Source organism: Corvus kubaryi, unplaced genomic scaffold, assembly GCF_017639235.1.
Source record: "Corvus kubaryi isolate FWS band 111438036 unplaced genomic scaffold, C.kubaryi_AGA036_p1.0 37382, whole genome shotgun sequence".
Taxonomy (NCBI): domain Eukaryota; kingdom Metazoa; phylum Chordata; class Aves; order Passeriformes; family Corvidae; genus Corvus; species Corvus kubaryi.
In genome coordinates this window covers 6,220,839-6,502,821 of record NW_024581124.1, presented here as the reverse complement: position 1 = coordinate 6,502,821, position 281,983 = coordinate 6,220,839, and the positions used below count along the sequence as shown (strand labels likewise).

At 50.6% G+C, this 281,983-nt stretch overlaps 2 protein-coding genes and 1 long non-coding RNA gene across 15 annotated transcripts; 1 reads left to right on the top strand and 2 right to left on the bottom strand.

Moving 5' to 3' along the window:
• The first annotated feature begins 42,979 nt into the window (after positions 1-42,979).
• NCOR2 (nuclear receptor corepressor 2) lies at positions 42,980-200,299 on the top strand. Of its 13 annotated transcripts, none has more exons than XM_042035096.1 (46): positions 42,980-43,191; positions 54,769-54,896; positions 64,023-64,203; positions 83,857-84,036; positions 88,819-88,932; positions 100,031-100,087; positions 105,007-105,059; positions 113,678-113,744; positions 118,865-119,037; positions 120,276-120,369; positions 122,693-122,871; positions 126,200-126,254; positions 128,429-128,527; positions 142,181-142,299; positions 143,164-143,336; positions 146,070-146,132; positions 155,360-155,502; positions 159,849-159,996; positions 162,416-162,971; positions 167,316-167,436; positions 168,333-168,570; positions 173,193-173,348; positions 173,812-173,951; positions 174,033-174,138; positions 174,810-174,914; positions 175,788-175,891; positions 178,304-178,454; positions 181,894-182,046; positions 182,399-182,485; positions 182,939-183,216; positions 184,002-184,365; positions 185,114-185,341; positions 185,438-185,683; positions 185,828-185,977; positions 186,404-186,544; positions 186,655-186,817; positions 187,355-187,788; positions 189,400-189,543; positions 189,663-189,805; positions 190,143-190,336; positions 191,822-191,968; positions 192,254-192,399; positions 193,706-193,759; positions 195,737-195,964; positions 197,667-197,846; positions 197,965-200,299. In XM_042035096.1, exons 1-46 carry the CDS (start codon positions 43,087-43,089, stop codon positions 198,138-198,140), a joined length of 7,464 nt encoding a protein of 2,487 aa, XP_041891030.1. In that variant the 5' UTR covers positions 42,980-43,086; the 3' UTR covers positions 198,141-200,299. The 13 variants fall into 13 exon arrangements, with proteins under 13 accessions (XP_041891030.1, XP_041891037.1, XP_041891029.1 ...); XM_042035103.1 differs by having other exon boundaries at positions 142,178-142,299; positions 195,737-195,823; XM_042035095.1 differs by having other exon boundaries at positions 142,178-142,299.
• LOC121667915 lies at positions 144,589-153,142 on the bottom strand. Its single transcript, XR_006017188.1, has 2 exons — positions 150,842-153,142; positions 144,589-150,590 (listed from the first exon to the last, which is right to left on the bottom strand). It is a non-coding gene; the product is annotated as an uncharacterized LOC121667915 (long non-coding RNA).
• A 10,963-nt stretch (positions 200,300-211,262) lies between the features above and the next one.
• RFLNA (refilin A) lies at positions 211,263-227,522 on the bottom strand. Its single transcript, XM_042034969.1, has 3 exons — positions 227,061-227,522; positions 218,267-218,376; positions 211,263-216,565 (listed from the first exon to the last, which is right to left on the bottom strand). The coding sequence occupies exons 1-3, from the start codon at positions 227,427-227,429 to the stop codon at positions 216,151-216,153; spliced, it is 894 nt and encodes a 297-aa protein (XP_041890903.1). The 5' UTR covers positions 227,430-227,522; the 3' UTR covers positions 211,263-216,150.
• Between the last annotated feature and the right edge of the window lie 54,461 nt (positions 227,523-281,983).

Genomic DNA, 281,983 nt, shown 5'->3' with positions numbered 1-281,983 from the left:
TTGCACATCTCCTTGGGAGCAGGAGAGAAGTGCAGCTGAGCCCTTGCCCTTTGGGCTCAGATAGTTGTGTACAAGATGAATCTAATAAGGCTGCTAACATAGTCGGGATCCCCTACCTAAGGGGGATTCTCTGTGTCCCAGAATCAAGTATGAGTGAGCACAGATGCCTGTGGAGGATGGAAGAGCAGTGAGATTTTCTTTTACAATGCCCTTTATAGTGCCCATGTCTTCGAGATGCTTATGTGGATTCTCTCTTGGTGGTGCCAGCCAACAGAACAACAGGCAGAAAGTGATGAATGGAAGTTCCACCTAAGCGTGAGGAAGAACTTCTTTACTGTGTGAGTGACCACATGCTGGAACAGGTTGCCCAGAGAGGTTGTGGAGTCTCTTTCACTGGAGATACTCAAGAACTGTCTGGATGCAATCCTGTCCCATCTGCTTCAGAATCTCCCTGCTTGAACGGGGAGGTTGGACCAGATATGGTCCCTTCCAACCTGACCAGTTCTGTGATTCGCAGACCATGGGGGTCTGCAAGGCAGCAGGAGGTGTAGGGATGTGCAACGATGGACCAGAGTATTTAATTAGCTAATGATGTTCTATAATTTAATTAAAAGTATCTTAGAATATCTAGGCAGAAGGAGAAGTATGTCTTTGCCCTCCCCTCAAGCTTACTGCTGATAAGTGTGTTAATCCATTTGCATTTGTTCTGTAAAGGCATGTTTCTATCAGGTTTTCAGGAAAGTCTGTTTCCTTTTAAATGGAAAAAAGATAAGGCAAGACACTTGAGTCCTTTGTGGGTAGAGCCTATAATCCTCCACATGAGGGAAGTTCTGTTTGAGGCTTTGTCTAGCATTTCAGTGGTACAGTATGTTGCTGACTATTCTCAGCCTGCTTTGCATAGGTAATTAATTTGTCCCCTGCAGTAATTTCTCTGTAGTGATAATGCGGTAAATGCCAAATTTAGGTGGTTATGTGTGAGTACATGTAAAAGAACTAGTCATGGTGCAGATGACTGAGATGATGAGATGGGTGTGTAGAAAATACCATGCATTGAGCGTTAGCAACAGACTGCACTGTTTTCACCAGGTACTGCAAATAGTTCAGGCTCTGAACAATTCATAGTCTGAGCCTTGATAACAGTGAGTACAAAGAGTGCAGGGCACACCTGGAAAATCTTTTTTTTCCATTTAGCCCTTGCACTGGCAAAGTTTTTTTGGCTGTTCTTCTTGTTTTAAACAGATAGAGAAATTGAGGTTTGGAGACCTTAAGTGACATGTTCCAGGAAGATGTTATCACAGTTGAGATTAGCCGTGGGGTGTTTTGTGGCTTTCCATCTTGTGCTTGTGCTGCTGAACATCTGTGCAGAGAGAGCGTAGGTTAGACACTCTGAGACATGCCAGCTCTGTGTCCCCTTGGGCTGTATGGCAGAGTGCACAAATCCAGCTTTGCCTTTTTCCTTCAAGGGGCACAAGGGGCTGGTTGGCAGCGAAGAGAGCAGAGCTGAAGATGCATAAAGAGGAGGCCCTGTATGCAAAGGGCACTGTATATAATTGGGCTGAGCTGTGTGTCAGCTGTTTCCTGCTGTGTGGCATTTGATCTGCAGCAGAGATCGAGTCCTGGTGACGTCGTCCATTGAAGCTTGTGCTGTTGCTGTTTCAAGGGAAGCCTGTATTACTTATTCATGTGGTTTTCAGAAGCTGTCCCACAAGAATGTTTGAGGGTCATCTTGTTTTTGTTTTTCCTTCTTCAAACACTTCCCATCTCTTAGACATCCTCCTTGTCAGTCATTTCTTCAGAAGCAAACATTTCTGGCATTCTTGGTAGTTTCTGTTTAAGAGAAAAAAGTTGAAAATCAGCAAAGGCTTCTGTTGTGCGTGCATTTATTTCTTCGCGTGCGGGGTCTTTCAGTGCTCAATTCTAAACGGTTGAATTATTAAACTTGAAAAGCATCTGCTCTTTAGAAAGCATTCACATGTCTTGTAAACATGATGGATAACAAGGCAGAGCCTAATGCAATTGACAGAGCTTTGTTCATGTTTCGAATATGGGTTTATGTGAGCTGTTATTTTAAAGTTGTGGGGTTTGTGATTTACTGCTGGGGTAGCTGGTGACTGATCTGAAGTCAGCTCCCTTCTTCTGCAGGACTGAGCATGCTGTGTGGAGCTGGGTTTCCCTGGACCAACATGGTGGCAGCCCAGGGATGGCTCATGAGTGTGGGCGAAAGGCTGGTCCAGGCTCATGCTTCGAAAAGTCAAAGCTCCCCAGCCCAGGGATGTTCGTACAGGTGCTTTTTTGGATGTCAGTCTCTTCCCCAAAGAACAGCAGCCACCCATGACCTTCAGGGAGGTTTTGGGCTGGAAGTGAGCCAGTGTTAACCCATGCCTGTCCAGTCAGAAGCGTTGCTTTGGCAGGGCTGTTATCGCTTGGTTTATGCTGCCCTGTCTCTGCAGAGCTGTGCTGGCACAGGGAGGTGTGTGATGCAGTTTGCTGTGGACCAGGGGCTCAGGGATTACCCCCCTGCTGCAGGGAGGGCTCTGCCTGTGGCACACAGCACACATGTCCTGCCCTGCAGCAGTGCTCCTGTAACTTGGGACAGGTTCTCAGTGGCTTCTCATGTGGCTCTGCCTGGGAGGAGCTCTGGGGCTGGAGTGCAGCGTTGTCCCTGCTGTGTGCTGGGGGAGGAAGGATTGTGCCCGCTGATATGCTCGAGGTGTCTCTGGAACTGTAATACCTGGGTGCACTGGGATTGCTCACATTGTCCTTATCTCTGTACTGACTTCAGACCTTTTTGTGGCAGGGAGACAGAGAAGGACTGATGGATTTGCACTGAGGTGTTCCTGACTCCAGGGCTGGCTTTCCTGTATGCTTCTTCCTCAGTGCCTCTGGAGCTCATTTTTTAAGCTTATGGATGTGCAGAATAATCAGTTCTGTCAGCAGCTGCTAAGGCAGTACAGGAGGCCTGTGCAGTCCTACCTGCAGTGTCTGAATCTCTGCTCCAAGAGAGTTCTTCCCCCCTCCTCCCACCCCACCCCACTGTGAATAACTAAGCAGTGCAGAACTGATGGTGGTTGGGAGGCCAAACTGGACTTGAAAACTTTCCCACATAAATGTGCTGGCAGTGCCAGCAGAGATGAGGGCGAGAGGAGACGGCTCTGCTGTGCCAAAGCGCTCTTTCATCTCTTTTCAGCTCTCCCCGTGAGGGGTCCTGGCTCACAGCACATAGATGCCTTGTGCAGATGTCTTGGCTGGGAAAGAAGTGGCCCCTTTTCCCTCCCAAGCAGAGCAGAGAGATATAAGAAAGCTATTGATCTGCCTGTAGCCAAAGTGATCTGAGCCAGGCTCTGCAGTGCTTTATTGAGCTGGGTTAAGGCTTTATTACTTACTGGAATTAAAATAAAATGACAGCAGCAACAAAAAAGAAGTAAAGAAATAAAAGCTGAAAGGTGGGGGTTTTCTTTGTTGGTAAACAGATGCTGGGTGTTGTTTACCTGCTGGTTACTTCCCAAGGAAATGAGAGGAAGGAGCAGACACTGAACAAAGGCTGTGCTTTCTCATCCTGCTCTGGAGGGAAGCAGACAGCCACGGGATCTGCCAGGCTCAGGGTTGTGGCAGTGGGCAGCCAGAGCTGTCGTATGGCCTGGGGGGGCACATGTGCAGCCAGGCGGTGGCAGGAGTCCAGTTGTTAATGGGCAGGTGCTTCTCCTGCTGGTGGGAATCACAGTGGCCTCGTTAGCAGTGGTGAGAAAGATGCCAAGGAGTGGCTGGGGTGGGAAGCTGAACTCCATTGTGGCCCTTCCTGTCGGCCTGTTGCCCCTCAGTGGTGTGCAGGAGATCTGCCTGGCCAGGATTCACAGCTCTATTTCACTTCTGCTGGAGAAAAAACAGAGCAAGTGGTCTCTAGGGTTCTTAATCCAGTCTTTTTCCTGAGCACTAAATTCAGCCTTGAAGTCTTTCCCCTCTGGTAAGCAAGTATTTTTGAGGAAAAACAGATTTTGGAACCAGTATAATTTATTTCCTTGGTACTCTCCTGGAAAAGTCATCAGTCTTGGCTTTGCATTCCCTTCGCTGCTGTTGAGAAATGATGCTTTGGTGCCACGCTGCTGACACTGCCTGTCTCAGCCCGGGCAGGTTGGTTAGCGCAGGGAGCCGTGGCTGTAAGGTGCCAGCATGGATGGAGAGCACTCTGGATCTGTCTGAATGTGTTAAAATTTAACTGTAATTGTAATTTAATCTTACTTGTGTGGTGGGGTGTAAGCATCGGGTCCTACAAACTGCTTCTTTGGTCTTGCAGGCTCGGAGCTCTGCTTGGTGCACATGATGCAGCTGGTTTTGCTTTACTCATTGGAACCAAGAGGTCGGCCAGGAGCAGTGCCTACTGCTGGTCTGAACTGCCCTGCCAAATTCACGTTGTCTTGTTCCATTTTGAGTAAACAGGGTTGGTTTGTGGTACCCTGTGAACTTCAGCTGAAATGTTCCCTGCTTGGTGCCCCTGTGCAGTAGTTGGTGTCACCTCCTCCTCTCTTTGCTCACGTGCAGTGGAAGAAACACTCCTTACACTTGGGAGGGGAAAGGGGCTTTTCTGGGTGCTTTTAGTTGCTAGAGCTGTAGTGATCTTTAATCCTAAGGTGCAAATTGCCATTGCAGCATTTTCTAGGGGAAAAGCAGCCTTGAGAGGAAATGGAGCTATAAATGAGCCTGGCTGGGCTCCTGGCTGAGTGTTTTGAATCAGTTTGTGCTCTCCCTTTTGGCTACAGGCCAGGCTTTCAAAGGCAGCTTGGCAGAGCTGTGCTACGTGCTCAGGTACCCCCTAACCCTCGCCTGCTGATGTTCTGATAAGCAAGTGTGTGCACGCTGTGTTGGGGCTGATCACGTGCCCACTCGGCCCTGCTTGCCAGTGCTGTGCTTTGAAGGCTGTAAGGGTGTGCTGGCATCATGCAGTTCACCCACCGACTTTGAGAATCTAACCTTGTAATTTTAGCAGCTGGCTCAGCGCTGCCTCTGAGCAGATAGGCTGGTTAAGACAAATAAATAAATATACAGGCCTGTTTCCTGTGCCTGTCAATATTGGAATAATTTTAAATGGTGTGTTTTCTCCTGGTCACTGACCTATAGTTTATTCCATTATCGACTGCTGGGTTACTGGCTCTTTGTATTCTGTGGTTAAGTGAACTGTAAGGCTGAAATCACTTGGCTGCGATGGTATTGCTGGGCAGGAACTCAGCTCTGGCTGACTCAGATTGGGGTGAAAGTGTACCCTCTGGCAACTCAAATACTCATTTATCTCCACCTCCCCCCCAGTAAACGGGTTAAACAACATAGTGGAGTATTGATCCTGCTTTCATCTGGCGGCCCTAGGCTGTAGCGGTTACCTTTGTGCCACATTCCTGCTGCTTTCCCAACAATGCTGTGCATTTTCTGAGCTCTTGCCCTCCCCTTGGTGACCTTCTCTTGGTTTGGCCGTGATGGGCTTTGCTGACGGACGCCTCCACCGCTGTGAAGCGCGTACGGCACCAGTGTGGGCAGAGCTTGGCAGCCTCTCTTGCTAAAGGCGTGCTCAGTTGGTGCGATGCTGTGAACACTGTAAAGTGCAGTTTTGTGGCTTGGTAACGTGCTTTTGTTCCTCAGGCTCTGCTCTAGGAGCTGCTGGCCTTAGGTAGGGTCCTAGAATGACCGCACTGTTCTTTCAGGGTGTTACAGGTAGACTGAGGGCTGGTTGGAGACCGTGCACCTCCTGTCTTTGTCAGTGCCACAGGTACTGGTGGATGTTCAGCGGTTGCTGCCACATGTTGTCCTGGTCTTATGGCAGTCGTGGACCTTTACCAATGCAGTGGCTTGTTTAAAACTCTGATTAAGACTCCTGGAGTGGCCAGTATTGCTGCTCTTAGCAAGGCACTTCTGAGAAATGCCTGAAGCTTCTGACTGTTGCTACATCCAAGTTGCGGGCGGGTGATTTGAGTACAGCCTGATCTGAGTCCCCGGACTGTCTTGTCTGTGCTGCCTGTGTTGTGTAAAGGCTCTGCAAACTTGGCTGCAGGCTGTGCTAACACCCTGTAAACCATCATCCCTTTCCATGCCGACAGCCTGGGGCAGGTTGTGCCGGGCTGAGGAGCTGCAACCTCTGTGCTGAGCTGCACGTGTTTATTTACAGGAGAGGAGGGTGGTTTGCTATTTCTTTCCCTGTTAGTGTGAACATTCGCGCTGAGCCTGCACGTCCTGCCTGGGACTGCCTTAGGCTCTCCGGGTTTTCTGGCTGCTGTAGAAAACTAGCTTTAGTACACAAACACTCAGAAATGCTGTTCTGTATGATCCGTTCATATTTCAGGTCTTATGAGGACTTGATCTTTGTTAGTGACTGCTTTGCATGTCTTGCTTGTGGGCTGTGGGGGTGTTAAAGAGGCCTGTTTGTGTGCTGCTCAGCTTCCCAACCAAATGCATCCATCATCTTCAAAAGAAGCAAAGGAGAAAGATGGCTCATAGTTTGTTTTTTTTTTTTTTTGGAGCCATCGGAATTTGGCATCCAAATAAACAGGTGTTCTGGCATGGGAGCAGAGGAGTGCTTGTCTCTGAGCTCCTGTCACGTGAGGATCTTCAGGGAGTCTCTATCAAAGAGCTGAATTTAGTAATGATGGGGGCTTTTTTTGGTTTGGTTTTTTTTCAGCTAAGGAATTGATGAATATTTGGGTTCCTGGTGTCTGTGGCAGGGTAGGCTGGTGCAGGAGGTAAATGTCTCTGGAGTGCAGCCCAAAAATGGCCTTGGGTAGAATTAAACTCTGAAAGTAAATAACATCACTGCCCTGCAAACCTCTGGCCTTACGAGGCAAATATTTGGGACTGCCAGTTCCAACACTATATGCTGTGTTCAAACGAGGTCATGTCTGCTGTTACTGGTAGACAATGCTGAGAGTAACCCTTGAACCTCTGAGGAACCCAAGTCTAAAAAGTTTGAGAGACTTGATTTTGGCACTTTGGCTCGTGAGATGGAGTGCACATCAGCATTTTGTGTGTAGTTTTTCCCACAGCCTGTTGTCTCGCCGCCAGGATTTGATTTCTAAGTCTGGCCGTGTTGGTTGCTTGATGTGGAGAAATCCCTATGGATAGTTGAAAAAGCTTTCTAATACTGGTGTCCTCTCACCTGAGCCCTGCCAGGGTTGTGTGCAGAAGAGAGGCTGGGCCTTGGAAAGGTGAAGACAGCAAACCTCTGATCAGTGTTAACTTTGTTCCTTGGCTTCCAGGCAGTGCCAATTTGAAGATAAGGCAAACACTGCAGTGACCTTATCCAGGGACCTCGCTGACGTCAGCATGTGCCTGTCCATTAACCTCGCTGGACTTTGGGTCAGGTTTCTGTGAAGGCTGGACATTGAAAGCAAAGAGTGAAAGGCTAGCTGGGGTCATTCCAGTCTGTGCTGGGGTAACTGGGGCAAAGGCAAGTGGCAGGCTGTGTGAGTGAGGCTGTTGGGAGGGTCAGCCCACATGTGATTGAAGGCAGAGGGCTTTCCCATGGCCCTCTGTCTTGAGCTTCTTGGGCCAAACATGTCTTACAGACCTGCTGCTGGACCTCTCGACACGCATCTCCCTTTAAATGTTTGTTTACATGTGTGTCCTTGGGGCACTTTGAAAATCCCTGGAGATGCCTGAAAGGATTGAGGCACCCAAGTGTCTGTGCACAGGATCATCACGACACGCTTGGTTTTATTTTGTCCTTAAAAAAACCCAGGCTCTTCTGAGCAGATGGAAACATTTGCATGAGCACTGTGTGGCTTTGTGTTTTAATGCTGTCTCCCAGAGCAGCGAGAGAGATGCATTGCAAAGTTCTTGCTTTAAAAGGACCTCGATGGCAGCAGCCAAGCTGGGGCAGCCTTGGAGAGGGAGGACTCGTGTGGCACGTTTTGGTGCTTTGTGTTGTCGAGTGCTGTGTGCCTCAGGGGTTGCCTGTGAAACTCATTGCGACTCCTGTGTCGAAAAGTCCAGATGCAAGCCCAGGTTGGTGAGTTACAAGCGAATGAATGACATTAGCTGGGCAGGAAATGCTCCTGCTTGGCTTTAGAGCTCTGCATAGCAAACAAAGGAATAGAAATAACAAACATTGGGGTTACTTAGGAGAAGTGTGACTTTGCTTTTTATTGTTAGCCACAGGAGAACAGCAACTTTCACATAGTGTGATCTTCTTCTGAACCACAGCATCTCTGCCTACAGGCACACTGGTGGGTGTCTGCTCCTCAAGTTGTGTTCATCATGTTGATACCTGAAGTGTTTTGGTACCTTACTGACTGTTCTGCTGCTCCTTTCCTCCCCCGTGTGTGTGCTGCTTGCTCAGGACATTTTGGCACCAAGGATAAGGCAGAAGTAGCATTTAAAACATATAGGATTCCAGATGTGAGCATATCTTGGACACTGATAGCGGAGGAGAAATGTGTAATCCACACAGGTGTTCACATTATGGTGTGGCCACATGGTATGTGTGGATAAATAGCCCAGATAACGCTGATTGGTTTTGTAGGGTAGTTTCCTCTCTTCTTTCTTAAACTGTAAATTGAAATCCACACTCTGGGAGCCTGCAACTGTATACCTGTTAGCTGCATTCCCTGCTGCAGTGTCAACTTGATGGCTGAAGCCTCACATTCTTAAATGTCAGTGATTAGGTGTTAAAAGTTCCCCTCTTCCTGCTGGAGGAGGTTGGAGGAGGCCCCTGAGAACTGTTTGCTGTAGGAAATGAGAATTGCCAGGATCCTCTATTTCAATGGAGTCTGTGATCCCTTCACCTTGTGAAGGCTGAAACAATGCTGGTATTGCCACTTCAGCCCTGTCCCTGGCCAGAAAGTGAAGCCTGGTCCTTCTTCTGATGTAATGCTTCGCCTCTTCCGCTGTTCTCTACAAGGACAGGCCAGCAGAGATGGCTTTGCTGTGAGACAGAGTCTCCTTCCCTGCTGATGGGAACTGTAGTGCTTACACTTCCCCTACACTTCCCCTAAATCGCTTTGCAACTTCCTTTTCACAAGGAGCAGGCGAGTGGTCCATACTGCACTAGCATGCTAACGAAACCAAATACTGAATTTCCTTGGTGAGAGGTTTCATTTTGAACGTCTTGAAGACAAGATGAGGAGGGGTTGTGAGCTAGACAGTCTCATTTTTATGGGAGGTAGTTGGAAAACTCATCACTTCTTCTGATGCTGGTTCTTCTCGAAGGCTTTGTAGTGACTGAGGTGTTACTACTGTTGACTGTGTTGGTTTCATGACAGAATTGTTGATCTTTGTAGGGATTATTTCAGTCCTTTTGTTCACCAGGTAACCTGAGAATAAACAAAACAAACTACCAGTGGTCTGTATCTTTTCCATCGATGTAGCAGATTCCAAAATGCTCAGTGGGGATTGGCCTGCTCATAAAGGTGCCCTTCTAAACTTCTGATGCTTCACACAGGCCTTGTGCATTGATTGGAAAAAATTACATTGAACTCTTGAGCTCTTAAATGATTTTTGGGTCTGGAGTTGATTTGGAGAGTGAAAAATGGATGTCACAAGTGTCTTGAAGACACTGCCTGAGGTAATGACACTCATTCCAGGCTGTGCAGGCACTGTGGTGAGCAGCACCTCCCTGCTAGTTGGGCTCTTGCACAAGGAATGGACGGGTGTCTTGGGGGGTTCCTGGCTTTGTGCTGCTCTCCAGCTTTTTATTCCTATTTTTCTAAATGGATGGTCAGAATTCTCAGAGCAATTTGATTTAAAGAAGAAATGTTGAGCTGAAGGAATTAAAAAACCCCCAATCCAAACACAACAGAGGATCACCTAATTTGAGGCTGGTGTCTGTACCATGTCACACTCTCTTACTCCTGTCAGTCAGGGATCTTTTTATACGTGTATGAATTTTCTGAGACAGACCTTGCAGTCTAAGGCTGAGGTATCTTCCTACGTACTTCAGGCTCTTTCAGGAATCTGCTTGAGGTGCTGTTCCTCTTTTCCATTTCACAGCCATGCTGCTGCATCCCTTCTGATCAGGCAGGGAATTGAGGCTTTGGACTCGCTTCTCTGAGGAGACTCCTGAAGTTGCCTGGGAAAATGCTGTTGTGTCTGAGCAGCTGGCGAGGGCAGGCAGAGCTGCCAGACGAGGAGGGATGTGACTGTCTGAAGCAGTAGGAAGGAGGATGCACACGCTGGCCAGTGAGGCTTTGGGGAGCCGGATCCTCCGTTCCTGGCTTTGATTTGGTGTGAAAGGTTCAGCTCCAGGCTGCTGACCTCCCCGGCCCAGCCGTGTGGCAGGAGCAGTTGCTTGCGTGAGACCTTTCTTGATTTCTGTCCTGACCTGGTGTGTCATCTTCTGGAGACGATGGTTTTATAAAGATGCTCTTGGGTGGTGAGTGAAGTGCTGATATATATTCCCCCAAGCCCCATGGAGTATTATTTTTCTGTACTTCTTAGGTGAAAAAGAAGAATCTGGCAACCGTGTAGGAGGCTGTTGCTTTGACTGGTGTACACAAGCATTAAAAATGACAAATCTGGGGGTTTTATCTGGGATTTTTTGTCTGTTTCTTTTAACTCTTTGAGCTCTTCTGGACTTCTTTGCATGCAGGTAGAAAAAGAAAACCTAAGGCGTGGTCAGTGCCTTTGTCCCAGGAGAAATGCTGGGTGTCAGGGGAGTGTGGGCTTAGGGGCTACAGCATTCCCAGTTGTGGCTTGGGGCTACAGCGTTCCCAAATGTGTCTTCTCGTGCATTTCCCACTGCATGGGGCCCGGAGCAGTTATCTGAAACAGTAGTAATGTAAATTGAATGAGCAGTCCAGTTAAATAAGTAATGAAGTTAGCAGGGTGCCTAATTAAATTAAATTCAAAATTATGTATGGATGATGCCTTTCTAATAATTGCTGTAGGTTTGTCATTGAGGAACTCCACGCTGCCCTCTTGGATGAAGCTTCGCCTTTCCCGGGTGAGTGTTGGTACCACAGAGGGATGTGTTTTACACTTCAGTTTGGTTTGGCTCCTCCCTGATGCTCTTGTGACCATTGCAGTGTTGCTGTTTTCTGTTTTGCTGAGATGTGTGGGGGGAGTTTGGGTGATAACAGCCTCTGCTGCTTATGTGATGGTTTTTTACATTCCTACAAAGGGTTTCCAGTTTGCTCCTAGACCAGCCTTGGTGCTGTTTCCTTGGTCCCTGTGCCCCACTGATCTCCTGGTAGGGACTGTCCCCTGTCCTTTCCATCCTTGTGGTGCCTGGCAAGTTGCTCCTGTTTCCACAAAGCAGGATGGCACATCTGGTAACTCTGGGCACAGTGTTTTAGCCCATTTCTTTATTGAAAATAATCTCTTGATTTCCATCCTTCTGGGCTTCTTTCAAACAGCAGCGCTTTGAAAGGTGTGTTTCAGTTCGGGGATAAACATTAAGCTGAGGCCAAAGAACAATTTTGAAGTGAGGGAAAGCTGCTGAACTTAAAGACAGTTGAGAAGATGCAGCCATCACAGCCACCAAAGGGAATTCTCCTCTCTCCAGACAGCACGTTGAGGGCAGTCTCTTGCTGTCCTGGGCACGGTCAGGCACTCAGTGCGTTTTGAAGATGGTTGTCAAGGCAGAGCTGGCTCTGGCTGGCAATTACTGACCTTTGAGGTAATGTGTCCTTAATAGAAGGATGTGAGTACATCAGAGGAAGAATTGTCATTGTCATTATCATCTTTTCACCTCCTTTTGAGAAGGGCAGGTCTATTAAAGGGCCTCTGCTCCAGCAGAACTGGTCCTGCCCCTCCAGGAGATGACTGCTGACTTTTCTGAAGACCTGGGTAGATGTAGGGAGGAGACAGAGCCCAAATGACCAGAGCTCCATTGCTGCTTTTTGAATTCCCCCCTTGCCCCACTGTTCATTTTGCACCAGGGTTTATGTGCTAAGTCCCAGATGGTGTCTTCAATGTAGTAGTCAAGCTTGCCTGATGCAGGGGCTGTGCTCCTGGGGACCCACAGCTGGCAGTGTGTTTTGGGCAGGGAGACTGTTCTGCATGAGTCAATGCATGCTCTGCAGAGAAACACCTGGGACAGCAGCTATGCTGATGAATTACAGAAGATTTTTGTCATGTTCAGGGCAGTCTCATTCTTCCTTGTTGATGATTTCCCTGGGAAAACCTCCAGGTGATGAACAGGAGGATCATGCAACCACTTTTTCTCCAGGAATGGCAAATGTTTTGCAGTGCTTCCCCTGTGCTGCTTCATCAGAGAATCTGGAGGTCCTTTGCAAACCTTTAATTAATCCTTGATTGGCCTTGGCACCTCCATGCCCACCACCCTTGTGACAGAGCAGCAAGGTTGGAGACCCTTGTAACCCCCCATCTCCCACGTGGCAGTGTGGAAGTAGAAGGATCTTGGCTATAGTCCTTATGAAGCCAGAGAAGTTTAGTAAACCACAGGGTGTAGTGATGGATATAACGAAGCGATTTGCATGGGTGCAGTGACCTGAGCAGGGCTCTGCACATTTCATGCACAGTTGCGTTAAAGGGATGCTGATCATTTTCAGCATGACCTGCTAATTATTAGAGCAGATGAAAGCCTTTTTTTTCCTCTTTAAATCCTCCTCCCCCTACATGCTCTCTTCTCCCTGCTCCTTCCCCAAGCCCTTATCTAAGCTAATCAACACGTCACAAACAGCCAAAAAAGCAGTATTCTTACAGCAGCTACTAACTAGAAAGGAGACAGCAGGCGTCTGCAGTCCCTCGGGAGGGACTCGCCTGGTATAAGCCATTGCTCTTAACAGCCAGAGTGAGAGCTGCAGAGTCAGAACAGAAAAGCTTTAAGCTTCTTTCTTTTGAGGTCCTAATACGCAGTGACCTGTATGCTATGATGTAGATTTTTAAGAAGACCCAAATGTGGAAATTCAGTGGTGATGAGGGGCTTCCCAGATACCTGATACATCCCTGATTAAATATAAATTAATATCAATAGCTAAATATATTTTTGGGTAAGTTTTCAAAAGTTTGAGACATAGGGCTGTGTCCTTCAAGGAGAGTCTTTCCATCCCAGATGTCTGTTTATTGTTGATACAACGTCCCTCAGCAGCAGAACACACAACTTAGGGGAGGGTTATGTTAATCTGGTGAAGCAGTTTCTGTGATTGCATCAAGCTGGACACAAGTTTGTTTTCTCCCACACTTCAAGCATTTGTTTTATCTAGAGCTGTGGGAGGGATTTTCCATTGTCCTCTGCTCTGTGCTGGATGAATACTTAAAAGTTGTGCTTGTGGTGATAACGGAGCAGGCTGAGACAGAGGACAGGCGTGTCTTAGGAATTTCAGCTGCGGTGGTACGCTGGAGGGAGGCTGAGCAAACGGACACGATGTTTAAATAGTGTGTCCTAAATTGCTTTAATTTGGTTCTTATTTTGTAAGCCATTGGCTGGGTTTTCTGTCCTTTCAGAAATCAGCAGCTTCTTATGAAATATGGAGCTGTTTAAAAACAGACAGCAGCTGCTCCATCCTTGCGTCAGCACGGACTCGGCAGAAGGAAGGGGAATGGTAGACGGTTGTTTAGCTGTGATATTCTTCCCTTCATTGCTGTTGTCATATTGTGTTAACAGAAGGTCTGATCAAATATACACCAGGAAAGTAAGACTTAATGTTTCTTTGTTCTCCTGGAATGGTGTTGGGAGGGGAGTGGGGGAATGTTTGAATGAGACTTTTATTTATGTGGTTCAGATAGCTCAGCATTGCCTGTGTCGGTAGATATGTTGTTCTGCTCTTATTTCTTAGGCTGCTTGCTGTATTTTTAGCTGGGAAAAGTCTTTACTTTGTTTGTACAAAACCTCTGCTATGTGGTATGGAAACTTTGCGGGGGGGATGGTGGTGGTGTAGGTATTTAACTGGGAGAGTATGATCTATTCACCCGACTTCCTAACTTGTTTTAAACTCTTCTCTTAAAAAAAAAAATCTCAGCCAGATTCTTTAAAAAATAAAATGAAAAATGAGGAACATTGTTGCACAAGAACTGGAAAGAACCCAAATAGTTTGCTTACTGTTAAAATTGCGACATGACTGGAAACATTTGGTAAAGAAAAATTAATTGCGTGGTGTATTTGTGGTTTCCTGTTGAATCTCAATTTCTAGAGGAGGTTGAAAATCCCGTGGATGTTTCCTCAGATTACTAGATAGCATTAGACCTTGTGTGCATGATGAAAGACCTTCAATAAAGCGTGCCAGATATCCACAGCTTGCTATAAAAAGTCTCTCCCATCTGGAACGTGACTGTTTTCTCCTTTTTGAGAATGAGGATGATTTGAGCAGAGATAAACATGCAGGGAAATTTAGCCTGGTCCAGTCTTACTCTGCTGCCAATATGGATTTCCTTACAGTTTGGGAGTCACCCGAAGAAGGATGCTCCTGTGGTCTCTAGTCCTCAGACAGACCTTTTAATGAGCTTTGAAGCCACAGGCAGGGATGGCTGGTAAGGGAGGAGGACAGGGCTAAGCAGTTGTCATTCAGCAGAGGATAGGCTCGAATGTGGTTGAAGGATCTGCTCTGGCTCCTCTTACATCCCTCCTGGGTAGTGATCCTGTGCATGTTGAGCTGCAAAGCCAGAGCTTGGGGGAATCAGATGGGAGAACTGCCAGGACTGTTTGGAGTCCCCCTTTAGCTGCCCTTGGAGAGGCCCCACCGTGGCCAGTCACAAAGCCACTTCCATTCAGAGCTGGAGCACCTGGTTGTGAACATGGTCACATGTAGGAGGTGCTGGGTGGATAGATAGGGTGGTGAATGCTGGGGCAGATTGCTGAGGAACATGGTGGTTCCCATGTCTGGAGGCTTGGGGAGTGTCTGAGAGCTGCTGGCTGAAACCCTGGGCTGGAGACATCTGGCCAGGGGTCAGATCAGAGCATCACGTTGGCCCCCAGCCCCTGCTCTGCCTCCTTGTTTGATCACACAGAGATGTTTGTGTATGCAAAAGTAGAACTCATGATGACACAGGGCTTAAGGCTGTGAAATCTTTGAGGCTCTTCTGGGTATTCCTGTGGGAAGGGAAGAGTTATCCCTCAGATAATTTCCATGGGGAAACAGTTAATCTCATAAACACCAGAGGTTGTTTTCTAAAGCGAAGACAGGGCTGCGGGGGTGCATGGTTAACCATGTAGAGTGAAGACAGGCTAAAACTCATAAAGGAAAAATGTATGTGGGAGTTTATAGATGTATATGAGTGTATTAGAACTTCAGTTTGAAATCACTGACTGAGATTAAAATGAGCTGCTGTGGAGCTACATCACTTACAGAGAGCTGAGAGCGACCTTTTGAGATGGATGGTGGCCCCACAACTTGATGACTGAGAACATGCATGGTTGTTTAAAGTCTGCTTCTTTAAAGTGTTGGGCTTTTTGGTGTAGTTTGAAATAATGAAAAACTTACTTTAGAATTAATGCTCATCCGACTTCCTGAAGATTCCCATCCAGTTTTGAATGTCTGTGTTCACTCTTGGGCTGTTGGGAGTTAAATTTTCCTCATGACTCAATTGTGGAAACGGTCTTCATTTATCGTTTCCCAGTTTAGCTCCCGTATTAAAATTATAACAAGGCTGGGATTTATTTTTGTCTTGTGTACATTTATCTCCTGTGTATCCTTGTGTCTATTTTTAGAGTCCTGCTCCATTGCTAAATGGATTGGCCGAGTTCTTGGGGACAAAATATTGAAGCATATGACTAGTCTGCAATACCCCTCAGCCACTCAGCTCTGCCATATTCATAGTGCCTGGGTTTACCCAGCATTTGTCACAGCTTATTTTAAATGCTGAGGATGCAGTGGGCAGAGCCAGCAGATAGATCTTAAATGGCATTATCAATTTGTAAGTGAAAGGAGGGAGGAGGTGGACATGGAGGGGAAGCTCCAGCTGAGAATAAACAGATAACAGTGGTGTGTGTTCGGGAAGCAGCTGAGTTGCGTGGCCTGGGTACGACCCCCTTGTTTAGATTTTTTTATTTGGACTTTTTTTTTTCCTGACAGGATATTTCTGTTTCAGACTGAAAATCAGGAAGTGTCAAATCCTCTGGAAGAGGACTGGTGTGGTGGTTGGAGTGTTATGAACTTACCCTTTCCTGAGTTAAAAAACAAGCTTTACATGGGTTCCAGCCATGTTTCAAAGTCCCCGTGACTTTTGCCAGTCGGTGGCTGAACACGTGTCCTCCAGTTTCTACCTGACTTCCTGGCTTGCACGAGAGTGATTTGTGTTTCCACTGATCTTGCCTGCTCCTGGTTCCATATCCAGTCTGAGCTAGCTGGTGGTTTCGGTCTTTCAGGGATTTGCTCTGTTTGTTGAGTATCTTAACCATGTTCTTGCTTTGCTTGCAGGGTCTGTTTGTCCATGTGGCCTCTTACATGTCTGCAGCTTTCTCCCGAGTGTTAGGAAGATCCTCAGGGCTCTGCACACTGTGCTGTTACACCTTTCAGAGCTCTAGTTTCTGATGCTTTAAATTTTTTTTTAATTGCCTAGGCAGGGCCTTTGGCAAGGACGTGGTCCAGAACTCACAGGAACAGAGAAGATTCTTACTGGAGTATAGCATGGCTTGGGATCAGATTCTTGATTGGATTTTTATTCCCTTCTTCTTTGTTGCTTTAAAAGATGTGATGAGCTATTTCCCTACTCTGATTTGCTGGATTTTTTTTTTTTTTTCCTTTCTCTGCTCTCTACAGGATATACTCTGCTACTGGACCTCTTGATCCAGTTGGAGAGGCACTGCCTAGTAATGCCAGTTTTTGCACAGATCCTTGGATGAATCGTCTTTTTCCACCTCCTCCCTTCTTTGTGTTCCTCATCCAACATCCTTTGGTTCCTACGTACGTGCCACATGCTTCTTTTGTTTTGCCTGGGTCAACAGAATTTTCTGACGTCGGAGCCTGTTCCAAAGGATGTGGCTTGACCCTTGCAAAGCTTTTTCTCTGCTGCAGGCTCCTCTGGTACAGGCAGGTGTGCCCAGTGTGTAATTGTACTTGGGATGGGTGTGTTTTTTGGAGGCTCTGGCTTGTGGAGCAGGGGGATGGTTTAGCCATGGCCATGCAGCTGTGGGTGTAGGACACTTGGAGCTGCAGGGTAGGATCAGCACATGGGACTGAGTCTCCCAAAAGATTTGTTACTGTGGCCACAGAATTGCTTGGCAGGTGGAGTAGAGTTGATCAAACAAACCTGCTTCCACCAATTGTCCAGCTTTTGTATTTCTTTGGGTTTTTTTGTTTTTTTTTTTTTAATTTCATGGACTCTTAAAGCATGCATGATTGAACAGTTTAATTAACTGTGGGAACTGCTGGAGATAACTTATTGGGATTTTCTGCAAACCTTGCTGCCCTTTTCATGTTTTTGGCACAGCAGAGTTGCTGTGAGCAAGCAGGCAGGAGTGCCCGAGAATGTGGCCCAGGTAAGATGTTATCACCAGAACAGAGATCAAAATGCCTGTGCAGTTGACTCTCGTGTGTAGGCTGGATGTTTGCTGGTGGGAACCAGTCCCTGATCTGGTACCCCTACCTGGGCAGGCTCCTTGTGGAGCCAAGGTGTACCTCGGGCACAGTGCTGATCTTTGGGTCACCTACTCTTCCACCTGACACCGAAATATTTCAGAGACTGTGAAACTGGTTACAGGAGGAATACCAGCAGTGTTGTTAAAGTTATAGGAGCTTTATGGAAACCTGGAGGTTTGTCATGGCCTGCCAGCACGTTTTCAGAGGTTGCTAATAGGTGATGTTTCAGCTTGTAATCCTGCTCCCCCTGCAGTGATGGCTGAATAGAGTCTCCACGTGACTTTGCAGAGGCTGGCATTCAGCCCAGATTCTTCTCCTGGTCCCGTCAGGAAAGTCCATCATGTCTGGATCCCTTGGCATGGCTGAACATGTGCTTTCCAGGGCACGGGAACCACCTGAGTGGTGGTACAGGAGCTGTAAGTGGCTGCAAGTGGCTCCTTCTCCAGGGAGAGCAGGAGAAGTGAAGACCCACCTTGGAATAATGGAGGTTATAACAACAAGGTTCTGGCTTGTGTTTCCAGCTTTATTAGCAGTGATCAAAATTGATTTTCCTAATGTATTTTTCTTGTGCTCACAGAGATTTTCTGTGGTCAAATCTGCCTTCTTGTTTTGTCCCTGTGCATGAATGGATTGTATTTGGAGCTGGCTTCCAAGCTGCAGACTCTGCTTCATCCTGACACCCAGCACTGAACGCGCCCTGGCTGTGCAGTCTGTCCGGAGGCTGTACATGATGGAGCGCACAATCGGCCTGGAATTGTTAAAGGTCAAGGATATTATTGCAGAAGGCTCATTTAAAAAAAAACATTCTGTAAGAGGTGCTGGTGGTTATTTCCTCTAAATCCGTAGATTTGGGGTTTGAGAGGAAAAATTATTAAATGATGTCTTAAAGCTGAATAAAGAAGTCAGTATTGAATGTTTTAATGTCTTACAGATGCTGTGGGGTTGTGGGGTTTTATTTTAAATGTAACAATGGGAGTTGGAGTGGCTCCAGCACTGTAAAGAATAGCTTGTTTAATTAAAGGTTTAAGCTGGAGGAGCGTGTGTAGTGTGATGCCAGTTTAAAGTTTCAGCAGGGTTTTGTAGTTGTTATTCCCCATCTTGCATCATCCATCCGTGTGTCTGGGGTCATGGTGGGGATGGGTGTTCCTTGCCCAGAGAACAGAGGTTGGTCTCTGTAAGGTTTCTCCAGCTGTTTTAGCCCTGACTTTACTATTTTCTCTTTCTTGTGACTCCTGATGCCCACCTTAAGGTGCTGTCTTTGCAGGCACATGCACATGGTGTGTTACACACAGGAGGAAATACCAACTTTGGTTTTCCCTAATAGTTTGGGGTATTTTTCAGGCTGGGAAGAGGGTGTTTTGTGGTCATGCTCTTAGATGTCATCTTGGTAATAGCAAATTGGGATGGAAGTTTTGGGGTCAAGGGGCAGGAGACTGGGATCAAATGCAGTCTGCTCAGGAGGGTATCCTGAGACACACTGAGGTTTCCCTGGAATAGAGGAGCATGAGACAGAGTTGTGTCTGTGGCATTCAGCAGAGCGGGGCTAAATCGCATTCCCGTGGAAGTTCTTAGGTTTCAGTTCTCTGTGGCTTGTTCACCTGTAACTTACTGGGGTGAAACCCAGAAAATTTGCCATTAAAAAGAAACTAAATTGCTATTCTCACCTAGAAAGCACAAGTGTTACAGCCGTGTGACCCTGAGTCCTCATATGAAAAAGCAACATCAAGAGATTTAAGGTTGACATCTCTTAACTTCAGCCCGTTCTAAGCTCATGGGATTCAGGTAGATGCTCCATGACAGGTCTGGTTTTCTGCCCCCTCGTGTGTGGCTCTGCCTGGCTCTGTGGTAGCACAATGTGTATTTAATTATCAGCAGCAACAGCTGCTGCTCTTGGCCATCTTGCTGGTATAGGAACCAGCATCTGCCAGGGTGTTCTGCATCCTGGTTTGTGCTAAGATGATTGCTCGACTTTTTTTTTTTTTTACTGTGGGAATTAGGCTCTTCTGTGGCATTAGGAATTGTAGCCTTGTATCAAAGGCTGAGCAACTCTGAGCATGACATGTACCAAGGAACCTTTATGGCTTGCATTTAGTCTCTCCTGGTATGTTTATTCCCATAAAATAATTAATTGAACTAGAGCTGCAAGCAGTGTTATCACCTTTACACATTAGAAAATCATAATCATGCTCTGCAACCTAATGAGATTTAGAAAGAAATGTTGTTTTTTTGTTTGCCTTCTGGTTTTGAGTGTTAAAGACTCCCAGGGGTTGTGCATTCAAGCCTTTCCTGGAGATCATGGGGGCAGTGGGCTGCTGTGTGCAGAGGGCTGGCCATGGAGAGCCACCAGCACAGAGCAGGAGCCTTTGGGTTTCCCGGAGTTATTGCCAGGCATGGAGCTTGATTGTGAACACTGGCAACACTGTTTTCAGAACTGAGCACTGAGAATGGAGCTGTGTTCTTGTGGTGGCCTTGGCCCTGCTGTTTTTCAGTTTTCTCTTTAATTTCTATTGTTTTCTTTGCTTATTTGCTAACTTGCAAAATTCAACAAATTGCAGAGGATCTCCCAGCCCTTGGGGTGAGTTTTACTCTGGGCTGCAGTGAGCCAGCACACGGCAGTGGCACTCGCTGAGCTCCTGCTCAGAGGTGTAAATGAGACTGGGACCTGCTGGCCTTCAGGTGGTCAGGTCTGCGTCAGGGTGTGGAAATGGTGGGGTCATCCTGGACAGAGAGAGTGTGTGTGTGTGTAGTCAGGGTAAATATTAACTTCACATGGTCTTGGGAACTGCTGTGTGTGTGTGTGTTAGCTGCTCACTTCAGTAGGATTTGGTTGAAACTCAATCACAAAGCTCCTTAACTTCATCAGCCTTCCTACACCACTGACATTAATGATGGCTTGAGTGTCTTTTCCTCTTCTGTTTGAGTTTTGTTGCTGTTTCTCAGTCTTGCCGGGATGCATTACTGCTTTTAACTCATTCAGCTTCAGAATAAGTCCAAGCTTTATGGGCAGGTTACCTTACACTGCCACAGGGACACAGGGCATCTCGAATGCAGTTGGTTCTCCAGGACATCCCTGCAGTACTATCCCAGAAGGACACATGAATTCTCCCAGCACTTGATGAGAGAGGATTTGTAAAGCATCTTGCTTCCCTGCAGCTCTGCATATCACACCCGGAGCCCCGCCAGCCTGCTCGCAGCTTGCCCGGGAGGGCAGCAACAGAACCACATGCACAAAGTGTTATTTTGTGGTCTGTTTTCTCTCAGGCCAGGCGAGCTGGAGGGGAACCTTGTATGCAGCTTGCTGGAGCCAACGAGCAGAGCAAATGTACCTGCTGAGTAACAGACTGAAACAAACCTGGAAAACCCCAGATGGGGTTGTGGCAGTTAGTGCAGATGCTGTCTGTGACAAATCTACAAATCCAGTAGAGGAGAAACAGTTCCTGTGTGCTGTCCCTGGGAAGAGGAGCATTCCCTGCTCCACTGCCCGGTGACCCTGGACAGTTCATCTGGACAATGCCTGCTGGCGGTGCAGGAAGGAAATAGTTAAAGGAGGAGAGGTTGTCAAGTTGGGTTAGCCATCAGATAGCTAATATTTTAGAGGTTTTTCAGAGCTAAGCTATAAAAAGGCCGTAGCAGTATTTCAACTCGCCCATTGTCTGCTGGAAGCCAGCCAGCGTTGCCATGCCGACGAGGAATTATTACTTGCTGCCAGAGCTGGAGGAAAAGCTCATACTTTTGGCTTCAAAACAGGAGGGGTGGACTTATGTAATCCACTGTGTTTATAGGCTGAGACTGGCAGGAGCATTGAGAAATAATTACAGGCTTTCCATTTCATTTCCAGATTGGTTTTAAGGCTGTGTGGCCTTGCTTTATTTATTTATTTTGAAGTTAAGAGGGTGGCTGCTAAAGATGCAGGAGGTGATGTGGGGATGCTGCTAGGTAAGTACCCCCCACTTCCCTCCCCTGGCTGGCTGGGCAGCTTTTGTTTTGGTGGCATTTTGTGTGGAGAACTAAACTAGGCCACAGCAGAAAGAAGTTGCTTTGAAAAACTGGGACTTGGCCCGGCGACACAGAAACAGTGTTTAATGCTGGAGACCGAGCACACGCTCCTGCGGTTGCCCGGCTGCTTGCCGGTGGAGGTGAAGTGCGAGGTTTTGTGAGCCCCTGCTGCTTTCTGAGGTGATTTTATCCCTCCAGCCCTCCTTGCCGGGGGCATGTAATTTTAGCGGGAGGGTAGCAACAAGGAAAAAGGAGAGAAAAAGTTTGTAAAAATTTTTTTTCCTGGACTTCTTGGTCTCACGTGTTGCTCCGTCGGCTGGAGATGAGATTTGTCAGTGGGATCAAAGCAGTTTTGCTGATGTTTCATGCTTTTGAGAGGTGAATTGCAAAGTTTAGCCTGTAATTAATGTGGGCTTGTTTGTCCTGGGAGCAGTCAGCAGATGATGCTGTAATTTGGGTTTGCCTGAAAAGCAGCGCTCGGTGCGTTTTGACTTCGGTCAGGCCAGTGGGAGTTTGCAGCTGCTGTTTTGGTGCTGGCTGTCACATACAGGGGGTTACTGCTGGTGAACTCTGCTGCAGAACTTTGAGAACGGGTGGTTTTGCTGGTTCTGAGGATCGTGATCCTGTGATCCTGGGGAAGACACTTCTGGTGTGGTGGGGATTCCAGAAGGGATGGTGGGATGGGGCTTTTGCTGGGCTGGAAAGCGGCAGCGGGGTGAGGGATGCTGCGGGTGGGACAGGAGGGCAGAGCTGGGGTGAGCTGTGCTGCTCCTCTGTGTTCAGTCCTCCTTCAGTAAATGCAAATCTTGCAACTGTGACTTTTTAAATCTCTTTACATTGGGTGTAAAGCTCCGAAGAATGAATGAAGCCCATTTTTGGAGGGGATGAAGAAGAATGCTTTGATATGCTGCAGATTTGCTGCAGAGGTTACAAAGTGTATAGAAGCTGCTCTGTGGTGTGATTTTTTTAAAGTTTTCTTTCGTTGCACAGTGTCCTGCTAAGAAGTTACCTTCTCAGTCCATGCTAATCTGCCTTCTTGCCACTGTTGCATGGGGTGTACAGATGAAATATCCCCACTGCTGTGCCAGACTGCTCTTGAGAGTGGACTCCACTGTTGTCCAGCACTTGTAACTCAAGAGAAACTGCACTTTTTAGGGACAGCTGCAGTCCTGTATGAACATATTTGGGCCCTGTCTTGAAACACGGGAGTGCCTCAGTGGAACAATGTACACAACAGCTTGTTGAATGCACACTGCAGAAATAAACTGCTTTATCCACAGTTTCCCACAGTTATGGGCAAAAACTTGGGAGAGTGGTGACATGCTTTCAGTGCGGAAATGTCCCTTGAAAACAGCAGGTTTGCCTGGTGTTATCAGAGACACATGAGTGTGTTACACAAAATAATTCAATCATTTAGTGATCCATAATACTGCTCTAACTCCTACCACAGATGCTGTTGGATTCAATGCAAGTTGGATTTGTTACTGCAGGGGTTTTTGGGCGCTCTTTTTTTTTTCCCCCGTTCTCTGGGATTCATGCCAAGATGAACTGTATGTTCTGTTCTTAAGAGCTATGAGTAATGTATGTGTGAATCTATAACATAAGTAATACGAGTATATAAAATGTGTGAGTATGCAGGATCCGTGTATCCTGCGTCTGCAGAGCACCGCACACATGCTCCGTGTGCGTTCTGAAATGGGGTGTGATACATGTCTGGGCAAAATTAATGACATGCCTTGGAGTTACTGCTCGCTGCAGAGCCCTGTCTGATGGCCTCATCCCAGAGATCTGAGCTGAAATCCCAGTCGCAGCTACGGGTTGGCTGCTTAATTGCCCTTTTGGAGGAGTTACAAATTAGAGAGGGCTGGAAGTCCCTCCCTGCACCTTAATGGAAGCTAGCTTTAACGGAGACGGGAGGAATGCTTGCACCGTAGCCGGTGTGTTCTGCAGGGTTGGGGAGCAGTGAGGGGTGGCCGGGGGTGCTGGGGGGCCTGTGCCTTGGAGCAGGGTGTCCTGGGAGTGCTGGGGGTCCCATCTGCATCACCCCAGGTAGGTGTGATGGCTGCTGTGGGCTGCTCCAGGCGCTGCAAGTGATGCACTCCAAGGCAGGCCTGCTGCTTTTAGTAGGATTTTTTTATTATTATTATTATTTTTCAGATGAATAAAATGGGCTTTCACTCATAAACTATTTTTCTTATGTGAAAAATGAGAAGGTGGCAAGTAGCCAATTTCCCCGCCTCCCTCTTCCCAGCTCCGATGAGGTCATTGCCTCTTAAAGTTTATACCACGCACTGTGAGACATGGCTGGAGGAGCAAGAAGGCAACAAATGACTCTCTCGGAGTGGGGGGGAGCGATGACCGCTCATCCCTGAAGTGTTAGTGAGCCGTAAGTGATACCTGGGCAGACAGAGTGGGGAGGGGGCCTGGTACAGATCTCTGGGAAAACCTTATAGGATCAGATCTGTGTGGGAGGGGAGTGCCCTGGTCGCTTCCTGGTCCCTGCTATGCTCCAGGTACAAGGCACGGCAGGATCTGGGGTACGCTGGATGCAGCTCCACGGGGTGGTTGTGCTGTTTGGTGGGCTGCCACGTGGAAGGAGACTGGGCATGTGCTTCGGTGAAATGGGATCAGCAGCAGTCCTGGCATTCCTTGTCTGAGCTCGCTCTTGTGTCCATTTACTTTTCCTCGGGAATTTCCTCAGTGCTGTTTTTGCAGTGGGGTTGCGAAAGTTCATGACCCAATGAAGGATCTCTCCAAGACCTTTGTGTCCCTGGCTGAGTGGCTGCCTGGAGAAGCTGTTTTTCTTTTCCCTTGAACTCCATGCTGAGCTGTGTGTGGATTCCTGAGCTATTGTTTTCTTCTTGTCTGTCCGTCCCCCCCCGCCTGCCATCCCATGGTGGAAGTGATGTGGAAACAGGACTGCCCAGATTGTGAGGTGGTCCCTGGGGCGTTCCTACACACTGCAGCCCAGGAGGGTGGATTTGGAGAGTTGTACCCTCCTCCCTGCAGCCTCCATTGGGGTGCTTGGGGACAGTGGCCTGCGCTGTCTGTGGTTTTCAGGTGTGGTATTGGCCTGAAACCACTATTTCATAGGTGCCATAATTGACTATTGAAATGTCAGAGTTTATTTGCTACCTGGTGCCTTTGCCATGTCTCTGATTTTGGCTGGGGTTGGCTGTACCTTCTGGGGTGGTCAGGGAGAGAACTCTTGATGTGTCTTAGTCTCTTACTGTTTCACAGCCCTGTCGTTGCTCTGTGGAGGTGTGATGGGCTGAAGAAGTGCAGTTGGAAGTCAGTGACGGGTTCTACATGTCGCTGTGCTTTTAGGCACAAACTTAATAAAACCCAACCTGTATTAAAATTGCTCCTCCAATGCAGCTTGTCTGTTCCTTGTGGATCATTGAAGCGTCCTGTTACTTCCAGCTGCTCTTGTGCTGCTGCACCCCAGCGATGTCTTCTGTTCACCAATTCTTTGTCTTTTTGCTTCTCCATAGCAGCCTCGTGGATTTTTTTTTCCCCTGTCAACACAATACAATCACTCCTTGTTAGCCTATCTTGCTCTTTCCTCTTTCAAGGAAGGGAAGGATCAGGGGAACCAGATCTGATAATTCCAGTGAGTAGAACTGTTCCCCTGAGCCCTTTATAAAGAAATAAAAAGGCTCTCCTTCTCTCTGCTTCTCTTTGAGTACAAGCACTTTACCCTCTTGGATTCCCTGCAGGCTCCTCATACTGCTAAAATTGAAACATCAAGATGTCTGAGGCAGCAGGAATTACCATCAGTGTTTTGACACCTGGAGGTACAATTTCTATTAGCTTTTATATAAAAACAACACCAGTTTTGCCAACAGAGTTCTTGTTAAATAATGCATGAAGACCCCACTCCTGACAGTAGGTATTTTTCTTTCACTTTCCTGGACTCTTGGATAATGGCTTAATTTTTGTGACCATTGGAGAAAGCGATACACACTCTCACACAAGGAAATATATATGCGGACACACACGAGCTTAACTCCCAGGCAGACAGTCAATTACCCCATTTGCTAATCAATGTGGGGAGATAGGGGAAAGCAATTTGAGGTTGGTCTGTTGAGCAGGCTTGGATCATTGTTTTATTTTTTTGGAAGCAGCAGAACACAGTCCTCCTGAGAGCTTTGATGGTAAATCAGCCTGTTTCTGTGTGATCTGAGAGGCCCTGGGAGAGTCTGCGTGCTCCCAGACAGAGATGAGCACAAGGATCATCAGGAACAAAAACGGGGAACTTGTGGTTTTGCCTGGATGATGCTTGGCATGGAGCATATGCTCTGTGCTCACTTTTGGGGGAAATGAAGTGAAACAGAAGGGCACAGCATGTGGATGTGACTGCTAATAGTGAGAATCAAAGTACAGTTTTGACATTTCTAACCTAATAAGTGGTGCTGCATGCGAGAGCCTGCTTATTTTCCTTTTTCACCATGAGATGCTTTGACAGAGGAGTAAAGTCCCATTTTGACATTTCTGTCATTTTAACTAAAGAGAGAGATTACAGTAAATTGGATTAAGTGAAAATCTTCTTCAGATGTTTGTGGTTTGGGCTGATTTATGGATAGATGTCATTTGAACGTCATTCTGCATTTTTCAAGCATCTGCTTGATGGTTGCTTTAATGCTGTTTCTGCAAATAGTCCACGCAGAGGAGGGAAGGCTGAGCAAGCAGCAGCACCCCGTGACAGAGCTAATGCTGGTGTGTGGTATGGGGACAGCAAAACACTGTCCTTCTCACGCTCCTGGACTCACAGTGCCAGATTCTGTAATGGGTGCTTGCTTCTCAGTTGAGTTCCTGTTATTAAACTTCATTATCTTCTCTTGAAAGTCATTTAAATAGACTTTTAAAAGTATTTTTCCCACCCTGGAGTGAGATGGTTCAGCACACACATTCCTTATGGTGCACTTGGCAAATCTGGGGTTTCCTGTTGCCCCGCGACGGGCAGTGACGTTCTTCTGGTTACGCTCATGCAGAGTCCTTCACTGGCCGTGCGTGTGACTTTTCCAGGAACCAAAATACTCTCCTAAGCATGTGCTGGCTCACTGACATGAGCAACGGCATGTGAAAATACTTTGTCCGTGCACGGATATTTCCAAAAGATAGTGTTGAAAGTTCTTCCATTAAACTTACAGCCTGAGACTTCTGAAATATATATGTCCTTCGTGGTTTCCTCCAGCTAAGCTATTTAGAAGCTGCTGGTGCCATTTGGAAAGCTGCATAATCTCTTGTGGGTGATGATGTAATCAGCACTGTAATCAAATCTGCCAATGATGTCATGGCTGGAGTAGTCCACTGTTCCCTGGTGCAGTGATTAGCGGGATGTGATTGAAGGGTCACTGCAGATGGTGATGGGGAAGTGGGATGTACCCACCCTGCGAGGCGTGGGGCAGCTGATGGCCAGCGCTGCTCCTGGAGCTGCCTCTGCTCTGTGCTGAGCGAAGGCAGCGTGTGACTGGGGCTGGGAGGGAGACTGTAAAAACCGCCTTAATTCTCTCAAGGGGTTGGATGTCTTAGATTGTGTCTGTATTTATTTTTACTGTCCTGGGGCAGGCAGGCACTGTCCGGATGTAAGTTACAGAAAGGTACCATGGGAAACAGAGTGCATCAAATCTCGGCTCCTTGGGGTGAGTCGGCTGGTGATGCTTCACATCTTCCCTCTGAACGGAGCCCCCCGGTTTGATTTGCAGGGTCTCAGCACTGCCAGAGTTTTCTCCTGCTGCTATTCACGCCGTGGCTGTGGTGTTTTGTTTTCTGCCTCTTTGCCCACCTCAGTATTTTGCAGCATCCTTGCAGTTAAAAGACAAGATTTTGCCTTTTGCCATGTGAGCATTTGTGCTTTGCTAGTGCCTCAAAGGGCAATTCTTAAAACATTTTCTGTATTATTTTTCATGATACGATTATTAGTAGAAGATCACACTACCGAGGGAAGATAAATTTGTAATCCTGCTTAATGGCTGATCTTATCCAGCTGAGTAACTCTCATTGCATAAGGGACAGTGACCTAAAATCTTTTAAAACCGTCGGACAGGATGCCTTTCCCTTCTCGACTTAGCACACATGGCTGTGATACAGACTTTAAATGGTTTAAAGTTAACTGGTCTACTTTGAAATTTGAATACCTGCTGGTAACTAACCTTTGGGTTAGTATGCCAAAAAGAACAGTAGTGCTGCAGGGTGTGAGTGACTTTAATGTATCAGTCTACGTGTTAAACTGCATCTCTTGCAGCCTGGTTTGCTGTTTGGGATTGCTGAACAGTATTTACAAAGGTTACCTGGCATGAATGACAGGAGGATCAAACAGAAGAGCTTGATCACAATCCTCCTCAGGCAGGTTCATGAGAGAGGCTGGGGTGGGAATTCTAAGGGATGGCTCTGGCACTGGGGAAGAGCTTGCTCCATCCCTCTCCATCACACTCCCAGTGCTGGATACCTGCAGAGAGGGGTAGGTGGGTGAGCAGGAGGGGAGGAAAAGCTGCTGCTTGTGAGCAGTGAAGAATTAAAAACATCTGCTCCAGCTGTGTGCCTCAGTGCTATTGTTTTTAACTTCTCTCAGTAAAGCCATTGAGGAACTGGTGGTGCATTTCTTGGCAGTGATCTGGTCTTGCTGGAGTTGAAGAGATATTTCCCTTTCTGCTCAGCTGGCCCTTTCTCCTCCCATCCCTCTCAAGCACGTAGCCCCAGGTTGAGCTCAGGCTCTCCATGCTGGGGAGGATGGTGCGAGGACATTTGTTAGGTTTCTTTCCCCCTCCATTCCCTGAGAAATGCTGTGTTAAATATCTTAGTGTCATGAGCTCCATCTAAAGATGTGAAGCTCATTCTGTCACCTCACCTGTCTGCTTCAGAACCCCTTGTTGGACGAGGGAGCACAGGCTGCTTGTGTGTGAAGCCAGAGAGCAAGGATGGGATTTGCTGCTGCCAAGCATCGTCTTCTCTTTGTGGAGAAACTCAGCTTTGTGGGTCAGACCTGGAGCGTGCAGTTCCTGAAGTCCCAGTTGCTCAAGCTGGGAGCAACTGGCACTGGATACACCTCAGGCTGCTAAGCAGTCTCCTCCAAGCTGAGCAAGCATCTGAGCAGAGGGATGCCCTCTCTCCTCTCTGGATGCTCACCTGGGGTGGGATGTTCACAGCCCCTGGAGGTGGCTGGCCATGCTCAGGTTCGCAGCCCGCAAAGTGAGCGAGTGAGGGTCAGCAGCTGGGATGTGTTGGCAGCGCTCTGGAAGAGGTGCTCCTTCATTTACTGAAGGTGATATCCTGGTGACTGGCAGTGGGGGAGGAAGAGGGTTTTTTCTCTCTGGTGTGGGTGAATCAGTGCTGTCTGTGATGGATTCTTAGTGCGACAGGCTCTAAATAGGAACTCCCAGGGGAAATTAGCCTGCAGCTTTTGCCTTTATTAAATATTCTCTAGTGCCATCCCAAAGGACCACTTTTTAGTGCTCACAATGTTTCATCTGTACTTTTAACATCACCTCCATGGAATGTGGCAATATATGGTCTATAATTACATTAAAGCCTATGTACAAATAGTTAAGAAATGACAGATAGCATGTTCTGTTCTTCAGGTCTGTGACATGATGGGGTCATATACGTAGGTGTGGGAATCTCAGCTGGAGATATTGCAGATTATTACCAAGTCCGATAGCTTACTTAGAGCTAGGGCTTATAATGATTGATTTAGCCATTTATTCAAACACCTATTTAATGATTGATTAAGCCTTTATAAACTATTTGTGACTTTTAAAATGGGACCTGATGTATTGTAGCTCCATTAGCATTTAGCTAATAAAAGAGGCTGTGGACCTATAACGCCAAGTTAGTTGACAGAAATTACATTTTAGGCCTTTCCTGTGTTGAAGTATTAAGTACCTTGTTACAGATTGTTCTTGGTGTGTTTAAGGCACAGAAGTACAATCTGCTCCCTTGCTTCTGCCCTTGGGAGCAGCTCTGACAGAGCTCTTTGCTGCCTCAGAGCAGAGCCCTGGTGATGCTGGTGACTATTCAAGCACATCCCAGCTGCCCTGGCTTGCTGCTGGAGCAGGTGGGGTCCTGCACTTTCCCCTAGGGCCCTGTGGGATCTAGGCTGAGGGAACTAAAAGCTGTAAAGGGAAGAGAGTGGTTTGCTTGGAGGCAAGGGATGCCAAACTGGAATTTCATTGGAGAGGCTGGGTTGGAGTGGGAGAGCAGGAAGGTTGCTTTGGAAGAGAAGAGGTGCAGGCTAAGCTCTGCATCCTGCTCTGTGTCCAGAAGTGTGCTGTCTTCTGAGTTTTCCTAGAATCTTAGAATGGGTGCGGTTTGAAAGGACCTTGAAGATCATCTAGTTCCAGCCCCCTGCCCCTCATACCTTCCACTAGATCAGATTGTGCAACCCCCATCCAGCCAGTCCTTACCGTTATTTAACCAAGTACCAGAACCTAGAGGTAAATTCTGTACACAGGATTATAGAAGACTGGGGTTTTTTTCAATCTGACTTCTTTGTTTGCGTATAAAAGCATTTTTTTCCGTGAGCTGCTCAACTTTCCGTTTGCTTGAGCTGTACAGAGCTGGCAGCTGGGATGAGCTGTGTAATGGGATATCTGAATCGCAGCAAGAAACCAGCTCCAGTTTAAACAGACCTGATTTAAAAGCAGATTCAGTCAAACCAGTACAAACTCCTGCTCAGAGAAACTAAAACTTCTTTATATCCAGTTGATGGCACTTCTGCTCAGGTCAGTAACTGCTTCTGAGGGATTCTCAAGTGGACAGTGAGTAGGACCTCTCAATTACAGCTTGAGCAAGGTACATCCCTGATGCTCTGCACTTCTCACGGGGCTGTAGGAAGTAGGTAAAATTTGGCAAGGGCTGACTTTTCCTCTGTCCCCACTCCTGCCTAGTAGGTGACTTCCTGCTCACATGGTTAAATGATCTTGGTGAGTGGTGTATGTTTGAATGGTAATGCTGTGCTATTTCCTTGGCAGGCTGAGCTTGTAGGACTTGGAAATATTGTGGCAAGGCTGATGATGTAAATGAGCACATGGGAATGGTCCTGCCCTGTGAGCGGCTGATGTGAAAACAAAACTGGGAAGCCTTTTCCAGGCTTGGGCTGGGGAGCAGGGAGGTGGTTTTGGGGAAGGCTGCAGTTAATATTTCTCTTTCCATGTTGCTAAACAGTTCAAAATTCATTTCTTTACCTCTAGCATCTGTCTGCAAGATTTGTGTGTTTGTTTCTGGAGATTTCCTACTCATCGGCAGCGAGCCATGCCGTAGGAAACGGAGGGAGAAGGGGTTGGCTCCAGTGGCCTGAGCCCATTGTTCAGCCCCCAGCCAGCTGTTCTGCAGCTGTTTGCAGTGCAGAGACCACAGTGGTTTGAACGGAGGGGGTTTCCCAGAGCTCACCCTGGGCTGGGCAGGAGATGACAGATGAGGGTGCCCTATCTGCCATCCTGCCTGTGGCCCCCTCCAAGGGGATGTGTGTGGGTGTTGTGTAGAGTGCCAGGTGCTTCTCTGGGACATTGCAGTAGGATGAAGAAAATTGAGGTTTATTTACCCTAACTGCTCAAGTATTTTCTTTCCTTGATTTTTCTCTGTCTGTAAAGTTTATCACTTTAACCCAGGGATAAGAAATAAACTCTGGGGGACACTAATGAATTGCAAGAGGGGAAACAGTGAATTCCCCTTTGGGTAGGAGTTTACTGTTCAAGCCTTGACCTTGTTAAAACTTGTTAACTCAATAAAAGTTTGAGTATTTAAAGACAAGTGACTTCTTCCTGCCTTGAGGGGCATAATTAAGTCATTCCACACCCCTTAAACCAGAGCTGTGGGAGGAGGACTAAGGAGCTCCCTATCCTGCCTGCCTAAGTCAGTCAACAAACTTCCACCTGAGTCATCTCTGTCCTGCAAGGCAGCATCCCTGAGCTGTGTGGAGCTACTGCTGGGAGGCTCTGGAAGTGCTGGGAGAGTCTGGCAGTGGTTGTATGGGAAACCTGGTATTTCTCAGCTGCTGGGAGGATGACATTGCTCCTTTTGAAGGGCAGGCAGTTCTTCCATTGGTTGAAATTGTGGTTAAGTTTTTTGTATTAAAGCAGACTGAATTTCCTGGGTAAAGCATGCAACAGAGCTTCATGGAGAGAGGGGGGTTTGTGCGCGTGTGTGTGCTGTGTTCATCCGTAAAAATTCCTGTACAACTTAAAACTGGAGAGTTCTCCCAAATACAGAGGCTTGCTGTTTTTCCAGTTTAAAGTGGCATGTCTGTGCCTACCGAGCTGTAATCAGTACCCACTGGTGTGAATTCTTCTGGAATTGCAGCTCCCAAGATGGACAAATGAGGACTTTCCCATGCAAGAGAGCCCCAGGAGTGCACACAAACTGCCCAGCTGTGCAGAGGAGTATCCCCTGATGTGACTGCTTTACACCTGGAATGCTGTTATTGCCTCTTGTCTATTTAAAAAGCATTTGGCTTCAGTTTTTCTTTTTTTTTTTTTTCCCCCTGAACTCTTCACTTCTGTGCTGTCTTTTCCCTAGGAGAGTCACTTTTCCAGTGCCTTTCCCACAGTAAGGCTTTCTGTGAGGGCAGGGTCTGTGGCTGGCAGGAGGCTGGGTGAAGTGTGAAGAGCAGGCAGGGGTGGCTTGGTTGGATTCACGTTCCCTGGGTGGGCTTGAGAGCTTTGCAGGAGTAGTGGGAAGGGCCATGTGCTGTGGTACAGAGCCCTCCCTCACAGGCACCACAGCTATTTTCAGTGAAATGCACCATCATTGGCTACTCCTGGTAAAGTACCGGGGTTGTTAAAGGTAGTTGTCTCATGAGCAGCTCAGCTGCCCAAGCAGAAGTCATGGAGATTTGGGGACAATAATCGTCTTAGTTATCCCTGTGTAAGCTGCTCTGTTTCAACGTGATACCACAGGAAACTCGTTGCCTCAGCAGAGACAATTTTGGATGCCATGTCTTTTCTTGCTGTGCATAACGAGCGTTCATCTTAGTTTAAATCTGAGTCCTTCATCAAGGTTATTTGCTCAATGCATGAAGGTACTGGGAAGCATCCTTAAGTACCTCCCAGACGGACTCTGGAAAGATTATTATGCCATAATTTGTTTCTATAGCTCCACAAAAGCAGTATTTGACCTTGGGAAACTATGGCTCTCCTATTTCCTGTGCTGGCATTCCCAGTGCTCTTGTCCAGACCAGCTTGGTCTGAGTTCAGTGACGCAGAGCTAGAGCTGCTGTGTGCCCAGGAGCTGTGCTGCCCAGATGAGGAGGATTGCTTGGTGTCAGATGTTTCCTTCATGGTTTTCTTTATTTCTGTTACACTGCTGAAAGGTGAGGAGCCCTTTGAAACCTCGGCCCCAGGACAGGTGGAGGTGGACAGGAGGTACCTGCCTATGCCTGCACAGTGGCAGCAGCAAATTGGGCCAGTGACTCATCTTGGGAATAGCTTGACATTGGCAGCTGAGGGGGTTTTTATTAAGTAGTTGTTAATTATTATTCCTTAATAGCTTTGAGTTCAGCAATTGCTAAACAGGATGGACTGATAGCCCAGGGACTGGGCATTTTGCCAGCGAACAAGGCAAAAGTGTCCCCTCCCTCCCATGTGACAGGGCAGGGAGACCAGAGTCTTCTGACCCCGTCTTGCTGGCGCTCATTGCTTCTCCCTGGAAGAGCAGACCCTTCAAGATGTCTCATCTGTGTAGCATGAATTACGGTCATCTTTCAAGGACTCCTGCAAACTAGTCCACAGGCTGCCAGGAACTTGTAAATGACAGGCTGAAAACCATTGCTCCGAGCCCAGGAGAGGCAAATGACAAAGGGTCCGACCAGGCTGCAGTTTGAGAAGTGTCCTGATCAGCAAGGCAGGACTTCTGGTCTGCTGGGGAGTGACTGACAGCTTTGGACAGCTTGTTGTCAGCAGGACTGAGCTTGGCAGGGAAGCACTGAAATCCCGTTTGCCCACTTGCACGAGTTCAGTTATTAAACACATCAGGAATCCCCATCTGTTTTGTAAGCCCGTCTGTAGAAACAACCCAAAGCCTGGCTCCTGCAAAGTGCCATTTGCCTTGGAGTGAAGCTGGAGGGAGCTGGAGCTGTGCAAGCTTTTCCTTCTTTTCAGGGTAAGACTCCTCTGTGGATTCAGAACAGGTTTGCTGCAGCCCAGGCCTCTTGCTGCAGTGGGCTGTGGTTTATGTACGGGGTATTTGACAAGGGGATGGAGGAGGAGGTGGAGGTGATGTTTTCCTGCTCCCCTTCCCTCACTGCAAATTGTCCTCATTGTATGCAAACATTGGAATTTTTTGGTGCCTCTAGAGAGACTTTGACTTTCTGTCTAGAAGCTATTAATTATCTAGACAAGGATAGCAGAACATACCCAATTAATGGCTCCTACTGCTTAGACCTGTCTGTCCGACTGATGTGCTGTGAACTAATGAGCAGCTCCTTTCTCTGGGCCAGCAGTGAGCCAGAACTTCTCATCGGTGTTCCTGGGGAGAATTGAAAGCAGCAGCAATGTGCAGGAACAAATAGCTGGAATTCAGTTATTAACCTGGGCTGAAAATTGGCTCTATCTGCTAGTAATTACCTGGAGGATGTTAGGAGGAAGACCTAGGGGAGGGTTCAGAGCTGGTGTGTGACAGACCATCACAAGTGACTGAGGTAGCGTTACTTCAGTTCCAATCCAGAATCTGGGGTGCAGGGGTGTGCTGGGTACGTGTAGCAACTGCAGTGAAAACCAGGAGTGAAATGGGTTTGTTTAAAACAGCTCTGCTCCCAAAAGACTCCCTCCTTTAGTGATATTTTATGACACAGCTGCATAGCATCTCATATATTTTTGAGTACCTTGGTTTACAGGTCATTTAATTTATTTGCAGGCTTCGTTTCGGTTCCCTAGGGTAATTTTGTTCCTTTGCACATGTCTTCCTAGGGAGGCATTAAATTGTGCAGTTTGTCATAATAGTTCAGCTTTTATGCTGGCAGTTGGTGCTCTTCAAAGATCCTCGTGTGAGGTTTAGACTCCTGAATCATTAGAGGATCATGAAAGAAAAGGAATAATTTAGAAGGCAAAGATGTTTTGTCGCCTTTGAAAATTGGGAACGTGCGAAAGGAGAAGTTGTTTAGCGGTACAATATGCCTCAAAGAACTTATCTTAGGAACTCCAGAAAATGAATTTCCCTTCTTTATTCAGCATGTAAATAACCGAAAATGTCACTCCTGAGCTGAGTAATTTGTTCAACAAAAGGATCTGGAGGAGATGACTCCCCTCACTTTCATGAACGTGCCCAAGACATCAGAGGACCTGTCTCTTTAGCAACATGAGCTGAAGGGTTTGAAAATCAAATGAGCAGCGTGTTCTGTGCAAAATATATAAATAAATCTCGCAGGTGCTTTGTAATCTGCCTTGCATTTTAAAAGCCTTGTTTGTCTGGGTAGCCCGGGCTTTAGGTTAGCTCCTGGGAGCAGCAAGAGGCCGCAGTGGTGATGTGTTGTTACAGCGACTGTCGTTAATGTGCTGTTTAATGCACTTGGGAGCGTGGCTGAAATAGCCACATGGTTACAGTATCATTGTCAGCAAGCGATTGCGTGGGGTTTTTTGACTTAAACTTGCTGGTGTGTGTTTATTCAACTGAGATTAGAACTGCCTAGCGGTTCCAGCATTTAAGCCCATGTTTAATGTAAGAGGGGGGTAGCTGAAGTGGGAAAGATGTTGTATAGAGTGAGCAGGGAAGAGACCGAGGAGAAATGAGGTCTGGGAGTGAGGCGAGGAGCTTTGCCCTGGAACAGGCTGTCTGCACTTGCACCATGGTTAAAATTGCTTGGATCCCGTCCCAGGTGGATGTGGCAGCACAGGGCAAATATTGCAGCATGCCAGGCTGCCAGACAGGGGGTTGGGCAGAGGAGGAGCAGGGTTTGGTTTGTTCCTTTGCACAGCCCATCTTGCCCCAGCAGATGGGCTTTTTAGTTTCAACTCCTGCATTTCTGTATCTGGAACTCTGGGATAGGCTTCCACTACAAAATGGGGCATTTTCAGCAGTTTTTCCATCCCTAGAGTTTACCAGTCCATTCTGTTAGTCTGCTTTTGCTGTCCTGCACTGGTTTTCTTATCTGTCTCCTTTCTGGCTGCCTAATCTGTGCTCTGGCATCTGATTGTCACTCCTTTCCTTTCCTTCTCCAGTCCCCTGCCCTGTTTCCCTTTGCAGTCCCAGTGCCCGGGTGGTTTCATGTTTGGTTTTTTTTTTAATTTCCTCTCCAGGCATTTCCATTTGTCTTTGCAGATCATCTTCAACAAAGGCCTTGCATGGTCTAATTTGTTTTCTATTTCCAGCCCAGACTTAAAATAACTCCTTTGTTCCATGAACGGCCTGTGCATGGATCCAAATCCCACCTCCCCTCCATTTTTTTTTTTTTTTTTTTTTTAAGTGTGGGTTTCTGTTTCGCTGTTCCTTGTCACTGTCTGTAATTACTTGAAGTGTCCCTTTTGGGCACCGAGGCTGCAGCTGCCAGTCAGTAGCTGTGGGTTGCGTGTGGCCGTGTGCGTGCCGGCTCTCCCGCGTCCGGCGGAGCAGCATGGGAACGGCTTTGCAGGGCTGTGGGTGCCCTGGCACGGGAGCAACGATGCTGTTGCATAACAGGAGCAGCTCTGCCATCACATCCTTGCTGACAGGCTCACTGTTCAAAGAGCCGTGGGTTGTCTGCATGGTTTACCAGTCTCAACTGCAAAACTGGGAGGCGCTTATGTTTTTAAATTGGTTAGAAGGGGGAAATCCAACAATGGGAGTAGGGAGACTAAAGGAAAAGAAGCACATTATGAGTGGGTTTGAAAAGCAAAGACTCAGACCGGCCGTGTTGATGCTGACCTGAGGCTGGAGCCATGGCCAGGCTGGCACTTGGTGGCTTGTGCATTTTAATAAGGTGATGTCCCTGCAGCTGGGGAGCGACGGCCGAGTGCTCCTGCAAAGAGAAATGGGTCAGTCTTGTTCTTTTAAGCACATACATGTCCCTCTGGGAACCATCACAAGGTCACTTGCAGCCCCTTTGCTGAGGGCTGAGATGTATTTAAAGCGTGTGAAATCCCCTGCAGGTGCTCCCCTGACAAGGAGGAGTGCTGGGGCGGGTGCGCAGATGTCTCATCGGCTCTCGGGGAATCAGATTCTCCTGCTGTGGGTTGGGGTCTGAGCGAGGCTTGTCAGGGACAGGAATTGCAGTGCACAGTCAGCATGTCCTTTCCAGAAGCATCAGGCCAGTGCCGTGCTGCTGCGGGGAGCAGCTGGTCTGGCAAACTTGCTTTTCGAAACCAACTGGGAATGGGGCTGGCAAATCCAACGCTCTGACCTTGCTTCGTGCCGCTGCGGTGCCAAGATCTGTACACAAATGCTGGCAAAGGTTATCTTGGGGCAGAGCTAAACTTGGGTCCCATGCCCAAAATAGCTTGGATAGATTGAAAAGGAGAAATGCAAGTGGCAAATCCTGCTTTGCGGCTTTGGGCAGTAATAGGAGCAGGGCAGAGAAGTCATCTTTCATCAGGGATTGGAATCGGTTCTGTGTGGAGCCATGCTGTGGTTGGGAGAGCTGATGCAGCCTGATTGCAGCTATGAGACACCAAACCAAGATGAGAGACTTCAGCTCCTGAGCTGCTGACATGTTCTCCATGGCCTTAGGGACTGTTTGTACCTTCTTAGAAGGGCAACACCCTGCTCTGAGCAACTCTGTCATGGTGCTGCAAGGCCCTTCTTCCCCCAGATCTGCTGCTGTAATTGCTTGTGCATCCGCACCGTTGGTCAGGCAAGGAAAAATCTAGTTCAGAAGTCATCTGGACAAAAGAGAACAGGGAGGAGAGCTCTGCCAGCGGGTGAGCTGTGGAATGGGACAAGAGCTGTTCTGGGTACTGCTGTTGGAGGGGCAGCTGAGGAACTGCAGGGTCTGACCGTCATATGCAGAGTGCTGCCAGTCTGGCTTGGCTTCTGTACTCCTCCAAAGCAAGGAAAGTGTTTTAGGATCACATGCAGGTATAAGCCTTGATCCCTGAGGTTGAAATAACCTCTCCTTCATGCCACAGAGCTCAGGATGTGCCTGATCTTTCCTGTTGACCCCATTCTGCAGTGTTAATGTAAAACCTCTGTGCTCTGCTGTGACTGAACTGTGGATTCCTGGGCTGCAGACACTGACATTGTCATCTTTGTTGTTCTGAATAAAGCCCTAAATTTGTGGCAGATGGCCTGCTTTCCTCTTGAAAGGACTTCATAGATCCAGTACATACAAATATTTGTGTATAATGTCAACTGTCTTCCAAGAAAATTTCATGCACATATTGATTAGACAAATCCATTAACGTTACGTTGTGGTGCGTTTCTTAGGAATGTCTCTCTACCCCTTTTCATTGCATCTTAATTATTTCTGCTTCCACTAGTCCTTTAAAGCAAGAGCGAATCAATCTCTTAGCTGCTTTTCAGGTCTGGTTTTGATCTGGAGCTGCACGTCGGTGGGGCGGCAGCTGACGAGCAGTGTGCTCTTCTGTGCCACACACAGCTGCGTGCTGGGGTTTTTTGGGCATCATGGTTGGTCGGACTCTTGTAGGTGGATATTAGAGCTCAGTATTAATTAAGCATCATTACAAAGGTCTCCTTAACTTTTATTTCAAAATATGTGAGTTGACTGGAGGATATATGCCTTTTATTTCTTGTTTGAGGAGGAAAATTGTCATGTATTTAGCATTTGATTAAAGATGACTTTGTTGTTTTTTCCAAAAACTGCATCATTTAATGTAATTAAACATGAGCTTTGTTGTCAATACTCTTCAGTTAAATGCACTGGTGAGTGCCAACAGCATTTTGCTTGTTTGCCGTGTCTGCATGGTGTGGTGGTACTAGTTTTTGCCTTTTAATAAGGTATTTTGCAGTCATTTTGTGGGCTGCCTCTTAACGTTGTCTGTAGACCATCCATGGGCCGTAGACCACAAGTTGAGTAACATTACTCTGGACTTAGGAAACAAAATATTCTGTTAATCTTATTTCAGCATGTCCTTGCTTTAAAAAAAAAAAACAAAAAAGTGTATTTTGAACTTGAGCCATGTGTTTTCATTGGGCTCTTTAAAACTCCTCTGAGGAGAACAGATGAACCAGTATTTTCTGTGAGCTGGGAGTGTTTTGTTGTTCTCACCTTTCAGATAGATGAACTAAGGCACGGGGTAATTACAGCAACTGGCCCACATTTGTGTTGTGCCAGTGAAGCCAGGGACCTCACCTGGGAATGCTGCTCTCCCTGAGGAGTCAGGGACCGATCCGGAAGGTTGGCTCTAACTTGGAAGAGCAACAAGTGTGTTGAATCATGTTAATTAGATTTTTTGGCAACTGGATTGAATTGCAAACCTCTTATTTTCGACCTATAGGGTTTTAGCAGGGTCCTGCCTGTATCAGTGGTAGGCTTTGCTGCAGTCAGGAGCTGCACTGAAGGTCCAGGATGGAGCTGTACAGCCCCGTGTCCAAGTGCTGTTGGCTGGGAATCCATAGGTGCCTGCAGGGTGTTGTGGGCTCATCTGTGCCCATCCTTTGGGCTGGATGTGAATGTGCTTGGCCCAGTGCTGTGCACCCCATTAGCCCAGGCTGTGCCAGGGCTGGGGGACACTGCTGGGAGCTGGCAGGCGCTGGGGCAGCTGGGCGTGCAGGCAGAGTTCCTTGGCATGTGGGCCAGCCAGCAGCAACTTGCAGAGGCTTGTAGTGTGCTTTTGTGGTGTGAATTGGGAGAACAGGTGATGGGGAAACAATTTTAGACAGTAAATGGCACATGAAGAGGAAAAACAGGAGAGCAGGGTGGTGGCAGGGGGAGGATGGGGGAGTTTGGAAAGCTTCAGCAGTGGGACAGAATCCTGTGAGTCTTTCAACAGGTGGAAATAAACAGGTACAGGAGGTTCTATGGGCACTCACCTCATCCGCAGGTTCGTGTTGTAGCCCTGATTCTGGTTTTGGTGATAACCTCCAGCTTTCTCCTGTTCCTAATCAGAGACCGTAAATCTTCTGGTACCTAGGGCTGTAATGGCTAATGCAGGTCTATGGGTAAAACAGTCTCAGATGGAGACTCCAACTGGGGGGGAAATACCTTTCCTGTGAGACAATGTCTGTTCTTCATCAAAATCAGTTGAGAAAGTAAGAACCAAACAGTTTGATTTTAAAGATTTAAAGAGCCTGGCTGCACTCTCTCTCTTACTTCCATTAATCTGTTCCTATTGTTTGTGTTCCACTCTTAAAAATAATTAATAAAGAGTTGCGGGGGAGGAGGCACCCCGGTGTCTTTTGCTGGGAATAGGTGGCCTAGTGGTGTCCCAGCTGCACCCAGCTCTGAAGGGCACCAGTGCATCCCCAGCAAGATGTGCTCCCACTTTACTGCCCAGTGGGAGCACCCACAGCCTTTTTGCCTGCTGGTCACAGACCCTCCTCCCCAGAATGGTGCTGGGCTGGGCACATGGAGTGTAAAAATGGGACCTGAGGTGTGATCTGAGGCATCTGTGGAGCTGCCCAGTGCTTTGGTGACTTTGTTTGGCTCCAGCCCACAGTCCTACTGCAGTAGGAAGAACATCCAGGGCCTTGGGCTTGCGCTGAGATCCTGCTGCTGACCTGCTGCTTGCAGATGTGGAAATGCGTGGACAGTGCTTCTTGCCTGTTTGCAAGGAACATGTGATTTTTACTTTTGTCTTCCCAGGGCTTCTAACAAAGCCTCAATAGAGACAGAGGTGGTTTGCTGCCCTCGTTAAGGAAAAATCCTTTTGTGCTCCGGCTAGCTTGTGATTAATGCAGGACACGGCTCACAGACACTGTGCCTTGGTGCAGGATGGTTTTGTTGGCCTCCATATCTTCATCCCGTGTCTGTGTTCCTCTAGTAGACAGTTAACTTTTAGTTGCACAGACCAAGGCAAAAAGGCTTTTAAACTGTTTTAGAGCTTGATACCATGTGGCTTTGCACCTGGTGCTGTGTTTTAAGCTGGACTGCTGATCTGAAGAGTTAAAAAAAAGTCATCCTGTTTCTTTTACTGTAGACAGCTGCCTCAGCATGGTCAGGTCTACCTGCTGTGCTTCCAGGAAGCCTTGGCTTGCTGAAAGCTGCCAGGGACTCTGGGTTGGGGTGTGTGTGTATATGTATATACATACATACATATATATATTTTTTTTTACATGTGCTAATTAACTTGTAGCTGGCCATAAGCCAACATGTCCGAGTTTGAATCTGTTATTGGGAAAGTACCTTAAATTACTGCAGATCCCGCTGAGCTTTTGGAGCCCTCGAGAGCCCTGTGCACGTGTCCTTGGCAGCTGCAGGGAGGGTTTGCCCCTAGAGCAGCACACGGGCTGCAGGAGAGCTGGGAAGGGTGCTGGTGTCTCCTGGGAGGGTGCTGCTGTGTCCCTGGAGGGTGAGCGCAGTGGGTGTTGAACCACATGCTCCTGGCACAACCCCCAGCTTAGGGTGGGAGTTGGTGATTAAAATCCCATCCAGTCGGAAGTGTGAGGGGAAGTGGGACAGTCATACTGGAAGTATAAATACGTGTGTTCTGGGTGCCTCTGAATTCCCCCGCGTGCACAGGGGCTTTCCTGCCCGGGGTGGATCGCACTGAGCACGCCAAGCTCCTGCATGGGGAGGCTGTCTCGTCTGGGATGAGGGTCGGGCTGCTCCCGGGCCACCGGTGCTTCCCTGGCGTGGCAGGTAAGGTGCCCTGTGGCTCAGCAGGGGTCTGTGGGTCCAGAACTGGGGGGGGAATCCCAGCTCTTGTGCAGGGAATGAGCTGAAAGCAGGAGGGACCTGGTTGTCCCTTTGCACCCTGCCTTGAGAGCTAAACTGTGTCTTTCTCCATTTGTCACTTGGCAAAATACCTTTTTCTGAAGAGACTCACCTGACCCTCATCAGGAGCATGGTGATGTCCTTGTGTGTCTGTCATCCTTAGGTTTCATGGGGATTTGCTGAAAAGATGATTTCTGTAAGATTTGACCCCTGTGTGAGAGGGCCTCCCTGGGCTGCTTGCCACTGGCCGCTTGTCGTGCCTGGCTGCCAGGGGCCGTTGCCTTGGTTTGGTTTATTTCTGGCTCTGAGGCTGTGTCGATGCTAGCAAACCAGCGAGGCAGCCCTGTGCCTGCCTGCAGCAGATAGCGAGGGGTTTATCAGTACGGGCTCGTCTGTGGTGTCACAGGAGGGAAAAGAAATAGAAAAAGAAAAGCTTCCTCTTTCTTTTTTCTTTTTTGTTTTCCTGCTTTCCCGCCCCCTTTTTGGTTTTTGTACACACCAACTGCTGTTTCAGTTGAAATTGCGTTGGCTGGGGCTGGCTGTGCTCCCCATGCACAGAGACCACAAGTGTGGGGAGAGGCTGCTGGGAGCTCGTGGCGCTGGAAGTTTCCTTTGCTGTTCCTGGTGTGCTGATGGAAGAGTTTGATACTGCCTAAAGCCTTGCACAAATCCACACAGAGCACGTACCTGCGCTGGGGAGGAGGCGTGCAAGCATGCACAGCACTGTGTGGGATGCAGAATGGATCCCAGGGAGCTGGGGCTGTCCCTGCTTGGGATCAGTCCTGATAACATCCCCTGACCCAGGAAGGCAGCACTGGGAATGTATGCTTTGTATAACTAACTGTTAATTTGAGAATAATAGTTAATGCACCTCACACTGACAGTGATGAAGGGCAGCATTTAGACCTTCGCTACTTTTTCACTGTAATCTAGACAAAAACCAGGAGACTTAATCATCATCAAGCAAACAATGTGAAGTATCTATAAAAATCAGTTACTTGTAAATCTCCTCTTGGGGCCAAGCAGCACCTTCCCACTTTGTTGGTTTTCCTGATTTTGTTGCAGCTGTTAAAGGAATTGCAACAGGTGGTACAGGAGTGATGGGTGTTTGTGAAAATACCCTCGGGGCTGTGGTGTGTTCTCTGGCTCTTCGTTCCTGTCAGAAAGGCTGATCCAGGTGGCACTGGGCGTGTGTGACATTGCTTTAGTCCTGGGTTTTAGTGTAGCTTCATGGATGGACACAGCTGCAGGCGGGGTTGGTGCCTGGTGTCCCTCCTGCCATTAGATCACAGCTTACCTCAGAGGGCTGCAAAAGTGGCCACAGCTTGGAAAGAAGAGCCACTGACATGTGAGAGTGTGGATGTCGAAAGGAATGGGCTAGGGAGGGACCTTGTGCCTTTTTGGACCTTGTGTTGAAATGCCAAAACTCTTGACTGTGTTTTTGGAAACTGAGTCACCCTGCAAAAAAACACCCATCTCCAAGAGACTTAGAGATCAACAGGACCCAAATAAATTGCTGGCAATTTGGCTTCCTGGTCCTGCTGGTGCTGGGCGAAGGCTTTCCGGGGAAATTGGATGTGGGAAATATTTGGGAAAAATCTTGCATTTGGACTTCTGTGATAGGAGTAATCTACAAAAAAAACTTGGCAGTGAGGTTTGCCAGATGGAAAATGGGGCTGCTGGGGAATTGCGAGGGCAGTGAGGTTTTGGTGATCGCCCAAGGCCTGATGTTTGGTTGTCTCGTGGGACTGCGGTTGACTGAATTTTAACCTGCTGCTTTCCTGTTTCCTTCCAGCTATTGCGTGACGTGGAGAGCACACACACGATGAAGAGGAGCTCTCGGCTCTCCTAATCCTTTGTTGGTGATTTGGAAGCAGCGACCGCCGCGCCTGCTCTTCCGACATGTCTGGCTCCACGCAGCCCGTGACGCAGAGCTGGCGCGCGGCCGAGCCACGCTACCCCCCGCACGCCATGTCCTATCCGGTGCAGATTGCCCGACCACATGCGGTAAGGCCGAGGCTTTCCTTCCCTACCACTCGCAGGGTGGGAGCCACGTGGGTGTCCCCAGTGCTGGGGCAGTGGTTCAGCTGCGCCGGTCTCGGATGTGGCTGTTACAGAGAAATCAGACCGTTTCCGTGCCTGTGGTACAGGATTTCATTGTTCCTCTCTCGTGGGATCCTCTTTTGTTTCTCCATATGGTGCTTTCAGTTTTTCTCTCCCTTTCCAGCCTTTTCCTAGCACTTGCCGTGGCTCATCATTTCTGAGCGCCCGTGTCTGTTTGTCCTCCTGGCACGAGCACCCTTGGTTGGGTGCAGCATCCAGCCTGGGGGCAAAGGGGAAGGTTTGACCTTTCTTGGGGAGCAGGAGCACGTGGCCTCCAGCCCTCTTTGGCATGGCCTTTCCTTGGCACTGAATCACAAGGGAAGGACCATCCTCTTTCACGTGTGGGCTCACTGCTTCCCAGTGAGCCCAGTCCTTGCTCCTCATGCCCACAGGAGAGCTCTCCTGGTTCCCAGGCAAACTGCTGAGAGTGAACCTGCCTCCTGCACTTTGTTGGGAGACCTGCCTCTCTTTATGCAGGACTCCTGGGGAGCAAGAAGATAACTGAGCTGCTGAGCTTTTCATTTTATCCTTCCTCCTGTTTCCCCTTCTTAGTCTTGACTTGCAGTCTTTTCCCTTCTTGGATCAAGGCATAAGCTGATGATTTTTTTTTTTTTTTTTTTTTTTGGCTGTGTCTTGTTGAATGTACCAGAACTTGCAGAGGTTAATTCACCTGGATCCAGCCTCTCCTTTCTGTGCCACCTCACTCACTCACGCTTGTGTTTGCTCACCCTGGATGGGTGAATGTTTTCAGTTTAAGCCCTTAACGGAAGAAACTCTTAGTGGAACAGCTTTAGTCAGCTCAGGCTGCTTAAAGGAATCTTACTAGGTGCTGGAGTCTGGCTCACACTTCCAAGGGTCTTTGGAGCTGCTTCTTGGTGGGTCACAATGAGGTGGCCACAGCCAGGGAGGTGCCTGAAACACAAGCCAGTGAGGAGACTTTGTCTGGGGATTACATTTGACAGTGACAGCTACTGAGTGGTCATATTCAGTCTGTGCTGGTTTTAGTGTTAGACTTGAGAGCCTGGAAACCCATGAAGTGTCAGTGAAGGGCTGAAATTCCCTCATTTACCCTCTTTGCCTGGCTTCAGCAGAGTGGCACAGGGAGCAGAGCTGGAGATTGGAAAAGCTTTGAAATAGAAACGTTAAGGAGGGCGCAGGACGAGCTCTTGGCTGTGTTTGCTGGCTCATCTACATCGCTCGGGGCCTGCGTGCTGCTGCACAAAGGAGCTTTTCATCCTGGATATGAGACACGCTGACCTGGTTCGATTTATGGGAGCTTTGCTTCCATCAGTGTGAGCGTGTTTGTTTGGGGGCTGGAGCATAATCAAGAGCATTTGTCTCAAGAAGAAAATCCCAGTTCTCTTTTTATCAGAAACCCGAGTGGGAGGAGGATGCGACCAGGTGAGCACGCTCTGCAGTCGTTGCAAGACTGTTGTTTAAAAGCAAACCAAGGGAACCTCAGTCTGCAGTGTGGAGACTTGATTTTAAAAGAGTGTGAAAGGCTCCTGTCCTTGGGGTACAGAGCCCTTGTCTCCTGCAAAATCCCAACTGCTTCCCCTTAGGGCTGCGACAGCAGGAGGAGCAGCAGAGCAGGGCAGTTGTTTGCAGTGGGCTGGAGCTGGGGGTTTCTGCAGCCTGCAGTGAACACTGGTTTTATTCTGTTGTGTTAATGTTGGAAGAAGTTGCTGGCATTTGCTTCTAGAAGCTATTTTTACAGCCGCGTGTAATCACCCGAAGCTGTGCGATACCTTTTGGGTGTCTGGATGCAGGAGAGGTCCGAGCTGAGATTTTTTTGGATAGAAGGCCAGGAGGTTCCTCTCGGCAGAAGCGTGCCAGCCCCACACAAAGCGACGCACCTTGCCTCTGCTGGGAGAGGAGGCAGAGTGTTCCTGGAAGCGTGTCCCTGCATGATCTGCCCCGCCGCTCTCAGCTGTTCACAAACACGTGTCTCTTGCTCGGCGGGGCCGTGAGCTGGAGCCTGGCCATGGCTCTGGGGCTGGAGCTGATCTCTGGTGGGATTGCTTGGGAGAGGAGAGCCCGGTTCCTTTGAAGTTGCTGCGCTGTTTAATATTAAAAGTCAGCGGTATTTGCTTGCATGTCTTGGCCAGGTCAGTTTTGTCATGGGGTGTGTTTGCACAGTGAGAGCTTGTTTGGAAGAAACCAAGACAGGCCAAAACCAACCCGACACTAACATGTCTTGCATCTAATTAAATTTTGGTTCTGGTTTGTTGCGTTCCAAGACGTCCTTTCCTGTGAACTGGGAATTCATCAGTTCAGGGATCCTTATCCTTGTGGTGGAAACGCCCTGGGTCACCTCCTGGGCGCGTGTGCAGGGCTGAGCACAGCAGGGCTGCAAATGCTATTATAATATAAATAAATAATCACAGCCCAACTGTGACGGTCGCACCCAGGGAAATGCGGCGCGGCAGGAATGCTGAGCTCAGAAATGAGCCGTGACATTATTTTAGGCTTGGAGACACTTTATGAAAAGTGATTTAAAGGATTGCAGCTGTTTGATTTCACAGATGAGGCAAGTGAGAGGGGATGTTGTGAAGGGGCAGGAGGCAGTGGAAGCACGCTGGGGGGTTTTTCTTCTCCCATCACATAAAGCCCAAGGGACCATCCAACAAAATGGGGGGGAAAAAAAGTATATTTAAAGTAAACAGAAATATGCTTTGTACGTACGGGCATCTCCTCCCAGCAGCGTGTTCCACGAGCTACTGCTGAATTTGGAGCCGGCAGAGAAGATCCAGTATCGGTTGAGTGAGGATGTTTGTTGCCTGGTTTCACTCTTGGTTGCCAACTTTGGGCAGGGCTGTGAATCTGTGGGTCTGACCCAGACTGAGCTCTTTCTGATGGGTAACACAGCAAACAGGCTCTCCCACAGGGGTAAGCAGGTCCCCCACCATACTCCAGCGTCTTCCTCCTCACTGAGAGATATGTGGTCCCGACAGCTGTTGGGAAGACTGCATGTGATGTGAAAATGGTGCAAAATCTTACAATGACCCGGGAGTTAATTCTGTCTTAGTAGACAATGACTTGCAAAAAGCTTTGACAAGTCAACATGCTTTTAACGGGAAGAAGGAAGCTTGGTGAAAAGGTTCTGGTTTGCTTGACTTTCTTGAGGTAAAACTAAAATCTCCAATAATCAGCAGTTTCTTCTTAAGGGCACCAAGTGGTTCTTTGCCAAAGTGCAGGGAAAACATTTCTGTTTTCCATATTCATTAGCTGTAATGTTGGGGTGCGCAGTTGACTTCTGTCATGTTCAGCTTGGAAACAGAGGAATTGTTTGAATGCTCTGTGACCTTTAGCTAAAGGTGAAAAAACACATTACTTACGCTCTTAACCTTCTAATGTGTCCAAAGTTCATGCTCTCTCAAAGGAAACTTTCACATGAAGGATATTCATTTTCAGGCAACCTGCAGGTATTTTCTGTAAACGGATCAATTTTCCTGTGTAGTGCATGTCCCCCTTTCTTTTTAAAGCTTCTTCATGATCATTATTCCCTGGGAACAGAAGGGTTCCCCTCTTTTCCTCCTGTGTGAATCCAGTTTCTTGCTGTGACCTCCTTACCAGCCTTCCTGCTCCTGTTAGTGCCCTGACATTTCAGAGCAGGAATGGTGTGGATGTAGGCTGGGCTTTCCAGGAGGGTGGTATCAGGTGCAGGAGATGCTGGGGGTCGGGGCACACAAGGTGTCCTGAAGCAGCAGCCTCTGTGACAAAACAGCTCCTGCTTTTGGGGTGCTTTAAGTGTTTTACATACTAGAGACACTAAACAGGATTGGGGATTGGTGGGATTGGGGTGTGCACACAGTCATATGAAATTGGTGCTCCATCATCACTTGAATTCCCCTTTGTGAGCACTTTTTCCTCACTGCTAACTAAGAGGCTCATTTTGTCTTCTGCCTGCTGTTTGCCCCCATTCCCTGCACACCGCTTCATCTGGGATGGAAAGGTGAGCTTAAGCCCTCCTCAACTCCTCTGCTCCAGCTTTGAGACCATTGTGCTTTCCCCTCTCCTGCCTGGAAGCAGCTCAGTAGCTCCTTCATTAAGCTCCCCATTTGCAAAGCAGCCCTTGTGCGGGAGCGTCCCAGCCCGATCGCTCGTTTGCTTTGGCCCAGGATAAATAACTTCCTTGTCTGTGTGAACCAGAGACAAGAGGTTGGTGCAAACGTGCGTGTTGATTTGGTGTCCAAGCCAAAAGGTGGCCGGGGGGGAATCGAGTGCCTTCCCTGCCCAGACTCCTCCTCCCACCAGTTTGAGCAGGGCGAGTTAAATCCAGTGTCCTGCTGCGGAAGGTGCTGTCAGCGGGCGCGGGTTCCGGAGATGGCAGGAGCTCGCTCCTCTCCGCGGTGACATGATCGGTGTGGCACAGCAGCGCCAGGTAAGCCTGCAGAGGGGCACTGTGTTGTGTGTTACTGCTGCTGTGTTGGTTTTCCTTGGAGTAGTTATTCATACTTTTATCTCCTGGGAGCAAAATGTCAGTGTGTGTCAGTGCTCCAGGAACTGGCAGAACGGAAGAGTTTATGGTGCACCGCCTCCGAGCTCAAAGAGCAACCTCCTGCTACCAGCTGAGCGAGGGGTGTCCTGAATTCTGCCTGCTGGGCTCCAGCTAATGTTTTAAGGAATGACTTGAAAATAAAAGACATACCTTGGAAATACTGACTCTGATCAGGTCTGTCACGAGAACTCAGCGCGATCTCTCTTGAGTGCCATTCCAGTGACAGATTGCATTAGCTCTGAGCAGCTCAGCAGTAGATTTCGGAAAATTGGCTTTCTGCTGTGGGACTGGGAGAGCATGGAGGTGAAAGAACATGACACCTAATTCCCTGCCCTAGGGTCTCCCTCCCATTGCTGGGAAGAAGTTGGCTTACAGCAGTTTGTATTTAAGTCTTGTTTTCCCTAGGATACAGCCTTTATCCAAAACACTTCTTCGAGCTGCAGTAAACTTCTGTGGTTGCTCCCTAATCTGCTTTTTGGGCATGATTTGATGCAGAAGGTGGGTGATGCTTTGCTTTTGACTGATCTCAAGATTTTGAATTCACAGGGGAAGAAAGAACTTTAACTGCTTATGTGGTTTGGCAAAGGTGGAGACCCACTAAAGCCACTTTGGGAGCCTTTTCCTGTGCTTCAGGCCTGACTCTGATTGCACTGCCCCACCAGCCCCTGGAGGCACCTTCTGCAAAACTGGGGACTTTTGCTGGTTGTCATTGTCACAGCATTTATTTAAAATACTGAGCAAGTGAAGGATTTGTTATGGAGGTGTAAGGAAGGGTAGGAGAGAGCAGGGGACGTGGAAAGCTGAAAGGGTCCTACATGGATCTGCAGATGGGTTGTGGGTGTTGTACGGGAGCAGGTGTGGTAGGAGATGGTGGGGGACTGTGCTACAGAAGAGATGTGATGATGAGCTAAATGACCTGGTGCCTTTAAGGTGGAGAGTTTGGGTTTGTTGTGTGAAGAGATCTGCTGCTCACCCTGAGTGAGTGTTCATGGCTTCAGGAAGCACAGCACCAGGCTCGGGAGCTGGAAGAAGGGCAGACGGGTCTGAGTTCCCGACTCAAAGGCGCCTGGATGTGACTGGGACGAAAGTCTTGTGATGGAGAAAGGCTGAAAAGCAGCACTGTAGTGGATGTGCTGCTGCTCTGTGGGCACCTCTGGCTGCTGGGGAGAGGGCTGGCGGCTGGCTCCAGCACCTGGCACCGGTCAGATGACCGGGAAGCCACAACAGCTGAGAGCTGTCCTCACTGAGACGTGACTTCTCCATGAATGGCATATTCAGACAGGGCAGCCAAGCACTGCTGACAGCCCTGCTTTGCTGGAGAGGTGGGGAGAGGGCATCAAGAAGGATGCAGTGCTATGCAGCTGGTACAGACGCTATCAGTGCTGGCAGCAGCCGCGGCCTCGGTGCAGGGATGGCAGCAGGAATCAATGCCTTCCAACAAGGGGCCACGCGCAGTGTGGTCACCTCCTAAAACAAAAGGCCAAGTCAGCAGCTTCTGAGAGATGGATGGCAATGAGACTGTCTCAGAACAATAAGGGCATTTGTCTTTTCAGCACATGTTGCATCCCCGTAGGCAAGATAAAAATGCATGTATTCAGCCAGGTTTTTATTACTGACCTTATCTTCAGCAGGGGAGCTGATTGTGGAGAAGTTATTGTTTGGTTCATGGTGTTGATATTTTTTTCTTAAATCTGCAGTGAGCTCCTCCCAGGGTTTTGGGGAGGAAGTTGGGCAGACAGCATTGTACTTGTGGACAACCTGTTTGGATCAATAATCACCTCCTTTGCACTTCAGAGGAAGTTTTCAGCAGCAGAGGATGGTTCCTCTGGGCTGGGGAGGCTGAGCATGGTGGGCTGTGTGCCACACTGGTCCCCTTGCAGCCCGAGCTGTGTCTGGACCTCATGCAGTGACAGCTCTGCTACCACCCTGGTTCCTCCCAAACCTTTCCTCTTCCTCTTACCTTTGAGAACTGGCTTTGGGAAAAAATACTTTCTTCAGGCGAATGCTAAAAAGTGCATTTCTCGGTCTGAGGAGCACATGCTGGGCTGTCAGTGCCAAGGGGTATCCAGGCACCAGAGAATTTTTCCTTTTATTGCTAAAATAGGTCACGCTCACTGCTGGCAGAAAGAGATATTAGGCAACTTCTTTTTCCAAAGTTGAGGGTGTGCAGAGCAGGGGTGCGGGACATCCCCTGTCTCTGGCAAAGCCACCAGAGCGGTGGCCATGCTGCTTTATCCACCCCACAAATTAATTGCTGGATGATCTGAGGGCCTGGCATGTTCCAAGTTGGGATACACTGCTCCATGCTGGCTGTGTGGTTCTGGGGGTGCAAGAAGCTCAACAAGCCCCGTGCTTCCCAGGGGATGGGGTGGCTTTGCCGTCCCAAGCTGCATGGTCATGTCTTGGACACCATGTGGGGCTGCTCTGGGCCACGTGGACATGCCAGAGCAGCAGCTGTGAAATGTTCGGCTGTGGCTCTGTGTGCCACCAGTGCCACAGTCTGGGGGGCACCAGCCCTCTGCCGTCACCCATCGCTTCCCCTGTGGTTAACAGTTCCCAGAACGGCACACGAGCTGCTCATGAGCGGCAGGGACAGACCAGGCATCCATTGTGAGATTAGATAAGGGACAGTTCATGAGAAGTGAAATAAGTAGGGATGTTTTGGTATTGTTTTTTCTCACTATTTGTACCACACCATTATTAACTAGCCTCATTGAGTGTTGCAGCAGAAACAGCACATTGTTAGAAAATAAAAATTATTTGCAGAACAGCGCTGGGTGAGCTTGGAACGAGCAGCCCTAATCCTTGGTGGAGGTGGCGAGGAACTGGGATTTGCTACTTGAGGAGCGTGTGCAGTGCCCAGGCCTGTTTGTCTGCCTCCGAAAGGTGACGAGGACAGTGTGGGGCAGTGGCTTGTCCCTGGGTGAGCTCTCCTGTGCCGGGGAGCTCCTCAGGTGCCTGCAGCCGATGCTGTGATTGGAGGTGGCTGCGGTGCCAGTGCCGCTCTCCGCCGGGGAGCCAGCTCAGCTGGCGGATGTGGTGGCTGACCCCAGGCTGCTCCTCCTCGGCGTCACGGCAAAACAAGCACCCGTGGTTTTTAAGCAAAGCTGTCTTACACTGAAACTCGGCGGGGAGCTCCCGGTTGCTTTCTCGGTTGAGGACGTGGTAAGCGACGAGGACAGATCTCACGCTTTGGGCTGCTCGAGATGTGCTGCAGGTTCTCATCTGGCTGCACTCTAGGTCTCTGTGGGTTTGCTCCAGAGCTGTTTTCCAAGGAAGCCAGAAGCACGGGGTGTTTGTACTTGTTTTTCTGCTGGTGGGAGGAAGAGAGGAGGAGCAGTTCGCCTTTCTGTTGCAAGACCAGCTCCAGGTTTCCTTCCTGCAGGCCTCCTGTCTCTGAGGTCTTCTCCTCAGAGGCTGATTCTTGGAGCCGTGGGAAGGCCATGTGGATGGAGCAGTTGGTAGATGCCTTGGCTCTGTGGCTGTGCTTGATGCTGGAGCTGGGAGCTCAGGGTCAGAGGTGCTGTTGGCCGTGGCGCGGCGTTTTCTGGTGCCGTGTGCTGTGGGTCAGCGCCTGGGGGTGCTTCCAGCATCACTCTCAGACCTCCCCTTCTTCCTCCTGGTTGGTGATCAGGCAGCCAGGACCCAGCAGCTGCAGGCAGGGGAAGGAGAAATGAAGCACACCAGCAAGTGCACGTGTCCAAAACAGAAAGCGAGAGAGGCAGAACGGCTGCACGGCTGCCTGCAGTTGTTGGCTTAGTGTGGGGGTTATCCTGAGGTCGGGAACAACACTGAAGAGTTTGCTGGAGACTTTATGATAGGTAAGGCAGCAGGCTGGAAACTTTAAAATAATTTTAAAGGGGGGGGTGGGGAGGAAGCTTCTACCTTTTTCCTTCCATTGGGCTTTCTCTGTATGCTGCCGAAAACTTCTCTGTAATGTTGTGTTCAGGAGCCTGGCTTTAAACAGTTTGATTAGCAAATCTAAATGAGCCTGGTAGACTCAGGTTATTTGGGGTCAGAGAATTTACCAGGAAGGGGATGGAAATAGCGTTCTTGGCACTCCCAAATCAAGTGATAACACAGAAGCCTTGAGACTCAGGGCGCTTTCCCTGGCTCTCCCTCCCAGCACCCCATGCAGGAGCAGCGTGGACGTGTCCAACCCTCCTGGTGGGCAGCAAAGGGTACTTTCGGTCCCTTAGGCTGGGCCTAAGTACCTCTTCAGTCTGCTGCATGGAAAGTGTGTTTTAATGAGGCCACTTTTGGGTCTTTAATGTTACATTTATCTGAAGATTTGCCTGGTGCTGCCCTGCCGGGGTGGCTTATGGTGGTGCCGTGGCACCCTCGGTGTCTGTCTGGCCTTGACAATGCTGCTAGTGCTGGCTTCCTCCCCCCAAATCTGATTTGCCAGAGCCCCTGACTATCCATGGTCTTTCTGCTTCCTTGATTTTTGTCATGACATTCACTGAATTCATGAAATTTGCAAAGCTTCCCAAAGTACGTCCTTGCGGGAGCACCTGAACCACAAGGAACATCAGGAAAGTTGGTGTAAAAGGAAGAAAGTCCTTACTGGAGGCAGTTGGAGATTTGAAAGCTCTGGAGAGGCTGCTCTGGCCAATCAGCAGATCTGTGGGGTGGGAGGAAGGTTTGCAGAGGGCAGGAAGAGATGCAAAGAGAGGCAGAGGATGAGCAAAAGATAGAATTGAGCAAAACCCAGCAAAAAAATGGAGAGGAAAAGGAGCAACATGTAATTTGGGGCTGCAGGGTTCTTTAGTTGTTCTGTTTCATGTGTCTTGGAGTTGCCTGTGAGCAGGTACTAGAATTCTGAGGTCAGGATGAGGGCTAAATCACATTTGTCTGCCTCGGTGGGGAATTCAGGTGGCACCCAGTGGGTGTTGCTCCTGTGTCTGTGTGGAAGGTGCAGTGGTGCTGTGGCAGCAAGGTGCCTCCCAGCAGGTATCTTTAAAACTCTGCTAGAGAAAATTGAAGCCTCTTCTGAACCGTAGAAACATTTAGGTTGGAAAATACCTATAGAATCACCAAGTTGAGCTGTTAGCCCAGCACTGCCAAGTCCACCAGTTTGAAGGCAGCTCATAAACCTTTCTGGTGCTCACATTTGAAAAACACAGTCACAGCTCACAGTGCAATTTACTGGAGTGACTTTCTGAGCAATTAATCCACCTACATCCTTGCCAGGGCTTCCACAGTGCCTCTTAACAGTTCATCACAGGGCACAGAAATTTGTCAATTTTAATCCTCCTCACTAATTTTTAGGTTCTGTTTTCTTCTTGTAAAACCCACTGTGGATGTAAGCAATGCAGAGCAGGTCAGAGTCACTTCAGGCCGTGCCACCAGGTTCTGAGCTCCACCAGCCATTTTCTGACGGGGTTAGAGGAGGCAAAAGCTCAGCTGAGTGTGGGCAGGGGGAGAAGGAAAAACAGATGGTTCTTGGGACATGCAAGAGCCTTTTTTTTTTCTCAAGGGCACAGCCTTTGAGCCTCCCAGACGGGTAATTCTTGTTTATACGCCCACAGAAGGTGACGGTCCTGGTTTTGGGCCTATTGGTGTGTCTTCCCAGACACGATGTGTTTGTTTTGTAGGTGGATGTCAGGAGCTGCATCACTCTTCTATTTAAATATTTATTTTTAATTTAAAACCAGGACAAGTGTGAACGTGGGGAAGTTTGTCGTGGGCAGGGATTCTGCTTTGGCTGGGGCTGTGAGAGCTGATGGGCTCCCTCACTTCAGATGTCTGTGTTTGTCCCATCTGTGGTTGGACTGATGGCACATTCTGTCCTGCAGCCCCCCATGGCATCCTGCATGGATGGACTCTGGAGCTGAGGGAGAAGCAGCGTTGTGGGGTTGCATCCTCCCTAAACACCTGGATTTACAGCAGAACATCCCCGTGAGGATAAGTGGATGCTGTCCTAGTCATGCCCTTCTTAATATTGCAAGAACCTGTCTGCAGACACCCCTTGTCCCAGAGGCTGAGGTCTGGGATGGCCAGGCTGGAGGGGCCAGCCAGGAGTGGGGTTGGCAGAGGTCTCTTGTTCCCAGCATTGGTCAGCTGCATGCATGTGGTGGTTTATTTATTGATTTTTTTAAATTTTTTTTTTTGTAGACCCAGAAATTCCTTTTTTCTTTTTGAGGAAGTTAAAGCTTTCTTGTTCCAGTTGGGAACTGTTCAAAAATAGTCTCCCAGGTGGAATTGGTTCTTCTAAGGTAAATGTGTGTCAGTGTTACCAGGGTTATTCTGTGACAGGGCTTTCTATGCCATTGCTGAAGGTCTTAGTTGATTAGATGATCAGTCTGCTGGTTAAGTATCTATCTGCAAATAAAAAATAGCAGTTGAATGTAGCTGCCTAAAATACTGCTGCTGGAATCAGTCTGTGGCACAGAGCAGGAGGGCTTCTTATTTAATTAAAATCAGGAACATACTGTTCTGTACTCTCTAAGGGTCAAGGAACAAAAGGGACATACACATAATAAGTAGCTCAGCCCAGGGGAGCTGTGTTTAAAGGGACATTTTCAAGATAACATTTGTGATTTTTCTTCTGTCTTTCTTTCCCCCCTTTTTTTCTTTCTCCACGCTGCTGTGTAGCTTATTGAAGCTGAAAGTGTCCTGTGACTTAATTTTGTTCTTACTCTTGGATTCACAGTTGTCATCAGGACTGCTTGGATGCCAGAAATCCCTGTGTGCGTGCTCAGTGGCTGGGTTGGGCTTGCTGGGGTCCTTTCCCAGGAGCCAGCCCTGCCTGCAGCCCCAGGAGAAGGCTGGAGGCAGGTTCAACAAGGGGCTGAGCTACCATTCCAATGCAGTGTAGGACTGGGAATTACTGGGAACCTTCTGGGAAGGGCAAAGCACTGAGCTGTGTGGCCCAGTGCTTCAAAGGAGGCATATCTTAGTGGGATTTTTGGAGTTGTTGTGTGCTCGTTTGAAAGTTCCCACCAGCCTGACAAGCTCTTCTGTGTTTGTGTCTGCAGGACGTGGCGCTGTTGGAGTACCAGCATCATTCCAGGGATTTCGCTTCCCACCTCCCGCCGGGGTCTATCATGCAGCCGCAGCGGCGGAGGCCGTCGCTGCTCTCCGAGTTCCAGCCAGGCAATGAAAGGTACTGGCTCCCTGCCTGCATCAGCCAGGGCTTTGTGCAGGGCTCTGGTGGGAGCAGGATTGGGAGGGACCTGGGCGGTGGGATGCTGTGTCTGGGCGCTGACCGTGCTCAGGCTCAGCGCCAGTTCAGCTTCCTTGTGCTAATCAAGTGGCATCTTTGCCTTCCGGTTTCTTACCTTTGACTGTCACGCATTTTAAAGAAGTCCTGAAAACAACAAACAACAAAAGAACCACCCCCTCACTTCTGTGAAGCTTCACGTTGCTGTGACTGGTTGTGTTGGCTTCTTCAGCATAGGAAATGAAGCCGTGTGGTCGGGTTTGGTCTGTGGCTCCCAAGGCTGCAGGGAGGAGTGAGAAGAGCTCATTTCCTCCCCCATCTCCGCTTCCTCTGCTGCTGCTCTTCCTCCCCGCTTTCATTGTTTTTGTTTCTCTTTCTGCATTCCCCTTACAACTTTCTCCGAGCTGCCTTTTTCCTATCTGCTCCCCTCATGCCTCTCCCTGTGTTCCTGTTTCCTGTTGTAGCCTCATGGGAGGCTAGCAGTGTTTTTAGGTGCAAGTCAGGCAAATGCTGTGGCTGGGAATGCTGTACAGTAGCTGATTTGTTTGAAGGACATCACTCTCACTCTCTGTTTCAATGCAAAACTCTGCTCTCTCACACAGTTTCTCTTCTGCATTTGATGTTTAGTGGTTTGGGAAAAAAACTGGCCTGGAAGTGAAATAAGAGCCTGGCTACAGTAGATTTATGCAAAGCAATTTTTTTAATGCTTACTCCTTAGGCTAAGAGCAAAACCAGTGCAGAGTCAGAGATGAATCTGTTTCTCTAAAATCATTGTTAGGGGGAGAGGAGCAAGAACTCAAGGTGTTGGATGCGTAACAAACACAGACAGGATCCTCTTTTTCTAGTAGGTTGGGTTCGGCTTGGTGCTCAGCAGAAGCAAACCCGTGAGAATTTGGAGGCAAAAAGTGGCTTCCAAAGTTCATTTTGCATCTGGACTTGCCCTTCTGGGTTATGCCTGTGGCACCTGCAATTACAGAGGGTCGTGTCACTGTTGATAACCCATAATTTATTGCAGCGTGTTGCGCTGCCTTGGCTCGCTTTGATTTCTCAGTGCTTTGATTTCTTAGCACAGAGTAACACGGTTAAGTTGGAATTGGGTCAGATTTAGCTAAATTTGGGGGAGATGGGTAAAGAGGACCTAGCAACATGCTCCTGCCTGGTTTTGTTTTTCACACTACTGATGGTTTGCAAAGTGGAGAAGCAGTTCTGCTCTCCAGTAATGCGCTGTTTAAAAAAATGTATCTGGGTTCTTCCATATCACAAAAAAGCCCAACTACAAACTTTGGTGTCTGCTGTGCCTGATCTGGTGTGGTCACCCAGGCATCTCCCTTTGGCTTACAAATATTTCAAAGTCCCCAAACTTATTTTTATGTTGACAGTCACATGAATGTGGGTAAATGTTAATCAAAGTTGCCAGGGGATGTTAGACATCCACTTGCTTATCATGGGACCTCATTTTCAGCTTGCAGGGTGATGTTTTGGCATGCTATAAAAAGAAACTCTTTTAATAACTTATATTTCATCCCTGTTCCCCTTAACGTCCAAAAAATTGTACTTTTGCAAAACTTATACTGTGTAGTAAAGCTAAAAATATTGCTTCAGTTCAGTTGACATCTTGTGGCAGAATACTGGGACAGAGACTCACTGAAAATTTTTGGAGGCATCTGGGGATGCAGAAGGGGGGGTGGTCTTTGAAGAAATTGTAAAGAAATTATCCATCCGATGTAATTAGTGATTGAGGTGATTCAATTTGGGTGCTGTTGCAGAGGTGTCAGTCTGTTTTGCAAAGCCAACTGCTGTTTCTCTGCATTTTTAAGCCCTACACTTAAAAATCCATCCTCCGGGGGCTTTGCTAGCTCACCTCTGTGGTCTGAGGAGCTGCTGTAACACAGAGCCTGCTGTGTTGTGAGAGGAGCCCTTTGGGTGGTGGTCGCTCACCTGAGGGTTCCAGGGCCAGAACCCTGGAGCTCCTGGAGCAGGGGTGATTGGTCATTGGTGCCCTCCCCAAAAGATAGCTGTGGCTCTTCCTGGTGTAGAGCAGAGCCTGGATGAGGGAGGGTGGTGATGGCAGCCATCTCTGCAGCTGAGTCCCCTTGGCAGGCTCAGCGCCTTGGCTTTGTTCCTGGGCTGGGATTGATGGCTTCGAGCAGAGGCAGCTGGCTCTCGGCATGAGGGGCTGGGAGGAGGGAGACCAAGGCAAACAACATCCTCAACATGGCACAGGGGGTGAGTAGAGGGAAGCACAAGGGTGTGCTGTGACTGAAAGAAAGACCCTCGCTGTGCTTCCCTGCCTGACAGCCCACCTGGCTAGTCAGTGGTGGTGGGCATGTGACAATCCTCCCCTTGCAGCACGTGTCAGAGAGGGGAACCCTTCCAATCCCCCGTTGCTTCAGGAGTCCAGAGGAAGCAGCCTGTCTGCTCTTGGTTGTGGTGGCTGATGCGCTTCCAGGATCACTCTGCTCCTTAAGGATATCAGCTTGCAAGTCTGGTGCAAGCGGGATGTGGCAGGCTGACAGCGCTGGAGATGGAGTCCTGCGTGCATTCCTGGGCATCACTGCCCTGCCATCACCATGCCTTGCACTCATCCAGGGCACTGCCTACAGCTGGAGAGTGGTTCAGCCCTCGTGCCACTTGGTCCCTGTGAGCCCACCTGCCTGGTGGGTGGCTGCTGTTTGCCTTCCTGTCCTGGAAACCGCAGGGATTCACTTTATTCCGTGTGCTGGTTTTGGGAGGTTTTCCCCTATTTTGGCTTTGCCTTCACTTTGGACAGATCTCTGAAGCCTCTTCAGGCTGTCTTTGCACGTGGTATTGGAGGCTTGACCTTGGGGATGCTTGAAATCCCACAGGAATCATTTGGGCTTGCTTGGATGGTCTTCCTCCTCCAGCTGTGCATGTTTTCGGTCTCTCCTGGCTGCAGTTTTGCTGTCGCCACCAGGATGGTGATTAGTTGTGATTCAGTGGAAAGGGAGCAAGAGGTGAAGCATTTCACCATGGGCACAATGTGTTAAGCATGAATCAAGTGTTGTTGGCAGAAAGGTGTTGAGTGATAACTTGCCAAAAGGAGTGGAATGCTGAGATGGTCCCGCATTTTGGGGCTTCCTGAGCAAGAAGCTTGTTGGGAAGTTGCAGACTGCCCTTCTCCACGAATGTCAGAATCAAGAGTTGTCACCACCCCTTCATGGTTGGGCAAAGACTTGAACTCCCTGTGCAGCAATTTTGGCTGGAAGAAGGAAGGAAAACCTGAACCACTCTGAATCTCTTGCTGTAGGGAAAACTGGCTCTGCCTGTCTTTGCAGGGATGCGCTGCTTTCTGCGATGGTTTTTTGGTGGCAGGCTTTTTCTTGGAAGGATCCACAGACTTCCCCTTAGCTTGTTAAGTTGGCTGTGCCAACTGGTCTGCAGGAGCGAAGAGAGGTATTTCAGGATCTGCTGTTGGTACAAGTCGTACCATGAATACTTGCTGTGGAATGTCCTGGCAAGGTGACAAGGATTAGGGCTTTTTTCCCTCTTCTATATATATTTTGGTCCTCAAAAGAAGTGAGAAAAACTGGGTTGAGTGTTAAATGGCAGGTTCCAGTGGGTGAGGGGTCTGAAAAATCAAGGAACTGGATTTTTCTGACTTTTCATATGTGTTAGGATTTTACAGCAAGCTTCCATATTAATGCAGAAATGCTGGGGTGGATACTTCTCTCTGCTTCTCTGGCAGAAAATGTGGCTGTAAATAAATGGTATGTGTGTTAACACAGTATATTCCACCTTTATCCAGAATAAGATGAGTCACTATTTTCACAGAAGATTATTTTCCCAGTTCAGGAGACCATGCTCCTCTTTCGGAGCCGTTCTGCTTAGCAGGCACAAGGAGTCTGAAGAGTTTGCCCGGTGTCGATCTGCAGGATGACATTTAGGATACATCAAACAGCTGCTGCGTTTCTGCAGCCATCTGAGATAGCCATGTGCAGTGTGGCACACAGAGAGCACGCCAGATCACTGTGCCTCTTGCATGGGATTAATCCTGCTGGCCAGGGAGCCCAGGGAGTGGTGGGAAGCTGGGGCAGTGCGCTGGAAATCACATGCGGCTCTCAGTCTTCATCTGTGCTGGGCCAAATGGCACCAGCTGCTCCCAAGGTAACAGCACGACCAATTTGATTTTATTTATGGTTTTTAATTAAGTTTCCATTTTTAAAGGTGATCCTTTTCTCAGGAGTGAGTGGCAGTGCAGCTGAAATCCCCACAACCATATATCTATGTCTTTCACACTGCGAGTGATGAGCAGTGTGTTACCAGGAGCTGTGGTTTTTTTCCTCCCCGTAATTGAACGCAGGAAAACAACATCTGGAGAGGGCAGATGCTGGTGTGTAGGCACCTGGGGACAAGGCTTACCTTGCAAGCTCTGGTGTGGGCTGCCTGGCATGTCCATGGATGGACATGGAGGGTGATCAACGGCATGGGATGTCTCTGAAGCCCAGGAGTGTTCAGCCACCCAGGACTGCTAAGAGGGCTTGCCTGGCAGGCTGCAGTTTTGGATGCCTGAAGAAGAAAGCATGTGGGGGAGCTTCTGGAGAGAGACAGATATTCCTTCTCCTCCTCTTGAGTGAGGCAGTGCCATTGTGTTAAAGCTTCTGCTGGTCCTGTCCATGAATAATTCAGACTCTGGGTATGGGGATCTTCAATATGCAAGTCTTAAATAGAGCACCTGCTCTTATCTAAACTGCAGTTGGCTTGGAAGAAGGTGGCTGAGGGGTTGTGCAGGGCAGCCAAGACACTGCTCCCTGCCCTTGTGTGGGAATGCACAGCCCGAGCATCCCGAGGATGCGTGTGGGTGCTTGGTCAGAGCTCCTGAGGATCTGGGAGTCCTTGAGCTGGGCCACATGGTGAGCTAAGCATCCTGCTCAAGGCTGTCCCACACCTTTGGCTTGGGAAGACTCAGTCCTGCTGCTGGCAGACTTTGCTGAGGGCGTGGGAGCTCCATCTTCCCGCCCAGACACGCAGCTCTTCCCGTCAAGTCACGATGGTTTATCTCCCTCTCCACCTACATGACAAAGGGAATATATTGGCTGGTCCTGGACATGTTTTTCTAGCGGCCTGGTGGCAGGTTTGCTCCTACAAAGCCTCCAGTTTCTCTCTCTAACAGGTCCCAATTTGCCCAGTCTCACACTCTGGCTCTCATTAGCTGTAAAGGGGTTGTTGAAACCTCTGACAAATCTTAGCATTGGCTATAAATAATTCAGGTCAACGCCAGTGGTTTTCTATATGACTGTCTTTCAAAAGCATTTATCATCTGTCTGTACCTGTGGGGCTTGGATACTCTTTTTAGAACTTACTTTTGGAGACAATTTCCCACCAAACCATCTCAGCTGGAGGAAATAAGCAGCCTCAGCAAGGCTGTCGTTTGTCTTGGTTCTGGTTCCAGGAGACACTGAGAATCAGTTTTCCAGCCTGGTTATGTTGTTTGGCCCTATGGTGTAGAGAACAGCATTTGCAGATGGGAGCAACTCTTAAAGTGTGCTCTTGCTGGGAAGTTGGTGGGAGCTGGCTCCGAATCGCTGCCAGTGCTTTGAGCCCTCGGTGCAGGAGGCTGTGGGAAGTCAAGCTGGGTTTGCTGGATGTTGCAGAACAGCCATCACTGCTCCTGCAGCCGCCTTCTGCTGCTCAGCTGAGGGAGAAACGGGAAGCTCGGAAGAGCAGGGGAGGGTTGTGCTGCTCTGAGGAGCCGGACAGTGGATTAGTGGGGAGGCAGAGTCTTTGGCCTCCTGAAAAGTTTGTACTTGCTCATTTCCCAGTGATTTGGCTTCAGGAAAGTAAAAGTAAGATCCCTCAGGGTAAGATCTCATCACGACTGCTCTTACAGGTCCCAAGGACAGCTCAGGATATCTCATTTGATCCTCTCTCCCAAGCTCTCAGCTTAATGACTGGACTCAATGATTTTAGAGGTCTTTCCCAACCATAAGGATTCTTTGATTCCCTGATACCCAGCTAGCGGACAGCCGCTGTTTTCAGCCCATCTTGTGCTTAGCTGGCTCTGGTGTAGGCATAACGCAGCAGAGGGTGTTTTTTTCCCTGGGTCCTGGTCATCCACACTTGCTGGAGTGAGCTGCAGATACCCCACATTGCTGTAGGGTTTTACCTGCTCATACCTTCCTTACACCCTCTGAGTCTGCTGAGGAATTGGCCCTGGTGAATGAGTAACGCAGCTCTGCAGCTGGGAGGGCACAATTCATTTGTTGGATTAGTAATAAACCAAAGGTCTCATCTTGGGTTATCTTGGTCTTCTGGACCTGCACCTGCCCCGAGCAGAGCTGTGTGGGGGTGGTTGGGAGTTGGGCAAACCCTGGGCACCCAGCCTTGTGTGTCAGCACATCTCACGCTGCTCCGCTTCCCTGAAGTAGCACAGTGTTTGTGGTGAGGGACTCAGGTGAAGACTAACCTGCCCCACTTTGTAATTAACGCTGGCATTTGCTTTGCTTCATTTAATTATGCACAACTCGCATGCAATTAAAAACACTCTTTCCCTTCAGCAAAGTAGGAATCTCTGGAATAAACCAGACGGGTGGGAACTGTTTGGAAAATGCAGCAAGCCCCAACCTCGGTGTAGCGGGAGGGTTTTTCAGGCAGAGTCATTTTTGCGCTGACAGCAGCGTCGTCGCTGTATGAAAGTCTGTTGTAAAGAGCTTGCTGCAGGTGTGGATGTGAAGAGTGAAAGGTGTGAAGGCTTCAAGCAAAAGCATTTGTGTTTGCAGCCAGGACAGGCTGAGCGGGTTGTGTTGGGCAAAGTAATCTCGGGAGCGGCTGGAAATTCCAGTGGATAAAGTTAATAGCTGTTCCAGTGGATGTGGAAATGGAAATAAAATAGCACCTTATAACATTGCAGCCACTTTCCCTGGCGTGGCCCCTGCCTCGCTGTGAGTAACCTCCTTTGTAAAGCTGAGTGGTGCTCTTATCTTCAGAATCCAGGGTTTTCTTTCCGAGTGGAGCAGTTGTGTCGGGTTCCTGACAACTGCAGAGGTCTTGGAGCCATCCTTTGTCAATTAGCAGGTTCTTGGTAATACGGCCTTAAAAGAAGGGAAGAAGTGAAAATAAATACATCTGATTTTTAATTGCCTCAGTACAGCAGGGCCTTGGGTGTTGGAATATTTTAGCACCTGCCCAGCTCAACAGTTGCTTATTGTTCCTGGGTTTTACAGCACAGCCTGAAATGCCGACGTGCAGCTGTGGGCAGGCAGGGATTGCGTGAAGGGCTGGGACCAGGCAGCAGGAAACCTGAGAGGTGCCAGGAGAGATTTCTGGGCTTGCTGAGAAAAGTTGGGGATCATTCAGCATGAAAGTGTTTGCAGGTGAAGCGAGCTGTGCTTCAGTGCCAGATTTCAGGGCTGTTGAGCTCTGAAGGGTTTGCTGTGCGAGCTGTGCATTCTGTCTCGGACGTTGGAGCACCAAAGGCAGTGCTGGAGCCTCCCCATTCTCCTGTCCTGTTTTTGCTGGGGAGGAGGAAGAGGATGAGCCAGATTCTGTTTCTGTGTGTCAGCAGCAAAGCTGCTGCCCGATCCCAACGCCAAACCCACAGCAGCAGAGCTTGGCATGCATGTGCTTTGTGCCTGCTGTTGATGTTTAAAAAATAACACCCCCAATTTTATCTTGATTCCCTGGAGCTGGGTTAAGTTGGCCACACTGCTGCAGGGGAGGGCATAGGGCAGTGCTCAGGGTGGTGCCCCTGAGAGGGTGGGTTTCTACAAGATCCTCTCCCTGGTTATAGCTACCGGCTTCAGAGCACTCTGGATCCTTCCCTTTTTGCCATCTCTTCTGAGATGTTTAATGTCAGCAGTTGCAGTTTGTGGTTGTGGGGCAAATGATGCATAAGACCCCCTGTCTTCTATGTTTGCTCTTGACAAAATATATCCCCTTTCTCCCTCCCCTTCAAGTAGCTCCAAAGGGTGTGTTAAGTTTGTTAGTTTTTGGTAACTGGGGAGGACACTTTACCACCAGCTCAGGAGAATTGCAGGTCTTGTTTAAGGGGAAAAGAAAAAAAACCATGTTTTTTCACAAGCTTTGAATCTCCTGTGCTTCATTTTATTTTTATTTTTTTTTAAGACGCACTTCTGCATGAAGTGTTAAAAACACACCCTTGGAGCTGCTGCAGCAAAGCTGATTCTAGGGCATAGTAAAAGGTTTAATGTATTTTTGTAGGATCCCTTTACAATTCCCACAAGAGAATCCTGCTAAGGAAAACAGAGCTACAAAAAAAAAAAGTTCAACATTTGTTTTAAAAAAGCAAAACCAAGCCCACTCTCTGGGTACTACCAACTGCATCATATTTAACAGGTAAAAGATGTTTGAGCTCGATGTGACTCGTTGGTGCAGTTGCTATCACTGGATAATGTGCCTTTACAGCCTGCCAGGTCTGTGTCAGAGACATGCAACTACATGTGGCTGGTTTCTTTCCTCCCTGATCCTGGAAAAATAAATCCCTACTGTCTAGCCATGGAGGAGTAGGCATTTTTTCCCCAACATATAATCTTTGGTATTCCTATAGAAGACACTAAATATAAACACTGGGGCAGCTACCTTTGACTAAATAAGACAGACGTGACGGAAGGGCGTGTTCTGCCCGGTCTTGGAGGCACAGGAGGATTTATGGGGCAGATTTGAGGATTTTCCAAGCTTTGCCTCTTTCTGACCAGCCCAACCTATGTGTCATGATGGGGAAGGCTCAGACCTGCAGCCTTATTCAGTTTGTTCCAGTGTAGGGACAGCCGCCCACTGCACTGGTGGGACAGGAGATGACAGCGGGGCTTTCCAGGTGACACGGCAGCGGTGCTGAGGAGGGGCACAGCAGGGTGGCCCCTTGGTCCTGCTCCAGGACATGCACCATGCCCAGCAGCTGAGCTATGGGGCTGTGCATGTGGGTCTGCAGAGACCTGAGATGTTTGAGTGCAGGACCACCTGGCCTTCCCCCATGGATCCTTCTGGAAAATGGGCAGATGTTGAGCCCTGTCCTCCTCGAGTGGTTTGCAATTGTGGAGCAGGGGAGAGCGGAGGTAGTTTCTTTCCTAAAGGCTCCTTTCCCTTTGTCCCCAGATCTCAGGAGCTGCACCTGAGAACCGAGGGGCATTCCTATCTCTCTGACCTGACCAAGCCGTCGGACTTGGAGTTCATTGAAACCAAGAGGCCGCGCCTGGACCTGCTGCAGGACCCGCTGATGCGGCACTCGCCTCTCCTGAACCAGAGCCAGCAGGGAGGCACCGAGGATCTCTCAAAGGTAAGGGGCTGATGGCCTGTGCTGCCAGCTGGGTGCGGGGTCTGCATTTTGGGCTTGTGTAGAGCTGCCTTTGAGGTTCTGAGCCGCTGCTGGATTCAGCAGGGATCGTGGTTCCCAATGCGTCAAGCAGTGCTTGGTGGTACTGGATGGTTTTCCCCGAGGTGGGGTGACCACTTCAGGGGAACAGAAGCATATCAGCTTTTCCCATAACTGTTACAGTCGTGGGCTTTTTTTACTGGGCTATTAGATGCACCAGAACAATTTGGAAGCTCCTGTAGGCTGAATTAAGGATGGTCATGTCTGGCTTTTCTGGGTACTCTGCCTTGATTTGATTTTTATTTGACACTTCTCATTTATCACATCTCTTTATTTAATATTGGTGTTTGAAGGGCTGGAATCAGTTTCTGGTGGTTCTTTAATATAATCTTCCCCAGGAAAGCCTCCCTTGTCCCAGTCTTATTTAACAAAGCAAATCGTTTACTTACAATTGTCCCCTCTGCACATGGAATAAATGTTGCAAAGAGAAAACCCTTGTGTGTGTGCCTGTTTGGATTTACTTTCGTGTTCTCTTGGGGTAAATTGTGTTTGATTTTACTGTGAGTTTGAACATGCTCCTGGTTGGTAGGAAAGTCTTGCTGGATAAATGCAGTGGGGGCAGCTGACTCCCATGCCAGTGCTGAGGGTTGGTGCAGCTGCAGGCTGGGCTTGGGAATTGCCCAAGCCCTCAGTGAAATGAAAGGGAAGTCACATCTGTCCCCAGGGTGATGGGGATGGTTTGTTGTGTCCCTGTGGGAGCTGATTGAAATAACACATGGACCAGAAAGCTCTTCCTAGGTATATTCAGACATCTCGTATCTGTACAGTACTGGAGGGCTTTAGCTGAGATCCCTCGGACCTGTCTTTAGTGAGAAGGGTATTTAACTCTGGAGTAGCTCCGATGTCAAGGGAGGCCTGAAGTCTCTGAAGCATAGAATGTCCACAGGGGATGTTGGTTGGGTGGCTGATGGGGAAAATGCACTGTTGTCCACAAAACAGAAAATAGACCGCTCCAAAGATGTGAGGAAACCAGGATGGCTTTTCTGTCTTCACATTATTCCCACCAGTTCGACCTCTCACCAGAAAAAATGGATTGTCTCAACTATTTGTTTCTAATAGGCAGAGCTGCTCTTGAGGAATTAGTTCATCAGTTTAGGGGCTGCATTTGCTTCTCGGGCTGTGACACGTCTCCAAGAATTACATGCGCTTTATGGGACTTAAAACATTTGTTAATGAAAGAGAGAGAGAGCCGAGATACAATTCAGCAAGACAAGATTATGCTTTTAGTGGAGCCATTTGTAGTTTTAGTGTCTGGAAGGAAGAAGAAAATGTGGTGTCCCTGGCTGGTGAGAGCCTGAGTGGAGCTGGGATTAGTCACTCTAAGCTATCAGGAGCTTCCAGAATGGGTTTGATGGAGCTCACTGCAAGACTGGATGATCTCAGTGTTGTTCAAGTGGCTGGGAGCAGAAGGCAAGTCTGGGACACAGGGTATATCTGCCTCTGCAGCTTGGGAAATTGGGCTAATAGCAGTGTTTTGGCACTGAGTAGTTGTCCTCAGACTAGTCTATAAACTGCTGGTGCACATTAAGGTCATGGAGAAGCTCCTGAAGCCAGCATGTGCATTGCTCTGAGCCTCAGCTTGTTGGAGGAGCTCCTCTGGGTGTGGGTCCAGGGGAAATGCAAAGAGCTGAGTCTGCCCTTTGGGCACAGCTCTGGGCGCTGGCAGATCCAGGCTGTGGACACAGACCCTTTGTTGCACCCACGCTAAGCCAGCCACGGTGGAATTCAGCACTGGGCTCTGAACTCGCCACCTAGGACAGGTGATAAAGACCTTCCTGAGAGGCTCTGTGTCCTGGAGCAGTGGCATACACATGGGGGCAGGACATGTGTCCCAGTGACCAGAGCTGCAGAGAGGTGTTTGCTGTTCTGTCTGTGCTGCTGACTCAGTGTCTGACGGAGTCGCTCAATACTTTATCTAGGGCAGCTGTGCCAGCCGGGTGAGCTCTTTGGGTGAGATGCACCACGTGAGCCCAGGATTGCTAAACACACTGCTGGTTGTTTAGACAGAGTATCCCAGGAGTTGTTCCCTTACCCGTTACCCCATTCCTCGTTGTTGCAGTCACTGTGTGGGGAGGAGCTCGATTTACTCACTGGGGTAATACTGCTAGGACTGGTTTTCATGGTGATTTTGCAGACTGAGCTCATTTTTGCACAGTAAGAGCTCCACAAAGCCCTCAATAAAAAGGGCAGGGGTTTGGTTACACGCTCTGGGCGCCAGCCTGACTGTCCCAGGGGATGTGACTGTAATGGATGTTGCTCTTGGGCAGTGGATATGTCTTGGTTTCTCCTGGTTTCAGAGCAGCCGTTGAGCTGAGATGCAGAATCAGGTCTGTGATGGGATATGAGTTTAGCACATCCCTGATAACCATTGATAACAGGATTTACCAACCTTCAGCCCAGGGGAGAGAAGTCAGTGCCGTTCCTGCACCTTTCCAAGGCCTTTGTTTTGAGCCATAATTTATGCTCTGAACACAGATGGAGCAATTGATGGTGCAACTGCTGGTAACAGGCTTCAGAGTTTTTTTCCCCCCTGAAGAGAAGTGGATTTCTCATGTCTTTTGTTCCTCATCTACCTCTCCCAAACAGGAGGAGAGCTGGGCCCCTTAAACCCTGTTCAGTATCACTGCAGCCTCACTCCAAGCAAGACTTACTTTGTAAGGAGAAGCTCTTGGATCAGCGCATTCTCACTGGAGAAAGCAGAAACACTTTTGGGCAGCATGCCTTTCAAAAGCAGCAGCTTTCAGCTAAATCTCACTTGGACAAGAAAAAGATAATACCTTTCCTTGTGAACCTCACATTGCTCATATCCTCAAACACTGGTGTTTCTTTTCAAGCCAGAGGCAGAAGATTGTTTTCTGGCCTGCTTTACCCCACTTCATCATCTTTTTCCCTGCTGTTGTGTGTTGTCATGTTGCTGCAGTGCTGTGGTCCTGGGCTCCTGCTGCTGGATGTGGCCTGGAGGGCTCTGGTGAGCTCAGTCTGCTGGAGAGAAATGAAACCTCCCTGTGCCCTCTGTGCCAGCTGGGGTTGATGCTTTTCCCCTGGGAAGTTGCTCCCTTTATCTGGCTTACAATAAGCAGAACAACTTAAGCAGGGTGCCTGGGTGTGGGATTCACTGGAAAAGCTGCTGTGATGTGGCTTTGCCAGGTGTGTTCTTGGCAGAGATGCAGGAGCTGGTTCCCAGGACCCTCCGTGGCTTCTGCTTTCTTTCCAGTAAAGTCACGGACCTCCATCATGTAACAGCAGCCAGGAGTAAAGCAGACAGCCCCAGAGCAGGCCAGTGATGCTGTGCACGATCCCTGTCCCTGCACACACGTGCACAGCTGGTGCTGTCCATGATCCTGCCCCACAGGGACGGCAAGCATGGCACATCTGGTCAGTCAGCCTGCTCTCCCCTCTCCAGAGCTGGAGCTTCATCCTGCCTCTCCCCTTCCATCTCTTCTTATTCCCATTATGCTTTCACTTGTTCTTCTCCCCATTTTTAAGACTGCTCTTCCACCGCCTATGTGGTTTGCTGCTCCTTCCTATAGGATGTGAGTCAGTTCTGATCTGCACTTAGTCGCCTGGCAAGAGCTGGCTGGCTGCACTTCTGAGTGGCCTGTTGGCTCCAACAGGAATTCACTTACAGGGAGCCATGTAATCCCAGTGGGAATGGGGCTGGGTGGAGGCTTAGGAAACCTGAACCTTGCTGCCATCTGCCCTGGCAGGCTGCTGGTCACCCGGTAAGTCTCTTCCCCTTTCTCTATCTCAGATTTCCCCATCTGTACAAGGGACAATGCCACTTCCCTCTTTTGTAAAATAATTAACAACTGTGGATGGAAAAAGGCAGTTAAGAAGCCATGTGTTGTTAGGACTTGGACTCTGTTTTACATTGTGCAAAGGTTTTAATTTCTTCCCTTTCTGCATGAGTGTTTTTGTTGTATCACAGACTGAAAAATGGAATCAGAAAAGTGGTGGTGGGGGGGTAGTCTTGGAAAAGACAGCACCAAGATCAGGAAATAGGTATGGCAAAACAGAAATTAGGGCAAAAGGTACTTTGCTTTGATGCATATCAATGTAGCTTTAAAAGCAATTAATTGAAAAAGGAGGAATTAACACATTTGAAATGCCTTTTTAATGATGCATTGAAGCCAGCAGCATACATGCCAAATTTCACACTGGCTGCCCGTTCCAGAGCCCAATTTACAATGAACTCCTGGAAGACAGGCTATGGGATAGAAAAGGCTCTTGGCTAGCCTGCTAACTCCTGCCCTGGTTGCAGGCTGGCGGGGCACCGAGGACAGCAGAAAGGCCTTTTGGGAGCTTTGCTTCTTCCTCGCTTCACTGGCCAGTGCCTTGGCAGTGCTGGTCCCTGTTCCATCCCTTGCCGAATGCACCAGGGGAGGGGAGTGGGAGGCTCAGGTCTCTTGCAGCAGGGTTTGCCCTGGTACAGGGTGGAGGAGCAGTGCCACAGCTCCCAGCACAGATAGCTGGGCTGGCTGGTAAATCAGCAGTTGCGTTTCTGGTCCCATGGCTTTGTTACGGGAACATTGATCTGTTGCTGGGATTAACCTCTCAGAGTTTCCAGTGGGTTGGTCTCGCAGTTATTAATGAAACTGGCTGGAACTTGTGTTGACCTTGGCAGAGGCCCCAGTTGGCTTGGAGGTAACTGGCAAAAGCATAATCTCTAATTGAGTAATCCAGGGCTGGGGGAAGGGAGCGGAGGGGGTGGACACGAAGCAGTGCTTTGAACTGGGAGAGCTGTGGTGCTCCGACGGGATGCGTGGGAGTGGAGGGCTCAGCACGGCGCTCGCCGAGGGAATTAGCAGGCACAGCGAGACAGCATCTCGGTTCCGGCACCCCAGGCTCCCTCTTGTAGAAAACAGCCCAGAATTCCAGTGCCTCCCTGTGATTTATTGCTGTGGAACAATAGCGCAGAGGGGCTGGAGAATGGAACAAGCTGCGAGCGTCGGCCGTCCCTGGGTGCGTGTCCTCCCATAGCCTCTGAGTCTGCAGTGGGGATCACACTGGGCTCTCCCTTCCCCACTGGAGGTTGTTTTTCACTTGAGCAAAAGAGCTCTGGGCTTGTTTCTTGGGCTTTTGGGGAATGTCTGCAAGCGGGGACCGAGTGACAGCACAAGTCCCAGTTTCCCCAGCCGTGCATCTCTGCCGTGAGAGAGGGAGATGCTTCCTGGGCCAGCTGTGGCCGTGCCCACATCTGGCGGGGAAGGGCTGGCTGCCAGCAAGCCCTGCAGAACACCCAAGCAGAGGGATCCTGTGGAGCTGTGGTAGCGCTGATGGACGGGGGACACACCAATGCTGCCAGCACCCTGTTGCTCCATCCCAGTTATCCAAAACCCAAGTGAGATGCAGAGACTTGGTGCCAGTGCCAGGCTTGACCAGCCCTGTGGGAAATGAAATTCCTCAAACATACAGCCACGAAAAGAACTTCCTGTCCTGACGAGTGTGGGGTGCTCCGTGCAAAGCCTGCACATGCTGTGTGGCCTCCACACCACTTCTTGGAGGAGTGGACTTCTGTGGAAGTAGCTCTAACCTCAGATCTGAGCAGTGAAATGAAACAATTTTAGTGGGTACAAACACACCTACATCTTTCCTGCTTTTGTCCTCCTTCCCCTGCAGAGAACAGCAGTTCTTGTTAACTCTCCTTGCAGCTGGGCTCTCCCTGTGAAGCTGAGCCAGTGGAGCTGGGCACCCATCAGGAGCGAGTGGCATGGGGTTGTCGAGTCAGGAGGATCCTCCTGTGACGTGTGTGACACCCACCCATCTGCTGTGCGCTTGCTCACACTGTCGACTTGTGCCTGATAAAAATCTGGTTGCAAAAAATTATTCGGTGGGGTGGGGAATTTACGTTAGGGGAGTAATGATTCAAAGCTATTTCTGGGAAGATGAGGGACATGTTGGCATTCTTTGTCATTCCAAACATATTTAAAAGCTGAAATATTTGCGTTGTTCATGTTGCCACAGCACAAACACTTCTGGCTGGATTTCCCCCCCTGCTTTCCTCCCTGCTCCGACGATAATTTCCAAATCACAGGAGGATGGGATGAGTGTGAGCGTGTCAACCCCTGCTCAGCTGCATGTGAACACACGCCTTTGGGAGTGTGTGCCTGTGGTGTGCAAGCAGAGTGGCTCTCCTGGCATGCCTGGTGGTCCATTCCATTGCCCACCATGCCAGGGTGGCTGCAAGGGGTTGCCAGCAGCCCGTGCCATGCACCAGCGTGGGACAGGAAGCCAAGGGAACAGCCTGAGGAGTGCTGTATCTGCAATCTCGGTCCCATGCATGGGCTCACCTGGTTTCATTTGAGAAACAGATGCTTTTGGGCGTTGCGTAGTCCTTGTGAGATGTTTGGCTCCTCCATCCAGACCTGGGCTGAGGGGTGAAGGGAAGGAGTACCATGACTGCAAGACAACTGGTTGTATTCCATTTCTCAGCTGAAGTTGCTGTGGCCAAAGAACTGAACTATGGTCTGAGAGACTCGGGTATGGCGGGAAAAGCCCTCATGAGCTGCAGAAACATTCTAGAGGCAGGATGTAAAACCTTGAACCTTTTCCCTGAGCTGCCTGCAGCCCTGCTCTCCCCTCCCCTGTCTGCTGCAGCCTGCAGTGGTCCCCCAGCCATGGGCAGCGGGGCCAAGGCTCAGTGCAGCTGGAAAACCAACAGGAGAACTGACGGTGCCTCAAGCACAGGCTGTTTCACACTTCTTCAGCTCGTTTGTGGTGACCGACATCCAAAACAACCTTTAAAATTGCCTTTCAAGCCACAGCGGCGGCGAAGGACGGTGTGATAAGGCTGACTGCTTCTCGGGAACCTGCTCCATCATTTACATAATTGGACTTTTCTGTTCCACTCGGTCAATGTTACAAGGCTCGCGTAGTGCAGCATCTCACCTGATCTGCTGGAGGCAAAGAAAGTCCCTTGACTTTGTGTGCCTCACCCCTGTAATTGGAAGAAACATTGCTGGCTCTTTGTGCTTGCAGTAGGCAGCGTGCTGAGCTGGGTGTGCTGTGTGGATCCGTGGAGACTTTTCTTCTCCATCTATGAAGTGTACGTGTGTGCATCTATTTTATCTGATAGCGAGAATTGTAATGTGGCCTGTTTTGTCCTGGAAATGCAGGAGAGAGGAGTGCTACTCAAGTGGGACTTAGGAAATAGTGTTGGTATGGCAGGAACTGGTGCTGGTGTCCAGCATTGCTCCAGAGCATGAGGATGGTGTGGGGTGTTGAGCACTTTTGCCTGTGCTCAACCAGTTGTGTTCATTTGTGTTAAAAAAGAACCCCTCTCCTGGAATAAACGTAAACGAAAGAATTCAGTCCTGGTACCAAGAGGGACATCCTGGCTATTTTTCCCCCCTTGCAGTCTCAGCCTGATCTGTTTTTCTTATTTTCCCCTCGTGTTCTGGGAGGGGGTGTGGGTGCTGTCAGGCATGGAGCATTGCTCTGGATCCAGACACGCTCTGGAATGGGTTATGTAGGATCTGCCCAGATAGTGCAGGTGACCCAGCAGCAGGAGGTTGTTACCAATTTGCAAGCATGTACATCTGAGAGATCAGCATCCCTGCATGCCCCTCCTACCCAAAGGTCTTCGTGGCACTTCCTGGGAGCACCCTGGGTGACTTGTCCATGGACGTACAGCACCGAGCACATTTTTGGCACTGTACTTTTCCATGGTTGGGAAATGCAGCCCATCAACAGTCCTGACTCACACAACGAAAGCCAGTGAGTTGTGACACCCATCAGATTGATTCTGGGTGCTGTGTTTTGAGGAGGAGGGTATTTCATGCTAATACCTTCCTTCCCAGCGTGGGGTGGAAGCTGTGGAGGAGATGCAACAGCAGTCAGTGGTGTTTGCCTGCTTCTGCTGGAGGGGATGGAGTGGGGGAGTGATTTCAGAGATGGATTTGGCAGAGACGAGTTGCTGCTCTTTGTGCCTGTGGTGATGGAGCTGTAATAGCATATTGAACATGGCAACAGCCCTTGCTAAAGCTCTGTGACTTCACGTTCGTGCTTCGTGGAGCCTCATCTCTTAACAACACCCTTAGCATCGATAACAAGAGAGGAGCTGTCGGGTGCCAAAGGGCCTAGTTAAAATCACTCGCTGAAAACCTCCTTTCTTTTTGGACCTAAACTTGCTTTTTAAACAGAAAAACTCTTTGGCTGTGTTTAAGGCAGAGCACATTCAGAGGGTTTTTTTGGCTCCGCAGCCTCGCGCTGCATGGGGGGGCCGGGGGGCGATGGACGCTGGTGTGTGTCAGGAATGCTGGCTACGCGCTCGGCAAGCGGAGAGGGGTTGTTTTAGGACAAGCTGACAGGCCCTTGGCTTGTTCTGCTGCTCTCGAAAAATGTAATTCTAATTCTTGGCACCTTTATCCAGGAGGATAGGGAGCGAGAGCACAGTGGAGTCTGTTCCCTCTGCCCTTGGAAATGGGCTTTTACCCAGCAGCAGAGCTGGCTCAGGGCGGGAGCAGTGTGCTCTTGTCCTACCCCAGGTTTGGTAGAACAAAAGTAGAAATTAGTGGGAGGGAAGCAGTGTGGGATGAAATGACCTGAAGCACCTCCTTGCAGTCTTGACCTCTGTCTAGTTACTCTTTGGTCATCTCAGTGCTCTGACAGAGCATTTTCTGCAGGTGCCAGTGTTCTGCCCAGGTTCTGCTCACCTTCATCCAGCCTTAATCCTGCATGCAGTGCCCTCTCCTGAGAGGAAGCAGCGGCACGCTGTCCTCTGGCAGTGCCAAGCAGGAGAGGAGATGGGCGGTGGCTGTGGTGTTTCCCAGTCCTCTGCTGTATCCTGAGGGGCTCTCCCAGGGCTGCAGAGCCCCTGGCATCCTGCTGCTGTGGCACTGTATCCCCTCCTCTGCCTGCACTGTAATGCTTCCTGGGCTTGACTCTGAGCAATCTGCTCTGGTCACTGCCCTGGCAGGGTCTGATTTCTCTCCTCCTGTGCTGTTCCCTGAGGAGCAGCAGTGATCATTTCTGCCTTCTGATCTCCACTTTGGATGCTGTCGTTCTGGTGGCTGCTGAAGAAAAAACCATTGCCCAGTGCAGATCAAGCTGTCCCACGTGGTTACGTGACCAAGCCGAGCACAGGCTTTTATTTCAAGCTGATTTTCGGGTCTGTGTTATTTTATCTCAGCTCAGGTATGATGTAGAACAGATTGCCCCCAGCAGCTAATGTATTTCTGCCTCGGCAGCAGAGTGGCAGATGTAAACACAGGAACATTGCAGGCTTTCAAACACTAAAAACTAAAGAACAGGCAGGTATGTGTGTATAAATATATACAGTGCATTATATGAAAGGCTGCTTTTAATGTATTTGGAGGGAGATTTGTGAATTTATGAATTCATGTGTGTATACTTCTTAAAGGTTTTTAAGTAATTTAAAAGCCTACATTTTTTAATACACACACCAATACATATATTTATTTATATATGCTGCCTCCTATTCTTGTAAGCTTTTTTTTCAAAGGCTTCTTCTAGCCTTGTTCAGTGATTCTGCCTTCAGCTGCCACAAGGAGAAAGACTCCCAGTCTCGAGCAAAGCTAAATATTGATTTGAGTCAATCTGGGTGCACTTGGAGACATCGCTAGTGTTCATGAATGCAGCATAATCGCTGATTGGAGTGGGGAAATTTCATCATAAAGGCCCCAAAAGGGAGGTTTATTATTGCTTTCTTCCAAATGCCTGAATTTTATTAGCTTCAGTCATTCTTGGCAGGGCAGCGGAATGGGATTTTATAGTTAGCAAAGGAAAAGTAAACACAGTAATCATTTCACAGCCCTGTGCCTGCCAAACCAAGATGGAAATTCCAGCCTTGGTGGGAAGCTGCTGCTTTGCTAACAGATAATAACAAATTCACTGTGGGCTTATTCGTGCTATGGGAGCTGAGATGTTCAGGTTTTTCTGTAATGCCCTGGTCTGGGGAAGCAGAGGTGCTTCATGGTTTTTGCAGGAACAGGCTGGGCAGAGGTTTGTGGTTTGAGCAACTCCCACAGCCATTCACAGTTAGAAATGGTGTTCCTGCTCTGAGCCTTTGGGAGCTGCTCTGTCCCGTGCTCTTGGTTGGTATTTGGTTTTTTCATGGTCAGTCTTGCTCTGATCACAGAGCTGGGTGATGCTGAAGGTGTAACACGTATGAGACACCCTGATGGTCCCTGCACCCTGTGACCATCTCCACCTGCTGCATGTGGGGGGAGGGCTATTATGGCAAAAAAATTCTCCATGTAAACCCAAAACTCTCATGAAAGGTTTATTTTACGTGCTTTCCTGGGCTTGTTGAGGTGGAGGGCTTGGCTGCCAGCTGGGGTCTGGACCAGCACCCGCCTGTGTTTCCTGGTGCTGGGGGATGCTGTTTGCTCGAACCTTCCTGCCCCTCCAGCTGGGGATGGCGCTGGGCATGGCCGGCACTGCCCCCCGCCTGCTGCCGCAGGATGCATTTTTCCTGATGGAAAACCAGGCGGAGCAGAGAAGGAAATGGCTCCTCAAACAAGCGGCGAATGTCGAAGCAGCCCCTTCCACGTGTCTGCACAATTATTAGAACAATAAAGCATTGAGCGCAGCCGGCGGCCGGCTCTGATGGATGGTGCAGCTGACGGCTGCTGTGCACCACCCGTGCTCCTGTCAGCACGGATCCTGCCGGGCTGCTGGCTGTGCTGTGCCGCCTCTGCCGAGGCACCGCCATGGGAGCCGCTGCCAGCAGCTGAGGCTGTGGCTCACATCCCCACCCGTGCGTGTCCCCAGGTGCCACCGGGGCACCGCTGCCCGTGGGGTGTTTGGGACAGTCAGTGGATGCGCTGTGTGCGGCCTTGGGGGATGTCAGGGTGCTGCTGGATTCCTCAGGAGGTGTTGTCCCCGCTGTGTCCCTCGTGGTTTTTACAGCCGAGAGGTATTTGATGTCCCGCTTTATGTACCTGAGAGCACGGCCAGGAGGAGCCTGTACACTGGGTGACCCTGAAGGCATTGGAGTGAGGAGGTGGTGACACGGAGCTGGCAAGCAGAGCTCAGTGGGTTCCTGTAGGAGCAGTAATCTCGGTTTTGTGAGCTGACACAGTTGGAACAGGAGTCGCTGGGGTTGAACAGGGGTGTGGTGCTGGGACTCATCATCCTGTGCTGGATGTGTTGTGAGTGCCAGGGGAGTTGTTGGTAACCTTGGCTTGGTGCAATGGCTCTTGCATGCAAGAGAAGGTCTGGGTTGTCCCACAACACACGTCAGCCACTGCTCAAACCATTTTAGATCTTGCTTGCATTTCCTTTCTCCATCAGTCAATCTCCACCTCAGTGGGCAGCTCAATCTCCAGGATTTGGGGAAAATAATTTTGGATCATGGCTGGGAGGGAGGGAGGGAGTGTGAACTGCCTTTAAGTGTGTCTCACTTGCAGCATTAGTGGTTAAATAGAGCTGTCTTCAATCATTCCCTTCCCTCCCCTCTAAATTTGATTCCCCTTCAAGCCAACTTCCCAATATTGATGTTGTATGCCATCCTGATTAACTCCCAGACAAATCCCTGCTTCACAGGGCTGCTGAGTGCTGCCCTGTGTGTATCCCGCTGGGATGTGTGTGGCTGAGGAGTCCCTGCTCCTCCTCGGCCTCCTGCCTCCTCCCTGGCAATAGGAGGAAATTTAAATGTTTCTGAAGAGCAACATTTCCATTTCAAAAGCTGTTCGTTCAAGTGCGTCTGGAGTGGGATTTCTCTCCCCCACTCCTCTCTGAATGGGAGCTTTAGAAGTCTCATTTCCTCTGCTTGATAACACCAGGCTGAGAAGGGCTTTTGTCTTTTCATTTCCCCTCAATTTTTTATTTTTAAATCAGTGAGGTTTGGAGAAGCTGCCGTGGTGGATTTTCCCTCCCCCGTGTTTGTCCATGTGCTGGAGGATGCACCTGGCATCACCCAGTGAATGAGCTGGAGCTTCCTGGGGCACAGCCGGAGCCGAGCAAGCCCCACCTGGGAGCACCCTGTCTGGAAGCAGAGGAGGAGGTTTGCTGCCCTGTCCGTGCTGTGGAGCTCTGTGCTGCCCTTCTTGGGGCTCTGATGTCCCAGCACCCCAGGACAGTGTTGGGTGTGCTGGTGCTGAGCCTGGCTCAGGATCCGGCCCCGTGTTTCCAACACATGACGCTGCAATGGCTCCAGTCCCGCTGACTGGTTGCCCGCCTGCTTTTTTGGCTCATGTAGCTCTTCCAGTTGGCGTGAAATTATATATTTTTGACGGGATGCTCAGTGGAGAGCAGATGTAAGCGGATGTTGTGCCCGGCTCCCACTTGTGCAGGACTGATGGGTGTGGATGTAGGCACTGTCCCACCAGGGCAGTGGCATTTGTGCTGTTCACTGGAGTATTGCACTGGTGTAAAAAGGGACTTCTTTCTGCAGAAGCTTCTTTTACAAAACTCGAGCTTGCTTTTCACGTGGCATCTAGGGCTGGAGGGCTTTCTACCTGCTTGAGGGACAGCTGTGATTTGGCAGGGGCTATTCCAGCATCCTCTGTCAGAGGGAACTTGCCTTCTGGGATTAACATGGACCTTGATGCTTCGTCCTTGCCTGGTTGACGTGCTGGAAGGACTCAGAACTTGCTTTACTGCATGTGGTAATTAAAAGAGGATGGGTGGTATAGCCAAAAAAAAAAAGAGGCTAAAGCTTTCAAAGGCATGCAGAGAGTGTTCCGTTCCCCTGAGGTTTGTTGGGTTAGGTGACAAGGTGCTTCCTAGGCTGCTGCAGGAGGTTTGGGGATTGTACCTGTACTCCCCAGGCAGGGACCCTCCCTGTCTCCCTAAAGAAACTCCCTGAGCAGCAGGCACATGCAGAAATGCAAAAACAGGCCCTGGTGATTATTTAGAGGTTCCTGTGAAAGCTGCCCGAAGTCAGCGAGCCCCAGGGAATGCGAGGGAGGTTTGAGCCCCAGCAAGGAGGAGCCAGGCTCTGCCATGAGCTCCCCATTACCTTAAAATGTGGTTCTGCAGCCGGGGGTGACCCTGCTGCCTGGCTGAGTGCCAAACTGGGCAATTAAAAATCTCCCTCCCTGCTTTGGCATTTCATGTACTCGGAGGCGTTTTTCACAGTTTGGTCCTTTTTAAGAAACTTCAAACATGTGCTTGCGTGTGCAGTGTCAGCACTGGTGGCTGCTGGGTGAACAAATTACTGAAAGAGCATTAAAGTTGCAGATGGAGGAGTGGAAGAGCTTGCTGCTCTGTGGGCTTCTCTGACAACCTTACCTTGTCCTCCCCTTGTTTGCTGGAAGCAGCAGGACCCTGTCTTGCTGTGCCTGCCCCTCTGTTCAGTGCCTGGCACAGGCTCTGTCCTGTGCTGAGCAGGTCACTGGCTGCATTGCTCCATCCTTATCATCTGGTGGGTGGTCTCAGGCTTTACCTGCCCAGACCATGCATTTATTCACAGCTCTTTTAGGGCACTTACCTGGAATGCTCCACATACGCCAGTATGGTCCTTCCAGCTCAGCCCTTTCCTTCCCTTTGCAGAACTGCAGGCAGAGTGAAATACCTCTCCTGGAGCTTCCCAGAACCAGGACCCCATTCCACTTGCCTGCTCAGTTCCAAGTCATTCCCTTAGGGCAAGCATCAAGATGAGATTTTTATTAATTTTTTTTTCTTTGACTTGGACACTTTTTCAGTGTTAACAAAAGGCAAATCGCTGGCAGAGAGTCTTACCAGATGTATCAACTGTACTGAAGATGCTCAAAGAAAAAGTTCCCAGAATCTTTCTGAATGTTGCAGAAAGGCATATTTTCTTGTAAACTTGTTCTTGGAAGTGACAGAGTTGTTTTGGCTGAAATTCACTGTTTAGGAAAAAAAAAAAAGAAAAAGAAAAAAGACTAGAAATGCCTGAAGCCGATATTCAGCATGGAAAATTTCAGTCCAGACAGTCACTGTTTGAACAAACTTAAGGTCAGCTGAAAATCCAGGGATGCAGAATAGGCAGTGTTGGGGAATTCTTAATGAGAGGTGGAGCAATTAGCTCCTCGTTGTAATGAGGAGATGGGTAGGTGAGGATTCATCACTCCTCCAAGTCAGTGGGGAGCGTTGGCATTCAGTGCAATTATTATCCACTAATGGGGAAACGCAGGAAGGGAATGGAAGGCACAGCATCCATTTGTCGGGGTAATGCCTTCGGCGGCTGTGGGAGTTTGCCTGAGTAAGGTTTTCCGGATTTGACCCGCTATTTTGGGCTGCCTCTGAGTCCATAAGCCGTGTTTGTGGTGCTTCTGTGGAATTCTGCAGTCCTGCGATCCAGAAGCAGCGTCTGTTCACTGTAACACCCTGGAGAGGCTCTTTTGAGCACAAGCAAGTTTTGCAAGACCAGATACAAGGCTTTGGTTACTGCATTTAACTGAGGCTCTGGCTGGCGAGGTTTTACCACCCTCGTAAATCTGCCGGGGATGGGGGGAGTGTGGGGAGGGAGGGGTCAGCATTTGGTACTGGTTTTGCAATTAAATTGCTTCAAGCTGTTGAAACACTGGGGAAGTTTTTTGACCTACTTTCGTGCAAGCTTAGAAATTGTTGGGATGTTTTCTGCTCTGTCTGCGTGGAATTCAGCTGGATTACAGAGGAAAGGAATTTCGTGGGCCTTCTCGTAAAGTCAGATTTATTTTAAAAAAAGAAATTAAGTTTAAGAAAACCTGGCTTTGTCTTCAGACAGCTCCTTGGTCTCCAGCTTCATGAATTCCCATGAGAGCACGTACTGGGCTGCATCCAGTGAAAGCGATCCCTGTTCTGCACATGCCATGGAGCGTGGGGACGGAGGAAGGAGGTGGGCGATGCCTTGGTCCCACACCTGGCATCCCAAGGGAGCACTGGCTGGCCTTGCAGGGGAACACCCATGTGCTCCTGGCTGCTGAACAGCACCACGGGTGCTCCCTGGAGCACACACGCGTCTCCCTCGTGCTTCGGCAGCCCTCCGAGCACGCGGGGACGCAGCCCAGCGAGAGCCCAGCAGTATTTAAGAATTAAACCCTCGTTTGACAGGCCAGGCTGCAGAAAGAGCCGCTAGCACAGCAGATGGCCATGAACAAAAGAATTGCAGTAACTCGATGTACTTTTCACTGCTCGGGCTCCCTGACTTTTTGTACTCGTGCATCTCCCTGGGGAAACGAGACATTAGTTTTCAGCTCCATAACGTTTTCCCTCTGTCGGTGGTGTCATGCTGGGGCTTAAGATAGTTCAGAATGTGTTGGACAGTTTTCCAATTAAAAAAATAAATTCCTTTAGTCTGCATTTGGCTCACTTAGGAGTTTTATATGCATGTTTTTACCTGGAAACCTGACGGATGGAGGAGTGGGGTGTTGGTTTTCCTGCTCTGTTCCCGTCCCGGGGAGTGTGGGAAGCCCTGGGGGCTCAGTGTCTGCTCAGAGTGTGATGCTGCTCATCCCTGGGCTCCTGGACAGGCAGGACGAGCTGCTGGCTCTGCCCTGTGGTGCACAGCCCCACCTGCATGGGGGTGTGGGAGGGGTGGTGGCTGGTGGAGTGCTGGAATGTTCACTGGCTCAGTGCTGCTGCGAGAGGCTTGGGTGGTGGAGGCATCCCCACAAGGAGATCCTCTGATCTCACAAGTTCGTATGAGGTTTTTTGGGAATTAATTTGAGCACAAATTGAGTGGCCCCAGCCTATCCTGCCTGCTTTGGCAATCTTCTCCAGCCCATGAGGACACGAGATTGTGCGAGTGGGCAGGAGTTGAAGATAACACCTCTTAATCCCTCCTGGTGCTCCAGCAGGAAATGCTGCTGCTGGCTGATAATTAGAAAGTGAACAGACTGAGGAAGAGATGATGTTGGCATCCCTAAATCTCTGTCCTGGACTTGGGGGAACATCACTAATGATCTGGATTAGAAAGGCAGAGAGAGACCCAGGCTTACCGAAGATGATATGTAGGGCAAACACCGTGTGCTGTGCTGGAGATCCCGAGGGTTGTCCCAGGCAAGTGGCTCTCTTCACTTGGGACACACTGATGGGGTGTGGAGATTTGGAAGCTCCACTGTGGAATTCTGAAGAGGCAGCTGATGCAGTCAAGGGATCAGCAAGGTTAAAATGCGCTTTGCAGCGAGAGTTAGGTGCAGATGGAGCAGAGCTACCGATCTGCTGCCTCCTGAGGGTGGGAAGCAGCCGAGAAAAATGACCCTTCAGGGAGGCTGGGCTGCATCCAGCTGTAGGTGCTGAGCTGAGGCGTGGCACAGGCGCCCTCTTCTATCCCTCCAACGCACATGACTTCCCTGTGAGTATCACAAGCTGGGTCAGTAATGCAGATAAGCAGGTGGAGATGGGCTGGTGCAGGTTCCAGTGTGTCCTGGCACCACGGTTGGTGTTCCCAGTGTAATTTTTTCTTGTGGACCAGATGTCGGTGTGTCTGAAGGCAGGGACATCAGATTTACCTGGAGACTTACTTGCTCTTCAAGGCATCAACAGGCAGCTGGCTTATCCTTTTCCTACCTCTCTTTCTCACATGTTTTTAAAGTCACTGCCTAATAGCAAATAGCAGGCTTGCTCCATTATCTGTGTTGGGGATTTTTATTCCTAAGCGTGTAGAGGAAACCCACCCCAAAGCCTGGCCTTGCTCTTTGACAACCTCCTCAGTGATAATTGTTTTCTTCAGTGCCAGCACCTCCTCTTGCTGCAGGGAGGTTTGTTCAGCCTCTGCCCCCCACACACCCACCCTTGTTATCATATAAATGACAAAACAAGGCCAGGGATAAACAGGACCTGCAGTAGCTGTTAGCCATGTGTAAAAACAAATCACATGGAAACAGCATAATTACTGAGAAAAAAATCAACTTGAGTAATGCAGTAATTGTTTTCTTCCCTCCAGCAGATTTATTCCACCTCTCGCAGCTCTTGCTGCTTTGGAAGTCTGTGACTTCATGTTGATGAGAAGAATTTCACATTTCACACTGCACTTTTTCAGGATATGACACTGTCTAAAGCAGGGGAATATATGTTGAGGGTTTCTTGAGAGCTGTAGGAAGCAGAGCACTAGTTGAAATATCTCTGACCATTGGGGTCTTCCCCACGCTCTGGGTGGATTCTGGTCTTTGCAAACCACTTTCCAACCCACTTTTGTGATTTAGAAGGGCTTCTTTATACCTTGCATAAATCCATGAGCTCTGCTTTTTGGATGTCACCACTGCGCAGACAAGATTTTTTTTTTTTTTGCCTTTAGTTTTGGTTTTTCCTTCTTTTTGCTGCTTGTCATTTTGTTGATTTAGAGAGGTGCTTGTGACATGACAGTGCCCAGTATGTGAGGTCCAAGGACGTTGCCTCTCTCTATTGCTGTAATCATCTCCTAATACCAGATGATGGTGGTGTTTGTGCTGTGACTTGCAGCTATTTCCCTTACTCAGCTTTACTGCCCTTTTGCTTCAGATTCCGCAAGGTGAAAAGATAAAAATGTATCAGGAACCAGGTTTCCAAGGGGTTTTGTGCCAAGCAGAAGTTTAAAGATGCCCTGTCTTGCATATTGGCAGATGTGAGAAAGTGTCATTTGTTTCATGTGCACAGAGAGGAGCCTTTCTCTCCTGCATTTTTGGCAGGTAACTTCCTTTCCTTCAGAAAAACCTACCCACCTACAAGCCACTGCCACTTCCCTTTCCTGTACCTTAATCTGAACGAGATTTTATGAACACCTAATTTATCTTTTGGCTTCTTGTGGTTGTCCTGCTCCTCGTGACTTGAAAAAAAAAACCAAAACCACAAAAAAACCCCAGTTGTGGAGAACACAAAGCCTTCCCACTGCAGCAGACTGACCATTTTTGATGTCTAATGCTGGGAAAATAAAACAAGATGGGATCTTCTCTTGAGGATTCTCCAGAAAGCTTTCATGTTCTTCTGGTTTCTCTTCTGAATGGATGCTGGATACAACCAGCTTAGCCTTTCTGGTGCCTTTGTGTTCCTGGGGCTGGATGGGCCCGAGGCAGGACAGTGAGAGCGGGGTTTTGGGGTGCTCCTTTGCTTTCTGTCCCTTGATGGCAGCAGTGGGAAGGGCACTGGTGCCTCCAGGCTGCACCCAGTGGGGACAGGTGCCGAGCAGTGCCAGGGCAGTATCTGCACACTCACCACGTTCAGCATGAGCTGCAGCACAGCTGGTGAGTAACCCAGAGCCATCATCCACGTGCCTGGTTAGATGGGGGAGCACAGAGGGGTTCCCAAGCCACCATCCAGCTCCATCATGGCAGGAGGACCAGCCTGGGCTGAGGGTCAGCCCTGGCCTTTCACCCGTGGCTGTGTCAGCACAGAGGGGAGGGTGCTCAGCACCAGCTGGTGCAGAACAGTGTTGTCTTTGTACAGGGCTGCTGTAATGAAGGTAGCAAAGTTGTGTGAACTTCTTCCCTTGTTTGCCTCCCCCCATCCCTCCCGTTCCCTCCCCTCCACAGCAGCTGCAGTGTGCTGGCTGCCCAGCCTGGCAGCGGTTTAGGGTTACAAACGGAGCCACCGCTCCCCTTCTCCCCCTCCAGGAAGAGAAATCCATCCACTCACTAAGCAAATGAATAGATAAACTTTTAATTAAGGCGTTGGGTGGCTGCCAGAGAGGAGTGTCCTGGGTCAGGGTAGCTGGTGGTGTGCCGTGATCCCCGTCTGTGTGGCCGGTGGCTGTTAAACAGCTGCTTCATCCCAGGTGCGCTCATCCGTGGTGGGCAGGCTCATCCAGGCACGCAGCTTGTGTTGGGAGAAAATGGGCTCCTTTTCTTGGAGCTGGAGAGGGGAAGGGTGGTGTGCAGGAGAGGCAGCGTGGCTGCAGGATGCTCCTGGGATGCCAGCTAGTTGGGCTCAGCAAAGTTGTTGCACTGCCAGCGGCAAAGCTGAGCGTTTCCATGTGTTTTCCCTCTGCCCTTAGCCCTGGGCCATTAGAGCTGCTCCCTGTCACAGCCACGGAGGTTTTGGTGATTTCTCCAGTCTCTGACTTGAAGGGTTTTGTTGAGCTAAGAGCCTCTTCACCGAGAGTTTGAAAAACATCAGTTCAGTCTATTTTTATCTTGACTCACCTATTCCATTTCTCTCCATATATGGATGGATGCATTCAACATCCAACACTCAAGAGTATCCCCAGAGTTTCGGAAGAGATGGAGGAAGACCTCCACGAAGGAGCTGGGAGCCCTCTTTCCTCCCAGGGGCTGCCCTCATAGCCCCTTCTCCTTCCGCATGCTTAATGCTGCTTGTCTCTGTGCCTGTGTCTGAGGAGGACGTGACTGTGGTGTCTCATTTTTGCAGAGAAGATGTAGCCTTGAGCCCTCTGAAGGGACAGTGGTGCTGGGAGCTGCTGAATATGGATGGGTTTATTGATCCTGTAAGAACATGAGCAGCACTCAAGGTGGTGGGAGCCTCTGAGGCTTTGTCAGGAGGAAGAGCTGCTGTCATGTCCCTGGGAGAATAACCTGGTTCTCTCTGGAGATGCTGGAGGTTGTGGAGCGCTGTGGTGATGTGATCTGACAGCTGGTACTCCCTAGTCTAGCAGGTTTTTTTGAGGGTTTTGTGTATTTCAGAAGGCTGGGAATGGGCCAGAGAGCTGTGGGAGGATGAGAGAAGGATCCAGAGTCTCCTGGGAGAGAGATGATCTGGCTGTTTTACGCTTCCCAGGATCGTGGCCTGCCTGGCAAACTGGAGCCCGTGTCGCCCGTGAGCCCTGCTCACCCTGACGCCGAGCTGGACCTGCTGCCCGCCCGGCTCTCCAAGGAGGAGCTCATTCAGAACATGGACCGCGTGGACCGCGAGATCACCATGGTGGAGCAGCAGATCTCCAAGCTGAAGAAGAAGCAGGTGAGAGGCTGTGGTCTGGAGGGGGACATGTGTCCTTGCTTCTGCATGGTGCCACAGGCCCTGTCCTTGCCTCTGCATGGCCACAGAGGGGGGGAAGTAGCAGTGCCAGTGCCCCAGGATCATCTGTGTCCCTGCTCCCTGTCGTGACATGGGCGGTGTCTGCTCTGCCGGCAGTCTGGAGCTGGTAGTTGCAAGATGAGGGAGGGAGCTTTGGAAACCCAGCTTGTAGGCTCTTTGCATGTCAGAGAACCCAAAAGGGAGAAAAATGTGTCCTCGGTGACTTGGCAGTGGATATGTACGGGTAAGCAGCAGAGCTGGAAGCACAGCCTGGGTCATCCGAGTCGTCTGTACAGCCCAGCGTAGCACAAGGTCTTTTCTTTTTCCCTTCCAGCAATTGTCTCTCCCCAGTGCTCTTGCTGCCGGTATTCAGTACTGGCCTGTTTAAAACATTGCTGCAACGACCAAATGGCCCTTCCAGTGCATCCAGTCCCCTTTCTCTGGGGCTTTCCTGCTCTGCAGCCATGAGCAGCATCTGGTCTGGCTCCAGTCAGGGCTGTGCTTGAGCAGGGATTTGAATCTGATCTTCCTGGTTGCAGCTTTACCCTGCACAGGAGCGCTCCCCAGTAGAAGGATGGCCCACTCGGTGTTGGCCTGTACATAATTACCATAAACCCGTTAAGAGATTAATATGACAAAACCTTCAGGGATGTCTGTGAAAAAACCCACAGACTTAAGGGCTTTCACTTCTTAAAGCAAACCACTTCTCTGCCTCTTTCTTTCTGGTTGTTTTATTTCCTTTGCTTGGGGTGAGTTTCTGAACTCCCTGATGGCTGCTAATCCCAAACTGCCCAAGAGGAGTGACCTTTCCAAAGGGGTTGCAGCTGCAGTAGGAATTTGGGAATGGAGCGAAACCTCTACTTGGGCAGTTTGTTGAAGCTCCTCGAGAATGAGCGTGCACTTGATCTTCCCCATCTATATTTTCCCTTACCAAACACTGACAACTCCAGCAATCCACTGCCTGACTTTTCAGGGACGCTGAGGAGCTGCTGCTGATGCTGACAGGAGCAGCATACGCTCCTTGCTGTTCAAACCAAACTGTCCTTCCGTAAGGAAATGGGGTTTCTGTTGTTGGCTGCTCAGTTGCTTTATTTCTTCCCTATGAACAAATTTTATGATTCTTCCTGCCCACAAAAATGCTCTGTTAAATGGGGAAGAAGGTAAAAGTGGCTGTTGGCAGTAAAGTGTCCCCTCCCTTCCTTTTATTTAATTTTTTTTTTCTTTTTTGGCACATGGTGGCAAAGTCATGGTAGCAAAACTGACCCCCCCAGTATGGCCTCCTTCCCCTCTGGCTGGAGCCGTCCCCCTCCCGGTCCTCCAGCAGAGCTAGCACATCTGGGAAGAAGTGTTTTTGGAGCAGGGGGTCCTGTCTGAGATGCTCCAGGAATGTTTTGTGCATCTGTGCATCCGAGCTGTCAGTGCAGGAGGACGAGTGAGGGAAAGCAATGAGCCTGGAACAGATACTGCTCCTGCAGGAATGTCAGTGGAGCAGGGGAGAAATTGTATGCAGCCGGAATATCCTAATGCTTTTCCCCTCTGTCTTTGGGAGGCCTTCTCAGGGTAATTAAATACATTTGTATGGAAAGGCTGTGCAAAAAAAAAAATCCCAACCAACCACAATCCACCATCTCTCTCTTTCTGATTGTTCCAAAAATGGCAGGGAAGGCTCTGCCTGGACTTTGCAAGAAGCAAACGTCTTCAGCAAGCTGAGAAACCTTCCCCAAACCCTGCACACCCCTGGCAGGAGGCCACCTCCGTCAGCCATCCCCCGCTCATTCATGCGCCATATGCGCTTAAATCTCTCGCTGAGTCCTCTCTCCCGCTCTTCCTGACAGGGAAGGATAATCCTTATGCATTTATTCCTGGCAGCGGTACCGGGGATCTGAAGGAGAAATAAACTGCTGGGCTGTTCTCCGCAGTGGCGCCGGAGCCTCCCTGGGCGCTGAGCTCAGCGAAGGGCTCTCCGGGAGTACAACACTCCCACCTGGTGATGGAGGTGGAGCCGGCCGGGTGGAAGAGCTCCAGGGTTTCCCCTTCCATCAGGCTGAGTTTCCTGTGTTCTCCCCTTGTCTCTTTGAAAGTGGTTTTCAGGGATGCCCGGTGGCTGGAAGGCTCTGCTCTCCCTGGGCAGGTGGAGCATCCCAGTACCCAGGTGATGGCAGCTGGGTGCGTGTGTAACATCCTTGGCTTCATCAGGCAGGTGTCTCCAGCATGGGATGGGGCCTTCCTGAAATATCACCCACCTTCCCACCAGTGCTGCAGGCTGCAGTGGTCCTTCTGTAGCACATGGTCCAGCCAAAGGGTCTCTTTCCTGGAGGGGGCACCTCTTCCACTTGGAAATGGGTTGGCCTGTGGGTGCTGTAGGAGCCTGGGCTATGGATAATGATGGCATCTTGAGTCCCTTCAACACTGCTGCCCTGTCTTGCATTTGGGGAGAGTAGGGAGGTCTTGGGCAGCCACTGCTGGGAGGAGGGAGGGAGTGTGGAGCCGTCAAGACTCATCTCTCATCCCGCTCTCTCCCTGTAAAGGTCACAGTCCCAGCCTGGCTTTCATGGCAGACCTTTAAGAAATCCATTTTGTCCCTGTCTGGGAACCCTGACCTATTTTGCTTTGCCATTTCCCACGGCTCCCAGGAGTAGCTGTCGTGGGCTGCAGTCAGGTGTGCTGCCTCCAGCCCCTCCTCACATCCTTATCCCAGCATCTGGCCCTTTAATACCCATACAGTGCTACGCCACAACAAGCAGAGTTTAATTCTCTACTGTATTTCAGCTATAATTAGATTTGTATTTTTTCTTCTAATGAGATGTTTTTAAAGAGCCTCCACTTAGTGGCAAACTTTCGTTTCCTGATAGGCCATCAAACCCTCTTGTCTGAAATCCCTTGCTACACACCCCACCACTTGGCAGAATTTTTGTGGGTTTCCAGAACAATGCAGCCAAGTTTTGGATACATAGACTTTTTTTAAAACACAAATGTTTTCCCCAAGAGAAGTAGAAGATGTGTCTGATCCTTTCTGCTGGCTTGTTCTTTGGAGTTCTTGGAGTTTATCCCGTGGGAGTGAGGATGTGTGATAGGGTGCCTTAGGAGGACACCAGGGAAGAGCTGGCAGCTGGAATTGCTGCTTCTGTGCCAGGGCTGATGCCAAACATGGCTTTGCAGCCCGTGGTTTGAGCTCTTGTCCCCTGTCCTGTGGTTTGGGCCACCTGAGAACAGCACAGGGCTCGTGGCTGTTCCCGTGGTTGGAGCCTTCGGTGTGCCACCATGGTGTGGCTGTGTGCAGGCAGGAAGGGATGGATCCCTGCAGTGCTGGGGAAGGTTCATCCCCTTCCAGGGTGCAGATGGTTCAAGATGGGCGTTTCCTGGCTGTTCTCACTCGTGGCTGGAGTACCTCTAAGGCTATTGGCCATGCCAGTTTATGGGACACGGACTCTCCTGCCTCTGCCAGAGCCTGCTCCCCACCCACCCTGGCCATCAACAGCAGCTTTTCTGGCTGTATCTTGGTGTTCCCTATACTGCTGCTTTTCCCTCTGGGGGGAAGGGTATCCACCTGTGGGGAGGTGGAGTCCACAGCATGGGGTGCTTCATCCACTGAAACACAATTTTAGGAGCGTGAGTTTTCCTGGCCAAGCCATTAGACCTGTCTGGGTGCTTAAGTGCTTTCTTGGGCTGCATCCTCCTGCCCTGGTGTGCTAAAGGTGTCATCAGCAGGAGCAGAGATGACGGGGAGGAGGAATAGGTGCCCACCTTCTTCTCAGGCCAGCAGCTGTCACTGCCTGTGGGAAGTCAGTGGTGTGCTCGCCTCTGGTGCAAGCCAAGTCCCAGGTGCATTTTCTTCCTAGTACAAGACTCCCTCGATTTTCCTCATGCTTCAACAGGGGATGCTTTAGCTGCAGGAAAAAACTACAAAGATTTGGAGATTCAGGACCAAGCAGGGAAAAAATCCTCAGCATTTTTCGACAGCCGCTCCCTCTCCCGTGCCTGTGCTGCCCCGCAGCTGCCGCGCACGGCTGCGCTCTCCCTCCTCGCAGGCTGGCCCCAGGAGGAGCCTGGAGGAATCTGTGATTTCCTCTTTCAGCTGAGCAGTTCCTCAAACTTACAGGAAGGGCTGGGATGTCTCCTCCTACCTCACAGTGTTGGGAGAGTCGGAGGTGCAGGTGGAATGCCAGGTTTACCTGCTGACCACAGTGATATTCCAAAGTGCAGGGGTGGCTGGTGCACGAGTCATTTAATCGAGAACAGTCATCCAAGGCATGTCCTCTAACCACTCCACTGAAAGGTGAAGCTGCGGGTGGAGAGCAGCCTTGCTCATCACCCCTGGCTCCTGCACCTCTCCCTGCACGCAGCAGCAGCTCCACAGGCAGGTAGCAGCAGGGAGCCGGGCTGGATTTAAGTGTTCCCAGTAAAATCGTTATTTCTAGCCTCAGGCCCGTTCCAGGAGGCTCCTTTGAGGCAGGTCCTCATCCTCCATGCCTAAAACACACCGACCCACGAGCACAGGGCCGGTGCCTGGGGCAGGCCAGCGCTGCGCTTGCGTGGCAGGGCTGCTGTGAGCTCTCCTCCCTCTCCCCGTCCCTCCCCAGCCCCAGCCTGCCCGTGTCTCGCAGGAAGTCTCCTACCATGGCGGTTTCTGCCTCGGTCACGGCACCACAGAGAGTCTCGTGTGGACAGGGACGGCTGCGTTTCTTGCTGTGACTCACCCTCCTCCTCCCCCCTCTCCTTCCACAGCAACAGTTGGAGGAAGAAGCAGCCAAACCACCAGAGCCTGAGAAACCCATCTCTCCCCCTCCTATCGAGTCCAAACATCGCAGCTTGGTGCAGATCATCTACGACGAGAATAGGGTGAGTCTGGAAATGATGGAAGCACAAATGTGCGATCGTGCCGTGTCACCCTGGCCAGGGATGGGGAGGTTGGTAAGCACCAGGTGGGAGATTTTCCTGGGTGTTGCCTCTGGGGTGGAGGCTGTGGGAGTGGGATAGATGGAGCCCTGTCAGGATGGTGACTGCAGAGGGCTGAGCCATGAGTACCTTGCACTGCCTGGCGGATGAGCACTAATGTCTTCTGAAGAACCTGCCTGGGGGGTTTCCTGTGATCAGCCTTAGAGATGAAGTGTTCAAGAGATGATTCAGACTCCTCTCTGTTAAACAGTTTGCTTTATCTTCTTCCCCGGGAGTGAACCTGTTCGAAAGCTGCCTCAAAGCTTGGGCTTTGGTGTGGTGGGTGGGCTGCATGGATGGAGGGTGACATCTGTGGTGCTCTAATACTGGCAGGCCAGCTACGAGCTCTCCTGGCTGCTCCTGAGCCCCCCAGGCTGGAGCAGAAAGGATGTGGACGCAGCCATGGCTGGATTTGTGGACATTTGATGCTGTAAATAGCATTAACAAAGGTCAGGCTGGCATCCCTGGCTCTGGATCTCTGCCTTGACCGCTCATTTATCAGTCGTTGCCTGTGATAGCAGCCCGAGGAGAGATGAATTTTGCTGTGTGCATCGGAGCGATGCTCAGAAATTGGGCCCTTTGGTAGATAATCAAGCATATTCATTTTCATTTAGGTGTTGGATAAAAAGGATGATTTTGCATAAAAGGAAAACTACCAGTCGCTAATTATTTTGAATTGCGAGGCCTGCGATTTCACTTGGAGCTGCAGAAATCCAGGTGCCTGACTCCTAAAAAGAAAAAAAATCGCCTACCCTGCGCTCCCAGGCAGTGCAATTTTCCTGGTTCTCCTTTTTCCATCTGCTTCTCTCCCTGAGCAGTAGGAAACCCAGCGCTGGCACGGTCTGTTGTGTGAGTGGGTGAAGGCTGAGGTCGAAGTGTTTGAAGCATTAGCAAGTACCAGCTGGTGATGGCTTTACAGCACTGGGCTTTGGGGGCAGGCACCAAGTGTTCCTCACAGCCATTCTCATCACCAAGTGCCCTCTCTGGGGGTCTTGGGATAGATGGCTTGTCCTCCTGTGCAAGCAAGGAGGCTCAAAAAAAATGAGCTCTCAAAGGTTTTTATTTCTGTTCCCTTGAGCCCCATCCTCCTTGGACACTCTTGTGTAGACGAACCACATTACAAGGGGAGGAAATGGGGGGTGGGGGTGAGGCAGGAGGGAAGGGTGATCTTCAGCCACCACATCCCCAACAGCCTGCATCATAGCAGTCCCCGTTAGCTGGAGTTTGCCCAGGGCTGGGTGTCCTGCCAACCCCCTGTCCTGCTTTGTCACCTCTTGTCTCTGCCCATGCCAGCCAGAAGGGTCACACATTCCCTCGCACCACCTTCTCCAGAGCAGACAGGATCTGCTCTCCAAGCCTCACCACCACTCAGGTCCCTTGGCACTGCTGCCCTGTCCCATGGGTGATGGCAGAGATGGTGGAGGGCAAGCACGGAGTTCTACATTTTTCCTGGAAAGTCCACGGCCATAGCAGCTGGGACACTGTCACACACAGTGCTCAGGGCTGGTGGCATCCCTTTGTCAGCATTAGGCTGAGCTCAGCCAGCTTGGTGCCAGGAAATTTTATCACCATTAACCTTTGTGATAGGTGCACTCATTCCAGGTGGGTGCTCAGCAAGCAAAGGTCACGTTGGACACCAAATGTCGGTACAATTTCGAACCTGGCTCTGTGTTCGTGTCTGAATTATCCCAGGGATGATTCTTCCCTATTCTTGTAAAATCCCCTTGGGTGTCGCGTGTAAGGAGCCCGCCTGTGGGCTGGAGGCTCCAACCAACAACTTACCCTTTGGCTTGACAGAAACCAGAGCAGGTTGCAGGGAGGTTCCTCCTTTGGATCTGTCTATGGGCAACAGAGCTGACAGAATCACTGGCCAGTTGTGATGGCTGAGGCTGGGGGATTGGAAGGACCCTTTCCAGTACCACAGGAGGGAGAGGCTGAGCTGGGGCTGCGAGGGGAAGGGAGTGCTGAGCGTTGTCTTTGTGGAGGCTCCAGTAACAAGAGTGGGAATCAGGATGTAATTGCCCTTCTAAAGAACATTCACAGGCTCAGCTTTCAGACTCTCGTGTACTGAATGTTTGGGATGCATTTTAGTGGTGACTGCTCTTCCTTTGCGGCCAGGAGGAGGAAAGCTGGAAGAGGAAGGGTCTTGGGATTAGAGTCAGTTGAGATTGTGGTGGAAAGCAGTGGCTGGTGGTCGGCTGTGGGGTGGCTTTGATGGCAGCAGATCCTCCAGGTGTATCCAGCTGTCTGTGAATGTGGGAGAGCCCCAGACACTCCTGTGCTGACCTGTGGCTTTACGCTTAATTGCAAGGTGAGTTGGTAGGAGCAGAGGGCAGCAAGCCAGATAGAGATGTATTGATCTAGAGTGGGGAAGGTCACTGAGCCAAATTTTAAGCCTTTCTGCCTCTTCTGTGCCATGGAAAAGCAGTGAAGTTGATGCCTTGAGGTCTTCTTGTGGGAAGGGCATCAGTAATGGCTGAGCCAGGGCTCCAGCCCATGCACAAAGGGAAGGAAAGCTGGATTTACTCGCATCGCTTGGCTTGTGGCTTGCTTGAGGGAGGCAGTGCACGGTAAGAAATGCAAATAAAAAGAGGATATTCAGGCCTCAGGAGGAGGCGAGAAAGGAAAGCACCCCAGAAGTGCTGGCAAAGCCTGAAACGATCTTTAAAGAGCAGTGCTGTGGAAGGGGCAGAAAGCCAGCCCTTGTGCCAATCCCAGAGCAGGTGGGAGGCGGCAGCTTCGTGGAGGGGCTTCTGCCTGGCTCTGGCTTAGCTTTTCATGAACCAGGGGTCTGTGCTCCACCGAGCACACGGGTGCTGCCGTGCCCGTTCCCACCGCTGCTGCCAGGCTGTGCCGCAGCCACACACTGCCAGCAGTTATACCCCGAACAAAGGCGAGGCCAAAAACGGTCCATGGGAGAGGAGAGGTTACGTGAGGACAGAGCAGCTAGAAACGCCGGAAAATCAAGTTAGCCAGCCATTCTGTGACCTACTTTCCTTTTGGCGATAGCTGTGGCTTTGCAGGCGTGAATGGTTTCTAATTTTAGCTTATGGTTCATCAGGGAAGTCTATATATTTTTCTCACCACCGCGCTGTGTATGGATGAGGGGTTGGGATGAGGGCGGCGCTGGGCTGTATCCGATTTTCTCCGAATTCAGGTTTGCTGATGCTGAATGCCCATCACGCTGCTGTTCCCTCTTGTGACCTACTTAACGTGTATGATTTTAGAAGTTCCTCGGTGTCAGAGAGGATAATTATGGGAAATGTGACCTGTAATCCCCTCTTGCTACACTCTGCTGGACATGTAATTGATTTCCAGAAAAAAAAGGGTGACTGTACAGATTGTGCTGGAGAAGAGCGGAGAGAAGCTGCTCTTGACTGCAGTCAAATCCTGGGCTACGAGTCTGTTTGGTTGCATTTAGGAAGCTTTTAGGGGACTTGGATTGTAGAGGAACAGTTTATATTCAAGGTCCAGGTGCCTCCTCCCCTGCTGTGTGCTGACCAGAGCCATTTTATCTTGTTTCCAAAGATGAGCTGTGAAGTTGCACCCAAAAAGATACTTTTTGGGAAACCTTTGCAGTATAACAGAGAAAAACATACATTTGTGGATCTGAGCCAAAATTTCCACTGTGAGTGCCAACTGTACCATTTCTGGAAGGATTTTTGAGAATGGGAGTTAACGTTTTTGGTACTGTCTGTGGACTAACCTGAGAACAGACAGTGGGCAGCATTGTCAGAAGCATTTGAGTCCTATTTTCAAAAGTGTGCTCAGTCCTCAAAGAAACAAAGTGATGTTTGAAAACAGTTACGGGGGCCAGAATTGCCAAGAGCGTTTGAAAAGTGCCGTGGGAAGCTCAGCGGACAGTTCTGGCTGCAGGGTGCTCGGGGCTCCTCTCCAGGAGCTGGTTGCTGGCAGGGTGGCACAGAGCTACCTGGAGAAATCAGGTTGGGATGGATGCTTCAGTTGATCCTGAGGCTGACAGCGATGGAGGCGTCTGGGATTTCCTAAATTAAGCCCTGTGAGCGATTTTAGTGTCTCCCCTGTGGAGGAAAGCTGGTCTCTGCTGGGTCTGGCACCTCAGAGGTGGTGGCTGTGTGACACAGCCTCCTCGAGGGCTTTAATTTGCACCTCTGGGATGTGTTATTGTATTGACAGAACTTAGCTTTCTTCCACCTCAAATCCCCATAACCAAGACAGATCATCTGTGTGTATTTTTAGCTGTAGCTGTATTCCACCGGGCCATTCACGGGATTCCTTGCATCCGCCTTCCCTTGAAATCGATTGAACATACCTGGGCTTGAAGATGTTTTTGCGCTTTAAACGGAAATTTCCAAGGCCCTTGCTAGGCACAGGGAGGAGAGCAGCAATGCTCTGTGCCTTTCCTGGGATGCAGGGCTGGCCAAACTCTCCTTGGCAGTGTGTCCTGGAGGAAGCTGCCACCCAGCATCCCACCGTGGCTTGGCTGGGTGCATTCTCCTCCAAGTCACCTGTGTGTCCGAAGTCCCCATCCGCTCCTGGGCTGATGTGCACACAGAGGCACCCGTGACCATTGTGGTGATGTGGAGCCCACAGGTGGCCGTGTCCAGCTCTCTGCGAGCCAGATGCGGGTGGCTGGAGGCTCCCTGCGGCCCTGACGTGCACCACAGCCAGCAGGACTCCTGCTCAGAGGCCAGCAGACAGAAAGCAGCTCGCGTGCTCGTGTCCCTGCAAACCAGCACACGGCAGCTTCCTCTGAAACATTGCGCTCGTTTATCGGAGAGGGAGAGGTCGCGTCAGGACGTGGCGTGACTTCGCCCTCCGTGCTGTGCCAGGGAGGGGACACCTCGTGCTGTGACCCACCACAGAGTGGCCAGGGCTAGGACCAGTCCCCCCATGTGGCCCCTGTGGGTGCCAACAGCCCCGCGAGCCCATCCCTGCTCCGCTGTCAGCCCTCCGAAAAACTGGGTTTGATGCAGTGCAGGCAGTGGAAGCAGCAGCAGCGTCTGTCTTGCTCTTGAGATTGAGCTGGTGGAAATCAATAAGATTAAATTTTAATTCGTTTTCTGTCTTGGTGCTTGTTCCTTCAAAAGGGCACAGCTATCTATCTATAAATTCAGCATTATGCCATAAAATTGGAATTCAAAGGATTGTTTGGAACTTTTTCCACCCCCTGCTGCTGTTGTGTCTGTGCAGAGCGTGTTCCCAGCTATCGGTTTACCCTCAAATACCTTCATAAAGCATTAATGCCCCATCCATAAATAAGAGAATAAATAAATGAAGGCTTTTAGCATTGCAAAGTATAATCTTGCCTTTAACTACTCACAGACACTGGGTGTGACTCAGATCCTACAGGGATTTGATGTCTGTAGAACTCTGATTTTCTATGAACTCCTGATTTACATGAGAAAGGGAAGAATCGGGCCTGCCTCGTCAGCACGGAGCTGGTGCAGTAAATAAGACCTTATCAGTGAAAGTGCTTTTGAGCATTTAATCTACGGGGCTTTTTTCAAATTCCAGTTTATGTGGTAGTTGGGATGGGGGTGTTTCGTATTTGGCTGATGAAAGGGCCTTGTTTGTTTTGCTTTTGTTTCTAATAACTTTTATTCTGCCTCATCTGGGCTTGGTGATGCAAAATGGGCTTTTGGATAGTCCGGAGGAAAACTGGAAAGGCCAGAATTCAGATGCTGTTGACATTTCTCCATGATAGCAAGATTTCCAAAAAGATAAAATTTAAACAATTATCCTGGAGTCATTGAGAATCTTTTAAATTTTTTATTGGATTTTAAGGAAACTTTTGTTTGTTTTGGCGTTTTAATGGTCCTGGTGTCTGTTTCAGGATCTGGAGTTCCCAATAGCTGTATTGACTTAAAAGATTTGTTTGTGATTAACCCAGACCAGATAAGGCCATGTCCTGCATTTTCAGGGCTTGGAAGTAGTGATGAGAATTGCAGAGATCCCAAATCTGCTGGAGGGAGGAAGGCAGACCCTGCAACACAGCCCTGGCTCCTTGGGTTGAGTGACTGGAGCTTTCCTGTAACTGCTGCAGTGCTAAAATGTGGATTTATGGAAGTTTTCTGTGCAGTGCCAACACTTCCAGCAGTTTTGCAGCGGTGGAACGTTCAGCCGTGGTTTGCAGTGGCAAAGCCTTGCTGGCACATCACTTGAACCTTAGTGTGCCTGTGAAGGGCACCACAGCCCTGCAGACAACAGAGCGGGGTGAGTGTGTGAGTGGAAACCCAGCTGTGTCTGGGGGTTCCCCCACTGGCCATGGATGGGGTAGGAGCAAACCAAGGACTGAAACTGTCTGGCAGTGATGAGCCAAAGCCAGAGAGCAGCAAGTCGCTGAAATGAGTCGGCTTGTCACACTCTGTGTGGGGTAGGTGGGGACTGGTGTGGACACACAGCTCCAACGTCACCTTTTTCCTCTGTTTTCTTACTGATTGTGATGAGTCACTTGTAACCCCCACTGCATCATCTGCTGGCCCCAGCCTTGGGGATGTGGCTCAGTCGCTGCTGGTGTGGCAGGGAGATGGCTCCAGCTGAGCACAGGGAGGTGGGGGAGCGTGCAGGGCAGCTGCATCCCATGGGCACCCCTGGAGAGCATCAGCCCCTGGGCCAGGTGAGAGGGGCCAGGCTCACACCATTGAGGCTGACCAATGTTCCCTGGTGCTCAGGGTATTTGGGTTCAAGGAGAGCCCAAGGAAGGGTGCTCATTCTTGGTCTGCTGAGAGCTCTGTGATGGCCATCCCTGCAGGAGCCTGGAGGGGGAGGAGTGTTGCTTTCCCTTCCACAACACTGGGGCTCATCCCACTTGCTTTGTGTGGAAGGCAGCAAATTGTTGGGGTGGTTTGGCTCTCAGAGGGAGCATGCTGAGGTTTAAAGGAGAGAAAAAAATAGTACTTGTGGTTGTAGGAGTGAAAATCTTTCCCTGTGGAACGGGCATTGCCAGGTCGTGGTTTGGTCCCAGCACATTTTGGCTATACTGTTTGCTTTCTGCTGCATGCAGAGAGGTGTCTCGCCTGAGGGTTTCCATGATTTCTGCTGACTTCAGCCACACCTCTCCTGAACTTTGTTTTAAACAAAATCCTGCTCCAGCCTGCCTCTTTGCCATGCTGCTCCCCCAGCCCTGCCTGTCCCGGGGATGTTGTGGTGCCAGGACGGGAACTTTTTCCAGCGCAGTCTCCTGCCTCTGGAAGGGCTTTGCATATCTCTGTGCAGGACATGCCTGGTCCCAAACAGAAACCCTCCCATTCCCCAGCACTGCTGCCTACGGGATGCTATAAATAACCCTGGGAGCACGGTTCAGCTGCAGCAGCTTTGTGCTGCATGGAACCATGGCTGGAGTCGGTCCAAGAAAGTGCCGCCTCCTAATTTCAGATCCGCTTTCTCAAAATAACTCCTGTGTTTCCTTCTCTTCCATTTTTAAACTTTGCTTTAAGAAGAGCCCACGCAAAATCCCAGACTCTCCCTCCTCTGGTTTCGGTTGCTCTGCTGCCTCGTGGGGTTGGCTCGTCATCCCCACGGGAGCTCACATGGCCGGAAAGTTGCTCTCCTGCCTGCTTTCCCCTCCCAAGCCTATTTTAAGTTTCTTCAAAGGAAAAGCAAGGGGCTGGAGTTTGCTTTGGAAGCCAAATGCTCTTTAGGCGAGAGTGAAGATTTTTTTGTAGTCTGCAGGGAGGTTTTTGCTGTTGGTGAAGATCTCTTTAGTTCCAGGCCCCTTGGAGGAGCATGAGCCGGGGTAAGAGCGTGATCTGCCTGCCTGTGTCCCTGCCTGTGCCCCTGCCCAGGGGGAGAGAGGTTCTGTAGGGGCAAATGCTGCTGCCTGCCACATCTGTGGGTTCCCTTGTGAATCCGTGGCCTGCAGTGACCGTGTTTTTGGTTTGGACGTGCTTCTTGATCCCTCCAGAAATGCACTTGGAGGTCCCACGATGAGCACCACTGCTCCTCTGCTGGAGCAGTATTTCAGGATTCTGTACCAGATCAAGAAAAGGGGTCTTTGCCTGCTCACTGTGGAGCTGCAGAGGGACTGTACAGCTGGTGGGGATCTTCATGTGTCTCACTAGAGGTAAAGGCTTGGGTTTGCTTCTTGATACATTTCTTTCTATTAAATAACAGGAATGCAGGCACGGGTGGGGTCATTCAGCAGATGTAGGATGAACCCCGTGGTTTTCTGCTGCAGGGTCCATCACTAAGCATACTCCTAACAAAATTAGTATTGGAACCAAGTCCTAGGTGGCCATGCCTTTGGAAGGGAAAGGGTTTACCAGGACTGTTGGTGGTCTTCAGCAAAGGTCCCGCTGCTGCAGGAGGGCCTGGGGGGGGCTGCCTTTGCCCCTGAACAGTTTGAGGTTTGCATAAATTCTCCCGTCAGGCTTCGGGCTTGCTGGGTCCCTAGGCAGGAACACACCTCTGTGTGTCTGTCTGTCCTTACAGGTGAGCCCCAGTGTGGGGTGGGAACCTTCTGCTGGGTGTTGTGTGTTCTTCCCAATTCTGCCACCAGCTCTCACCTCGGTCTGCCAGGCCTTTCAGACAGCTCGTTATGGTTCTGCTATGATCTGATAAAGGCAGCAAGGAGCATTAGCAATTGCAGTGGGTGTCAAGTGTTAATTGGGCAGCTTTCAAGATAGAGGCATTTCTTTGTGTACGTACAAAGATATGACGTGCTCGGAATAGCTTCTGCTCCTGATCTTTCGTTCTGGAGACGTGTATATTGCAGTTGGTTAATGCAAGACAAATTATGTCATTCTTCTTGATTCGCCACATGTTCTGCCTATGGTGGTTTGCCTCTGGCTTGTCTCATTAAGTTGTCTAAACATGGCAAATGCAGCAAGCTGAACATACTCAGCTTTTTCTCGAAGTAAATCTCATTGTACACACAGACCTGCAGCGTCACTGGTCCTTTGCTGTGCCATCCCTGCTGCGGGCATCTTCCACCAGCGCTGGTGCCCAGGAGAACAGGCCCATGGTGGGACTGTCTGCCCTAAGTGAGGCTGCAGTCTTCTACCCATAATTATGCAGACTGCAATTAATTGGTTTGCTGCTTTTTGTCCCGGGTATGCATCAAAAAAATTTAGGTAAGCTGATGCCTCCTGCTCACCAGCAGCCAATGGCAGGCAGGAGGGCATTGGCCAATTCATCCTCTTGGCCACTGGTGTAGAGTGTTTTTAGCAGTTTTAATGATCCTGCCTCCCCTGAAAATCTTACCCCTGGTTTTAATTCTGTAAGACTTCTTAATGCCACAGTGTTGTTGTTCTCCAAGGTCAGCAGGTTTTATAGCTCGTGGAGACCAAACTATTGATCTCTGGCTCAGAGAAATTCATCCATTGTGTGATGAATTTTTCCAAGGGGCAGGTCCCTGGGCACACTTGGCTCATTCCCATTAACAGAGTCAGGTAGGCAGTGATCAGGACATCTGTGAACCCCAGGGTCTTTTGTGTGTGGATAACCAGGCAGGGATGCACTGAGAGCAGGGCTGCTCTTGTGTGGGGATGGTGCCAGGGCAGGCTCCCTGCGTGGTGACATTGGTTACATCTCTCTCAGCATCCTTGAAGTCGCTTTTAAATTGCAGAGGCTTTGTGTCCTCCTGAGCATACAGTAAATACAGGAACTGGAAACCTTCCTGGTCATGCTGTGGTGAGGCACCTGGGGCAGGCTTTGCAGCTGGGATGGGTCTGGTTTTGGCCAGGGCCATTTGTCAGGGCCTGAGCCCCACGGCGGGCAGGGTGACTCACGCAGCTGCTTGGGGTGACTCTTTCAAAGCGCACGCTGGCAAATCAGACTCTGTGGGTGCACAAGGCCCCGGCGAGGAGTCTGCACACCTACAGCTGCATCAGTGCTTTTGAGGACCTGCCAGCAGTGGGGGGATAGATGAAACTTTTGGAAACTCTCCACGGGCGTGGATGTGGGGGCAAGTGACAGGGCCGTGTGCCAGCCTTTGGCGAGACATCCCTGTGCCAAGTCCTTGGGAAGCTCATCCTACCCTGAGCCAGTATGAGAGGTGCCTGATGCTGGAGGGCTTTGTAAGCCGGACCCCTGCAGCTGAAATCCCTTCCCTGCCCTGGGGGAACTTTGCCCAGGATTTGCCAAGCCCCACTGATTCTGCCAGGAGCCCAGACCCCAGCCCACCCCTGCTCCCCAGGCCTGGGGGTCAGCTCCCTGTTTTAGGCAGCTGGGGATTTTCTGTCTCCCTTACCCCAAAATAGCTAAAACTACCTATTTTATCTGAACCTCAGAAAATCCATCTCCTCATCCCCATCACTGCCAGGTACTTGGCTTTAGTGGCTCAGCCCGTGGTGTCGGCAGCGTGCAGTGATCTGGATTTATTGGACTGTCAGTAACCCCCCTGAACAGCCTGGCTTTGCGAGGAAGTGCTGTTTACTGAAAATGTCATCTTTTATTTAGACTCCTGCTACAGCCAACCCATGTCTTTTTTTTCAGGCATGTTTAATTAGTAACCACTGCACAGCCCCTGACACGTGTTCCTGGGTGGCTTTTTGCCTTTAATAAGCACTAGGTAGCCTGGCCGGGGGCGGGAGGGGACGGGGAAGGGCTCCTCTGCGGCAGGGAGGGGAGGGAAGCGAGAGCACGATGAGGAGCCAAGGGCAGCTCAACTCTAATGATCACATGCTGGTGAAGCGATGAATCCTAGAAAGGGCATCTCTGCGCGAGTGCCGCTCTGCCCGCCCTGCTGCTCGCAGGGCAGCCGCGCAGAGGTAACGGGCACAGTCCCCCTGCCTGGCACCCAGAGGGCTCAGGGATCTGGGTCACTTCCTGGGCAGAGCTCGGATGCGTTAAAGTCAGGATAACCCGAGTGCCGGAGCCCTTCGCCCACGGGTTTTTCCTGCGGGTCCAGAGGCTGAGCTGAACCTTCCCACCCACTCTCAGGCAGGGGTGGGACTTGTGATGGCTCTGTGGAGGTCTGAGAAGGGGTTTTAGCAGAGGGGAGAGCTGGAGCAGAGAGCTGCGACTTGTAACTGATGGCACGAATAACTTTTTTTCTTCCTCTCCCCTTTCCTCCCTGCAGAAGAAGGCAGAGGCTGCCCACCGGATCCTGGAAGGACTGGGTCCCCAGGTGGAGCTGGTGAGTGTCACCTCTGGCTGTGGGGAGCGGGAGCCGGGCCAGGTTTGGAGAGGTTCCTGGGTGGTGAGCGACCGCGGCACCCTGTGTGTGTGTCTGTCAGAAGGAAGTGTGCTGCTGGCCCGGACCTCTTGCTGGCACAGCACCAAGGCAGGAAGCAAAGTGACTGAGATGAGTACTGAAACGCAGGCAGACACATACTCAGAGCCCTCCTCGGAGAGGGTTAACCCTTTGTTTCCTTCCTCACACGCTGCAGTGGAGCTGGAGCGTGGAAGGGGCTCTGGCACAGTCTGCCTCCGCTTGGGATGCTGATGGCTTCGTCTGCTGGTGGCAGACACAGCGCCAGCACTGTGGGGCTGCTGCCTGGTCAGCCAGCCTCGAGGTGCTGTGTGGAGAGATGGGTGCTTGGACTCTCCTCTGTCCCACCCACTGGAAAAGGAGGGGGGTGCTGGAGGGTGCTCCGTGAGCACAGCCCGACTGCAGCTGCCACAACCTGCAGGTATCAGGACTCGCACACTTCCTATTTCGGTCTCTCTCATGCACAGGGAAGCTGAGAAAACAACTTAGAACAAATTGTCAATTTTGGGCTGCTCCCTCATCTGGAAAAATCCATCTGTAAGTTAAAGGACTGATTGCTGGAAGGGCAGCTGGAAACAACCCCCTGGGGGCTGAGTCCTGGAGAAGGGTGCCTGGAAAAGGTGCGTTGGCAGTGGTGCTGCTGGAAGGATCGGACCCAGTCTGACAGAGAATCTCCTGCTTTGCACCAGCCGTGGGATGCAGTGGAGGGAGCCGTCTGTATGAGATGGGAGCAGGCAGCTCACAGGCTTCGACAGCTGTAATTTGCACTTGCCTTGTGGAGGTGGCACTAATTGCTGTCTTCCCCTATGCATAAGGGAGAGGTCACACGTGACAAAGCCCACTTCCTTGTTGGGAAGGTAACACTCATCATTATTCCTCTGAGTCACCAGGGTCAAACCCTTTTCCTCTTTCTGCTGTGAAGGTTGGCAGTGCCCAGGGTTGGTGCTTTCTCATCCGAAAGATGTTGCCTTTCCTTTCCTTTCCTTCCTCCTCCCTTGTTTGTTTTTTTTTTCCTTGTTTCAGTTTGTTGATGTTTTGTCCCTGGGTGTTGACACTGCACGATGGAGGCTGTAACAGAGCCCAGTGCAAACCTTTCCTCTGTCTCTGTGCCTTACTCATCGGAAGGGAGGGGAAAAGGGGAAACCTCACTGAGAAAACCCAGCTGGGCTCTGTGTGCATCCTGCAGGCTGTCTGCTCCATCTGCCATGGGAGAGGCACTTCCTATGGCCCAGCCCCCACACCATGTCGGGCACAGCAGCGCCCAGGACCTGCCAGTGGCCTACGAGAGACGAGATGAATCGTCACAGCTTCTTCTGAGCTGGAAAGGAAGCAGCTCCAGGAAGAAGAGCAGCTCTGCGTGCGCTGCCCCGTGCTCGTGCCTGCTCCACCATGTCACACACCACACGCTCCAGCCCTGTGCCTGCCACAGCCCACGAGCCTCCTACAGGGAGGCTGAGCATCCTGGTGCCAATCCAGTGTCTGTAAGGAGAGGTGTGGCTGTCACCAGCAGGGCTGTGCGTTGCTGTCAGCTCTGCTCAGATGTCCTGTTCTGGCTGTTCAGAGAGCTCTGGGTGGTGCCTTTGGAGCAGTGATGGTGCTGGATGCACACTGGCTCAGTGGCAGGCAGCGTGCCAGGGTTCATGGGTGAGGTGAGAGGTTGCAGTGGAAATCGGTCAGCCGTTGCACCAGAACTGCGTGCTGCTGGCAGATTGCAGCAGGAGGCCCGGGGAATCCCAGGAAGCAGGGATCCAGTTCAGGTCCTGGGAAGCTGGTGCTCCCCTCTGGGTCAGGAGGAGCTCGTGACTCAGTACACCAGGACTCTGGTTCATCCCTGCAGTGTAGTGGTACCATTTTAAAAATATCCCCATGTTTTCCCCAGGGAGAAATGTTTTTGAGATGCATAGTCTGAACCCTGCAGTGTCCAGAAAGCAATTGAGACCTTTCATTCTGTTTTATTTCTAAAAAGCTTTCAGTAAATCCAGGGCTTTTCCAGTAATAGCTTTGCGTTGCAATTGTGTTTTTCTAAAATGTCATCCCCCAGAGAAACGCATTACTTGTTCCTAACCTTGGAGAAGCAATGAGGATGTTTGAGCATCACCTTACCTATCTGACCTGTGAGCTTTGCTTCTGCTTAACTTTCTGAGAAAGGTGGAATTCAGAGCCATTGTGGATGGCTCTGAGGGAAGATGCTGTTTCTCAGTCTCTGACCTGTTGAGAATAAATCTTTAAGTATTTAGTCTGTAAGTTCTCTGTGGGTAAGTAGAACTTGTCCCCTGGGCTTCTTCCACTGCATGGGCTGAGTTACAGTGCTGAGGCTATTGTGCCGATAGAAATCTCTTTGAGGTGCTGGTGTCATGTGGATCTTGGTTTGAGTCCCAGAATTTCTTATTTCTGAATGTTCAGGCATTTCTTTTAAAGTGATGCGTTCCAGTGCTTGTCTGCTAACACTTTGGTTTGCTAGCTAAGACTTGAAGTGTTCATATCATATATAGTGGAGAGGAATCATTAGCTTTTGGTCAGCTGGTTGGCATCAGGGCATCTGTGATGTCCATGTGCACATGAGCATTTTCTAACCCAGGTCCAAACCAAATCGTTAATTCCACTGCTTCTCCCAGGAGGAAGGTCTCTGTGACCTGCCAGGTGTGAGCTTCTTTGCTTTGATTTTTATGAGCAAGGAGGGAAGAGAGACGCTTATTTCTCAGTATTTCCAGTTCCTGCAGTCCTCTTCCAAAAGACAGTCACTGGTCAAGGCCTCCCAGCGGATGCTGCAGTTGAGCTTTCCAGGGTGACTGTGGACGTGATGCTCTGGAGCTGCGGCTCTATTTCTTCTCTCTGTGGTGCAGACCTGCCTCTCTCGAGCTACGTGATGAGACGGATGTCTGTGTTCCTCTGAGCTTTCCAAGCGTGAAGCGCACAGCCAGCTCTGAGCCTGGAGTCGAACCAGCAGATCTGAGAGGATTCATGATAGAAACACCCCTGGGGAAGGGATACCACTGAGAAGGTCTTCTTTGTGAGGACCTGCTCGTTCCTCTCATCTGCCCTGGCTCTGCCAGCACAGGGTGGCCAGGTGTCTCCTGGCAGACTTGCAGCCCGTCACCCCCTCGCCAGGTAATGGACGCCCGGTCACTGCCGTCGGCCCTGCATCCATCCTGGAACACGGGCTTCATCTCCCCTGCCTGTCTGCCTGGGGATTACGTGCCTCTGCGTGGCCCTTCTGCCTGGGGATTACGTGTGCTTTCACAGTGAAGAGGGACACGGCCAAGGGCAGCCAGAAAGAGAAGCTGATGACCTGCTGGGGCTGCAGTGATGGCGTGGGGAGAGCTACACGCAGTCCCTGTTCTGTGTGGATTGATGTGGCTGTCCTGTGTGGCAGCAGAGTGGTGAGGCAGTATCTGTGTAGATAGATAGGCTGTGTGGAGACAGGCTGTGTGAAAAAACAAGCTGCTGTGCCAAGCACCTGTGGTGGTGATAGGGAGATACCACAGAGGAGGTGGGAGTAGCACCTTCTGCAGACTGGAGGGGAAAAGGACCCATCTTTGTTTACAGGTCCTGTTGCCTCCAGTGCTGCTCACCTGGTTGAGCAGATGCTCAGCAGATGTTCTGCCCTTTTCCTGTGCTTAATCTGAGATGAAATCGGGTAGACCCAGAGCACAGTCTGAGCCCTGTGACCACAGTAGGAGGGTGAGCTGGTGTGTGTATCCATGGTCAGGATGCTACCTTCAACTAGGCCATCACATGTCCCTCTGCCTGTGGCCACAAGTGTTAGATGCTCACAGCTGGTTTGGGGAAGGTCTGTGGATAAACTGCCTGAGTACTTGGTGATGTTTTTGTGGTCAGACCTGAGCTGTGCTCTTTAGGTGCCTGGTTGCTTGTGATGGTTGGGCTATGGCAAGCTTTTGGTTATCCCAGTATTGGACATGTTCACAGCATCTTAAGACAGTGAATAGAAATGTTGAATCCTGTGCTTAATCCTGAGCACCCTGTCGGCCTGCTGATGTGGACACAAATGGTGGCAGTCCCTGGAGTGTGTGCTGAGCTGTTAATTACAATGGATGGGATTGAGCCTGGTCTCTCTGGCATCTCTTCCTTGCAGAAGTGGCACCCTCCAGGCTCCCAAGGGTAAATCCCTGGGAAGGGAAAGGTAGCAGGGGCAGTGACCAGGAATGGATCCAACTCTCCTGACTCCCTGCCATATCCCCACTGAGGGTGTGGGGGATAGAGCAACCCTGGGGAAAACACGTGTCTGCCGGAGCCCAGTTGCCCCTGCTGAGGAACAGATGAGCATCGCTGTACTCAGGGGTGCTGGGGGAGTGCAGTGCCGTGCCTGGGGGCCAACCCACCCTTGGCAACGCTGGAAACCCCAGGGCAAACCCTCGTCCTGCCTGCAGTTGCCTGCGCTCAGCTCGCCGGGAGGGCTCGGGCAGGCTTTTGCCGCGTAGACATAACAACTTGCAGCTCACAGACTGTCTCTTCCCGCTCCCCAAGCCCCGCTTTCCCCTCGCCTCCCCCGTGTCATATGTTCCGAGGCGCAGTGCGTTTTTCGATCGGTGAATAACAGCCACGTACTCGCCGTGCCGTGTTGATCTGGACGACGTCGCGAATCGCCTGTTCTGAGCCAGCTCGCTGAGCGCTGCCTGCCCTCCCCCGGGCTGAGCCGGGATGCACCGGGACTCGAGCGGCGCTGCCGGGAGCCAGCACCCTCCAGTACGGCCGGGAGCGGGGCTGGGCACAGGGACGGGCGCCCGGGCTGCGATCGGCACCGAGGCGGCAGCGCTTCTGATGGGTTTAAGTTTCTAAATGTCAGACCGTACCATTTATGCCTTCATTTCTCTTATTTATTTCAGCCGTTATACAACCAGCCTTCAGACACCAGGCAGTACCATGAAAACATTAAAATGTAAGTATGTGGCAATAAAGCTATTTTAAATGTCAGGTTGGGCAGTGGACTGGAGCAGGAGGGGTGCCAGCGTGTTCCCAGACCCCGATTAAAGCTGCCGAGGAATTGTGAGCATCCTGTTAGAGCTGCTCTGGGTGCCCAGCAGTCAGGAGCTGTAGCTTAAGGTGGATGCTGAAGGTGCTGTTTGATTTTCTTGGGGGTGGGGTGGATGTGGATCCTGGCTGGTCCCTTGTTATTTTCCCAGAGAACACTTACCTTAAGTGCTTTCTTCTGTGCTTCACCCGTACCGAAATACGAAATCGGCTGCCAGAGTGTGTGTGTGTGTGTGTGTGTGTGTTTGCATGCAAGAAAGATGAGGTAAAATGAAAAGTTGCAATTACAATTAGATTTTCATGAAGGACCTCTTGAATGTCTAATAACAACTGGTTATTTCAAAGATACTTACCGAGACTTAGCAATCATCTAATTTGACTTATCACCTCAATACATGATTTAATCATCAGCATGTGTTTAATAACCACAGTGACTTCCTGAACATAGAAGAACTATAACAGATAATGAGAATAGCGATAATTGTGATTATTGTTGGAAATTTAAATAGTCAAACCAGATCTGAAACTTTTTATCTGCCTTGAATGAACTGATGATTGCTCTGAGCTGCCTGTAGCATGTCTATTTTGGTACCAGCTCGGTCAGCTGGTGATAATCATCTTTAATAATCTATTAACAAAAGTTAATAATCTCTTGCTTTTCAGCGGTATGTTAATTGATCCCGGGGGTTTATAAGGGAGGAGTTCCCGTACCTTTGCTCTAGGGGAGCATGGTAGGAGCTGGCAGTGCTTAGGGGCTCTCTGTCCCCAAGGGCTGCAGGGAGGAGTGTTTGCTGACGTGACCCCACTGCTCGCTGCCAGGCCCTGCTCCGTTCCTGCTCCACCCAGAGCTTCCTGTGTCATCCCAGCAATGCACTCACTGCAAAACATCCAAACCCAGATCACCCCCAGCCCCTCAGCTCCCACAGGGCTCAGGGGGTCCCTGTCAGTTCAGGGGGTTGATGATTGATAAACCATCTTGTGCGGTGTCAGGTGCTAGCCCAAGGACGTGCTCTCTGCATTGCTGGTTGTGTTTTTCCCCCGGCTCTGATGGGGTGTGGAAGTCACGAGCTCTCGGGGACCCTCTCTTGCCTTGAAGGGCCCCACAGCCATCCCAATGCAGGTGCTGATTGCTAGTGCTGTCCTTGAAGGAACGAGTTAAAAGTAGATTCAAGTATTTCACCCACTCTCCATTGCCCTGCCAATATTTGTGGGTTTGTGATCACATTTTCCTGTGATTTAAACGATTTCCTGTCCTGGGTTGCTGCCTGAAAGACGGGTGCAAACAAGAGGGAACTGACTGCGCAGGTCAGGAGTAAAACTCTTGATAAGAGGTGAAGCCCCATCAAACCAACCATCAGAGCAGGTGTTCCCCTCCATCCCTGCCTCTGTAGGCATCTGCAGGGTTATCCCCACCCAGACAGTGACAAGTCCCCACGTGGCTGTAGCGGTGGCAGTGAGAGACCAAGGAGAGGCTGGAACAGGCAGGCTTGGGGTTAATGTTCAGTGTGATTAATGCTGCAAAAATACGGGAAGGAAACCACACATTTTAATGAAAAGCCTCCATCTCCTCCTTCCAGAAACCTGGCAATTAGCTGCCTTCAACTGGTTATTGATGCCAGCCAAGCACAGCTACAGATCTAGGTCAGTGAAAGGCCCCTGAGCGATCTGGGCTCCAGATGTTGGCTGCTTTTGGCCATGGGTCTGTCTTGGAGGTCCTTGGGTCTGGTCTGCACTTTGCTACTTGTTGGTGGACATGCAGAGAAATTGGTGTCTTTTCTCACATCTCTGTGTCCCTGCTGCACATTAAAGAACATTTTGATGGCTGGGAGGCAGATAGGAAATCAAGATTTTGGTGATTCTTCCAAGCAAATGATTTGGGGTCCTTTAACCAAGAGCAAAAGATACTAGACTTCTCTGTTTTGACCAAGTTATGCTTGGATGTTCACATCTGATCTACAACTTTTCCACAAGCTGAAATTGAAGATACTTTTTGTCTTCTCCTTGTTCTTAATACGTTTGTGCCTTTCTGCTCCAGAAGAGCAGCTTCTGCTTTGTAGCCTGGAGGTGGCTGTTTCCATAGAAGATGGAGTAAATCCTCAGGGTGCAGGGAGACACCAGCCAGATGCATTAGAGCATCAGGACAGCTGCCAGGACACCAAAGGTTATATTTTGCCAAGGTGTAATTGGATGCAGATTCTCCAGAACCAGCTTCGCCCTATGCAGATTTAGCCATGATGAAAAAGCCTTTTGGCAGATTGCTGGAAAATCATCTGGGTTGTGATTCTGTCCACAAATCCTCACTGCATCCTGGCTGTGTTGTGCAAATGGAAACTGCCCCCATGTGAAGCTGGTTTGGAGCCTCATACCTGGGCACAAGATGGCCAGGCTGTTATTGTTACAAATACCTTTTACAGCTTTTTATTTTTTTTAAAAAAAACGTTTCCTAGTGTGAATTTTTTTTTCTCAGTTGAATGTTTGCAAGTGTCAGTGGGAAGGCATTTGAATATCAGAAAGCCTGGATTCCTCGATTTCTCCACAGCCATACTCTCTGCCTTGCAACACTCATTTAATTCTCCCTTCTTGTTTGCTTTGCTTTTCAGCTGGGATGAGTCACGTATGCTAATATAGAGCTGACTGGGGAGTTACTGGGAGAATTTCTACTCTTACTGAAATGTTACTTACCGGTCTCTTATTTTCATGGAGTTTTATGGCCTGTCTCCTATTCAGTACAGTTAAAATTAATTTCATGCCCCAGTTCATTCCAGTGTTTGCAGCTTCAAAAGCTTTTAAGTCCTATTTAGCTGCCTGGCTGTGCTCTGTTCCTTGTCTGCGTGGTCCCTTCGGTTCACCTGTGAGTGCAGGCTTCGAGCAAACATGGTTAATTTTGTATGCTACATCTGCCACGGGATCCAAGGCACCCTTGAGTGGTTTGTTCTGAAGAGCTGACCTACCTTTGCTGGGACCGTGTCCTTTCTGTTTGAAATATCTGCTTTGTTGGAGAGAAGGGCTCTGCCACTCGCCCATCATAAAAGAGGAGGGCAAGGTGGCATTTAGTGCCCTCATTTCGTAGGGATGGGGTGAGCTTTGCCCCTATAGCTGGCTTGGCCCTTGCTGTTTTTCAAGGTGAGAATTTCTTGGCTTTGCAACAGACTGAAAGTTCCTTCAAGATGCATCACAGCCCTGAGCACAACTGGAGACCACTCAAGTGATTCTGCATCAGTTGAGGAGGCTACAGAGACCCTTCTTCTACATTTTGATGAAATACAGCAAATGCAGAAGACGCTGGTGCACCAGTGAAGCACCAATGCCTCTGGTCAAGGTCTTTATTTCAGTGCTTTGCCAGCTGGTTGTACAAGGATGAGAGCTGCCCTTCCCTCCCTGTCACAGTAGTGACTTTGCATATTCCCCAGACTCTGGCTCCAAAGATATTAACCTTCTTTCCTCCAAGTGTTTGAAAAATGACAAGATGTTGTTCACATGAGCAGGATCAATTACCTGCTGTCTGTCTGAAGAGATATTCTCCAAGGGGGCCTTCGTGTCTACGGCGGGAGATTCCTGCCCGGTCAGCCATGAAAAACAGCCTGGCAGGACTCTCCTCCCCCCTTTCCCAAAGCAGTCGTCTTGCAATCATATTCTGTGAGACCTGTATTTGAAAGCAAGATGCGAGCTTCCCTGAGCCTTGAAAAAGCAGACAAAAAGCAAAGTGAATAACCCAGGGTAAGTACATGCAAGGTGTTGTTCATAGGGTTTGCTTTAAGCCTCCCCTTCCAGAACTTCTCCTTGCTTTACACTGAAATTCAGGAATGTAGGGGTGAAACCAGGCTGCATCCCTTCAAGATGCTTAGAGAGGTGTTGGAGAACCTCTCAGAATGTACAGTTAAAACAGATGGAGAGTTTGGTGTGATTTGGGTTTTCTCGCGTGTCCAGATCCAGCAGCAGAGCTGAGTGCACTGTTAATATTTGCACATCTGGGTTGCTGTCTGCAGCTGAGAGCTTCTCAGGGAGAGGGCAGGAAATCTGCCTCTGCAGAATCAAAATCTAAAGTCAGGATTTTCTGAGAGGTTTCAAGACTTCAGAATCTCTTTTTGTTTTCTAAGTGCCCCCCCCCCCCCCAAAAAAAAAAAAGCAGAACAGCTTTCTTCTGAAAATCTCACAACTGCAGCTTTCCAAATCACTTGTCACATTGGGAAATTTAAGTCATCTTTTCATTACTTGCTGTTTAGGGGATTTAGTAGCACTGGATTGCCTCTGAAATCATAGTTGAAGCCTGACATGTAACACAAATGTTCTTTCAAACCCTGTCATTACTAATGCACTCTCTTTCAGGTCTTTTTATTAGTGCTTGTAGACATTTTCCTCATTAGAAATTCACCTAGCAGCTCCCTGCTCATCCCATTCAAGGTTTCTCATCTCTTTTATTCTCTATTGGCATGCACCAAGGCAGCAGATTACCTAGTGATGAATTACTAAAGGATGGAGACACACACTGCTACCTTCTGCTTCTTCCTCTTGCCAGTAAAAAGCCAATACTCATTTGGGGGCTATCTGGCAACACTTGGGCTTGTGCTGTCAGCTTGGGCTTCAGGGCAAGGCAGAGGTGTTTCTGGGCACCAGCAGCCTGCCTGACTGTACATCCAGAGTTGTGAACCTCTGCCACTTCACCCTCAGAGGCACTGATGGTGCTGGGGGTTTAGTCCATCCCGGTGCCCAAGGGCGCTGGGGTAAATAATGAAAGATGTGCTTTGCTTTTCTTCCCCAGAAAGTGTTTCTCAATATTGCAAGGAACTGCTCTGAACAGCTGGCTTTCCAGAAGCATGCCCTGCCTTGGGGTTAGTAGGTTACAGTGTGTTAGCAGCTGGAGCTGTGTGCTCCAGCCATTTCAGAGCAAGCAAGGGAATGAGTGCAGTGACCCGTGACCAGGGTGAGCTGCTCCCTGCCCTCGCTGCAGGGAGTCCTGTGGCTGGAGGGAATCAGTGACTGCCCTGAGCTGCGGCTTGGGATCCTGGCACCAGCCATGCACGGGAGCAGGCGCAGCAGCGGGGAGGACAGAACTGTTTTGGTCTCCGTTGCCTCTAGGCTGGTTTCACCTTGGAGTGTTCTTGCTGGGCTCCTCGGGTCTCCTGGTTTGCCGATCTCTTGTCTCCCTGTGCTTTGTTTGGCTGGAGTTGCCAGGAGCTTCCTCGGTTTCCTACCCTTGCCTGTGTGATCCATCTTGCTGTACAATGGCTTTGCCAGCTGCTCGCTGCCTCCTTCCCATCGCTCTTTGCAGTTTGGTCCCAGCTTTGTTTGCTCTGGCTGATGAAAGACGTTCCTGTGTAATTAAATACCCCTGATTAGTTTTGCTCAAATAGCAAACTTCCTTTCATCTCGTCTTGCACCGGTTGAAGGTCTCCACAGGCTTGGCCAGGTGTGCCGCAGTGCATCAGCTCTTTGTGTCCTTTGGGAGCCCTATCCCAGGGCTTTGGCAGCGTCCACACGTGGGTACACAGCAGCACCGACACGCATACGTGCACCCACATCCTTTTAATATCGCAGCCTCCGGAAGGATCACGGCCAAGTCATTCCTGTGGACCTGGGCCAAGTAACTCAAAAGTCAGAGTTACAGGTTCTCTCCTTGACTGGCTCCATTGTGAAAGCCATGAAACAAAAGCAACCTTGGGCCAAGCCAGTGAAGGTGGAAGCAGCTGCTCCCGCAGGTCTCGCCTTGCTTTGCTCAGAGTGGGAGATGGGTTTCACTCAGCGGTTTGCAGACTGGCTCTGAGAACTGTGCTCCTGTGTGGGGCTCACCAGCCAGGGCAGCGGGGCAGGGGGAAGAGGATGAGTTATGCAACACAGGGATGGAGATGGGCTTCATCCAGTAGATGAATCATTGACCACAAGGATGGGGATGTGCCACCTGGCAGCCTCCGAACACCAGCTCGCCAGAAGCTGGCGGGGCTCTGTGTCCATCCCAGCCTGCCCCATCCTTAGGGACACCTCCAAGGATAAGGCAGGGAGCTCCCATGTCCTCCCCACCCGGCATGGTGTGACGTGCCAGCCCAGCAATACTTTAAACTGCCCACAAGAGTCACTGTTGCTTTATCTAAGGAGCGCCCATTCCTCCTGCCTGGGAGCTGCCTGATTTCTTCACCCCTTTGCGGTTCAGGTCTCCATCCGTGACACTTTTCTTGTGCCCTAGAAAACCGCAGGACTCAGGCAAGGGAAGAGGAGAAGGGAGGAGGGTTGGCACCTTGCAGGAGCAGCCTTTGCCATGTGCCACTCCGCAGTGGTTATTTCCGTGCCCGGCTCCCAGCAGACAGCCGTCACCTTCCCCGCCTGTGCACAGCGGTTGTGCTCGGCTCGGTGATTTGCCCAGGGAGCACAGCGTGTGCTTGGGAGACATGTGGCCCGAATTAACCTCGCTGCAAACGGTTTCTAAGTAACAGCAGTACATGTAGCAAGATAAACTGTGAAGCCTATTTATATTTACCAAGATTGTATTAACCTTTGAAAGGTTGACCTTATGCAAAACCAAAACAAAACAAAAAAGATAAAGTGGCAAAAACATTCAGGGCATGAGGGGGTTTGTTGTTGTTTTAATCCTTTCACTCTTTGATTACTTCAGCCTTGGTGGTGGTAAACATACATCGGCTTTCAAGGCATTCCTGATTTTTGCAGCTGCAGAGCCATTAAGCCTTTGCCTGTGTTCGCACTTTCAAGGTCAGCCGTGATGCACAACTCAAGGCAACCCATCAGCTGCGTAAGAGCTGCTAATTTCCTTCATTTACTCTCCTGTTTTCTAAGAACTTGTGCAGCAGATCAGCAGCAGCAGCGTGTCAAAGCCCGGGTTGCTCCTGGATGTCACACAGGCTGACATGGGGAGGGCAGGGGTTCAATTAGCTGGGCTGGCCCCAGGGGACAGTCCATGACCCCTTGTTGGGGACCATCCCACACATGCTCGTCATTAGCGCCGCCCCAAAGGTTTCCTTGTGTTAGAGCTTCCATTAGAATTGGAATAAACAAACAAGCAGTGGGAATGTGTGTGCTTGGCACAGTGACCCGTTGAGCTTGCTCGAACAGAGCTGAAGTCTTGGAAGGAAATGTGTCTGGCGGGGTCCCTGCAGGAGGGTTTGCTGCCCACTGAGGCGCCACAAGGTGCTGGGGCCTTTGAGGAAAGCTCACCGTGTGTGATGAGAAGGGATGCAGGAGCTGGGGCTGGCAAACAGGTGCTGGAGAGGGACCTGTGGTTCCCAAGGCAGCGCTTGCTGTGGGATCGCCATCGTTCCTGTGAGTGCCGGTGCATGGTTCAGTGGTGTAGCAAGAGGAGAGTTTAGAAAGGGGAAAATGTTGATGCTTTCTGCAATGTTCTCCATTCCTAAACTTAGCCAGGACTGCCCCCAGTTGTCTCTCTAAGTGAGCTGGGCCCTCTGCTCCTTCCCAAACAGTCCCGTTTGCCACTAATTGTGCTGAGGGATTTACAGGGGGAGGAGGGCAGTTTTTCCCTTCCTGCTAGCCACGCAGGAGGGGAATGAGGAAGCAGCAAGGGTGTCTCTTCATTCAGCTAAATCCCATAGAACATGCCTACATGAGACTGCTAAGCTCCTGATCAGTAATTACACACTGCAGCTCTGCCTTTAATCGGGATAAAAGACTTAAGGAAACTCCTTTGCCCCGGTCTCTACCTTTTACCTAGAGATTTTATTGCTGTGAATATTAGCAACAGGAGCTCAGCTCTGGGGCTCGTGCAGGCTCTGGGAGCTCCTGCAGCCTTTTCAGCTCCGTTCTGCTCCTGTGCTGCTTCTCTTTGAGCAGTTATTTCACGTTGCCTTTAGAAAGTAGAAAGAAGAAGAAAGTGGGGGGCTTTCTGGGTGGTTGGGGTTGTGGTGGCCAATTTCCCCCTTGAGGTCCTAATTCTGCAAGTGGCTGAATGCTCCTGGCTGGTTGTTTGCAGCTTTGTTGGGCACGGCTCCAAGGAAGCAAGAGGTCAGGAGATAAGTGCTGCAAGCCCTGCTGTGATCCTGCCTCCTTATCAGGGCCTCAGAGCCCAGGGGTGAACGTGTGTTCGCCGACATCCCCATCGCTGCTGACCTGGGCACCGGGGTGCCCGGGGTGGTCTCTGCTCGGGGGGTGTCACCGCCTCCTGCTGTGCAGAGCTTGGCCTGAGCCCCCCAGCTCTTGGGAACCCACTGTGGTTTTGCAGATCAGTATGTGAAATTAATGAAGGAACAGCCTGACCCACTGATAGATGCAGAGCTGAGCGTCTGCCCATGTGCGGTGCTGACAACATGGGGAAGGTTTGCAGTGGCACTTTATTAATTTAGTTCTCAACTTTAGTCCTGGTTTACCGACAGATGTGGGTGAAGTTCCTGGTTTTTCTCTAGGCTGGCTCGAGGTCCCAGATAAGAGCATTTGTTGTTCCGAAGTTGATGCAATTCCAAGTTAAGGTGGAAACTGTGCTGCACACTCCTTTGGGAGTGGGGAAAGCCAGGCTGTGTATTTTAGCCGCCTCGTCAATCAGAACTCATCTTTTTTTTCCTCTCTTTACAGAAACCAGGCAATGCGGAAAAAGTTAATTTTATACTTTAAGAGGAGAAATCATGCGCGCAAACAGTGGGTAAGTGATTCCCTCAGACCTTACTTTATATGTAAAAACCAGCATAATTTATTATGTGAGAAAGAAAAAGATGATTTCCAGCAGAGAGGTGCTGGTACTCTGTACTTTGCCTGTTGTATTACTGTGGAATCTCTCCTGCTTAAAATAACATGTGAAGGAGAGGTCCCCATTCCTGCTGCAGGCAGCACCTCCCTCCACAAGTGCTTCCCACAGAGCAAACACGTGGGGTTGGCTTAATCACAGCAGAGCCCGTCACTGATCCCAGAAAGCCTATTCACAGCATAAATGTCTATTTTGTGAGTAATTGAACCCTAGGAGAGGTGTGAAACAAGCTGACTCTGCTTCCAGTAAATGGTCTGGAGGCTGCTCCGATTCCTTCCAGCTGACCACACAGCAATGTTGTAGGAATTTGTGGTTTAAAACAAAATTCAAGCTCTGTGCCAGTTTGTTTCTAGGCAGTGTTGCTTGCGAGAGAGTTTCAGTGATCTTTAAGGAGACAGGTCTTGGTTGGGTAAGGGGCAAGGCAGGGCTGATTATGAGGCTTCAAAGGTGTTGGGAAGTCCCAGTAAACAGAGGAGAAAGTTAAGTGGATTTCACAGAATTTGTGCACTTTTGGTGCTGACAGTTGCAGTCGCTCCTGGCAGGAGCTGGGAGGCAAAGCCAGCACAGAAGAGAAAATGCCAGAGCAACCAGTGGCTCCCACCAGGAAGGTGAATTTTGCAGTGTCTTTCACTGATGGGTGATTCAGCTCACAGGGCTTCATGTTTCATTGGGAAGATGTAAATACTGTCTCCTGACTCGTTGTCTCTGTCCTAGGGCAGGCTCAGGAGCCAGTGGTGGTGTCTTGAATTGGCAATGGTGCAGGTGATCTCAGTGTCTTTGGGGCTGCTTTTGGACAGAAGTGTCAAAACTGGGAGGAATTGTTGGAAAAATTCAAAATAACAAGCCTGGGAAGTGGTTTGAAGGCCATACCTTTAAAAGTAACTTCCGGTGCATAGGCAGATACCACATTATTTTCTTATTTATTTTGAGTAAAAGCATGTTCCTTTTCTCTCATGCTTTGTTTTTTGCCCCTGTTCCCTACCAGTATTCCAAAAGCCACAGACCTTGCATTCCAGAGGAATGGTTGTGCCTCCCATTTGTGTCCAAATACATGTTCATTTAGACTTCTCCATGATAAAGCTTCTCCCAGGGCGAGGGGCTGCAGGGCTTACACCTCCATCAGGATGTAGCATGGCAGCTGGGTGCTGCTCTGGGCACCTCCCCTGCTGCAGCTGAGGTCCTCTGCATGGTGGGAAGTGGGTCAATATTCCCTCCCTCAAAAAAGGGATTGCAAAGCATCACGTGGTTTTGTTGGAAGCAGGAGGGAAGCGCCTGGGAACTGCTTTCTGGTGGAAATGGCTGGTTACTGTGCTAAACCTAGAGTGAGTTGCTCTGTGTGAATATCAAGGAGCTGGGGGAAAAGGTTTAATTAGGCTGCAAGAGCACAGTTCCTAAAATACGACTTGCAGTAAAGTCGCCTGTCATGCAAAATAGGTGAATTTCTGCCAGGCAGTTTATTCAGTGTCCTTGAAAGGGGATTTTTCAGTTTAGGGAAGCATTTTGCCTATTCTACAAAATAGGCAACATACGGTTGCTGAATTTGCAAAGTGAATACATTTGCTGATTCTGTTTGCAAAATGGGTATGCTTAGCTATTTTTCTGCCTATTTTGTAGCAGACCCTATTTTTAGCAAAGCCCATCTACGTGCCAGCGTTTCTTTCTGGCTCTTTTACTTTCTGAGGTATTGTTGCTGCCCGGGGCTGGCTGGAGCAGGGTCAGAGCTCGGTCGCCACAGGGTCCAGCTCTGAGAGCCCCATCCCAGAGGATCTGCAGGGCTTCCTTCTGTCTCCACTGAGGGGAACAGCAGAAGACACTTAATTGCCATCGGGGTGATGATGCAGAGAGGGAATGGTGAAGGGAGCTGTTCTGGGTGTGAGAGGTTTGTCTCCACCAGCCAAGGGAAGAAAACCACGGGGCTTGCATAGGAATTGGACTGGTTCCTCCTGTCACCTTCGCTCTCCTCCTCCCCTCCAGAGAGCTGCTCCATTCCCTGGAGCTGCGAGAGCGTGGGCTGCAGGAGGGCTCGGGCTTGGCACAGCCCACGAGCTGCCTTCAGCTGCTACGGCAGCGTTACTATCCATCCATTTTTAGATACGCATGTCAGGTCCGATTTGGCTCCCTGTCACTTACGGGTGTGATTGAGAGGCTGATGGGCTGCTGAGCCCAGCTGGGGAGGGCAGCAGAGGGGGCACCGATGCTAAAAGCCAGCACAGATGGTTGCTCAGGAATGGACATGCTTGCTTAGGGCTGCTCAGAGGATGCCTGGAGAAGGAATAGATGCTTCTGTTCCTGAAGCGCCTGACCAGGAGCTTCTCCTGGTGGTGGAGCTGTGACGATCTGAGGAGTTCACGGTGATGTAAGGTGCCTGTAATCTTGGCTTTGGAAGGATGCAGGAGATGGCAGGGAGCATGTGTCCCAGCTGGAGCAACAAGCACTGGATGGGGATGCCACAGCCCAGCCCCGCTGCAGTGGGGTTTGAAGTTTGTGTGGTGGGAAGGGCATTAAGGAAGTGCTCAGCCAGTCCATCATGAAGATGTGCTCTGGAGGGCAGAGCTGTGTGAGGGGGAAGCTTTGGTGCTGCTGCCCTGCTGCCAGGGTGCGAGCTGCTGGGGAATCAGCAGCGTGACGTTGATGTTGCTTTTTCCATCTTCAAATGCCACTTCCTTAAAAGAGGAATTCTGGATAAAGCTTTTGTCGAGTTGCTCCAAGGAGTGGAAGAAAAGGAGGAAAAAGAGCCGCCCTGCTGGCTGTGAAGCAGCCAGGGCTGTGCCAGGTGGCTCTGCTGGGGCGGTGGCTCTGCGGGACCCAGCACTGGCTCATTCCCACAGGGAATGACGAACCTTTCAAAGCCTCAAGGCTTCTCACCAGACCGAGCCCTCGTGCTGGGCTCTCCCCCAGCCGTGCCTCAGGCTGGCAGCACCGGGCACCGGCTGCCTCCTGGTGCTGAGGCTTCATAAACTTCATGGGGTATTTTTAGCTTCTTCCCAAATGTGATGCTCTGAAAGCAGGAGGATGTAGCAGATTTGCTGGCAGGGTGGGAGCTCTCGTTTTCAGGGGGCTGATGGCATTGCTTTGGGAGAGGTGAAAACGCAGCAGCTGTGATTTTGCCAAGCTGCCGCAGGCTGTTGGTGTTACCTGTAGCTCCTCGCCCAAAGCGTGAGATTCCCCATGTGGACTTTCAGGGCATTTTAATTTCTGTCCTCCTTCATTGCTTTTATCTTGTGGCTGTTTCCTTCAGCTCCTGGTGAAACCCAAGCAGCTCCCCTGCATCCATGCAGGGCAGGACAGTCTCTGGCTCCAGGCATGCAAATGGGAATTGATTTATTTTCAGGGGAGAGTGTTAATCTGGCTCAGCTCTAGGGCTTGAGGTGCTTTGTCTGCCCCACATTATTGTTGAAGTGTCTCCAAAAGGCCAAGGAAATCAAAGATGTGTTGCTGTTCTTGGGTTGTTGCCAGGTCCAGGATGCCCAAACCAAACCCATGTGCCAGGATTGGTGTGACACAAGCTGCAGGTTGCTGTGTATTTCCATTGGTTTGGGGTTTTTTACCTCTCCCAATTTTTCTTCGTGGCCAAGAGCAAACGGGACGAGAACAAAGTGCATCTGGGAAATCCTGCAGCCTCAGACTTCCCGTCATAGGGCAGTGGTGGCACGAGATGGGTTTATTTCTTTGAGGTCCGGATTCCCTGTGTCTCTGCTGCAGTGCAGAGTGGCGCTGAGTGTGCTGGTGCTGAGCCGCCCATTCTGGAAAGCGGTGTCAGGGTCAGGAGTTGACCTGGGGTTTGCCATTAGAGCAGCATCTGCTTTCGTTTCCTGATTTGGGGCTTGGAAGGTGTTTGTCTGACTCAAACTGAAACCTTGAAACCCCTCTGGTCCCCCAGCTGCTCTCAGCTGAGGCTGGGCACCATCGCTGCTGCCACTGCAGTGGCTGTTGGGTGTCTTCCCACCATGGACCTTTCCCTTCTGTGGGCGTTCTCCTCCAGCAAGTGTGTGGCTGGAGGAGGGAGAAGAGATTTGGGGCGTAATGGGAGGAGATTCATTTGTGCTGCAAATCATATCAGTGTTACCAGGCTTGTCCCATAAATACCAGTCAGAAGTGCAGGGCTGGACCTGGTGGGTGGCTGGGTGGGTGTGCCATGAGGATGTCACCCGGGAGGACATGGTGTGGAAACCCTTTGCAGCCCTGCGTTTTGGCATGGCCTGGGTTTGCTGTCAGATGTGCTTGTCTTGTCACATGGGCCAAAAAGGAGGAGCAGCAGCTGCAAAAGTGCTTTTGCTTTCTAGGATGGTGAAGGAGCTGAGTGTGTGGCCAGGCTGCCATGCTGTATGGCTGTGGGCAGGGGCTGGGTGCCTGGCTCTAGATTTTGGGGAGTCAGGCCCTTGCAGGGAGCTGCCCCATGGCCCCAGTCCCATTGTCATTGCCAGCACAGAGCCATGAATGCTGGAGCTGGCGTGTGTGGGTAGGAAGGGGTGCCTGGCCTTGGGCACCATGGCAAGCCCTCCTCAGCGTGGTGAGCTGGTGGCTCCAAAATTACAGCCCTGCACACCCTGCTCACACAGTGGGGACCAGCTCTCCCGCCCCCTGTGCCTCCTCCCAGGGCCATGTTTCGGTCCCTCCTTGCTCAATGGCCTCAGGCAGGCACCTTGCTCTCTCCTGGGGTGTGGAGCAGGGGCTCCCTCCCCAGCACAGGGCCTTTGGCTGCCAAATCAAGCAGCTGGTGGGCCAGAGGATGCTCAAGCAGATGTGAGGGGTGGGCAGAGCCATGCTGGGCAAGAGTCCTGATTCCACCAAACATGTTGGGTCTGGAAGAGGAGAGCCTGAGGGTACCTGATGGCCTGTTTTGAGAATTCACCCTTGGGTTGGTCCCAGGCCCTGGAGCATGTCCACATCCTAATAAATTGTATTTCTTTAAGCAACATGACTCATGCTCAGCCTGAGCAGCCATCGAGGGCCAGGCCTGGAGGAGTTGCCCTTCCCAGGCACGTCTCTGAGCTCCCTCTCTCCCTCTGCCCTTTCAGGAACAGAAGTTTTGCCAGCGCTATGACCAGCTGATGGAGGCCTGGGAAAAAAAAGTGGAGCGCATCGAAAACAACCCCCGGCGCCGTGCCAAGGAGAGCAAAGTGCGGGAATACTATGAGAAGCAATTCCCAGAGATCCGGAAGCAGCGCGAACTGCAAGAGCGCATGCAGAGGTTAGAGGAGAAGCGGTAGGAAGGGGCTGAGCTGGTATCAGACAGCCTTTCTTTTTTCTTTGGGAATGGGTGTGGGATTTGTTTGCAGGAGGAGCGGGCTGGGATGGCTCTCGGTCCCTTTTCTCCCTCTCTAGTCAAAGGCAGAAGCCAGCAGACATGAGTCTTGCTGCTTTTTCCCCAGGGTGGCTCAGCACAGAGCCAAAAGGAGGAAAAATGTCAGGAATGTGACTGCCTGTCTCACCTCTCCTGCTGATCTCCCAGCTGGCCACATCAGAGCCAGGGGTAGCTCCCTTGTGCCGGCCAGCTGGCTGGGACAGCACTAATTCCTGCCTTATTGGTGTGCCCAAATTAAGATGTACAAGACTTGCAGGTGCATTTGGTCATGTCGATGATTTAATACCCACACATGCTTTGATGGGAGCAGAAACATCTGCAGAGGTTATTTGGAATGACCACAGTCTCGCTGGAAGGGATGTCCCCTGTCTCTCCCATCCCCTGTCCATTTTCCTCTCCTCATTGGAAGTGCAGTTGAGGTCATGTTGTTTTCTGCCAGGAGGAGACACGATTTCATGATCTCCACCCTTTTTGCTGAAAACTCCCTGTCCTTCCCATTTCAGCCCTGGCATCTTGCCTGGGGTCACCTGATATGCACAAAACCTAAACCCTTCTGCCCAGCATCCCATCCTTGTGCCCCACTAACAACTGGGTGGGTCCAAACTTCCTCACTGATGGCTTTAATTTGTCTGAAAGAGAAAGGGAGAAATGGTACTGAGAAATGTTCTAATTTTTTACCTGCTTAATAAGAAAAGTTGTAATTCCTTGGGACGTGTGGCTGTGGAAGGGAAAGATGTCAATGGATGGGTTTGATTTAAAACTTCCCACAGCGTTTGCAAACCGGATGTGGTGGCACAGTGCTAAGGGCTTGGTGCTAACACCAACACCTTTGTGCCATTGCTGTGGTGGGGTGAGCAGGAGAAAATGTGGGGGAGAGTGTGGTTGGGCATGAATTGTCCTTGTGTTCTAGCAATCCAGGCAGCTGGTACAGGTAAGGAAGGGGGTTTGAGGCTCTCAATCTGCTAGCCCTAAATGCAGGCGCCATGCCCGCAGTGTGGGAGGGGGTGGCCTGGGTGGAATGTTGGGATGTGGCTGTTATGGAGGTCCAGATGGTCTTGAATGTGGTTTGCTGCTTATGAAATGGAGCATCAGTGCCTGAGTGTGTCGCTGCCCTTTCCCAGCAGGGTAGGACAGAGGGGCAGTGGCGGGCTCTCCATGTCAGCTGCACGCAGTGAGCACGAGGTGTCAGAAATCATCGACGGGCTCTCGGAGCAAGAGGTGAGACCAGCTTCTCCTTTCTCCTCCTCTTGACCCCTCACTCTGTCTTCTCCAAGGAAGCCAAGACAGGACTGCCAGGTCACACAGTGAAACCCTATGCCAAATCCCACTAACTTTAGGTCCCACTGAGGTTGGGGAGGTTACCATGATGCCTAACACACTTTCTGGACAGGATCCAAAGTTAGGGGTTTATTTAATTTGCATCGGCATCTTCCCAGCCATGTGAGAGATGTAATGGAGCAAATTTCTGCCAGAGCAAAACATGGAGCTGGTGGCCAGTTTATCAGCATTTGGCTGTCTCTAAGGGACCTGAAACCCCAGCGTGCTGCTCATCCTGGGTAGCACCCCACAAACACCTCCTGGCTGTGGTTTATACTGGAAGTGAAGATGGGAAGGGAAGGGAGCCAGCGCCCAGACTGCTGGGTGGAGGGGTTTTTCTGTTTCATTTTGTTTTGAATGGGCTGTGTGGCTTGACACAGGGGAATCCTATGGAATGAATGGTTTGTACGTGAGCCAGTTGGCCCACATCTTCTGGGAGTGCTCCATTCATCTTGAAATGTCCCCATGACCTCGGCTTCGTTTGGATCTGGTTTCACAAGGGTTCTGCTCTCTTGGCACGGAGGCGAGCTGCAGTTTGGGAGGGGAGAGCAGCCATTGCCCAGCAATAGCTGGGATGTTTGCTGCCTGTGCACCACAGCTGATCCCTGTCTGGGATCCCAGGCACTTTGCTCTTAGCCAGTTAAGGTGATAACATGGAGGACATGGATCTTGGAAGCAAAGGGAAATTTCAGACTCTGCAGAGGTCCTGGCTACGTGGAGCATTAGCTGATCACCTCCATGCTCCTGCACCCTGTGCTGCTAAACTCCACCCTGACAGCTGCCTGCTGAGCCCCAAACCTCTGCTTTGCTTGTCTCAGAGCAGACCTTAAGAGCTTCCAGCTCTTCCACAGGGTTGGAAGGAGCAGGGAGGTGAGAGCTGGGGAGCATCTCTGGCAGCAGGGCCAGCTCTCCGCCCCAGCGTGTTGCTGGAGAGGAGGGAGGTCTGGCTGGTGGGGTGTAGTGGCACTGCTTGGCACCCCGAGAGGCCCTGTGTCCTCAGCTGTGGGCATTGCTTCCATCAGCATCCTCTCTGCTCTGCACAGGGGCTTCTCCTGTCACCAGGGGCAGTCTGCAGTTACCCAGGTTTGAGCTGTCCCTCACCTCCCACCATGAGGAGACATCTGGAGCAGCCGGTTTCTAAACAGGAGGTGTCCTAGTGAGGATGGGGAAGGTGCTCACATGTGTTGAAATGTCCATGTCTGTGCAGAGAGCTGTGTTTTAGGAGGAGGAGGAGGTTGGGTCTGGTCAGGCGTAGCAGGGAAGCAGATCAGCACTGGGAAGGCCAGAGTCAGCAGCTTCCTGGAAGGGTTGGCCACTACTGTTCTCCCAGGAACCAGCATCTGGCTGTAAATTAAAACAGCAGCACTTGAGACCTGGCCTTCCTGGGCAAGGGTTGGAGTTTGTCTGAGCAGTGACATCCCAGGTGACAGGGAGGACTCAGAGTGATGGTGGAATTGAAAGGGGCTGGCCAGAGCATCTCTTCATCCCCAGAGTGGACCTGTGCCAGGGGATCACCAGCAACTCAGCCAAAGGGACAGTCCTGGCATTTGAGCAGAAGACAGCACAAATGAGACATCATGTTGGCCTCTCTGTTGCAAATACTTAAGGAAACCAGTGTGCCCAGTCTGTCCAGTCCTGGTGTGCTGGAGCTTTGGATGAACTTTGTGCTCCGTAGGATTGAGTAGAGGCATCAGATTATGTCCCAGGGTGTTGCAGTGAGGAATGACAGCCCCTTTATGGTGACATTTGAAACCTCCTGGAACAATTCAGGACTCCTGTGGAAGGGAAGGGAAGCATGATGTCTCCCTCTGCCCACCCTTTCAGGAAGCTTTGCAAAGCTGGTTGCTTCCCTCACAATTGGGGTGGGGGCTGAACCTCCGTGTGGCTTGTGGGTTTGATGGCCGGGAAGGGGTTGGCATTCCCTGCGCCACCGCTGCTTTGACTTTTTTCTCGTCACAGTCAGGAGCTGTTTTGCTTAAGTCAGACATTTCCACACAGGATCTTGAAGCCTTTTATACCAAAATGAAAGATTAATTGTTTCCTGGCTGACAGCGATAGCCTCTTTCAGCGTTTAATTTACAATTACTCTGGCAATAAAGCTGTCTAGCGCTTGCTTTTGAATTCTCCTGTTCCTCCGCCTGTCCTTTTCCTCTCGAACATCTGTCCCCTGCAGTCCCCACGGGCCCGTGGTGCTGACCAACTGTTCTCTCTGCTTTCCCCAAAGAACCTGGAGAAGCAGATGCGCCAGCTCGCCGTCATCCCGCCCATGCTCTACGATGCTGACCAGCAGCGCATTAAATTCATCAACATGAACGGCCTCATGGATGACCCCATGAAGGTCTACAAGGACCGGCAGGTGATGAACATGTGGAGCGAACAGGAGAAGGAGACCTTCCGGGAAAAGTGAGTGCAGCCCACACACCTCTCTGTGCAGCCCTTGGGGAGTGTGGGCAGGATCCGTGCAGGGCTTCAGCTGGAGCCCCAGCCCACTGAGGAATTTCCCACTTGTCCCCCACGGACACATCTTGTTGCTATGTTATCTTGAACCTGGGCACAGAGTGATGCTCCTGCACAGAAACTTCAGGTGCTGCTGCATGTTCGGGGTATTCCTGCCCCTGTGCTGGGCTGTGGAAAGCTGCTGCTCGTGGCAGGGTGGGAAGGGGAAGTTTTTCAGCTTTTGCATTCGTTGTTGTATCAGCATTCCCAGTTTAACGACAGCGCCGGTGAAACCCAACGCTCCATACACACATTGCCTTTCTGGATTTACGTGCTGTCCTTTGGGCACTGTGTGTCCAGGGGATTTTTGGGGCTGTCAACATCCAAGCCCCTTATGTAGACCCCGTCATGCTGCAGCTTCCAGCTGGTGCCTATCCCTCAGTGCTCCATCCTGCTGTCTGCAGGATTTGCCACCGGCTGCTGTTTCCATGGATGCGTTCCCACATCAGACACGTGCAGACTCTGGCTGTGGTGCTTTCTCCTGTTTGCAAGCAGTGCTTGAGAACAGCTTTGCTCTATCAAGTGAGATCACTTAGGGAGTGGCTGATCCCTTCCCTGGGTACCACTGCGCTGTCAGCCAAGATGTGGGTGCTCAACTTGGTCTCACATCCAGACTCCCTTGTAGCCCAGAGCCCAGCAGGGACCCAGGTGTGTTTGCATGGAGGACTGGAGTATCCTTGGTGCCCCCAGTGTGCTGTGAGTGTCTGTAAAAGCAGAGCTGGAGTTCAGCTTTCAGCAGGATGAGCTCTAGTATTGCTCTCTGCTGTGGACCTGAGGGACGGGTGTCCTGAGCAGCAGCACCACTCAGTCTGGCTTCCAGACAAGCAGGGGATGGCTCCATGGATTACCAGCATGCCTATGGCCAGCCATGCTGGAAGCCTCTCTGTGTCCAGGATCCCTCCTCCTCCCCCTGCTCATCAGGACTCCTGTTTGCAGCTGAAATAATTAATTGCCAAGATGGACCAAAAAAGAACAAAACAAGCAAACCAGCTCCAAGCCTTTGATAGAGGAGAATCCTCATTGCTAATTAGCCTTAAAATGTGCCACTCCAAACAGCGAGGCTTGCCACAAATGACGCAAAGGCTAATTACTCGGTCTTTAATGGCAGGGCTGTGCCTGGCTAATGGGGCTGGAAGAATCCACACCCAGTGTGTGCATCCTGCAGTGCACGGTGGATTCTGTGTCATCACTGTGGGTGATGCAGAGCTTGAGGCATAAATACAGCAGGGTTTCAGGGCTCTCACAAAGCTCATTTTGAGAGATTGGTGCTCAGGAGCTGTGAGGAGGGTGTAGGGAGTCCTGCCCTGGCTCTCCCCCATCCTGGTGTGCCGGTAGCCGAGCTGCCTGCTGTGCTGCAGCTTCTAGCCTGGGTTTTTAAGGTGAACTGGAGTTGTGTCATCCATGACCGTGACCTAGAGCTGGCCTCCTCCTGAGACCAGGAAAACCTGGTTCAACCTTTTGTTCAGCCCAGTTGGCGGGGACTCTTGGAGTAAACAGGCAGGCACTGTGCAAGGCTGACAAGCTCCAGGTCTGAACTATTTTAGCTGTCAGAACATAACCACGAGGAAGAACCTGATTTGATCTGCTTCTGGGCAGCATTTCAGGTCTCTGTTGAGAGCCCATCGCTGGCCTGCTCCCAGGGAAGCTGTGGTTTGCTGGTGAAGGAGCCGGGTGCTGCTCAGGCATCGAGGCTGTGTCGTGCTGGGCAGTGTGAGAGTGCAGCATCCGTCTCTCGTTACGGGGAGATGGCCTGGCCCATGAAAAAGAGTGGATTGTTATCTGCATTGCCCCTGGCAGTGTGTTAGCATCCTTGATAGCATGGCCTTGAAAACCCTGTCCTGTGGTCAGCCCTGTGTTTGTGCTGTGTACAGAGTGAGGAGCCAGCTCTGGCTCTGTGCCCTCATCCCAGGTTGTCTGAGCAGCCTGTCTGCTTTGCTTTTTTCCTCCCCCCCCCAGCATTTATGGTTTCTTTTTTGTTCTGGTGACCAGTTACAGTGACAGGGATCTTGCAGTGCCACCCAAACCATATGGGAGTTCTGCCTCAAGAACAGCATCAACACGGGGGTGACAGCACCCACGTCCTGCTGCCGTGGCTGGAGTTGGTCAGGCCCTCACTGAGTTCAGCTCAGTGCCTTGACTCCGAGTTTGACACTGGGACAGAGCAGCAAAAGCAGGAGAGAGAGCAGCCAGTTGCCCCAGGGAATCACTGGCAGGGCTGGAGACACAGAGCTCCTCACCATATCCTGCCCACACCGCAGCTCTCCCACCTTTTGCCTCCGATCCATTTCCCCTGGGCACAGAGCTGTCAGCTCCTGGGAGCTGGCAGAGCTGCACTTGCTGAACGTGGTTCACCCTGGCTGCTCAGCTCCCCGGGCCAGAGCCTGTGCTGGTGGGCACCTCTCCTGGCACAAAGTCACCACTCAGTGGGCTCCCTGTGCTTTGGCAGTGCGCTGGTTAACTGTGCTGCCAGCAGCAGCACCTCCTACCAAGGGCGTGCTGGCCCTTGGTGCTTCCCCACCAGCTGAGCACCGGGATTTGTTGGAGGAGGCATCTCTGCTAGTGGGGACAGCTTCCCCTGAGTGGGCAATGTACCCTCCCAGGCTGCCAGAGCCAGGGATGAGCTTGCTGGCAGCTCCTCCGCTTGCTGGGCATGAGGCAGCGTTCCTCAGAGCTGCTGTGCCACTGGGGATCTCTTGAGCAACTCAGCAATGTGGCAGCTCTGTGCTTCCTCCCGGGGTTTGGGTTTCCCTTCCTGTCTTTTGCAGCTGCTCCCAACAGCCCAGCAGGGCTTGGAGTCCTGCTCAGCACCGGGGCCACCCACAGCCATGATGTGGGATGTGGTGGCAATTCCTTGCCCTTTCCTTGCCAGATCCTGAGGCATTGGCCAGGTGTGCAGCTGCCCTCTGTGCTTGCCCTGTCCTGCTGTTGGTACAGGCTTGGGTGGCCATGGCATGGAGCAGAGTGATGATCAGCTGTCAGGCATTGCCGGCCCTCCTTCCCTCTCCCACCCATGATGAACATTTGCACATTGAAGCTCCCAACCAGCCCTGCTCCACTGGGCTAAATTTAAAGTTCCTGTCTTTCTGGGAAGCTGAGCAGCAGACAAATATTTTCTCAAAGCCTGAAGTCCCTCGGGGAGCTGGCCTTGCTGCTCGGGGCGCACAGGGCATGGCAGCCCAGCTGTGAGGGGGTCAGAGCCAGCACCCACAGTAACCCTCTCCCTCTCGCTCTGCAGGTTCATGCAGCATCCCAAGAACTTCGGCCTGATCGCATCCTTTCTGGACAGGAAGGTAAGCCTCCCTGCCTGGCTCTAACCTGAATTGTGCTGCCTCTCCTCCTTCACTTGGCTCTTGGTGCTGGAGCTGCCAGCAGATGCTGGGCACCTGTGGGCGGCGGTGGCTCCAAGCCCCGGGCAGGGTCCAGACGCCTCCCGGCTCCCTGCAGAGACAGGGACTGAGTCAGCCGCGGAGAGACGGGAGCTGGGAGCGCGAGAGGTGTGAACGCAGCCAGCCTGGCGCGTGGGCGGCGCAGCCCACCCCGTGATCTGCCGGGGGAGCTGCTTCCCAGCACCTCCCGGAGGCATTTTGCACCAGCCAGGCTGTCGCACAGAGGGTGGGCACCCAGCTGCCCAGCACGAAGTGGAGGGATCTCTTTGCTCAGGGAGGAAGAGGTTTTTGAGGGTGGACTGAGTCCCATTTCATCCAACAGTTCGGGTGGATGTACTGGAAGCACACACACGTCCCCTTGGTGTTTAGGAATAGTTGCTCACAGGAACTGCCTGACCTTTCCCAGACGTCTGTGTTGTGCTGCTTGGACTTTTTGGTTTTGCTGTTAATTGGGCTGAGGGAAGAAAGGTTTGAGAAAAAGACCTGATGGAGGAGTGAGTCTGTGGTCCCATTCTGAGCAAGGCCAGGTACCTTCCATGGGACAGGCCATATGAGCAGGTCCTGGACAGACCCAGCCTGAAAAGACAGCTGTCCATCACTTGGATTCTCTCCTGAACAAGAAACATTTGAAAGCTGTTACTTCTCTGGTCTTTTAGTTACTTGCATCCTCTGCCTGCCTCATGCAGAGTTTCATACACACAGTGTCCACTCGCTCTGGGGGAACCACTCTGCTCTCCAGGGGTGGCCTGCAGAGGTCACTTCCAGCCTAAATTATACTCTGATTCCTCATAACTCAGGCTGGGGAAATAATTTATAAGACCTTGACCTTCCTGTCCGAAGCAGCAAGGAAGGCCAGCAGCCACCTCGTGCTGCTGCTGTTGCTGTAAGATCCCAGGCTCCTTCCTCATCCTTTCGCGCTCGATAAAGCCGAAAGTGGTGGGACTTGGATGATGCTCACAATCCAGTCTCTGTTCCAAGCTGTAAAATGTCTTCTAATTTTATTTGTACTCGTTTGTAAATCAGGCTGTAATTATGATACAGAACACATCCATTATCCTGTTGGAGAGAGCTGCAAAGTATGGCTCAATGTAATGAATTAATAGATTTTTAAATTGCATTATAAAAAAATAGTGATCTTAGCCCTTGGAACAGATGACTGTAAGTTTTTGTGTTCGCGTGTGTGTGTGTGTATAATCAGGGCTAGATTAGAAAGAGATCCAATTAACACTTTAAAAGTTGCAATCTGTTTTTGCAAATGGTTCCGCTCCTCGCAGAGGGATGGAGTGAGCGCAGCCCCCGGGCACCCCCGGGCACACACAGCTGCCCCAAGCTCCTGAGGACTTGCGGCATGATGGGTCTGTGGGATAATTTCTCTTCATGAAGCCACTGATCCTGTATGTGAAGGTGTAGCCCAAGGCAGTGTTCAGGTGCCCATCCTGTTCAGCAGAGGACTTCTCCCAGCGTGGCGCACACTGTGCTGCTCAGGAGCAGGGTATGTCCTGGCCGTGGCTCCTTGTTTTCCTAACGTGTCCAATCTGTGATGGTGCTTATGGAGCCAACCAGTGGAGTTGGGATGGCAGCTTCTGAGCGCTGGGATCTCAGTTTGCCCACGACAAAGTCGTGCGCGCGCGAGCTGAGTGGCTGGAAGTAACACCAGCTGACAGTCGCGTGGCAGGTTGTGCCTCGTGTAACTGCAACAGGGGCTGACAGGCGTCTCCTTCGTCTGCCTCTGGTTGCCATGGTCATCTGGGGTCAGCCCTTCCCCCTGCTTTGCTTCTAACACGGGGTGATCTCTGCTCAGCACCCCATCTCCATCTCCGCACGCCCGCGGGACCATCCTGGTCTGTCCTTTGGAAGAGCTGAGCCTGCTTTACCGGGACACCGTGCATTGTGCCCCTCTTCCAGTTCCACTGGAAGCCTTAGGGAGGGAGGTGTGGGGAAGCTGTTGGGCTGCAGGTCTTCAGGAGCAGCAGGAGACCTGGTGATGACCGGTTCTGAACGCTGCTGCTGGAAGTCTGTGCCCCAACAGCACACGAGGACAGGACCTTCTGTTCCCTGACTTGCCCGTGTCATTGCAGACGGTGGCTGACTGTGTCCTCTATTACTACCTGACCAAGAAGAATGAGAATTACAAGAACCTTGTAAGAAGGAATTACCGGCGGCGCGGGAAGAGCCAGGTAAGAGCTGGAGGAGCGCGTGGAAGCGTCATCCCTCAGGCTGAGCAAGGAGCTGCAGCACTTTCTCTGAGCCCCCCAAATGCTGCTTTTCCCCCCTCCCCACATGGAGATCTTGCTTGCAGGCTGTGATGGGGCTGTGGTTGTGCTCTGCGTAGCTTTTCAGACCATGCTGTTTATTAATGGCACTTGGTGTTTGTCCATCCCCATGCCGAGGTCACAGTGTCTTTAAAAAAAAACCAAACAAATCCAAGATGCTTAAAAAAAGGGGATGGAGTGACTGTGGAAAACCTGGCTGTGTGTCAGTAGCATGGGGTTGCCCATGCAGCCTGGGCTGTGTGCAAGAACCAGGTGGGGTCTGTCTCTCTCTCTCTGGAGATGGCAGCTGAGCTGCCAATGGTGACCGAGCTCCTGGGAGCTGGGTGGGGCTCCTGCTTTGCAGAGCCTGCCCAAGGCTCTTCCTATAGGAAAAGGTGTGGGAGAAGAATGACTTGGGTGGAAGTGACTTCTGGTGACACCTGAGCAGAAGCATACAAATCCATCTGAAGTGCCAAAGGGTGTCCAGGATCCCCGTGGGGGTCTCCTGTGGGGCTGGCAGATTTGGCACTGAAGCTAGCGGAGACCCTTAACCCTTTGTTCAAGAGCAGAGCAGATACCAGGGCACCAGGAGGTGCCTGGGGGCAGGTGACTGAGTCAACCCTTACCATTACTGTGGCCAAGATACAAATCTAGACATGACCTTGGCAGTTTTGCTGCTGATACCATGATACCCAGGAACACAGATCAGTGCTAACCTTTTGGCCAGATGCCTTATCCCCATGAATGCCTCCAGCCAGAGTCAGGTCCTGCTGGTGGATCCCCAGGTCCATGAAGTGAGTGATTATTCATGTCACAAGGAGAGTGACGTAGCCACAAAGGGACTATTTCCCCAGATAATGTGGGGATAAGGATGGAAAAACTGGCCTTGCCCGTGACACCACTGACATCAGCAGATCTTCACGCTGCATGGCCATAAAAAGCAGCACTTGGGCCTGGATCCTGATTGGGAAGCAGATAGGTAGCCTCATTCCAATTTGATTTCTGCAGCATTAAGACATCAGAATAGCTAGCACATGACGAATGTCATGGACGGGGCCCAATTTTCCCTTCTTTTTTTCAGAGACATTAGAGATGGATAAAGCCCTATTGGATTATCCAGTCCCTCTCCCAGCAAACACAGGGTGGTTCCCTCCAGTACATTTTTATAGTGTTTACCATGGTCTGTTTTGTTAGATCACAGCAACTAGAACATGAGGCCACATTTGTTTCTTGTTAGCGGTGGAGACATTCAGCACAGCTCATTCTGGTTTCAGTGTTAAATTGAGCAAGTGTGGAGAGTGAGAGGCTTTGCTCTGCATCTGCCTACCTACCCCAGCAGCCGCAGACCTGCCCATCCTGCACCCAGCAGGGACTGTTTGTGTTTTGGGTTTTAGAATGATCCAAAGCATAGCTAGTTGCAGAATTTCCCACGATGCTTTCCACACGATCCAGCCCAAGCAGGGGAGACGTCTGCTGCCCTTTGGAGCCTTGTTCAGTGCCAGCCTTTAGAAGCAGGGACTTGCTTCATCAACTGAGGGACTGTTTTGCAAGTAGGAATCGCACCAAAGAGAATGATCTGCACCTCCCCTGAAGCAGACCTCAGCCAGAACATCATTGCTTTTGAAAGAGGAGTCCCCCTGAGTCTGGGAGGAAGCAACACAGTGAATATTTCCCATTACTGTTGGATGCTCAGGTGGAAGGTGGGATGTTCAGACAAGCTTTAAGAGCCAAGGGCTGGCTGCATGATTCACAGTAGGAGAGAGGTGCAGAACAGCAGCTGCTGTGTTCAGCCTGGAGCAGCTCTCCCACAGAGATCTTGGGGGGGTTTTGAAACTCAGACTTTGTGCTGTGATACCTCTGGTATTTGCATCCATTTCCTGCGAGACTGCACGAGGGGAGTGCTGGAAGAGCCTGCGTGCAGGCTTGGGAAGGGCACACTGCTGCTGAGGGGCTGGGTCTGTGCTGCAGAGGAAGGCTCTGCTGGGGAGAGACTCGTTTTAGGGTGGCATTTTAAGGTAATAAAGGGACGAATAAGTTGTTAAAAATCTTGCCAGAAGCTGGTGGGAGCAGTGAAGCGTCTCCCTTGCACCTCTTCACAGAGCCAGGGTCTCCCCTGGGTGTGGTGCTGATGGGATCCGCTTCCCCAGACCAGACTGGGTCAGTGTGTGACTGCACAGACCATCGTGGGAGAGGTCAGATACTGGCAGACCTGGAGGGCTGGGATGGAGGGATGCTCCTGGTGGCATTTTGCTCAGTGAGTCTTTTCAGAAGCGGCTCAAATTCTGCCTGTGCTGCAGGAGTGCTCATTTGGGAGTAACCTGTCCCAAAGGCTCAGCCAGCACCTTGCTTGTTCCCTGCTTGTTCCCAAGGGATCCTGGATTGTTTGGAACCCTCGTTCTGTTTCCCATGGGGCCTGGTGAGGAGTGGGGACTGTGACTGAGGAGCAGCAGCACTGGGCTGATGTGGCACTGGCAGCTCTGCCATTACCTGCCGAGTATCAGGAACAAGACTTGGTGAGAGGATGAAGGACAGGAGACACAGTGGGACACACAGGAATGGGCAATGTGCAGGGAGGAGACAGAATCGTAGACAGCCTTCCTGCAGCACTGAGAGGCATGGCATCGTGTTCCCAGCATTGCCCATGCTCCAAGCATATGTTTTCCTGCTGGTAAGGGTTGGAGCAGTTAAACACCAAAAGCTGAGCTTTAATTAATTTAGAGGAGGGGAGGAGAGGTTGGTTTTTTGTATCAGATGAGAGGAGAGCGGATGAGATCTGATACAAAGAGCATTTCAAGTGGCCCTATGCTGGTTTCTTGCTCCTTTTCTCACTGAGTGGTTGGTGGTCTTATTTGCTCTTGGAGGCTGCAGGGATCTTGAGAGCGAAGGGGAGATAATTACACGTAGAAAAAAGCTACTCTCTGTCAAGACTATCTTTGTGGCCTACTTATTAAAAGTCCATTAAAAAATAAGAATCCCACTGGTCCCTGGCTGATGGTCCCCTGGCAGAGGATATTCCTCATAAAGCTGCTACTTACTGCTAAAAATCTCCTGCCAAGAGCAGGGGCTTCACATGACTCCACTTCCAGTTTGTCAGAAAATGGAGCAGCTGCCCACTCCGAGGCAGGATGCTCCCGGCACGCTGCCTTCCATGGCACTGCTCAGTGGAAGGTACGCACATCCAGTGGGTCACAATGCATAATATTGAGGCTCCTGAGATTAAGATATTTCTTAAATAATCCTCTGTGTTTGTGTATGAGAAGGCAATAGAACACTGCGAGGGGGGGGGATTGATGGGAAGAGAAATAGCTTCCTTGTTGTCATTTCTCATTGAAAAAAAGAGAATTTGTGCCATGGTAGAACAATCTGATCCAATAGTCAGCGTACAGTAATAAGCATAAATTTGCATGATGTTGTAATGACAAGCCCTTGTGTGGATGTGTCCATACAGCTCTGGGTCTGTGGCAGTGGCTCTTCAGGATATTTCAGTGTCTCTCTCTGAACCTCCTGCATTCTGTAGCAGGGACACCAAAAATGAAGCACCGTGTGCTTCATTCTTTGGGAAGCTGTTTTTCCAGGCTGTGGGAACACAGGTGTTGGCCTGAAACCGGGCTGCAAGGAAAGTGACTCTACTTCAACATAATTATTCCGTTTGGAGCGTGAGGTTTTTATTCCAGAGTAAATTTGCATTGATTTTGGAGTAACATTGCCCTCGTGGTAGTGGAGCAGCCGCAGCATCCCAGATACGCTTCCTGCCGGTGAATTCCTTGGGGGGGAAAAGCCATTGTCTCCCACGCACTGCTGGGATGGGCAGGTGGGGGACCATCCCACCAGGCAAAGCCATCAATGGTCAGTCTGTCGGCAGGGGGACGATGGGTCAGTCTGTCAGCCACAGGACGATGGGTAGCTGGAGGAGCCACCTGCCCGCCTCAGGGATGACTCAGAGGGGATGAAGTCATGGTGGAGGGACGCAGAGCTGTCAGACAGTGCTCACGTATTCCCTGGCCGAAGGGCCGTGTGTTAGCGCCGACACTTTCGAGGACTCGCTCCTGGGGGACTGGAGCTGCCCGGAGCCCCCTTCCTGCGCCAAGAGCGGTGCCAGAGCCGTGCCGGCAGGGCGGGGACCACGGTGTGACCTGTCCGGGCAGCCAGCACGGTCCCCCGGCAGGCCCGACAGCCTTTCCCAGGCCCACCCTCTTCCCCGTCCCCTGCCAAAACCCAAATCGAATTATCTGTCCTGCCGTCTGTCCCGCCCTCCTCAAGCACAAACCATTCCCCTCACCAACGTGGATAAACAGTCCCAACCCAGATTTTTATAAACAGCCCGCTTACTTTTTTGGCAGAAGCACCATCCCAGCAGGATCTGGCCAGGTTTGATATCATATGGGTCCTGGAGCATTAAGAAGAACCTGGCCAAGCAGGTTTCCCTGGCCACCAGCAGCCCTGTCACACTAGCAGGGTCTGGCAGGGTTTGGGATTCCAAGCAGTGCCTGCCCACGACTCCAGGGCTCCCTGCACCCTGTCCCCAGTGCAGGAGCAGATCTCCTGCCATGCTCCAGCCTTGCCATGCCAGTGCCTCTCCTCCCTCCCCAGGGATCAGATCCAGAGCTCAGCAAACTGCTCTAACTCTGCAAATTGTGCAAGTGCCCCCACTCCAGTAACCACAGCAGCTAATGAGAGGAATGATACTTGTTTCTGGGAACCATTTGATCTTCATCAGTCCGGGGAGCAGCTCCTCGTTAGTGATAAAGGGTTTGACAACTTCTCTTCCAGATGCAGGGAAATACTTGTCAAAAAATCCTGGTTTAATCATGCAGCACATCATACAGACACAGCCCTGGATGTGGCCAGTAAACTTTGTGCCACAAATACCAAGAAATTATTCTGCAGGCATCTAAAGCTGTGCTGACTGGAGTGTTGTACCTAAAACAGCACCGAAATTATCTGCGGATGAGCCGGGCCGGTCTGTGATGCAGTAGTTTGCCTGGTTGGGAATGATGCCAGGGATGTCAGTACTGGGGCATGGGTTCATCTCCTGCCAGGGGAATGTCACTGCTGGAATATGAAAGGGCTTGAATTTGGCTCATTTTTTTGGAGAAACCTGCAGTGTGACAGAGCTGCTGATGGCCAGGGAAGTCAGGCTGAGGCTGCAGGACCAATGAGAAGCTGAACTTGGTCAGACCCTGTGGTCCTGGTCCTGCTCAAGTGCAGCCTCACAGGAAGAAACATCTCACAGAGTGTTTGTCCCTTGGGCACTCGGTGCAGGCTGTCACCCTTTAAACCTGCAGTCACCAGTGAGGTTTATGTTAGGATGCCTGTGCAGAAGGTGGGTGAGGTGTGAGGCAGTGATGTTCGCGTTGAGATAGATTCTGTAACCCTCCCCTGGCACCTGTTCTTTCAGTCTGGACTCGCCTTGATCCCCCAGGTGTGCCCCATAAGGTCCATTGTGCCTGGTCCCCCATCACAAGGGTGCAGCAGCTTTCCCACAGCCCTGCCGCCCCTCCAGGCAGCACAGTCGGGCAAACACAATGGAAACTTGCATTCCTGAAATCCCAGCTGCCGTTTTGGGGGTGAATTAATGAGAATGACATAGCCATATTTGGGAGAAGAATCAGAGGACGCATTGCCACAGGAGGATGGCTGCTTGGTCCCCAGGTCCCCAAGTGGGCTGGTGACAGTGCAGGGACAGCAGGGAGACTTGTGGGCTCAGAGCAGGGACAGGCACCAGCGGGCAGGGACACGCAGCCGCTTTCCTCAGGGGTAGCCCCGGCACAGGCTGCTGATGGAGCCCTCCCTGATGGACCCTTTGGCCCTCACAGCCGGGCTCTTTTGTGCTGCTTGATCACATCTGCAGGTAGCAGTAACAAAACAGTCACTTCAGTGAGGTGAGCCCCTATTCCAGTTGGCCCCCAGGTTGGGACCCGTGTTTCTCCAGCGGCAGGTCGATGTGTCCTCGCAGAGAGTGCTGCACCACGCCCCTGCCCACGTGAGTACTCCTCGGGCACGGTTTGGGATCCAGGCGAGGATCCATTGCTGATCCCAGCAAGGGACCTGCAGCATCTTCATTGCAGTTGGACTTTGGGATGAGTTGTTTTATCTGTTGTTGTGATCCAGGTTTGACTAGGAATGGATGGGAAATAGGTAATGTCATTGCTGAATTCCTTTCTGAAGCAGGCACAGCTGAAAATCCCAGAAATCTGCTTCCACAAGGATACAGGGCTTGCTTTGCCCCTGGTTGTTCGTGGCGTGTGTGGATGCTGCTCTGCATCCCACAAACTGCTGACCTGGCACCTTCCTCTGTTGGCAGGGCTTGGAAGAGGGGCCGGCGTGTGGCCAGGGGGCTGCGAGCAGGGGGGAGCGGGGTAGAGCAAACCACAGGGAAGAGAAAACACGTGTTCCCTGCCTGGGACAGAACGGGGGCTCATCTCCACTGCTTCCAAATGTTACGCTCTCTTCCCTTCGGGTCATTTTTCCCTTCACAAGCAATCAAATCACTTTTTAAAAAACTCAGCAGCAACCCAGAAAAGAAACATTTCCTCTTATGGAAAAGCCCTCAGTGGTTCAAGGAGGGATCTGGTGAGCAGGGTCCTGTAAAAATCACTTCAGTGCCTTCCTGATATCACAGAGCGAGTGGTGGGAAGGCAGCAGTGCCAGCTGTGCTGGGCTGAGCCGCACAGGGCCCTGCCTGAACGGTTCCTGTGCCCAGCAGGCTCCCAGTGCTGCCCAAGATGAGCCCACGCTCGGGTGAGTGCACCCGGGCATGCCTGTCCTGTGGTCTGGCAAGTGATGCGGGGTCCAGCCCCTCTCCTCACCCCTGGCATGCTGCATGCCCCCAGGACTAGCAGCCTGGGAGATGGCACGGGGCTTTCCCACGGCATGGCAGGGCAGCCTGGCTGCAGCTGCCAGCGCTTTGGTGCTGGCACTGGCCGTGTTTTGTGGCCTGTGGTGCCCTAGAGCTGCGCTGGTGAATGTGCTCAGGGCCTGTCCATGTCTCCCGGGACACTGGGCACAGCCTCGGTGTTCTCCATCCCTGCCGTGTGATGATCGTGTTGCAGAGTTGGCTGTTTGCTGGTAGAGGAGCAGCCCCACTCAGAGCTGTCACAGTTTGAGCTGGACTGAGTGATCCCCATGCTCTCTATCATTCTTACGAAATCTGAGCCTGGCCCTTTGATTTTTTTTGACTTGCTTCCACAGCCAACAGCATCAAACCCAGCCCTGGGACACAAGCAATCAAAGCCAAGTTGCCGGCAGACATTCCTCTTCCTCCCCTTGTTGTTTTGGCAGCGGCTTGTTTTGCTTTGTGGTTTCTCCCATGAGTGGAGGGTGCCGCGTGCGGTCGTGAGAAGCCAGGCTGTGTGGCAGTGGGTGGCAGCGGGGCCTGAGGCGTTCCAGGCCTTGGGAGCAGGGGCTCCAGGCCCTGGGAGCTGGTTACATGACACACGCATGTATTCCTAAGCCGTGCTCCCTATCCAGCCTGCCTCAGGAGGTAGTAGGGACATGTGGGGAGCAGTGTTTGCAGTGGCTGTGCAATATCAAACCTCAAAGGTGGGTGCTTCTCCCAATGCCAATGGTGGCATTGGCAAGGAAGGAAATTCCATGGGCATTTTGGGTGCCTGGGCAGCGTGGTGGCTGACAGGGAGGCTGGTGCTGCAGGCGCTCTGTGGCCGAGTGTCTGCCCTGGCTCTCACTGGTGTGACCTGCCAGAGGTCCCGCTGGCTGTGCTGCACAGAGCATCCTGCCCCGTGGTGCCAGGTCCGGACCCTGTGGGATGTTCAGGGTGATGCCAGCAGGCACCCGTGTGTGCCCGTGGCCATGGTAGCTGCGCTGGGTCCTCCTGGAGAAGCAGCAAAGCAAACCCCAAGCGTTCCTGGCCGGCGTAGCGTTGGCCTTTTGTCTTCAGCTTATCTCGAGCTGGTTTTAATTTGCAACTCCCTGATTGCGTGCAGTGACCTCGGCCTGAGCCTGCTCCGCAGCTGAGTGCCCGGGAGAACATCATAAATGCCATTGATCTGAAGTCACACGCTGGAGAAGTGAAGACCTGGTGCCCTGCACGTGGGAGAGGCAGCACAGCCGAGTGGGTGCTCCCAGCTGCCAGAGGGTATGGGGCTCACACTGGTGGGATGCAGCTCCCTCCAAAGTCCTTGTCAAGACAGACTCTGGTGTGACATGCTGGGGAGAGGGTTGGCACATGTCCCTGCGCTGCCGCAGTGAGACTGTGGCGAGGGTGCAGAGCCGCCTTTAAACAAAAACCCGGAGCTCGCTGCCTGCAGTAGCTGGGAATGAGCTTGAGTGGCACCAAAACCATGTGCCTTGCAGCTCAGCCTGGCATGCACAGCTCCCTCTGCACCAGGGTGTGCAAGGCTTGCTCTCTCCTTTAAGGAACAAACAGGATCCGGTGGTTCCATCTCCTGTAAGAGCCCAGGGCACTGTAATGATGGCAGGGGAGGTGATGCATCTGCTGGCAGCCAAATGGCATCCCCTGTGCAGCCAATCTGGCCTTGAAACCTGGCGTGGGAGAGAGGAGATGCCAGCCTCAGTGGCACTTGGGCTCGGGGACAGGCTCTCTCACAGTGCCACTGCCATGATCTGGTTCCCCACTAGCATATCCAGCAGCAAGTGGTGTAGGTGGGGTGTCAAGAGCTGGTAGTTCTGATGCAGGAACTGGACTGCCAGGGATGAGCTCATCCCTGCTGGCAAAAGTGGTGTTTTGGTGCGTGTTTTGAGGGTGCTGTGGCACAAGGAGTGAGGGGCAGCCGGGGGAGGGTGTGGGTGCCTCAGTTGCAAGGTGCACGGTCCAGTGGTTAACGCTGGGATGTCCTGTGGGCAGCAAGGGAGGTCCCCGGTTCCTGGTCCCCTGCCACAGCCTGGGACATCTCACCACAAAGGGGATAGGGAAGGCAGCAGCAGTCGTTTTCCGGAGGCTTGCAAGTTTGGAAAATGAGTAGCCCTGCACTGTAGGTTAAGCTTGGCATCCTGGCGGATTAATCACGCAGGCTGCAGCCAGCACTGAGAGCCCCGGTGACGAGAGCCGTGGTTTATAGATGATGATTCATCGCTCGACTTAGAGCGACCACGTTATTCCAGCAGATTGCAAAATCATAAGAGGAATGTTGTGGTTAGTTTACGGCTTAACTATGCAAATCGTCAGGAAGCCTTCAGAGCCGGAGAACGTAAGGCACAGCGCGCCCGGATGGCCGGGCGGTGAGCAGGGGCCGGGAGCTGGCGATGGGGCTGTCGGGGACCGGCCGCTCGCGGGAGCCGGGGAGCGGGGAGGTGAGTGATCCGGGGGAGACGGGGGGCCGCAGCTCCCGGGGAGCGTGCGAGCGGGGCGCTTCGGAGGCGAGCGACGCGCTGCCGGCCGCCAAGGCGCTCCTGGCTGGTTTCACCGTCTCTCTGCCACAGGCTCAGGCGTCTCCGGCAGGGCTGGGGAGGGCAAAGATGGGGAGCTACTTCCCCCACCTCCTCCTGCCCTCCCGTCCTGCTTCCAGAAGCAGGCAGTGCCTCGGCAGAGGAAGTAAACAGAGTGGGAGGAGCTGCACCTCTTCCTCGCCACGGCTTTCTCCCGGCGAGTCCCGCTGTCAGGACGGGCAGCGAGTTGGTCCGTTCTCAGCCAGGGTCAGCGTCTCCGTGTCCGGCTCCTACCTGGAAGCCGGTGTCCCCCGAAAGTGCGCTTGGAGACGAAGCTTTATTGTGGCCGACCTGCTCGTGACGTGCCCAGAGGAGCTGGCCGGGCAGGGCGAGCCGTGCCGCTCGGGCCGGGGGCCGGGCGCTGCGGCAGCATGTGTGCCTGCGGCGGGCCCCGGCCCCGGGAACGCGGCGTTCCCGGGAGAGCTGGCAGCGCTCTGCGCCGCTCCAGCTGCTCCGGGGCCGGCGGGAGCTCGGGGCAGAGGTGAGCAGGTGTTTGTAATTACGGAGCAGCTCGGGCCGGAGCGCAGGGAGCGGAGGAGGCCGCCTGTCCCCCTGGACTCGGGGCAGGGTCGGTCTCTCGCTCACGCATCCCCGCGTCCGATTTTGTCCTGGGGCCTTTTTAAATAAACAGAATGTGTCGGCAGCAAAAACAAGCAGCAGCGATGCTGAGGAGGAGGAAGGGCGGTCCGGGGGTAGAGCGTCTGACCTGGGAGGGAGGGACAGCCCTGCCCTCTGCCACAGGCATCTTCCCTGGCCTCGGGCACATCCCTTCGTCCTCTTGTGCAAGGTGGGGAGCACGTACCTGCTTTACCTCTGGGAGGTGGAGTGCCTCATTCCCCGGATGGCAGGGATGTAGGTGGAGAGAACTTTAAGCTTGCCGGGAGCTGAGCAGTTTTGGTGCCGGCCTTTGGCGTGTCTGCTGCTAAGGGCTGACCCACCTGCCAGTCCACCTCTAGCCGGGGCGGCGTGAATCAGAGGGAAACATCAGCTGGTAATTGGGGAAGCATTTCCTGGCCCGTCACGCTTTGGGATGGCGTCCCGTCCCTTGAATCATCCAGAGCTGGTCCATGTCCAGCACTAAGAATAGCCTCCCCACACACCGCGGGGGCAGCACGCCGGGAGGGGGGACCGGCCGGCTCGCGGGTTCCCGGCAGTGCCTTCCCACCACTGTGCCACGGTGTGGTCCGGTCCCAATGTCAGTCTGAGGTTTGGGGTAGAGCACGTAGCGTGGATGGGCTGGGGCAGCTGCCGTGGTCAGTCACTGGGGGATGGTCTCCTCTGTACGTGCCATTTGTAGCTGAACTCGGAAATGGCTTCATTCAGGACCCCGGGGTGCCCGCTCCCCACCCAGGGCTGGGTGCTCGGTGCCAGCCCCCAGCTTCCAGCCCAGCATGTACCCCTGGGTGTGATGTAAGGGAGCATTCATGAGCAGAGGCGTTTCCTGGGGTGTTTGGCAGGTGCCCTGCTATGCAGCCAAGCTCTAATACAGGAGATAAGCCATCACTGTGGGCTTGCCAGGGTTCAGATCAGCATTTGGCTGGGAGCCTTTTCTCAGATGAAGACATGAGCACAGCCTTGGATGGAGCTGGGTCAGTTTTCCCACCATGGCCTGGTGGTGACAATGCTGCCTGTTTTATGTATTTCACCTGGCTGACAGGTGAGAGCTGTCCTGTCTGCCCTGCTGGGTGCAGGGTGCTTATCCCACCTGGCTCTTGCTCCTGGCATCAGGCACCCGGCCGTGGCCAGAGCAGGGCAATCACTAGAGGGCATCCTTGGATCGAGATGTGCCTCTGCACTGGGAGAAGCCTTAATTTGATGTCCTACCAGGCCGGGCTTGAAACGTTCGGGAGGAGAGGGATGTGCAGTAGCCCACTGAAGCCAGCCCAGTGTGGTTTGCCCATCCTTATCATGCCAAAGCTTGGCAGATGCCTCTGCAGGGAAGCACCTGTGTTACTGTGTGAGCCACAAAGGCCACCCTCATCTCTCCCTGCCTTCCTGCTCTTGCATTTGTAGGCTGGTACAGGGAGCTCCTTGGCATCGCTGCCATTCCAGCCTGTTCCTCTGGGGAAAAGCTGCAATGGCTGCTCAGGCTGGCAGCCCCCTAGTTCAGACAAGTGTAGAGACAGGCTAAGATGATGCTGAGCCTTTCTTGGACTCTCACTCCAGCCTGAGGCTGGGGAAGGTACTCGTGTGGTCACGGCTGGGTTTAAAGCTGAAGGAGAGCTAGGATCTCTGGGATGCAAGGTTTCCCCCATCCCTCAAAAGAAAATATTTGCAATTGAGTGGTAGAAACACTGTGAACCTTATGTGGGCTCCCCTTGCCAAAGCCTTTGGTGAGGGGAATGCAGATGGGTGGTGATAGCCAGGGCTGGGGTAGAGCCTGTCCTGCTGCCTGCCCGGCCCTCGGAGGTCACCGCCCTCACCTCGTGGGTGTCTGTCTGGGCTGAACCTGTGCTCAGGGTTCACCATGGAGTGACTCAGAGTCAGAGAGTTCAGGGCAGCACTGGGGAAATGCACATGACGAATGCCCCTTGCTCCTCTGCAGCCAGTGCAGGCTTCCCCACCTTCTGTTCCAGCTTGTCCACTGCCCTCCTCCTTCTCCCCCAGTCTGGGGGCTGACAAGGGCAGTGCCTGGTACGCTGGGGATGACACTTCCCTTGGCCACTTGCTGCATGAGGCAGCCTGTTCCCCAAGCCATAGTGATCTGTGGACTTTGGAAAATTGTAGGCAATCAAGTGCTCATCCCAGCTGTTCCCTGACTCCCTCTCCCCTGGGACCTCCCAGCCTTGCATCCCACGGAGCAATTCCCGGAGCAACAGGAGCGTGAGCTGATGCATTACAGTTGTGTTCTGCACATGTGCAGAGGGCTCCAGGGGCTGGCCAAGCGTGCCAGGATCCTGGTGGCACAGCTGCCTCCCTCTGTACAAGGAGGAACTGAAAGTCTGTGGGGTTTCAGTGGTACTGTGCCTGGGTTTTAAGGATTTGTGTTGAACCAGGGTCTGAAAGAATCAGCAGTTTTCTCATTAAATTGCTCCATTTGACAGCTCCACACTTCTGATTTTAGCACCAGCCCATGGGGGCAGAGAGCTCTGCTTGCAGCCAGTGCCGCTGCTGCAGGATGCCCAGTTCTGCAGACTGGGATCAGGCCAGTCCTACTGGCCTGAGGGGTGTGGGGACACTTCATCTGTACTTGATGTATGGCTGCATGCCAGCCAGACCAGCCACCTTCTGCTGATAAATCCATTTTAAGGCAATTTTACCCCCCATTACATCACCAAACCCTTTCCCAAGGGGTGGTGGAAGCCCTGCAGGCTGGGCAGGGGCTGGGTGAGCCCCGGTGGGTTTCCTGGAGCAAGCAGCTTTGCATTAGCCAGGAGCAGGATGGTTTAATAAATCATTTCCGTCTCTAATTTCTACTTCTCTATGCAATGCCTCTCGTTTGCTGGTCGCCAGAGGGAAGGGAGGTCAGGGGAACCAGGCCTCCCCAGCAACCTCCTTCCTGCAGCTGTTGAAACAAAATCCAGAACTATAATAATCACTGTGTCCCTCCCTGGGGTACCGTGGTGCCTTCGGTCCGAGCAGCGGCAGCAGCAGCGTTGGGATGGTTGGGCTCACGGCCTCTGCCGAGGGTGCCAGGTGGTAAAGAGTGGGCAGAGAGGGCACCTTCCCTGCTCAGTGATACAGAGCCACAAACATTCCCCATGGGCTATGTCAGATGCTTGGGAAAAAGATCAAAAGCATTGATATCGCCGAGCCTGGGGGTGTCACTGGTGCCCCGTCTCCTTCATGCTCCAGCAAAATGCATCCACTGGCTGCAAATCCCCGCCTATGTGGCTAAGCCAGAGCAGGAGCGTGGTTCTCACCTCTCTGCCTTAACCCCCACATCAGATCCTTGCTTTTTGCCTGATCCCAGGGGAGCAGCTGGGGCTGTCCCACTGCCTGGAACAGGAGCCAGAGTGCAGCTGCCACGCCTGATCCTGAACTAGCTCTGATCTCCCTGGAAAGCTTTTGGCCCCTGTGGCCTCTACCAGTGCTCTGCCTGCAGCTCTTTCCTCTTGGCCACTTGCCCCCAGCATTGTTTCACAGCAGTTGTTTGGGTTGGCCCAGGTGCTGCCATGTGTCCGCCTCAGCGCTGAGGACTTGGTTTATTTTACGCCCTTTGTTTTGCAGCAGCAGCAAATGCCCCGGAGCAGCCAAGAAGAGAAAGATGAAAAAGAGAAAGAAAAAGAGAAGGAGGGAGAGAAGGAGGAAGACAAGCAGGAAACAGAAAATGACAAAGAAGAACTGACAAAGTAAGGACGACCCTCCCTGCCTGGCTCCAGTGAGAGCACTGGGCTGGGGCTGCAGTGGTGGAATGTGGTAGTGGGATGCAGCGTAGTCCAGGGCTGCCTGACCCTGTGCGGGACTGTGTCTGCCCACCTCACCTCCTCTGCAGGAAGGGAAAAGCAGATCCTCCTCCTCATTCCTCTTCCCTGCTGCTCCCAAATTGGGAAAGCAACTCAATATGGGGTTTTTTTATATCATCCCAATCAATCTGCAAAGCTCCTGTGATCCTCCAGCTTGTTTTGTTGTTACGAGAGCCTCTGGGAGCTGGAGGAGCAATCCGGGCGCAGCGGAGCGCGGCACTTCACCTTTAGTGTTATTGATGTCAACGTGAGCGCTCCCAGATGAAGAGCTCCAGCCAGCCCTGCCTCCCTCACGCCGAGCATCAGCGCCGTGGCAGGGAAAGGTTGGCACGCAGACCGCTCGCTATCTGTAATGGGCTTAATACTTGGTTTAAAAGAACATCTGGCTTCATTATATCTAGGCTGCAAAGACATTTACCAGCAGGTCCCTTTCAGGAAGATAAATGAGGAGGAGGCAGGGATGAATTTGAATGGTCTGGTATTAAACCTGTCTCCGTCAGGTCTCTGCGTGCACTTGGTGGTGGAGCTGCAGCCAGCTGCAGAAAGAAAACCCCACCACAAATCACCCCACCGCCAATCCCAGCCAGGAAAAGAGCCTGCGTCTGCAAAAAACCCCTGCAGACCTGCCCCCCTAAAAAACCAACAAAAAACAAAACGCATCCCCAAACACGTGCAGAGAAATAATTGCTTGACCTAAAAATCGGACCAACCAAACAACATTTTTTTTTTCTTCTCTCCCTGTTTTTGCAGGGACAAGAACGACGACACATCCGGGGAAGACAACGATGAGAAAGAAACGGTCACCTCCAAAGGCCGCAAAACCGCCAACAGCCAGGGCCGGCGCAAGGGCCGCATCACCCGCTCCATGGCCAACGAGGCCAACAACGAGGAGGCAGCCACGCCACAGCAGAGCGCCGAGCTGGGTAGGTGGCAGGGGATGGGGGGGACGCTGCCCTGGGCTGGGTCTTTGGGGTGTCCATTGTGCTGGGATGGGGCATCAGCCTGCTCTGCTCCCCGCTCGCAGAAGAGGGGTTCCCTTCGTGAAATCCTTCTTTCTGGGGAGTAGCAATGATGTTTCTCTCTATCCTGTGAATTACTCAGCGTGGTTCACCAGGATAAGTGGGGGTATTTGCAAGCCTGGGCTGTCCTGGCTGAGTGTTAGTGGGTTTTATGGTCTCAGAGGAAAGTGTTGCAAAAGACAAAAAGGGAAGCCGTCAGTTTTAGCAGTGCTTTGGCAAGGCTCGTGTCCCTCCTGCACCCAGAGCTGGTTCCCTTTGCAGCTGATCAGGCTTCCAAGTCCGCTTGACCTCTGCACAGGACCCTGCTCTGCCCTCCCAGACTTGCCTGGGTCTGTGCCAGTTCTCTTACCTGCTCTGTTTTCAAATTTTTCTGGGGCCTGAGCAGCTGCAGCCTGTGAGATCTGCTCCTGCTTGGCCTTGGGCATTGGGCTGGTCCATTTCCATCCAGGCCTGAGGCAGCAAAGGGTGCTGCCTGTACCGTGGCACCCAGGCACTACACCAGCCCACGGCCACACGTGGCAGTTGGCTGTAGCCGTGCCACACTGCCATGCTGGCCTTGGGCTGGATGGGATTTCATGGCAGCATCCACAGCCCCACGTTGGGCACATCTGCCTCTGGCATCTGCAGCATCAGTAGTTGCCACCCCAGGGAGGGGGCTCATGTATTGACTTACAGAAGCCAGTGCATCGAGGAATTTGGCTGATTTTCCTATATTTTCTACTCTGTCAAAGTAGAAAATTATTGCTGTGCTACCTAAGTCAGGTAAAAATAAAAGCAGGGTGACTCCTCTCGGTTTCCTTGCTCTGCAGTTTCTTGCTTGTGCTGTTCCATGTGCTATAAATCACGCGGAGGTGTTTCGCCTCCCTGTTCTCTGCTGACAACTGGCTGAAGCCTTGATTGCGAGCGCTCTGTTTTCATACAGGCGATATAAATAGTCGCCAGCACAACAGAGCCCTGCTCTCTCTCTCCCTCCAACTTGTTCAGCAGTGCTGCAGAGAAGCAGCAGATAATGCCAGTAACTTAGATGGGATTTTTTTATCCTGGTATCTCAGAGCCCTTGATAAACTTCAACTGCAAACACAGAGGAAAGCCTTTAGACCATGTTAAATTGGGAAAAAGGAATGGATCAATTCCAGTGACATATCTGAGCAATTGATTTCACTTTATGTCTCTCCAATAGCGCTTTAATTTAGGTTGGCTAAGAAAGTTACTGCATTTTAAATACCAATTGAACATTAAAAAACAACACAAAACCGTATTGTGGTTTAACTGCAGCGTGCTGGAGCTCCCCGTAGGCATCTGTTTCATAACTGCGCAACCTCAGTCGATGCCATTAATCAAACCAAACGGGCCGTTTCTGTGACATTTCTTTACCATACAATAACAGCCATCACCAGCTGAGCCAAGGGCCTGCACAGCGTTGGGGACACTCGCTTTTACGTAAACGAGCGTTGTTGCCCCAGCTCTGCCTGCTGCTGGGGGGGAAGCGGTGAGGTATCAATTTCCCTCCCTCTTGGCTGGTGTCCCAGGGGGGACACGGTTCTGGGGGAGGCAGTGACCTGCATTGTCTTCCGGGAGGTGACACCTGCAATCGTGCTCAGCCAGCTCTGAAGGAGATTCCTCTGCCCAATGCTGTGGGCATTGGAACCCCCACTGTCCTCCCACAGGGTCTCAGCTTCTTGTAGAGCTTCTTGGAAGCTCCTTCCTTCTCTCCGTGCCTGTATTCTTTATCCTGAACCTATCAGCCTGTTTTCCATTTTGAAAGGACACTGTCAAAACATCTCTCATCACTGTTGAAATAATGCTTTGCCTGTTGTTTAGAGTAATAACCCCTTGGCAGCCTGAGCCGGAAATCTGTTTCCTTACCGAGTTGTTTTTTGTCTCTGACTCACACCCCAGTTTGTTATTGTAGGGTTTGCTCTGTGCCAGGCTGCCAGCAGGACTGGTGCATAGTGAAGGCTTTATGCAGGACCTTGGTGTCCCCAGCACCTGCTTGGAGTGGGGGAGAGGGGCAGCATCAGATGCTGACACCCCTGTCAGCCTCTCCTGGCTGGAGTAGCATGTCCCCTTCAACGGGCACTGCTCCAGACGAGCCCCCGCTGTTGCTGGAAGTGGCTCAGAGGTGTTGTCCAAGAGCCCAGTGATGGCACAGAGGGAGCCCGCGGTCACACACGGCCAACACCCTTGACAGATGCAGTCGGCCAAAGTCACCACTGAGGTGACGCTGTTTCTCCGTCTCTGACGGTCCCACCCTGCGTCTGCCTCCTCCAAAGCACACAGCCACAGCCGGCTCCATCTTAGCTACCTGTTGTTGGGCCGGGCTGCGTGGCACCAGATCAGCAGGAAATCTGCTGCCACTCTCAAGCCATTTGGCTTCACTTCCAGGCCCAAACTGGAGGTTTTGCATCACTGAGGTGCATCCTGAGGGGATGTTGTGCATGGGGTACTGTGGCATGGGAAGGCCTCACGACAGCCTTTCTTGTGGAACCACTTCCTGCACTGCACGGGGTTTTGTCGTGCCTCCCAGGCACAGAGCATGGGGGACAGGGTTTGGGTGTTGGGACACCTCCCCTGAGCTCACTGTGCTTGCTGGGTCCTGCTCACAGCTGACTGGTCTCTTTCCTTCTTCCTTCCCAGCTTCCCTGGAAATGAATGAAAGCTCTCGCTGGACCGAAGAGGAGATGGAGACAGCTAAAAAAGGTGAGACACTCGTTTTCTTTCTCTTATTGCCTGTGCTGGAGCTAATCCAGCAGTTGGGAATGGACAGCATCTGACTGCTGGCATTGGTGCAGGGTGGTGGGTTCTGAGCTGTGGGGCCGGATCCTGCCTATCCTGCTGTTGGTTTGTTCCCAGTGCGCCTCAGGGAGGGTGTGGGGAAGGCAGGGAGTATGTTCAGCTTCTCCAGCCCCAGGAGCTGTGCCAACACCGGGGATGTCTGGGCTGTGGCTGGAGCCACGCATGTCCCATGAGGCAGAAGTTGGCTGTAGGAAATGGGGAAGATGCTTTGTCCGTTGCAGTTTTGGAGCTGCTGGTGCCTGTACCATGGGATGTAGTTTCACCCCACTCTTCGCAGCTTTATGGTTTCAGCGTGATCTGTTCCAGGCACACAGAGAGTGTCTGCCTGTGTTCGCAGCTCTGGGATTGAGGGAGAGGACGGTGAACCCCAGCACTCCGCAGGCACGTGTTGGGGAGCTCTCGAGAGTCAGGGCTGTGGGCAGCGTGGGGTGACTTTACATCCTGGAGCTGATTCAGAGCCTTTGCTGAGACCGTTTTTAAAAAGTGCTGAGTGTAGCACAGCCCTTCTTGCCACTTCCCCTCCTCGTGCCGCTCCTGCGCCAGCTCTTTCACTGCTTTAATTTTTTGCCAAAGTCACGTCCTGTTGATGGGCTGTCGAGCTCACATCCCCAGCCCGTGCATCCCGCTTGCATTGCTGCCGACTCTCCTGGCCCGGAGAGGATTGTAAATGGGAAATTAAAATGGAAATGAGTGCCGTTCGGGGATGGCAAAGGCAAATAGGCGTGTTAGCAGGTTCGGCTCAGCTTGGAAAATGCACCTGCTGCTGGGATGGTGATTACATGTTCTGGAGCGCCGGCTGCCCAGGTGCCGATGGGAGCTGTGGACTTGGATTACTTTGCCTGTGAATATCCCAAAGTGTTTGGCTTGCTCGCCTTTAAGCTGTTCCAACCCTCTTTTACAACCCTATGCCAATCCTGTGCGTTGCTGAACGGGGCTCTCTGTAGTCGCAAAACTTAATAGATAGATTTTAATCAAGCAAACTGGTCTGGGGCCAGGTAATGGGGTGAGCAGATGCTGGCAGGGGAGGGTCATTGGAGGGATCTTTTCCGAGCACTGCTTTATTTTGGAGATCAGCATCTGGTTGTTAAAAAGTGCCTCTTGTTTTATGCTGGATGCTGGAGGTGCACTTAAGGAGTCTTAACACCAGCTGCCAAAGCCTGTGTGAAGGAGGGATGAAGCGTGGGAGCATGCAGCACTATTCCAGCCCAGGGGCCAGGAGGAGGCAGGGAGATTTGCTGGTGTAAAGCCCAATGGCTGATTGTTTCTCCCTTCGTTACAACCTGGGAAACTGAGATTGCAACACCAGACTTCTACAGAAAAGCCAAATTCCCCTCTGCCAGGAAGCAGCCGCTTTAATGCTTTGAACTGGCTGTGTCTGGCATTTCCAGGGACCTGCGTGGTGGGGGTTTCCGAGACACAGCAACTGTGAAACTCCGGAGGTAACCTCAGAGGCTGGAGGAGGCGGTGGCAGAGCTGCTGCCAGCATGGCTGGGCAGGGGCAGAGGGGGTGGTGGCCTGTTCAGGCTGGGCTCAGAGACACAGGCACCGTTCTCCTCACCAAAAGGACTCGGCCACCCAAGGCACCCTCCTCCCTACTGGTACCAGTCAGAGCCTGGTTTGGGGAGTTCAGCAAGATGTGAGTCCCAGGGAAAGTCAGCCCTACCACCCCAGGTACTTTGGCAGAAGGGGACGGTCGGTGACCTCTGCTCCCAGCACTTGCCAACCAGGAGATCAGCCTGGCCTTGCTGTTCACCCCTGGATTTCTTGTGCGTGGCGTGAAACTCCATGTCATTTGTGTTCAGGGAGGTGAGAGAAAACAGCCCTGGGACAGAGAGACACCAGAGCTGCCTGCTCTCCTCCACAGTCACAGAGCTGCACAGGGAGTTTCCAGTCAGGAGAAGGCAGGATTGTGTCTGCCAGGGGAGACAGTGAAGGGGAGTACCATGTTACTAAACTTAAATAGGGGAACAAAAACCCAGCAAGAGGAAAGTTCTTGCTTAATGACACTTTCATTATGCAATAAACTTCGATTCAGTAGTCTGTCAAAATGTGCAGAGATTGGGATAACGATGGGGGATGTGTTTTTCTGATATTATCTCCTTGCGCCATGGCTGTGATCCTTGAAGCAGAAGGTTTTGATTTAACCTGAGTTGCTCGAGGAGTTCCCCCTTCCCTTCCCAAGCCAGGAAGCAGGCAGCACCCACTGCTTTGCTGCCGAGCAGGGTGCAGAGGCATTCAGCAGCGGGATGGGGCTGCTCCTTAAAAGGCAATGTTTAGGCAGTTCCTGCCTTTGGGGGACCTACTGGATGAGCCCACGCAGGCAAGAGTTGAAGGTGGGCTGGAAGGGGGTCTGCAAGCAGCAGGCAAGCACCAGCCTCAGCAGTGGGTGGGTTTATTGTCCCCCCAACCCCTCCACCAAGTGTCACCACTAATGCCAGTGCTTCAGGGCAGCTGCAATAACCCTGGAGCTGAACTCGATGAACCGGGAGGTTTCGACATGACCTTTGTTAGTCTTTAAAGTCTGGTATCTGTTCTCGCCCAGCTCGGGGTTTTCCCGTGGTGTCTAACAAGTGGTTTTGTTCTTTGAAAAGAGGCGGGTGGAAGTGGCAGGCTCTTGCTGAGGTCCTCCCGTGCCTTGCCCAGGCTCTGTGCTCCTTTTCCCCAGGGCACAGCCAGCCTGGGGCTCTTTATGCCTTTTCCCACACCGAGGACACAGAGAGGCCACAGGATGGAGTCAGCGTGATGAGGCAGAGGAGGGTTGGGCACGAATATAAATAATATATATATATATACACATATATATATATATATAAAAATATATAAATATATAAAATACTGAAGACAGAGAGTTAAATAACCCATGAAGACTCCTGTATAGTTCCTTCTAGGTAGATACAAAATATTCCCTTGGATACCAAAGGCACTCTTTCGAATGCGTATTTTCAGTGCTGACAACAATTCATCTGAGTTTTGGACTGACCTGAACCATTTTTTACCCAGTCCCATTCTGTTCACGAAACTAAAATAAAAGTCAGCCACCTTACATCACCTTTGGAATGCAGGAGCTGGCTGGGTGATGCTGGGGAGCCAGCAGCTCCATACCTTCCTCCTTTCGTCTCCTCTGTGCTTGTGTTGGAGCCTTCCCTTCTCCCATCAGAGGTATTTACAACTGTGAAAACCTTCTGATAGTAGTAAAAGTGGGCTGGAGAAACTGGTTTGCAGCTCATCTGTCGCTGCACGTTGTCCTTCTGGGTGCCCTTGGGGTGGGATGTGCCTTGGGGTCTCCCACTCAGATGTTGTCTATGCAGGCGGGGTGCAAAGGGAGCTCAGAGCAAGGAGAGCCCAACCTCACCATCCCAGTGTCCACAGCCAGAGTGCTGTATGTGCCTGGTGCTCGTCATGAAGTCTGTACGAAGCGACGTGGTGGAAATTATTGGGATGGGGCAGACTGGGTACCATGAGGGCACAACTGTGTCCAAGGTGTAAATTAGCCACGCTTGCTCTGAGTGAGGCTGTGGTTGACTGCAGCCCCTTCCCTGCCGTCCCAGGCTGGTGCTTGGCTGCCTTTCAGCCAAGGTGTTATCCCCAGGACTGTGCCTGTGGTGCAGGTGCCCACCATGCCCCTGGAGCTGCACTTTGTGCCACCGTTGGCTGAATGTTTCTCGAGTGTGTAGGAGCAAACTGCGAGGATTTGCTTAGTGAGTGTCAGTGAATGGAATACAATAGGCCTGTCAGGAGGAACTGCTGGGTAATTACTATAATTTGCTGCCTACATTTTAATTTTGAGTATTATTTTTTCAACAATAAGGGAGCGGGAATAGTATCTGAACCAGGTGAAAGAAGAGAGCTGGGCCTGCCAGCAGTGGCTGCTCCACGTGTACTCATTGCCATGCTGGACCAGAAGGGATGGCACATTTCCAGGAGCAGTCATCCTGAGTGGGACTTCCTGCCCCTGGTGTCAAAGGATAGGACAGGCATGCTGTAGTAGGAGTAGTAAAGCCAGGCAGGTCTGCATCAGGGCACAGGGCTTAAGGGTTTGCAGCAGGTGGGTGCAGTGATCTAGGAACCATCCATTTCAAAGGGGAGACCTGGGAGCTGAGGGTCCCCAGCCAGGGCCAGCAGAGAGGGGACATTGCACTAGAGCTGAGCTGGTTGGGGCTCCCAACTCCTTGCTGGTCAGGTACCCACACCTTGTTTGGTGACACTGCCTCCCTGCAGAGAAGTGGCATGATGGGTGTGAAAGGTGCTGGAGAGTTCAGCTGCAAGCTCCTTTGTAGCCATGGGATGTGTCAGAGGCGTGCTTGTGTCCAGTCACCAAAAGAGAGGTCCACTGGGAGCACGGCAGGCTGGTGCCAGCATCAGCTGAAGGAAGGAAGGGCATCGCTCACCAAGGAAGGAAGGAAGGAAGGAAGGGCATCACCCACCGCGGTAGCGAGAGCACACCGAGCCGGCTGCCTGCACCATGGTCCCTCCGGCAACACCCCAGCGCCTGCGGGGATGTGGGCTCGCCCCCCACGCACCATCCCCACTGCTTCCCTTGGCACAGCATCAAGAGCCTGGCGTGCACCTGGCTCTGCCACCCACTGATCCGTGGCCCTGGAGAAGTTACTCACCTTCTCTGAGCCTCTGCAAACCACCCCGAGGTTAGTGCAGGAAAGCGATGCAGACCACACTTTCGGGATGCTTTGGGTGCTGTCGCTGACTCCATAGGGCTGGTCTTTCTCCAGAATAGGATTGCGGCACATTTTGGCTGTGCCGTAGCCAGAACTGCCTCCATGCTCACTCCCAAGGGGGTGCGTGGGTGCAAGAGGTACTGAAGGATCATACCGGGTACCGTCGGGCGTAGGGAATGATACCACTTAGTTTTTTCCCCTATAACCTTGGTCTGTTAATCCACACGAGCTCCCATTAAGGGACCCTTTTACGGGCTCTCTCCGCCCTCACCAAGCCCAGGGTGGAGCTGGGCAGCCGTGCCAGAGAGCCTTGGAATGTCTCTCGTGAAAACCCCCAGCTGCAGCGAGCCGAGGGGGTGCGAGCTGCCAGCCCTCGCCCGCCGCGCTGCCCCTCCGGGTTTCTTCTCTGTTCCCCGAGATGCTGAGCACAGTACCCCGCTCTCCGAGCTCCTCTTCCTTCCAGCCTCCACTTGCTGTACGGGAGCAGAGGCCCCGGTCCGCCCTTGGCGACACCGGTGCCAAACCTCTCCCTATCCCTCCTGTGCCAGGGCAGCAGCTGCAGGGCCGAGGTGTCCTGGGGCGCCGTGGCACCCCGTCGGTGCGGCTCTGGGCTCGCCGGCGCGCACGTCCCCAAAGAAAAGCGCCTTTGATTCACTTGAGAGCGGAGAAAACTATTAGCCAAGCTTTGTTTTCCTGGATCCCTCCCCCTGCCGCTGACATTCAGCCGAGAGCGAGGGAGACAGAAAGTGAGCGCGGGAGGGCGGGAGCGGGTGCCAAGCGCCGCACCCCTTGTCAGCTTGGGTCAGCGCCACGTTCGTTATTAATGCTCTGTCTAGAGGTCACATTCAGATGCAACGAGCCCCGGGTCAGCCAGAGGAACAGATTAGAGCTTGCTCGCTGCTCCGCCACATACCGACGGCACCGGCTCCCCGTCCCCGGGCTGGCAGGAGCGGAGCTGCCGCGCCCCCGCCCCTTCGCTTTTCTCCTGCCTTTTTTTTTTTTTTCCTTTTTTTTTTTTTTTTTTTTTAATTATTATTATTTCTTGGCAACGTCGGGCATCTCCTGAAACTGCACAGTCTCCCCATAGCCCCGAGCTGCTGAGCAAGGAGATGAGGTAGGGGAGAAAATACTGGCGGCGCTTCCATCCACCTTAACAACCGCGGCTGCAGCCGGCTGGAACGCTCCGGCGAGCGAGCGGGAGGAGAGCGGAGAACGCTGTTCGCTCCAAAGGGAAGAGCGCTGGGGCCGGAGCATGTGTTCCCACCAACTTCTGCCATCGGGGTCAGGAGTCTGCCGCCTGTGACCTGGTTTCCAGCCTCGGTGCCCGTTCGCTCGCCGCTCCCGGCCGCCCATGGCTCTGAAATCCTCTCGCCCCCAGGATTTAAGGAACCGGCTTTGCTTTCTTCTCTGTCTCCGGCTGCTGCGAGGGAGCGAAAGCGAAATGCGTGGGGAGGGTGTGAGCGGAGCACTCGCAGCGCTTTGCCGCGGGCTGCCGTGCCCGGGGGGGCTTTGAAGAAGTGCCCTGACAGCCGTGTCCTTCCCAGCCCACCCGCTGCACACTCCAGGTGTGCTCCCTGCCCGCCGGAGCACGTAAGTCGGGTGTTGGGGTCCGAAGGATGGGGTTAACCTCAAGGTTGTGTGTGGCTGCGTGCCTGCGGCAGACCCTGCGTCCGGAGCCCCCGCCCCAAGCCGCGGAGCTCAGCCTTCCTGAGGATCTGATAACTCGGTTATTAGTCATAGTTTCAGTTGCGACGCAGAACGAAGGGCCGCGTGTGCCGGGGCGGGCTGGTGCTGCCGTGCCGGGCTGGAGTGCCGGGGAGCGCAGGGCAGGGGGAGCAGGCTCTGGGGGTGGCTCTGCTGAAGGAGCTCATGGAGATGGGGTGCCTGGCGAGCCGGGAGCTTACCAGCACGTCCGGGGGTGTCTCGGCTGGTCCCTCCCGAGTGTGCAGATAACTACAGCGTGGGAAGCAGGTGTTGCTGTTTCGCTCTGGTTTCATGTAGAAGAAGAGTGGTGGGGCTCCCTGCCGGTCCCACAGGCAGGGGCTGCAGGCAGCCTCCTCCTCCTCCTCCTCTTCCTCCCGAGCCCAGCATGGATGCGGCCACCTGCCCAGTCAGCTGCAGGCTCCTTCAGCAGTGTCCCAGTGAGCAGGGGCACAGCCAGCCTGGACAGGGGGAAGGACAGCCAGGAGCTGGCATTGCCTGTGGTTGGTAAAGGTCACACCACACTTGGAACTGCTCACATTGACATCCATCGCCCCCCCCAGCCCTGCCATGCCACGTCCTGCTTCCTGGCATCTTTCCTGCCAAAGCACCCGTGCTCAAGGCACATCCACACCACTGCCAGTGTCTTCATTTCAGCTTTGCCCGGGGCACACAATCAGCCTTGGCCCCGGCTGTCACACTTGGTGCTGGGCCACCAGTGCGGTGATGAGCAGAGGGACAGAGCTGCTTGTTTGCTTTGGATGGCACCAGTGGGTTGTGTCAGAGGGGATGGGTTGTGACACTGGGGACTGTCCTGTTTTCCCCTGCGGCATTCAGCAACAGCAGGGGGAGGATTCCTGCCCCACTCGTTGCCTCAGGATTGGTGGCAGGATGTGTTTTTTTTAATCTATTATTTTTTCTAAGAAGTCCCAGCCCACCAGCGGGGTGACGGAGGTCGTGGGTTTGGCTGAGCGAGGCTGGGAGTTGCAGAGTTAAAGCTCAAACTTGTTTCTTGGCTTGCCAGGGCCTTTCTGGTGCTTACTGCATGTGATGCCTCGTACATGCAATTTGATAAGCCTGGTGCTGGGACGGGCAGGATACAGGCACCAGCTGGATGTTAACTCCTGCTGTGCTGGGTGCTGCTGGTTTTCTCCAGGACCTGGGAAGCAGGGAGGGGGATTTGATCTCTCTGGGGGTACATGGTGCCATCTATTCAGTGCAGCCATGCCCTCCCCTTGCACGGACTCACAGAACAGATCCTGGCTGGAGATGCTTCCCCGGGGCCCAGTTGCGTGTGGCTGTGCTGAGATCAGCCTGTCCCCTGGGGTTTGTTGTTGGGCTGAAGCAGAGGTTGGGCTGGCACTTTTAAGGGCCGGGCTGACACATGGCAGCAGCTTGGCAGGAGGCTGGCAGCAGGGCTGGGGCACAGCTGCCATGTTCCCAGGCACAAACAGCCATGCCAGGAGCCCCAGTGTGGGACTCACCATGGTCCCAAGCACCATGGTGTCAGAGCAGCCAGGGAGGGGCTTGGATATGGAGCCAGTGGTCAGTGCCTACTCCCAACCACACAGGGCTCTGTGGCTGGTGATCTCTGGGCAGAAAATCCCCCAGCAAAGGAGAAAGATGTTCTCAGCAGGTTCATTCCCTGCTGGTTTTCATCCTGAAGTTACCTTTCTGTGGCAGTAAAGTGCCCCTGGGCTTACAGACTACATCCTGTATCCTCACAAGGTGCAGCGAAGGGCTAGGGAACTGTTGGCCTGATGGTGGCACCACATGGGCAGTGAGGAGCAAGCCAGACTGGAAGTGTCCCACAGGCTGGTGGCAGCTCCAGCCCCACAAGACACCACATGAAGGACCAGCCGCACAGCAGGAATAATGGCAGGCAGCGAGATATTACTTCCCAGAAAGCCTGGATGGTCCATTTGCAGGCCACCTCCAGGAGCCTGGGGTGCCACTGCACCCACCTCTTGGCTGTGGTTGTAACTCCTACCTCCATCTGCAGGACCAGGGGTGCCCAGATACCCCAGCAGAGATGGCAAGGACACGAGGTGCTGACTGTCTCCTTCCTCCTCCTCATCCTCCTCCACCCTGCTGGGTTTGCCCCAGTGCTGACAGGAGCCCTGTATTGGGGTGGCACCATCTGGCCAGGATTGCCAGCCCTTGGCATGATGCCTGACCTGGGAAGCTGCTTTTGCTCATGAGCCTGTGATGAGCTCTAATCCCCCGGCACGCCTCTTCCCAGCCCGGGACCATCACCTGGGCTTCCCTGCTGGGATGCTGCCACTTACCTGCTCGGGCTTCCCTTCTCTTCCCTAACAGGGCTGTGTGCCTTGCCACCCCTCTTGAAATCATCACTGGAACACAGGAGAGTGGGAAGAGCCTTTGCTTCGTGTTAGGGACTGAGAGCAGCTGTCCCAAGTTCTCTTGGGCATGCCAACACCTGCTCCAGCCGTCCCAAAGGAAAGGGAACACCGCTTGTCCTCATGACTGCTCAGCGGCTGGCCGAGACGTGGCTGTGGGATGTATTTTATTCCAGAGACGGTCAGCATAGTGCCTTTTTTCCTTTTGGAAAGAAAAACAGGCTTTCATAGGTCATCCCCTGGCCTAGCAGCCATTCAGACAGGTGCTAGTGACCATATTGTTCCTGTGGAGTTTGGCTTGCACGGAGGAGGTTTCCCGTTCTGCGTGGATAATGCTGCCCTTGTGTGAGCGCATCTGGTGTTAAACCTTCCTCCTCTCTCCCTCCTCCAACCGCAGGTCTCCTTGAGCATGGGCGGAACTGGTCGGCCATTGCCAGGATGGTGGGCTCCAAGACTGTGTCACAGTGCAAAAACTTCTACTTCAACTACAAGAAGAGGCAGAACCTGGACGAGATCCTACAGCAGCACAAACTGAAAATGGTGAGAGCCCTGTTCCGGCCTGCATTGAGCACTGAGGATATTTCCTAGCAAATGCTTGGATGCTTCCCACAGCCAAGGGGGGCCTTTATCATGTTGGGTGAAAGCTGTGGGGACTGTGGAGTGGCGCAGGAAAGGGTTGTCCACCCGTCTGTCCCTGGGAGGTCTGCATGAGGCAGAGTTGCTGCAGGGGAGATGCCTGGGTGTCTGGAGCGTGGCTGGTACACCGGGAGCTGAGGAGCGGGGCTGTGGTGCGTTGGCCAGGATGCGAGTTCCGATGGCTGTGCAAATACTTTGTCTCTGGTGAGGTTGTGCTGTTCCACCCCGGTGAGCAGAGACCCCCGGCTGGGCCACAAGGGTCTGTGCCTTGCGGGTTCTGTAGTTACCTGCAGTAAACTGCTTTGGTTTGCCCCGGAGAAAATCAAGGATTTTGATAACGTGAGGAAAGCCTGGCTCTGAAACAGGTTTTCTTCAGCACTGTGAGCAGATGCGCACATCTCTCCGTGCCTCAGTTTCCCCTTCCAGTGGGGCTAACACTGCTTCTTCCCTGGCATGTGGAGCAGGGTGTGAATGTAGTGGAGCTTGTTTGGTGTTCTGGAGATAGATTGGACTGCTTAGAGTCACTAAAGATTATAATTATTTCATTTGTAGAGTATCCTGGGGTTCCCAGTTTCTGGCTAATAGAATTCACATGGCTAAACCCCCAAGGGGTGCTTTGAAAATGCAAAGGACAATGTTCAATGCAGGAATCTTTCCAAGCAAGCTATTACAGCAAGAGTAAAAAGAAAGACAGGAAAACATTCAATGACTCACCCAGGAATTTAATATCCTAGTCAGTCTATAGGAATGAGAGAAAGAGAAGACAGCGGCGATTCTTTTTTATTAATTCTCTATGCACAGAGACACTCCTGTGTTCCCATGTTTCACCGAATTGTTTTTAGAAACAAAGCAAACAAACTATATAAAAGACCCCCAGACCCATATAAAGGCTGGAATGAAATATTCTGTGAAATGTGCATCAAGCCCTCTGAATATAAAAAGTTACATTAGAAAGATATCATTGTTCATTACTGGGGAGAATCTGAAATAAGATCATACAGCTTTGCTGGCAGTGGAGCCGGTGTGTATTAATTTACTCTGCTCCCTAATGTTGCAGAAATTATATCACGGAAGTGTTTTTCTGCAGAACCACATTTTTCCCTGCATCCGTCCCTCCAAGGCAGCCGCTAGACTTCTCCAGTCTAATTGCTCACTCTCACTTGCAGTTTATATCAGCATCATCATTTTATTTTTCAAGCATTGGAGGCTGTGGGATTTGGTCGTGGAGAAGAACAATGAACATTCAGCTGTTATTTATTGTACTCTATTGTTTTGTGGCAACAGCAGATGCCAGAAAGCTGAACAAAATAAAAGAACAACTGAGATTAAATTGCCATAGACCTTCCTTCCTGACTCCTAAATATATTCCCAAGCAAACTGAGGCTCCAAATCTCATCCTATACCCAGTATCAGCCATGACCTCTGCGGCGGAAGCACGTGGTGAAGCAGCGTGGCATCGCTTAGTTTTGCCATGACATCCACAGATTATTCCCTGACCTCACCACCACCAGCTATCTGATCATGTGTGGGGAAACGCAGTGGCTCTGCTTTTCCTCCTCATGCTAAATGAGAGTAAACTTAATTAGCAGATCTCATTCATTTCCCAAATGGGGCTCGTTAATATTGTAGCCTCCTCTTCCAGGTGGGTGTGACACCGGGTTTCAGCAGTGTGCGGGTTACTCTGAGGAGCTGTGGGGCCGTGCCACGGCAGTGGCCGGTGTGGGATGGGAAACAGGCAGCGAACCAGCCAGCTGCACCCTGGGACAGGCAGCCTGTTACTGCTGGGGCAGGGTCAGGCCACCTTGAGGCTTCACTTATCTGCCCTGCTGTGTGTTTTGGCTTGGTTTCGCTGCTGCGCCGCTCGGATGTGTCCCAGGCATCAGCGTCACTTAGCCTTGACCTTCTGCACATTGCACTCGCTAATCTTGGCATTTAAGGAAAGCAGGGCATTGGGATACATGGTGTCCTCGGAGCTGCTCCTTCTGCCAGTGGTTGGAGATTAGGCACTGTCTTCACTGGGATCAGTCTGCGGTGCGATTGTCACTTCGGTCTACTGACTGCTGCAGCTTGTTTTGGCTTGGGCAGGGAAGAGGGGCCAGTTATCCCCGGGGCTGGGGCTGGTCCTGCTTGGAGACCAAGTTCTGTGGACCTGCTCTGAGCAACACCTCTTTAATTCCTTGCTTTTTTGGATGTTGCTGGCTTTGCACAGCAAAACTGCTTCAGGACTGCAGTCTAGAGACCTCTGCTTCTAGGGAATGAGTGTGTCTGACTTGCCTTGGTCCTGCTGTTGGGACAGGCTGAGCCTGATGATGGGAGGTTACCGTCAGGGTGGCTCTGTGTTGGTACTGGGGTTTGGGAGCTGTTTGGTTGCTGCCACATCAGGTGGTGAGTTCAGGGAGAGGCTGAATTTGTTGGGATGGCCCAGAAAGACATTGTGGTGTAGGAGGCATGGAGTGACCCCTCGTGCAGGGTTCCGTGTCCTTGCTGTGCACAGCGTATATCCTCAGTGGCCTTGGTGAGTCAGAATGCTTGAGTGGCACCAAGTCCTGGATGGTCCTGAGGAAATACCTGGTGGCAGGTAGAGAGGAGCAAGGCTGTACAAGGAGTCTGGAGCTGTAGGCATGATAAGAGACAAAGTGGTGGCCTTGAACACATCTCTAGATGTAGCCAGGATCTGCTGCCCGTATTTCACGTAATTTTCCCTAAATACCAGCAGTGGGGTCTGCCGGGAGAGGGACCCACAGTGCCCCTGGGGCCACTTGCTGCTCTGCTCTGCCAGCAACTGCCAGCCCCAGGCTCTGGCCAAGTAGGGTGCTGAGGCAGAGGCTGGTTCCCAGCTAATTCCCTGTGAGGAGCCTGCTCCTGCCCGCGGCTGAGTCACGGACCCGTGAGTAAGAGGCAGAGAAGTCTTTGCCATAGTAACGTCGGCGCTCTGTCACTGCATTAGCGTGATGGGGAACTGCTGCTTCACACAGGAACGTGCGGTGCTGAATCGCTGCCGTGGCAGAGGCGCGAACGCCGGCAGCACCAGGGCGTCACTGGCAGGGCCGGGATGGGGCAAGGGAACCACAGAGCCTGGCATTCCTCCTGCTGCCTCTCCACACCTGCACAGAGCCCCTTCTCAAGTGCTTTTTTTCCCCTCTCTCCTGCCCAGTTTGATAAAAATAGATTTTGAGCAAGCAGCGTTTCCAAGCAAAAAGCAGTTGTATTTGTTTGTTTTATCTGGAAGTTTTCTAAAGGATTGAGAAGTCGGGGGTGGGGGAAGGGGGGGACCAGCTCTTCCCAGCACAGAGATCCAGCAGCAAAGTTAACGTTTCCACCACGGCTTTATCTTTTCATCCATGTAAATAAACGTCCTACACACGTCACTCATGTGGGGTTTGCAGGGAGAGCCGGAGATGATGAGCCTGTTCCTACTGGTAATATTTACTCAAGCAACAAGAGCAGGAAACAATAGCAAAGCCGAGACTTTTCCTTCAGGTCTGCGGGAGGGAGCAGCTGTCCACGCCCTCGTGGCTGTGGCACGTGCTCCAGCCAGGGAGGTTGGGGCTGTCTCAGGGCAAGCCAGGACACCGGGCAGTCACCTTTGGGATGCCGTGCTGCACTGAGCATGCCACTGTCCACTGGTGACAGCTGCCCTGGCGTGGGAGTCTAAGTTCTTTGGCAGTACCTGCCAAAGGGAGCATGAAAGCAGGTGCATGGAAATGTTGGCTGGGCTGTATCTGGGGCATCAGCTTCGTTATCTGTAGATGAGCGTCAAGTCGCAGCCATGCGTGTTTGCGTAGCTGGAGCTAGAGCCTGGAAATGCGCAGGACCAACACGTCACATGTGTGTCATGAGCAGATATGTGACCCCCGGGCTCTTGCCAGCCTTGCACTGGTGACCTCTGCATGATTGTCCCTTGTCCATGTATCTGTGCCATTCTTCTCCTGAATGCTCGCTGCTGGCTGAGGCTGGAGCTCCATGTGCAGCCAGGCTGGAGCTCCATATGAAGCCAGGCTGGAGCTCCATGTGGAGCCAGGCTGGCCATTGCACAGCGGTCAAAAGTTTTTGGCCAGGTGACACCACACTGCCGGGCTTTCAACAGGCGAGTCTGGTCCCAAAGCCTGGCGCTCACAGGGTTGACTGAGGGCAGGGGGTCCCCGGCAGTGTGAGCATCCCTCTTGATGCTTTGGGCAGGACCAGGGCTCTCTGCTCCCCTGTAATTCCCTGTGGGCTTTGCCTCTCACAATCCTTTTCCTCTTTCTCAGGAGAAAGAAAGGAACGCCAAGAGGAAGAAGAAAAAAGGTGCCGCTGTTCAGAACGAAGAAGCCGCCTTCCCTCCCGCAGCTGAGGACGAGGAGATGGAGGTGTCAGGGACAAGTGGCAATGAGGAGGAGATGGCAGAGGAGGCGGAAGGTGAGGCGGTGGGGGCTGTGGCAGGGAGTGTGCTCAGCTCTGCTGGCTTTGCTGCCCGGTCACAGCAGAGGCGCCGTGCACGGCCTCTCCGGGGCTGCAAATGTCAGCACTCACAAGGGGTGTGTCACCCCAAAGTCACACCGAGGTGACGGTGTCTCACAGCACAAGGCACTCGTGGCATTTTGGATGCCTCTGGATTTCATGCTTGCAAGGAGTGCCCTGGATCCCTGCCCTCCTCCTGTGTCTGTCTGGATGGATGGCTATTTTTGGGAGCCCTTTGGTTTCTGATTTCTGTCAGTGCGCTTTCCAAGAGCGCACAGCTTCCCAGGGCCTCGTGTAAATCACATTTCTTGGGTTTTTCTCCAAAGAAGGGTCCCTGCATGCTCTTAGACAGCCACCACTGTGGGCTGTCATGGAGCTTATCATGGGCTCCAGGGGAGGTAACCCACCAAGGCCTGTGTGCGCCCGTCCCCATCCCATCAGGGCATTGCTGCTTTCCTGGGCAGTGGAGTTCCCGGAGCCCAGCACTGCAGCAAAGGCAGGGGAAGCCATGGTCTCCCAAGGCTGTATCTTGGTGGGGCTTTTCCTCCTCCTTTCGCTTTTAAGGCAGCGTTTTCCTCCCTCCCAGCCATACCAAAGAAAGCAAACTACTTGAAAGTGACAATTTTCAGCCATTTATTGCTTTGAAAGCACGGCAGTTTAGAGAAAATATGCACAATTTTCCAGCAATGCCCATTTGACTTCTGTCAAAGTAATTTAATAACGTAACTGGCACTCTGGCACCACCACGCTGGGTCCTGGCTTAGCACCCAGGCTAATGGGTCTTGAAGTGGGAAATCTTTTCAAATGGTCCTCGTGAGTGACTCGTTGCAAGGCAGATTCCAGGTAAATCTTTGTGCTAGGTGATACGTGACTCACAGGAGCAAAGTAAAAAGTAGTTATTGCTCTTTGTAAGAGTGCCTGAGAGGAAGCAACATGATTTTGAGATTAGAGACGGATCTCTTGACATGCTTCTGAGCCTTACCCTCCAAGCATCGACTCTTGTTCTGCTGCTGGGGTGTCCTACAGAGTTGTGGAACAGCATGAGCAGGGGGATGAAATGCAGGTTGGTGTCACTCAGGAGATGGCCACTGGCTCCAGGGTGACATTTGGGGATGCTCAGACAATACCTTGGAGTTGCAGGTGCCATGTGGCCAGTCCAGGGACAGGGGGAAAGACCCAGTGTGGGAGTTACGGTGTAGACTATGGATTCAGCATCTGGAGGGAATGCATGGGCGTCTAGAGCTTGGCTGAGCTTCGGAAGAGATGCTGTTGGATGTCTCAGCGTGGCGTTCAGAGTAGCATCAAGTGGCAGTTGGGAAGAGCTTTGCCAAACACACTGCGAACCTTGTCCTGGGTGGGTGACAGGGCACCTCATTCTTGTTTGCAACTGAGATTGGAGAAGGCTGAGACTCCTGGTGAGCATGGTACGATTTCACTCTGAGGAAAGGCGGATGTGCTCCGATGTACAGCTCTTAGGACACAGTCCCTCTGCGGCACTCCTCTCACCAGCGTTTGAAAGCTGGCTGTGCTGCTGTGGAGAGACACAAGTCAAGGAATGCATGTGAGGAAGCCTTTGGGGCATGAGAGCCCTGCCCGGTGGGGACATGCTGCGATGGGACTGTGGAAATCTCCTGGTGTTCCTGGCCCTGGCCATGTTTGTCCGGCAGAGGCTTGGAGGGAGCGATCCTCTCCCCAGCTGTAGAAACAATCTCTTGGCAGCACCCAACTCCGAGCGGTGCACAGACGCTCCTGCTTCCAGCTCACGTCAAGCTGCTGGTGGCAGGTCTGGGAATGATCCTTCCCGTGTAATAATTAACCTGTCCTGCAGCACTGCCAGCGCTTTCCTTTTGCTGACCCTGACCTCCTTTCTTCTGCCACCGGTGGCTTAAATAACAACAAACACGTGTAGTGTTTTGGGATGATCCCAGCTGCCCCAGGGGTGGCAGAGCCAGGGACACAGGCGATGCAAGTCAGCAAGCAGGGTTCCAGTGAGGTGCCTGGTCTGGGGCAGCTGATCATGTGCCATGGGTGAGAGGGCGAGAACGCAGCAGATCTTGTCTTGCAAGACAAGCCAGCAGCCAGGGTTTTCCCTTAAAATCCAGCTACCCAGTCAGTCAGTCTCCAGGCTTTTGGGTGTGTGGTTTTGTGTTTGGGTGGGGGTTAACAGTCGTGCTGGGCAAGCAGAGAGGCCCCCAGAAGAGCCCTTTGCTTAGTAGGCTCTGGATTCGGGGATCCCAGCACAGTTCTCCCAGCCCCGGGATCATCTCCCCCTCAGAGGAATGAGGGCGTTCTCTTCCCAAGGGAGGGGGTGGAGGCAGCGATATGGGAAGCAAGAATCTCAGGCTGATCCTTATTTTTATTTCTTCCCTTTTCTCAGCTGCAGTAAATAACAGCTCCGACACCGAGAGCATTCCCTCGCCAAGGCCCGAAGCCAAAGAAGGAGGCGAAAACGGGGCCAAGGCACCACCCGGGCCGGGAGGTGACGCCGGCACAGAACCGGCAGTCAAGTGGGAAGAGGCTCCAACACCCCCCGACGCTCCCCCTGCTCCCCCTGCCAACCCCGCTCCTGCTGCCAGCCCCCCGCTGGAGACAGCTCCCGAGCCACCCAGCACCGAGGAGAAGGTGCCGGAGGACCTGGTGGTGGACGTGGTGAAAACGGAGGAGCCGGAGGAGAAGGTGAGCGAGGAGCCCTGCAAGAGCGAGGTGAAGAAGGAGGAGAGCGAAGAGAGCCAGGAGAAGGACAAGGGGAATGACAAGAAGGTGGAAAGCGGCGTCGGCAGCGCAGGGACGGCGGGGACGGAGGGGACGCCCAAGGCCGAGAAGAAGGAGAGTCATAAGGGCAGCAAAGGCCCCGGGGTGAACCCCGACAGCGACTCCAGCGCGACCTGCAGCGCAGACGAGATGGATGAGCAGGATGCTGTGGACAAGAGCAGGTAGGAGTGGGGAGATGGGGGCAAGGGCATGACCCAAGGGCCAGATGAGCTTTTCCATTGTGTGTCACAGTGCCCATGGGTGCCTTTGTGAGCTCCTCCTTGGGAATATCACTGCTCAGGCATTCCCCCAGGCCAAAGGACTTCCCAGCTGTGTCCCCACGTGCCCCCAGCCCTTTGGCCATTGCTTCCAAAGGGGCTGTGACACAGCAGGCAGTGCGATGTCCCAATGTACAGGTGCTTCTGGGACATGGCCGTGGGCAGATGTTGGGTGCAGAGCCACTGCATCTGCTGGTGGCAGCTGCCCATCTGGGTGATGCAATGGAGCAGGATGTGCCCTCGGGGACAGTGGAGTTGTGCTGGTTTGCCAGCATCTGGGGTTGAGGATGGTTTCTGTCTGAGTTGGCACTGGCAGGAGAAAAGACACATCAGGGATGTGTTCCCACTGCAGAGAGGGGGCGAGTTGCTCCTTTGGCAGAGATGTTGCTCGCATGTGTAGGGGCAAATTATGCGTCCTGGCCATAAAGGCAGGAGAATTTGGTCTGTGCAAGCTTTCCTGGGGCCATGCCAATGGGTCTCCACCTGAGCCACTGTGGTCCCAAGTCCTCCACCCACCCCTAAGCCTGGCAGCCAAGAGCACCTCAGACCCTTCATGGATGGCTCTTGGGACAGGGAGGAGAAACACTGGCCTCCTCCTTGGAGAAACATCCTGCTCCTCTCCCAGCTTTTCCCACCGGATCCTCCCCACCCAAGAGCTTCACAAATGGAGAGAGGGTTCTCTGTTTTTTAAAGAATACGTGTGAATAGGCACATCTTTGTAACACTGAATTTTCTGATGGCTCCTGAGCCAGGTAGGACTCCCATGTACACCCTGCCATTGTATGTAGGGGCAGCAGTCCCTCCTTGACTCAGAGCTGGGCAGGGACTGGAGGCTGGCGTCCCACATCCAACATCCTACATCCAGTGTCGTGCAAGCCCATCCTTTCTGTGGGCTCACAGGGAGCAGTTTGGCAGCAAGATGGGTCCTGCCAGGCTGGGAAAGCTGTATGCAGCGCTGTGGATGGGATTATTGAAAAAACGACTGAACAAAGTGGTGGGATGAAGTTGGAGGGAGCTGTTGTGCATCCCACCGCTCCAAATGGCCTCTGTGCTTCCCCTGTGATTGATGCAGGAGCCAGTGGATGAGTGCTGCTGGTGCCGGAGCATCCTCCGGGGTGCAGCCCCTCTCGCTGCCGAGCAGCTGGAAGCAGCGCTGGCGGTGCCAAGGGGTGGTGCGGGTGCTGCTGGCCCCGGCCCCGTGGCAGGGCTGAGGCCTCTTGGCTGCGATGCTCCTCTCCAGCAATGGGCAGAGTCCAGCACCACCCCTCCCCACCCTCCCCTCTTTCCCAGACAGGAGAAAATCTCCCAGTAAGGGAGAGTGAGGCCAGCAGGGCTGTCCTCCTCCAGTTTAACATTAACCCAACCGAAAGCAGGACAGCAGTGGCTTGTACCGACTTCCCAGCAGCAAAGGAGCAAGTCGTCTTGGGAACGACTTTTCCATCGCGGCTTCTCGCTGAGTCAGCACCTATCTCACTTGTCAAATAGTTACCAGCTTCCAGGAATATTAAACATTAAACAGGCATCCCGCAGCTCCCGGGCCACTCCTCTCATCCGGTGTGATGATGAGGCGCGGGCGATAGCAGAGCCTGCCGGCATGGGAAGGCTGCAGCTGACGCTGACATCAGGCGCTTCCCAACCCCGAAGCACCCACAGGGTTGATCCTCAGCTGGCTCAGAGCTTTTGGCACCGCCGTGCTCCCGGTGGGGACTCGGTTGCCCTTCCCAGCTGTAGCTTTGCTCCCTTGCCTTCCCCGTGGGCTGAGGGCTGCTGGCCCGCAGGCGTTAGCGCAGCCCCGCTGCCGCAGCGTGACTCGCGCTGAGCAGGACCGGGCTGCCGCGATGCCGCGTGAGCCGCCCCGTCACCGCATCACCCGATGCTCGCCCACCCACCCAGCGCCAGCGGGGCGTGGGTGCTCTTCCCTGCGCTTGTGAAAGCATCAAGCTGTCCTCGGCATCTCCCAGAAGAGGACAGAGGGTGGCTGGGGTGTCCCCGCGGTGAGAAAGGAAGGAGTTCAGAGTAGGGGCAGCCTTATTTTGGTCCTCCTGCAGTTCGCGCTAGCAAAGACACGTCCAGGATTGAGGAGGCGCGGCCTTAACTCATCCAAGCTGAAGGAGGCAGCTGGTTGTCTGCGGTTCCATGCAGCGAGTGCTGCAGGAGGGCTGCTGCAAGCACAGCCAGGACGTGGTTCAGCAGGAGGTCACGCCAGATGGGGACATGTGAGGGAGGCCACGCACAGCTACCGCTGCAGACCTGCAGCATGGAGAGGAGACACCTGCACCGACCACCTCTGTGCTGCACGTCCCATTGCTGGCTCAGCCGCAGGTGCAGGGACTCTGCCAGGCCACTGCCATGCTGCAGCCATGTCTCTGTCTTGGGGGAGCCCATTGTGGAGATCTGGTAGCCACTGCCTTTGCACAACTACTAGGGAATCGTGTTTGGCTGGGTCACGTGTCAGTGTGTTGTATCACCTGGAAGTTAAACTAGTGCCCACCTGTCTCTGTGTCAGAAGAAGTAAGAGTGTGGGAAATGCGGTGTCCTGGTCATCCCCAAAGCTTCGTGCCTGGGAGGGGACATTTCCACACTGCAGAAGCTCAGCTGTGAGCCTCCTGACCCCTTCCTGCTCTGTTTTCCCATCCTTCCCAATGCCGTCAGCCATCTTAAGGCACTGGTGGTTGGGTTTGGGAGGCACTGGGCTGGCAGCAGGTTGATAAGAGATGCCAAGAGTTGTTCATATGGTGATTTCCAGAGCAAAGCGCCCAACAGGCATCCCATCGTCTGGCGCAAGATCTGCTGGGAGGGACGTAATAAATTAGGCAATTTGCATACTGATGAATTTAATACTGACTTTGGCTTCCGAAGCATCAGGATCCTGGAGGGCTTCAGGAAACCTGAAGATCTTGAGAGTGCTTAAAGGGACTTTAAGGGTGCTTAAATGTACCTCTTCAAGCACCAGCGAGCGCACGAAGCAGCTGCTGGGGTGGCGGTTCCACAGCTCAGCCTGGCGTGAAGGTCTTGGGAACAAGTGCTGGGTGTCCTTGTCCCCAGCCCTGTGTCTCAGCAGACTTTGGGGCGTTGAACCCCTCCAGGAGTGTGGCTTCACAACACCCATGTGGCTCCACAGGCAGACATCATTGGGATTATTTAGGGAGCAGTTGAAATTTGCTGTCCCTTGGTTGGTTTGCCCTGGGTGCCTAACCCTGGTCCCAGTGTGGAGGTGGGTCCCCTTCCCCTCTGATGCCAGGCACTGTGCAGAGCAGGGGCTGGGGCAGTCCCAGCGCCGTGATGAGTTTATTCCCCGCACATGGCCCCGCCACGCTTGTTTATTCATCCAAGGGTGAGCATGGAATGACCTTGAAATTTATAGGCTGAAGAGAGCACTGAAATAACAGCTAAAATAAACAAATCAAGCTGTAAAGCTTGAAAGCTATGAACTGGCTTCAACAAACTGGAGTCAGGAGGGAGAGAAAGCAGAGATGGCCTGGACAGACGTGGTCTCTGAGGTCTCGGCATAAGCTCGGGAGCTGGACACACTGAGGGTTTGACCAATGGGCTTTGCACACCTCCATCCCACCCCGTTTTCGTGGTATCATGGGGATGCCCCCCATGTTTGCACAGGAGCTCTGCACGGCTGGCTGAGTGTCTACCAGGCGGCTCAAACAGCCAAGGGGAAGAGCAAGTGGTGAGGGTGCAGGGCTGCACAGCTGCTGGGCTGCTGAGTACCAAATCCCATCCAAATCCAGCCTCTCATCTTTCAAGTGACCCAGGCGCCCCAGTTGCCTGCATGTGGTGGCTTGCCCTGGCTTTAGCACCTTGATAAAAGACAGTCCTTGAGGAAGAGCGTGAGGCCGATCCCTAGTGCCACGCGAGCCCTACATTTCAGCTCTGGAGGGTAGCATGATGTCCAAATGAAATCTGAACTGGTCACTTGCTCTGTAACACCCAGCTCTGGAGTCCATTCTCCCTCAGGTTTATTCTGGACAACAGCAGATTTATTAGAAATAACATGGGGATGAAGGAAAGTGGGCTCAAGAGCCCCTTGAGCCAGACATAAGGGTCTTGTTTGAGCATGTAGTCCCATGGGGGTTGTCTTTGAGCCCAGATTCCCAGCAGTGAGCAGTGGTCCAGCATGCTCCTCTCTGATGCAGAGGATGTCCTCTAGGCTTGGCAGCACAAAACGGGGGTGCAGGGTGTGGGGGAGCCCTGGGCCATGAAGCCTGTCCATGGCTGACGTGCGTGTTTTGGTTCCAGGTTGCTGTCCCCCCGGCCCAGCCTGCTCAACACGGCCAGCGACACCAGGCTCAACTCCTCGCCGCAGAAGCCGCTGGACCTGAAACAGCTGAAGCAGAGAGCTGCTGCCATCCCTCCCATTGTGAGTACCCTGCCGGAGAGGGCAGCCTGCACCTCATGCATGCTCTCCCGCTGGGCTCCGTGGTGTGTGTCAGGGTTGCAAGGATGTGCTCATCCCTGGGGATGGCCTCAGGTCCTCAGAGAGCTGTGCCTGGGCGGTGCAAGTCCCCGGCCAGGCAAGGTGCTCCTTGTGCAGAGTGTGTTCCCAGCTGCTGGAGCAGTTCTGCCAGCAGCATTTGGATGTCTCTTGAGCTCTTTTATCAGAAAATCGTGGGAGGTCTGGACAGAAAAAGCTTTTCATTGCCACATGACTGCTGCCTCCCATTGCTTTAAAAAGAGAGAGTGCACCTTCCCAGCCCTGCACTTCATCTCGTGCTTGGAGGGTATCACCTTCCTCACCCAGAAGCTTTGCTTGGTCCTGTTTTTGACTACCCAGTAGCCATGTATTGAAAGTACTGGTACAGTGACTTGGGCTGTGAGAAGAAGCATCTTGGTATCTCCAGGGTCAGCACCGGAGGAGCAGCGACACAGGGTGGGCAGGGAGGAAATCCCTGCTTTGGGGTTTGCATGCTCAGGGAGGACCCATTCCTGATGCTCTTCCAGTTTCCCATATTGCAGCTTAAGATGTGGCTGCTGTAATGTAACTTCTGGCAAAAGCTACAAGCACCTAACTATAGATGAGAGGTTTTGAACAAGTCTGACTCTTTCCTGTAGTATCACCAGTGCAGAGCTGATACTCTTTGTCGTGGGCTTTTTTAATCTCCTGTGGCTAGTGAGCTTTGAAGCCCTGTTTGGTCTCTGCTAAGACTTGGCTGTGATAGTGTGGGGCAGGGGCTTCTCATGGGTCCTGATGTCTTCAAGATTGTTATGGATGTCAGCAGCACATGATGAGTGTCACCAATTCTTACTGCTTTGCAGATTTCCGAAGGTTTCTCAGAGGGGATATTGCAGAGTGGAAGTGCGAAGCCTCAGGTGCCTCCCCACGCCTTGGCTCTCTACCAGCAGCAGATCACAAAAGCCCACGAGTCTGCCCGTGAGGACATGCCCCCGAGCAAGCTCTCACAGTCCCAGCAGCAGCAGGCTGAGAAGGAGCAGCAGCAGCCCAGCAGCAGTCCCAGGGGGAAGAGCCGGAGCCCCGCTGTTGGTGACAAGGAAGGTACGGCTGTGTGCGTGTTTATCCGCGCGGAGTGCCCGGGGTGTGCAGCTGTACGCAGCCAGCAGCTTTCCCCCTCTTAGGCGAAAGCTTGTTTCGACCCCTGAAAGCTCTTTAATAGCATCTTGAGGCAGGACGAGAGAGGCATGGCTAATTTCCGGTGTTCATTAGACAGTACATCATGTCTCATTGAGCCCACAGCAAACACCGGGCAGTGTGGAGCGCCGAGGAGGTGAAGATTGCCTTTATTAGCGTCTGCCATTCACCCGAGAGCAGGGGGGCCTGGAGGCATGCCAAGGCTCTGGGTACAATGGCTCTTTTCTACCTTGCTGGCTTTCTATAAAGAATGCTTTTAATGCACAGCAGGGACCATTATTTCATTTAAAATCAATGCTAATACTGTGACTCGGAGTCCAAAGGTTCCTGTAAAGATTCCCAGTGCTTTCTCCCCGGAATAGCTCTGATGTGGTTTGGCTGCCTAATGAGCAATTCAGAGGTTCCCACCGTAGAACATCTGAAACATTATTAGCTTGAGCACCTGGGGATCAAGGTTAAGGAGAGACGGGAAGTCCTGATGAGACCATCCTCTGAATGTGTTTTTAATCTGAGTGTTAGAGTCTGTTCCAGTTCAGAGTCTGTGTCCCTGTCCCCCACAGCCAGCCCGTGGCTCAGTTGTTAGGAAGAGAGGCTGTCACCAATGGCACAGTCAGGAGCAGAGAAGTTGGGCTTGGGTGGGTACTATGTCTGCCAGTGCTGGATCCCACACAGGAATGGGTGCAGCTGCAAAAATCACCTACTTGTCCATGGAAGAGGAGGGTGGATGAGACTGCACTGAGGGGCACTGGACTTGGGCTGTGATCTTTGCTGGAAAATCACTGCACTAGTTCACCCTCTGGCAGCCAGGACTGTAGCAGCCTGCTCTGCAGTGTCCAGGCCCAGGTAGTTATTCCTCAAGCTGTCATGTCCCTCCGGACAGAAGGATGTGCTTGCAAAAAGAGCTGGTTGCTGGCACTTGGCCGCAATTTTTTCAAACATTAAATAGCACCATGTGTGCATCGCACCTTCAGAATGTTTTGCATGTAGGCAAGGAAGGTGACTGCTCACCTTGCAAAAAAGGGAGTTTCCCCTAAGTCATGGTGTTGCCACCCATGATGTCCTATTTCCACTTGATCTTATCCCCCTGTGCTCCTGTTTGCTGCCCAGGTGGAACAGTTCCCCTCCGGCTCTTCCCCCCCAGTGGCAGGTAATCAGGTTTGATCTCCTGTGCCGTAATCCTGATCAGATCCTGGGCAGATCTGATGCTGCACTGCTCAGCTTCCTTGTGAGCTGGGTGCCACAGCCGGCACTCCAGCCCAGAGCTCTGCACTGCCCATGTCCCAGTGCTGCAGCTCCTCCTGGCCACAGGAGAATGAGGAGATGAAGCAGATTTGTGGGTATGAGGTACAAGGCAGGGTTTAGGGGTTGAAGTCAACCGTGCCACTCTGCGACCTGCTGGCACCATTATCAAATACAAAGATCTGTTATCCAGGTGGATCTTTTGTTGCTTTGTTCTCTTCGAAGCACTAATGACATGAAGCACTTTATTCTCTCCTCTGTAGAGCTCTGAATCTTTCATGTTAATGAAAGCAATTATGCCTCCCTATATCCCTGCAAATGCCTCAGCAGGTCTTGGGCTCCAGCTGTGTGCTCTCCAAGCCCTGTGTGGCTGTGCATCTGTGCTGGGTGCCACAGTGGGTCTGGAATGCATGGGGACCCCGGGAAGACAGAGGCTGGTCTCCTCTGTTCATAGTGGGAATGCATCTCCGTTTTGAAAACCAGCAGGTTTGCGATGAGTCGCCTTGCGGGGAGAAATCAACTCCCCCAAATCCCTGATTTCAGTACAAGTATGGACTCAGGCACCGTCTCGGTGCTGTCTCTGCCTCTTGGAACAAATCCTGGCTGTGGGTCAGGGGTTAGAAGGGAGATAGCCAGATAGTCCTGGCAAATCCATGTGCATCCCTTCCCTCCCCTGCTCTCCATCCCAGTGAAGTGGCAGGCATCCAGACTGCAGACATTAGGCTGCCACATGGCTTGGAGTTAGAGTCCAGCACAGCCTGCAGAGCCCTCTGGAGACCAGCCTTGTGCCACCTCTCAGCAAGGGGCTGACTCCACCAGAGCAGGTACTCCTGTTCCTCCCCTGCTCGATAAGAGAGCTTGAACTCCTGCAACCGCTCCGGAGATCAACATCCTTCACACGGCTCTGGATCCGCTTCAAAGCCAAGTCTTGCACACATCCTGGCCGAGGCGTTGGCTGCCTCGCAGCCGCTGGCTGCGGCTGTATCAGCTTGGAGGGCGGCCAGCCAGCCATACCTTCCTGAGCACTGCCCTCTCTTCCCTGCCTTCCAAGAGGAGCTGCTAATCACGGGGCTGGGCAGAGGCAGGCAGCCCTGCCTGGATCTCACCGGCAGGCAGACGGATCCTTTCCCCAGTGCCGGGTTGCCGTCGGGCGTATCTTCGGTTATCGCTCGGCGGTTGGAGCGCCAGCGGTGTGTTTTGTGTTGATTTAGTTGTGTTTCATTTGGCCTTTGTAGGCAATGTGGAGCCAAGAGCATTAATTTGGATGACGGATCATATAAACTCTGACTCCTTCGCTCCCATTCCAGGGACTTGATAAACGGTAATAGGAACTCTCTCTTCCCTGTGTAAGTGCTATTTTATCAAAAGCTGGCTGAGTTATAGCCACCCTCTAATGCGAGGGCAATTAGGAACTGGCCACATTTCACAGGCTGGAGAGGCTCGCCGGGGAGGGGACAGCTCCCACGGGGAGGGGAGGAGGACGAGGCTCTCCAAGAGCCATCCAGGGTGCATATAGCCTTGGCTGACAGTGCCTTGGCGTCAGGGAGCGTCTTCAGCTCGGACTTCCGAGCACTGTTTGCCCCCACACGAGCAGAGCTGAATGGGGCCGAGCTGAAGGGGAGATGGTCAGGGAGTGTGGATGTGCCTGGGACTCTCTGTCAGTGTGGAGGATGCGCCTGGATTCCCCTCTGTTGTCAGGATGAAGGGATCCTCTCTGGGATCCCACGTGGGGAGGGAAGAGGCCACAGCCAAGGTCTGGCCCCGCCGGGCTGCAGAGGTGTTAGTGCCTGCACACCTCTGTGTGCCCAGAATGGATTTCTTCTCTCACTGAAGCAGACAAGAATAATCTCCCTGCTTCTGAATACACTGAGCATTAATAACGATAATGTAGTAAAGCCTCATTAAATTGGGCCTCTGATAATTTACTTGCCCTATTATTAGGCTTAGCAGGATTCAGGCATCTATTTTTATCAAAAATTGATGGTTAAAGGCTGGGTTCATTTGTGATTGCTATTGTTTACTGCCCAGTTTCTAATTTCTGGTCACTGCAAACGTTACACAGGTGGGTCTGGGGAGGAAGGGCAGTGCAAAATGAAGTGTTTATTGATTACAAGCAAATCCTACCAAACCTGCCTCTAATCCATCCAGAAAAGGCTGTCTCATCCATCTGCTTAGCCAAGTGTGAGGATGCACTTGGCATAGAGCAGATTAAGCCTCTCTTTTCCTCAGCATCTTTCAGCACATGGCAGGCTTCAGGTGTCCCCAGCACAGCTCCTCCATCACTAAGCTCTTCTTGGCCTCCCGTCAGCCTTTTTATAGCCAGGATGAACCCAGCCTGGTATCCAGGATGCCCTGAACCAGGTAATTTCAGGAAACTTTCCTGCCCCCAGCCACTGTGCCTCAGAGAGGACCAGCGAGCCTCCCTCATGTGGTTGTTCCGCAGAGCCCGTCTCCGTCTTCCTTTGCCTTTGACGGTCTCATGCAGCGTGCTTGTCCCAGGTGTTCAGAGAACATCAGTGTGCTTTTCCCTTGCTGTCTGAGAAACTGATGCCATTATTTCTGGCCCCTTCCCACAGCTTACAAATGGTTCATAGCATGGAGCCGGCCTTTAAGAGCGGCTGAGCTTTCACATCTCCATGTGATGTGGGGAAGAGCCTGTCCCTGGTGTGCTGGCATTGCAGTGGTCCTGGCAGTGGCCTGGGGCTCTGCAGGCACCCTGTGCCCAGCTGCACACCACAGACAGTGTAGTCACCAGCGAGCTGGTGCCCTCTGGATGTCCCCCATGCACCAGAGGGATGCCAACATTGCTGCTTCTTGGCTTTAACATCAGGGAAGGATTTGGCAGCATCATCATTAATCCTCCAGCTCTGCCATGCTGGGATGATGTGGAGCTGTGGGCACAGGCAGGAGCTGCCCAGGAGCAATTCACTAATGGCCAAGCCCGGGCATGGAGCTGGACTCTGCACCCAGCTGCATGCCAAATGCCATCTCCTCTCCTGGGTGAGGTGGGGTGGCACCAGGTCCATGGAGCTTCCTGCTGGCAGTGGGCACCAGCAGAGTCACCAACACAGATGTCCCATCGCACTTGAGATACCTGAGTAAAATAAATGCTGTCAAACCCAGGCAGTGACACAGAGCTTTTTCCTTTTAGCTTGGCTGGGGAGTTGAGCCCTCGCCTCCTGGCCATCTCCTGTGCTTGGAGCTGGTTCTGGCTTCCCTGCCCGTGCTCACAGGCACCCCTCACCCATGCTGGCCACTGACCACGCGGTTTCTTTCTGTGTCCCTTGCAGAAAAGTCCGTGCATTTCTCAGCCATTGCAGAGGCTCAGAAGCTGAGTGCAGAGTCGATGGCTGCCTCCTGCTGGCCCCCTGTTCTGTCCTACCCCCGGGATGTGATCAAAACGTCTCCCCAGGTGGAGCCCCACTTGTTCCAGTATAACCCACCAGGCAAGTAAAACCCCCTGGCTGTGTGGCATGTGCCCTCCTCTGCCTGACCTGGGGCTGAGCACAGAGGCTGTGCTTGCAGCCACTATCACAGGTTGGGCTATTTAAAGGTCCCAGGACGGTCAAGCGTCTCCCAGCTCTGGGGCAGGTTTAGGGGTGTGGTTTGTCACAGAGCAGTGTGGGTGCAAAGTCAGACAGGTTTTATCCCTCGCTGCGCTGTCCTCTCTGGCTGGAGGGCAGACAGCTCGGGCACAGCTCATCCTCTGGCAGCAGAGGGGACAAGGCAGTAATTCAAACTATTCCAGTCCTTTCCAAAATGATCGTGTGACTTGGAGCCTCGTGCAGGCTCACAGCCGGCCGGGTCAGTGCATCCAGCCCCTGCTCCCTCCCGTGCCCCTTTGCTCTCTGATGGCTGCAGCTGCTCTCCCTGCCCTCGCTCTCACAAACATTTGTGTTTTCCTCACAGGACACCCCATCCCACTGAACCTGCATGAGAGCTCTCGCTCAGGGCTGCAGAGACTAGCCAGCATCTCCAACCCTCCTCCCCTCATCTCCTCCACCAAGCACCCCTCCGTGCTGGAGAGATCCGTCGGATCCATTTCCCAGGTAGGATATTGATAGGTGTGAGCAGTGGAGATGCCTCACAGGGACCAGCAGTTGTTCCTGACCTCTCCTCTTGGCCCACAGGGAATGCCCATCCAGCTCCACACGCCCTACAGCCCCGAGCATGCCAAGGTTCCCGTCGGTTCCATCACCATGGGCCTGCCACTAGCCATGGATCCCAAGAAACTGGGTAAGGAGCTGGGAGACAAGTTGTTTCTCATGTGCTCTGAGAGCAGCAGGGAGCGAGCTTGCCAGCAGCATAGGGGAAAGGAGCACAGGGCACAGCAAGGGAGCACACGGAGAGAACTGCTAAGAGGATGAAAGGATTAGTCCCATCAGGAGAGCAGAGACACATGGAGCTAAATTTGTGCAGTATAGGAAAGCAACAACTCGGTCAGGGACGCTTCCCAGCCTATAAATACCCTCCAGCTAATACTGTGATAGAAGGAAGGAAATATATTGTTGCTCCCCAGGCTGGTAGGATAAAGAGTAAATGGCCTGAAGTGAACAAAGAAAGTGTTTAGTCTGCAGATTTGGAAGCTTTTCTTAACAGCAGGAGGGAATGGGTGTGGGATCAAGCCTGGGGAGGAGGGATATGAGCTCTTGTTTCCCACTGTGTGTCGGTCCTGTTACAGACCAGCACAGGGTTTTCAGTGTCAGCTCGGGTCCCGTTGTGGGCAGTGCCAGGGCAAGGGATCTGGCTTTGCTCGATGGCATTTGTGTATTCACCCTGCAGAAGCACCTCCCAAAGAGCTGGGAATGGCAACGGTGCCAAGAAGGTGCCACCTCAGAGCTGGAGCCAGCTGAGGGCTATGGCCCTGTGTCCTGCACCTATGCTGATACATGGTTAATGTTTTCCAGTGCCTTTTCCTGGAGTAAAGCAGGAACAACTTTCTCCTAGAAGCCAGGCCAGCCAGCCGGAAAGTCTGGTTCTGCAGCCATCCCAGGAGGGCTCCATCCTGCGGGGTGAGCACCCACAGCGGGCAGCGCGTGCCCCAGCTCTGGGAAGGGAGGGATGCTGGCACTGCCAAGCCTGGTGAATGCCACACTGGCTGCAGCTGCCCAGTGATCTCAGGTTTGATTTGTGGAATTGCACCCAGCCAAAGATGTCTCTTTGCCCCTTTTTTCTACCTCCCCAAATCAGGGCCTCAGGTATTGATTCTGGTGGAGGTTTTGTGTTCAAGGCGCACCTGAAAATCTGTTACTTAAGACAAAGCAAGACCTTTTTATATTACATTAATTAGTATTTTCATGCTTTTCACTGCTGCTGCTGCTGCAGCTGGACAGGGACCCCCATTTGGTTAAATACAGCCCTCACGGATTTCTTTCCCCATTAGCCTGGCAGAAGAAAATAAATGCAAAGGCGTTGCTTTTTAGTGCAAATTCTGGTTTGTGAACCCCCCCCCAGTAAGGCAGTCAGGAGCCTGAGTGTGGTGGGCTGGCTCCAACCCAGGACAGATCTGTATGAATGAACTCAAGCCACCCTGAGCTGCATCTCACCACAGAGCTACTGTGATCACATCAGGAGAGGCTGAGCCAGGCTGTGCTTTCTCCCAGGCTCATAAATCTGCCCGGCACCTCCACAAAGACAGCGGGGAGCTGATAGCCTCAAAATACCTATCTTTTACCTCCTCCCCACCCCACACTCACAGGGATGGGTTTCTCAAGAGACTTGGTGCCAAGGGGTGGGCAAGGCTTGGGATTGAGCACTGACAGCTCTTGAAGTACCTTGCTAGAGACTGGGTCAAATCCTGCACTTGGTAGTCTCAGCCCCACGGGTTTTGTGCTGAACAGCAAATCCAGCCCCCAGCTCACGGGCTTTGGCTTTGTGTCCTACAGGTACTTCCCTCAGCTCTGCCTCGGGAGGAAGCATCACCAAAGGAACACCCACATCCAGACCCCCTCCGGAGTCGCCCATCACCTACCGAGGGTCCATCACACATGTAGGTGCCTTGTCTCCTGAGGGTGTTGCTTCCTGGGTGCTGGCAGCTGCAGCTTGTGCTGGACACGGGCACTGGGGGTTTGTGGGGCACACGGGGTGTGCAGCACAGGGCTGTGCAGCAGCTCTGTGATGCTCCCACTCCGTGGAGCCCCTTGGAGAGGTCTGCAGACAGCCGCCACTTGGGATGGCACGAGCCACGTTCCGTGAGCGGAGACTGCAGAAGAGCAGAGCCCAGAAAACAGCAATGCAGCCTTACAACACCTTTAAACCTGGCTTTGCCTTTTGTAGCTGTCAAGAACAGAGGCAAAAGCGGCTGTAAATGGCTCTGGGAAAATCATCTTGCCAGGGCAAGGAAGTGGAACAGAGCAAAGGAGATGGGTGGAGTGCCCAGGCCAGGTGGAGGAGGGAGGAGGCTGTAAGGGGCAGGTAAGGTAGCAGGAGCTCCTGCCAGGGCTGAGCATGCTGTGCTGGGGGTCCTGCCCTAAGGCTCTTCAGCAGGAAGATACTTTCGCCTTAATCTCTACCATCCATCTTCAGAAGAGCAGCTGGCAAGCGGGCAATAGTTTCTTGCAGTGTGAGTTATTGCTCATCTGGTAACAGAGTGGAGAGCATTAAAAAAAAAAATCTGTTTCCTGTGGGGATTTTATCTGGCCATCATTCAGATATTTAAAGACACTCAGGCTCCAGTTTTTGCCTGCCTTCTTCAAGGAGGATGACCATGTTGGCTTTGGCCCTGGGGACCTGACCCTGAGTCCTGGCCCAGAGCAAAGCTTAGCTTGCCTGGTGCCCTGTGTCCAACAACTGCCAGGAATGGGTGCTCAGGGGCTGTAAATAACCCATCAGAGCAAACATTTGCTCCATCCTCTCAGATGCTCCTGCAGCAGCTGTGGGCAGCAGTGGGTGGGTGTGAAGGACCTCGAGTACCGTGTGTCAGTTCAGGAAATCAGCAGAGTTTGTTGAGACAGTTTTGCATACAGCTAATGAATCCAGCCGGATTCTTTTGTTTGGCTTGGAATTAAGGTACCAAGCCTAGACCCAGGGCATTGCCTGGCTCCTTTGCTGGCCCAGCAGCCTGCATCCCTCTGCTCCGGCTGGGGAGAAGGAGCCCCCTGTTCTGGCAGCAGCTCCTGGTACCAGAGCTGATACTTGATCTCAGATTAGTCATCCAGTTCACAGGAAGCAGATCTTGAATATATGCTCTCTGCTCTGAAGCCATCTGTCATCACTTGCTTTCACATCCTCTCGGAGCACGTCCTTGGAAGGGAGGTACCTTACCTGGGGCTGGGAGAGCCATTACCAGGTGCCCAGGTCCACCACAAGGGTGAATGACCAGAGCACTGAACCCACGTGCTGGCACATCCTGGGTTTTGGGGACTGCTGCTACTCTGAGGGCTTGGTAAAGAGCAGGTGCATCCCTAAGCAGGGGTGGGGAAATAGCCTGAATGGCACAACCTGGAAGCACCAGCAAAGCTGGCGGGGGCATCGCGTCCCCGAGGCTTCCCAGGCATCAGTTCTGGGTCTTGCTGGGGTTAAATGAGCTCAGTAGGCAGGTGTCAGGAGTGTCTCTGCCAGCATCATTGTGCCTTCCCAGAGATGGGAAAGGGGGACTGTCACCCCATGGTGGCTGTTCCCACTTGGCACCGGCAGGTCACAGTGGCAGAAGGGTGTTAATCACCAGCCACTCTTCAGGGGCATCCAGCTCTGTGTGTTTTGAAGGGGATTCAGGGGGGCAGGTGCTGTGAGCTGTGTCTGCGAGTGCCTGTGGCAAAGGAGAGGTTTCAGCTCACACAGTTGGTGTGGGGAGCCCGATGCTGTTCCTGTTGGAGAGCTTAGGCAGGCTCTGCTCCCCGACCTGCTCTGGGACCGGTTTGGCTGTCGCCTGCCATCTCGCCCGGGCGCGCTGCCAGCCGCCAGCTCCCGCACGCAGGCAGCTCGCTGAAGGTCACACTGCTGCCAGCAGATGTGCCTGGGTGGGCAGGACATCTCTGTGGCTCCTGTGCCAAGCTGGGGGAATAGGCTGCAGGGAAGAAGCTAACGCTGGAGCAGTGCCTGCTGTCACTAAGGTGTCCCCAGGGGAGCACCTGCCCTGTCCCCCAAACCTGGGGAGAGGGAGCAGGCCAGATAGCTTACTCCAAAACATGCAGGGTGAGAGCTGCTGTTCTGGAGGTCTGTGCTGTCCTCATCCCCTGCCTCTTCCCAGCAGCCTCTCACAGATCACGTACCTTTTTACCGCTCCTCGTTATCATTCTCATCAATAATTAAGCTGCAAGTCCCTCGCTGTTGGCTGCGCCAGGAAGCGGAGGCCGGGTGTGCTCCCTCTGCTCAGCTTCCCGCGAGGAACAGCCTGTCCCCGCGCGGCGCTTGCTTAATTGGTTGTGACACTGTTAAATATGGATCTTGTTGGCTTTCCAAGGGCACCCCAGCAGAAGTGCTGTACAAAGGAACCATTACCAGGATAATCGGAGAAGACAGCCCCAGCAGAGCAGAGAAAGCGAGGGAGGATGCCGTGCCCAAAGGACATGTCATCTACGAAGGGAAGAAGGGCCACGTGCTGTCCTACGAGGGTAAGTCCTAATCCTCTCTGCCTTTTTAGGGCAGATGCGAGGGGTTTGTGCCACTGTGGCTGGGACTTGAGAGCTATTCGAGGAAACGCTGACAAAGTACAGCAGGCCAGCACTTCTCACCCTTCCCACCCTGGTGCCCTGTGTCTGTCTGTCCCATGTGGTTGTGTTGCCTTAGAGACGGCAGGCAGGGTTGCAATGATTTTGGCTGGCTTTGGGAAACAGGGAAGAGGAGAGGACCAGGTAGGAAGGTGTTACCTTCATGCCGAACACCCTGTGCTGGAGGGGGACTGATTGAAAACATTACGGGAGCACCCCCAAACTCTTGGGCCAAGGTGGACTCAAAAACCTGCAAGATGGAGGCAAGTCAGGTAGTTCGGCATAGCAGTTTATTTGTATGTCAGATTCTCACCTGCATTGACTTGGGCACTGTGAGGGTTTTCCAGCAAGGGGCTGCCCTGCAGGAATCCTCCTGGACTGAGCCTCCGTATCTGGTGAGCTTTGCTAGAGCTATTGGAGGTGGCGAAGCCATTCCTGCATCCCACAAGGAGCCTGTCTGGGGATGTGTTGGCTGCTGCCGCACCCCCACAGCACAGGAACGCCTTTCCTCGGTAAATGCCGGCGGTGCCTCGCTGCATTAGTGGTGCCAGCAGGTGGTCACCAGCTGCTCCTGCCTGCTCTGCGCCTGCCCAGCCCATCACAGCACTGGCCATCAAAGCTGCTCTGCGTGTCCCGGTGCCTCCCGTTGAAGATAAGCAGATGTTCCTCTCCAGTGAGGCTGGAAACAACTCCATTCTTGCTTTTCACCATGTGCTGGGTCAGGCATCTCTGTTGTGGAGCTGGACTGCTCCTGGCCTGCACTTGGGGTCAGGAAGAGCCAACTTAGAGGTGCTGCAGCTCTGCATGCTCTTGGGGTAAAGCACTGGCATGTGCTTTGGTGTGCACAGGGATGGCCGTCCTCATGTGTCACCTCCCTTCTCAGTTGAGTCTGGGGATGATGACTAAGGAGCAGATCCCAACTTCAGCTACTTCAGTACGTGTCTCTGGCAAGCTGCTGTGCTGCCTGAGCCCTCTTCCTCCCTCCCTGGGGCATCCCCAGCAGCCTGGGCCCTGTGGTCAGTGCTGCAGGCAGAGTGTGTCCCACAGATGTCAGATTCTCGTGTGTCTCCTGCCCACAAGTGCAGGCAGCTCGTTTCATCATGGGCTGGGTTGTTTTATCCAGAGCCAGAAGGTTCAGGTCAGGCCATGGGGACAACTCTCAAGCTCCAGCTGATGTCACCTTCATGTGTGTCCTGGGACTGCAGGGACCTTTCAGGACAGGGCTCTGTGCTGTGTCTTTCGCCTGCCACATGGAAACTGGCTCATAGCATGTCCCCCTGGGTCTGCTGTCAACTCTAGCCCAGATAAGAAATGTCACTGTGGAAGACTTGTGTCTGGATGCCCTTTGGGACAGTTGGCAAGGCTTGGACCAGGGAGGACGCAGGAAGTGTTTCAGGACTTGTTTGTGCAAGAAGCTATTTTAATCACCTCTGCCCGGGCTGGGGGTCGAACGAGGTTGATCTCAGAAATGGCACCATCAGGGAGAGATGGGGAGGGCTCCTGGCAGTGAGTGTTGCCCGTGCCCAGTGCTGGGATCCCACTCCAGGCAATGAGGGAGAGCTGCAGACCGAGCTCTTCCCTGTTGCTTGTGTCAGCCCGAGTCTCCTTGGCTGCAGCCTGTGTCCATCACCTCTCATGCTACCCCCCACAGACACAGATGAGGAATTAATTCCTTCCTCTCCCCAGCAGCCTTTTACATGCTTGATAGCGTTTATCACATCCCAAGTGATCCCGTGAGCTGCTGCAGCCTTGCCAGCCCTGCCTCTCTCCTTCCCCCTGTACAGCCTGGCAAGGCTGAGCAGCCCAGGAACAGAAGAGTTAAAAAAAAAATTAAATAAGAAAACTGAAACTGTTGGTGATTATGAATTTTGGCAAGCAGAAAAAAAATTGCAAATTCTTTAGTGTCATGAGGGTGCTTAAAATAAAAGAGCTGTAATGAGACGAGATCCTGTAGCATGTGTGAGCTGAATTGTGCTAGATTGGTTATTCTCATCCTGCATATGATTGCTGATGGCTTCTGCAAGGCGAGGGACGTGGGTTTGGAATGGTTTTCTTTCTGTTTAGTCTCTCTTCTCCCTCGCGCCCTCCCCCTGCTTCCCGGTGGTACAAAGGGTGCCTGGGAGCACGTCCCCTCCTGCAGAAGGGCTGGTGGCAACAGATGTGCCTTGATGACAGGGTGCAGGCACATCGCCCGCACGGTGCTTGGCTGATTCTGAATGTCACCCCCGGATTTCTCCTGTCAAATGGAGCTGAAGCAAAAGCTCAGGCACGGACCCCCTCTTGTTTCCCCACACACAGCCCCAAACATTTTGTGGATTGAGTGGGTGCTGACTGCGGAAACCAACAGTGGGTGTGAAGTTGTAATAATCCCATTTTATTAATTGCTGGTTTTGCCAAGGAAGAGTTTTTTCCTGATTGTCCACAATAGAATGAATGTTTTTAACTTCCCTACTTTCTCTAATTGTACAACCACCTTCTCTGCCCACAAAGAGGAGGATTAGGGCGCTGGCGATCCCTGGCAAGGGCAGCCTGGCCAGGGATGATGGGCAGAGGCGTTTGTCTCTCCTAGCTGACATCCTGTTTGGAGCTCGTGGCATAAACCCGAGGCATTCAGCTGGATCAGAAGCTGCTGAATTCACAGCTCGCTGCACATGATGGGTGCCCGTTGCCCGGGGTGGGTGTGATGCTGCCTGGCACGGGCAGGGCTGTGCTGGTGGTGGGGCTGTAGCTCAGGACAGATGCCCGCTGCTTGTCGCTCCAGGTTCGGATCAGGGGCAGTCGGTGGTCTCTCCTCACTCTAGCGCTCGCTCTGTCAGTCCTGCTCAGTGCTGTTTCAAAGGAATCATTCTCAACTTTGCTTCTCCTCTGTTTTCCCTGATTTTCTCACCCAGGGAGTGTCTCGGCAAATGTTAAGGCTGGCCAAGATCCCAAACAGTAGGTGTCTAGCAAAAATCAAAACAACGGGGAAAAAAAACAAAACTCCCCAGACCCAAAGAGCCAAGTTCAGTGGAACTACAGCTGCTCCCACTGGCTCCAGGCTGTTCTTCTGCCCAAGGGATGGCCCCACCAGGGAGGGAGGGAATGGGACACGACAGGGTGGATGCTCCTACTCAAGCAGGAGGCACAGATCTGGAGTCTGAGGCAGGCAGGGATGGGAGAAAACACCAGCTGAATTTCCTGGAAGTCAGTCCTGTGCGATGTTTCTGGCACTGCGTAGTGGTGGCTGATGGTGGGATGGGATCTGACCCCTCAGCAACACACACAAACAGCAGTAAACACCCTCTCTTGGCCCGTGCTGACTTTCCATGCTCATGGTGGTGCCTCTTGGTGTTCCCTCCCCCAGGTGGAGTTGCTGCTTCTCAGTGTCCCAAAGAAGACAGCAGGAGCTCGGGAGCTTCACATGAGACCACAGGAACTAAGCGGACCTATGATATGATGGAGGGGAGGATCAGCCGGGGCTTATCAGCCCGTGATACCTTATCTACCAGCATTGAAGGTGGGTCTGGATGAAACCTTTCACCTGTGTTATGTTAGTGACATGTGGAGACCTCGTCTACATGATGCATCTTCCTGTGCCAGTGTTCTGGCAGTGGTTTGCATCTGACAGCATCTGACCAGCATGGGAAAATAAGGGATGTAGAGTGACCTGTTTGCCTTGAGTGTCTGTCCTGACAGACCAGCTTCAGGAATACAAAAAAAGAAGCACATTTTTAAAAAAAAAAAAGGAAAAATAAATAATTTAGAAATTGTTGGTGTTTTGTCCCAGGCATCCTTGGGACACTGTCATGTATTAATTGTAAATGAACTCCTGTGTCACAGCCCCACTTTCCCTCTTGGATCTGTTCTAGGTCTCATGGGTCGAGCGATCCCTCCAGACCGACACAGTCCCCATAACCTAAAGGAGCAGCATCACATGCGGGGCTCGATTACACAAGGTAAAGCCTGCAAGCACAAGATGGGCACGGACAGGGGAGGCATCTCACATGCATGGCCCCTTGTTCTCCTTGTAGGGGTAGGACAGGAGGAAGCAAGGATGGACACATCAAGGTCCAGCTGTAGGTCTTTGCAGCCCCTGCTTTGTGCTCAGAGATATTTTCAGTCTTGCTCAGCTTCTACCAACCTAAATTCTGCCAAAGTCAGGGACAAAATTGTCAGTGATTCTCATGAAGCAGGTTGAAATAAGTGTGAAATGGGTCCAGAAAGTGCTGGTACCTGTGAGGTGGATCATTAGCAGTATAGCTGCCCTGTGGGCTCAGCTGGGTACCAGTCCCTGAGTTCCACTTGTTAACTTGAGACCCCCTTGAAGTGAGCATCTGCACGGGGACTGGGAGTCCGGTGTCTGCCTAGGGAATCACCCTCTGCATCCATCATCTACTTGGGGGTTGCAGGAATACCTCGGTCCTATGTGGAGGCCCATGAGGACTACCTCAGAAGAGAAGCCAAACAGCTCAAGAGGGAAAACACTCCACCAAGGGACTTATCTGATGCCTACAAGGTCAGATCTCACGAGGGCCTTACTCCTCTGAAAATGAAATCAGCCCATGAAGACCTGGTAGCCACGGTGAAAGAAGCAGGAAGATCAATCCATGAGATTCCCCGGGAGGAGCTGAGGCGGACACCAGACATCTCTCTGACGAGACCTCTGAAGGAAGGTTCCATCACGCAGGTGAGTATGGAGTGAGCAGTGGATGAGGTCAGTCCTGCTCAGACTGCTGTCCTTGCACAGATCCTGGGAGCCATTCCCAAGGTAAAAGGAGAGCAGAGACAGCTTTGGGTTGCATCATTGGTAAGAATGGACTCTCTGCTTGGGTACAGGTTGTCCTGCCCCATCCTTTGAAGGGATCCCTTCCAATCCAGACCATCCTATAATCCTTCCTAGCAGATAAATACAAAACCCAGGGAACCCCTGGCACCTTAAGAAAGCAGTGATCCATCCAGATGTGTAAACAAAAGAGGATGCATTTCTCTCTTTTTCAAAGACAGAGTCAACTTGGTGCCCTCAGCACTGTGACTCTGGGTGCACATAAACTTGGTCTCCTCCCTTCACGGGCAAGTGGCAACCCAGCAGGGCCAGTAGTTAGGATGAAACATGGCATGCTATCTCCTGTTGGTCTCCAAATATTTGCAGGGTTCCCATGGCACCTTGTAGTCCTATCCCATTTCACGGTGTGTGTAGGAGAGAGGCGTGATGGGCACAGCCAGCCTTCAGCAGTGACTCATCATCATCTTGTTGGAGCACAGCAAGACGTGCAGGATGGGCCCTGCACCCTGCCCTGTGCCGAGTGGTTATCTCTGCTTTGGCAATGGCTGTTGGCCATTTGACTGAGGAAACTTTGTGTACTGACCCGCTGAATGAGGCATCCTGAGTCCTGCTGAGACTCTGTGGGATGCAGTCACTGGGCTCCTTCTGTTCGACAGCCCTTTGATGTCCCCTGTGCCTCCTGTCCCCAGGGTACCCCGCTGAAGTATGACAGCGGCTCTTCCTCCTCGAGTACCAAAAAGCACGATGTGCGGTCCATCATCGGCAGTCCCGGCAGGACTTTTCACTCTGTGCATTCTCTGGATGTCATCCAAGACCCGAGGAATCTGGAAAGAGCTTACGAAGAGAGCCTGAAAAACAGGCCAAGCCCTGTGACAAACTCGGGTGGCTCCATTGCCAGAGGGGCTCCTGTGATTGTACCCGAGCCGGGCAAGCCCCACCAAAGTGCCCTCGGCTATGAGGACCACCAGGCAGGCCACAGCACGGCCTTCAGCAGCCACTTGCACAGAGGGTCTCCAGTCTCCACACGGGAGTCCACACCACGGCAGCACGAAGGTACTTGGCAAACCTTTTATTTGATGGTAAGATTTCTGACAACCGAGCAGGTGAGGTGCGCGGGAGGCGGCTGCTGACCCCACCTGCCCGAGCAGTTCCCAGCAGGTGCCTGTTGAACCCGTTCTTCCCAGCACCCCACGCCCACGGCTGACTCACGGCGCTGGGGTGGCTGCCAGGGACAGCTGGGGCTCAGCGCCCTTCCTGGGGGTGCTCACACTGTTGAAGTGAGGGCGCTTCACCTGCACAAGGGTAACCAAAGGGAGACTTGGGCCGTGGCTGGTGAAGCCATTGGTGTTTCAAAAGTGTCTTCCCTGTCCCAGCAGTGGCCCATAGCACTCTTTTTTCCATAGGCGGACAGGAAAGCAGTGCTTGGGAGGCTGGGTGGGAGATGTTCACACTTCTCACTAACACGGGCAGTGACCTCCTTGTGCTGAAGAGTGTGGCAGCAAGGCTGCACCACCAGCTGCTTGTGCAGGCCAGGGTGCATGCACAGATTGCCCAGCATGGATGTGCTGGGGTGGAGGGACGATTTGGGAAAGGCCTCTCTCCCAAGGGGCAATTGGGATTTGGCCCATCTCGACCTTGGTGGTGTAACAGGTCATGGCAGTGCAGGGAGGAGGGAAAGGTCCCTCAAGTTCAGGGTAGCTAGAATTGTCCCTGTGGGACATGCTTGGCTGCAGGCATCCCTCGGGGACATGGCTTGGCCGCAGTGCTCAGTCTCTGACTCATTTCCTTCTGCTCTCTGCAGGGAGCATCACTGCTGGGAAGCCAGTGTCCCAGGACAGAAAGATCACCCCCACATCGAGAGAGCTCACCAACTCCAAGTCTCCGCACGCCCCCGTGCCTGACCACCACCACCCCATCTCCCCATACGAGCACCTGCTCCGCGGCGTCAGCGGGGTGGATCTGTACCGAGGACACATCCCACTGCCTTTTGACCCCGCTGCCATCCCGAGGGGAATCCAACTGGAAGCAGGTACCTCGGCTGGGGGCACAGTCTGTTATTTTCCTTGTTATGCTCCAAAAGCCTGAGGCCTCTGAGGCTTCACATCTGCATCCTTTTCTCTCCCAGCTGCTGCTTACTACCTGCCAAGGCATCTGGCTCCGAGCCCCACGTACCCACACCTGTACCCCCCGTACCTCATCCGGGGCTACCCGGACACGGCGGCCATGGAGAACCGCCAGACCATCATCAACGACTACATCACGTCGCAGCAGATGCACCACAACGCCGCAGCCACGGCCATGGCGCAGCGGGCGGACATGCTGCGCGGGCTGTCACCCCGGGAGCCCTCCCTCGCCCTCAACTATGCAGCAGGTCCTCCCAGCACAGCACTGTCCAGGGGTTTGGGAGCAGTATGGGAGGAGGAGGCTGGGTCAGGCTGGCACTGCCAGCTCCAGCATGGCCAAGGTGCAGCAGCTCGATGTTGTCCTGACAGCCCTCTCGCTTCTCTCTCTCCAGGCATCATCGACCTGTCCCAAGTGCCACACCTGCCCGTCCTCGTGCCCCCTACCCCTGGCACCTCTGCCACCACCATGGACCGCATCACCTACATCCCTGGACCCCCCCAGACCTTCGGCAGCCGGCACAGCAGCTCCCCTTTGTCCCCAGGTAATGCTGCAGGTTGCTTTTCCAATGGGAAAATGGTTGAGCGGGACGCTCGTAACCAATCCAAGGCCATGGGCTCAGCATGCCAGGGCAGACGGGGAGACTCCAAATTAATTCTCACTCAGGGACCAGTTCACTGACTCCCTCTCTTCCTGCTTGTTGAGGGCTTCCTTGCTTTTTCCCCCTTCTGCCCCAAAGCAAACAGCGCTGTGGAAGGTCATAACTTGGAGACGGCGCCAGGACAGCTATTCCATGATTTGTCTGGGTTTTTGTCGCGCTGGTTGCCCTCGTCTGTCCTGCTCCAGGTGACCTTGGATGGAGCCATTCCTTATCTGCTCTGCAGACACAGCAATGTGAAGAGCAGGCAGCATTCCCAGGGGGAATTGCTATGTCTGCAGCCCTCTCACTGCCTTTCTCACTGGGTTTCAGGAGGGCCCACGCACATGACCAAACAGTCAGGATCATCGGTGTCCGAACGGGAACGGGAGCGGGAGAGGGAACGAGAGAGGGAGCGTGAAAAATCCATCCTAGCCTCCACCACGGTGGAGCACGCGCCCATCTGGAGACCAGGTAGGCTGGGGAGGAGTCCAGCACCGCACTTTGGGGCCAGTGCTGGGTGGAGGTAAGGTTAGGGCTGTTGGGCAGAGAGCTAAAGAGGCCTTTCCTTGTGCTCTCCCCAGGTACAGAGCAGTCCAGCAGCCGTTCGTCCTCCCACTCCCACAGCCACCAGCACTCTCCCGTCTCACCCCGCACCCACGAGACCATCCAGCAGCGCCCCAGCGTGCTCCACAACACGAGCATGAAGATCATCTCCTCGGAGACCCCCACCCCTTCTGTCCTACGGTACGTTCCCCCCACCATGGTTTCCAGTGCCTGCCTGGATGCCTGCACCGTAACTTAATTAATGAGCACCTCCGAGAGGAAGGAGTGAGAGTTGTTTTCCCTTCATTCTCAGTGGGAACAGGATTTGGATTTCAAGGGAAGTTGTGATGGGGAGAGGCACATTTTGGCGCCTCAATTCTTTGCTTTTCGTGGTGGCTTTTCCTGCTACCAGGAAATAACGTAGAATTGCACCTGTGCCCAAGTACAGGTACTGCTCCTCTTGCTGAAGATTGCCTGGTGGTGGAATTACCAAGGTCTCTGGGACCTGTCCATGGGTTTTATGTTCTCCAGTCAATGCATTCAGGCCCAATATCCTGTGGCCAGTTACTGTGGTGGAGGCTCTATCCAAGCCCTCCTCCCTGGCCCTGCATGGGCCAACCCTGCACTCAGGAGGCCTGGAAGGAGCTCAGCCAGGGCAAGGCTGAACGCTCAGGCTCTGGTTAACAGCATTTCTCCATGTGCTTCTCTCATCTTGGCCTTGTCTTCATTTCCTTCCAGATCCTCCTCCACCACTACCACGTCACCGATCCGCTCTGCCGCCTTCCCCTCGGCCTCCACCCTGCGCTCCTCCCTCAGCGCGGCCGATGGCTACGCGGCCCCGCTGGACCCGGCCATCCTGCAGAAAGAGGCCTCGAGGGTGCGGGAAGCCAAGACAGAACGAGCCCAGACTGACAACAACGTCTACACCTCAAAGCTGCCCAGTGGGGCCAACCTCGAACAGTCGCCTTCCCCCATCAAAGCCATGGAGTCGAGACCTTTGCCCGCCTCCGGACCTGCGTCTTCTCATCACTATGGCAGAGGACAGGGGAAAAGCCAGCAGCACCACCACCCTCTGGACCAGCAGCACGCAGCCTCAGGCTCCGAGCAGCACAGTAGAGAAAAGAGTCAAAGTAAACGCTTTTCCATGCAGGATCAGGAGCTCCGAGCTCTCGGTAAGACCACCACGACAGCAGCCAACTTCATAGATGGGATTATCGTGCGCCAAATGTCTTGTGATAAGGGGCAGCGAGAAAGAGGCTCGCTGAGTAATGACTCCAGTAGTGAGGGTCACAAATTGGAGGGCAGAGGTGAGAGAGCTGTGGCCTGACACCCATTTTATTTCATTATTTTTTATTTTTAGTTGCACATTCTGGATATTGGCTCCATCACCTCCCCAAGCGTGCTTGTCCCTCTGCTTCCTGGTCGTTGTGTTATTCCAGACTTTATTTTTGTGTTTTAAGGATCTTCCCTTCTCCCACCCTCTTTTAGTTTTTCCCGTTGCCAAGTCCTGTTTTGCAAATGTTGTCCAGTTCCTGGTATTGCTTTTTACAGACAATAGCTGTTTGCTAATTTCGATTTCCCCATCCTTAGAAGTTCCCAGGCAGTCTGTAAGGAGCAGTTGTGGGTAATAAATCAAATGAGCAAAGCGGAGAACTGGGACTGTGAGCGTGACAAGGCTGCTGGCCATCAGACAAACACCTCCCTGCTCGTGAGCTGCAGGGTCTCAGAGGACTTTGTGGGTCTCAGCTTGGATGGGGTCCCTGTGCTCAGGGTGACCTCACTCAGGGTCCCAGTGCTGGATGCTGCCCAAGGTGGGCACCATGGACATGGCTGTCCTGGGATCACTCGGCCCAGCCGTGCTCAGCAGCTGTTTCCAGAGCAGACCACAAGAACCACCTAATTGGAATCTTGTGTAAGACACAAAAGCACTGGGATTAGTTACTCCAATGGAAAGTGCAGGGAGGGGGATGGATTTCAAGGTCTAGATCAGTCTTGATGGGACCAACCTTCACCCAGAGCATTCATCCAGGCTCCTACCAGCATGCAGAAGCAACAAGCAGCCTCTGGGGATTTGGTGGGACCCCATCTTCAAGTTGCAGCATCTGCCTTGGCCATCAGCACTGCAAGTTTCTGCCCCACTCCCCTTCCCATAACCCAAGGATGGGACTTGGTGGACTTGCCAGTGGTAGGTTCGTGGTTGGACTCAATGAGCTTAGAGGTCTTTCTGGCCTAAATGGTTCTATGAGTCTATGAAAGGCATTAAAATGCCGAGAACAGTCAAATTTTGCCCCTGCGGTGTGTGAGTCCAGTGTCTCTGGAGTGGCATCTGGGCTCTTCAGGGCCTCACATCCAGTTTTCAAGTCCCTGGTCCTGGCCATGCTGGGCTTTGGGCTTTGCTTTGTAATGCACTTGGAGACCTCTTGTGCAGCCACCTCCACTTTCTCTGGGCATCACTGTCCAGGCATAGTGCGGGTTTCAGTGGGTGGAGAAAATAGGGGAACAAGTTGTGAACCTGCAGAGATTGCACTTGGTCCCTGGCTCTCATGCTGGCACTGAGAGCTGCTGAGTGTCCAGCTCTGCAGGAATAAGACATCACCTCTTCACAGCAGCCACCACCACAGCTGGACGTCGGAGGTGGCCCTGCAGTGTGACCTGCCGGGTCTTCCTTCATCTCTTTTTCCCCCCACTTCGCTGAACATGTGACTGTCCCACAAGCGATGGTGCAGCAGTGCCAGGGAAAAGCCAAGTGAGCCCCTGGTTTTAACTCCCTTCCATTTCCTCAGGCTATCATGGAGGCTACAGCCCCGAGCGGATGGAAGCAGTGAGTCCCGTGAGCTCGCCCAGCCTGTCCCATGAGAAAGGGGCCAAGCTGCTGCAGGACACAGAGAAGGGGCATGGGGAGCATGACCTGAGGCAGAAGCAGCAAGGTGAGAACAGGAGCTGGCGCAGGAGAGCCCAAGCTGACCATGCTCCAGTGTTGGGATGGCATTCAAGGAAGGGGACACAGATGTCATCTCATTCCTGCTCTCTTCTTGGTGCCCCCCAGGCTCGCTGAAGGCCTCGGCTCCCGAAGCCGCCCACCTGCAGCACCTGCGGCAGCCCGACGGCCCCCAGTGCCAGCCCCTGCAGTCCAGCCAGAGCATCAAGGGCATGAACCAGCGGGTGGTCACGCTGGCCCAGCACATCAGTGTAACTAACCAACCTCATTCACCCCCCTCACCCTCCTGCTGGGGCTCCAGGGAGGAAGGAAGAGCTCAGTGAAACATGTCTGGTGGGGATGGGCTGGGAGTGATGCTGGAGACCTCAATTCCTGTAGTTGGGGGCTGAAGAGCAGGGGGCATCAGGGGTGTTCAGCCCGGGTTTTGTGTCCCCAAGAAGCCCGTCATGAGAGCTGTTGCAGACAAGAGGCAGAAGTTCCATCTGCAGGGTCAAACCAGCCTGTTTCCCTCCTGCTCACCCTCTTAGTTGGGCCCAGCAGGACAAAGGTGAAAACCAGCTCCATTTCTGACTCAGGTTTCTTCCCCAGGAGGTCATCACGCAGGACTACACACGCCATCACCCGCAGCAGCTCAACTCCCACATCCAGGCCCCGGTGTATTCGTTCCCCGGGGCAGCGTGCCCGGTGCTGGACCTGCGCCGCACCCCCAGCGAGGCCTACCTGCAGCAGCAGGAGCACACGGCGGCCTCGCGCATCTCCCCGCAGAACGAAGGGGGCAAAAGGTGAGCTCAGAGGCCAACCCAAGCTGGCACAGATGGGCTTGTGCCAGTCTGAGCTCAGATGGGCCCAGGTGGCTCAGGGGAAGTCAGGCGGGTGCCCTTGGCTACCTGGCACCGCGGTGAGGTGGTGTACAGGGCAGGCATTGCTCTCCTCAGCTTGGTGCTGGGTGTATTCCCTGCTTACACAGCCCAACTCCTTTCTGATCTGGGCATCTTTCCCCTGGGGTGGTGCCTCTTGCCATCGCTGTTGTCCTAGAGATGCTCTTTAGACCCTCTTAGAGTCCATGCATAATTCTCTTCCCAATCCGGCCGGCGTCACAGGATAGTTTAGGTGGGAAGGGATCTCTCAAGATCATCCAGCCCAGCACTGTCCTCTTGAGCAGGTTGTCCTGGGGCATGGCCAGTTGGGTTCAGAATATCTCCACTGATGGAGACAACACCTTTCTGGCCAGTCTGTCCGAGCATTTCAGCACTCTGACAGGAAAAATGGTCTTCTTGTGTTGGGATGGAATTTCACATGTTTTGTTTGTGTGCATGTTGCCTCTTGTCCTCTCACTGTTCTCAGTCCCTGACCAGAGATGATTCCAAAAAACCTGAAGCAACATGTTTTCCATTGGTTCAAAGTTAATTTTATCTACATCTTTCTCAGTGAATAAGAAGTTTACTAGACACACGTGCCCTGACAACTAGAATTGTTCATTTTAGGCACCACCTGTATTTGTTTTAAAGTCACTTTCAAATCCCCGTGCTGCTACAAGGCAGGTCTGATTACTGTTGTATGGAATTTAAAAATGGGTCTGTCTTTCCACCCAAACACCCACCCAGATGTATCCAGGAATGAGTGGTGCCTTGTCAGTAAATGGGATTATTTGTCCCAGCTCTGCCTGATCCTGGAGTTGGCTTTATAACATGAAGGAAAAGAGCCCAGCCCTGACCACCCAGTGATGAAAAAAACTGGGGAAAAAAAGAGAAACCACAGAAAGAACAAAGACGTAAATTCCCAGAACTCGCCGTGAGGAATTCCTCGCAGACTCGAGCCTGGCTGTCTTCCAGGCTCTGGCCACGGGCAGGCATCAGGGGCCAGTATTGATCCTCTCTAAGCTGCCCCAGCTCCAGGCCCCCTCCTGCAACCACCCAGCTCCTGTGTGGCCCTGACAAGGAGGATGGGAGGTGGCGGGTTCTGCCTCCGCTGTGTTCACAAATACTGAGAATCAAATGCAGTGTCCCCAAAAGGTTAATGTCACAGCTCTCCACAGGGGTCCATGTGTCCCTGCCACCAGCAGGTCCCTCCTGGGCTGCTCTGTTTGGGGTGTCTCAGCTGTCCCCACTGTCAGGGGATCAGGCCCAGGGCTCAGCTCAGCCCAGCTCTGCCTGCCCAAACCACCCTCTCAAAGCACCAGGAGTCCTTCTCCCCTCCCAACCCCGAGCTGCTGCACAGGGCCAGGGGCTGTCGCAGTGAAACGACGGCCTGTCCCCATTGCTGCCCAGGTCCCCGGAGCAGGGCAAGGCGGCGGCCGGGGGGCCGGACAGCTGTATCGAGCCGGTGTCTCCACCAGACGGCGTGGGAGAAGCGGAACACGCCAAGAGCGCCCCGTACCCCGTCCTGTTCCGCGAGGGAGAGCCCATGGACCAGAGGTAGGGCCCTGGAGCGGGCGCTGGGGCTACCTGGGGATGGGGATGTCCCGTCCAGCCCTGGCCCGGGCTGCTTTCCTTGCTGCCCCAAGCAGTGTCCCCTCCCAGGGTGCTGTACTTGTAGCAGCTTTTCAATACCGTGGGGTATGTTTATCTCATTGGGATAGGGAGACAGGTTGGAGGTGCTGAGTATCCCAGGAGCTCCCAGCCTGATTCTGAGCACTGAGGGAAGAGGCTCTTTAGGTATAGTGGAGTTTCAGAGGTTTCCAATGGTCTTCTGCTCTGCAGGATGGGGTCCAAGTCCCCAGGAAACAACACTCAGCGTCCAGCTTTCTTCAGCAAGCTGACTGAGAGCAACTCTGCCATGGTGAAGTCCAAGAAACAGGAGATCATCAAGAAGCTCAGCACGACCAACAAAAACGAGACAGAATACAGTAAGAACCTGTGGGGAGGCGAATGCAAGGCACCGGGGGAGGAAAAGCCTCAAGGACACATGAAGCAAAGGAGATTTGGGAATGGGTGCTGCTGTGTTAAAGGGCTGGGAGCTCCCAGCCAGCTCTGTCTGCGCCGAAGTCCGACTCGATGGTCCTCGTGGGTCCCTTCCAACTCAGAATAGTCTGGGATTCTATGAAATACAAGGTCCAAATGTTTCCTAGAATGCTCTGCACTGGTGCCAGCAGTGACTGTGTGCATCTGGGGAGGCAGTGGGAGACTTCCCACCCCAGTCTCCATGCTCTGAGGCTGTCAATCCCACCCACACCAGATAACCTAAGTAGGAAGGAAATAATGAGCTGAGCATGGAGGAGACTTAAGAGCAATTGATATTTTAATGACTGGCCAGCCAAGCTGAATCCTTCCTCCTTGAGATGCATCTCTCCCCAACCTTACTTTAAAGCCCTACATCAATATTGGTGCAGCTCTGTAAAACTAACCAGGCTGGCTCAGATTAGAAATTCAGCCCGTTCATTCATTAACCGCTAATAGAGTAGATAGGATCATAATTTAATTTAGCCCAGCATTATACAGTCAATACTAATTCAATTTGAATCCATCTTACAACAGCTGCATCGGATAAGAGGGACCGAGCTGTCTCGTCTCCTGGATGATGTTACCATGAGCCAACAGTATTGTTATGCCCCTTTGGGGACATGTAGCTGAACCCCCTGACCTTCCACACTTTCCCTTATCAAGAAAAAATATATAGAAATTGGATACACCTCTTATTTGATGAGAATTTCTGTTATTCTAAGGAAAGCAATATCCAAGTCAAACAGCTCAGCTAAGAGGGAAAATATTGATTTAACATTTTTTCTCCTCCTCCTCACCCTCTCCACTGCCCAGACCTGCTCCATGCATAGGGGGCACTGAGCCTTTGAAAATCCCATAGGCATGAGAGAGGATTTGGCTTCATGGAGCTTGTAATCCCAAGGGCAGGAGGGAGGAAGGGAGGGAGGCCAGCACTGAGCACAAAGACATTGCCCTGGCTTTCTGGGCTCTGTTATTTTGCCCTTTCCCACCTGGTGAAGGTGCCTGCTGTGGATCTCCCAGAGGCACTGGGAGTTATCCCTGGTCCCAGCCAGCACCCACAGACCCACGCCTGTGCCTGGGGGAGCTGGGCTGCTGTTGGGAGTGCCATGACAGAGAGATGGGAATCTTGTCGTGGCTGCCATGGCAGGTCCTCCCTGCCACTAACCTGCATGTGCTCTCTCCATACTGAAGAGCTTCTTTGTTTTTCTCCAGATGTGGGGCAGCCTGGGACAGAGATTTTCAACATGCCAGCGATTACTGGAGCAGGTAACTCCCCACATACCTGTACCTCGTTCCCCACAGGGCTTACAGCTATGGCGAGCAGGAGGCTCGGTAGATTTAAGCATCTCCTATTTTTGTTTTCCCTTAAGACCAAGTGTAACAGGTGCTGGGAGGCAGAGGCCTCAGGACACACCGTAACTCTCTGCTGCTGGGTTGGAGACAGGGCAGTGTAATTCCTTGGAAAGCCTGGCAGAGTTTGAGGAGAGGTTAAAGGTCAAGCAAGGGTTGGCCATCTGATGCCATCAGAGGGTTAAACCATCTTAGCAAGGTGGACCTCACACCTGGAGAGAGCACCCTGCTCTTGATGGGACCTTATGGTCACCTGTGGGTGGGTGGGAGGGCAGTGGCAAAGGGGAACATGAGGGTGGGCAGTGGGGTCTGTGTCACCACGGGCTGGGCAGGATGCAGGAGCCAGCTGCAAAAGCAAACTGGGGCAAGAGCAGCACTCTGTGTTGGGCAGAGTGGTGATGCTGAGGACTGGAAGGGAGATGAGGGGTGCTGGGGCAGGAGGAGGTGTTTCCTTGGGAGCTGGAGGAGTGCTCAGGCCCACGACCAGCCCAAGGGGGAATGACAGTGGGAAGCTGTCACGCTGTTGCCACCTGCGACATGTCCGGGTGGGCTCACAAATGAATGCAGTGAATCCCCACTGAGGAATACTAATTGGTACTTAATTAATTAAGGATTAATGCTCTCCTGCAGCAGGAATGCCTTCAGGTTGTCAGTTTTAAGTAGGAGAACAGCAGTTTTCCCACAGCCAAGGGCAGGAGGTGCTGTGGGCAGGGGTTTGGTGCGGAGGGAGGGCCAGTGGTGTAGGACTGCTCACCAGTGGAAATGAGTTTGGGAGGAGTGAGCTGGCATCAGCTGCTGGGGTGAGCAGGTGCAGCCAGGTGGGACCCAAGATTTGAGGGTCAGTTTCGGCTAGAGGGGATCAGGAAAGACCCTGCCTGTGTACAGCAAGACCAGTGTTCAAAGCAGGTTTACAGGAACCTGGGATCTGTCCCTTTCCAAGCAGAGGGGCAGTGATCCCAGAACAAACACCCCAGGATGGGGTCAGCGGGGGGGGCCTGGCAGTTTTGTGTCTGTATTTTGCCCTTGCTTGTTCCCTGTAACTGCCACCCCGGGAATGACGGTGGCGTGGCTGAGCCTCTGGTCCCTGTGCGGTGCTGCTCCATAACTGCATGGCTTGAGACTCACAACCACGCGGACACTTCGCCTCTGCATCCTGTCCCACTCAGCCCGGGGGGCCCTGGTCCCCGTGGGAACCCGGCCTGGGGGGAAGGGGGGCTGGGGCAGTGGGCAGGGGGCTTGCAGAGAGCACGAGGAGGGACAACAGGACACTCCCCTCTCCCCGTGTAGCCCGACCCACGCAGGCAGCTCTGGCGGCTGCTTGCATCCTCTCACCCCAGAGCCAAATCCAGGCACTTCTTTCTCATCAGGTGTTTTTGTGGGGTACTCCTCCTTCCTTCCCTGACTTCCTTAATGGGAAACTGCCCCGGCCTCCAAATTCCTGGCGCACTGACCATTGCTACGTGTGCATATGGACCCCAATGACCCCACATCCAATGACTCTCCTCCTGCCCCCATGCCGACCCTGGCCGGGTTGGGAGCGCAGCCCCTGCTCCTTGGAGATGCTCCCTGGGGCTCTGCGACAAACCCTTATCCCTGGCCCTGGGAAACCCTCCCAAAACCCAGACCCCAGAGTGAGCCCCATCCGTCCCACCGCCAGCCCCCGCCGAGCCCTGGGGCGGGATGGAGCGGGAGGAGGAGGAGGACGGGTGCATCACAGCGCTTTAAAGAACAAGATGACAAAGTTTGTTGCTTTGCGAGAATGTGCTGACTGTTTGTTTCTTCCCTTCTCCCTTGTCTCCTTTCTCCCCCTTTCCCCGTCCCCCCCATCTTTCTTCTCATTTGGCTCCCCCCCATCTCCCGTCCCCTCTCTCCTCCCTCTCCCGTATCTCCCAGGGCTAATCAGTTGTAGGAGCCAGTCGGTCCAAGAGAATTCCAGTACCAACATGGGGTTGGAGGCAATAATTAGGAAAGCCCTAATGGGTAAATATGACGAGCAGTGGGAAGAGCGCTCACCTCTCAGTGCCAATGCTTTTAACTCTCTGAATGCCAGTGCAAGCCTGCCCGCTGCTATGCCCATAACTCCTGCTGATGGACGAAACGAGGACGTGCGCTCCTTGCCAGGTCTGCAGCCCTCTCCACCTTCACTCTCTCTGTGTTATTAATTCTCAGCCTTTTTATCTCGCCATTTACCAGGGGATTTATTCCTCCCCTCCCCGTTTTTGTTCATTTTGGTTTTCTTTTTCTCCCCTCCCTCCCCCAGCTTTGAGCTTTGTGGATCCGCTGATTAATCCTGTTTGATGTTAATTTAATAGTCTCCAAAGGTGCTGTTGCTTTCTCTAAACCACTGACTTGCTCCTTTCTCCTTTCCCTGTTTGTTGGTTTTTAATATCTCCTTTTCCTGTATTTTTTTTTACACAATGGAAAGGTTTATGGGGGTGGAAAACCCCCCCACCCAAAAAATCAAGGGCATAAACTTAAATAGCCAGCCCCAACTGTCTGTAAACCCCCAGTGGGATCGCTGCTCCCAAAACAGGGGAAGGTGCTGAGAAGGGCTGGTGTGGAGGACACAGGGCAGGGTGGCATTTCCCTCCCCACTCCAGTCTCTGGGGGTGTCGGGGCAGAATCCAACCTGGGATGGGGGGATGGGATCTGGGAGCACCTGGAGCAAGAGGGAGGTGGTAAGGGAGCTAAAAGTGGTACATGGAGGATGATAAAGAGAGGAGAGCTGGGGATGAGCTGCCCCATGGGCCCTGATGGGGCTTGCAGAGCCCGCTGGGCCCCATGGCAGGGTCTGCTCAGCTCTGAGGAGACAGGAGCAGAGATGAGAGGGTGGCTGTGCAGATCCTCAGTTAAGAAAGGGAGGGAGGAGGGGGATCAGGGATGGATGGGGGGAGCATTTGTCCCCCGCACACCTGCCAAGGGCAGAGTGCCTCATGGCAGTGCCCTGCACAGAGCATGACACCACTGCCAGGGATCAGCCTCGGGAATCCAGGCACAGAGCCCGTGGCTCAGGGGTAGATCCTGGGTGCACATGTGCACCTTCCTCCAGGTCAGCTCACACCCCTCTGGGTCATCTAACACCAGGCACTCTAAAGCTTTTTGCAGAAAAGCTTTTCTGGCTCCTGCATGAAACCAGCAGCTTTTTCCAGCCGTGCCTCCCTATGCCTGGTGGAGGCTGCCTGCTGCTGCTGGGCAGGCAGGGTGGGATGCAGAGCCCATCTATCCCTCCCCCGTGGGGAGCTCCCCCTCATTTATCTGGGCTCACCTGCCCGACAGAGGCCCTTCTGGCTTCAAACCTTTTAAAAACTGGCTAAACATCTCCAGGGATTCTGCTGTAAGGAGAGATGAAAGACCCATGTTAGACCATGGGCATGGGGAATGTGCTCAGGGCTCCAGCACCCACGCAGCTCTTGGGGGGTCACTGCCAACCGCATGTGCCCGTGGGGGTGGCACATGGAGCTCCATTCATGAGCCACGCTGGTGGGCTGAGCCACGAGCGGGCTCGGGAGCAGATCCTGCAGGGAAGCGGCCGAAGCCGCACGGCTGCTCCTGCCCCGGGTCCCTCCACGGGACAGTTGGTGGCATCAGCCCCCAGGGTGGAGCAGCCCAGGAGAGGGCAGAGCCCTCCTCCAGCCGCTGCTCCCACCTGCCCCATCGCCATTCCCCGCCGTGCTGCCGTCGGCCCGGGGTGAGCTTTTCTCCTGCCACGAGCCATTTTTGCAAAGCTCCTAAAAGGGAAGCGCTGGGAACCCGCTGCCCCGTCCCCGACCCGCTGAACCCTGTCACAACGAGCCGGGTGACGAGCGGCTGCTTCTCTTCGCAGGAGGAGGGGGGAAGCCAAAGATCGCTGCCAGACCCAACAGCCGCAAGGCCAAGTCCCCGGCGCCGGGTCTGTCCTCGGGCGAGCGGCCGCCCTCCGTCTCCTCGGTGCACTCGGAGGGCGACTGCAACCGCAGGACTCCCCTCACCAACCGCGTCTGGGAGGACAGGCCGTCGTCCGCAGGTAGGGCTCGAGGGGACGGGTCCCCAGAGTGGCCGTGCCGCCCTCGCAGGGGTGTGGGGAGGCTGCGGGGGAAGGGCCACCACCCCTGGTGCTGACTCTGCTTCCTCGTCCCGCGCAGGTTCGACGCCGTTCCCCTACAACCCGCTCACCATGCGGCTCCCCAGCGGGGTGGTGACGGCGGCACCCACGGCCCCGCTGCCGCAGGGCACCCCCGGCAGCCAGCACCACGCCTGGGACGAGGAGCCCAAGCCCCTGCTCTGCTCCCAGTACGAAACCCTTTCGGACAGTGAATGAGAGGAGCCAGGGGCAGGGAGACGGCGACCAAACCCGGGGCGCGGGGAGCGAGCGGGACGCCCGGGGCGAGCGCCCACCGCCCCGGCCCCGCCGGCTCTCACGAGCGAAGATGCAGGAGCAGAGCGATTTCATTTTTTCCTTTTCCTTTTTTCTTTTTTTTTTTTTTTTTTTCCCCCCTTCCCTCCCAACCAGCCAATTTGGGGGGGGGGGAGGAGGGGGGGAGGATGATGGTTTTGGATTATTTTTAAAATTTTGTTTGGGTTATTTTTTTTTTTCTTTCTCAACATCTGGAAATTTCTGCATCCTCTTCGGTCTGATAAAGAAAAGAAAAAAGCCTTAACGAGACAAAACCCAAGGAACCCATCTTCGATCTTGGCAGCCGTGCTGGGCGGTGACCCCGCGCTCGAGAGGGACAGAGAGCGGCCGTGTGCCCGTCCCGGGGCTCGGACGCTCTGCCGGCCCCTTCCCGCAGCAGCGAGCCAGGGGCTGCGGATGCTCCTGCGGAGTCGGCAGCGGGCGGTGGGATGCTCCCCCGTACCCGGCCGTGGGGATGTGCCTCAGAATTGCAAAACCTTGAGCGGGTTAAAGAAAAGATTGAAAAAAAAAAAAAAAACACGGTTGAGACGTGAAACGGAACGGAACGCCCCGGGTCGGTGGTTCCCTGGCTGATCCGAGGGCTGCTTGCCCGGCATTCCCGCGTCACAAGACGTATCAGCCCCGCGACGACACGCTTCGAACGTGGCTGGGAAGAGCGGGCAGGGGAGGGAGTGAAGAGCTGTTTCTTAAAAAAAAAAGAACACAAAAAATCCTGGTCCCTTCGATGGAAGCAATCCCGGGTCCCTCGGAGCGGGCAGGGACGTCCCCGGGCTGGCTCACACGCTGCCCACTGAGGGGCTCGGTTGCTTTAAGTGCATTGTTTTCTGAATGGTGAGAAAAGGCAATTGTAAATTGTATTGGTCTACAGGGTATATTTTTGATACCTTCAGTGAATTATGTCAATATTTTACGCAAGGAAGGACTTTAAACAAAACACAGTATTACATGCTGTAAAAGAGGTTCTGTTCTTACATGCAGGCTTTGCTGCATTTGTCCATTGTATGGAAGGGTTAAAAAAAAAAAAGGTAACAATGATCCATCAAAGTTATCTGGGAGTCAGGAGAATGTATGTACTTAGTTTAAAAAAAAAAACCAAACAAAAATCTTGCCATGGTTGCAGGGCCCCCCGTTACACACACCTTTGCTGGTTGTAGACATTGATTCTCCAGAGCCCTCCGAGCTGGCCAGGGCAGGGGCGGGCAGAGTGGGCAGGAGGCCAGCGTGGCAGGGAGTTCACAGGAAACTTTAAAAAAAAAAAAAAAGGAAAAAAGTTTAAAAAAAGTTTTTATTGTATTTTTGTGATACACACGAATGCTCTACTTTACATTATTTTTTTCATTCCATGATGTTGGCTCATATCTGCAGTTACATGGTTAAAGAACAAAAATATTAGACTTTTTTTTCATTCACTTCTGCTTTCTCGCTCTGGGGGGAAAACAAATGGCAAAAAAAAAAAAAAAAAAAAAATGTATTAAATGCTTTGCATTCTGTACGCTAGAGGAGCCCCAGCCCGGCCCAGCCCCGCAGCCTCCGGCAGCCCCGCGGGCTCAGCGGCGTGGCCAGCGCTGTCACCTTCCCCATGGATCTTTCTTTTCCCCCTGCAACGTTCCCAGGTTGATTCTGATTTCAAAGCAAGAGAATGATGGTGTTTGTTGTTTGTTTGGGGTTTGGTTGTTTTTGTTTTTTTTTTTTCTGTTGGGTTTTACTTTTGGTTTTGTTTTTTTTTACAATGTACAGGTTTTTAAATGTTCATCAATGTTTGTGTCTTTTCTGTTGTGCTTTTTTTTTTTTTTTTTTAAAGAAAAATCCAAGACAATGCACAAGCGATGTGGAAAGTCTTTCCGTTCCCAGGTTGTTGCTGCTGTCTCTGTGGCTCTGAGCTGTACAGACTCACAGAGCTGATGTCTGGGCAAAACACTATTAAAATGTTGCAGATTTTGCTGGGAAAAAAAGAATTCTCCAAATCTGACACATCTTCAAAGCTGCCTCCCTAGCTGATTTGGAAAAAATAGCAAAAAAAACCCCAACCACAACAAAGAATAAAGTTCCCACTTGGCACAGTAGCAATACTGTGTGCTGCTTGGTGTCTGCAGATGTCCAGGAAGGCGCTGGGTGCCGGTGGAAGGTGGCTGCAGAGCTGGCAGAGTGGCATCACAGACCCTGCCAGTGGCCCAGTGAGGGCTGAGACGTGGCCAGAGGGGCGAGAGAAGGGTGATGGAGCTGCTGCCTTTGGGGCTTTGCCGCAGCTGCTCTCACCAGGGGCACTGCAGCACACCAGGGATGGAGGCACTGGGGTGGCATTCGGGTCCCGCAGCGTGTGGGTATCCCGTGCCTACCCTGCAGCCGGGTGTTGGGACATCAGGAAGGGCCACGGGCTCCAGCCAGGAGCTGCAGAGCCGCCTTCTCTCTGCCCAGCTGGGACAGGGTTGGGTTGCACTCCCAGTTAGCCGTGGGCAGCGTTCACCAGCAGCATGGCCAGCACCCAGAACCGTGGGATGGAGAGAGAAGAGCCTGTCCCACCCTTCAGTGCCAACCCCAGAGCCATGGTTCTCTCACTTCCACTGTTTTGTGTGTGTGCAAGGTGAGGGGCTGGGGCTGGCCAGGAGCCCAAAGCACAGCAGCACCTGAGGCTGTGCCGTGAGCATGGCAGAAGAGTTCTGAGGTATTGGTGAGGTTGTTTTCAGCCCTTACGGGGTTTGTGGCTCAGTGCTGCTGGATGGATGTTACCCACCAGCTGCTGGGCAGGGCAGCGTGTGCAGGAGGGGACTGGGAGGACGTGAAGGTGCTGGGGAGACACTGGTGACACCGAGATGCTGCAGGGCTCCAGCAGCCTCACCCGCTGCTCAGTGGGATCCTTCAGGATTGTTCCTGAACGGGGGACGTGACAACATTGCTGATGTTCCCAGCTCTGTGCAGGAGCTCAGGCCCTGGCTGAGCCTGCCCCCGGCTGGGGGAGCAGCCCAGGGATGCAGGAGACTGGCTGAGGTCGGGACAGGTAGGTCTTGCTGCAGTGGGATCCCCCCTGTTGAGAGCTCAGCCCCACACTTGGCCACAGCACTGCTTGGTTTTGGCACTCTGTGTCTTGCTGTGTCGCCATCGTTGGGTCTCCCCACACACACCCCATCCCCAGGCAGACCCAGCGACTGGGATGGAGTGACTCTGAAGGGAGCACACAGAGCAGCAGCAGCTCCCACCGGGGAGCTCTGAGCCCCCTTGCTGAGGTGCAGGAGCAGAGCATCCTCCTGCTCCGGGTTAATTAATTTGTGTCTCATCAACAAGCTGGCAGTGTGTGGGCAGAAGGCCCGCAGCTGCTTGGTGGGGAGCCAGCACAGACCTGGGAGGCTGCAGAGGGATGGCCCAGCTTTACCTGCTCAGATGTGGACTCAGGGGAGTGAGGTTTTGGGAAAGGAGGAGCTGCTGCTCCTGTAGGTTGTGGTGCTTCCCCCCCTCTGGCCCTCGTTCTCCCCACCGAGGCATCCCCAAGCACCTCTTCATGCTGTTGGCTGCGGTTGTGCAATCCAGGAGAAACTCACATTAAACTATTCCAAAACCCCAAGTTTAAACTTAGTGTTGACCAACTTTGTAACTTGTACAAATGCAAACCAATCACTGGACAATTTCTTGCTTGAACTGTACGGGGGGAATCTCTGTGTGTGTACCCAGCCTGTGCACAGCTGCTGTGGAGGGACTTGTGCGACAGCCGGGGCTGTACAGAGACCACCAGGTGTAAATAATTCCACAGCTTGCTCCAGAGGGGAGGGGGTTCTTCTGCTAAAGGTGACGGGCTTGTTCACTGTTACTGTGCTCGGCGTGCCCACCAGCGAGCGGTGGGGGACAGTGGGCGACCACTGCCGTGCTGGTTCAATAATAAAAGAGCAAACAAACCAACCCAACCCAAAACTTATTTGGCAGCAGAAAGCAGCTCCTGCCTGTGGGGGTGTGTGAGCCCGGGCAGGATGAGCTGCTCATGGGACAGCTGAGGCGGCTGCAGGCGAGGGGGTGGGGGGGGTTGAGGGATCCCTGTGCTGGTGTTGATGGGGTGTCCAAGGTAAAACGGGCTGAGGGGACCTAGGGGTGGTGGCAGCAGGTGTTTTTCCATGTGCGAGGGCACAGTGAGCACCCCTAGACCCTTGTCTCATTGACCCAGGGCTGCATGAGATTGTGGGGGAAGCTAGTAAGCCACTACCTAATTAAGATATGAAACCTAATTAAGAAGCTCTGGTATCTATTTGTGGGTCTAAATTGCTTTACCTCCAACACCTGTCCCATGGGGTGTGGTTGACTTCAGCTGGGAGTCCCCAAGTCCCCTTCCCACAGTGATGCCATAGGCTGGGGAGCTCTTCCCACTGCTGGGGGGGGTGTGTGAGGTGGGGAATGACGACTGGGGGGTCACTGAGCTGAGGGGGATGACTGTGCATGAGATCTAATTGATGACTGTATGGAATGTAGTCCACTGACTAGCTATTAGGTAGTTGGGGGGCCTTCTGCTGCCTTTCCTGGGGCTCAGAAATGGATTTTACACAGATGATATTCTCCTGAGCACAGCAATGAGCATTTCAGCCAGGGTGTACCCCTGCCTTCTGCCAGCACTGCCTGACTGGTTTGTCTGCCCAGGGGATACCCAAAAGCTTTCTTTCTCCATGCTGCTGAGATTCACCCTTTATCATCTGGATTGCTGAGACACCCTCTGAAATCCCTCCAGGTATATACCCACACTGACCAAATCTGCCTCCTCCAGTTTCCACGCGCTCCTCCAGCAACCAGCTGCCATGGTGATGCACTGGGCAGATACTGCTGGCTCTTAAAAATCAGCCTAAAGATCTCTTGAGACCAGTGATTTTGTTGAAAAACCTTCATGGAAAGGCTTTTGCCACTCTGAAGGCAATTAGAGTAAGTTAATAACCAGTACAAACAGGAGCCAGGCTGTTCAACCTCTCACATCAGGGTTTAAATGCTGACAGGGGCTGACAGCCGTCTCCCCGGTCAATAACTCACACTGATGCTGAAGAAACAGAAGGTGGGAAAACTCTAAATTCAAGGCCAACACTTAGAATTTAATGATGGAAAACTTTAGGTCTACTTGCAAAGCTCTTACATAAAGAGATGAAAATGAAATGGGACAAAAGCAGACGGCTTTGAAAACCAGCAATAAAAAGATGTCAGCAATCCACACTCACTCATATTTTGGGTGGTAGACAGGAGTTTTTGAGGGGAAAGGGAAGATAAAAGGCATCCCTTCTGCCTTTGCCCTGGACAGGCTGTGAGAAGGTGCAGGAGCATTGTGGCCTTCTGCTGACAAATTGGTGTTTAGTCAGGACTGGAGATTTTTTTTTTCCTTTGGAAAGAATTAAAACAAGAATTTTTTTTTTTTTTTTTTTAGCTAGTTAAGTGATGAGAGCAGGGAGAAAAGGGCACAAGGTGGAGGCTGTCCTTGTTGTGCACGCCAGGACACTGCACTGGGTGCCAGCAGCCTCCTGAGGCTCCTGGAGTGGGATGCAGCTGGGGTGATATTTTTTTTTAAAAGGGTACAAATCACACCAGAATACCTGTGCTGGTAGCACCCAGCCCTGTGTCCTCCCATGGTGGTGGCCCCACAGCCCTGACACGGCAGCCCCAGCAGAGCAGGGACTCCCTAGCTGAGCTTTTGGCCAGGAGAGCTGGTAACTGTTCCTGGGCTCTGTACGGCAGGAAGTGTTTTATACTCTCCTGACAATTGCAATCCAAATAGCCATTCATCAGTTCTTGTGATTTGCCGTGAAATTATATATGCTCTGTGATAATGATGCAGAGGGCTAAAGAGCTGATCTTGGCAGATGAGACAGGGTAGGCTGGCAAGTAACTTGGAAGGAAAATAGAGCAGCTTTTGGTGGGATGCCTGGCTCTTATCAGCACTGGGACCCTGAAGGGTGCTGGGCAGAGGCAGAGGTGTCCAGGCTGGCTGAGCTCAGCCTGGCTTCCATGCCATCTGGGAAGAATTGGGTTCATAAGAGACTTGGGAATGAGTGTTGCTACGTGCGTGTGTGAGTAACAGCTGAATTAATTGTCAGGTTTATTTATCCTCTATTTTTTGGCCTCCTGCAATTACCAAAAAGTATTTGTCAGGACTCCAGGCAGCAGAGTGGTAATAAATCACTGGCCACCGACGGGAGGTTGGAGCAGTTGTATCTGGAGTGATCCGTGTTGGCGTTACTGAAGGGCAAGTGCTCCGAGGGGCTGGAGGCCTGCAGCACAAGCAAACCAACAAACAAACCAGCCAGCTTTGCAGAAATGCTCCTGAAATTAAATCCATGGACACGCAGTTCTCCAGCTGTGGAGAAATTCCCTAACAGGGATGCAGGGGAGGGGGACTTGGGAAGGTGAAGCCTTGGCAGCCACCAGTGCATGGGACATTGGCAGACCCTGCAGGGCTGCAGGTCCCTTCCTGTGGTGGCACCAGGGTGACCAAAGCCACCCCTGTGAAATGCACAGCATCTGCCTGCATGCCCTGGACTGGAAATCTGCAGAAACAGGGGTGAAAGGTGAAATCCTTGTGCTGCCAACACAGCACTTTCTGGATCCTGCTTTCCAGTACGGGAGGGTGTCCAGATCCCACCAAGGAGGGACCGCATTCATCTCAGCTGCAGACACAGCTGACAGGTGAGGCTTTCCTCTTGTTGGCCCTTGTAAAAGGAGATCAGGCAGAAAGGACTGCCCGTGGTGCTCGGGAGGCCAGCCCAGAGATCAGTTCCGCCACCAGCATCGTGGGGAGTGCATTGGTCACACATCGCTCGAGTCGCTGGGTTTGAGGAGGCCGGCGTGTTTCCCTTCTTTGGAAATACTCTGACTGTCCCTCTGTAAATGCATGGAACCTGACGAAGCACAGGGTGTTGCAGGGGTGGTAAGCTCCATCTGGAGAGCTGTCTGCTTTGAAGTCGGATGCTGTTTTAAACTCTGCAGGGTACTTTTGCTTAGGAAAAGCAGCAGTTGTCAGTAAAGACTGATCTTTGTCCAGAAATTTTTGCTGTTCCCTGACTTCTTTTCATATTTATTAGTCATTTGCAATCTCTTTGATGACTAGATGCATGTTCAGCTTGGAGAAAACTGTTGCAGTATTTGCTGAGGTAAGTCAGGGCATAGGAGACGCTGACCACACTGGCCATGCTAATGATGGTGCATCTAGATCAGTCATTATTAATTGCCATGGCAGCCCCAGTGCTCCCAAGCAGATGCTGAGGAAACCCATGGAGCCAGCAGGAGTCCTGGGGAGATTGTTCTGAGGTCTCACCCACAGGCAGTTGTTCTGCAAGGCTGCATGTCAGTATTTGTGGAAAATGTTGTGCCTGTGGGAGAGGGCAGCGCCAGGAGCTTCTGAGGGCTCCTCTCCTGCCTGCAGTGGCACAGGAGGAAGGGAAGGTTTCATGAAGAGCAAAAAGCTGAGCAGTACCATCCAGGAGGTTGCTGTCGAAGACACTCCATCCTAATTCAACACATCCCTCGAGCTGCTCAGCGCAGCTGTCAGCAGGTGTGGCCTGATGGGCCCCAAATCAGCTCCAGTGACACAGGGATTCTGAAGAGGTTTGGATTCCACTGACTTGGGTATTTGTTCGAAAAGTCCAGACTTCAGCTGTGAAATCCTGATCCAGCTCTGCCCAAGACCCAGGAGTATTTTCTGCTGCTGTTTCATCCTGAGCCCTTTCCAGAAAGCGAAGCAGCTGCCAGAGGTCAGACACGAGGAACCCGGTTGGTGTGTGCCTGAAGATGGGTGCCAGGTCTGGATCTGCATTCCAGTTGGACCAAAGCAGAGCTTTCCCCATGGGGATGTTAATCCCGGGCCTTGGCTTAGAGCCATATCCAGCTTTCATGCTTTGGAACTGAAAAAGAGCACCATTCTGTTCAAGGGAAGAACAAGTCCTTATATCCCAGCTCTGCACACCAGTGAGAAGTCACAACTGGCTCCTTAGCACTGAAACCCATCTAACTCCACCCCACTGGACTCATTTTTAAGCTACTAGTCTCCATGGGCTGCCAGAACATCCTGCTTTCCTTCAGGCCAGCCAGAACCTCTGAGCCGGAGCTGCCGTCCACTGGTGAAGGAGAAACCAAATAGCAGAGGTTGGAAACCAAATAGCAGAGGTTGGAAACCAAATAGCAGAGGTTGCTCTTGGGTCTCTTGGAGGGGGAGGGCAGCCTTTTTATTAGGTTCAGATGTTGCTTTCTGCCCAGGGCCATGCTGGGAAGTAAAGCAAAGTGTGTTAATGTTGGCTGGAAGAACCTCTGTGGAAACAGGCTCGAATGAAGCAGGTTTCTCCTGTGCCCATTTCCTGGGGGAATGGGGGAGATGAGCCAGCACGGGAGGCACAGGCATGGGAAAGGAGTCACCCCTTGCTGAGCTGAGGCTGCTGAGCCTCTTCCCTTACTCTCTAAAATCTCCCAGCAGTGAGTGTGGCTTTAGCTAGCCACCCACTGCTCCAGGGCTCTTGGGAACCTGCTGTCCCCTGGTCAGTGTCCCCAAGCCAATGGCACCCTCAGGGAGAGCTGCTCCCAGTGCTGAGCTGATGGGTTCCTTCTGGAACTGTTCCCTGTTGGGAGATGTGGAGGTGGAGGGCTCTCTCTGAAGGGCAAGGCTGTACTCCAGATGTGATTTTTCACCATTAGGCAGTGTTTAAACACACTGTGATTTCCCTCCCCACTTCTTTCAGAGTGCACATGGAGGAGAGACCCTTGGAGGAGTGAAGTGGGGAGGCAGGGGGAGGGCAAAGGAAGCTTTCCCAGAAAGTGCTGAGCTGGGCTGCCCCTTAACAGAGCTGGGCTCCAAAGGGTCCCTCCGGCCGGTGCCAAGCCTGGAGGCCTTCGGAACCCGTGGCTCATTAAGAGCGTGCCTCAGCCAGGGCTGGGCTCACGCACGGGGCTGGCGCTGCCAGAACAAGTCCCGGAGGACTCGGAAAGGGCCGCGGCTGCAGAGTTCGGGGCAGACCTGGAGGCAGAGCAGAGCTGTTGCTTAGCAAAGCACCCCGAGCCTCAGTGGCTGCTCCACCATTCCCTGCTCCACTTCACCTTCACTCCAGTTGGAAAACAGGCTCAGACTAGAGCTGGAAGGATGCTCAACTCCTCTCCCAGATACTGGTGAGGCACTTGCGTGGCTCTGGGTGCTCTCTCCTCTGGGTCAATGTATATCTCAGGGTAAAGCTGGTGCTCAACCAGCCAAGGATGCTCCAAGAGATGCTGCCATCCCAAATGCATCATCAGAAGCTGGACTTGAAGTTCAAACCCCAGTTCTGCCCCTCCAAGGCCAGCCTACTTGGCCACGACAGCCCCATAACGTGGTGTGCATCGTGGCCTCTCCGAGCCGTGCTTGTCAGCAGATAAAATGAATATCCTGGGAGCGCAGGCGCTAAGAAAAAATCGCTGTCGGAAGCACAGCAAAACCCATCTGTGAGTGGAAGAGGTCAAAGAAGAATACAAAGGCTTTTATTTCCTGGAGGCATTTGTCAGCAAGACAAATGTGCTTTTTTAAAATTTGCTGCCATTTCCTAGCTGGCCGCCCACGCAAGCGCCAAATGGACTTTCACTCGCATAAAGCTGAGTGTTGGCTTGTGTCCTCTGTAATCCAACGCTCAGGAATCAGGCGAGGAGTCAGCTGGATCCCTGTTTGTTATCAGTAAGTGGGGCATATTTAAAGGATATGGGCAGATTTCAACACTACATCTACAACTAGTTTATTGCTGGTGTGTTCCTCTCTTGCCCTTACTATTTATGTTGAAAATTATAAATGAGGGATTGATGATTCTGGCTGGTTCATGAATAATCAGGTTATTTCACTGCAAAGCCCCAGGGGAAGGTAATGTTTCTACAATCCCCCAACAAAGACAATGCAGTTTGCACGTGTGTATGCCTCTGTTGTTCATTCCTCCACTGCTTTGTGTGGGTTTTGGCGTGGTTTTGCACCCTCCCTCTGCAAGTGTGCCTATGCCCAGGCACTCCCATGCTGCATCCCAGTCCAAAACGTTTCCCAGTTTACGCAGTCCCTTGACACCTTCAACAGCAGCCACACACGGGGTGTTTGGAGCAGTTTGGTCTCCAGAGAAGGAGGTGATGGGCATCTCAGTGTCCTGTGAAGGGAGCATGTAGCCAGGAGCCCTGGGGAGGTGCATGGAGAGCCCCAACCACAGCAGTCAACCTGGAAGGAGCCCTGCCCTGATCCCATTTGTATTTCAAGGAGCTACAAATAGCTGCTGGTCTCAGGATTTGCTTGTGAGACAGGAAGAACCTTGGGGAGATGATCTGAATGTTTATGTATATTGAAATGTCTAACCACCAGGCTCAGAACAGGCTCAGGAAGGGAATCTGGAGGTGGTTAGCTGGAGAGGAGGATATTTTTATGCTAGAAATGTGCTGTCCGCCTGTTTGTAGGGTAGGAAGGATACGATGAGAATCAAAGGCTTGGCAGGATGAGCATTTTCATCCTCGTAGATGTGAACTCCCCATCTGTCTTGGACTCTAAGGCGTGGAACTGTTTAGATCCAATATCATTATTAGAAGCAGAAAATAGAGCTCATAAAACTCCCTCCTTACACCCCAAAAAAGCAGTTCCAGGACCCTTTATCCTGCTCGAGAACAAGCCATTCCTGCATTAGTTTCCCTGCTGTGGCTGGGCTTGTTGCCAGGAGAAGGAGACTCAGTGCTTTGGCAGAAGATGTGCAGCCTTGGGGCAGGTCCTTGCTCCTCTCCAGTGTCACCAGACCAGGGGATTTAGAAACAGAGCTGGGGATGGGCAGTGTGGTGGCAAATCTGCGTGGCCAAGCCACGTTCCTGCCAGGCTGTGCAGTATTTACAGGGGCTGCATGTGGGAATTGCTCCCCCAAGCAATGGGATGGAAACCAGCACTGGATCCCCATCCCATGGCTGGGCAGACACTGCTGAGGGCAGCTGGCAGTGCCAGCCTGGGAAGTCACCATCCAGCCACCATGCCAAGCATCCAGAGGCCCCAGACAGCCACCCTGGGGGCTCAACTGCTGAAGCCAAGGTGCCCCCTGAGGCTCTGAACCTGCGGCACAGGACACGAGGAGGTCACAGAGCTGCATCTGAAGCGTCCCAGGTGGGCTCAGTCACCCTGGAATGGCTCCTGGGGGAGGCAGTTGTGAAGCCACAGGGTCAGCTCAGGGGACAGAGATGTATCTGCTGTAACAGTCTCCCATTCCAGTCTCCCACAGAGACAGATTAATTGACAGTTCAGTGTCCTGTACCAGAGGAGACACAGTTCCTGTAGGTAGCCATCATTCCAGGCATGCTTCTGGTGATTCCTTCGCATTGCAGCAGATTCATGACATTTTTGAGGACAATATAACCTCCAGCTGCTTGGCATTGCCTAGAACTTCCGAAGACACCTCTGCAGGTCCAGGCTGTGACATTGCCATCTGCTGATGGAGAGCAAACACCCAGCCCAAGGTCTTGCACATGATAGTTTGAACCGATGGTTTGGCAGCAGGGGGACGTTTTTACTGCTCCAGGATCAGGTAAGGCTCTTTCTCTGGCAAATCTTTCCATTGTTTGTTGACTGTAAATAGCTGTGGAATGAAATTTGATGAAGGCATCTATTGTTTCCTTACAGCTCTGCTTTGTTGAGTGGAATAGGAATCACAGCATGTGGAGTTTTACTATTATTTAATTTGTAGCTGCCCATAATCAGCAAATTCTTTTAGGTGAGGCTTTTGGCATTTTATACTCAGCGTTCTTGCTGTCTGTAAAACCAGCCTAAACCTTTCCTTCTGTTCCTAAAGGCATCTAGTTTAAATTCAAAGTCCATCCATTATAACTTCAGCACCTTGTAATCCCTCAGAGATATGTGCAATTACTCTCTGAAATATCCCAGGAGCAAAACTAATACCAAGCATCATCTGCTTAAATTTACAGCATCCAACTAGCACAGTAAAAGCCACTAGCTTAGGGGTTAGCTCATCTGAGCACACTTGCCAAAACACATATCCTGCATCTAATACTGCTTTTGCTGCTGAGGATTTAGCTGCCACCTCAGGAATCTTCATTGGACAGCATTCACATTTTATGGTTTTATTTAAATAGCAGGAGTGGATGCACATGTCCTTCATCTGGCATTTGGGTGCCAGCCAGTGAACTCACCCAGCCTGCACAACCCCTGCCTTCTCCACGTTGTTGTGTTTCCTCAGGTTCTTAGCCATGAGCTTGTCTCCCATCCTTCATCCTAGGAGCAATTCAGCCATGATTTGTGGCAAAAAGCTTGGGATGTGGACACGGGCACTTACGCTGCAGCTGAAACAAGCATCTTGCATAACATGGCTTTGCTTCTCCTTTCCATTCCTTAGAGTTTTACAGCCGTTTTCATCCAAGCCTATTGACTTCATCCCTATAAATTCAATGATTTTTCCATAAGGATTAGTGTCAGATTCTCCCTGCAGACATCTTGGGTCTTGGAAGACAAAGGAGTGCTCTACTAATGGCTGGCTGGTGAGCCTGAGGCATTTACAGCAATGGCTTTAGAATGCACTTCATGGCCAGGCAGGGTCTTAGCCCCAGTGCAGCTCATCCACCATCATGATTCAGGAAGCCAGGACGTAGGAGGATTCCAGTAGTGCACTAGGATGTGGATACCTGGGTACGAAATAAGCATTGTGTTGGTTCTTCCCGTCTTTGAGGGCCATGGGAAAGCTGGGAGAGGATTGTCTAGATCGAACACCAAGGCTTCATAGCTGAGTAGAACAAGATGAAGCAGAAGAGGGAAATTGAGAGTGAAGAAATGCTCAAACTGCCAAGCAGGGAAATCCTGAAAGGCAAAGCTGCCTCTGAGAGTTCCTCCTCAGCTTTTCAGCTTTCCCTGGGCACACGAGGCAGAGCAGGGTTTGCACATCACAGCACTGACTGACTGTGCCACAGCCACCCATCCACAGGGAGCTGGGCTGAAATCCACAGGAAGGGATGGACACACCAGAAACGTTCCCCCTGGATGGGAAAGGGGCATTAGGCACCAAGGAAAGGGATAAGGAAGAGGAAGGAAACTCTGCATACGTCAGCATGAAAGTTTGAGCATTTTATTATGATATATAAATTTTGTCTTCTTAAATTACTCTCTATGAGTTGAACAGAAAGGGATTATGGTGGAGGAAGGAATATACAAAAATAAAAGGATATTGTGAGCTACTGCATCACCACATATACAACAGTAAAGTGCTTTACAAGCACTTAGAGAATCAGACTTTTACAAAAATAAAAATATGACACATCCTTATGCATTTCCACCACTTGTAAGTTCTCTTCTTCCTTCTCTAACCTTCAGACACCTTTCAACCCCATCCTCAGGTCACAATTCACATGGTAGGATACTTTGCTCATTTTGATGGCCATTACAGTATCTGAAAAAGAATTAGTGCCTCCCAAGACTTATAAAATCCAATGGTTATGGAGCCTTATGGGAGGTGTTCAGAACAGATCAACTTACAAGCGATCAGGTGATCCTCAGGGAACAGACTTTATCTGGCAATAGAAATCTGAATATCCCACAAGAAGATCCATCAGCTCCTCTAAAGCATTCCCCCATCCCCACAGAGGCACAGCTCTGTGCAGGTTTGATTGATACACACAGAAAGTGCCTCGTGAGCCTGGGGAATGCTGATGCTCACAGACTTCAGCGGGACTCAATGACTGTGACAAAGGATGGATCTGATTTTGTTTCAGCTCTAGGAAAGGCAAAGATGCCTCTTCCTACAGAAAAGAGGCAGGTTAAAACTACAATGGCTAAATATCCTAGCTCACAGTGTTCACACACAGAACCATTCACCTCTAGCTCAGATTCACGCAGTCTTTAGTCTTCAGTTTGCTCTACAAAGTCTTTTGCTCATTAGCCTTCTGGTGACCTTTCCCATTTTTTTTAAGACACACTCAACATAAATAGTAAATAGCATTCACTTCTCTGACCAGCAGCTCACTCAAACACTGCTATCAACACCCAAACACCATTTCATCAGTCCCAGAAGGTGTGCACCCAGGGTGCAAATCTGTCTGTATTTCACATTAAGAAAAGTAGAGCTGGCTTAGGAAGGAAAAAAAAAAAGAAAAAGGCAAAAAAATAAAGACAAGCAGTAAACTTTTGGTCAAAGTTTCCCTGTGGTTTGTGCAACATATTCCACAGCTTCTGAAAGTTCAGTATTTGGTTAGGGTTTCATCTTTTTGGACCCAAATGCAATGACAGCAATGCAGGCAGACCAGACACAAACATGCTCTGTTGCATTCTGGGGCAAAAGAATCATAGGGATGAAGGGGAGAGAGACCCCCCACCTTTGAATAGGGACTTTCCATATTGAAAAAAACCAATCTTCCCCCTGTCAAAAAAAAGATAAAGGCAGTGTCTGTCTTTACCCATCAGGCTTGCAGGGCTGTGCAACATGCACGTCAGGATCCTGGGGAGAAAGAGGGTAGCCACAGTCCCAGCTGTTCAAGGAAAGTCACCTTTCCATGGTCTAAATTTATGGTTTGTATCTTTGAGAAAATATACAGAACAAAGATCTGTTGGTTGAGATCAACAACACTCCATTTAAAAGAAAAGCAGCTCCCTAGTGGGACCATTCGTTCCCTTTAGATGTACAAACACACTACAGGTATGGCAAAAGGCACTTCTTGGCTGCCCAGAGTGATTGGCAACACAAAAACACAATTCAGTTTCTGGTGTTCAAGCAAAACAAAAAAAGTCATCACTTCTCCCAGTCATGAGTAAGATGAACTTTGGCTCTTCTACCACTGCCTAACCCAGCCCACAGGGATGGGAGCAGCAGGGGCAGAGGGTGGGCAGGCAGGTTGGGATCTGTGCCCAGACAAGGACTCTCTGTGGTTTCTTTGACCTCAGGAAAAACAAAGTCCCTTTCCAACACCAGCTTTTGCTGAGAAGAAAAGCAGCTCGTGATGGGCCCATGGGAGACACCATGTAAGAAGGGATTTTTCAAAAATTTCTCCAGATCTCAGGCACTTGGCAATGTCCCAGTCTGGATGTGGTCCAGGGTGATAGTCCCACCATAGCCACCGTGGCTACACAGCTCAAAATGTGTTCAGCGGCCTAGAAACCCAAGCTGCTTTCTCTCTTATTTTTTCCCTAACATGGCAAGACCAGAAAAGCTGCTTAAACTCAAAGGAGCAGGAGCATGTTAGGTCACTTCTAGTGTATTTGCAGAGAAAACAAAGCATGAAGCTTCAAAGAGGCCTGGGCTGGGCGTGTGGGACCCTCCAGTGCCAAGGATGCAGCCCTCCACTGCACTCTCCCGGGAGCCACATCCACCTGTGAGACTTTGCCTCAGCAGCCCCTGTCCCTGTGTGGTGAAAGTCCAGGTTGAGGTTCAGTCTCTCTGCTGGATTTGTATTTGCACACTAGGTTTTTTTGGCTTGCCTTGAATTCTTTTTTAATGTTGCAGCTGATATTTAGGAAACAGAACTAACAGTGGACAGAGCGGGCAGAAGCCTGCAGCCAGTCACGATGAAAGGGATTTTTCTGGGGAAAACCTGTCCCACTCAAAGACCAGAATGATCAAGAACTGCAGCTTTGTGCTCGAAGCAGGGGAATAATCCAGCTGTTAAAAGGAGCAAAGCCTGATGTGTGGTCACAACAGGGAGAGTCTGGCATCCCCTTGGCTCTGAGGTCAGCCTGTCTCCGTGCTTGCTCAGTGGAGGTGCCTGCAGTCCAATCTGTCATCGTGCAGGGATCTCCTGGGTGTGAGTACCGGCCTTGCTTCTGGACCTGGATTACACTGCTGTCAGCTTGGAAACCTGCCCCTTTGCACAGACTCTCAGGGATGTGTGGAATGAGCCCTCCAGAGCCTTCACGCGTCCCCAGGAAGGCAGAAGGGCATTTCCCCTGCTCCCAAGGCTCGCTCAGCAGCACATGGCCACCAGGACAGACCTCAAGATGAACTAGCAATAAGCGCATCACCGAGCTCACTGCACGGGGACCACGTTCATCCAAGCGCCAACTCCCTGCTGCCTGAGCCAGCTCCACAGCACTCCTGTTTGCTGGAGCCCTGGGGAGAAGGGTTGCTTCAGGCATAATAATCCCTTTGGAGGCAGATGCTGCGTTTCCAGGCTTTGATGCTGACAGACAGTGACAGCAGAATCTGACCAATAACAAATATAATCTTTGTTTGTGTTGCTGTAAAGAATTCAACAGTAGGTGGAAGCCTTGGAAATCCTTTGAGAGGTTTCTCCCTACCGAGTCCTAACTCCCAGTAGAGAGGCAGAGTTCAGCACTGCCATAACACACATCTTTCAACACTAATGATGCTTCAGCTGTCAGGATTTAAGTTTGTATTTAAAGACTTTATATTTACCTCTGGTGGAAAAACTGTGCTACATTTTAAACAAGAGAACTCTGTTTCATAAAGGTCACAGTTCTGGTCACATTTACCAACTGCTTTTCGAAACTGATGGAAAAAGTATCTCTACATGTCACTAATTTTATTATTTTTTCAAGTTTTTCAGAATTTTTTTTTTTAATCTCTGTGGGTTTGTGCGTCAACTGTTCTGGGCAATCAGCTACGTCTTGTTGACACTGTTAATAGGCTTTCTGACTTGGCTGCTCAGCTGTGTTCTGAAATAACTCCATCAGACTCACAGCAAGTCAGGAACAAAATGGAAAGTTTAGAAGAGAGAAAGCTGGAAATTAATTTCCGGAGCTGTGTGGTTATTTCTAAGTCTGAGCAGCATGCAAGAATTCTTGGTGAGATTTTTGGAGACAATTCCGTGCTATTTTCAAAAGTTATATGTTTGTGGGAATCCAGGCTCTTGCAGACTTTCAGCAAGATACCAAAGTGAAGATATACCAGGAGATGGGATTCATGAGGGGGGGATGGTTTACCTTAGGGTGCCTGCACTGACTCCTGCTCACTGTTTCTTGGTCCTTTTGCAGAGACAGCTCAGCTGTTTGCAAAGTACCTGTTTTTAGTGCTACAGCCTGGCTGATTAAGGAAAACCTGGATGGATTTGGGCTCTTCAATCCTTCAAGCTCTACACTGAGGAAGTTTGGCTGCTCCTCCACAGGAAGCAAAGCTGCCCATATTTCCACAAATATGGAAACTATTGGGAGGGTGAGTTAACCCTGCCCTGGTTTCTTTGAAGCCAGGGAGCATCTTCCTGCCCTACACTCCTCTCTGCAATACAGCCACACCCTGAAACTCAGAAGGTCTGCAAGAGCATACAGATCCCTTAAATTGGGTGCTAGAGGCAGTGAACAGCATGGCACACTTGATCTGACAATACTTTTGATAAAAGGGCACTGGGCTCCTAAATCACTCGGTCACTTTTAGAAACCGGCCCTTCAGCTGCTCATTTTCCTCAATCTCCCCCACTTACTCCTGGCTGGCCTCACAGAAGATGTGTCTGTGCATGAGGGCAGGCCCTTCTCCCATCTCCTGGTTGTGCTGTGTCTTCCTATGGTATACAAACATCCAGCTGCTAGCAAGAGCTGGGGGACCTGTTTAAATCCTCTTTTTCTTGGGGTGACAGTCTCCACTCCTCTCAGCAAGTGGGGTGGCTGCGGTGCTGTAATACGGCAGCTCTCACTCAGATGAGCTGTTGGAGCAAGCTGTGATGTACTGATACAAATAACCACCTCCTCTGCATTTCAGCTCTAAAAGAGATCTGGCCTGGTGTGTGCTGGGCCGACCAGACGCTGACTCTGCAGTTGGTCTTCCCTTTGCAGAGACCAAAATAGCTCTGAAGCTTACAGTGACTCTCACCTATGTGCTAGACGAGACCTACAGAGCTCATAAGGCATCACTCTGCTATGGGTAACAGGGTCCTTTGTCATCTTGATTTCATCTAAACACAAGCCAAAAATAGATATGCTCGGGGAAAAAAAAACCCCAAAAATAAAATCCAGATCATGAATGTCAGGAACGTCACAAAATACAAGCCAGCCCCTCACTGATCAAAACCATCCTGTGCCCTGCAAACCTCCTCCCAGCCAGTTCAGCCTCGCCCGAGACAAGGGCGTTGCTTTCTCCAGCCATGAATATTCAGTCGCCATCAAGCCGCACGGGTTGGTTTCCTCGCAGAGTTCCAGCTGCACGCTGGAAGCAAACCAGCGCTTGGCACAACCCAAGCTGTAGTTGAGGGTGGTCCGGTAAATGTTCTTGGCACGCTTAGGAAAAATGATGGTCGTGCTCTGAAACCTCACCGGCTTCTGGCGGGGCTCGAAGGTCAGCTGGGACTTGTAGTTCCGCCAGGTGCAATTGGGAGCAGCGATGATGGTCTCGCTGTAGGTGGTGACGGTGGGGATGGGGCCGTAGAAGATGTCATCCCGATAGTGCTTCTCCGAGTCGTACTTCACCTCGGAATTGCACCTACAGAGGACAGCAAGGAGTCAGAAGCACAGCCCAGGCAGCAAAGGAGGTAAGACAGGCAGGGACTCTTCTATAAGCCTTCAAAGCTGGCAGCATTTACCACCTCTTACTGCACAGACACTGGGGCAGATACCAAAACCCAAAGCCAAGAGGACTCTGTCCTGCTGGGGAATCTTGTTGGAACCCCACCTTGCTGTGAATCCATCTCAGCATTTCTGCAATGTGGTCGTACCAGGGTAGAAAACACCTTGTTGCACAGGCTCCAAGCAACGCTCTTCTTCCTCTGGTTTTCTCTGTGGGTCTCACTGGGGCCTCAGCTCAGCCCTGAGGGCTACACTGGAGGCACACAAACACCCTGTGATGGTCTTGTTGAGCTGTCAAGGCTGTTTGTCTTTATTTCTTTATACCACCTTGCCATCATTGCACAAAAATGCCCAAACCAGCTAAAATCTGAGTGCTGGGAGATGAGGGGTGAGGTTGCTTGTTGGAGCCTACAGAAAATCCAAGAAATGCTGAAAGAGCAGGAGAAGCAAAAGGATATTGTGGGTTATGGCTGCCCAACACCCGAGCCACTGCTCTCAAAGGAATTGGCCCACCTGAACTGCCAACAGATGGAGAACCACAAAAGGTAGGATGTCACTGCCCTGCCTTTTTTCTGCACTCATCCAAAAGGGATGTGTGGGCACCAGACCACAAAAAGGGCTTTTCCTAGAATCCCTAGCCATGGGGAACAGCAGGATTTCCACTGGTTTTCCCCGCTCCCCAAATGCTCCTCCAGCAATCAGCAGCCAAGGAATGTGCAGCTCCACGTAAAAAAGATTAAAAGCTGGGTGTGTGCTTGTCATTACCTCCACCCAGAAGGGGGCTGACTGATTGTGCACCGCGTGTAATCTGAGCTGCTGTAATGTATTTTGCACAGCTAGGGTGTAAGCAAGTCATTCAGCACACATAAAACAAGGCTCCGATGTAATCACCATAAAAACATGCCCGCTGGCAGTTCCTCAGCCAGCAGAGATTTACTGGGGTACATTTCCAGAGAGAGAAGTTTGCATAGGTTGACAGGGGTAGGAATTGGGTTTACAGTCCTCCCACTGTCCCTGCCCCAAGCTGTGTGTAACTGCTCCGTGCTGTTTGCAGGGTACATTCCACACCAGCAAAAGAGTAAAAGAAGAGCAAAGACCAACATTTATCCATCGGCCACAGCACCAGCCCCACAGGAGGGCAGAACATCTCCATCACTGGCTTGAGGGACCATCTCCTCACAAGGAGGAGCTCATTCAGTCCCTGTGGGCTGTCTAATGTTGGTTTCTCTGCGGCAAGAGCGAACAAAAACAGGTGCCAATTAGAAGGGTGTTGCTCCTTCTGAAGATACGAGTCATCTGGGAACGGTATGAAGACCATCAGATTACTTAGTGGAGGCCATCAAGCCCACAGATGGTAATGGTTTTCTCTCATAGCCTTGGATTTGACTTGGCCTTGGAAGGAAAGCTGCCTTCTGTTGAAACCTCCCTCCAGTTCTTGCCTCCTCCCCTCTGCCTCTGCTGCTGTCAGTGTCTTTAATTCAGGAACTACCCTCCCACCTGTCCTTCCCTTTCCATCAAAATAACCATGACTCCCATTTGTAAACACATTTTAATTCTTGGCAGAAGCACCAGAAAAAAAGACAGAAATCCCCATCTACCCACCCAATCCCATCTGTACCTGATTTCCTGTATGGGCTCAGGGTTGACCTCAATGCTTTCTCCAAAAAACACAGGGTACATTCGAGGCCTTATCTCTGGCATGGACAGGTTCAGGAGCAGGTAAGGCATCTGCAGGAAGGAGAGCACAGCAAGCGTTGGGACACACCAGATGGGGCTGGCACAGTTCATAACGTGCTGTGGCTGGCAGCTGAGCAGCCTAACACAACACCTGGACTGTCCTCACCTACCAACACCTCCCTCTGCCCCAGCTCACCTCCCAGGTATGTGACTGTGCCCACATCTCTGCCACTCCATGCTTCAGTATCTGTTTGCTGAAATTTAGCCTTGCCTTTCCTTCTTCCTTTCTTGTTTCTCAGAGGAATAGCAGTTGTTTTTGAGTTTTCTTTAGCCCTGATATTGCCTTTACTGGCTAGGAACTAACAAGTCTTAGAAATACTCAGAATATGTCAGCATGGAGAAGTGCTCCATGTCTGACCTAACACACAGATAGGGCCTAAGGCTGCTGACTTAAAGGATGTAGGTCTACTTAAGTGAGACATGTATATATATTTTTATAGATACATGCACAAATACGTACATAAAATCATGTATCCCTTGCAACAATCCAGCAGAGGAAGTGACAGACTTGCTGTTCCTGAAGTCTCTGTGCCAAAAATGGCTCTTGTGCTCCAAAGGACATTCTTGTTAACCATAAAACTGAGGGTGGGGTGAGACACTGGGGCACCTTGTGGCCTCTGCAATGTAGGAAGCCAGTTGCAAGCCAGGACTTTATAATGAATGGAGCGGCTCAAATTCATGACACTGAAAACTGGATTTTTAAGACTAATTGCACCGTGAACTTACTTACTCTGACAAATTGTCACAGACCAGCCTAGGCTCCTCTGCCCACCACAGAAATGAGTAATCCCACTTCTCTATACTGGAGTGCTCCTAAACACCAGTTCCCACATATGGGGATCCTGTGTCTGGTGCCTGGACCAAACCCAACAGCTAATTAAGCCTAATCCTGCCTTCCTGGAAAAATGTCACTGCAGGTTTCAGTCTCTGCCACTACTTTTCTGTCAGCAGATATTTATGACACACAGGGACACAGGATCTCTTTAAAGGAGATGGCTGGCAGCCTCTGTGCAGGGTCTGTAGATGGCTAGCTGAGGTCTGCTTTCCTCTACTGGTTTGGGCTTTCTGCCTCAGGCTAAGGCAAAAGATGTCACTGCCCCATCTGAATTTGCCAAGCCCTTCAATTCTGTATCCCAAAGCCACAAAGCTGTTTCTTCTTTTCATACTGAAATACCCCTGCACTTTACTGCTGTGTAAAGTTGTACTATAAAGTTGTATTATAAAGGCCAACCCCCCTTTTTGATTGAATATTTCTGTTCCATTGTCAAAACAGAACAGTATTTGCATGGGGGGGGGGGAGGAAGAAAAAAATATATACATGTTCACCCTCCCTACCAAACACTGGCCAAAAGGCAAAGTTCATTCCTGGATTGCTTTCAACACTCTTGACAGGGGAGGGCAAGGGCAGCCTTTCTGGTTGTAAATAAAGCTCTTTGCTTCTGAAATGTGAATTGTTTACATCAGAGAAGCCTTGGTTCACAGGGGTGCAAATATCCAGCTTGTAACAGTCTGCACATGGCCGGAGCTCTTTCTAAAGACATTTTGTACAAAAGAAGAGGTTCAGTTGGATGCAGGAGTCAAACACCATTTGCACATGCTCGTGAGCTTTGTGAACAGCAGGCAGGCTGCCCTTTGCGGGATCACCTGCAGAGGGATGCAGATTGCTTGAACTGATGAAGGAAATAGGGCTGGGGATACGTGTCCCTCCTCCTTTAAAGAAGCAGTTTCAAAGAAGGGCTTCCAGGAAACAAACCTTCACACTCCTTGCTAACAAATGGTGACACTAAGTGTGCTCTGAACATCCCCAGCATGCGGGAGACTAAGCCTTTCCTGTGGCTTAGCAGGAACACTGCTGGGGCATCTGGCCCCCAGCGTGTGTATGGGAACAGCCTTCCCAGCCCGCTGAGCGCCGGGGGTGCTGCTCGGTCAGAGCGTGGGCAATCCCCGTCTGTGGAAAGCACAGGTCCCACTGCAGAGAACAGGAAACAAGAACACGCTGCAGAAACAATACCAGTGTGCACAGAGAAACGGAGGCACTGGCATGCATGACTGACATCAATCAGAGTCAAAAAGTTGCTGCTGAACTTGGCGAGAGCAGGATTAAGTGTTCTCCAGGTTAGCTCTGGATGGGGCGATGATGAGACTGCTTCCACTGGGGTTACAGTTAACCTTGCTCTGCGCAGGGAAGGGTGGCAAAAGGCATTTCACACGCTGTAGATAAGCACCACCTTCAGACCTGCAGGCTCGGCTTAGTTTAGAAAGCTGGAACTGCAGACATTGGCAGGCCAAAGCCAGGATTTCTACTGCCTGTCGAGAGCATTACAGACTCAGACTTCTCTTCGAGTAGTACCATGAGCTGCTGCAGGTCAGAAACCTTGAAGTCACCTGGAAGTCTGCACATAGAAGATGTAAATAACTTACAAAGCACAGCCTAAAAATAGAGATCTGAAAGACCCTGCAGGCTGCTCACCAAACAGCAACTGATTTGCTTGCACGGCGTGAAGGGGTCACTAAAACAGCAACCACAGGTTTCACACGGTAGCCATTGAAAGGCACTTCAGGTGACATTTTGTTTTCCCTCCAATGATGTTTGTTCTGAAATGTCGGCTCCTGCAAGTCACCTGGAGCTGGGAAGCAAGGAACAGGGGATATGAGCTTTCCAAAAGATTTGTCTTTGGGGCTGAAATGTTATATGCTTGGCACATGTCAAAAGCTGGCTTTTTGGCAAGAGTTTGACTCCTTCCAATCTGCTTTAAGGAAGAAAACAAAACAAAAATATTCTGTCAAAAAAAATACTGACTCAATTATTTTTCCTTCTGCACAGGAATGGCTGAAAGAAGAGGAGCACTGGATTGCTGAGCTCCCTTGAGAAAATCATGATCCCTGGCTCGTTTCCAGGAATCACTTGGTGATCTCCAGACACTCCACAAATAAGGCAGGTTTCTGTATTATCCTGCCCTATGGATAGGCTGGCAGGGAGCAGAGGTTGCTGCACACTCCTGGGGGTCACTGATGGTGAGGAGGAGAAGCCCACATCACTTCAGACCAGGCTATCCACAAGTGATCCACAGTCAAGGTCTGTCTATCCAAGGGTTGCTGTGCTGGAACGCTGCAGTGGGGACCTGATTCATCTGTCCCCAGGAACTGGAGCTGTGCTGGTACTTACCAGATGCAGCTCCACAAAAGCCACCACAACCCTGCCATCTTCATGCAAGGACAGAAAGAGTCTGGTAGGCAAGGAAGGTTGAGAAGACAAAATGAAAGATACTGGAGAGATCAAAAAAGTGACTCCCATGTTTACAAAATAGATCCAAGGTGAATATTAAGCAGTTATTGTGCTATTATTTTTATTTCTTTTCCAGTACATAATTTGTTTTAACCAGCAAAGAGTTACAGTATTATTAAAAAGTTGAAGAGCTTTCTTGTTTGGCTGCATTTTTCCCTCTGCCTTAACTCTGATGCCTTTCAGGCATGTAACGGCCTGGGCAGCTAAACTCTGCTTTTTGCAAGTAGCAGATAGATAAACACAGATAAAACTGGTTGCTGAACGGAATTCAATCTACAGCTCAACGACAGCATTGACTGCTCTTCAGCTGCCAAATTCTGGGCAGCAAAGCAAGAAAAAGGAAAGGAAATTAACGTGACTTGAAATAAATAAACCCCCAAAACCTTTCCCCAGAGAGCACAAAGAACCAGAACTGACCGACTCCTTCTGCTATGGTCATTATAAGGAAGGCACTAAGATGTGGCATTAGACCTCTAGGGACTGTAAGGGGAAACAGCTTTCCAAGTGTCAGGGCTACAAACAGGATATAGCTTCCCAAATTCCCAGCTCCTAACTTAGCTAGGGCATAAGCAAATCTCTCACCACATTTTCCCACTATGGTAACATGTCAGGTCCATGAAAATGTCACTTTACTCAGCTGTTATTTACAGCTATAATGAAAGATCTGGCTGAGTTATTTGACACACATCTACATTCTCCGCTCTAGAAGATAAGCAATATTTGTTTAACAGACCATTTATTTTCCCAATATCTGCACGTATTGCACATTACGAGTAATTTATACTAGAGCCGGATGAGATTATATTGGGAGGTGATAACAGTAAATGCAAACCTCAGGTAGAAAGCAGGGCTTTATTATTTCAAAGAATTACATCCTTCCTGCTTATCTCCCTCTTTTATTTCAAGTGGGAAATGTGTGCTGCTTTGCTTATTGTCCACAGGGTTACGCAGGGACACAATGGAAATTCAACAGCTAGAAGACATCACCCTCAATGTCTTTCATCAGAGCCACACTTTTCAGAGCAGATGATGAGATCCTGATGCCCATTTCCCTGATCTGCCCCAAAGGGACATCTGTCAGATCAGGTGAGGCAGATCAAGTGAGGCCCACAGCCATTCCCTGTTCTTCACCAAGAAGGAAGAGGAGGGGGTGCATATCCAGAACTGCATGGGGCTGAGGGACAGGGAACAGCCAGGTGGGTTTGTCCTTTGCCAGGAGAGGACACAGGGTAGAACTGAAGTCACCACCAGCCCCTGCCGGGGGAATTCCTGCAGGATGCAGCCCCATGGGAGCAGCTTGGAAGTGGGTCAGGATGCCAGGCTGCCAACAAGCCCTGAGGCAAACCCTGCTGTGGTGCCAGATGGGTGGCTCGCTCCCCACACCAGCCTGGGGCTTTCCCAGAGCTGCTGGGACCAACACAGCCTTGGAGAGTCACATCCCCTGCCTCGTGTGCGGGCTGCAGGCTGGCTCAGGCCGGGCTGCTGGGCCTCCCTCTCACGTGTGCTTTCACTGTAGGTGTTGGCAGGTCTGGAAGTTACATATGGAAAGCCTTTGATGGCCACGTTCCCCACCCAGTCCCTACAAGACATCGTCCCATTCCCGGAGCACTGTCAGTGTAGGATGAGATGCTGGCTCTGTGACAGAAGGGGTCTTCAAAATGCTGCATGTCAGGAAGAGATGTTCTGGGTTTTTTGGGTTTTTTTATTATGAGCCACTAATAGGGTTGGCACACACTTGTTGTCTGTGAAGGCTGTGCCAAGGGGGGAGGTCTCCTTCTCCATACTTGAGATGAAGCTGGAATCTCCTCCCACCACACAAGAGTGATTCTGAACCATTCTTGCATCCTGAATGTAAGTAGAAATTCCCTACATCCCTACAGCTGATTCACTGGGATATAGCCCCACAGAAGTCAGTACTCACTGAGGCAGGTTGAGTGCACAAATACTTAAGTCTTACAAAGAAAAAGGAACTCACTGCAGTGGCAAAAGTTTCTTTCACTGTTGGGAAGGAACAAAAAATCTGCTGCTTCAAGAAGGTAGGATTGATAGTTCTGCAGATGAATGTGATCCTGATGTCCCCTGATATCCATTAGGAGTTGTGCAATGAATGCAAAGCACATATTTCAGCACAGTCCAAAAGCAGTTCTTGTAGCCTAAATCTACATCCCAGGCCAAGAACAACAGGGAAAACTCTAAGCAGATATGACTTTGATGTCATTTCATTCCCTACGCTTGCAGCAACTGCTTCTTTGTGCACATTATTAGGGATTTATTTTGTTGTACTTCTGTTCCTTTTGGCCCAGCTTTACAGGCACAGCCTAGAGAATTCAGTAACCTAAGTCATAAGAATCAATTTAATAATGCTTCAGATTTAAAAGGCAGAACTAGGTAAAAGTCACCTTCTATTTTCCTTAGGATATTTGCACTTAAGCACAAAACACTTGACAAATTTCCTACATGGACTTTATTTGAAGAAATAAAAGCAAATTTATTCTGCACTACAAGTAAAACACGGGGGGAAAAAAAGTCCCTAAATGGTGTTGAACTTGTGGTATTTATGACTCTGGCCCTAAATTGCCTTTCATATTTTCTTGGATCCCAAAGCTGTTCCCAAATTGGCTGGTTAAATGTGAATAAATGGTGCATTGTCTTTGAAACAAAGTTGTGCTTATTAAAGAGCAGAGAGTTTACTTTTTCAGAGTCACAGTTAATAACACAGAGCAGAGAGAGCACAGATTTTACACACAAGAAAGTCTTCGATAAGAGCATGCAATACCCTTTTAGTCTGCATGAGAAGGGCTGCCCTAAAGCAGAAAAATTCTGTAACATATTTGTGAGGTTGGAGCAAAATAGCTGGCTGCAGAGGAACGCAACTGGGTTCAGACTGGTGGTTTGATAGTTCTGCAGCAAAGAATAGCATGAAATACTTCACTCAGATCTGGAATGTTGTTTCCTTCACCTGACAGCAATTTATTGTAACTGTACATACTGGAACTTTGGCTGTTGGTGACTGAGCTTATATATGGTTTTATAGTATTCCAACACAAAGAGTGCAGGCTGTGTTCCTGGCTCTGTCACGTTTATAAGCAAAACAAACACTAATATAACAGGCGATTAAAAAAAGCATTTCTTGGTGTGCAAATAGCTGCAATTATTGATTTGCCAATTCTGCATGCTCTGATGAACAGCAGAGGAGTAGACTTAAACAGAAGCACATTCATGGGTTGCATAACTGCTCATAGATCTGCAAGCCCTTGTTAAACGGCAAAATTAAAGCTAATTAGACACTGCAATTTAGAAGTATGAAGCAAGCAATGCTCTCCATATTTTTCCTGCTTTAATAACAGCTGCAAGTACAGTATTTGCACAGTGGAAATGAGAGGAAGTGAAACTCTCTGTAGTCAAATAGAGTGAAAATTCCTATTTACTTCATTATTTTGCCGTGGACCAAACAGAGTTAAAGAGCAGAGCCCAGCACCACTCCAAATAATACAGTCCAACTCGTTTCAGCATTTGGACCCTTGCAACGTTCTGTACCTGCTAAGAGCATGGAAATACCCCCAGTGTATGGAACCCATACTATAAGCAGGAGCCCAGGGCTGCCCTTGCAATGTGATACAAAATTTAGAAACATCTACAGTGTGAGCTTTTCTGAAGTGTCTAAAATGTTCATTAATGATCAAAATAATTGGAAAACTTAGTATTACCTTATACAGATCACAGGAGTAACTTTTTTCCCTGGAGGAGTCAAGCACTGAAACTCTCAATCCTAACAGCCCACGAACTGAAATAAATTTTCTCATGCCCTTTCTTCTTCAATATCCAAGGTCTTTATTGGGTGGAGTGGTGGCCAACTGTCATATTGCTGGAGTGGAGACTGTCATATCCCCATTTCAGAGTTTTGCAGACACCTCCACCCCTGCTGGTTTTTGGTCCAGCAGCCTTCACGCACCTTCCTCCCCCATTTTATTATACAGACACACAGCAACAGCCTGATCCTGCCAAATCAGAGGTGTGTGGGTAACTTTGTACATAAACACTCCCATCGACATGGCACACACGCCCAGGCATCTGCAGGTAAGGCTCCATATTAGGAACTGCGGCGTTAGCAGGTTTGAGATTTGACTTTTGTAATAACACCTCACACCCTCTCCACTGTGAGGAGTCATTGTTCATGGGGAAGGTTTTGGCATGTTCAGGAGTAAAAGGTAGTTTTCAATAATATGCCCAGACAGCCTTAGAGCTTGAGAAAGAGCACAAGGGTGTGAGGAGTCATTGCAAAATGTCTCTATGGGAAAGAAGTCTTTGAATAGTCACTAAACCATAGGTAGATAATTTTTTCTCATGGAAAAATTTGTGCTGCAGTTCTCATTCCATATAAATGCCAATTAACCACGTTGAATACACCTACAAACATCTTTTATACATGTTTAAAATTTTTTTCAAGAGCCCTGGGGAAGAACTTTAATCATCTTTTAAAAACCTCCACCACCACCGCTTATGCTCTGAACGTTGTGTTTTAAAACAGGTTTTATATCTCAGGGATAGAAATAAACAAATAAAGCAGAATAATGGTCATAATAAATCTACCCAAATCCTACTCCACATTCAACCGCTTCACTGGCACTGCATCAGGCTGACCGAAAGCTGCGGTGCCCTGCCAGCTGTCTGAGCTTACAAACCACTACCCCTGGCTCCGCTCAGCCGCCAGCGAACAAATCTTTCACGAAGGCTCATGCCACAAAGCCCCGCTCCAGCAAAGGGCAGCAGCACACAGCCTTTCCCAGAGTCTGTCCCGCACCAGCTCCCCGGACACACATCCCTACCCTGCCCCAGCTAACAGGCACTTCTGGCTTTCTTTCAGCCAGGGCTCCAGCAAACGTCGCTCCACGCTCCTCACAAACCAGATGTGGGATGCCAGGGCGTAATGATGGCTGGGAGCCAGAAGACCCTGCCTCGGTCCGGATGGATGCAGCTCCAACCTGTACCTACCAGGCAGAGCAGTGTCACTGAGAAAGCAATTACACTTTTCTGTTCCGAAGGTGGGCAGGGGAGCCTGGTTCGACTTGGGTCTCACTCCCACACCGTTATTAGGGTTCACCCAGCCAAACTGCCAACACTCTGTGCGTGTATCCAAAAACCCTGCCCGGCACTGGACCAAGCCCTGCCTGGCACAGCAGCGGAGCTGCCAACACCGGACTGCAGCCGCCACAGGCAGCCCGGAGTGCCCTCGGCCGGCGGAGGGGCACTGCGGGGGGAACTCAGCCCAGGGGTGCCCAGGCAGCGGTCACAGGCGCCCTCCTGCCTGCCCCCCGCTCCGGGGCTCGGCCAGCCTTTCCCCCGCGGGACCCGGTGGGAACAGAGCCCGGTGCCCGGGTTTGGCTCTTACCACTCTGCCGTCCTTGGCCTCTCGCCGGTGGCCCGGGGCCGGGGGCTCCGCACCGCCGCTGCCCCCTGCTCGGCCCTCACCGGGCGACAGGGAGTAGAAGGGGGGGCTGGGGCTGGGGGGCAGCCCCGAGTCCGGGCTGTCCAGCAAGCCTTCCCGGCTCTTCTCCTTCAGGCTCTCGTCCATCCCTTGCAGCTGGAGGTGACCTACCATGTCTGGGGGACAGCGAGGGGGCCGCGGCGGGAGAAAATCCTCCAGCGCCGCCCGCCGCGGAGGGAGGGAAGAGGAAGGGAGCCCGGGGGGCCCCTCCTGAGTCCCGACCGCCGCTACCAGCCTGCCGGAGCCCGGTGCTGCGCGGGGCAGCGCCAGCATCAGCCAGACCGGGGTGTCCCGGCCGCCTCCCCTCCACCGGCCCTGGCCCTGCCCGCCCGGCCGCCCCCGCCCTCAGGCGTTCCCGGGGAAGGGAAGCGAAGCCCGATCCCCCCGCCCAGCCCCGCGGGGACGCAGCCGAGTGCGCGCGGCAGCGCCCGGGGCGGCCCCGCCGGCAGGGAGCGCTGGGCGCGGCGGGGGACGGGACGGCGACGGGACAGGGACGCGCCGCGCTCGTCCACCAGCTGCGCCGCCCGCCGCCTCCCGGCGGCGCATTTATCCGGAGAGGGTGGGAGGGAGTCGGGGAGCGCCCTCCCCTTCCCCCGGCCCCCCAGCTCTGTCCCGGCCGCACGTTCTCGGGCGCTTCCCAGGCACGGAGCGCGTTCGGCGCCGCCCGCCCGCCCTCTCCCCCCTGAGGGGACGGGGCAGCCCCCGCGCACGGCCGGCAGGAGAGGGGTCGCGCCACACACCTGCTCATGGGCTGCGGCTGCCCTCTGCTCATTCCCTCACTGATGTCCGAGTTTTCTCTCGGTTACGTTCCATTTTCCCCTTCGTTCTGATTTTTGTCCCTCTTCGATCTCTGCACACTCCAAGGCGGGGAAAGGGGCCTTGCCACACACACCACGCCGTCACAGGGCCACAGCTTGCCTCTGCTCATTCCCTCGCTGCTGTCCCAAGTTTTCCCTCACTCATAGCTGATTTTCCCCTCAGTTCTGATTTTCGTCCTTCTTTCACCCCCACACCCCCCAAGTAGCCTCAGTGTTGTGAGCGTGAGGGAAGAGACTCTTTTGAGAGCCACTGGCCATCTTCACTTTGAGGTGGCAAAGGGTGGCTTCACCAAGGCAGCAGGTCACCATGGCAGCCTTGGCTACCAAGGTGCACAAACCCACCATATCCCCCTCATGGCAGCCCTCACCCCTTCTGCTCCCTCACACCTCTTTCTTTGGCTCCACAGCTTCTGGTCCACAACCAAGGAGTCAGCCTCCCTATCCCAGCCATCGTGTGGTCAAAGCCACCATAAACACCATGGAAGGGCATCCCAAATCGCAGCACAGCCTCTAGCCAGGAGAAGCAGCGTGTGCCAGAGGCACTGCCAGCATGGAGGGGAACGGAGAGTCCATATTAACCCTCAGGGTTCAGAGAAGCAGCAGCGGTTAAACAGGTCAGGCTGGCTGAAGCCAATATGGTCATTTGTTGCACAATAACTGGCTGAGGCTAATGTTCTTTTGTCCACAGCCCTGGTTGTGTTTTTCTCATCATGTGTTCTCTCTACATAGAGTCTAGACTGTGAGAAATCTGGGGCAAGCCCACTCATATGGCTCAGCCCAGTGGAGCTTTATTCGTGGCAAATAGGTTTCCATGGGAAACTGTTGAAATCCAACTGGCCTTCTCTTGGTCCGAGTCATTGGCCCAGCACCCAGTGGAATGAGACCGTGTCTGTTTGTGGTACAAAATGGACAAACACAATGTTTGTTGTGGCAACTAATGAAAATGTGAGGGGTCTGATACTGTAACTAGTGATAAAAGCTTCACACCCAAACCATGGAGATGGTGCAAAGTCCTTGGAGGTTGGGTTGAACCTAAAAGTCCCCCCACTGCATCCTCCTGAGGGAGCAGGTCCCACTGTAGGGTGGTAAAGCTGAATTTGTTTGGATGTGTTCTTGCTGAAGTCAAAAGGAAAGGCTAAGGATGCCCAAACCCACCTTTGACTGAAATGAGGGGCCCTCCTCAGAGTGACTGAAGCGATTTGTATGCACTGAGCTGTGCAGAGGAATGTCACTGATTTGTAAATGTCAAACAGGCACCGAGCAGCCCACACACGAACCTCAGTGAATTCTTACCTCTGACCCGCTCGTCGGCTCCAGCAGCTGCACAGGCTGATTTAGAGCCCCTAACTGTAAGGGCTCTCATGTCTCACACAGGCTATGGCTGATCTGAAAATGTCAAAGGGGACTGAAGGTCAAAATTTCCATAAATTAGTCCCTGGCTTGCTACCTATCACGTAATAGGATTCTCTGGCCAGTTAACACTGTGAAGTCAGGCATTTAACCCAGCAGTTCCCCTGCAGCCCAGTTCCCCTGCCCCTCTCCTGAACTGGCTCAAGACCATGTGTGCAAGGGGAAGGAGTGTCTTCAGAGCTGCTTTCCTCCTCGGAGAAAAAAGGAGCAGGACAAAGAGACACTGGGCAGGGGTGAGTGCACTGTCCTTTCATCCTAGAAAGCCCTATTTTAACTTGGGGAGCAGTCGAGGGGAGACTGGTTTTTCTGATTCTTGTTTTGAGAAAACTGCAATTCAGTCTTTCCTGGACCTAAATAATGTAGGTTTCTAAAGGTAGATTTCAGTACAACATGCGTTCAGCTCACAAGTGGTTGTTATGGTTTAGGAGTTGCTGAGCTCAAAACAGCTGAAGACACTAAGCTCTGCTGAGCATCCCCCAGCACTGGTAGGGTTGTTCACTTATGACTGGCAGAAGTGCTGCTGGTTCTGCAGGGCACATTGCACACATCTAGTGTTGATATTGTTATTATAGTTGTTATTGTTCTGCAGTGCATGTGTGTGCTGTGGTGGTATTATTGTTGTTATGGTTATGATTAGTAATCTGTTTAAAGTTAGTAGTGTGTTACTCACCCAGATTGAGGCTCTCTTGTGTAAAGCACAAGGCAGGCAGGTGGTAAGAAATGCTCCTGTCCTGATGGTTGTGATGGAAATGACTCAGACTTTGGTCAGAATCCTCCTGGAGTCACAGTATCCTGCTCTTGGCCACTGAAAATCAGCCTGAATGGGCACTCAGTGAAGGATACAGTGTGCAGACACAGGTGTATATATGGTGGGGTAGAGTTAAGCCTGGTGAAACAGGATGTAAATATTGCACAGTGCCCTCCCGAAGGAGAAAACCAACAAATTTTTCAGTTGAGGCCATGTTGCTTTACTGAAACCCTCCTTAGTTCAGCGCTTCTTAATTTGCTGGAAGGAATCACTAGGGACTGGTACATTCCTGTGTCTTGGCTTGGGAAAAGGGAAACTGGGCCCTTGCGTGTATGGTGGAACAAGGAGGAAGGAAAAGTCTGGAGGGGAGAAGCAGCTGAGTAGAGACAAACAGGTGCAAGCACAGTGGTACAAGGGCAGCAGTGTGAGAAGGCACTGCCTGGGGGACAGTGGCCTCCACTACCAGCACTAACTCCAAAGGAAAAACCCTGCCTAGCTGTGAATTTGAGCGTAAAACAACTGTAAATAAGGAGTAGGGAGTCAAGTAGCAGAACACTAGGGAATATTCCAGCAGGGCTGTATCTTTTAAGAGTCACTCTCGGGCAGAGTTGCAATCCTGACAACACCACTTAGAGGGCTTTTTGAAGCACACATTTCTCAGAGCTTCTCCAACTTTTTTTTTTTTTCATTGATCTATTTGTTATAAAACACAAAATCCCAGGCCCAGTCCTGAAACAGGGGGGAGGTCATAAGAGGGGGACTGTGTTGACAGTGGGCAGTGACTGTCTGGCAGGAACCCAGACAGCTTTCCTGATGTGAGCAGCCCTGCTTGTGGATTAAAGCTGGTATCCTTCTTCAAATCCGCTGGGATTCAAGCCTCTCCATGCTTTTATGAGTCCTCTGCCTTCTGTTTTCCTAGCTATTCTCTTAGCTAGATTTGAGTTCTTTAGGAATCTGCCGTCCCACAGACATGGCAGAGTGTCAGCATCACGTGCTAAGTTTCCTTCCACTGCTGCCAGGCTTGAAAGACAAATACAGTGAGGGAAGAAAGAGACAGGATACAAACACCTACATCAGGACTTTTTCTGAAGCAGGCTGGGTGGCAAAACGGGAAGAATGCTAGGAATGTCCATTCTGGTTCACTGTCGAACTCGATCCTTGAGAACACCCACAGAGTAACTATAGTCCCAGTAAGAATGGCTCAGGCCACAGTTGTATGTAACTGTGCTCTCTGGTTCCCTCCAAAGAAGAGCAGCCTTCCCTCTCTGCCATGTGTTCCTGACAATAATGTTGAAAGGCACCAAAGCAGCAGCATCACTGAAGGGAATATGACCACAGAGCAGGACCCAGGTATGTCAGGCCCAGACCACCCTTGCCTGGCACACTGCAAAGTTGTTCACCTCAGCCCAAAATGATTCAAAGCACGAGGGCGGCAAACCACTGCTCACTGCACAGGTCCAGATGTGATACAAAGAGCAGGAAGCACATCCATAGTGCTGGACCTGGAAACCACATGCCAATAATGATTAATTTTGCAGGGCAGGATGGCAGAGTTCAAATCAAAAGAATCTTTCTGCCTGAAAAGCAGAGGCCATTTATCAAGAGATAAAATCACCTCCTGAGAGGTCTACTTGTTTATTTTTAGGCAGCCCCTACATCAGAAACTTTTTCAACCTCGACTCCCAGGTCTTGGCTGTCTGCTCCAGTGAAGGCCACAGCCCCCTCAAGTGATGGCTGCACCTGCTCTGGCCCTGCTACCCTCACCAGACAAACAGCCCTCCTAGCAGTGACTTGGAACAAACTGTCTGGCAGGAAATGGGAATGAAAAGCACAAAAATCTCCTTTTCTGGGGTCAGGAGTGCCTGTTCTTGGCAATAAATCAAAGGAAGCAAATTTCCTTTGAATAGCCTGGCCTTGAACAAAGACGGTACATCTCCCAGACAAGGCAGTAGACTTTAGGACTGCAGAAAAGAAGGATGATCTTTGAAGAACATGCACAGAGTTGTATGAAAATATCGCCTTTTCATATTTGACTGCAGTGTGTAGATTTGTGCCACAATCCAGACAAAAAACCCCAGCTGAACACTGTATTACAGAATGAGCAAAGGCTCTGAAGCACAGAAGAATTATCAAGACTTCTGCTGACCCTGCTTGCCTTTGAGTAGGGTGCCACATGATGAGTATTCAATTGCCGGTGGTGTCCAGTCAGCATTCACTGATATTGTTACATACTTGAATCAAAACACACCTCCCTGCCTTACTGCCCCGGAGAAGGAGCTGCCAGTTATCCTGTGAAATTTCCTCTGCTTGTCTGTCAGGGCTGCTGGGCTGTAATCTTGGAGGATAATCAACAGCGAAACCATTCATAAATCACAGCAAACAGAAAAGACGCCGATAGGGTCTTAAATTTCAAGCCTGTGAAGCCATCATTTCAACAATGACAGTCAAAGGGGAGATTAAGAATTCTTTTACATGGAAAAGTTTTTCTTGGAAGAGCAACCCTCTCTTTGGTTGCCTGTAACTACAGTCATGTGGATTTGATTTTTACATGGCCCTTCTGCCCGCTTGCAGGGAATGCTCTGCAACCCCAATGGGCCCATTCTTGCACCAAACTGGCGTGTGGGGAGGGACAGGGCGGGATTGGAATAAGGCATCAAAAATGAAGGACTAAGGCTTAGCCCAGTGCTAGCAGAGGCCAAATGGGCTGCCTGTTTGGGAGGCAGTGGCAGCATGTTCCAGACCCCTCTTGACTCAAGTCCATGGTGCCTCTGGGTCCAACTGCAGAATGGGAATAAGACTGGTGCCTTGTTTTATGCTGCAAGTAAAGTATTTGGAGATTACCTGTACTTGCACCTCACGGTGTTTAGAGCTGTGAGGGTATTGTGAAGTCTGTTGCCAAAAGGGGAATGCAGGGCTGGATTAACACCCCACCTGGAGGGCAGGTGATTTCTTTCTGATCCAAATGGAGTCTTGTCTTGCTCTGTTCCTTTGGACCAAGTGCTATGCTAGGAAGAAAGGAGGGAGACTGCATAGTTCTTGCTTTCCCTGCTGTGGACATTGACCTGCAGTGAAAGCCTGAAGAAGATGCAAGGGGAGCAGGGGAAGAAACACCAAATGGAGGAATACAATCTGGTGAGTCATCTAATGTTCTTCCTTCAGTCTTTCATTTAGAGTGGGAATGAGGTGACTCTCTGCTGGTTTGTTTACTCTCCCTGATTTCTAGACTTACACTGTGCTTCCTACTTCTGCTTTTCTAGGCTGCTTGCTCTTGTGACAAGCAAGTGAAAATATCACAGTGGGAAGGATGCTTCTGTTCTAAATGTGGTTAAAGAAGAACAAGAGCACACCAAAAGGTACTCTGAAGAATTAAAAACTCTTTGAAAAAGCAAGTATTTCACAGCTTAAGGTTTTCTGGATTTTTTTTTTTATGGAAGAAGCATGGATAACTGGAGATAACTCTCCCCATGAAAATAAAACTTTTTTTTTTTTCAGATTTTTCTTGTAAGTGATCATTCAGAACACAGGACCAGAGCAGAGATGTAAACCTCACTGAACAGCTTAGAGATGAAATTCTTGACTCAACAAATAGGTGTCATTATAAGAACTCTTACAGTTCATATTCTTGGCTAGCCTGTTGTGATAGTGGTGTGTCTCTTTGATTTATGACACATTATTCCCTCCTGTAATGTCTGATGGTCAACAGCACATTTCTTCTCCAGATATCCACCCCATTTAGCACATTTATAAAGCTTGGAAGGACAACCACAGCTCTCAAATTGCCCTTTGGGATGGGACACGTTGAAAACGGGGCATGACGCAGTGACACGTGATGGACAGTGGGGGAGATGGTCTCTTAGCTCTTTTTCCTCCTGCTCTAAATAAGGTATGACATGAAAGAAATTATTTGGCACCATATGGTGACCTGAGGATTGGAAGGCCGTCTTCTTCCAAGAGCAGTAGCTGTCAACCTGTCACTTGTGGAAGGAAACCAAGAAAAGCAATTCTAGTCAGCTTAAATTCACTGTAGAGGAGCTGCATTGCTGCTGAGTCCACAAATGGGGGGGGGGGGGGGAAGTCAGAACTCACTGTCCTAACTTTTCAAGTTAAAAGTCTTTAGTTCCCATGGCTAAGCTAATATCCCACTGAAAACCAACCTGGGCATCTCTCCTAGTGAAAGAGTGGGAGCTGAGAATGGAGCCTTCCTGAAGGATATCGGCCCATAGATGCTGTAACTCAATAAATTCGTTCTTGGAGGTCATTTACTGAAAAGTTTCCTACTTGTTTATCCTCATCAGCAGGCTCTTTGCAGATCCCTCGTACACAGCCCTCCTCTGGGGCTGTCTAGGGGTAAGCCTGTACCATTGGGAATCCACTCAGCCTTTTCTGATTTCCGTAATCACAGGCAGAGAGAGCCTGACCTCTGTGTGGTGCTCAGAGGGACTGACCTGGGTACCTCTCATCAGTGTCTGCCCATGCTGTATCCAGCTGCTCAACAGATGGGGCTGAGCCAAACCCCCTGGCACGGGATTCAGGCTTGGGCAGGCTGGGCAGTAAAAGCTCTCTGCATTCACTGAATTGCCATTAAGGTTTCAGCATTGGTGGATGGCCAAGTGTGGTCACCTGTCCCCTGACAGCTGGGCTGAGACCACTGGAGTCATCAGCTAAATTACCTTGAATTGATGACCTGCAGACTTAAAGCTCTCCAACCAAGTTCCCACTATGCACCCAGCTCCCATTTCCTTTTGTATTTCTCTCATAGAAAAGTAACAGGAAAAGCAATTACTGGCTTTATGAAATGTAAGTTCATACAGTGTTTCCTATAAGACTTCAAGCAACTCCTTGTTAAAGCAGATAAGTTAATCTGTCTTTTGATTCAGGTCACAGTACGTTTTCAGCTTTAAATCATCACGGTACAGTAACTAATGGCATTTGCCATAGAAATGATGTTGAAAAAACAAGGAATCGGGGCAATTATTAGGTGTATATTCCTGGTGAAAACAACCCACATAAGGACAGTGTCAGGGAAAAGGATGATTGATCATCTGGATTTTGCTCCCTTGTGTTTTCTTGCCCACTTTCTCCACAGTGTACTATTAACTGTCGCACAATTATCGTAATGAAACCTGCCAGCGGACTTTTCCGCGTGAGGAACTCTGGTACTGTCAGGAGAGGCTCAGCAGGGTTTTTATCCATGGAGGCTGAAACTGCACAGCCAGAGCAGCATAGTCCCTTCAGGCATTCAGCTTTCAGAAATACCAAAGTAAGAGTTTTACCAGAGTTGGGTTTTTTCCACTTTGAATTCTTGGTAGAATGCTCTGTGTTCAAGTCTTGTCTCAGAGCTCATTAAAGCAAATGCAGAGACTTTTGGTGACTTTAATTAGTAGTGGTCTGAACCCTAAAGCTGATCAAAACTCCCACCAAACTGTAAATATGGAGGTGTTCTGTTTACATTGCAGATATAATATTTGGCTACAAGGCAGGGATGCTTGGAACTGTTTTCTCTGTGCTCTCTGTGCATCTTTCAGATGCCCGGTAGTTCTACTGGATTTTTGTTCATTATAGTTTTGTTTATTAGGTTAAAGAAAATGGCCAGTTTCGATCTCAATGTAAAACATAAGCGACTGACAGCTCCTGAAGTCAGTGAGTGAAACTTGGCTTCTCTTACAGTAAGTATAGTTTTGTTCAGCTGTTGGCCACTGGTGTGAGAGAGTTTGTTCTCATGGTACATCTGCTCCACCCACATGCCACAGCACCATGGAAGAAGTTCTAATGCTGAACCTGCACTGTGGATTTTGCAGTGTGCAGGGCCAGTCCATGAAGAAATGGGAAGCAAAGAAAATCAATGTGCAATAGAAAGAATGTGCAATATACAGAGAGGGTTTTTATTTCAAGCCTGTTGAAGGGAAAAAAATAATCAGGGGCAAACCCAAAGCTTGGAGCTCAGAGTTTCTCACTGAACGGTATCGTTCTGAACCGCCTTTGGAAAGGTGTGTCACTTGTTCTCTAGACTGCCACAACACCCTGGGATGCTGTAAAAATAGCTGGCAGTGCCTGACTGACAGGCAGGAGACGTGTGACCCTAAATTATGGTGTTTTCCTTTTCATGATGAAATGAATGCTGCCTTAGACAGAGGCTGAAATACATCTGTTTGCGGTGGGAGTGCCATTTTAGGCCCGTTTCTTTTTGAAACTGGGGTTGGAATTGCCAGGGATCAGCAGAGCTGTGGGCTCACAAAGAGGGGACTGTCTTTGAGGAATCTTTACATAAGCCCTGCACAACCAAGGCAACAGGAGTTTGCACAGCTGCTGCTGGAAGCAAACATGTACTTTTAGCTGACCTGGGCTGATGACTTCGGGCGTTAAATCTGACGCTTTCCAGATGTACAGACCTCTCCTGCCACAGTCCCCAAACATTCAGTCCCCAGGTAAAAAGGAAAAGAATAACAATAATAATAACAATAGTAAAAAGGCACTATAAATACCACACTGTAGTGTATGCTCCAGACCTGACATTTACAGATCGCATGGTCCAGTTCTAAGGTGAGTGGCATTGTCTTCTCTAAGAGCTGTGTTTTGAACCACACTTGGTTCAGAGTTAATTAGTGCTGCATCTGTCTTGTATCTCATCTCTGGTCAAGCACCTTGTTCAGAAAAGGTGGCTAAATATCTGCACCTTTTGAGAATTGGCAAATATTTGTCTGTAAGCATAAGACCCCAGGGAACAGCCCCTCGATCTATGCTGGGCCCAGGAGCATTCACAGGACAAAGGCATCTTGCCAAATAATCAGAAAATTAAGTTTTGTGCTTCGTGGCAAAACAAAACCGTGCACGTCAAGGGACATATTCACCAGGGAGGATGGGATGCTTGTGAAATATTGTCACTGGACAAGTGACAGGGAACAGGCTGGCTGCTCCCCCACCCCATGTCCTGACTGTGTGTGCTGCTGCAGGTTGCGAATTGTGCTGTGGAAGTCACTGATGACTGCACAGCAGACTCTGGGTTGGCATTGTTCACTTGATTCTCAGAAGGAAATGGAACTTCATCCTTGCTCCAGACCCAGCATAAATTGCTTTCCTCCCTAGACTGGTTATTTTTAACATTAATTTCTGCCCTCCTGCATCCCTGCAGCCTTTGGATGTTCTTAGGGAGGGTGATTAAAGGGCGTGGGGTGCTTGAAGAGGATCATTTATTTTATTCCATTTTATTTAGGTGTGGTATTTATAAAGGCTCTAAAATTGGCAGTGAGAGAAAGGCAAATATTCTTCTGAACTGGAGACTGCCACAACACAGACAGCTGCAGCCCAGCCTCTCCTTATTTTCCCTGCCAGTTCTCTCAAGCATGACCTGGTTTGAGGACCACCTTCGGTGAGATCAAAAGGTGATTTTCCCTGTGCTTGCTCCACATGCCACTTCACTTTCACACCACCTGTCAGCTGGGTGGCAAGTGAGACAGGAATGAATTCTGGCCTCCCTTGAACCATGAACAACTCCAGGCAAGACAATGAGGCAGTGAAGGTGAAATTAGATCTGAGAGAGCCTAAAAAGCCCTAGAGATGTGTTCTTGCCGTGGTGAGCTGAGGAACACAGGAAAATGGTTACTCAAAACTCTCTCTCATCAGCTGGGGATTCTTTCATCTGTCCTTCCTGGTGCATTGCATGTCTTCCTGTGAAAGGATCCTGGAAATACGAAGGCATACAGTTGCTGAGAGAGCATGGATGTTTGGTGCTCATTTCTGCAGGACTTTTCAGCTACAGAGCAGAATGCTTCTCACGTCTTTCTTCCTTCCTCATCTGTCTTGCCTTCTTAATAACAGCAGTCCTGTGAAAGGGAGGTTTGCTCCCTTGAAAACTTTGGTTTTCTCTCTGGCTCTCAAGAAACACCAATGTTTCCAAATTTTTCATGGAATAAAATTTCAAAACATCTTGCTTTGCAGAGGGAAATAAATTTTGCTCTGACATTTTTTGATCAAAAGTTTTGGTGTGCTCCAAATTGATGTGTTTCACTTTAATTTGTTCAATTAACCCTAAAAGCTTTGCTTTAACTCCATTCAATGCTGAACATCAGCCTTGAATTGTGTTTCCTTCTAGCAGCTCTCATGCAGTAACTTAATACCTGTATTTTTCAAGGAACAATGTGCAGCTTCTGTCATGTCTCACAGACCTTAAGAGTCTCTGCACCATGGCAGATGGAGTCCTCAAAGAAACAGCCTGCAGGAAAGATGAGACATCTAAACCACAGCCCAGTGATACTGTATACTTATAGGAAAATGAGGTTTTAATGGTTTATTGAACACATTCAAACAAAAGCATAGTTTCTGATTTTGTTCCAACTAGCCCTGTAGAAAATACTTCTTCTTGACTTTTCTTAATTGAAGAAAAAAAAAAACAAGGGTATTTTTATTTCTTTATTGTGAAAGGAAAGAAGGTTCAAAATCAGGATGTTTTTCTCCCTGAAAATTTCAATTTTGTGAAAACTGCCTCTTTACTGGGCAGCCTTCCCAAAGGGAATCCCCAGCCAGCCCCAGTGCTAATATCAGTGCACAGTGTTTGGAGCTGATCCAAAGGTCATTCACGCCATTAGACATTTTTATCGTGGACTTGAATAAACTTTGGACCAAGCTCTTTTGGCAAGAGCATTCACAATCTGGAAACCTAAAAATAAATCCTGATTTGGAGCCATCCACAGCTTTTCAGTCACCATGATGGTACATTGGTATGAGCTTGTCAGAGAGGTGATGAGGTGATTTGGTCTTCTCTCTGGCCAGAGAATCTTTAGCTGTTTGTTGAAATAAACAAGGAAGAAGATGGTGTTCCACAAACTCAGTGTTAAGACCTCTTGATGAAGAATTTTCCTGTGAAGCATCAACCCCGGAAGGTTCAGATGGAAGGTGTTGTCTCAAGGGATGATCTGGTTTTCTCTTCAAGAAGATTTTCAGCAGTAATAGCTCCTGGAATATGTAAGACTGTCATCCTCAGTCCTAGGAAATGGAGAGTTCCCTCCATGATGCAGTTTGTCTGCAGCAGTAGTTTTGGGGGCCAGCAAAAGGGGCTGTGCTAGAAGGGAAGACAAACTGGTCAAAGCACAGAATTTACACTTTTCCTTGTTTGTCTCCTGTCCATGATCTGAGACGTTCACAGGAATCCAGGGTGAGAAGAAAACCCTTGGTAACAACGAATCCCTGTCCTCCCATTCACCGTGCCCATTGCTGTGCACCAGGAAGGGATTGCTCTGAAGCACTGACAGGGAATCTCATGCTGTAATTACCATGTCTAAACCCTTGCACCTGGAGTTCATTCAGCTCTGTACGATCACCTGAGTCAGATCTGTGTGTGGAAAAAGCAAAGTGTTTCCAGCATCTCAGTTTTATTTCTACTGCCACAAGAGTTTCCTTGTGTCTGGTAGTGCTTGCTGGCTGATGAAGCCTCGGCTGAACACAAGTAACTGGTCACTTGCTGAGGTTGTATAAGTGGCCACATGAGAGAGAGAGAGATGGAGAACCTTAGAGGCTCTTGGTCAGGTGGCAGGGCTTGCTTGTGCCAACAGACTGTGGTGGATGTCAGTCCTAATTGCCACAGTGCTAGTGACAGCATCCTGCTGGAGCAATGTTGGTGGCTGTGGTCAAGCCACCAGGAAGTCCATCCAAAGGGCGCCATCTTCAACTAGTTGGTCTATTTCCTTCCTCCATATCTTTTTCCGTCCATCTGGGTACCAGATCCTTTGTTTTCTATCCACAACAGGAAGGAGTTTGCCCTCTCCAGGAGGTTTATAGCCACCACTCTTTTCTGTGGGTCCTTCATCGATTGCTTGCTGTGATTCTTCTGATTCCCAAGACAGCTCTCACAGCTGCAGCAGTCCCTGTTTAAGGGTGTTAAGTTGTGGCAGTAATAATGCTGGCCCTGGTGAGAATACAAATGTGTAGTTTGTTGATCCTGGCCTGCAGAGCAGTACTACTGCCTGGCAACTACACCGCAAGAGCTGGCAGGCAGACTGATTTCCAGCTCACTGCTCTGAAAGGGGAAAGGGTGTTTTCAAATTTCTTCTTTCCCTTCGTCTCCTCCAAGTCAGAGCCTGCCAGGAAGCTTTGGAGAGAAGCTCTGGTGTTCATCTGTGTCTCCCAAGCTGAGAATCATGGCCAGGCTCATTCTCCAGGACTTGGATACCCAGCAAAATTTGCAGCGAGTGGGGGTCACTGGAAGTGGAATGTGAGCCAGACCCCCAGCACATGGGGTGGGGAAGAACTGGGATCCTGACAGAGCATGTTTTTGGGGGACTCCTGCCAGAAATGGGGGTCACTTCTAATCTTCCACTGGTCCAACAGGCTAATTCTAAAAGCAGGAGCCGGGTTCCAGATGCTCGTGTGGTCACACATTACAGGGAGCATCACACACTGGTTCCCTGTCACTGAAGAACGAAGCACACACCAAGAATGCTTGGCTGAATCAGGATGTGCTTAGATGTCCTGTGGCTCTCTATGAATTACCCCTGCTGAAGGACATCAGAGACACATTCTGGGCTGGCAGCATGTCACACCTCCACTCTGCATTGCCCAAGGATGGGAAGTAATTCAGCACCTCAAGAGGGAAAGATGCACATTTCTGCCCTGTACCACTGATACTCCCTGAATCTACAATCCAGGTCCTCTGGGACACCCAGGGACACATTACACTCAGTTATTCTAAGGCTGTATCTTGCATGTGGCTTAATGGGACTGTCCTGCCTGACAGGGAGAGGCAAAAACTGTGGAGAAATGGGGCTTATGAGCTGTGTCTGTTGCTGGCACTTTGCCACCATCCCCTCTACAAGGAAACCTGCAAACCCTTTTTGGGAGCAGCATATTGTCCTAAGCACAATCATGTGCTCACTGCATAGAGCACTTAAGTGTGTGTGTGTGTGTGTGTGTGTGTGTTAGGGGCCAGCTTTTCATTGAAGCCTGGTCCCATTTCAGTCTCTCTTCCTGAATGTTCAGTGTTCAGAGGCCTGAGCTAAATATGAGTGAAAATGTGCCAGGGGGCTTTGCTGGGGTTGCTCACCAGCAGAACAACGATGCCAGCAAATTAGGGGAAAACAAGCACCACCTGATTTGTTCTTGCCCAAAGGCAACATTCATTTATGCATCCTGTTTGCTCCATATAACATGGGTACACATATGTTACCCTGTCCAACCAGCTACAAAAATGCTGTGGATCCTTGGGGCCCTTGGGAGGCCTGGAATTATCTTTTCTCAGGATGTCAGTGAAATGTTTACATCCATGGGGCGCAGTGTGAATTGGACATTGCTGCATAGTGGAGCTTTCTGATTTAGCTTAGGATGGGGCAAATGCAGAGCACAGAACAGCCCTCATGCAGATGTTCCTGTGTTTCTTTGAAATGTTTAAATTATCTGCAGGGCTCCATAAGGGAGCAAAGCCCTGATCCAATGCAGTTAAGGTGACACTGCTTCCTATCTGCCCAGGGATCATTTTTTAAGTGCACTCTCATGGTCTATGAATTTTAGGCAGTTTTTTCGTTAATTTACCTTTTACAGTAATATCTCCAGCCTTGACAGTTTGCAGCATCAAATTTACCTGTCAGTGTGTTTGTGAAGACGATAAAAAAGCCTCCACACCTCATAGGGGCAGTATGGGTTTGGTTTGGAACTGGCTTGGGATGGGATGTCAATTTGCACAAAATACACCCAGGAACTCTTCACCCGCCCCCAAGGAACAGCCACCTCAGGGTGAAAGGCAGCAGCTGTTTCATCCTTCACCTAAATAGTGATAAAAGAATGCATGGCTGAAACTTCAGAGGGGGATCTCTGTTGGCAAAAGTTAATTGCCCTGTTTGAAAATGGTCTAAAGAGAAAGGTTAATGCCCAGGGATTGTACAGGCACAACCTTGATTTTCCGTCTGCTTTGATGTCTCAATTAGTAGAACTCAGGGCAAGGGCAAGGGGGAGCAACTCCTTGGATGTTTCCAGCTTTTTGGGGGGGAAGAAAAAAAAGGTTTATTTATTAGAATAGGCAGGTCACAATTTAACTGAGAGATTGTTAAAGGAATTCAGAGCCGGTGGGATTTATGACAAGGTGATGAAAGAGGAAATCTGATAGTTACTCAATAAGCTTCTTTTTCCAAGAACATAAAGTTTAAAAAAAATAAATTTAAAAATGAGGATTTTTTTTTTTTATGAATGGGTTCTTGTGGTGTGCAGGCTGCTAACACTATCAACATTGTTTCTGGGGAACTCCAGGCATCTAATCAATCTTCATTCTGTAAGAAAACGTTCCAAATTATACGAAAACCACATGGCTTCTCCTGTTTGTAGGGAAAAACCTGACCTGACCCCATCTGTGCTCCAGAATGGCTGAGTTCCCACCTTAGGACTAATTCCAGCAAGACCTGTGATCCATTTTCGTTGTCCTAGCACACAGAAGAAGGTGCTTTGTGTAAAGATGCAGCTTTCCTTAGGATACAAGGGAGTTGTTCCAAGGAACGTGTGGAGGGAAAGATGGGGCTGGGATGATTACAGTGGATATCCAGGCCATTCCAGGCCCTTCGTGTCTTTCTAATTATCTGCCTGAGCTTGTTTCCCCTGCAGACTCCTTGCTGCCAGATCATTCCCACAGGTTCCATTGCTGTGTCAGATGCTGGCGTGCTGTCTGCTCCTGCTCCAGCACTGCCCAGTGGGAGGCCAGCCCTTGCTGGCTGCTTCCACAGGGCATGTTACAATCCCTCTTTAAACTGCAGAGAGGTTGGGAGCAGCCACCTTCAGACAACATCTCTTCCAGCGCTCTGAGGGCAGAGTTGCTTTCATTTGACCTTTCTACACACGCACATCGTGCCACAGACATGGTGGCTGTAAAATAAATGTTTGTTATATGTGTATATATAAAAATGCAAGTTCACAAAGCAGAAGGCATTTTTTTTTCCTTTGAAGAAAAGGGACTTCTGCTGAAAAGATGTTATCCTTTGAAGACTAGTAGTTCATCCCATAAATTACCCTGCTGTTTCCTCAAGATCTTGTGCAGAAGTGTTGTGCATTCTGGTCAGTGTTTTCAAAGCCTGGTTCAAACCAAAGCAAACTGCAACAAGTCATCTCTGGAAAGCAACTGAACTGTGAATAGCTCTGGAGATCAAAAGAAAGAAGCTACTGACAAGACAAATGAGTTGGCTCTTTAGACACAGGCTGCAGGGACAGGGCTTGCTTCCAGTTTCCAAACTTCAGCAAACACAGGGGACAATTTTAGATTCTACATCTTGGCTTATGAGAATGGGGAGCAATGCGTAAATAAAATTAAAGGTAACATGATGTAGGAGAGCACTAGACTGGGATCCCTCAGGTGGCTGGACTAGCTGGGTCACGGGAACTTCTCTGTGCTTCGTTTTTCCAGAAGACAGCCTGCTCTTTTGCAGCAGACTGTGGCAGAGAGCAGGATTAGTTCACATAGGAAAATAATCCTTCACGTAAGAAAATCTTTTTCATAGGTCCTTGCATAAAGAAACCCCTTTTCAGTTGCTTATAGCATAAACTGCCATCACAAGAACTGAAATCCGTCCTTGTGTGTTTTCCCTCTTGTACTGCTGCTGTCCCTGCTCTGACCAGCCACACCTGAGCTGGTCATTAGCTCTGAGGGCATCATTAGTCCTTAATGACCCTGACGAGCCTCACCTGGGGCCTCCACCCACACTCTCTGCCCAGGGGGGTGGGTCCTTGAATCCAATTAAGCTCAGACCTGAGGTTTTTGTCTTTCTCTGAGCTGTGCTGTGGGGATGTCTGCTCGTGCCTCCAGCAACCCATGCCAGCGGCTGCCCAGGGACTTTGCTGATGCTGTCTCTGAATTGTTGACTGTTCTTGTCTTGACCTTGGATGTTCCTTGAACTTGCTTGGTGATGACCGGACTGTGTCTGACCCTCATCTGAATTCCTAGCTGTGCTGTGGATTCACCTGAAGCTGGCTGCCACCTCCACTGCTCTGCTCGCTCCTCTCAGGTATGGTGGGGCTGGGGGTGGTTGGCACAGGCCTGGCACTGCTGGCCTTGTTACTCTGCTTGGTGTTTGGCTCCCTCTCCTGAAAGGAGCAGCAGGTTTTTGATGCTCCGTGACAAACCTTCATGCAGAAGATGCCCACTTAGCAAAGGAACTGTTGTGAATAATTGTAGCCTTTCAGGTCACAGCATTCTCAGGCTTTACTGGCTTTCCTGGCCAGATCTGCTTCAGGCTCTGCCTGTTTCAAGACTGGCCCTTTCTTCCCTTTATCTGAGGGGAGCAGCAGGTGCCTGGAGAAGTCTGGCAGAGCTGATGCTTCACGGGTTGGTGACACATTACTGACTTTGCTAGGCTGCTGCAGCTGACTCAGGTTACCTGCCTTCCCTAGCCCATCCAGAGGCCAGAAGGCTGAGGACCTTTCCTTTAGCATTAAATAAATAAATAAAATTAATTCATACAAGCAGCTATAGCTGTATGGAGCTGCTTCTTGCGTGTGTATCTAAGTCACATCTGGATTATTAGACAAGGTATCCATAATCTCAGCCTAGCAGTGCCAAACGCCCCGGCACGCTGCCTCCCCGGGGCTGGCAGCACAGATGTCCCCCACCCGTGCCTTGGCTCTGTGTGGCCTCACGTGCACACAGGGTTAGCTCGTGAGTAGCTCCAGGGTCTGGTGCAAGGCTCTTTAGTCCCACAAAAAAGGGAGAAAGAAAATAAGTCCTCGGAGGTGAACCTGCCTGTACAAATGTTTTCCTACTTGAATGTTTTCTGAAATATAAAACACCTGCCATCTGGGTAAATACACCTCAAGGAGAAAGAGGTAGTGTCTGGGGCAGGTGAGCCTGCCTGGACCTTCTCAAACATATTTGGAAAAACACAGTCAACTGGAAAGTCCTAAATATTGGTGCTTTAGCACTGCTGCACTGGTCTTTGTTGCCCAGAAAGCTTTGGTTGCTAGCATTCATATGACCAAACCAAAATATTTAATGGTGTGTACAGGCTCAAACATCTCTCAGGGGACCAGTCTGTCTTATCAGTGACAGAAACAACTGCCAAGGTTGTTATCTGAATGCTGTGCTGAAGGTAATGTGGTCTAGGTGAGGGATGGAGAAATACTTTACTATATCCTGACGTCCCTCTGGCCATGGACCAGGTTTACCCTTCTCTTGACAATCAGCTTGTAATTTTTTATCCTGGAGTGCCAGGATCCAGTGCCATTAAAAGCCCTGACATTCAATGTGCTGTACAGCAACCCTTAAAATGTATAAGTAAAAGGTAGGTCAGGGAGATGGTGAAGGCATTGTGGTTTAGATGGCTGCAAAAGCAGTGGCACATGTCCCCTCATGACTGTTCATGAGCCAGTGGCTTGTCCTAGGTCAAAATTAGGGCAGGGTGAGGTCTAGATTGCCTGACTGCTGGTTTTCTTTTCTTCCCACCCTGCAGGCTATGAAAAAACACTATGATTTTATTTATCCAGGCGACCAAGGCTGCTCTGACAGCCAGATTGGTTCCCTGAATGAGGAGAAAAAAAAGGCGTATTTTGGAACCCTTTCTGTGGGACACACATGCACTTGCTCTCTTCTTCTTAAATATCATCAAGGAAAACTGAGAAAATTCAGCAAGAAATGTGTCTTGAGCTTTCCTTGTCTACCTTCAGTGTGTTTTTGTTTCTTTCCAAAACAGTTAGATTTCCAGACAAAAAGAATTGGGACTTTGCTTTGAGTTTTTTGGCTCTTCTCAGTTCGTGTTTCCCTGGCCATTCCTTTATTCAAACAGAGGCTTTTGTACATAGTATATGAAGTTGAACCAAGGGCAAATATTATTACAGTCTCATGTTCTGAACTGACACCAACCAAGCCTCCCTCTGCAGTGCTCCAGCAGGATTTCATGTCAAGTTGTTCCCCTGCTCCAAAGGTCTGACTGTGCCCTTCTTCAGCACAGTCATCTGAGTCCTTTGACTCTGCAGGGCAGGGCTGTGAGCAGTGCTATTGAGAGAACGCTCCCTGCCCGACTCAGACTGGGTTGCACAGCTGAAATCCGGGTGCTTTGTCTGGGGAAGGCAAGTGCTGGGACTTGCAATGGGCTGCAGAGTAGGAAGAGGGAAAGCAACAGTTAGATCTGGACCCTGACCATGGACAGGGAGCAGCACAGAGCTCAGAAATTAAATAAGTTTGAAGGAAAGGCACTTGTCCAGGGACAGGGTGGAAAAAAATAACTGGAGGGTAACATCCAAGGCCAGCTAATAGGCTGATCATTATCTCTCCCTACTTTCATCTGACTCTTTTACCATTTTGCCTTTTCTTGATACCATCCTCTTTCAGCTGTTCCACTAATTACTTCCTTGCTTAACTTTGAAGCCCTCCGTGGCTGTTACTTATTTTCCCTTTCAGCTGGTTAATTGTTATCATCCATAAAGCTCTCCTCTTTAGCAGTGGCAAAAAGATGGCAAGCAGAAGAGGTGTTGGGTGGAGGAGGCTGAGCTAATAAGGAAAGGAGTCCTATCCCTTTGTGGAGACATCCTGAAGAGACTCTTGAGTCTAGTCAGATATTCCTGCAATTCCAAGAGCTGTATAACTGAGGAAGCTGTGGCCTGAGACATGCTGTCACTGTGCTGGAGTACTTTGTTGTTAGAAACTTGTGGTGAGTGCTTTGGGGTCATGTTTTTCCCACTTAAGCCTTTGGAACTGGGATTTAACAGAAGTTATAGCTACTAGTAAAGCCCTAAAATATATTGAAGTGCCAGACTTGATACTGGGAGATGGCTGCCCCTGGGCTTTAGGAAAAGGGCATGAAGGCAAAGAGTATGAAGCATTATGATCCAGTAATTGCGATATCCATCCAACTGCTCACCCTGCCCTGGTCTTTTCTGTCCCTATCAATCTTCCTGTTGACCCAAATCTTCCCCTGCTTTGGAGTTTATGGTTCAAATGCAGTCTTCCCTTGCCCCTCTGATGGGAGCCTGCATGCAGATGTTACCTGGGTGTGGGTCTGGCTCTCCCTGGGAGCTGGTCCTTCGTGGTGTGACTGCTGTCTCCTGGGAGCTGTTTTGGCAGGGCTTCTTTAATCTTGTGCACTTTGGAAAGTTTCCAGACTGTCTTTTTCTGCCCCCTTGCAGACTCACAGCTAATACGCACATTGCTTTAATTTGTTCTTCAAATGAAACCCAATTATACCTGTAGGTGCCTGGCTGTTAAGTCAGTAATTTACTTCACGGTAGCTCAGTGTGTTTTTTAAATGCCTGGTTTGCTGTGGGGTGTCTGTTCATTGCAAGGCTGTGCAAACCTGTAAAACAGCACTGGAAAGAATTTCTTAAGGGGAATAAAAGAGGCTCAAGGTGAACCATGCTTCTTCTGTTTACCCGTAGGGCCATAAAAGAACTAAAGTGTTGGTGCTGCTTTACAAGCTTTTCAAATTTGTGGACTCTGTCATCGTTGGTTTGTGTATTTGCTAAGGATTTGGAGACTGAGAGAGGAACATTGCTTTTTCTCCGTATTCTCTACGGGGTATCAGTATGGATTGTGTGAGGTGGGATGAGCTTCAAGTGTCAAAGCATCTCTAATATCAAAACGTCTTTTCCAGCCTCTCTACTGACATTGCATTTTCCCATGTCTTGTACGTCATCCTGCACCTGATTTGGGCTGACTCTGCCCACATAAACTAAGTTCCCTGGTAGATTGGATATGCTTCCCAGGAAGTTTTCTGAATGACCTAAAAAAAACCCCAAAAACCAGAAGCCAGTGATTCAGGTCACAGATGTTGGCTCCTGACCCATGTGGTAGCTAGAAGGGGTGATATTCAGATGCTTTTTGGCTCTCCTTTGCCCAAGTTTGTTGTCACTTCTCTGCTCCTCCAGAGCTGAAGGCAGCAAAGATGGACACTCCAGATGGAGGCCTGCTTTGCCAGGGCTGTTGAGACTTGCTGAACAGATTGGATGTGTGTGTTCATCCTGGGATAAACAGAGCAGCGTCACTGGAACTAGTGAGCCGGGGCTGGCTAATGCACTGGGAGAGAAACTGAGATGGGGAAAGACCAAGTGCAGTGGGCCAGGGAAGGAGGGGTTTGGGCTGGGAGGAGGCTGCCAGGCTGCATTTCATCCTGCTCCATGGCAGCGGTGCTGCAGAGCCATCTGCAGAGAGCAGACACACTTGGAGGAACCGGAGCAGCAGCTGCTGGCAGCTGCAACACCAGTTGTGCTGAAGTGGGGGAAGCAGCCCTGCACAGCCCCAGGACTGCATGAGCAGTAGTAGGTTTATGCTGCAGCAGCCAAAACTTTAGTTTAAATAAACCAAATCTGTCTAACCTCAAAGCTGCAGGCATTCATCAGCCTTCACAGAGGCAGTGTGTCCTGGGGCCAAGTGGGACATTTGCCTGAGGATTTATCCTGCAGGAGCCCTTAGTTCCCAACTGGGTTAAAATTCTAGGCAGTCTCCTGCACAAAGCTTCACTGGTCTGCTTCTGAGGATGCTTGAAACAGGGCCAAGGATCTTTGTGGAACAATTCTACATACCCAGCAGCACCAGTCTGTGATGGCTAAATTGCAGTCCTTTCCAATCCGTGTCATTTTACTTGGTCCTCAGAATTGTGGTCCCCAAGAGTAACAACTTTCCTTCTTTCAGCTCTGTTTTTGCATACTTGTTTTGAAAGCAGAAAAGCAAAGTATTTCAAAGCTTTCTCTGTGTTAGGACTGTGTTTCTGGTGATGTGGCTTAGACTGGATTGCTGTATATGGTATAAATGGTATTTGCCTCATTGACAATAATTCTCCACTGCCTACCCCCTTACAAAGTAATCGGCTATGTGTAGCTTTAACAGGAGGCTCAAGCAATATCATGGACTGACTTTGCTCAGATGGGTGCTTGGAAATGAGAAGAGAATCAAAAGAAATTGCTGCCCTGCTGGGAAACAGCACAGGGTCACCTCTCCTGATAATGTGCGGTGCTTTAGGTCTTTCTAAGAAACAAACAAGGCTACATTTTCAGCTCTGAAATCTTGGTAGCCTCAGGCTTTTGGAAAGTTCTGTTTCATTTAGATGCTGGCATTTACTTTTGTTTGCTTGGACTATAAGGACCTTTTTATTCTGATCCTCAAGAGCTGTTTACCATTCAGCACATGTGGTCTGCATCTCTCACACTAAAATCTTTTGAGGACTTGGCAACCTTTTTTAGTTCTCTGATCAATGCTGGCTAAGGAACAATGGTAAAAGCCCATGGAAGTCTGTTGCCCAAAATGTGCTGTGCCTGTTCTGATTAACTAGCAGCCTCAGCTGAGGTTGCTGGCTTGATTGTTTATTTCAGGAAGGCTGGTGCCAATCTGGAGTCACTATGCTGAACTCAAAGCAGGTGTGTCACTGTAAAACCAGAGGGCAGCTTTGCTACCCACTTTTGTGTCTGTGCAGAAAGTTCAGATCAGTTTTGCTTTCTACCCTGATTTACAGCGTAGTGCTTCTGTGTACTGTTGGCACTTCCCTTTGGTCAGTTCCATGGACAGCTCTTAGCTAAGGATGCATAAAGCTGGCACCAGGGCCTGTGTTCTGCCTGGGCATGCTCTGCATTGGGCCTCAGTGGAATCTCCTATGCATGAAAACCAAGGTTTGTGCCTTGCAATAGTTTTTCTATGAGCTCTTGTTACTCAGAGTATCCAAGAAACAAGACTTGGCTTCAAGCCCCCTTGTGCACGGTTGAGGGGAAGGGTGTTAACCCAGTGGGAGAAAGCATCGCCTTCCTGCAGCACTTCTCATTTAGCAGCTTGGAAACTTGCCAAAGAAGCAACTTCCCATTGCTAAATGTTGCACGGTGAATGTCTGGGAGAGGTGTTTGCAAAGGCAGGGGAAATGGGCCATGCTGGTTTTTGAAGAGGAGGAAGATGAGGGGAGGAAAAGCAGCAGCAGATTCACAGCGACTGCTGAGAGTGTCACAACAACAAAGTCCTAAAGGGAACATTTTGCCTGTGCCCTGGATCAGCCTGAGCTCCTCCTAATGAAGCTGTCGTTGGCTGAACCTGAGATGCAGTGAAGCCTCTGAGCTGACGTGTTCTGCTTAGGTGTGATACTGTAGAGTTGAATCCGTGTGTGCAAGGAGAGGTCAAATAATGGGGTTTTTAGCAACTAAATCCCAATAGCTGCATCAGCACAGCTACTGAAGGCTTCTCTCCTTTTTTTTACAAATCTACCAGCACCATCCTAGGTGTTAATTTTAGAGGATAATCTACATATCTGCACATGTGGGTTAGAGCTCACTGCTGGTCTGAACCTGTTTTTCTCTAAAGCTTTCAACGTGCCTGAAGCTCTATCTTTATACGCTGCTCCTCTGTAAAAGAGCTAAACCAACTGTAGAAATCCAATTCCCTCCCCCTTGAACTGGGAGTGTTTGTGGGTCACGTGCAGAACCTGTCACCTTTTCCTGTGAAAGGTGATGTGAAGTTGTTGGGATCATCACCTTGGGGTGGAGGAAACAAGAATTGGGTCCATTCCTGGCCAGTTTAAAGAGTTGCCCTTCCACATTCCACTTCACATGCAGAGGATTGCCCACCACAGGACTGGTGTGTTGGCTGTTGGTGGCAACGAAGGACAGAAACCAGGCCCTCAAGGGACCCTCATAAGATCATGGTGCCGGAGCAGCTCCTATGGAGAAGGAGCTGAGGTCCCAGGAGCCCTCTCACTGTGGAGTAGCCCTAACCATGCTGGGCAGGGAGTTCTGGAAATGCAGAACATAAACCCATCCCCAGCCAGGTGGCTCCCAATTGCAGGAGTGCTGCACCGAAGCACAGTCATAAAAATAACTAAATTATGTTTAACTTCACTGATGGGTTTGTGCAGCTTGTAGTGGCCACAGCTTAGCAAGGCACCTATTAATTAAGCAATATTGTTAATTAATAAGCAATTATTATAAATAATATATAAAATCTATACAAAATAATTAATAATTAAGCACCTATAAATTCAGCAAACTACTACCTCTCTGCCCTGCTTTGCTTTACTGGAGGACAAAGAAGTCTGGTTCTCTTCCTATCAGTTCATTCTAGCAGCAAAGTGAAATAACTGTCCACTTTGCTGGCCTGCTTGTACCTCTTGGACTCTGTGCTTAAAGGGAAAAAAAATAGAAACTCGAGGGTGCAAGTCATGGAATGGGGGGAAGTCCGTCACTTCCTCAGGAAACACCTATAACAACAGTGCTTGGAAAAAATATTCAAGAAAACCTCTCCTGTTTTGATTTTTTAAAAAAAACCTTCTCTGCTCTAACTCCACAGCATTCTCCTTTTATTTATTTTCCTAGAGACATGGTCCAATTTTTATATTTTGCTGAGTTAAATGAGCAATAAGTAGTAATCAGATGTTGACATAAAGTTATGTGTACACCTGCTGACTGACTCATAAAGAACAAGAATGCTTTTAGTTAAGAAATGGCAAGAAAACTAAAATACAGCAATTAACTTCACTAATAAGAAACCCAAGCAGTTAAATTATATACATTTATTAAATCACACAAGACTTCTGAATGACCTTTTTAGTTTGATGCTGCCTGATGAAAGCTATTCTGACTTCAGTTCTGGTTCAAAAAAATCTCGAATCCTTCAAGGTTTTCCAGCCAAACTGTGTATTTAAAGATTTCAGGTGAAAGGGAGAGGGAGTGATGATGCCCATCATTGTAAATTCTTATCTCCCCCAACTCTGAGTGCCAGTTGGGCATGTGACTCTTGGATTATTAATGCCTTGTTGAATTCTTAGAAGGTGTAAAATTATCACTCAGTGCCCCAATCAGGAACACAGGAGGTCTGTGAACAGTGAACTGCAGAGATGTGTGTGCACCTGTGTCTCCAGTGGCGCTCAAGGCGTTGAACTGAGGGCCTGCAGTGCAAAAATGTGGGAGCTGCTGCCATTCCAAACACCAGCAGAGCTGCTGGCTGAGGGCTGGGGTAGGTCTGGGTCTGAGCACGCTGGGACCCGTGGGGATTTCTTGCAGTTTCTATGGGTCCGAGGCACCAGGAAACAACAGCACTGAGCTCCACTTCTAACTGACCCAGCCAATTCAGATATGTGCTTTATGTTCATACTAACTCTGGTCTTTGAGTGCTCTCAGAAGACCTTTTTATTTAGACAAATACAGTATTAGTAGAGTCTGACTTGCTTTAATCAGTTCTCTCAAGCAGATGACTTTGCACTGGTGTTGGGCAGTGTAAAGCTTTAGCCCTCTTTGCAACAAGCCCAGAGTGAGTTCAGAGCTGTGATGTGTCTGTGAACAGCATGTCAGTCTTTAATGGTTTTTCAGTCAAAAAAAGTAAGTCCTAGCAAAGGGTGAATTTGATCCTCTCACCATGTGGCAGAGAGAAATCAGAGAGGTGGCCTTGAATTTCAAGCATGAGGCTTGAGTGTCTTTGAACTAACTTCTGGGCCAAGAGCAGTATCTCAGGAACAGGATATGTGATGTGAATTTTACAGCCTATAACTGCTTCCTAGTTAAGACAGACGCTGATAAGCTGTACTCATGAGGTGTGCAACAGCTCCAAAGGTGTTCTTGGTAATGTCTCAGTGGCCCCTTGCCTGGCTCATTTACAGGCTGAATTAGTGCTTGGGGAGTCTGGGAATTCACAGCTCTTGGTTAATATGGATTAATCCAGAAAAACCACGCGTGAGTTTTGGTCACAAGGGTAACACAGAATGTCACAGCACAGAATTAGACTCTTGACAAATATCTTCCTGGTGGTGGATGATGGGGTGATTTTGGGTGGCTCTGTGTATGAAATGCTACAAACCTGAAAGACTGGAATGGAAGGGCAGCCACTCAGTGAAGGGCCAGGGTGTGGGCTGCTGACACAGTGTGGGACACTGACAGTCCTCCCAAGGAGGACCTGAGGACGAGGGCAGGCCAGAGCAGTCTGGGCACGTAGCTGGAGCTTGCACTCAGACAGCATTTCTGAGCTGAGCAAGTCTGGTCTATCAAAAGGCCGTTTGACCAGCCTGCATTCCTGCTGCTCCTCTCTCCACCAGGCAATTTAATGGGGCTGCTGGGACAGAGCTTTGCTTGTTCAAATTTCAAAGAGCATTGCAAGGAATGCAAGGAAGTTGTTGGACATGTTAATCAAAGAAAACTCATATTCAGGAGTTTGATTTATACCTGTGCACTACACACAGATCGTGTAGGCTGCTAGATTGACGCTCAGGCTACAGGTTGTAAAACTTCTCATGTGGATTCTGCCCTCTGCCCCTTCCAGCCACATCAGACTGGAAGCAGCTCGTATCTGTGTCCCAGATGCCTCACATGAAAGAGGGTCACTCTCGGACTGTTGAGAGGGAGTTGTGCCCTTAGAGCTGCTCTGTGCCCTCAGAGTTGCTCTGTACCTTCTTTTTCTTTCTCCTCTTCTCCGGCTCAGATACGTTCACTTAAAAAGGGCTAGGACACCAAACAGCCCTTGTCCAGGGTCTGACCCTGTAACAAAGACCGTGCAGTCCCTAAACGTAGAAGAGTCACTCCTGTGAAAAAACAAGAGGGTATTTATCCCTGTCTACCACATCTGCAAACTCCAGCTGCAGTCTAAAAGCTGAGCTAACGTCTTTGTTGTCATTAGTGCCTCTTTGTAGGAAACCCTGCCCTGGAATTGCTTGCAGAATACATCCTTCACGCTAGCAAACAGCGATAAGTAGCGCAATGTGTTGCAGTGCTGTAGTGTGCCCTCCTTCTGCAGCTCACAGCATGGAATGCAGGCACTGAAAGGCCACCAAATTGCCCACAGAATGTGTGCTCATGCTTGTGACGCTCTTGGGGAGATTAGGAGCCAATCCTGAATTCTGAGCTCCCATTACCAGTGCAGCTCATTCATGAGGCCTCAAAAATGCTGGCAGCTTTGATCCTTTCAAGTCCTAGCATATAACTGGGAATGCCAAGCTCTGACTTCAAAGTCTGTCAGTCCCCAGATCCATAAACTGATCAACAAGCACTTGCATGTCATCATGCAGAAGGACTGATGAAGGGGTGGGGTGGGAGCACATTCCTTCCTTCCCCAAAACTCCTGGGCCATGCCTGGAAGAGGCTGGATGCTTTGGTGCGATTGCTTCTGGTCTTTTCCTTCCTTCTTCACGTTGTAAATTATTTAGGTGCCAGCATTAAAGATCAGAGAGAAGCACAGAAAAAAAATCTCAAGTAAATGCTTTATATTCCTTGGGATCATCTGTCCAAAGAGCTCTGCTTGCTTTGTGAGTATGGACTACATTCAGCCACAAAACATCCCTGTAATAGTTTACAGCTGGGGAAACTGAGGCATGGGGCTGTTAAAACGTGACTTGGCCAGAGCATCTGCACAATCTCTGCCAGAGCTGGGAGGAGTGTTCTGTCCCCTGACAGCTCCTCTGCATCTGCAGGAGCAGGATTCCTCCCTCCAGCAGCTTGCCAAGGGCTGCACGAGGGAGACCCTGCTCCTACACATCTCCTGCTCCTACACATCCCGCCTGTGCTTTATAACGTGGCAATGCTGCTCCCATGGCAACTCCCTGATCCCATCTACACCCAGCCTGCTGGCCACTCACCAGCCCCATATCTCCAGCGTTAACACACACCCCTACCTCTGCATTCCCATCCCAAAACATCATCAGCTTCTTCGGCAAAACCCTGGCCTGCATACAGATATTCTGGGTGAGTTCTTATCCATCCAAGACTCTCCAAATTTCTTTCACTTGATTTTCCTCATTGGAATGGAAAAGGGCAAATGTTTAGAGATGCTCTTAGGAGAGACTTTCTCCAGGCTCTGCTGAGCTTCATGCTGTGCTGCCCCTTTCCTGGGTCAACATATAGGAGTATCAGGCTCCCTGTGGATGCTTTCTGCTCTACTGGATTAATCCAGCTGCCTGAAGAAGAGGGATGTCTTGTTGGGTGTCTCTTCATCATGTAGGTTCAACCAGCAGTGGAGTTCAAGGTTGCTATAAATAGTTTTGTGCCTTGTCACGGGAATTACTCGTTTATTACCGTTCTCTTCCTTGTCAACGGCCTTCCTCAAAATTTGCTGTAGCAAAAGTTTTGGAGGCTGTGACTGCACAGCTCCCTCTGAAATGCCCTGATCTAGCATGACAGCAGCTCCCTGACTGGGGCAGGGATGTCTGATGTCCTGAAGAGTTTTGCCTGCTCCAGCCATCTAGTTTTATAACTTAGCAACATGGCCTGCAACTCCCTGGTTGATCCCTTCTCCTGGAATGAGTCTTCTCATTCTTGTCAGTTCTGCAACCTCCTTCTGATTCTCCTATGAAAGACTAGTCAGAGATCTACAGATAAGCAGAGGGGGACTATTTTTTTAATTGTGAGAGAAGAACAAGAGACTCCCTAATGTGAGTTGGACTTCACAACATTCCTTCAGGAAACACGTCATGAAAGCATTGCTTCCTTCCCTAGCCTGTTCCCTCTCTCCCATTTTAAACGAATGAAATCCAGCCCCCTCTAGGGTGGAGCACAGCATCCACTGAGCAGCCTGTGGTAAAACCACCTGCCTGGGTTAAACACGGAGCAGCAGATGATTTTGTCTCTCTTGGAAGGTTACGTAGAGTACAGGGAAGCTTTGTAGCTGGCCCAGAGAGAAGTGCCAGGCCGTGGCTCTTAGCTCAGACAAAGATTGCTTGTGCTGAGCAAAGTGGTTAGAGGTGAACTGAGGTTTCTCAGAGTCCTCAGCCAGTGGGTAGCTCCTGTCTGGAGTTTGGTTGTTGTTGGCTCTGTGTAGGCTTTTGGGTGCTGGAGGAAGTAGGTGTCCAGTGAGAGGTGATAAAGTTTGTGCTCTTGGCAGATCCTATATTGTGCCTGGGTGCTGGCAGTTTCTTCACTGTGTGCATCTGCCAGAAGGGTTTCTGTATTGCTCAGTGGGATTTAAAGCTTTCATGGGCATCTGAGAAAGGCTTGTCTGCAATCCAGACTGAAGGGCAGAGATCAAAAAGACACCCCTATGATTACTAAAGCAGGAGAGGCATTTATTGCTTGGGTACCAAAATGAGGCTTTCAAGACCTGCCATTGGCTGCTTTCTGATGTTAGCCAAATCCTATATTTGTGCTCGCTTCGTGCCTCGGGTTCCTCACCTCTGAAATGAGGACAAAGTGTTCCTTGGCCCTTGCCTACCACACTGTGCAGCTGTGGAAGAAAACCTGGTGGATACTGGTTCAGATCTTGTGTTACAGCTCCCAGTACTGTAGGGCTTTAACAGTAATTCAGCCCAAAAGAAGAAATCAACTTACAGGAAAGCTTTTAGAATGTACAGATTGTAACCTCACCAAAAGGATGAAACAAATAACCTGATCTCTGAAAGAGCATGCTAAGGAAATCCTCTTCTTCTAAAGCCTTTCAATTTTTTTTTTTTTTCTCCTAGGAGTATATACAGCTTAGGGTAGTGAAGCTAGCACTCAGGTAAACTTGCCAGCCATCAAGGGAGTGTAGAACAGCAGACTTTGGAGATAGAAACCTTCAGCAGTGTGTGCTGTAGGGAATGGTGGGATCCAGGCCTTGGATGAAATGGTTCAGCCAGGCTACTTCCAAATCTTCTGACATTCATACAGAAAACCTGTCATATTTTCCTTTGGCTGTCTCACCCTCATGACCCAAAATGCCTAGTCCTTCTCAGCTCAATTCTCTGCTTGGTTCCTTCACCTTCCACATGCATGGAGACAGAGAAAATTAGCATTTTTACTTTGGTCTGATGGGGAAAATTCATACTGGGCTTTCAGACTGGAGGAAGATTCCTAGTGTCCTCCTAAGAAACTTGTTCAGAAAGACATTTTAATGCTTGGAGGAGCTGAATGAATCCAAAGAGAAGCAGTGGGCTGTTGGAGAGAGAATGGGGACATTGCCAAGTGATGGATTTAGCACTTGGTGGAACACCCCAACAACTGGCACCCCATCTACCCTGGGTCTCCACCCTCTCAGTGTCTCTTTACTGCCTCAGTGTTTGGATTCATAAAACTGGCAGGTGCCTGGATCTGCTGAGCAGGTTATGGCCCCAGTGCTATTTTTTCTACTGACTTAACAAGCAGTTTGAGGAGCTGTAGCAGGCAGGAAATAAAGTCCCTCTAAAAATACAGAGGGTAACTTTTAAGAGGTAGATTTTTAATTGCAGCTTGAGCAAGCCATTTTTAGTTTCCATGAGTCTGCTCCTTTCTGTCTCCTCTCTAATCTGGAGCTTCCCCAAAGATGAACTTGTCACGGTCGTAGCCTTATGGCCCACGAGTCTATGGCCCTGCTTTCTGTGAGCTTCTGGCATTGCTGCCAAGATCAGGCAACAGCAGCCACAGATTGTATCTCCAAATCTGTGCATCTGCAGTTGGGCTGAGGGGAATCCAGAAAGGGGAAAACCGAGGAAATTGCTTTCCTCCCTCTTTGGGGTATAAAATGTTCTCTTCTTTCAAGTTAATTTGTTCTCTGAAAGTTCCCCTTGAAATAATTTTCCAACTACTTTGGAAGATCAAATAGATTATATTGAAAGCTACTGTAAGATGAAGTGCCCATTTGGATTTAATAAATGCTGGTTTATAGAGTTCGGCTCGTTATTTCTTTGGGATAAACCTATAGAGAATGGATGGGAGGAAAGATTTTAATGTTTCTGAAAAATTTATCCCACAAAGAGTAAAAACATACCCTAGAAATATACCAGCCACAAAAATGACATCTTAAATGCAGTATTTATGACTTTCTGTATTTGTTTTGCATAAACTTTTCTGGTTTCTATTACACAGTTTGATTTATGGAGTTTATTTGGAATAAATGTAGTCCATATATGAAACAAGCAGAGTCTTGGTCTATGAAGCACCCAGGAGATACAAAACCTCTGTATGGTTCAACCTGGGAACCTCCAAGTCCTTTTTATTAGAATATCTTTTTCCATTGAAAATAAAATGCAGAAAAATAATAAGAAATTTGACGAAGAAAAGCAATTTGGGAAAAATGTATGTAGCCAATGTTTCAGCTAAAATTGGTCTGAACTTTGTATTTGGTGTCTCATTCTGTTCCTTAATGAAATGTTCTTTATCCAAATGGAAATTTTACCACGAATATCATTTTTCACAGATTTGTTTGGGAGGTGTGGGGAGCTGACAGGGGCTGGAGGGGATTGAAAACTTCTCAGAAAACATTTTGATTTTACTGAAATTCATGTAACTTTAGAAGACACACCAAACTAGAAACTTCTTAGTAACTTTTCCGTTAACTTCAACCTTTAGGAGTGAAGGGAAACAAACAAGGAGCAATTTGCCCATAAACCATTTATTCTTGATCTGTAAATGAGCTAATTGCATATTTTAGCAGGTTGGGGGAAAAACTGTAAAACAAGGATTGTCTGTATTGATTTATTTTTAAAGCACATAAGTTGCATTTATCTCTGCGTTCCTCCTGTTCCCCTGACAGGTTTGGCATCTGCCCTGTTCCTTCCTGTAACTGGATTACTTGTGTACTTTTAGTGCATTTCTAGATTGGCTAAAATAGTACCTTTTCTGTATATTTTAGAGGGGGTTTGCAAGTCATCGCAGCACAAAGATTCTCTCAGAAACCTGAGTGATGTCCTTTACATGCCCACAGCAAAGCACCTGGGTTTTAAATACCCAAACCTGTAGCAACTGCTTGTAAGTGATCTGCAGACTGATAATTATTGGGTGAATAAAATGTATGATTATCCTGAATTTGTTATTGAAAAATTGCTGGCAGATAAAAACTAAGGCTTGTCAGCTTTTTAATAGCTAAAAATGATACTTTAAGCTGCATTTGCCTGCTGCCACAGGGTCTGAGTGGCTGCAGACAGGAAGAGTGTATGGTCGTATGCTGCTCAAAACTAATCAGTGGGTTGTTCTCCCAACTGTGTCATCTTTCCAAAAACCATCTGGTATTTAATGTCATGAGTCTATTTTTCACAAGCTGCCTAGAGTTCTCTCTATAAGAAGATCCAAGGCTTTAGTCAGGTTGTCATCATCTGTGCTAAATGAAATGAGGAGACTCCCAGCTATCTCCCACCTGCTGACTGGTATGACCCATATGGTCACTCCCTAACCCAGTCTGATCTAGGGGGAAAAGTAACTGCAGGTGTAAAATGGCTGTCCAAATGAACTACCTGTGGACTTGTTCTGCCCCATTTTTGGGGAGAAAAGAGAGGGATATTTTTAATCCTTTATAGCGCACTGGATTGCAGCCTCGGCTTTGTCATGGACCCATCCATATTAAACTCAGTTTCTTTGAAAGCCTGAAAGATATGTTCTCACACGCTGTGGGTTTCACCAGTGACCATGTTTAGTGGATTGTGTGCTTGCCTCCTGCTTGGTAATTTGTGCTTTCCCCTTGTAATCTCCTGTGTGTGAACCCCCCAGCAGCCCCACATTGCTCAGGCACTGAAAGCTCTGAGAGCACTGAGGCAATGTGGGCCTCCTACCTTGCCAGGCTTGAGCACTTCAATAAGTGACTGCCCATAATTAGGAACCATTTGATGGAGAAATAATTGACTGTGGCACATGAGTGCTGATGTAACCAGGTTTAGGAAGCATCTTTTTCAAGCTGGCTGAGTACAGAGTCATGGGGAATGGAGCTACAGAGAATAGCACTAAGAAACAAGTCCTGTCCTACAGCCTGTGTGCACAAAAAGCTTTGATCCCCAGCTGTTAATCGGTGAAAGGATGCACGGATTCCTCTGGCAAGGCCTTCCTTAAGCATCTGACACTGCACTGTGGCAGGGAAAGAGCTTTGAGATTGCTGTGCTTGACCCACTCTGCCCCAAGACAGCTTTAGCTGTAGTAATAGTCTTCTGTCTCTCAAATGTGGGCTCTGCTGGAAGTTTTTTTGTATTTCGAGCTGCCTGTTCTTTGGAAGTTTTCTTGAGCTTCAAAGAGCTGAGTTGAATAACTTTTCTTTGCCTTGCTTTGCTGGAGGAAAACCTGGGCTGCCTGTTTTCTGATGTGCTGCTTGTTGTACTTCACAGCCCTACTCATAATAGTGTGGGGTTAAAGAGTAAAACACTACAGGTGGTAGGATATCTGCAAACTGGTAGGAGAAACTGGAGCCTGATTGCTCTGTGCATTTAAAACTCTCCAGGCATATTGGCAGAAGCCCAAATGTTCCCAAGAGGCCAGGATAGGAAAGCTGGGACCATTGTCCTTCCTTGGCTAACACGGCACTCACTGAGGCACAAGCTATTGCTGGGGGACCAGACTCCCACTTCCCTCTCCAGCTGCTAGTTTTCCCTCAGAAACCTGGTTTGCTCTCCTGGATAGAAATAACTGTGATGTACTTTAGCACGTGTCTTGTTTGTGATGGCCCCCATCCAAAATCTACTGATATCAGAGGAATGTTTTGCAGGGACTCAGAGGGATTTTAGATCAGATCCAAACCTTTGCAGCTAGTTTTGTATTGCTTTCCTGCCAGGACTGACTGACCAGCCACCAAACTCCTGAGAAAATCAGCATGAAGTGTCGGTCAGGGTTCAGTTCAAGTGACAGCTAAACTTGCCTCTCTGGAGATGACTGAGAGCTGGTGGGCCTGAAATGCAAACGACCTCAAACAAAGCCAGCCAGTGTCCACACCAGCAAGCTTTTAAATCATACAGTAGCCTTCAACCATTAACACTTCAAACACCGTCTGGCCCTTTGAAAAGGCAGTTCATTTATTAATGTTCCTGTTAAAATCCCTTCCACACTCTGTTCACGGGATTACCTCCGGGATTGGTCAGACCCTGGCTTCTCCATCCCACTCAAGCAAGGATGAAAAGCAGCCCTGAAATGCTTTAGGAGGGATGGCAGGATCCAGTGGTGGGATGCTGAGGTCTGGAGTCTCGCACCTCCCCTCCAGTTTTGGGTGAGTCATGGCTCCTTCCTCTCTCTGTCAAGGCTCAGACAGACGTGCCTGCGCCGTGGGGCTGTAGATCCAATTGGCACCGTGTGGTTCTGGGGATGGCAGGGAGTTTCTAAATTCACTGCTAGTTCCTACTCACCAGCATGTGCCTGAGAGCCAGCAAAGGTCTTGGATCTGCCATGCTCTGGGTTGTCACCCTGTCTGACAAGAAACATTCTGGGCTGTGAGCTGGAGCTGCAGAGCTGCCCTGAGATCTTTTGAAAAGTCTGTCTCTGGGTTCTCTGATCACAAGGCTGTGCAGGGCCTGTCTTCAACTCTGATGCCCCACGCAGAAGCTGACCTGCACACTCCCCTTGGTGGGTTTGGACACCTCTGCTTTCTTGATTTAAACATACTCTTTAGAGAAAAAAACCCAACCATGTTGTCTTTTTTTTCCTGTTCCATGGACAGACACAGCGCAGGCAGAGTAAGCGTGAATTGCACCACACTTGCTGCTCACCAGCTGGCCAGGAGAGAACAGTGCTTGCCTCTGTCTGGGCTGCGGGGCTGGAAAGGTGAGGCTAGCAGCAGGAGGCAAGACAAATACGAGCCTGTTTTTGATTTGCCATCTGACCCCTGCCAGCTCAGAGCACCCTGTCTGTAATCGTGACCTAAATTAAGCCCAAATGCCATCAGCAAGGCTGTTGCTTTCTCTCACAATGCAAGTGTTTCCAGGTACCTAGCCAGAGATTTATAATCCAGCACTAATTGCATTCTTGTTTGTGTCTGCTGTCATGCTGGTTTGGGCTTTCTGTGGTTTGTTAAGCCCAAGAGCGTGCCTGGCCCTTTGTGCTGCCAGCCTGTGTGTGGAGACAGCAAGGGGCATCTGTGGCTGACAGCTTAGCAAGCTGCTGGAGGAAACCTGCTGGGCTGGGCTGGCTGTCTTTAGTAGCCCAAATATCATGGGAGACATTTGGGCTTGTTAAATTCTTGACTGCACAGGTCTGCTGTCCACGGTAGGTTCACTTGATGGAAATAGCTCTGGCAGCAGCCCAACAGCAGGAACACTGCTTTTCTCTTAAATGTGGAAGGAGACAGAGGCTTGGTGTTCCTACCCAGCCAGCTGTTGCCTTGTTGATGGCAGATGACCAGCATCTTTAGCTGAGCTTAGGTGCAGTGGTTTTGCTATGAAGCTGAAGATTAGATCCTTGTAAACAAAGTCTGCAATTGATTACCAGTAATTAGCATAGATTCTTCCGTCAGGGTGCTGCAAGGAGCAGGATGGACTAACAAGCCTCGTGGTGTCACATGGTTCCCCAGTGTTGGCTCTCACAGGCTGTGCTGGGGACTGTGCTGGGCAAACTCTTTGTGACAAGCCAGTGTCTTGTCCCACAGGGCAGACAAGCTTTTATTCTGAATTGCAAAGCCTCTCCCCAGAAATACAGAAACGGTTTCTGAAGAAACCCAACTGGGTGTATGCAAAACCACTGGCTTTTCTGAGGAGCCAAACTGAGTTTTCACTTGCATGTTCTGTGCTGCTTCCCTTCTGCCACTCTGTGCCAGGTGACACCACCACAGCAAGACTTAGACTCCCCAAAGGAGAACCCTAGTCCATATTACCGGAAAAGCAGTTCCAAATGCAATATATGCTCTGTTCTACCCTTTGTGTGCTTTCTGTGTTTTCTCCCTGTGCCAGGAGTTCTTGAAGTCTGTGCTGTGATTGTGACATTGGGGCAGACAAGTCAGGCAAATACTTCACACACACACACGCTCCGAGCAAACCAGACATCCGGTATTTAGAAATAAACAGCGTAAAGAGATTTGGGAAAGTCACTGTTCGTGCCAAGACATTTAAGAGGCATCTTGGTTTGAGTAAAAGCCTCAACTCATTTCCATTTTTGTTTTTTCACTTTGTTTTTTAACTGTTGAGTTAGTTACTTCAAACCAAAATGGATCATTTCTGTTTCCAGTTGATCAAAATGAGCTAATCTGTCTTCCCCTTACATTTTGAGTTGCTGATCTTCACCTAAATATTTTACCTGACAATGAACAATCATTTTACTGATGGTAAAATGTTTTGTTAAAGTTTCTACCCATCCCTAGTAATTCACAGAAGTTTAAGCTGGCACTCTTCAACTCTTGGTTTCCGTTGCTTAAGAAGAAACTCCCTCCTTCACACTACCCAGTGCTTGGGTTAGCAGTGGTTGGAGGGAGACAGTGGCCATTCAAGAGAGGTGTCAGACTCCACTGCTGTCTCCTGTCTGCATCACAAAGTGTCACTCAGAGGGCTAAAATCTACAGACACCATTGCATATCAACTGGACACTATTGGTCTGCAGTCCTGGAAATTTGGATCCAGTCCAGTCTAGGTTTTGCTGGTTTTCCTGAAGGTCAGCAGTCATTAAAGGTGACGAGAGTCTTGGAGCAAGACCCAGTTAGCAATCACTAAACCCAGGTGTACAAAACTGGTGAAATTATTTCTTTGCAGCAGTAAAGGAAAGTGTGGTTGTATAGTGCATGTGTCCTGAAATGTGTGCTTAGTTGTGGGATTGTGGTTTGTCTTTGGTGGTGCTGTATATTTTTGAAGTGGAATCGAGGCCAATGGTATATACTTTGTCTCATGTGTATTCAGATTTATGTGGAATGGATTTGAGAAAATATGACAGATGGGAAGTAGATGAATGGTTTTTTCCAAGCAGGTTGGCAGTTCTTTTACCTGCTAGCAGTTTAAATAATGGAAGCTGGGTGATGACCATGCATTAACACTTTCTGCTGCTCTGAGTGCTTTTCAAGAAGGGAGCAATTACTTCAAAATCTTCTCTCCTTGTAGTCAGGCCAGTATTCAGAATCTAACTCCTGTTTCCAATTGGTTTCAGGCACCCATTTTACCTAGCAGACCATTTGCAAAGATGCTCACTGCTAATCAAGACCTAATTTCTGACAGATTTGTACATATAATATCTCCTTCTCTTTTCGCAAATAGAATTGGGGTTTGATTTTTGGAGAACAACATGAGCAGAGTCTAGGAAGCTCAGGTTTTGAGTGTGTCCAGTGTTCGTCAGGGAGAATTTGGCAATAGTTGCTGGGTGCTACTGGCATAGCTGAACATCATGAAATGGAACCACTTACTCTTGCAGCCCTCGAGGGTGTAGCTGGCCTCTGTCTGGGAATGAGGAGAACCTCCCTTGCCCCAACAGAGAAATGGACTGTTACAGCTGGGGCTGAGTAAAGAGGGAGTCCTCTCCATCCACCGTGGTCAGAGGGCATTGGAAGTTTTGAGAGGATTCAGCTCACTGAGCTGCAAGGAAATGCAGAATGATAGAGATTTTGTACAATTTCCTTGTTGAGATCCCCTTAATTAGATTAGATTTCTTAATCCTTCTTCCAGGCCTCTGTGATGCAGATAGGATTCTGTTCTGGGAAGTAGAGGAAGAAAGTAACTTCCAGAAACTTGACACCATCTTTTAAGGAGAAGAAAGAAGTTGTAGGCTAACAGTAGAATACTAGAACCCTCCAGTGTCCCAGCATGAGGTTTTCATCACAACCAAGGTAGGTCTCATAGAGTCTCTGCACCTGCAGGAGTCTGGGGGGACAGGGCAGCATCCTTTTTTGCATTTCATCTTCACACCTCTTCCCAAAGGCTGAGGCAGCTCCCTGTCCTGGAAATCTGCACTGCCTCTGAGGAGCAGCATCACAGTACCCCGTGTTTCGTGGTACTGCACAGCTGCAGGTGGCAGGTGCAGGGCAGAGAGCAACAGCTTATTGAGCAATATTCGCATTGTTCATTGGGCACATGGTACACTGTGAAACATCTCCAAAAAACCAGCAGTGTAGGAGAGAAACGCAGAGTGGAGGTTCTGTGGATCCAGGATTGGTACATCTGTTCCATGCAAAATGATGCAGTGTTGAAAGAGATGATGCTGACAAAGATGTCTCTTATTCCCTGCGTGCTTCCAGGATATTTGAGTTAAATTCTGCCAAGGAGGACTTTTCATCCTGCAAGCTTGGTCTCTTCTGTGGGGCTGTTGGCAGTTATTAAAACACAAAGCCCTTCTTGCCTACAAATCCATGTGCTTGATCTTTCCAGCCCAAATCCTACAAGTAACATGCACTTGTCCCCAGGGCAACTTGCTCAAATAACCACAGCTCTTCTGGAAAAAGGGCCATATGAGCCTTAGGGAATTGGGAGGAGAGATTGAATTATTCCCAGCATCCAAAGACCAAGAGGTTCCTTCTTCTTCAGCAAATGTTTTCAGTTCCCACTTGGTGAATTATTGCTTGGGATTTTTTTTCCCTTCAGTGTTTCCATGAATGTGGTTGAGGCTCTGATCGAGGAAATGGGGGGAAAAAAACCACTGAAAAATGTGTCGCACCATTTCAAAACTCAAGTGGAATTAATTAAATCCAAATTTCAACAGTGTGTCCAAAGTTGAGCTGGGCTCAAGACACACTTCAGAAGGTTTGATTTCAAAACAATCCCTTTGCACACATGCACATAATTTAGGGAGGTTTCTGTGCATCCAGGGCAGGAACAGGGAGCTGCTGGGTACCTGAGCTTGGAGAGAAAAGGTAGCATTTGCAGGCCATCCAGAAAAAAACCTTTTCTGCCTGATTCAGTTTATCCTAATCCTCTGCTCAGCAAGCTGCAGGCTGGAAAAAGAGTCAGGAAATAATGTTGTGGAAAGGAGAGCCAAACCATTTGAAATGGAGATGCTGTGGCTGGTACACTCACAGTTCTGCTTGCTGGAGAAGTAAAAAGAAGTAAAAATAGCTAAGGAACAGTAGAGAAAGTGTCCAGGACATCAGGCTTGGGCTGAAGCAAAAGGGTTTGGTAACAGAAACTCTTCTGAATGGTGGGGGATGCAGGACTTTTCCCAGCTCCACCCCTGAAGGGGGGGGGGGGGTTACCTTGGGGGGGTCCGAGTGCTTCCATCCTTTTATCTATTAAGAAAATGTAATTTACTGCCCCAGGGAAAACATGATGGATTTTTGAAAACAGTGCTAGTAGGCTGGAGCTTTCTCAGATGTTTTTTCAAAGCCCAAATGCCAAATTCTTTCCTCATTTTCATGCATGTGTCCCAACTAGCTGTAAGAGAGTTACACATGGGTCAGTGAGGAGTAGAACTGGCTCTTTAAAATAGTATTTAACAAATTTTCTGTCATGCCTGTTCCCTGGTTTTTCACTCATTGTGGAGGAAACCAGTATTTCTCATTTGCTCTTGCCTTGTAGTGGTGACCTGGGAGAAAGTTGAGTGGGAGGTCTCCTGCATGGAAGATCAATTGTGCCTCTTTAGTCTCTGCAAATGGGGAGATTTTGCATTTAGAGCCTGAAAATGGGGGCAGTTCTACCTCATTTCTATCAAGCAGCAACACATGTTGTCAATATTTTTCCTGCAGATCTTCTGTCTGGGCAGAGATGATGTGGGTAAATGTTCTGATGTGGCTGTATTTCTGTGGAAATATATATATATGTGTGTGTGTGTGGCTATATATTTCAGTGGAATTTGAGGTGCACAGTGAATTGATGAACTCTGCCACAGGTGAGAGCAGAAGCATTTCTGTCAGCCACTGTTTGGGAGAAGGGAAACAGTAGATCTCTGCTGTGCAATAGGTTTTACAGACTTTAACTTCATCACTACAAGAACAGTTGTCTGTAAGTCAGCACTACCCATTGCTGCACAGCAGCAGGTGTACCTTGAAATATTGGGGGGATATTTTGGATGGCGATTATGTTGCCTGAGCAGGCTGAGAATCCCAGAGTCATGCTTGAACCCTGGAATTAAAGCAACTGAATTCAGGGCTCTAACAGGTCTGGAAATCTATCTTGTTGAACTCCATAGCAGCTAGACCTGCCGGTACAACAGGGATATTGAAGGATGAGAAGAGTACATTTGTTTCAAAGACCTCCCAGCCAGATGTTACGCCTGCTGTATTGCATATGGCTTTCTTCAGGCACAGAGTTAACACTGAAACCTGAGCCAACTGATAACAAGGGCAGGCAAGTGCCAGCTGGAGCTGTGTGGCATTACCCATCCACCTTTCCTGGCAACTCCAACATTGGAAATACATGAACAGTGTGGTTCAGTAGAAGCTCAGAAGCTCGACCATTACAAGGGCCTCACAAACACTTCTCCCTTTGAAATGGCTGCTGACAGCCTGTTTGATGCTCCAAGTCTTTAGTGGGTAAATGGCATATCAGAAATTCATTTCCTCCTGCTTCCTTCTGCGTTGCATCAGCAGTGTTGGAAGTCACATTGACTGATACCTCGTGGCAGCAGCCCGACCTGAAACAGCACAATGAAATTGCCTAGACACTTCTTTTCCAAGCTGAAAAATCCCATTTTTCTTCTGTCTCCTTTTTCTTATCAATATATCAGGGAGTTGTGGCTTTGTTTTCACAGTGTGGACTTGTCTGTGGAGCTGGAACCTGAAGCACCCTGGTACACTAACCTGGCAGTATTCAGACCCAAATCCTGCCCAGGATGCAAGTCTGCCAGCTCAGCCAGGGGAGAGGGAACAGAGAGCTCTTGCCATGGGGAGGAGCAGGGAGGACTGTGCAGATTGCTGCCAGGCCAATGGAGTAGAGTAAGACATTTGCTTGTCATTTATCTCCTTTTTCTGTGCATCTCAGCAGTGCTGAAAGGGCTCAACATTTCCTAGAAAACCCTGAACCTCTTATCCACAGCCCCTGTGCACCTGGGTCTGCTGAGGGCACAATTCCTCACGCTTTCAAACCATGGGTCTTCCACTGTCCTTCCCTTTTTAGCTTTGTCATTTCCTTTCTCATCCCTGGAGGAGAACATGTGCTGGTATTGCCTCAGGAGCAGAGCAAATATCAGCTACTGCTTTCCCCACCATGTCCCCTGGCACCCTCCTGTCCCTGCTTTTTGCCACTACCTGCTGCATCTCCTACTTTTCAGTTTGCTCATGTGTTAGTTGGCTCATGTGTGTCCTCTACCCCTTTGGCCATGCACCCTGCAGCCTGTTTCCTTGAAGGTTTTTCATGTCTTTCAGAGGTAAAAAGGAAAGGGAGGAAATTATATAAGTATAAAAGTACAGTAGTTTCATATTCCTGTGTGACTGCTCCTGGGATGCTTTCACATGTGGCAAACACACCCAGACAATTAATCTTGTGCACTCACAGGGTGTAACTGTAAAACAGTGCATGACAGATAAAGATGTATCTTCCTTCCCTATTGTGCTGTGTCTGGGGGAATTTTTGAAACCTCTGCTTTTGCTGCGTCAGGGCCAGTTACCCCATCTGGACCCCCAGGCATATTCTAGTTGATATGATAAAAGCAGATCCTATATGTCTTATTAAAATTACATATTAGGACATACATTAATTTTTCCCTTCTGATCTTTTTTGTTTGGAACAGAGAGGTTACCAAAATCAAAAGAAACTTGTAGCCATGGAAGAAGGGTGGGGGGGAAATGGCTCACAGCACACTTGCTCTAGCAGGGCCTAAGCTGAAGTGGTTCAGGCCATGTGTTACAGGTGGTGTGAGCAAGCAGGTAACAACCAGCCCATCTGAGAGTGCTCTCCAGAGCAAGAACTGCTGAACCATTTAGGTGCTACACTGGTAAACAGGTCCTGCTTTCCCTGAGTTGTCCTTGTGCTGAGGTGGAGCACTCTATGAAACTCGCATAATGAGCACATGCTGCTGCTTCAAGTGCTGGAGGCAGGAAGCCTCTAAGTACAGGAGCAGTGACTGCTCATTCGTGTGTCTCTTCTGTCTGAGCTGATGAGTTCACAGTGCTGCTCCCCTGCAGTTCTGGAATCTTGTTATGCTGTCATTTCTGCCATTCTTTGTGCACCTCAGAGTTTTCCGAATTCCTCCTGGTGTATCCTCAATTTCTCTGCATTATAAGCACTTATTCTATCCAAGCTTGCTATTTACATGGATGAGGTTTGGTTTCTATGCAGAAGGCCCTGTGGACATTAATCCTTTGGCACCTTCAAGAGGACATACTAGATGGTCACTCCAATTTGAAACTGACTTTGGGATAAGCTCCTTGTGCCAGTTAGAGACCTGTGTCTCACAGGGAGTGAGAGCTGTGCAGGAGCTGTGGGCAAAGGGAAGGAACAGCACAATGGACTGGGGTTGGTTTGTTTAATGTGTCTGTCCATGTTTGGATAAGCTTGTGCCCAGTGCAATCTGTGTAAGAGCACCATCCCACAGCATCTGATTCTTTCTCACACACTGAGCCAGGGTTTTCCAGACCCACCTCTCTGGGAAACAGCCAGCCTGAGAGAAGAGACCTCAGCAGGCAGCAAGGATCCAGGCAACAGGCACTGCTGCTTATGCAATAGGCAAACATTGTAGTAAATAACATGTGTAGCTTTGTTATTAAGCTTGATCTTGTTAGGGGGGCAATAAATGTTCTCTGTGATCATTTTTCTTGTAGAATATCAACACAGGATAAAATTGTGGCTCTGGCTTTGCTCTTCCTGCTCATTAGAGCTCCGTGCTGCTTCATGCCATGGCCTCAATCTGTTGCTGTTTGCCTTGACAGCTGCATGTCCCCAATTTCCTTCAGACTCATTTTGCACATGATAATGCTGGCAGTTCTTGGGTTTTTCATGTCCCTTCCCCCCACCCCTTCTCACTTTTACAAAACCAACTTAGCAGCAAATTGTGCTTAATTTAAAAGGGATGGTTTGGGCAAGATACCTGTTTGCTGGAAACCAAAATCAGGGACATCTGGCATTCATTGACTTTTAAAGGCAAAGAAATGACACAAAATGCAGATACAGAGGATTTCCAGCTACTTTGGGGGGGATGTTGTTTTAGTAAATTGAACTCAGATAGATTTGTTCTACTTGCTCCTAGCTGTTGCTCTGGGTATAGTCTGGACTGGACCACTTGTTTAACTGTATACCACTAAAAAACTAGCTTTGCCTTACAAAATGCTGGGGTTTGCCTTTTTTTTTTTTTTTTTTTTTGTCCATCTGCCTTTATATTCTCTGCACAGGGTGGCTGCTTTAGGGCCTGAAGACACTTCTAGAGCCATCCCCTGCATCACCAAACTCCACTTTTCTGCCAGAAAAAGCTTTTGTATCATATCCAGAGCCAGGTACCTACACTGTGCCTGGGGGAACTTCAGCTGGGGATGCTCCAGCCTCCCTTCCAATTTCTAGGCTGATTTACAAGAGAGGGGCCAGGGAATCACTTGGTTTGATTTGCTGGGCATACAGGTGGGAGTGAGAGATGCTTCTCAGAGCTGGCCAGGCCCTGTGATGCAGAGGAGCTCAGTGGTGCCCTGATAGCCTGAGGCTGTGAGGCAGCTGAAGCAATCCCATCTCATCGGTAGCTATTTAACAAAAAACAGCCCGTTCTAACACTACAAAACAGTAGAGCTTTATTTGAACTTAAAGAGAATAAATGAGTCTTTGGCATTATGTGGGGAGAGGAGACTGTGCTTCTTGCTGCCAGTAGTGCATACTTTCTTATTCAAGAAGGAGCAGCAAGGCAGATCCCATAGACAGCATCAGGCATGAACCCAAAAAAATCCTGGCTTTGCCCATGGAGAGAGTGAGAAGTTGGATCCTCTAGAACAGAGGCTACTTTATGAGGAGTCAGAAACTGGGCCACACACAAACTGGGATGTGAGGGTAGCAGGGCACTGCTCTCTGTTTTTGCTGAGGGATCCCCAGGCAGGTCAGCCTGGGCCATACAGCCTCTATCCCAGTGAGCAGCAGATCACTCTGCACTGACTCCCTCATCTGTGCGTGACAGGTTTCGTGTCAGCTGCTTCAGACTCCCCACATCTCCCCACTGCTGGCAGTGATGGAGTCTGGGTCAGTATGAAACCAAAATTTTATGAAGGGCAGAAGTATAACTCTCCCCACATTTCACTCACTTCCCTATTTGTCATTTCTGGCTGAGTCCTTCACTCCTGCTGGATCTTCCCCTGGGAAGTGATTGAAAGAGCCTCAATAGTTTAATCCAAATTGCCCTCCAGTTCCCTGGTGATGCAATTAATTGAAAGCAGGATTTTTTACATCTCTGTTCTGCTTAAAAGTATCCCCTGGCCATCAGGCTCGCCTGCTATGAGATCTAAGTCACTGTGCTGGCAGCCACATCTAGTATGAGCCAGGATTTCTAAGGGGAAAATCCAGAAGACATCAGGTCCCTCGGTGTGGCAGTCCCAGCCATAATCAGCCTCTCTCACAGCTGTGGGCTATTGCAGTTCAGAATCAGGAGCAGTTTCTCCCAGCACTGAAGCCTGCAGTAGCAAACTTAAACCTTTTCCCCCACAGTAATCTGCAGTGGGAGAGGCCTCCAGTGCCCCTCCCCATGATGGATTTTCTTTTGAGAATTTGTGAATCTGCTCTCCTTGCCACAGAATTAATCACACTTAAGAGACAGAAAACAGTCATGCCTTTGCTAGAGAGAATGTGCTGAAATGCAGTAAATTCCATGTGAAAATATAATGTCTGATATAAGTGAACTCTAAGGTGACAAAACTTGAACGAAAAAAATTTGGAGAGCTGGGTGAAGTAGGCAGAGCCTGGGATGAGAGTGAGCGGGGCTGTGGAACAGTGTGCCTCAGTTTGTCCGTTTGACAGATGAGGAAGAGGAGAACAAAGACTGGAGAGCTTAGGGCTCTGATTCCTATTCCCTGTCAGAATTTGTTGTGAACAGGATAGGGAGAGGTTTAAGAATCTGGCCATAAGTTCTGACCGACAGTTCCTCCTGCCCACACGACCCTCGGCGGTGAGAGCAGACTGTGGCAGACAATTTGCAGGTGGACTCTGAGCCAAGGCTGAGTCCCAGTTTGGCTACTCTTCCTTATGAAAGGGAAGGCATGTTTTGGTTTTCCTGGGCTGTCTGCAGAGCCTCTCTCTCTCCAGTCTGGGACAAGTGCCAGCCACTTCCAGTGCCTTTTCCCAGTGAGTTTAATAACTCCACTTCCTTCATCCTGTCTTGAGCTCTCAAAATAGCATCCTCAGGTATGACATGACATACTCTATTGCCCTGCTGTCTGCTGCAGACAGTGTCCTCTTTCTTTCTGCTTATCCCTGCCTCAGTCTATACATAGTCCTTGGGCTTGGCATCCTTTGTCATATTAGAGATGCCAGAGGGACCTGGGGATAAGAAGAGGCAACTCTTGCTGAGAGCACTGGAGTGTGCTATAGAGTGCCAATTCCCACAGCACTAGGATGCATTTTGGCATATCCTGGACTGTCTTAATTTAATTTAGCTACCACACTTGCTTTGGCATTTGAGCACAGCACATCCCACAGCTAGGTTTTACCTGAGGTGGGAGACCCCATCCTTTAGGCCCCCTGAAAATGGTGAGTTTGTGCAGACTATGAAGCAGTGATCACAAATCTTCCTTCTCTGTTTAACTGCTGACTCTTAGCAAAGCCAAAGCTCCTGAGCCCTGAGTTCATTAGCCCATTGGAATGGTGCTTCCTTGGCTCCTGACTTCCCTCCAAGGCTCTGGCAGCCAGACACCACCTCTGCTGCCAAGCTAAACCTTGCCATGCTGTGTGATGGGACAGGCTGCTTGGCACACAGCCAGGAATGGGCCTGTTCTCACTCAGCTATTGAGCATCCCTGCAGACACGCTGGTTATGCCAACCTCCATCCTACAGACTTCCATACAGGCTCATATTTTCTCTAGAGCTGCCTTGTCCTTTCATCCACACCTTATGAGGAGAGGCAAACCCATGTTTGCCCCATCCTTCCCTTCCAAAAAGCTGTGTCTGGACTGCTGATGCCCTATAGAGAAAGTTAAATGACCCCTTGAAGGGTCTGACTGCCGTGTAAACAACCTGGCCCAGCCACTGCAGAGCTCATTTGGCTGGTTTGGCCTCTTGCAGGCTCTCTAAAAGGCATCTCCCCCCACTGCTTTGTGCTCCTGCCAAGTGAGCTGTGCTGTGCTGCGTTCCTGATCTTTTCTGACATTAATTACCCTTTCCTGGCTCAGACTGCCCTGTTTGTGGCCAGGAAACCAAGCTCACTTGCGCCTGGAAGCAAAACAGGAGGGAAGAGAGTGTGTCTGCTTCCTTGGATGGCCAACTGGAATAAGCAGGTGTCTCTGAGCCCTTCCTACCCCAGGGAGAGCTGATAGAAGGCTTTGCCCATTGCAGCTCAGGCTGGATCCAGCCAACTGCTGAGCACCTGCTCTCCTGCTGGAGTCTCTGGGAGTGAGGGTAATGGGCCAGCTCTGAATGTGTGCCCAGTATTTTCAGAAATGCACCAAACAGACCAGCATAAGTGCAGTGAGAAGCAGCAGGAGGAGTAAACCCTGGAGGCTGCCCATCTCCTTCCCCAGCTCACTTTTTAGGCCACTGATTTCAAAGCTGTTTTCATTCACTTCAGCCGGGTGCCTGTGGCTTCCTCCCTGTCACCTCTGAACAGCCCTACTGCAGCAAGTGATATCAGTGGGGAGGCAAATGGGGTCCCAGCTCCTCATGTCATGCAGCCTGTGGCAATGTGACAACCCAAGGATGGATGCTGAAGACTTTCCTGGCACCAGCCACAGGCTCAGTGCCACCCAGTTTCCCGGAGTGGCAGTGTTCCTGTGCAGGCCAGAGCTTTGCTGGCAGAGTTGAATGCTCTGAGCTTCTGGTGAGGGAGTGCAGTTCTGCTGCTGGGCTTTTGGAGACTGCCACCAGCCCAAATCAGGAGCAAGAGGCTAAGTCAGAGAAAGGTAAACATGGACACAGTGTTGTTCCTGACACTTTTACAGTGCTCTGAAGTTCCCATCACACACCCAAATGAAACAGCAGCACTTGGAGAGTTTGACTGGCAACTCCCCAGTTACAAATTCATAGTCTGTATTAAGTCCTGTGCTATAAACAGACAGAAAGGAAAATCCATACTTTCCTTGAAAAGAGCAGCAACGTTTCTCAAAAGGAGCCTGTGTGTGTTTGCCACATCTTTGAGCCTGCATCCAACATAAAGGGACCCACGAGGCAGTTATTTCTAAAATACAGCACCATCTAGTGCTGTACTGCAACAGGTCACCCACTGCGTGTCCCCACCTCGGCACCCACAGCACGGGTGTCCTCTCCTCACTTTCCCTCCCCAGCACAAGACTCTCTGCCTTTTGGAGTGGGCTTTGATTTGGTTCGTGTGTCAGATGGCAGTGGGTTGTCTGAGGGCTGCTTCAGCAAGTCTCTTTGTGCCTCTGTGTACTTGCAGCGTTCCAGCAGCCTCTTGCATAATTCATGCAGAAATTCTGTTAAAACTTCATCCAAACCCCAAATCATATGTGAAATGCAGCTGGAAACCATCTTTGTAGATCGGAGCCATTGCAAACATCCCTTCTCCCTGCTCCGCCACACCTTGTATTCCTGTGTGTTAAAGCCAGGCAAAACTTCTAGCTGTGCAGAAATCCTGGGGCTGAGTGACACAAATGCAGCTGTTTTTCTGGGCAGTGGCTGTATCTCTGTGCTCCACAGAACCATAGAGGATGATGCGCTGTTGCTGAGGGTCCAGGAGGGGTAAGAAAGACATATTATCTGCAAGTTAAAATTCACAGTTTAAAGCCTTGTGTTTGCACTGGAAAATAAACTTCATGAGGGTTGAAAACTGCTGATCTGAAGTGTCTATGGGATAAAAGTGGGATTAAAAATGCTGCAAATGCCATTTGCTAGGCATAGAAGTTGTTTGGCCAAAAGCAGAGCTGGCTGATTATTATGGAGTTAATTTCACCTAAGTTCCCACTACCCCATCATAAATAAACAATCTGAAATTGCTTGGCTTTTTCCTATACATAAAATTCAAGGCTTCAGATTAAAACCGAATTCTCTTCAAGTTATATCCAGGATTCCTGTGTGTGGTTAAGCTGTGTACTAAGAGCTCCTGTAAATTAGAGCAATCTTTATATCAAAGCAACTTTACACTCCCCTCCCCTTCCAAACGCAGACACTTGCAAGGTAAAACCCTTGAGCTGTAGCAGCATGGAAGGAGGAACTAGTAGGCTTGCAGTGGTGCTGTGTGATTGACCCTTGCTGTACAGACAGGTTTCCTCCCGCTTTTCCAGGGAGGAGGAATGTTGTATGAAGAAAGCGTTGTCTGGCACTAGCTTTGTCTGATGTAACTATGGTAGGAGTTGGGATGGAAAAAGTTTGTTCTGTGGTAACCAATACCACAATGGGGGAGGATGCCTGAGAAACTCGTTTCTTTCACAAGCAAGTGCGTGATACCTTATCCCACATTTATTTGACCATTTAACCCCAAGGAAAACATATTGTTTCTTTGCATCAGGCTTTGTTATTTTCACTTTCCCAGAGGATGCAGGTAACATCAGCATGAAGGTGTGAGAATTTGGAATCAGAACTGCTTGCTGTGTGCATAAGGGGATAGTTTCCTTGTGACACCAACAGAATCAAAACTGCAAAGTTTCTATTTTGGAGCCAGCCCCAGTGGCAGTAAAAATTAAATTCCCTTTTCCAGTTTTTTTGTTTATTGAAGCACAAAAGCCAGCAGTGCAGGAACTTGCTTTCCATGGCTTGCAGCAAAGGCAGGGTTGGAGGATTGCTGTGGACCAGTTCTCAGACACAGCTGTGCTGAGACTCCAGGAGGCTCTTCTTTTGGAGAGCCAGGCCACAGTCCTGAATGGTGCAGCCTTGGAAATCCAGCTGGCCAAAGCATTTTGCCATTCAGCCACCAGGAAACACATTTTGTAGGTGCTGTGGTACATCTCTTTGGTCTTACCTTCACATGTCAAATGGCCTCTCTTGCTGATTTTTTGCACAAACAGGAGCTGCTGTCTCACACTGGATCTGTGTCCCATAAGTGCAGTGTCTGCCCAGCAACATCCTGCCCTGAAGGAGAGAAGTTCCTAGACCCTGCCAAGTATCAACATCAAGAGCATGTCCCACGGAGACAAGGCCACACAGCAGCTTCCATGTGTCAGCATTCCCACTGAGTCCTTCCAACAAGCAGCCCCAATTCGGCTGCTCACACGCACAGCGTTGTGGTAAGCTCATATTCAAATAAAAACATTGAAAAATTCACCTTTATGTACCTCTCCTTGGCACTGTCTTGGCCTTTCCTGGGTCAGTGTGGGACTGTTGCCTCTGTTTGCTTCTAGACCTTTTATTTTTCCCTTTGCCAACCTAATTATGAGTGTCCCAGCTGAGAGAGTTTTCCATTTCCTTCATTTGCTAGGCAACCAAGTGTCTGTACATTTCCATAGGGGTCTGTAAACATCTCATGGTACATTCTTCTAATTAGAAAACAATGTCTGTAGTTGTGTTTACATTGCTATGCTTATTAGGAAGAAAATGCAACCTGAGATTGTACATTTGTGTGCTGTTCAGAGGAGTATTTAATTGGTTTTTTAAAAATGTATCTTGGGGGTTTCTTGGTTTCTGAATCAACACAGAGAGTTTACAGCAAGTTATTGTATGAAATTACAGATCACATGTTCCTGTGAACTTTCCCTAAGTTTATTCAACTCAAAAAATGCAAGTTGAGTTAAGGAGGAAAAATTGCATGGCTTCAGCAGTGAGCCACTTCCTTGGGAGGCACTACTTGTGATCAGGCAGTAAGTTTCAGGGCAGCTGGGCAGAACTAGTAACAAATATCTCAAGGTTAATAGCTGTACAAAGGGGAATCAGAGGTTTCCCACACTTCTAGGATGATTTGTAGTATTCTAGAAACATGCAGCAGGAGTCCATGAGTTCATCAGTTCTGATCCTCCACATAATGCAGGCTGTAGTAATCAAAATCACTTTGAAATTAATGTCTTTTGAACTGAATATGTGTTTGAGAAAAGAGTCCAGTCTGCGTCAGAGGTTGGCAGTAGTGAAAAGTTGATTGCTACCTTAGTAAATTGTTCCATTTGTTAGAAATGTTCACTTTATTGCGACTCTAAATTCTCACTTCAAACCCCATCCACCAAATCTATGCTTTTTCTACCAGAATGAAAAGTCTTTGATCAGTTTTGTTCCCCATATTTCTGCTTCAACAGAATGTGAGGATCACTCTGTAACAAGAAGAATAAAATGCAGTACTGGATGCTTCTGCTTGAAACCTATTTTTTAACCTTTTAATTCAATTCATGGCTCTTGTCTGGACCTTTTCCAGTCTATCCATGTCCTGTGAATGGTGAACCCAAGCACTGTGTACTGTGAAATGCATCAGAACCGAGTGCAAGGGTGGGGGAATTGCTCTTTGTTACTGATGATGTTACAGCACCAAGTCACAGAAATGTCGCTTGGAAGGACCATTTTTGGAGACCTGCTCACCATCCCTTGCCTTACAGAGTGAGGCAGATTCTAACTCCCTTCGACAATCTGGACCTGGCCTTGTTCTTTATGAGCCACCCTCACAGATGGCCAGAGGCTGCAGTGTGGAGGATCACAGGTCTCTAGAAGTCCCCATTGTGAGTCACTACGGGCGCAGCCACGCAGTGCAGTGCCCCTCTGCCTGCAGTGTCCCTCTGCCTGCCTGTGACAGAAAGAGCCCAGTTCAATGCTAACCCTTAAGCAAATAGTGCCCTGACCTCCCAGTTAGCAGAGCAGCCCTTCTTGCTTATTTTATTCCCAGCATTTGAACTGCAGCACATTCCAGTTGGGTAAAAAGGCTTCGCTGTCTGGAGCATGCCGGAGTCAGGTGGTGAGCATACCAAGAGCCAGACAGGATACTGTGCTTCCTGTGAGAGTAAACACTGAAAGTCATGCAAAGCATCTTTCACTCTGGCTGGGCCTCAACAGCCAGTACACCCGCTGGAAAGGAAGGGACTTCACAGAGACAGAGAGATTATTCTCTTCTGGCTTAGAGGCAACCTGGATTTTTAATCACATTTGAAACCCTGTATGTTTAAAGGCTGCTCACTTTGTTGGCAGAATGTACACCCAAATTTCTCCCCCCACCTTCTGCTGGGAGCTTGCAGCCTCACTCAGGGATCTGCTGTGCAGGAACACAACCAGAGTGGATGCTCTGCACCTCCTAAGTTTATATCTAAGACAACACCATGGAATAACTGAAGGAGCTCTTGGACATATCCCAAGTCTGTTCAAACGTAAACCGAGAGAGAAACGTACTACTGAAGAACAGTTCAGATTTGCCTTAAGTAATTTCACCTCTGGACAGTCTCTCTTAAGGGCTCTGAGCATTGTTACTGCCAGGAGAGTGATACTGGGTTGGTCCTGCTTTTAAAGAAGTTCAGAAGTCATCTGAAGTTTCATCAAGCTTCATACAGAGCAGAGGCAGAGCTTCTTTGGCAGAAACTCCCTGATCTATTAAATCCTCTTCAGCATTCACATGAAAAGCTAGATTCGCCCCAAAACTTCATGGAAACCACTTGTTAGGCATTCAAGGCACCTTCCCACGTGGTCTGGTTGCTGACATAAGAACAGACTGGAACAGATGTTGATGGCACCCTCAGTGTTGCATTTTAGAAGCTGCATCACTCTCAGTCTCAAGGCCAGCACGAGTTCCAGACTGTCATAGTGAGGATGAGCACAGGAAAGCCACTGGGATCACAGTAGCCAGCAGGTTCTGCAGCAGATGGCTCTAACCTTTCATCATAATGTTCAGGTGTTGTATTTTATGCTGTTTGGGAGCCTCCCACTGGAGTGGGCTGGAAGGAAATCAAGGCCTGTCTAGGCATGTTTGAGCTATGTTTCAAGAAATCCTTTAATTTCCCTTAAAAAGTGCAGCTGGAAATCTGGCCCTTGACTATTGTCTGTCTTTATTCCCCATTTGTAAATAGGAATGGCAGCACAGTCTGTCTCACAGGGATATCTGAGGAGAGAAATATCACCACTGTGCAGGAGCAGTCACAAGAGCACATGAATCCCAGTATCCACAGCCAGGTCCCAACAGGATTTTTTTCATCACCTTGTGGAAGGAACATTTCAGTTTTCTGACAATCAATAAAAATTAGATTATATTCTTCAGAAAGCTTTGCATTTCATACTGATATCTACATAGTTCATGGTGTTCGAACAGATTTTCCCAAGCTGGTCTATTATACGTGTTTTCCTAATGGAGAATTAATATTTTCATTTTTTCTTGCAAAACTGTCTCTACATCAAACTTTGTTTTGATTTTTATAGACTCAAACTCTATTTTTAGGGTTATGTTATTCATTGAGGCTTAAAGCCAGCAGAGTCATCTTGGTAAGTCAGACCTTATGGCTATTTTCATGAGATCAGATGTAACATCAGTCCAGGCTTTTGGAAGGGAACTGCTTTCAGAGCTGCCAGTTAATTTGTGAGAAGATACTGCAAGGATATTCTCTTCCTATTGTGCATTTCTTCCCTAACAAAACTAAAGTGTGTTCTAATACTTTAGTGTCTGGAAAGGTTTTAATATCTCTTTCTTCTTGTCTAGCAACATTTTAAGTGAAGAACCAGACATGGTACCTTTTTAACAGAAGAAACAATAGCTTAAAAACACTGTGATTTAATTTCTTTTTGGTGTTTCCAGCTGATCTATTGATCTGTGCTTCAACAATTGCTTTATTTATTGACCATGCAGTATTTTTAAAGTATTTTACTGTTTCTGCAGCATAAGCAGAGATCTTTGGAGAAAAGAAGGCTTGATGGGAGTGTTTTGAGGGTTGTGTCCTGCAGTGCTCTCTGCCTACTGAGGTTTTCATCATAAATCCTGGCGATACAATTCCATTTCCTAGAAATGCTCTTTTGCAGGTTCCAAATTTTTTCACCAACATCAGTTGTCTGCAGTATTGCAAGGAGAAGTGTATTAACATGGTAGCTTCAGCATGGGAAAATGAGCTCCTGGAGGGAAGCTCTGTCACAGAGTCTGTAAGGCATCAATGAATACAGATTTCCCTGAAGTGATTCCTCCAGGGAGAAGCAATCACAAATGGGTGGTTGGCTCTAGCACCTTAGATTCTGGGTTGTTTTCTTTTGCAGTGCTCTGTTTTCCAGGCTCTCCCACCTTTTTTCCCCAGGCAGTAGGCTTGCAATGGTGGTCTCAAACTTCTGTCTGAGACAGTTGTGATTTGGCATGCACCCCTATGAAACACCAAGTGCTGGAACACACCCTCTTCCCTGATTTCTTATCATCCTTGCAGGTTGTTTCATTCTCCAGCTTTGCCCTAATGTTCTTTCTATGCTGTCAAAGTTGACCTGAAGATCTGGAGAAGAAATTCAGAGTCCTGTGTGATTAGCTGTGCCAGTAGCAATTGTTCTGGCCTGCGGTGGGTTCTGATATCTGTTCCAAAAAGCAAAGCTGTTTTTCCTTCAGAATCTCTCACATTACTCCAAATAGCCACATCCTTTCAAAACATGCTCCTGTGCTGTTCATACTCTCCTCTGGAAACCACTGAAATCCGTTCTTCGCCTGTTGAGGGACAAACAAGGCATGTAATCAGTATTTGTAGAAACAGTAATAAATGCTCAACAGCTTCTGAATCTTACTCACTTGATACTTAATTGAATAAACCCCAAACTTCTAATTATTGCAAAAACTCAAGGACTGGAAGCTTTAGAACTTCCTTATAAATTACAGTGCTGCTGTAACACAGATTTATATTAATGTTTCTTTAATGCTTAAGAAAACCCCTACCTGTCCTGAAATGAAACATGTGAAATTAATCTATTCCAATTCCTTTTGCATTATTCTCTTCCCAAGCTAAACCTATCTGCATCTGATCAAGTGCCAATAATGATAGTCTGTAAGCAAAAACTTACCCAAATTCCTGGCATGTTTTAGTTCAAGATAACCAAGTACAGATTTCCAGGGTGTTTCTGTAACTGATTTTGTATTTGGTATATATTGGTGTATATTTATAGGATATTTTTCTCATAAGAGAGAAGAGAGGGTGATTCAGAGTTTGGTTTTGCACCTGAATTACTGGTGTTGGCATTTACTTCCCAGTCATTTTCTTTCAGCTATGGGAAGGTTATTGATAGGCCTAACAAGGACTGGACAAACATTTTACCTGGATACCAGGACACTCTGTGTCTTGGGATTTTGCTCTTCCGTTCAGCCCTTCCCACAGTGGCTGGATTCAGTTTGGCTGGGTGCTCTGTACTACATGTCTTTGAGAGAATGAATCACAAACTCCTTGAAGTCTCCAGCTAAGCCAGCAGAAGCACAGCTGTTTATACTTTTATCTTGCTGTTTTCTTTTTCCTTGGGGTCAATCTTAAAATGAAATTTGCCTTTAGAAGCAGAGGGTAATGTGGGAGCTTTTCTGGTTCTGCACTTACTGGAATAGGTACAATCATTCACATTTTGCCCAAAACTCACTGAAATAGCTGAATATTTTCTAGACAGCTGCCATGTCTAATCACACTTATTTGTGTTTAAATTTTGACGTATGGTTCCCATTTCTGGGAAGCCTTCATGCTATTTAATGGATACAACATTATTTTAAAATTGTGGACACAAGCAGAAACACTGCTTGACATAAGACTGATTCTGAAACAAGGTAACCCTATTTAGAGTTAATTATGACCCCTCGAGGGGAGCTGGCATAAGAAGGCCTGAGAATATTTACAAAATTAGGATGTTAGTCCAAGGAACATTTATTGGGCTTGAAATAAGCCCACGTCTTTTTATTTTTTTCTTTGCTCTTTTCTTTTTTTTTTTCTTTTTTTTTTCTTTTTTTTTTTGTTGTGTGTGTCAATTTGAGAGGAACAAGTATAATTGAATTGGCAAAGCTCTCGCTGACATTGATTTTTGCAACAACTTTACCTTTTAGACAAAGTCTCACATGTTATTGATTTGAAAATTCATTGTGAATGTTTTAAGGTCTGGTTTCTGTCTTCTCTGGGGAAGAGAAATAACACACAAAATAGCACAGTGTAAGGTACAGGTCAGGAGCAGAACAGTACATGTGACATTTTCCTGTTTTCAAACCCAACATTTGGCCTATGACTTTCCAGAGTTTGTTGTTCCTCTTGACTTATTTCTCTCTGCATCTGTGACAGTTATGACAGGGGCACAAGCCATCTCTAGACTCATTTATGTGTGTGCCCATGCCCACACAGAGCTCCGCTCTCCAGGTGTCAGAAAACTCTCTTAAGGGGGGGGGAATAGCAAGACATTTTTGGAAAATATTCCCTTCCTTTTGGTTTTAATTAGTGGTGCTCAATTATGCTCAACAAAGGCATTATGATTGTATCAACAGAAAGACCCCACTGACTCTTCTGAGGGGTCTTGCACCAGAGGAAACCACAT

Bases quoted from the DNA above. Each gene is read 5' to 3' on its own strand.
- NCOR2 (XM_042035090.1), top strand. From the start codon at position 43,087: ATGTCTGGCTCCACGCAGCCCGTGACGCAGAGCTGGCGCGCGGCCGAG. The intron at 186,818-187,354 runs GTACGTTCCCCC...ATTTCCTTCCAG, and splicing joins CCCACCCCTTCTGTCCTACG to ATCCTCCTCCACCACTACCA. The intron at 195,965-197,666 runs GTCTGCAGCCCT...TTCTCTTCGCAG, and splicing joins GGACGTGCGCTCCTTGCCAG to GAGGAGGGGGGAAGCCAAAG.
- RFLNA (XM_042034969.1), bottom strand. From the start codon at position 227,429: ATGCTGGCGCTGCCCCGCGCAGCACCGGGCTCCGGCAGGCTGGTAGCG. The intron at 218,377-227,060 runs GTAAGAGCCAAA...TCCTTCCTGCAG, and splicing joins AGGCCAAGGACGGCAGAGTG to ATGCCTTACCTGCTCCTGAA. The intron at 216,566-218,266 runs GTACAGATGGGA...TGTCCTCTGTAG, and splicing joins GAGCCCATACAGGAAATCAG to GTGCAATTCCGAGGTGAAGT.